Here is a 288,358-nt window from a genome sequence, read left to right as displayed (position 1 = left end):
AGTAATACTTGTCCCCTACTGAGTTAAATAGTTAGTAGACTGCTTTAAACAAGCATTCTGAGAGTACTACTACAGTAATACTTGTCCCCTACTGAGTTAAATAGTTAGTAGACTGCTTTAAACAGGCATTCTGAGAGTACTACTACAGTAATACTTGTCCCCTACTGAGTTAAATAGTTAGTAGACTGCTTTAAACAGCATTCTGAGAGTACTACTACAGTAATACTTGTCCCTTACTGAGTTAAATAGTTAGTAGACTGCTTTAAACAAGCATTCTGAGAGTACTACTACAGTAATACTTGTCCCCTACTGAGCCCAACAAATGATCGAATCTCCTAAATTCAAGGGATATAACTGTGAAAAAAGAAAGAAATGTTTTATTTAACGACACACTCAACACATTTTATTTACGGTCATATGGCGTCAGACATATGGTTAAGGACCACACAGATTTTGAGAGGAAACCCGCTGTCGTCACTACATGGAATACTCTTTCCGATTAGCAGCAAGGGATCATTTATTTGCGCTTCCCACAGGCAGGATAGCACAAACCATGGCCTTTGTTGAACCAGTTATGGATCACTGGTCGGTGCAAGATGTTTACACCTACCCATTGAGCCTTGCGGAGCACTCACTCAGGGTTTGGAGTCGGAATCTGAATTAAAAATCCCATGCCAGATACCGACTCCAAAACCTGAGTGAGTGCTCTGCAAGGCTCAATGGGTAGGTGTAAACCACTTGCACCGACCAGTGATCCATAACTGGCTCAACAAAGGCCATGGTTTGTGCTATCCTGTCTGTGGGAAGCGCAAATAAAAGATCCCTTGCTGCCAATCGGAAGAGTAGCCCATGTAGTGGCGACAGCGGGTTTCCTCTCTAAAATCTGTGTGGTCCTTAACCATATATCTGACGCCATATAACCGTAAATAAAATGTGTTGAGTGCGTCGTTAAATAAAACACTTCTTTCTTTCTTTCTATTCAATGTTTGTTATCGTGATTTAATATGAAGTTATACGTGTTTAAAACCACAAGGTATTCGCTTGCAGAGTAGTGTAAATTCAACCAAATTTGTCAACATAATTCTTTTTAACAAATTATTTCAATGAAATAAATATAAAAAAACCCAACCCAACCCAACCCAATCCAAACAAAATTATCAGTTATGGTAACACAAATACGATATTATATATATATATATATATATATATATATATATATATATATATATATATATACAGACCTCACGCGAGGTCCAAGTCATAGAGCGAAGTCACTTCTCTCTCAAACTTTAGAGAGGGCGAAGTTTTTAACAGCAGAGAGACTTCAATTTTTAATCCAAAAAAAAATAAAATACGCAAAAAAAGAAGTTATCTTATTACAGGTGCAACTTTTACTATCTGTATTTGTTTTTGTTTTTTTGTTGTTTTTTTTTACCGTCTGTACTGCCAATTGATGGATATGACATTGTACTCTATAGAGGTTTTTTTAAATCACGTTTCCACATGTCGCCTTCTTTAGAAATAATAAAATGTAATTGAAAATCACTAATTTAACAGTTTAGATTTCATTCTCTCACGAGTTTGTCTTCTCATTCTGTTTAATAACTAGTCCATGCAGAGTATTGTCCAAGTAGATTAATCTACTATGGTCAAGCTTAGATTACCCAGAGGCAATTAAATGCGTTCCACAGTCAAAATTAAGGCAGCATGACCAGTACATTCAAAACTGGAACAGTGATAAAAATATATTTTCCAAAGGAAAAAATTACAATATCATTAAAGATAATCTTAGCTTAGAAAAATATTTTAACATTTTACCCGAACATATCTGGTCCAACCTTATTAAATACAGAACTGCGAACCATTACCTACCAATTGAAACCCGACGATGGAATAATATCCCTTTAGAATACAGAATTTGCACACTTTGTAAAATGAACGACATAGGTGACAAATATCATCACCTGTTTATATGTAATTTTTTCACAGATATCCGCAAACTACTTTTGAAACCATATTTCTATGTTAAACCAAGTACATTGAAGTATAATGAATTAATGAATACCCACAGAATTAGTTATAACAAAAAAACCCACATGCAAACTAATAAAAGAAATCATGAATAAATTTAAGAAACCGTAAGTAGCAAACATATTACATATTATTTACTACATCATAAGCTATATTTATATACCATTGATAAAATATCTCATTTACTGATTTTTGCATTTGTATTATATCTGTACTACTACCAATATTATAATTATACTATTTTTGCTCCTGTAAACCATGTCCTACCATTGAACACAATGTCATGTCCTCATATGCCGTAGAATACGGCCTGAGTGAAATGAATTCTTGTCTTGTCTTGTCTTGTCACGGTTTCTTAATTGATACACTGTGTAGTTGTCAGACTGAATACGTACTAGTATCAGTGAAGGTGTCAACATTGCTTATTTGCTGCACCTTGTCACTGTTTATTTTTTTTTTACATGTTATAGAATTTACAGTGGCCGCTTAACACGGGCACTTTAGCGACTTGGGGATCCAGTTTCAGTGGCCGCTGAGTGTCTAGGACAGGTCAGTTTAAGTGGTCGCTGGGTGAGGACAGGTCAGTTTAAGTGGCCGCTGGGTGTGTAGGACAGGTCAGTTTAAGTGGTCACTGGGTGTGTAGGACAGGTCAGTTTAAGTGGCTGCTGGGTGAGTAGGACAGGTCAGTTTAAGTGGTCGCTGGGTGTGTAGGACAGTCGCTGGGTGTGTAGGACAGGTCAGTTTAAATGGCCGCTGGGTGTGTAGGACAGGTCAGTTTAAGTGGTCGCTGGGTGTGTAGGACAGGTCAGTTTAAGTGGTCGCTGGGTGTCTAGGACAGGTCAGTTTAAGTGGTCGCTGGGTGTGTAGGACAGGTCACTGCTTATTATTATTAAAAATCCGTTAGGACAGGTTTTCTTGTATTATTTTATAACTTCGACATTTGTTTTGTAGGTTGAATTCATTCATTATGACAAAGTCTACGTAAAACACGTGTTCCTCAAGTTCATCACCATTCATCCGTGATGTGTACCTTGCAAGTGATGACTGTTTTTTTAAATGCGACCCAGATTTCGCCTTACTGTGACTGGCACGGCGAAGTCAGGCTGGTCAGAGCAAAGTTTGGGCTCACTTCGCCCGGTCGCGTGAGCCCTGTATGTATGTATGTATATATATATATATATATATATATATATATATATATATATATATATATATATATATATTCAATGTAAAATCAAAAATTAAAAAAATGTTTATATGTATACATGTAATAAAAAATATAAAAAATCAATAACATACATATAATTACAGAAATAAATATTACATTTTCAAATGATGAAAAATAAATAAGAAATTTAAAATATTAAATATATTATATTGTTTTTTGTTCTTAATTTTCTTTTTCTTTTTTACATGTAAGTAGAAATATAACTGCTTTTTCATGCACACTTACATGAAATTAGAAATGATAGTGGTATTGTTTTGCAACATTTATAATTTGTTAATGTAAATAATTAAATTTTTGTGTACAAAATGACATAATCTGATAGGAATTCTGATTTCACTGAGCCCGTTTTAACATAAATGTATCTGACATACCGGTATCTAAATATTCTACTTTTCAGTACTTATATTAAGAAAAGTCCACTGTAAATTATCTTAATCATGGTTCATACACTTATTTACCAAGAAAATGCATGACTTTCCATGATTTCCACTGATAATGAAATTAACAGCTATTGAAAACTGCTTTAGACATTATACTTTTTTCTCTCCAAAGGCTGTAAGAGTAATAAATTATAAATTAAAGAAACAAAATACTGCTATTTTACAAATGTTGATTTCTAAAACCAGATGCAGCAAGAAATAATTATGACTATATATAAAAGTACACTTATGGTTTACTAATAGTTTAAAGTGAATATAGGTACACCAATTAACACTAATTACATTAATTTAAAGAGATGCATTACATGCAGTAGTCACACATGGCTTGTTTCATGTTCAGTATATGATCAGAGTTACTTGCTTAGCATGTACATATATTTGATAAGTACATAAACAATAACTATCTGGTATTTATATTTTCAGTCCAAGAGTGTGGCTTTTTTCAATGCCATGCTAGAATTTATCATAATGTAGTCAACATACTCCCCCAAAAAGTAAAAGTATTATAAACTGTTATACTGTTAACAGTCACTACAGAATAAAATGTTGGGATTTTGCTACATTTGTCCAAAATAGTCTAATTTGGCAAAAAAAATCATTAAAAAAAAATCATAAAAAAAATACCTCCCCCCCCACCCCCCCAAAAATAATTAATAATAAAATTATTTAAAATTAGCAGTAAATAGTAGTCGCCAACAAGGCTCTGATATCGCAAACATCTTACAATGGCTGCAAACTTAGGACAGTCCCTTTAACGTGTATATACAGAACAAGCTGTTGTATCAGACTCCTGTCATTCGCCGGCTCCTCCATCCAGGACAGGAAAGCGTTTTGGGGTGGTTGGGAAAGGGGGTCGTCCGCTCTGGCATGTGCAAGCAGGGACGTACCGTGATCTGGACCCGGGGGGGGGGGGGGGGGGTTCGAATATGAACCAATTGGACCTTTTTCTATTTTGTTTTTGCACTACCAGAAACTCCATAGGTATAAATCTGTATGTTTTATTTCTGAATGCGGACCATTTGCTTCAGCGGGGGGGGGGCGGGGGGGGGGGGGGGGGGGTCGTCTGAACCCCCCTAGCCTACACCCCTGGCAAGGGAGCACAAGCAGCCCGACCATGGTCGGTAGCGGGCGAGGGTTGGTTTTAATGCTATACAATTTGCAAATGTTCCGTAGTCCAACAGAAAATGTTTTGACATATAATTCAGAACTGTTCATCGGAGTTGAAAATGGAGCCAAGTGGTTTATTCGAGTTAGTTGATCGAAAGATAGCTCCTTGCTGGAACCTTTTGGGATTGGGTAGAGTGAGCCCGTATTCTTTTGTCCCGACTCCCTCTGGGTGTGAGTGTAGGCAGTGCAAGATTTATAAGAGGGCAAAGGGGGCAATTGCCAGAGCCCCCCCCCCCCCCCCCCGACTAAGGACTTCGTTTATTTAAAAAAAATTAATAATTATAAAATTAGTTTTTTTTTTTTATTTGTCATGTAATTTAATTTCTTTGCTGAGGGGCCCCCGGACCCCTACCCCCAGCCCCCCCACCCCCACCCCCACCCCCAGGTCTAAATCCGGCCTTGAGTGTAGGTGCGTATCAGAGAGCCAGTTTTATTTTGTCCCCGACTCCCTCTTGGTGTGAGTGTAGGTGCGTATCAGGGAGCCAGTTTTATTTTGTCCCGACTGCCTCTGGGTGTGAGTGTAGGTGCGTATCAGGGAGCCAGTTTTGTTTTGTCCCGACTCCCTCTGGGTTATAGGGTTATAACTGTCACAAATGGTTACGGCAAATCGCAAGAAAAGTCAATCTTGATCTGTTACAGTAATAATGGAGTGATAAACTTATACACAAAAAAATAAAAACTATATATATATATACATACATATATATATACATATACATACATATATATATATATATATATATATATATATATATATATATATATATACATATACATATACATATACATACATATATATATATATATATATATATATATATATATATATATATATATATATATATCGTGAAGCATTGCGAAAAAAAAATCTGGGAACCTATATATGACATAGACGGAAGTACCGACAGACAGACAGATGGACGGATACGAAACCTGTAGTTCTCGCCGGTTGGAACGGTAGGGGACTAATAATCAGTTTTTTCCTATACTTTTGTTCTTTTTCTTATTATTTTAGGTGTTTTTGTTGTTGTTTTTGTTGTTTTGTTTTATTTTAGGTGTTTTTGTTGTTATTTTGTTTTGTTTTAGGTGTTTTTGTTGTTATTTTGTTTTGTTTTAGGTGTTTTTGTTGTTATTTTGTTTTATTTTAGGTGTTTTTGTTGTTATTTTGTTTTATTTTAGGTGTTTTTGTTGTTATTATTTCTTTGTTTGGGAGCGGGATTTAGCTCAGTGGTTGAGTGCTCACTTGAGGTGCTTGCGGCGCTGGATCGAACCACCTCGGTGGATTCATTCATCTGATTTGTCCCAACCAGTGCAACACGACTGGTATATCAAAAGCCGTGGTATGTGCTATCCTGTGTGTGGGATTGTTCATATAAAAGATACCTTGCTACTAACGGAAAAATGAAGAAGGTTTCCTCTCTAAAACTACATTGTATATCAAAAGTTACCAAATGTTTGACATCCAATTGCCTATGATTAATAAATCAATGTGTTCTAGTAGTGTCGCTAAACAAAACAAACTTTACTTTAACTTGGTTGGTTGGATGGTTAGTTAGTTGGTTGATTGTTTTTGTCGGGGGTTTTTTGTGTGAGTGTTGTTTACTTGTTTCTTTTTTTTTTTTTTTAGGGGGGCTTGGGGGGGGAGGTAGCTGCTAAGTAAAACAAAAATGAACAAATATAATAAAGTAAAATTTTCGTTTTGTTTAACGACACCAATTGAGCACATTGAGTTATCAATGTTTTTTACCTATAGTCTTAGAGCGGAAACATTCTACATTTTCCCATATATAGTATAACTGTGCGTAGCAGTGCGTTGTTAATGCAGAAAAATGCATTGTTAAGGGGTCAGTGTAACTAGAATTTCAAAAATTATACCAGCTTCACAGGCGTGGCATGGGTGGGGGGAGGAGCAAGGGGGCCATGCCCCATCACACCTCTTTTTCTTTGGGCCCACCACGTTATATATTTTCTGTCTTCCCATAACATGACTAATAGACAGTGTGGTTGCCCCCCCCCCCCACCCCCCCCCCCACCCCCACCCCTCTCTCTCCCCCAGTGTGAGTAGCCCTCCCCTCCATCAATGTAAAATCCTGGCAATGCCAGAGAGTAAGGTTCTAGTGGTTTAGCGGTTAGAATTTCGCGCATGGCCCACTACGCTCTAGGTAGGAGCCGGTACCGGGCTGCGAACGCTGTACCTACCTGCCCTATGTCCGATGACCTAACCACGACTCCACCGAGGCCATAATTTGTATCAATGATACGCATACGGTGGGACCGGCCTCGGTGGCGTCGTGGTTAGGCCATCGGTCTACAGGCTGGTAGGTACTGGGTTCGGATCCCAGTCGAGGCATGGGATTGTTAATCTAGATACCGACTCCAAACCCTGAGTGAGTGCTCCGCAAGGCTCAATGGGTAGGTGTAAACCACGTCTTGCATCGATCAGTCATCCATAACTGGTTCAACAAAGGCCATGGTTTGTGCTATCCTGCCTGTGGGAAGCGCAAATAAAAGATCCCTTGCTGCCTGTCGTAAAAGAGTAGCCTATGTGGCGACAGCGGGTTTCCTCTAAAAAAAACTGTGTCAGAATGACCATATGTTTGACGTCCAATAGCCGATGATAAGAAAAAAATCAATGTGCTCTAGTGGCGTCGTTAAATAAAACAAACTGTACTTTTTACTTTTTAATAACGTATATAAACTTACATTATAATAATGGCTATTGAATTGGAAAGAAAAATGAAAGAGTGTTTTTATTGTTTACTTAAATTCTTTAATTACTTGCCCGACATAATGTGATAGCTTTAGCACTTCATCTAGTAGAGGGGTGGTTTTTAGCTCAGCCGGTTGAGTGTTCGCTTGTGGTGCTTGCGGCGCAGAATCGAACCACCTCGATGGATCCATTCAACTGATTGAAATTTGTATCGTTCCAACCAGTGCACCACTGGTCAAAGGCCGTGGTATGTGCTTTCCTGTCTGTGGGAAAGTGCATATAAAAAATCCCTTTCTGCATTAGGAAAAATGTAGCGGGTTTGCTCTGATGACTGTGTCAGAATTACCAAATATATGACATCCGGTAGCCGATGATTCATTAATAAATGTGCTCTAGTGGTGTCGTTAAACAAAACAAACATTTTAATTCATGAATACTTTTTATATACTTTATATTATTTGCATAATCAATAGCCGATGATTAATAAATCAATGTCCTCTAGTGATGTCGCGCTACCTTTATTCCCCATCAGGCGCGGATCAAAAGGGAGGGTGCTGAGGTGTGTATTTCGACATTTTCCGTTAAGTTACGAAAATGGCCGGAAACGTTGTCATTAAAAAGGTCAGCAGGCCTTTGACGTGACGTCAACAATGCTTTTACGTTTTAATTAATATGTTTATTGATGACAAAGCGACACTACGTACATTCTTCTGACTATTGTTTTAACTACAGAAGTTTGTGAACAGAATCGCTGTTTGTCATTTAATAATCATATTTATGATAAATGTGTATAAATATAAAATATCTGTGCATGGGTCTAATGTTACCTAACGACGACAACTAACTACCGTGCTGTTCTGTTGCAATCTTTTCTACAAGTGTTAACTGGATATTTCTATAGAGGTAAGTGTTTCTTTGTTTCATTGTTTATCAGGACCGTTGAAGTCGGAGTGGGGTGCGTAGGCAATGGAGTAGCGATGGTTTAAATTTGTACGGACATCCACATTGTTTCCTTGTGTATGGGAGGGTGACTGAGGAGGGTCACTACCCCCAATGTTCTACACTGGCTACGCCAAAGCATAATAAATGGACAGACCCTTGTTTTTAAACACTAAGGCATAGAGCCGTTTATGATCACAGAAATCAAACATTACTTATATTAATTGTTTAGATTATCCTTTCCGTACATCCCAAGTGTTTCTGGTCATCCTGGTTTTTCTAATACCACAAAATGCATTTTTCATATTTTTAAAAGCGCGTGCGTCTGAGAAGTAACGGTTATGTAGTCGCATTTTAGTCTATTTTAAGAGTATTTCAACATCACAGACTTCCGTTTCACTCTGTTGTATCCACATTTGTTACAGGTTTGTAAATTAACCAAACTTAGTGTCCATTTATACGCGTTGAAACTAGGGTCTAGGTGAAAAATGTGCTTTAGTGATTAAAAACTAGGATCTGTCCTTTTAATAAAACTGTGCAAGAAATATTCGCGAAGATAATAAAGTCCAGTTCAATTCAGTTTATTGCATTAATTTAATCGTACGAATTGCCATCGAGGATATTGAAGGCGCGCACCCCTCCAAAATTCGAAGGCCTTGAAAATTCCAGTATTTAGCAGATAAAGATTTATTGTTTTTTAATGGGGAACATGTTTACAGTGATCAGCAAGTTGTCAAACTTACGAGGCCTTCTCCTATTTCTTCTTCTCCTTCTACTGTAAAAACAATAACAATATCACCATCAATATAAAAATATTGGTTTTTATTATTTGTTACAATATTAATGAAAAACAATTTGATAAAACATGGATTATAAACTTTGTGACTAAATATTATTTTTGAAAAATCATCAAAGACGTGTGAAGTCGTCTGTTGTGTTCAACTCGTCACCCTGTATATATATTAACAGTATCATGTCTCCGGTAAAACAAGAGGTGTTTTTTTAAACACCATACAACACATTTCTTCAGAACATGTCATCTTAGCAAATACGACCATTGCAACACTGCCTGAACGCGGCATCATAATTTTGGCGTCCACAACATGCGGGCCTTATTCCACTTTTGGACACTACGTTCCCTCCACAGCACATGCGGAACGCGGCATCATAATTTCGGCGTCCACAACATGCGGGCCTTATTCCACTTTTGGACACTACGTTCCCTCCACAGCACATGCGGAACGCGGCATCATAATTTCGGCGTCCACAACATGCGGGCCTTATTCCACTTTTGGACACTACGTTCCCTGCACAGCACATGTTAAACGACGGGTCGTATGTCCTGTGGCCGCACACACCTGCAATAAAATATAAATACAATAATTACTACTTTGAAATGCGTAGTTCTATACCTCCTCCTCCTTGGAGTCTCGTAACTATCTAGTTTTGTTGGTTTTGTTGGATTGATTGAAAACATATTTTAGTGTACAAAGAACAAAAGAATCGGGCACAAGTTTGACAACTTACGAGGCCCTCTTCTATATACACACAATATACATGGCGTCCTAATATACTATATGTTGTGTTCAGCGACACTACTAGAGCACATTGATTAATTAATCATCGGCAATTGGATGTCAAACATTTTTTAATTATGACATGTAGTCATTTGAGGAAATCCGCTTCATTTTTCTTAATGCAGCATGGGATCTTTTATATGCACTTTCCCACAGACAAGAAAGCACATACCGCGGTCTTTGCCCAGTTGTGGTGCACTGGTTTGAACGAGATAAAAACCAATAAGTTGAAATTCAGAATGAATCCACCGAGGTGGTTCGATCCTGTGACGCCATCACCTCAGGCGGGCACATCTTCCTTGGAGTCTCGTAACGATCTGGCAGTCTTCGTTCGACAGTTTCAGTAAATAGCCTATTCTTCTGATATTATGCACGAATGAAATTATCCATGCAAGTTATTAGTCCGGTCCAATCGGAGGGGATTATATATTTCATCTCCGTCCTCCTGTCTGTCTGTATGCCGGTCTATCTCTCTGTCCATCTATACCACATATAGTTTTCCGGGTGTGTGTGTGTGTGTGTGTGTGTGTGTGTGTGTGTGTGTGTGTGTGTGTGTGTGTGTGTTTTATATAATGTTTCATGATATTGAGATCAAATTATATGTATAGCTTTATCATGTACTGTTACAGACCAAGTTTGACTTTCATGGTGATTTACTCATATTTGACAGAGTTATGGCCCTTGAACATAGAAGATACCAAAAAGTGTTTACCATACTTTTTTTTCTTGGTGGTTTTTTGCAATGCCTCAAGATATTTAAATTTTGTATATAGATTTATCATGTTCTATTACATATCAGGTTTGACTCTGGCAATTTTCTAATTTTTCACACAGTTATGGCCCTTGAATTTAGGAGATACGAAAATGTGTTGTTCCCGGTAGGGGACATGTATTCCGTTAGCAGTACACTCAGAATGCTTGTTAATGTTGATTTTAACAACACTCAAATCAACTGCTGTCTATGACGTATATTAAGTTACCGCTTCAAGGCCTAAAGCTGTAAATACGTTTTAATTAAAAAACGTTTTGTTACAGTTTGTTGTACTTGTTACGGTAAATTATATTCACGCACCACTGGCCGCCTGTATTTCACAAACTGGCAGAATCGACAATAATGACAACACTTACTTCCTGACAACCACGCCGATGTATCCTGTGGCTGTATGCAGAGGACAACGAACAAACACAACGCAAAACTCAAAACTGACATCGTCTTCGTTTTTAAAATCTGTGAATGAAAATAGAAAAGAAAACTCAATATTGCTTTGTTAATACCACTGTTCTAACACAAACGTTTAAAGTTTGTTTTGCTTAATGACACCACTACAGCACATTGATTTATTAACCATCGTCTATTGGATGTCAAACATTGGTAATTTTAACATATAGTCTTAGAGAGGAAATCCGCTGTATGTTTTCGTTACTAGCAAGGGATCTTTTATATCACCACCCCACAGACAGGATAGCACATACCACGGCAATTGAAATACCACTGGCTGGAACGAGAAATAGCCCAGTGGGCCTGTCGACAGGGATTGATCCTAGAGCGACCGGGCATCAAGCGAACGCTTTACCACTGGCTCTGTCCAGCAACTACCGGTACTACTAAATGAATGAACAGGGCCGTAGCTAAGGGGGACTTTGACGTTTTAAGTATGTATCCGCCATCAAATGACTGCAAATTGGTATATTAGAGCCTCTAGATTTCAAAATTTCCTGGGGATAGTGCCCCCGGACCCCTATTGTCTTGCACCTTCTATGCTCGTTCGTTCCAAGAATTCATGCCCCCCCCCCCTCCCACACACACACACACACCCCCTCCCCCGCCACCACAAAATCCTAGCTACCGACACCCTAGTATAACGCATATACATCTCCATGAATGAAGACTCTTACTGTACTACTGCGGGGGACGGGACATAACCAAGTGGTAAAGCGCGTGCCTGATGCGTGGTCGGTGTGGGATCGATCCCCGCCGGTGGACCCACTGGGATATAATTTCTCGTTCCAGCCAGTGCACTACGACTGGTATGTACTGTGAGGTGGTGCATATAAAAGATCCCTTGCTACTAATGGAAAAATGTCGATTGAGGTGCTTGCGTCGTAGGATCGAACCACCTCGGTGGATCCTATTCAGCTGATTGGGTTTTATCTCGTTCCATTTAATGCACCACAAGTCCGTGGTATGTGCTTTCCTGTCTGCAGGAAAGTACATATAAAAGATCCCTTGCTGAATTAGGAAACAAATGTAGCGGGTTTCCTCTGACTACTTGTCACGGCCCTACCGATGGCATGGCATCAGAACATAACAGAACAGAACTTTATTCACGCAGAACACCATTGGTGTTCCATTTGAAGTGGTCGCTAACACGCATAAACATACAAAAATGGGAACGTGATAAAGCTATGGAATTCAAAAATAATATCAATCGAGACAAACTTGGAAACACTCTTCATCCTTAACATTTATGAAGAGAACGTACAGCTCATAAATGTAAAATGGAAAAACAAATGCGAAACTTGAGGTCTAACAACATTGTTTTGAACATTGTATGTTTCTCACTTCTCTTGCCGTGTATAATTAAGATCTCGAAACGGTTTCATGGATGTTATGTTTCGTACACGCCCAGCCCAAACTCTATATGTAGCAAACATATAACGTATTTTTTACTATGGGCTACTCTTTCCGATTAGCAGCAAGGGATCCCACAGGCAGGATAGCACAAACCATGGCATTTGTTGAACCAGTTATGGATCACTGGTCGGTGCAAGTGGTTTACACCTACCCATTGAGCCTTGCGGAGCACTCACTCAGGGTTTGGAGTCGGTATCTGGATTAAAAATCCCATGCCTCGACTGGGATCCGAACCCAGTACCTACCAGCCTGTTGACCGATGGCCTGCCACGACGCCACCGAGGCCGGTTGTCTTGTCAGAATTACGAAATGTCTGGCATCTAATAACCGATGATTCATTAATCAATTTGCTCTAGTGGTGTCGTTAAAGAAAACAAACTTTACCTTTAATGAACAAATTTATATACTATATTTCAAAATTACCAAATGTTTGACAGCCTGTAGCCGATGATTAATACATCAACGGGCTCTAGTGGTGTCGTTAAACAAAACTAACTAACTTTTACTACTGAAACAATTTTCTTCGTACATATCGCTCATTTGAACCTTTGAGTATTTTTAATATTAACATTGAAAATAATAATAATAATAATAATAATAATAATAATAACATGACATGACATGACATGACATAACTTAATAACATATAATAATATATAATAATAACTGAACCTACCCAGTAGAAGCTTGACAGATTCTCAAAGCAATAAAATAATTAAAGCTTTATTGACTGAATGTACGGTTTATATACACTGGTGTTCGTGTTAGGCAGATGTTACGGTTTATTAGATACATTATCACACCCAGTAGAGTTTCCGCGTGTTATTATGGTTATAGTATAGCGTGTAAGTCTATTTTATTTGTCAGCAGTTCGTCAGCAAAATTTCAACAATACCCCTCCAAAATTCGAAGGCCTTGAAAATTCCAGTATTTAGCAGATAAAAATTTATTGTTTTTTAATGGGGAACATGTTTACAGTGATCAGCTTGATATTTCTGTATGTTTGAAATAACTGAGGCCCTGTTTTAAACTTTCTTCTTCCATCTTCCATTGTACGACCTAAGTTACTTTTCTTCTGTAAAAAAAAAACCTCCGAAAAATGATTGAAAACAGGTTTTTATTTGTTATTATAATGTATTATACAAAAAGATTTGGCATAAAACATTGATTAAAAACTTACGAGGCCCTCTCTTATTATTTTTTCTTCTCATCAAAAGACTGTAAAAACAGTAACAATATCACCATCAATATAAAAATATTGGTTTTTATTATTTGTTACAATATTAACGAAAAACAATTTGATAAAACATGGGATTATAAACTTTGTTTAAGGTTATTTTTAAAAAATCATCAAAGACGTGTGAAGTCGTCTGTTGTGTTCAACTCGTCACCCTGTATATGTATTAACAGTATCATGTCTCCGGTAAAACAAGATGGGTTTTTTTAAACACCATACAACACATTTCTTCAGAACATGTCATCTTAGCAAATACGACCATTGCAACACTGCCTGAACGCGGCATCATACAACAAGCGGGCCTTATTCCACTTTTGGACACTACGTTCCCTCCACAGCACATGCGGAACGCGGCATCATAATTTCGGCGTCCACAACATGCGGGCCTTATTCCACTTTTGGACACTACGTTCCCTCCACAGCACATGCGGAACGCGGCATCATAATTTCGGCGTCCACAACATGCGGGCCTTATTCCACTTTTGGACACTACGTTCCCTGCACAGCACATGTTAAACGACGGGTCGTATGTCCTGTGGCCGCACACACCTGCAATAAAATATAAATACAATAATTACTACTTTGAAATGCGTAGTTCTATACCTCCTCCTCCTTGGAGTCTCGTAACTATCTGGTTTTGTTGGTTTTGTTGGATTGATTGAAAACATATTTTAGTGTACAAAGAACAAAAGAATCGGGCACAAGTTTGACAACTTACGAGGCCCTCTTCTATATACACACAATATACATGGCGACCTAATATACTATATGTTGTGTTCAGCGACACTACTAGAGCACATTGATTAATTAATCATCGGCAATTGGATGTCAAACATTTTTTAATTATGACACGTAGTCATTTGAGGAAACCCGCTACATTTTTCTTAATGCAGCTTGGGATCTTTTATATGCACTTTCCCACAGACAGGAAAGCACATACCGCGGTCTTTGACCAGTTGTGGTGCACTGGTTTGAACGAGATAAAAACCAATAAGTTGAAATTCAGAATGAATCCACCGAGGTGGTTCGATCCTGTGACGCCATCACCTCAGGCGGGCACATCTTCCTTGGAGTCTCGTAACTATCTGGCAGTCTTCGTTCGACAGTTTCAGTAAATAGCCTATTCTTCTAATATTATGCGCGAATGAAATTATCCATGCAAGTTATTAGTCCGGTCCAACCGGAGGGGACTATATATTTCATCTCTGTATGCCAGTCTATCTGTCTGTACATCTATACCACATACAGTTTTCCGGGTGTGTGTGTGTGTGTGTGTGTGTGTGTGTGTGTGTGTGTGTGTGTGTGTGTGTTTTATATAATACTTGATGATATTGAGTTTAAATTATATGTATAGCTTTATCATGTACTGTTACAGACCAAGTTTGACTTTCATGGCGATTTACTCATATTTGACAGAGTTATGGCCCTTGAACCTAGAAGATACTAAAAAAAATTACCGGACTTTTTTTTTCTTGACTTTTTTTTTCTTGGTTTTTTTTTTGCAATGCCTCAAGATATTGAAATATTGTATATAGCTTTATCATGTTCTATTACAGATCAGGTTTGACTCTGGCAATTTTCTAATTTTTCACAGTTATGGCCCTTGAATTTAGGAGATACGAAAATGTGTTGTTCCCGGTAGGGGACATGTATTCCGTTAGCAGTACACTCAGAATGCTTGTTACTGTTGATTTTAACAACACTCAAATCAATTGCTGTCTATGACGTATATTAAGTTACCGCTTCAAGGCCTAAAGCTGTAAATACGTTTTAATTAAAAAACGTTTTGTTACAGTTTGTTGTACTTGTTACAGTAAATTATATTTACGCACCACTGGCCGCCTGTATTTCACAAACTGGCAGAATCGACAATAATGACAACACTTACTTCCTGACAACCACGCCGATGTATCCTGTGGCTGCATGCAGAGGACAACGAACAAACACAACGCAAAACTCAAAACTGACATCGTCTTCGTTTTTAAAATCTGTGAATGAAAATACAAAAGAAAACTCAATATTGCTTTGTTAATACCACTGTTCTAACACAAACGTTTAAAGTTTGTTTTGCTTAATAACACCACTACAGCACATTGATTTATTAATCATCGTCTATTGGATGTCAAACATTGGTAATTTTAACATATAGTCTTAGAGAGGAAATCCGCTGTATTTTTTCGTTAGTAGCAAGGGATCTTTTATATGCACCACCCCACAGACAGGATAGCACATACCACGGCCTTTGAAATACCACTGGCTGGAACGAGAAATAGCCCAGTGGGCCTGTCGACGGGGATTGATCCTAGAGCGACCGCGCATCAAGCGAGCGCTTTACCACTGGCTCTGTCCAACAACTACCGGTACTACTAAATGAATGAACAGGGCCGTAGCTAAGGGGGACTTTTTGTTTTACTGGTTATTGATATTGACGTTTTAAGTATGTATCCGCCATCAAATGACTGCAAAATGATATATTAGAGCCTCTAGATTTCAAAATTTCCTGGGGATAGTGCCCCCGGACCCCTAGTGGCTTGCACCTTCTATGCTCGTTCGTTCCAAGAATTCATGCCCCCCCCCCCCCCCCCCCCCCCACAATCACACACACACACGCACACACCCTCCCCCGCCACCACAAAATCCTAGGTACCGACACCCTAGTATAACGCATATACATCTGCATGAATGAAGACTCTTACTGTACTACTGCGGGGGACGGGACATAACCAAGTGGTAAAGTGCTTGCCTGATGCGTGGTCGGTGTGGGATCGATCCCCGCCGGTGGACCCATTGGGATATAATTTCTCGTTCCAGCCAGTGCACTACGACTGGTATGTACTGTGAGGTGGTGCATATAAAAGATCCCTTGCTACTAATGGAAAAATGTCGATTGAGGTGCTTGCGTCGCAGGATCGAACCACCTCGGTGGATCCTATTCAACTGATTGGGTTTTATCTCGTTCCATCTAATGCACCCCAAGTCCGTGGTATGTGCTTTCCTGTCTGCAGGAAAGTACATATAAAAGATCTCTTGCTGAATTAGGAAACAAATGTAGCGGGTTTCCTCTGACTACTTGTCACGGCCCTACCGATGGCATGGCATCAGAACAGAACAGAACAGAACTTTATTCACGCAGAACACCATTGGTGTTCCATTTGAAGTGGTCGCTAACACGCATAAACATACAAAAATGGGAACGTGATAAAGCTATGGAATTTCAAAAATAATATCAATCGAGACAAACTTGGAAACACTCTTCATCCTTAACATTTATGAAGAGAACGTACAGCTCATAGATGTAAAATGGAAAAACAAATGCGAAACTTGAGGTCTAACAACATTGTTTTGAACATAGTATGTTTCTCACTTCCATTGTCGTGTATAATTAAGATGTCGAAATGGTTTCATGGATGTTATGTTTCGTACACGCCTACCCAAACTCTATATGTAGCAAACATATAATGTATTTTGTACTACACCATAAGCTCTATTTATATACTATTGATAAAATATCATATTTACTATAGTCCTGTTCAACTGTTTAGACCCTAAGTTTTTTGCAAATGTTACGTTTACTTCTTATTCAATACTTGTTTTCATTATATACAATTCATCATCTGAAATGCACGAAGTTGACTTATTTCATGTTACAAAAACCTCTGTATGTTTTGAAAAAAAGAAAGAAATGTTTTATTTAACGACGCACTCAACACATTTTATTTACGGTTATATGGCGTCAGACATATGGTTAAGGACCACACAGATTTTGAGAGGAAACCCGCTGTCGCCATTACATGGGCTACTCTTCCGATTAGCAGCAAGGGATCTTTTATTTGTGCTTCCCACAGGCAGGATAGCACAAACCATCGCATTTGTTGAACCAATTATGGATCACTGGTCGGTGCAAGTGGTTTACACCTACCCATTGAGCCTTGCGGAGCATTCATTCAGTGTTTGGAGTCGGTATCTGGATTAAAAATCCCATGCCTCGACTGGCATCCGAACCCAGTACCTACCAGCCTGTAGACCGATGGCCTAACCACGACGCCACCGAGGCCGGTACTGTTTGTTTTGAATGCAGGTTGTTTCTCCTATAAATAACTACGGCTATTTGCATAAGAAAAGCATCACTCTATAGTGTGTTTCAAACTAATGTTCTTTTCCACCTTTCTAGCGGAATATATTGTAGTATGACCTATATTTTAAGAAACAATTTGGAAACATAAGTCAATAAACAATTCGGGCGTGGATTCAGCCGGGGAGTCCAGGTGACTCGCCCCCAAATGTCTGACATCCAATAACCGATGATTCATTAATCAATTTGCTCTAGTAGCGTCGTTAAAAAAAAAAAAACTTTACCTTTAATGAACAAATTTATATACTATATTTCAAAATTACCAAATGTTTGACAGCCTGTAGCCGATGATTAATACATCAACGGGCTCTAGTGGTGTCGTTAAACAAAACTGACTAACTTTTACTACTGTGATCGATGAAACAATTTTCTTCGTGCATATCACTCATTTGAAGCTTTGAGTATTTTTAATACTAAAATTGAAAATAATAATAATAATAATAATAATAATAATATGACATGACATGACATGACATATATAATAATAATAATAATAATATGACATGACATGACATGACATGACATGACATGACATGACATGACATGACATGACATGACATGACATGACATAACAACATATAATAATATATAATAATAACTGAACCTACCCAGTGAGTAGAAGCTTGACAGGTTCTCAAAGGAATAAAATAATTAAAGTTTCATTAAAGGAATGTAAGGTTTATATACAGTGGTGTACGTGTTACGCAGATATTATATTTCAGTTAACAGCCAGAAGAATGAGTCAAGACTTGCGATTAGATCTAGTCATTATCACAACCAGTAGAGTTTCCGCGTGTTATTGTAATTACAGTACAATAACAACCTGTTGCGACACTAGCATAAAGATCCGGGTTAATTAAAAACCAGATTAACCTGGTCTGAAACATCAAAACAAAACAATAAACTTTAGCTATAGAATTCTTGGAAAGAAAAACAGGAGAGTGGGTTTTTTTGCTGAAATTCTTTAATTGCTTGCCCGACATAATATGATAGCTTTAGCATTTGATCAGCTATTGCGTTTCCAAACGACGCACGTGAGAATGTGCCCATATAGGTTGTACCACACCAAATAAAATCCTATAGGCGACCAATTTAACGTATGTGTTTAAAAACACTCTATGCAATATATCAACCAAACTATGACCCATAAATATGTCAGGACAAAAACCTTAATCTATTCTGTGCGTTTGCTCCAATCCATATGACTAGATTTTTTCAATATTTGGTTTTAGCTAGGAGTATTTATTTAGAAAACTGTTCTATCAGGTTTAGAGTATTCCTTAATGACGCCTCTGAACCATCAAGTGTAATAACTGTATCGTCTGCATGTTGCATTATTTTATATTCAAATTCTTTTATTGAAATTCCCTTAATTTCCTTATCATTTCTAATTAGATTTCCTAATATTTCAGCGCATACAATGACGAGCTGGTGTTATCGGACCCTCTTGTCTACATCCCCGCCCTACAGAAAAGAAATCTGAGAAATAACCATTCTGTATTATGGTTAATTTACAGTCTTTATTCAATGTATTAACCCATTTTATGATATCCTCTCCAAAATTAAAAAAGGAGAGTATTTTCTTAATGAAACAGAATCGAAGACTTTTTCAAAATCAACTAATAAAAGGAGTGCTGAAATATTATTTTCGCTAGTGTAGTGCATCAAATCATATAATAATCTAGTGTTTTCTGCAATACATCTACCTAATAGAAAACCTTTTTGTATTCACGAATTATTATATCTAAAGATTTTTTTATTCTATTTGCTATACAACCAGATATGATTTTGTATGTTGTGTTGAGTAGTGAAATTGGTCTCCGATTTTTTAAAAACTCACGAAGTTTATTTCCTTTAGGCAAAAGAGTATTAATGCCTTGTTTTTGAATTATTCAAAGTTCACCTATTTCAAAAGAGTAATTAATAATTTTAATTAAATATTCTTCTAGTTTTTTTTTAAATCTTCTAAGTCAATTTCTATTAAGTTTTCATCTTGTGATTTATATAATTTTGAATAGTAATCTCTAGCTTCCTGTAGTATTTTCTTTTTGATCATTAATAATATTACCAGTTTGTGCGACGAGTTTGGTTATTGTTTTGTTTACATAGTTTCTTTTTTCCAGATTTAAAAATATTTAGACGTTTTTTCTCCATCTTCTATTCATTTAGCTCTACTCCTTAAACCGGCCTCGGTGGCGTCGTGGTTAGGCCATCGGTCTACAGGCTGGTAGGTACTGGGTTCGGATCCCAGTCGAGGCATGGGATTTTTAATCCAGATACCGACTCCAAACCCTGAGTGAGTGCTCCGCAAGGCTCAATGGGTAGGTGTAAACCACTTACACCGAACAGTGATCCATAACTGGTTCAACAAAGGCCATGGTTTGTGCTATACTGCCTGTGGGAAGCGCAAATAAAAGATCCCTTGCTGCCAATCGGAAGAGTAGCCCATGTAATGGCGACAGCGGGTTTCCTCTCAAAATCTGTGTGGTCCTTAACCATATGTCTGACGCCATATAACCGTAAATAAAATGTGTTGAGTGCGTCGTTAAATAAAACATTTCTTTCTTTCTTTCTTTCTACTCCTTAAAATTAGTCCCTTCATATATTCACTCCTAATCAGATCTTCTTGATTTTTCTTTTCTTCTAGCCATTCTTTAAACTGTTTTGTTTCTGGATTTTTATCTACTAGTTCGGTTAAAAAAATAATACGGTTTTCTAATTCTTTTCTTTTCTCTTCTTTTTATTTTTTAAGTTATGAACTAAACTGGATTGTCATTCCTCTAATTTCTAACAAAAGCATTAAAAAAAACCATGTGGTCATTTATCATCAGACTTATAGATTCGGGGTCTGCATTTAGGAGATAGTTTCTGTCGTATGGAAGAATGGAAGAGCTGCGTACTGTTCAATTTAGTCCAGGTTTAGATGGAGGGGTGTCACCTGAAAGGGGAATTTATGGGACTAGTATTTTTGTGTAGCTGACACCTTCCTGTAGTATGATCTGCCTGTTGATCGCACCAATTCTGGGGCAAAATACTAGTTTGACCCCTTTCTTTGATGTTACCCGGCCTATTTTACGACTTTTTTTTTCGCTATCGATGTGTTTTAGAGAGTTGAAAATGGGAAGAATTTTGATATTGGCAATTAGTGAAAAAGTTAATAGAATTAAAATAAAAATAAAAAAAAGTTAACAAGCAACATAAAAAACATTGACTGCTCGTCCGAATATTTATATAACTTGGATAATTTTTAGAAGGACGTTCCAAAAATAAATATGAGAAAGAAGAGAGGATTGGACTATTTAATAATATTAAAAAAAGAAAGTAATTTCGACATAAATTTTTTAACGAAGGTCTAAAAGTTTAAAGCCCGATCCCCGTCGGTGGGCCCATTGGGCTATTTCTCGTTCCAGCCAGTGCACCACGACTGGTATATCAAAGGCAGTGGTATGTGCTACCCTGTCTGTGGGATGGTGCATATAAAAGATCCCCTGCTGCTTATCGAAAAGAGTAGCCCATGAAGTGGCAACAGCGGGTTTCCTCTCTGAATATCTGTGTGGTCCTTAACCATATGTCTGACGCCATATAAACGTAAATAAAATGTGCTGAGTGCGTTGTTAAATTAAACATTTTCTTCCTATATGTCCACGTGTGTGACCTCATTAAGGCCGTTAATGTGCACAGTTTGTAGGGACAAGATGGGTTGTATCCCGTCATGAAAATCTCTATAGCGACAGTCATTAGATGTGGAAGGTGTAGTCCGTGCTGAAATACAGTTTTTGAGAAGCCGGATCCGTCTGAACAAGAGAAGATAATAAATAAGTTATCACATATGATCAAAGGGACAGTACTGAGATCGCTGCTGTTATAACACGTTTAAGACTAACAGAGCACTTGTGATCACTAAAAGTACACATTGAAGATATTTCCTTGTTTAGAATATCAGTAACTGTATACACAGTATCTGATGTAAGATTTGTTTTGTTTAACGACACCACTAGAGCATATTGATTTATTAATCATCGGCTATTGGATGTCAAAACATTTGGTAATTTCGACATATAGTCTTAGAGTAAATCAGCTACATGTTTCCATTAGTAGCAAGGGATCCTTTATATGCACCATCCCACAGACAGGATAGCACATACCACGGTCTTTGATATACCAGTCGTGGTGCAATGTCTGGAACGAGAATTAGCCGTCTTTTTTCCCCTCGGTCCATTCCTTGCTCTTTTTATGTTTGTTGAAAAGGACTCTCTTAAGTTTGCTGCATTGCAATTCTGACTAATAAAAAGACTTTTAACGACTAAAATGACATATTAAATATATTTATCGCGCAATCACTGTATTCATTGGCAAGATATTATGACTAGATAAATAGGGAATAGCTGGTTACTGTCTTAAAGGGACACACCCTAGTTTTTAAACATTACAGCATATTTTTCACTGTTAGAGCCGTTTATGATCACTGAAATCAAACATTACTTATATTTTACTCTTTAGATTATCCATTTCCATAGAACCGAAGTGTTTCTGGTCATCCTAGTGTTTGTGGTACCAAACATTGCATTTTTCATATTTTAAAAAACGCACGTGCGTCTGAGAAGTAGCGGTTTATTGATTCGAGTTCTAGTCTATTTTTAAGGATATTTCCTGTTTAAACATCACAGACTCTTCTTTCACACTATTGTAACTTTATCCAAACGAGTTACAGATTTGTAAATTAACTAAACTTATTGTCTATTTTCTACGGGTTAAAACTAGGGTCTACGCCTTTAAGATATCGGCTTTATCCTGCGAAGGTTAGAATGGCAAATACAGCGAGGCTCTGCCGAGCTTCATTCGTCATTCGACCTGAGCTAATTCAAAATAAATATACAAGTTTTGTATTGTTATCACAAAGTTATTTGTATTTACTGTACTTAAACAAATGATTTAAAGAGTATGTTTCCTGAAAATCTAGTCTGAAACACTCGAGTCGAGTCGGGCTTATGTCACGTGACCTATATGTTTGGTCAGTGACCAAAAATATAGAGATTAGTAGCAAGAGATCCCACAGACAGGAGGATAGGACTTTGATATACTAGTTGTGGGCCCACAGACGGGTATCAATACCAAACTGACCGCGCACCAAGCGAGCGCATTACCACTGGGCTACGTCCCTCCCCTGGGTAATCAAAATTCCTTTATAGAGCTCATAGTTTTCCCCAAACACCCGAGTAAATTTTCACTAAAATGCAAAAGTAAATTTTGTATCATACTACCTTTGTTTACGAATAAAAACAACTCATCGCTATATAACGCAACGTTCCTGACATTCCTATACAACTATGGTTAGTTCTAGTGATTAGTATATTTAGTAAGAAGAATGACCAGAAGAAAAACAACTCATCGCTATATAACGCAACGTTCCTGACATTCCTATACAACTATGGTTAGTTCTAGTGATTAGTATATTTAGTAAGAAGAATGACCAGAAGAAAAACAACTCATCGCTATATAACGCAACGTTCCTGACATTCCTATACAACTATGGTTAGTTCTAGTGATTAGTATATTTAGTAAGAAGAATGACCAGAAGAAAAACAACTCATCGCTATATAACGCAACGTTCCTGACATTCCTATACAACTATGGTTAGTTCTAGTGATTAGTATATTTAGTAAGAAGAATGACCAGAAGAAAAACAACTCATCGCTATATAACGCAACGTTCCTGACATTCCTATACAACTATGGTTCTAGTGATTAGTATATTTAGTAAGAAGAATGATCAGAAGAAAAACCAAATAAAAATAACAACCAAAGAAATATGCAAGGATAGATCGGCAGAATACATTCTGACCATTCTAATGCTTTGTTGCATTTCAAATTTCGTTCGTATCATTTTATTATTTTCAGACATAAGTTTGCTGTTAGCGTTAGCGATTTGCTGCGGAATTTGCGCATGCGGAGTTGGTATATGAAATAGGTCGATTGTTATAGTATAAAAGGATATTGTGAAATGGGCCAAACATTGAAATTAGAAGTTATAGTTTGTTTTGTTTAACGACACCACTAGAACACATTAATTAATCAGCAGCTATTGGATGTCAAACATACGGTAATTCTGACACGTAGTCTTCAGAGGAAACCCGCTACATTTTTTCATGTTAGTAGCAAGGATATTTTATATGCATTTACCCACAGGCAGGAAAGCTCATACCACGGTCTATGACCGGTTGTGGTGCACTGGTTGGAACGAGAAAAAATCCAATCAACTGAAAGGATCCACCGTGGTGGTTCGATCCTGCGACGCAAGCACCTCAGATGAGCACTTAATCGCCTGGGCTAAATCCCGCCTCTTGTAAGCAGAAATTCCTTGTCACAACACATTCCCAAGTAGTCTAGTGGTTAGTATTTCGCGCTTTCACCGCGACGGCCGGAGTTCGATTCCTCGCTTGGGAAAATACTTTAAGTTACTTTTATTTTACTTTTTTTTTCTAAATATATAACTCTTCTTTTTTGCGGCACCACTAAAGCACATTGATTAATCTATTACAATGTATTTGTCAAACATCAGAGGAAACCCACTACGGTTTTCAGCAACAAGGGGAAAAGTTAAAGTTTGTTTTGTTTAACGACACCACTAGAGCACATTGATTAATTAATCATCGACTATTGGATGTCAAACATTTGGTAATTCTGACTCGTAGTCGTCAGAGGAAACCCGTTACAGTTTTTCATTACCAACAAGGGATCTTTTACATGCACTGAAGTCGAAGGTTTCAGGTTGACTACGTCATAAAGAAATGACGTACGTACTACATGTAGTTACTTAACGACGGATATTCGGACATGCCTTAATTATAGGTATATTATTAACTCGTCCAATCCAGTATCTCACGACTGGTATATATCAAAGGCCGTGGTATGTGTTGTTCTGTCTGTGGGAAATTGCATTTAAAAGAATGCTTGCTGATAATGGAAAATGAAGTTGGTTTCCTATGATGGTTACGTGTTAGAATCACCAAATGTTTGACATCTAACAGCCCTATTTATAATTATTCAACAATCTGCTCTAGTGGTATTGTAAAAAATACAGTCATATATTTATGAAAAATAGTAAAAGAAACCATATATATATATATATATATATATATATATATATATATATATATATATATATATATATATAAATGATATTCCCAACGGGGAATCGAACCCAGGCCGTCGCGGTGAAATGGCAAAATCGTAATCGCTAGACCACTTAGGAATAATCTCTTATAGCGGGATCTCTAGTTACAATGCCAGTAGTAATAAATCAATGTGCTCTAGTGGTGTCGTTAAACAAAACAAACTTCTTCCAAAAAAAAATTCCATTAGCAACGGATCTTTTATATGTACCATCCCACAGACATAGCAATACATACCACGGCCTTTGATAATATACCAGTTGGCTGGAACAACAAATAGCCCATTTAGCTCCACTGACGGGGATCGACCCTTTACAGACCGCGCATCCAGCAAGCGCTTTGCGCTTCCCTGCTCAGTCAAATGTTCTTTTTTCTCAATGTATTTTTCGATGGAGCATGACTCTACCCCCCCCCCCCCCCCCCAACTTTGATCGCCACCGTCCAGACTGCCCTTTTAAAATTCCTTCACAAACAAAATATTATTTAAAAAACTTTACGTATAAGTACGGTCAATCTAGGGTGGGCCCGTTGGGCTATTTCTCGTTCTAGCCAGTGCACCTCAAAGGCCGAGGTATGTGCTCGAAAAATGTTTCATCCCTAAAACTATACGTCATATTTACCAAGTGTTCGACATGCAATAGCCGATGTTTAATAAATTAATGTGCTCTAGCGGTGTCGTTAAACAAAACAAACTTTGTTTCTAAGACTACATAACCGGCCTCGGTAGTGTCGTGGTCAAGTCATCGCAATACAGGCTGGTAGGTTCAGGGTTCGTAGCCCGGTACTGGCTCCAACCCAGAGCGAGTTGTTAAGGGCTCAATGCGTAGGTGTAAGGCCACTACACCCTCTTCTCTCTCACTAACCACTAACCAACTTACAACTAACCCACTGTCCTGGACAGACAGCCCAGGTAGCTGATATGTGTTCCCAGGACAACGTGCTTGAACCTTAATTGGATATAAGCACGAAAATAAGTTGAAATAAATGAACAAGACTACATCTAATAGCCGATGATTAATAAATCAATGTGCTCTAGTGGTGTCGTTAAACAAAAGACACTTAAAAAAAAAATTGTTGGAACAGTAGTATCAGCCAAATAATATTGTGATTTGTTTTCTATTTTTTTATTCTGAGATCTTGAACACGAAGAAGATGTCAGTTTTGAGTTTTGCGCTGTGTTTGTTTGTTGTTGTCTGGATACAGCCACATGATACATCGGCATGGTTTTCAAGAGGTAAGTGTTGTCATTATTGACTATTCTGCCAGTTTGTGAAACACAGGCGCCAATTGCTGCATAGGTATAAAAAAAAAAAAAAAAAGGAAATGTTTTATTTAACAACGCATTTACTGTTATATGGCGTCAGACACTTCATAGACTACTCTTTTCGAATAGCAGCAAATGATATTTTATATGCACCATCCCACAGACAGGATAACACATACCACGGCCTTTGATATACCAGTCGAGGTGCACTGGCTGGAGCGAGAAGACAGACAGAAGGACGGAGATGAAAAATATAGTCCTCTCCAGTTGGACCGGACTAATAACTTGCATGGGTCATTTCATTCGCACATAATATCAGACGAATAAGGCTATTTACAGAAACTGTCGAACGAAGACTACCGGATCGTTACGAGACTCCAAAGAAGAGGTGCTCGCCTGAGGTGATGGCGTCACAGGATCGAACCACCTCGGTGGATTCATTGAACTGATTTGTTTTTTGCCTCGTTCCAACCAGTGGATCACATCTGGTCAAAGGCCGTTGTATGTGCTTTCCTGTGTAGAAAAGTGCATATAAAAGATCCCTTGCTGCATTAGGAAAAACGAAGCTGGTTTCCTCTGATGAATTACCCGTCAGAATTAACGAATGTTTGACATCCAATAGCCGATGATTAATTAATCAATGTGCTCTAGTGGTGTCTTTAAACAAAACATATAGTATATTAGGTCGCCATGTATATTGTGTGCATATAGAAGAGGGCCTCGTAAGGTCTCACTACACAGATGACTTCCGGGTGAGAGTTGATTGATCACGGTCCACTATAGTTCCTAATTGTGACACATGTTATGGTTCACATATTCACTTCTAGGAAATGGTGAAGAATTAAAACAATATGTATGTTTAATGGTAAGCCTTCTGGCTGTATTTTGCCCATGTTAGTTTGTAATATTGTGCATCGACCTTTTGGGACATGGGTATATAGCGCAAGTGACAGCCGGAGTGAATCGGTTAATGAACCACCTGTTCGGATCGGTAATACATCCAGATGCGGTCTTAAAGCAAAAAACTGAGACAGAAATGTTCTCAATTTTGGAGTGAAAATAAATGCTTATATACTGTTGGAAAGAAATAAGGGATGTTTGTAATCCAAATTTAATGCGTATGTTGTATTTCATGCCAACGAGAACCCGTTCTATTGGCAATCTTCGTTTCAAGTTGGGCAATTTAACATGGGTTTCAATAGCAGATGACATCTGTGTAGTGAGACCTAAGTTGTCAAACTTGTCCTCGATTCTTTTGTTCTTTGGTTCTTTGTACAATAAAATATGTTTTCAAACAATCCAACAAAACAAACAAAACCAGATAGTTACGATACTCCAAGGAGGAGGTATAGAGTATTTAAAAGTAGTAATTATTGTATTTATATTTTATTGCAGGTGCGTGCGGCCACAGGACATACAACCCAGCGTTCACATGTGCTGTCAGGGAAACGTAGTGTCCAAAGGTGGAATAAGACTCGCGTGTTGTGGAGACCAATATTATGATGCCGCGATCCGCATGTGCTGTGCAGGGAACGTAGTGTCCAAAGGTGGAATAAGACCCGCGTGTTGTGGAGACCAATATTATGATGCCGCGATCAGCATGTGCTGTGCAGGGAACGTAGTGTCCAAAAGTGGAATAAGACCCGCATGTTGTGGAGACCAATATTACGATGCCGCCTTCAGGCAGTGTTGCAATGGTCGTATTTGCTAAGATGACATGTTCTGAAGAAATGTGTTGTATGGTGCTAAAACAAACCTCTTGTTTTACTGGAGACATGATACTGTTAATAAATATACAGGGCAGGGGCGGCGAAGACGGCAAGGCCGGTACAGCCATGTGTGTGTGTGTGTGGTGTGTGTGTGTGTGTGTGTGTGTGTGTGTTATATTTGTTATATTTGTTACAATGTCCTTACAAGTAATTTGAAAGGCGAGTCTGGCAACCACTAGCCGTACCACTATTTTTTACACTATGCCGCCCCTGGGGTGACGAGTTGAACGCAACAGAAGACTTAACGTTTTTGATGATTTTAAAAAAATCATTTTTAGTCACAAAGTTTATAATCCATGTTTTATCAAAACCGAAGTTATGATGCTTCATTCAGGCAGTGTTGCAATAGTCGTATTTGCTAAGATGACATGTTCTGAATAAATGTGTTGTATGGTGCTAAAAAAAACCTCTTGTTTTACCGGAGACATGATACTGTTAACAAATATACAGGGTGACGAGTTTTGTTGCCAAATTACTAGTTCCATATTATATCAGATTGTTTTTCGTTAATATTCTAACAAATAATAAAAACCTATATTTTTATATTGATGGTGATATTGTTATTGTTTTTACAGTTGAAGGAGAAGACGAAATAGGAGAGGGCCTCATAAGTTTGACAACTTGTGCCCAATCCTTCTGTATATATACATTATAATATGCAATAAAATATGTTTTCAATCAAGAAATTTTCGGATTGTTTTTTTTAGAAGAAAAGTTGAGGTCATACAATGGAAGCAAATGGAGAAAACAAGTTTGAAAACAGAAATCAGTCATTTCAAACTTCAATACAGAAATATCAAGCTGACCATTGTAAATATGTTCCCCACTAAAAACAATAAATACATTATCTTTATCTGCTAAATACTGGATTTTTCAAGGCCTTCAAATTTTGGAGGGGGTGCGCGCCTTCAACATCCTCGATTGCATTTCGTACGATTAAATTAATGCAATAAACTGAACTGAATTATCTTCCCGAATATTTCTTGCACATTCTTATTGAAGGGACAGACCCTAGTTTTTAAACATTAAAGCACATTTTTTACCTAAAGTCCGAACCAAATTGTTAACAACTACGATAAATTACTCTCCTACCTTTAATTACTGTTATATTTCCCCAAAATTTTGTCCAGACACATGTGGAAAAAACCAACACAGTGACACAGATTCCACATATGAGACTGTAAAGTAACGATGTCACCAGTATCGACTTCGCTGAGATCGCATAGGGCAAAATACATGCAGTTTTCTGCCGTCTGCCATTTTGCTTTTTTGTGGAATACTCTTCAAGAGGGGTGAAAGCTTCCAAAGTATGTTACATAATTAATATAAAATCAATGTTCTCTAGTGGTATCTTTAAATAAAACAAATTAAAATGTTTTAATATGACGTCATCACGTTTGCTTTTATATCATAACATGTTATGACGTTGTTAGCTTAAGTCATATCCTTTCACCCCTCTTGGAAAATGGCAGCCACCACAAAATTACATGCTTTTTGCCCTATGCGATCTCAGCGAAGTAGATATAGGTGACATAGTTATCATCTAGTATGTGGAATCTTTGTCATTGTAATGGCTTTTTTAAGATTTCTGTTCTGGACAAAATGTGGGTAAAATCTAACGAAAAATAAAGGTAGGAGAGCAGTTTATCGTAGTTGTTAACATTTTGGTTCGGACTTTAGACCCTAGTTTCAACTCATGAAAATGGACACTAAGTTTGGTTAATTTACAAACCTGTAACAAATGTGGATACAATAGAGCGAAACAACAGTATGTGACGTTCAAATACTCTTAAAATAGACTAAAATGCGACTACATAACCGTTACTTCTCAGACGCACGCGCGTTTATAAAAACATGAAAAATGCATTTTGTGGTATTAGAAAAACCAGGATGACCAGAACCACTTGGGATGTACGGAAATGGGTAATCTAAACAATTAATATAAGTAATGTTTGATTTCTGTGATCATAAACGGCTCTGTGTCTTAGTGTTTAAAAACTAGGATCTGTCTCTTTAATATGCTTTGGCGTAGCCAGTGTAGAACATTGGGGGTCATGACCCTCCTCAGTCACCCCCCTCCCCCCCCCCCTCCGCCAGACACACGGAACAATGTGGATGGCCCCTCAAATGTAAACCATCGCTACTCCATTGCCTACGCATCCCAAATCCGACTTCAACGGTCCTGATAAACAATGAAACAAAGAAACAAACAAGCAAACACTTACCTCTACTGAAATATCCAGTCAACACTTCTAGAAAAGATTGCAACAGAACAGCACGGTAGTTAGCTGTCGTCGTTAGGTAATATTGGATCCATGCACAGATATTTTATACATTTATACACATTTAACATAAATATGATTATTAAATGACAAACAGCGATTCTGTTAAAACAATAGTCAGAAAAATGTACGTAGTATCGCTTTGTCGTCAATAAACATATTAATTAAAACATAAAAGCATTGTTGACGTCACGTCAAAGGCCTGCTGACCTTTTTAATGGAAACGTGTCCGGCCATTTTCATAACTTAATGGAAAATGTCGAAATTCACACCCGAGCACCCTCCCTTTTGATCGACGCCTGATGGAGAATAAAGGTAGCGTGGGACAGCGTACAGTAATAAGCCATTGTCTGTCATGGTATTTAACGACACCACTAGAGCACATTGATTTATTAATCATCGGCTATTGATTATGCAAATAATATAAAGTACATAAAAAGTATTCATGAATTAAAATGTTTGTTTTGTTTAACGACACCACTAGAACACATTTATTAATGAATCATCAGCTTCTGGATGTCATATATTTGGTAATTCTGACACAGTCATCCGAGCAAACCCCTACATTTGTCCTAATGCAGAAAGGGAAAGCACATACCACGGCCTTTGATTTCCCACAGACAGGAAAGCACATACCACGGCCTTTGATTTCCCATTCGTGGTGCACTGGCTGGAACGAAAATTGGCCTTTTTTAATATTTATTTTCCCCAGTCCATTCTGACCATGACAAGGTTGGGGAGCCTTGAATTCATGGCCTTACATCAAAGTGATATAATTTATATACAAGTACATATATCTAATTTGTTGTATAATAATGTTATATAGTCATAAAAAACAGTTTGATACATAAATGCATTTGTAATGTTTCTGTATAATTTAAAGATTGGCAAAAACAAAACAAATTGCTATGACGCATATAATGGAAAGGACTGGAAAATATAGGAGAAGAAGAAAGAAGATATAATGGTTAAAACACATAATAATAAATTGATAAATAAATAAATAAACAAACAAATAAAATAAAATAAATAAACAAATAAAATAAATAAATAAATAAATACATGGAGGGATTTAAATCTATAATAGCGCGAAACGAAAAAGACCTGGAATTCGAAACAAGCTATTGTTAGGAAATAAGTTTCAATCAAAGAGATTAAGCCATGGTGTCCATTGTTCATTAAAAATTTCGTAATTGCAATTCTTGTATAAAATAAATCTTTCTATTTCAAACTTGTTTCGCAAAATATTTTAACTCCATTGATATTTAATATTTTTGAATTAGTCTTCTTTTTCCCTCGGTCCATTCCTTGCTCTTTTTATTTTTGTTTAAAGGGATTCTCTTGAGTTTGTTGCATTGTAAGATGTTTAATTCTGACTAATAAAATCTTTAACGACTAAAATGACACATTAAATATATTTATTCCGCAATCACTGTATTCATTGGCAAGATATGATGACTAGATAAATCTCTATATTTTCGACCACTGACCAAAAATACAGGTTACGTGACATAAGCCCAACTCGACTCGAGTATTTCAGACTAGATTTTCTTTAAATCATTTGTTCAAGTAGAGCCTCGCCGCATTCGCCATTCTAACCTTCGCAGGATAAAGCCGATATCTTAAGACAGTAACCAGTTATTCCCTATTTTCGTGTTTAGAATATCAGTGTTTGTATATTTAATGTATTTCTGATCGTCCTAATAGTTGCAAGTAACCCAAACTGGATTTGGTCTCCCAATAATTTCGTACGTAAGAAAAACAAATATATAGGGAAGTAAAATCAAGTATGTCCTAATAATCTTATTCAGAAAAATATGTTTAATATATAATTAGGCCTACATTCTTTAAATGTTCTCCGTTAGTCAGCGACATATTAAATGTGCTATTTCAAAGTTGTAATAATGGCAGTTCACGACAAAATATTTTTTTAAATTTTGCTTTTAAACATAAAGTTTTTGCCTTCAGCTAAATGCCTGTGAAAAATTACAACCAAATAATCCCATTTACTAGTAGAATAAATGTATTTTAGGGGGAATCTTGAGAGTGTGTCAAACGCATTAACTAGTGACGTCACCATTTTATGCGGACACATTCAATACACTAACTGGCAAAGAAACAAAGATGGTGACCATGCTATATTTATCCAAAAATTATTCGGGAAACCCCCCTTGTCGTCCAGTACAAGACGTTTTAAAATATTATTCTTGAGTTAATTATGAAAAATAATGCGTGGGATCGATTAATTTGTAGTTATTTATTACAAATCAATATGAAAGTAACAAAATATTGTAGGTTCAACTTTGACATAAGACCTTTAACAACTGCTGCAAATAACAGTCCCTTTAATTGTCCGAGGAATAGTTTGCTTCCTACATTCAAACTAGATACACATTATTCATGATGATTATTGCGCTTAATAAACGTTTATGAGTTTATATTAAAGGAACCATTCCCAGTTTGGGGCCATTTTGTCATGTTTTCGTATCAGTGATTATTTATCATCGGCTATTGAATGTCAAACATTTGGTAATTTTTACACATAGTCTTAGAGAGGAAACCCGCTACATGTTTCCATTAGTAGAAAGATATCGCCAAGACAAGATAGGACATACCACCACCTTTGATATACCAGTTGTGGTGCACTGGCTGGAACGAGAAATAGCATAATGGGCCCCACAGACGGGGATCGATACCAAACTGACCGCGCATCAAGCGAGCGCATTACCACTGGGCTACGTCCCTCCCCTGGGTAATCAGAATTCCTTGACGGAGCTCGTAATTTCCCCAAAATACCTGGGTAATCAGAATTCCTTGACGGAGCTCGTAATTTCCCCCAAAATACCTGGGTAATCAGAATTCCTTGATGGAGCTCGTAATTTCCCCCAAAATACCTGGGTAAATTTCCACTAAAATGCAAAAGTAAATTTGGTCTCATACTACCTTTCTTTACGGACCGGCCTCGGTGGCGTAGTGGTTAGGCCATCGGTCTACAAGCTGGTAGGTACTGGGGTTCGGATCCCTTCGAGGCATGGGATTTTTAAATCCAGATACCGACACCAAACCCTGAGTGAGTGCTCCGCAAGGCTCCCAAACCACTTGCACCGACCATACCATGGGTTTATCAAAGAATGGTTTGATGGAGCCGTAGGAAGCGCAAAAAAAGATCCCTTGCTGCTAATCGGAAAGTGGCGACAGCGGGTTTTTCCTCTCAAAATAAAATGTGTAGTCCTTAACCATATGTCTGACGCCATGTAAACGTAAATAAAATGTGTTGAGTGCGTCGTTAAATAAAACATTTCTCATTCTTTCTTTCTTTACGAATAAAATATTGGATGTCAAAGATACGGTTTTCAGAGTAGCAAGGGATCTTTTATATGCACCTTCCCACAGGCAGGGAAGCTCATAGCACGGGCTTTGACTTGCACTGGTTGGAACGAGAAACAAATCCAATCAGTTGAAAGGATCCACTGAGGTGTTTCGATCCTGCGACGCAAGCACCTCAGATGAGCATTCAACCGCCTGAGGTAAATCCCGCCTCTTGTAAGTAGAAATTCCTTGTCACAACACATTCCCAAGTGGTCTAGTGGTTAGGATTTCGCGCTTTCACCGCGACGGCCGGGGTTCGATTCCCCGCTTGGGAAAATATTTTAAGTTACTTTATTTTATTTTTTTTTCATAAATATATATGTCTTTGTTTTTACGACACCTCTAGAGCACGAAGATTAATCAATTACAATGTATTTGTCAAACATCAGAGGAAACCCACTACGGTTTTCAACAACAAAGGGAAAAGTTAAAGTTTGTTTTGTTTAACGACACCACTAGAGCACATCGATTATTGGATGTCAAACATTTGGTAATTCTGACTCGTAGTCATCAGAGGAAACCCGCTACATTTTTCCATTAGCAACAAAGGATCTTTTACGTGCACTTTTGCACAAGACGGGGAACAACACATACCACATTGCCTTTGACCTTTTACAGAACACAAGTCCGAATGCGTTTCAGGTTGGTAAAACTTTATAACAAAATTAGTTACGCTGGCCGAAGGATATTCGGACATGCAAATTCACAGGTCATAAGGTCATACTCAAAATCCAGTATCTCACGACTGGTATCGACGTCGTGGGAAGAGATTTGCCGACGTTTGTGTCTGTTGAGAGGGACACATTTAAAAGAATGCTGGCTGATAATGGTCTGGGAAGTTGAATTTCCTATGGGTTGAAAACGCCTTTGGTGAATCACTGGGAAATATGACATCCAATAACCCTATTTATAATTATTCATCAATTTGCCTCACGCCGTGCCCTTTGTAAAAAATACAGTCAATATTTATGACAAATAGTAAAAGAAAACGCGTGGCCGCATGTTACAATAGTATACATTAACTATATTTGCAAGCGGGAACAACGTACCCAGGCCGTCGCGGTGGCCCCGCTTACAGCCCTAATCACTGTCCCCCATCGAAATAACCTGTGGGATAGCGGAATCGTCAAGTTACATGTCACCCTTGCCCAGCTATATTTACTTAAAAACTCAACATTTCATTTAATGAGGAGCGTGATTTGATATTTTAACCAGGAGCGTTAGGCATTGACACAGGCACGGGGTGGGGGGGGGGGTACTAGTGGACCATGAATTCACGGCCGTTCGGGTTCTGGTTGGAGTTTCTAGAGTGTATGATTTCAACCAGTCGATGGAACCTCATTTGCAATACGATATGTTGCCTGTTTTCTTCTGTCCGTCCTTCATAGGTATGAGAACAATGCAAGTTGTCATACAATTTGAAGTGCTGGCTTTAAAAAAAAAAAATTTATGACTTTTTTTCACGCGATGCGCGATATAAAAACATCAGGGGTTGATCTCACGAATTTGCAATCTGAATCCACAGAGTAATCACTGTGCGATATACGTATTTCTCTCTAAAAGGGGTCTCTCTCGCTCCTTCTGCATCTCTCCTCCTGCCCTCTCTCATCTCTCTCAAGTGGAAATACTCTCGGACAAGTAGAATTTGTGTGCATTTGTTTTCTTATTACTATCACTGATATAATATATATATATATATTATATATATATATATTACACACACACACACACAGACACACACACACACACGCACACGTGTATACATGATATTCCCAAGCGGGGAATCGAACCCCGGTCGTCGCGGTGAAAGGGCGAAATCCTAATCACTGGTCTACTTGGAAATCACCTCTTATGGTGGAATCTCTAGTTACAATGTCAGACCTATTTACTTGAAAACTGAACATTTCATTTAATCATGTTCGTTAGCGGCATTTGAGTCTGATATTTTCAGGCGCGTATGGGCATTGAGGTAGACGGGTGGTGAGTGTGTGTGTGTGGGGGGGGGTCCAGGTCGGCAGTTCGAGTCACGAGCGTATCGTGTTCTACAGCACTTCTAGGTTCCTCGAATGCCCTTGTCGACGAAACACTCATGCAGATGCAAGTCAGCACAAATGAAGTATGTATTACGGATGAGTATTATGATAAGTTTTTTTATCGCGATGCGCGATATGGGTCAGGGGGGATCTACGAATTTGCTTGTAGATCCACATCTCACAGAGCGATATGCGTGTCTGTCTGTCTGTCTGTGTGTGTGTGTGTGTGTGTGTGTCTCTCTCTCTCTCTCTCTCTCTCTCTCTCTCTCTCTCTCTCTCTCTCTCTCTCTCTCTCTCTCTCTCTGTGTGTGTGTGTGTGTGTGTGTGTGTGTGTGTGTGTGTGTGTGTGTGTGTGTGCATATGTGTGTGTATGTTTCCAGTGGGGGGTGGAGGAAGAGCAAAATTTAAACGTTTATTTTTGTTTACGTAACAGCTAAAAAAAAAAACAATAACAAGAACAAACAAAGAAAGAAAGAAGAAGAAAAAGCCTCAAACAAAACAAAATAACAAAAGTATAGGAAAATTCAGATTTTTCGTCCCCTACCGTTCCAACCGGAGGGGACTATAGGTTTCGTCTCCGTCCTTCTGTCTGTCTGTCGGTAATTCCGTATGTGCCATATTTATAGGATATTAACCGAGCTTCCATTTCGTATCATGTTTATGTCCCGAGTGAAATAATTTTCAATTGTTGCGAGCATATTACCCATAGGTTAAATTATTTAACCATATAGGGTAATAAATAGTTTTCACGAGGGATATAAACATGATACGAAATGGTAGCGAGTTTAATATCCTATTTGTTACCCGTAATCGATCTTAATTTATATCACTCAGCTCGTTTGGCTGACATTCCTGTTAGGTTGTAGTGCGCCAATCGATGACGTCGAAGTGTTACGTCCAAGTGGGACGTATCACTTTGATATGTATCAAGATATTTTTAACCATATGGGTAATAAATAGTTTTCCTGACTTTTTTTCGCAATGATTCAAAATATTGAGCTTACATTTTATGTGTAGCTTTATCATTCCTTCATTACTATTACAGATCAAGTTTGGCTTTCATTGATATTTACCCATTTAGTTTCCCCCACAGTTATACAACCTTTGAATGGCCCAGTTAGGAACAAGTATTGCTTTAATAGGACTCTCAGAATACTTGTTTAAAACAATCTACTAACTATTTAATATTCCGAATTTTTTTAACTATTTACCATTTTGTCGTGCTTATTTACAAGAAACACCATGCCTATAGGTAGTACTAAACCAAATAACTTCCGGCTGTGTCAACATTCGAGGTGCACCGTACTTTTGAGAGAAAAGTTAACACCACAAGTCCTGTGATTGGTGATAAATGTGAGTGTGTTGGTTGTAAAAGAAATTAGTTTCATCTGGGCAAATTTTATTTCATCTAGTACCATGTGTCAAGTAGCTTTTTGCTTGACACATGTATGGGGTACCTTTTACAAAAAGTACTCAAATTTTGTGCGAAACTAGGAGTGTTGTAAAAACATCTGGTTATACCGAAATGAGCAATGTACGGTACCATTTCTTCAGTTGCTACTTTGAGGTAGGGGTTATAATACTGATATTTATGGGTCATTATTTGGTTGATATATTGCATATAGTGTTTTTAAACACAAACGTTAACATGATCGCCTATGGGATTTTATTTGGTATAGTACAACCTATAGCACATATTCAGTGCATAATAAAACCGATAATGATTTTTGTTATTTATTTAAATTAAACTATACTACTAGTATTTGATTAATTAGCTGTCATGCAAGTTCACAATGACCTTGACCATGACAGTAATCACTGTATATGGCTCTGAATGGAGTTTGAATAAAAATTAGCACTGAAGAAAAGTTGGTTTTGGCCTATAATTCATACTATAAAGATTTGAATAATTTCTTTTTACATGATATTTGACTTGCCAGATACAATTGCTCTTAAAAATGGTAATATGTCTAGGCAACATGAAATTAGATTTTAATAGCAATTTATTTTTATATTAAAAATAACATATGCCAATACTTGGTTAATGTCTTTAATTTTCATTAACATAGTTAAAATCTTTACAAAAGTCATAATTAAAGGTTTGGTCACTATTGTGCCTTTTGTTCTCATTTATACATAACAATAAGCGTGTTAAACATATATTTAGGTCTCCAGATCAAATCCTTAAAAAAATCACTTAGTTTGCTCCCATGAAGTGCATTTTAAGTGCATATTAGATTTAGAACCATTTTTTCCAGATTTGAGTATTTACCTTGGAGTAAGTTGATGATTTTCTTGAGTACTCCTTTGAACTGCAGTTAAGCGATTTGAAAAATAACAATAAAAGGAGAAAACAATGGTATTAGCTGATAGCAAAACTGAATAACATTTATTGATTGAATTGGTAATTTAACAACAATGCCACTTTCGGTAATACCCATCACACGAATTATATATATATATATCAGCATTCAGATACTATTTGGGCTAGTTCTTTTTTGTTTTGTTTTCACTTTTGGTAATACCCATCACATGATTTATATATATATATATATATATATATATATATATATATATATATATATATATATATATATATATATATATGTCAACATTCAGATACTATTTGGGCTAGTTCATTTTTGTTTTGTTTTCACTTTTACTTTTTTCTTTAATTTTTTTCACCCAGTATTGATGTAATGGTTGACTGATTTTTTTGTTTTGTCACACACAAGTATGTATATCAAAGACAGCCCTACCCATACTACATTTTTGTATTAATTTTCTCCTGTGTTTTTTTTTTTTTTTTTTTTTTTTTTTTTTTTTTTTTTATGTGCAGGTACTGGAAGAGAGGCCAGTGTAGTAATGTGCGGAAATCGTGGAAAACTCCCCATTTTCACCATTGTGGTCTTGTGTTTAGTATGCTCATAGATGTGGATTTATTTTGTTGTCTTTCTATAACCATGTTCATGCTAATACTTGAGAGTAATAATCCAGTGACAATTTTCACCATATTTAGTAGAATACACTCAATCAGTTTACTTTGTTTTCTTCAGTATAAATGTTGTCTTTTATATGTTGTATTATTTTTGACCAACACACCAAGGATTGTCTGTGGTACCTGGACTATTAATACTGGAATATTATTTTGTAATTATGTTTATCCAAGTCTTTAATAGCATAAATTATGGCACTTAACATATTATGAATGATAAACGTAGAGATGTTTTTAATTACCTTAGGAAATTAGACTTTTCTATCTACTGTTTACAAGACAATAATTTTCAGAAAATCAAAAAGCCAATATTAGAGCGCAGTGGGGATGTGAATACTTTCTGAATCCCCTTAGTAGTAGTTCAAGAGGGGTAGCCATTCTGTTAAAATCAAATTTTGAATATAAACTGGGTAAAACAAAATCTGATGACAATGGTAACGTGTTTGTCCTAAAGATAGAAACAATGTCTTAGATAATAACAATTGTAAATATATATGGTCCTAATAGATTCACCAGAGTTTTATATAAAAAACATTAATGATATAATTACAGTTTGACAATGAATTGACTGTCATTTGTGGAGATTTTAATCTCGTATCAGATCAAGAATTGGATACATATACTTATATTCATTTAAATAATCCCCGAGCTGACAAAGAGGTATTTAATCTTATAAACAATTGTAACTTGCTTATGTGAGCCATGGAGAGTAAATAACCCCAGCAGTAGGCGATACACACGGAAAACAAAATCTCCACTAAAAAGGCTAGACTTGTTTTTTTTAATATCCGAGGAACTATCATCTTGTATTGAAAAAAATAAATAGAATTTGTGGATATAAAACTGATCATAATGCTATAGAAATGTCTATAAAGATTTTTCAAAAGGAAAAAGGATTCTAGAAATGTAATAACTCATTGTTATACAATGAACAGTACGTGGAAAATGTAAAGTGTCTGATCTCTAGTGTAATTGAGCAGTACGCTGCTCTGCCATACGACTGAACCTATCTCCTAAATGCAGACCCCGAATCTATAAGTCTGATGACAAATGCTTCTGTTAGAAATTAGACGAATGACAATCCAGTTTAGTTCAAAACTTAAAAAAGAAAAAGGAGAGAAAAGAAAAGAATTAAAAAACCGTATTAATTTTTAAACCGAACTAGTTACTACGCCTTTGCAATGTACACAATCATGGATGAATGGTGAATAACTTGAGGAACACCTATTCATAGATAATAATTAAGTGTGAAGTGTCTGAGAGTTTGAAGAGAGACTGGCGCCACAAAATCATGTGACAGGCTTAAGATAGACGGTCTAGCTCAGACAACACCCGTGTCTGGCAATAATAGTTGGCCTGGTGTCGTCCCATTTGGTCGAATTCCCAATTGGTCGAAATGCTAATTGGTCGAAAAATAAGTACTCGTCTGTTGTATAATCACTACCTGATTACCTGTGTATGTAATGAACATGGCCTCTTCATGTTTATACAAGTTTTGATTGTAGACGGACAATGGTTTATTTACCAATGTACATAAACATATTTTCTCCGTGTTTCATAGTTTCTTCGTGGCCTCTTGTGAATAAAACTCTGTTTATACAAATTTTCATTAGAGACATTGATTATTTCGATATTTGTCATATTTGCATACTTTATGCGTTCAGCAATATCTATACCATCTATACGATAATAATCGGTTTCCAAATCATCTGGAACAGTTCATTATAATGACTGAGGTAACAACATGCATGTCAATAAGACTATTGAACCATATCTATTGTTGTTTTAGCAGTTCGACCAACTGGGAATTCGATCAAATGGGAGTAAGCCGTTGGCCTAAACGTGTTACTGACTGTTGAAACGTAATGTCAGGCGAATGTGCTGGAAATTGTACAAGGGTGGGGATCTAGACTATATTATAATATAATAACAGCAACGATATTTATATATATATATATATATATAATATATATATATATTATATATATAACCATATATATATATTATATATCATATATCTATATATATATATAGTTCAGTACAGTAGGTTTTATGACCACCAAAGATCTTGAAGGACGATTGCGGTCAAAAGTGAAATTTTAAAGTTGACGTTTTTTTTTATGTCGCTGGAAATATTACAAATGTATGATGAATGAAATGAAAAATATTGGAAATAATGTCCCACAGTGTTTAAATCGACCATCCTGGAATTGTAAAAATCGAGTCAGACTGTAAAAACCTTATAGGCGAGGAAGTGAATTTCTGTACGTTAGTTTCATTATACACTATTGCATAGGTCGTAGTTAATAATGCAGCTAGCGGTTCAGAAAATCGCAGCTAGTCATTTAGTCAAATTAATGTACACTTCCGTTTGTACACAGTGATATATACACAAACACATGCATATTACTGAAAAATCAAAACTTTATTAAGATGAACGATTATCCTCGAGCAAAGACGTGTTCATAGTATTTCTGTTTATAATATGTCAAACATGACATTTTTTGCACTGTTTAAAATTACTTTTATGAAAAATGACGTTTTCGCGTGATTTAAATTATTGTTTTGAAAAGGGCGTTCGCACGCATAACAATGAAAATATCACAAAATTCCGGGAACATATTTCCATTAGGTTGGTCGCCCTGCTAGTAGATAAAAATCCAGATGCAAAACAGTTTACAGAATGGCTAGAAGAAAAGAAAATACAAGAAGATCTGATTCGGAGTGAATATATGAAGAGACCAATTTTAAGGAGTAGAGCTAGATGGATGGAAGATGGAGAAAAAAATTCTAAATATATATTTTTTAATTTGGATAAAAGAAACAATGTAATAAACAAAACAATAACCAAACTCGTCACAAAAACGGGTAATATTATTAATGATCAAAAGCAATTACTACAGGCAGCTAGAGATTACTATTAAAAATTATATAAATCTCAAGAAGAGATGTTTTTAAAAATACGAATATCCCTAAAATAAATACAGAAACAGAATCAATAGGACATATAACACGAAACGAAATAATATTAGTATTTAAAAACAATATGAAAAATAATAAATCTTCGTGACCAGATCGATTCACTTCAGAATTTTAAAAGGGTTTTTTGAAAGACCTAGGCAATGTTTTAATTAAAAATATTGCAGAAAACACTAGATTATTATATGATTTGATGCACTACACTAGCGAAAATAATATTTCAGCACTCCTTTTATTAGTTGATTTTGAAAAAGTCTTTGATTCTGTTTCTTGGAGTTTTATTAAAAGAAAACACTCTCCTTTTTCTAATTTTGGAGAGGCTATCATAAAATGGGGTAATATATTGAATAAAGACTGTAAATTAACCACAATACAGAATGGTTATTTCTCACATTCCTTTTCTGTAGGGCGGGGTCGTGGACAGAGTGATCCGATAACACCATATCTCTTCATTTTATGCACTGAAATATTAGGAAAGCTAATTAGAAATGATAAGGAAATTAAGGGAATTTCAATAAAAGAATTTGAATATAAAATAATACACCATACAGACGACACAATTATTACACTTGATGGTTCAGAGGCTTCATTAAGGAGTACTCTAAACCTGATAGAACAGCTTTATAAATACTCCGGGCTAAAACCAAATATCGAAAAATCTAGTCATATGGATTGGAGCAAACGCACAGAATAGAATAAGGTTTTTGTCATGACATATTGATGGCACATAGTTTGGTTGATATATTGCATATAGTGTTTTTAAACACACGTTAAATTGGTCGCCTATGGGATTTTATTTGGTATAGTACAACCTACAGGCGCACACTCTCACATGCGTCGTTTGGAACGTAATAGCTGATCAAATGCTAAAGCTATCATATTATGTCGGGCAAGTAATTAAAGAATTTCAGCAAAAAAACCCACTCTCCCCTTTTTCTTTCCAATAATTCTATAGCTAAACTTTATTGTTTTGTTTTGATGTTTCAGACCAGGTTCCGGTTAATCTGTTTTTCAATTGACCCGAATCTTTATGCCAGTATCGCATCATGTTGTTATTGTTTAAGTCTTATTGACGAACAGCTGACTTACTACGATTATACTATAGTTACAACAACACGCGGAAACTCTGCTGGTAGTGATAATGACCAGATCTAATCGTAAGTATTGACTCATTCTTTTGGCTGTTAACTGAAATATAATATCTGCGTAACACGTACACCACTGTATATAAACCGTACATTCAATCAATGATCATTTAGTTATTTCATTCCTTTGAGAATCTGTCAAGCTTCTACTCACTGGGTAGGTTCAGTTATTATTATTTGTTGTTATGTTATATTATGTTATGTTATGTTATATTATGTCATGTTATGGGGTGGGCGTGTACAAAACGTAACATCCATGAAACCATTTCGAGATCTTAATTATACACTGCAATGGAAGTGAGAAACATACTATGTTCAAAACAATGTTGTTAGACCTCAAGTTTCGCATTTGTTTTTCCATTTTATATTAATGAGCTGTACGTTCTCTTGATAAACTTTTTTTGTTGCTTTATAAGATTTGCTTGCATTTATTAAACTAAGTCTATTACAAGTGGTTCTATGTTTTGCTTATGTGGATTTTGCTATGTGGTATTTACCGCGGAGGATTTTACATATATAGATTTCCTGTAGCAAAAGCTAATTTTTGTTTGAGATGGTAGCACGTTTTGCGTGTGTGTACGAGTTTGGCTAATCTAATTAAAATTAGCTCCACTATTACATGTAATAGTGGAGCTAATTTTAATTAGATTGGAGTTTGGCCTAATGTCTTTACCGCAGCATCAAGAAATACGTCTTTCAAAGCCTCGGTTGCTGCGTCAACGCGCGCTTGTATGTCGACAGAATCGTTGTTAAGGATTAAGACCATGTTTTCAAGTTTGTCTCGATTGATATTATTTTTGAATTCCATAGCTTTATCTCGTTCCCATTTTTGTATTCGATGGCATGTCATCTGAGGAAACCCGCAAAATTTTTGCCTAATGCAGCAAGGGATCTTTTATATGCACTTTCCTACAGACAGGGAAGCATATACCATGGACTTTGACCAGTTGTGGTGCACTAGATGGAATGAGATAAAACCTAATCAGTTTCTTAGGATCCACCGAGGTGGTTCGATCCTGCGACGTAAGCACCTCAGCCAACATTTTTCCATTAGTAGCAAGGCATCTTTTATATGCACCATCTCACAAACAGGACAGTACATACCAGTCGTGGCGCACTGGCTGGAACGGGAAATTATAGTCTAATGGGTTCACCGACTTGGATCGATCCCACACCGACCACGCATCAGGCAAGCACTTTACCGCTTGGTTATGTCCCGGCCCCGCAGTAGTACAGTAAGTCTCCATTCGTGCAGATGTATATGCGTTTTACTAGGGTGTCGGTAGCTAGGATTTTGTGGTGGCGGGGGAGGGGGGAGGCATGAATTCTTGGAACGAACGAGCATAGAAGGTGCAAGACACTAGGCACCACCCCCAGGAAATTTTGAAATCTAGAGGTTCTGAAATACCATATTGCAGTCATTTGAGGGCGGATACATACTTAAAAACGTCAATATCAATAACCAGTAAAACAAAAAGTTGCGCCCCCACCCCACCCCCCACCCCCGCTCGCTAGCTAGCTACGGCCCTGTTCATTCATTTAGTAGTACCGGTAGTTGTTGAACAGAGCCAATGATAAAGCGCTCGCTTGATGCGCGGTCGCTCTAGGATCAATCTCCGTCGACAAGCCCATTGGGCTATTTCTCGTTCCAGCCAGTGGTATTTCAAAGGCCGTGGTATGTGTTATCCTGTCTGTGGGGTGGTGCATATAAAAGATCCCTGCTACTAATGAAAAAATACAGCGGATTTCCTCTCTAAGACTATATGTTAAAATTACCAATGTTTGACATCCAATAACCGATGGTTAATAAATCAATGTGCTGTAGTGGTGTTATCAAGCAAAACAAACTTTAAACGTTTGTGTTAGAACAGTGGTATTAACAAAGCAATATTGAGTTTTCTTTTCTATTTTCATTCACAGATTGTGAAAACGAAGACGATGTCAGTTTTGAGTTTTGCGTTGTGTTTGTTCGTTGTCCTCTGCATGCAGACACAGGATACATCGGCGTGGTTTTCAGGAAGTAAGTGTTGTCATTATTGTCGATTCTGCCACTTTGTGAAATACAGGCGGCCAGTGGTGCGTGAATATAATTTACTGTAACAAGTACAACAAACTGTAAGAAAACGTATATTTTCCAATTAAAACGTATTTACAGCGTTAGGGCTTGAAGCGGTAACTTAATATACGTCATAGACAGCAATTGATTTGAGTGTTGTTAAAATCAATAGTAACAAGCATTCTGAGTGTACTTCTAACGCAATACATGTCCCCTACCGGGAACAACACATTTTCGTATCACCTAAATTCAAGGGCCATAACTGTGTGAAAAATTTGAAAATTGCCAGACTCAAACCTGATCTGTGATAGAACATGATAAAGCTATATACAATATTTCAATATCTTGAGGCATTGCAAAAAAAAAAGAAGAAGAAGAAGAAAGACCGGTAAACAAATTATCGTATCTTCTATGTTCAAGGGCCATAACTCTGTCAAATATGGGTAACTCGCCATGCAAGTCAAACTTGGTCTGTAACAGTACATGATAAAGCTATACATATAATTTCTCAATATCAATATATATATAATTACTCAATATCATCAAGTATTGTAAAAAAAAAAAAAACACCCGGAAAACTATATGTGGTATAGATGAACAGACAGATAGGCAGGCATACAGACACACAGAAGGACGGAGATGAAACACACAGTCCCCTCCGGTTAGACCGGACTAATAACTTGCATGGAACATTTCATTCGCGCATAATATCTGAAGAATAGGCTATTTATAGAAACTGTCGAACGAAGACTACCAGATCGTTACGAGACTCCAAGGAAGAGGTGCTCGCCCGAGGTGATGGCGTCGCAGGATCGAACCACCTCGATGGATCCGTTCAACTCATTGGGTTTTTCTCGTTCCAACCATTGCACCACAACTGGGCAAAGGCCGTGGTATGTGCTTTCCTATCTGTGGGAAAGTGCATATAAAAGTTCCCTTGTTGCATTAGTAAAAATGTAACAGGTTTCCTCTGATGACTACGAGTCATAGTTACAAATGTTTGAACATCCAATAGCCGATGATTAATTAATCAATGTGGTCTAGTGGTGTTGTTAAACAAAACAAATTTCTTCTTCCGATACGCGATTTTAATTCACATTTCAATGTAGTGATTACTGTATTTATATTTTATTGCAGGTGTCTGTGGTCACACGACATACAACCCGACGATTCGCATGTGCTGTTCAGGAAACGTAGTGTCCAAAAGCGGTTTAAGACCTTCATGTTGTGGACGCCAAAACTACGATGCCACATTCCGAATGTGCTGTGGAGGGAACGTGGTGTCCAAAAGCGGTTTAAGACCTTCATGTTGTGGACGCCAAAACTACGATGCCACATTCCGAATGTGCTGTGGAGGGAACGTGGTGTCCAAAAGCGGCTTAAGACCTTCATGTTGTGGACGCCAAAACTACGATGCCACATTCCGAATGTGCTGTGCAGGGAACATAGTGTCCAAAAGTGGAATGAGACCATCATGTTGTGGAAACCAACATTATGATGCCGCGTTCAGGCAGTGTTGCAATGGTCGTATTTGCTAAGATGACATGTTCTGAATAAATGTGTTGTATGGTGCTAAAAAAACACCTCTTGCTTTACCGGAGATATGATTATGTTAATACATATACAGGGTGATGAGTTAAGCTGTATCCTGAATGAACGCGAGCGACGCGAGCGATGCGAGCAAATAATAAATAAATGTAAAAAACATATAGATAAATAATGTCGCGTCGCACGCGTGCGGTTAGAATGCGGCAATTGAAATCAATGATTTTTAAAATAATCGCTCGCATCGCTCGCGTCGCTCGCGTCCAGTTAGGATACAGCTTTAAAGACAACAGACAACTTCACACGTCTGTTGATGATTTTTCAAAAATATATATTTGTTTTTAATTTATATTATTACAAAATCCAAGTAGGGGGCCGACAGGTAGTTTCAGTTTCATTTTCACACTGACAGATGACTGGCTGGAATTTTAATGGAAACGCTATGTATATTTTAAATATACGTTATATTCTCGAACAAAATTAATTATGCAAAGATTATTATGTGGGATCGATCAAAGGCATATTGTCACAGACCACCGACCTATTTAATGATCTAAAAAAAGTATTACCTGAACAAAAATAATTTGATTTGTCCCTAAATCTACTTTATTCAACCATCTTCAAAACAACCATACTCCATTTATTAATATTTTGTAAAATTAATTTTATTATGGCAATGGTCCATAATTCAAAAAATAAAATTGCCGAGAGGGTTGACAAGGATTTCACTCTATCATGGTTCAGTTAAGGTGATGCGATAGTTAGATTTGGTTTCCAACAATTAACGTAATTTTTATTTATTATCCATTTTTAGAGAAATAGGGTCCTTAAATCCGTGACAGTATACCTTTAATGTGCAGTTATTTATCACAAATAAATGGAAGACTAGCGACGTATGCCACTTACAACTTTGGGAATGTATTGTTAACAATTATGAAAGAACGAATCATAATGTTTAAACACATAAATGTTTGTGTAGTGGCATCATCATCAGTTTCGGGTCTTTAATGGCTAATAATAGTTTCAATTTGTTCACCCTGTAACAGTATAATTAAAATACAATATACCAATACATACATTATGCATATATAAATCTCAGGACACACAGTACATAATATTCTATCATTTAAATCATAGTATTTGACATGACATATAAAAGTAACTAATCTACAAACTGCATGCTCTCCCCTGTCAGTTTAATAGTTGCCACTCCAAAACTGTCTGCCGTGAAGTAATCACAGTCAAACACAAATACACATTTTATTTTTGCCAAAAAATATACATTTTATAGGCATACATACATATTTATATATAAAATAATATAATGTGCATATTGCGGGGAATGGTATGTAGCATCGGGTTACATTCTATAGTAAATGGGTAATACATGCATAGCAATAATATACAATATAATAGCATATGTCATGTATCAATGCTGTCTGTTCTATGCGTGGTAGCAGTGTTCAAATACTTACACAATTTAATTAGCTGTTTTGAATTGTCGCTGGACAGTAGTTGCGTTAATTTAAATGTTGATGGTTTATTATAATAAAAAGATTTAATATATTTATCTCTTATGTTACTGTAGAAAGGACACACTAGAACAAAGTGATGTTCGTCTTCTACTGCATTCATATTGCACAGACTACAGATTCTATTATTCCTGTCAATATTGTGGTATCTGCCCGTTTCTATAAAGAGATTATGGGAAGATAATCTATATTTACTCAAAATTGTTGCCACTCCAAAACTGTCTGCTGTGAAGTAATCACAGTCAAACAGCAAACTACTTGCGCGGATATATTTCCGGATTCAGGCAACCAAATGGGAAGATATAATAACTGTGATCTGTGGCCAGACTGAGCATCTTGAACAGCAGCATGATAAAAATAAGAAATTATTTTCATTCCCTAATATGTTGTGATGGGCGTTCAGCAACAATTACATAACTAATCATGGAAAATCGACATCCTTGCCTTACACCTCTAGTAACTGAATAGAAAGGAATTAAATTACTATTAATTTTAACACTACTTTTAATACACTGTGTACTGTCCCCAGTTGTGTTAATTTAGGTACCGTATGTAAATATATAATTTATAAAATTAAAATAAAATAAATAATGTATTGGCAAAATTGATTCAATATACTGAATGTACATGGAATGGTTACATGTATTTTTACGTATATGTTTAAAGAAAAGGTTAGACAAAGCTGGTACACGTTTTACATTCCAAAACATTCATAACCTTGATTCAGTGAAACAAGCTAGAATGGCCTTCACGTAGTCTCGTATCCTAATTTTTTGTTATGTAAATAGCCTTAGTTATTTATAGGAGAACGAAACTGCATTAAAACATACAGAGGTTTTTGTAAAATGGAAATAAGTCAACTTCGTGCATTTTAGATGATGAATTGTATATAAAACCTGTCGGGGTTTGGGTTTGTGTTCATGCAAATGTATAGAAAACAAGGATTGAATAGGAATGAATGTAACATTTGCAAAAAAAATAGGGTCTAAACAATTGAACAGGACTATAGTAAATATGATATTATATCTTTATTGCTGCTTGTGACTACGTAAAGTTTTATTAAATACATTTCTAGTTAAAGATTGTTTTGTTTAACGACACCACTAGAGCACATTGATTTATTAATCATCGGCTATTGGATCTCAAACATTTGGTAATTCAGTCTTACAGAGGAAACCCGCTACATTGTTCCATCCGTAGCAAGGGATCTTTTATATGCACCACCCCACAGACAGGATAGCCCATACCACGGCCTTTTATCTATCAGTCGTAATGTACTGGCTGGAACAAGAGATGGGCCCACTATCGGTGATCGATCCTAAACTGAACGCGCATCAAACGAAGGAGGGAACTGTTTTATTTAACGGCGCACTCAACACATTTTATTTACGGTTATATGGCGTCGGACATATGATTAAGGACCACACAGATATTGAGAGAGGAAACCCGCTGTCGCCACTTCATGGGCTACTCTTTTTGATTAGCAGCAAGGGATATTTTATATGCACCATCCCACAGACAGAATAGTACATACCACGGTCTTCGTTACACCAGTTGTGGAACACTGGCTGGAACGAGAAATAGCCCAATGGGTTGTTAGGTAGGGATGTCGGATTCCGATAATGCTTTATATAAATGTTGCTGAACCCCCATCACAACATATTAGGGGATATAAAGGCACTCCAGAAACTATAGTTCATCTCTTTTGGGAGTGTATTCCAGTCAAAACATTTTGGAATGCTTTGTCCAACTGATACACGAAAGAAAGAAATGTTTTATTTAACGACGCAAATTGGCAATGACTTTTATTTCATTTAATCTAGTCTGTTATGGATATATATATAAATTCAAAGTTTTGTTTTTTGTTTTACGACACCACTAGAGCACATTGATTTATTAATCATCGGCTATTTGATGTCAATAATTTTGGTAATTTTAACATGTAGTCTAACAGACAAAACCCGCTACATTTTTCCATTAGTAGCATGGGGTCCGAATGTTTGCCTCAAGTTCTGTTTATGTAGACTACATAATTTCTTTATGACGTCGTCAACCGGAAATTGTCGACTTTTCAATTAAATGTTGTTTCTTTCAGTCCCATCCAGTGTCCCAAGCCGTGGTAAGTGCACTGTTCTGTCTGGGGGAAGTGCATACAAAAGATCCAGTGTTGCTAATAAAATTTTATTATTATTTGCAATAGGAATTTATTCCCAACTTGAGGACGAAAATGTAGGGATGTTTTTTGTCTTGCTCTGTAAAAATCTGGCTTGTGTTCCCCTCCAGTAGAGGCCATGCCCCTCACTTGAGGTTCTGCCCCCTCCCCCCTCACTTGAGGTTCTCCCACCCACCCACCCCACCCCCAATACACACACATACACACACTCCTAATATCGTCTCCTGATATTAAAAAAAGACCAAAAAAATTGCGAAGCTTTACCAAGACAAAGGATATTTCGGACTTATTAGTTATCTGATGCGCGATGGGTACTAATAAAAGAAAAAGATATTTCCCAAGCGGGGAATCGAACCCCGGCCGTCGCGGTGAGAGCGCGAAATCCTAACCACTAGACCACTTGGGAACCATATACAACAGAAGAATTTCTTGTTACAAAGTTTGGGCCTTTTCACAATGTCTTCTTTATTCCATTGAATTGTATATGTAGATCGCTTTTCTATTTAATGTTTACTTTCTTTGTTTCCACATGTTAATTAAGGTATTTAATTTTCCTATTTTTGATTTCCAATTCATTCATTCACACAGTATTTTATTTGGTCTTTACTGCTTCCCCCACCCTACACTTGCTGTCCAGATTCGGGAATTTTCAGCCTGTCTCCTACAAAAGTGGGAGCCCGTATACCTATTATTGCGACAGGAATATTAAAATACAAATATTTCTGTGAAGGTTTTTTTTCATAGACAACGGATTTTGGATAAACCTTTCCGTTTTAAAGTTTTTTTCACCAGTAGGCCAACCAAGATACAAAATGTCTCAACAGACTGAGCATCTTGAAAAGTGATAGTATCATCAGCGTGTTAAAAACAAGTGATTTTTATCCCCTTTAAATTAATAATGTACGAGTAGATAGTCTTGGATTTTTTATTAAGTTATTTGTTCAGCAATAATTACATAAAGCATTAGGGTAATTGGATATCCCTGCCTAACACCTTTAGTAACTGGAAAGAAAAAGAGTTAAATGGCCATTAATTTTAATAATATGTGTAATATTATTATACAGTAGGCTACTTTAATCCAAGACAAAATAATTTACCAAGTGTATTTTAAAAACAAAACAAACAAAAAACAACGTTAGGGCCTACCGGTTATTTAAATTTATCAAATCAGTTATATCACGTTCAGACATATAGGCCTATCTCTCTACCAGGGACCCAACACGTTTGTTTGGGGGAAATAATCGATGAAATAACTAACTTTATATCATTTGCCAGAACTTTAGAAATAATTTTGTAAACATCATTTAAAACACTTAGTTTAAGTTGTATCTCCCTTTTGTTTAAAAAAAAAAAAAAAAAAAAAAAAAAAAAAAAAAAAAACCCAGAAAGACTGATCATTCCTTTTTTCGTACAACATGGAACATGATCTTCGTTTTCAATTGATATAACAACTTTAAATAGATATTCTAATTCAACACATTTGTAAGAACGAATCTGATTTGATCTCTACTAAACATTTCAGGTGGTAAAATCGTAATTATCTTTTTTAACTGAATTGATTCCTGTTTGTATGTGGGCCCAATGGGCTATTTTTCGCTCCAGCCAGTGCACCACGACTGGTATATCAAAGGCCGTAGTACGTGCTGTCCTGTCCGTGGGGTGATGTATATAAAACATCCCTTGCTGCTAATCGAAAAAGAGTAGCCCATGAAGTGGCGACAGTGGGTTTCCTCACTCAATATCTGTGTGGTCCTTAACCATATGTCCGACGCCATATAACCGTAAATAAAAATGTGTTGAGTGCGTCGTTAAATAAAACATTTCCTTCCTTTCTAGCATAATCACGTTTTAATGTACTTTGCAAATCTTTTTAATTTATCCCACGAAATAAAATGACTGATTAAAACAAAGAACATTAAGAACTGAATCAATAAAAAGTTTCATCAAAAGAAAGTTTCTTTCCCAAGCGCGAAATCTTAACCACTAGACCACTTGGGAACCTAACATAATACTAGAATTTCTAGCTATACTGTCTTACCCACTATAAGTTACTATAACACAATTAAAATAAACAATGACTTTTTCTACATTAACAACGCACGTTTTATTTTAATCCTCTTCAGTCTTGGTATTTCCTTCTGTTATGCAAAACGTTAGATGTCATTCTTTCCCTTTAAACTAACTGGATAATAATATATGCAAATTCATGTATTAAACTTACAATTCCGTTAAATAAACATATTTCCGTGACATTCCACCATAATCCATATGTCCGAATATCCGTCTAGTCCAAGTACATGTAACTATACGTACGGTACGTCATTTGTTTATGACGTATCATCCTGAAATAACAAATGTTAGACAAACTAGTCACATACGGTACATTATTTTCATCAATTAAAAATTTATATTTTGTTCCTAAGAGGGCAATCAAAATCCAGCCGTCGTGACGAAAGCGCGAAATTCTAACCGCTAGACCACTTAGAAACTTCTTATAGTTTTATAATTTATAGTTACTCTGACTGAAGCCCGTTTAACAATGACCTTTAACTAACTTAATAATACACCACGGGCGTAGGAAGGTGCCAAAAAGTGTGGGGTGGGGAGAGCGCGCGCACACACACACACATACACACACACTGTATATTTGTATATAAATACATGTATTTATATGTAAAAACAATCGCTGCTGCTAAAAGGTGCCCAGTGGCCCCCCCCCCCCCCCACCACCACACACACACACCACACACACCCGCTTCCTATACCAGTGTCACGTATCAGATTTATATTTCGTTCAATATACTCATAGCTACGTAACGTTTCACGGAATATTCGTCTCCAGGTAACCAGTACGTACGTCATTTCTTTATGACGTCGTCGACCTCAAAGCTTCAACTTTCAATAATTAATATTATTTTGCTTTTCATACAGCAAGGAAAATTGCCAAATTTTTTGGGTTTCCGGACAGGTATATAGAGGATACTCTTGTGATACCATAATTTATCAGCACAAGTTGATACAAGTACTTTTATCAACGAGTGCTGATAAATTATATCACAAGACACGGGGGGGGGGTATTCTTTTTATCATCCATTACAATTCGTTTCAATTGCGACAACTGTAAACAATGTCAGTAATATGGGTTGAATGTCACCATATTTGGCAGCGGTAGACTCGTTAACTAGCAGAACGACAGCGGCGTGACATCACTAATTATAGGTTTATCGCTGAAACATACACGGTGACGTAACAAAAGCAGCGATATCTCCTAGGAGAATATCGCAAATTATAATGCCAGCGATATCTCCTACATAAGCCTTTAATGGATGATAAATGTTTATACCACCATCCACTTTTACTTACCATAGTTTTAAATTAACAGAAATGCTTAAAAAGTTGCATAATAAGTTATAATCTACGACTAAAGAAGCTAACACATTGACAGGAAAGCATGCCATCGGCTCCCTTAGTTGATCGTAACCTTTCTTAAATCATCATTAATGAGTTATATATTTGAGGGCATAATACGTTATAATCTACGACTGAAGAAGCTGACACATTGACAGGAAAGCATGCCATCGGCTCCCTTAGTTGATCGTAACCTTTCTTAAATCACCATTAATGAGTTATATATTTGAGGGCATAATACGTTATAATCTACGACTGAAGAAGCTGACACATTGACAGGAAAGCATGCCATCGGCTCCCTTAGTTGATCGTAACCTTTCTTAAATCACCATCAATTAGTTATCTATTTGATGGTGGGGTTTATCTCGGTTAGGAGAGTGATCGCCTGAAGTGTTTGGATCGTAAGATCGGACCATATTGGCTGATTGAACTGAACTGAACTTTATTTACACTCCGGCCGTAGTCTAAGGCATATGAGGATATATATATATATATATATATATATATATATATATATATATATATATATATATATATATATATACAGCAGTCATTATAATTGTAACACGATGGTGGGTGTACATAAATGTACATAAATACAATAAATACATAAATAAATAAAAATACACAGAATATCAGCCAGAGGATTTAAAAGTATTCATAATTAGACTATAAAATATAGAAAGTTTTCTAAGGACAACAACTCTCTTTAGGTTTTCCCCATCCCATTCAATATCCCACGACTGGTCTTTTCAAGTCCCGTTGTATGTGCTGTTCTATCTGTGGAACGTACATGTATATAAAAGATCCCTTGCTGCTAATGGAAAATTTAGCGGGATTCCTCTGTAGACAACGTAAATATTAGATCAACCAAATATTTGACGTCAAGTAGCACTAATTAATTAATCAATGTGCTCAAGTGGTGTTGTAAAACAAAACAAGTACATATTTATCAGAGGAAAAAAAAAAAAAAAAAAAAAAAAAAAAACGCTTTTCCCAAGCGGGGAATCGAACCCCGGCCGTCGCGGTGAGAGCGCGAAATCCTAACCACTAGACCACTTGGGAACTTGCACTAAATGTGGAAATTCTAGTTACAATGTCTAAGCCGTTTCATAATGTCTTCTTCGTTGGGGAATTAGGACATTGTTTAATGTGCACATTCAGAGCAAGCTGTTGTAGCGCACGCCTGTCCTGGGCACAAGTACCGGCCTCAGCCGGTTCCTCCGTCCAGGACAGGAAAGGGTTGGGTGAGTGAAAGGGAGCACCAGCAGTCCAACCGTAGTCGGTGACTGGCGGGGGTTAGAAATATGACCCATCCCATGAGGGGTTTTTTTATGCACCTTTGCCTGCCTGGGGGCAACAGTGCTATTCTTAAAAGGACAACTGCTGTTGTCTAGCTCTTTCTCTCAGAAACACAGCCACTAAACCTGGCCGGAGTACACAAGATTTTACACAAAAAACCCCACACTACACCATAAAAAAAAGATCAACCAAATATTTGACGTTAAGTAGCACTAATTAATTAATCAATGTGCTCAAGTGGTGTCGTAAAACAAAACAAGTACATATTTATGAAAGAAAAAAAGAAGAAAATAAAACAAAACGGTTTTCCAAAGCGGGGAATCGAACCCCGGCCGTCGCGGTGAGAGCGCGAAATCTTTTCTCTTTTTTTCTTTCTTTTTTTCTTTTTATTAGTGAACCTCAATATTGCACATATACATAAAATTTACAAATATAAATAATAAAAGCATTCACACATATCCACACACATACTCTTACATAGAACCATTCACACATTTATCACACACACACACACACACACACACACACACACACACACACACACACACACACACACACACACACACATTCACTCAAACACACGCAAACATGAGGGATATTGATGTTATAATGTGAAATTTTAAAGAGAAATACTAAATATAAATATCAGTTTTTAAGTGGGTATTTAAAAACTAATTCATCATTATTTACATCAAGAAAAATATTATTTTTAATATATTTATTAATAAATACAGAAAATCTATTTTTAAAGCGATATTGTTTTAAAAGTATTAGGAAGTACTGACGCATATAATGCTTAAAAAACTTAGCAATATTAATATTTACCCCCCTTGATTCCGCTATTAAACGTCTCTTGAAAACTGACATTCTATATATTGAGAGCAAAGCATTGATGAATTTATTTGAGCATTTTTCTATTTTGAAATAACACCCAAAAAGCAATAATTTTTTTAACAATTCTAAAGAAAAAACATTATCTTTAAACATATAAATACATATTTCATGAAAAATAGAAATTAAATCATAAAGTTCATCACAATACAAAAATAAATGACACATATCTTGAAGTGGGGTTTTGTCTAAATGGGCTGTCGAATGAATGGGGTTCTGTCCAGTGGGGTTTTGTCCAGCGGGGTTATGTCCGGTTACCCTTAAATCAACATCAATTAGTTATATATTTGAGGGCATAATACGTTATAATCTACGACTGAAGAAGCTAACACATTGACAGGAAAGCATGCCATCGGCTCCCTTAGTTGATCGTAACCTTTCTTAAATCACCATCAATGAGTTATATATTTGAGGGCATAATACGTTATAATCTACGACTGAAGAAGCTGACACATTGACAGGAAAGCATGCCATCGGCTCCCTTAGTTGATCGTAACCTTTCTTAAATCACCATCAATGAGTTATATATTTGAGGGCATAATACGTTATAATCTACGACTGAAGAAGCTGACACATTGACAGGAAAGCATGCCATCGGCTCCCTTAGTTGATCGTAACCTTTCTTAAATCAACATCAATTAGTTATATATTTGAGGGCATAATACGTTATAATCTACGACTGAAGAAGCTAACACATTGACAGGAAAGCATGCCATCGGCTCCCTTAGTTGATCGTAACCTTTCTTAAATCAACATCAATTAGTTATATATTTGAGGGCATAATACGTTATAATCTACGATTGAAGAAGCTAACACATTGACAGGAAAGCATGCCATCGGCTCTCTGAGTTGATCGTAACTTTTCTTAAATCACTATCAATTAGTTATATATTTGATGGCGGGGTTTAGCTCGGTTAGGAGAGTGATCGCCTGAAGTGTTTGGATTGTAAGATCGGACAATCTTGTCTGAACTGAACTGAACTGAACTGAACTGAACCTCATTTACACTCAGGCAATAGTGTAAGGTATATGAGAATATACATGTATATACATACGGCAGTTAATATAATTGTAACAAGATGGTGGGTGTACATAATGTACATAAATACAATAAATACATAAATAAATAAAAATACACAGAATATCAGCCAGAGGATTTAAAAGTATTCATAATTAGACTATAAAATATAGACAGATTTCTAAGAACACAAGCTCTCTAGGTTTTTCCGGCCCCATCTAGTGTCCCACGACAGTCGGGCGGACTGGTCTTTTCAAGTCCCGTTATATGTGCTGTTTTGTCTGTGGAACGTACATGTATATAAAAGATGCCTTGCTGTTAATGGAAAATTTAGCGGGATTCCTCTGTAGACAACGTAAATATTAGATCAACCAAATATTTGACGTCAAGTAGCACTAATTAATTAATGTGCTCAAGTGGTGTCGTAAAACAAAACAAGTACATATTTATGAGAAAAAAAGAAAGAAAATAAAAAAAAAGCTTTTCCCAAGCGGGGAATCGAACCCCGGCCGTCGCGGTGAGAGCGCGAAATCCTAACCACTAGACCACTTGGGAACTTGCAATGAATGTGGAAATTCTAGTTACAATGTCTAAGCCGTTTCATAATGTCTTCTTCGTTCCACTTAGAAATATTGGGGAATTGGGAATTTGTTTAACGTGCACATTCAGAGCAAGCTGTTGTAGCGCACGCCTGTCCTGGGCACAAGTACCGGCCTCAGCCGGTTCCTCCGTCCAGGACAGGAAAGGGTTGGGGTGGGTGAAAGGGAGCACCAGCAGTTCAACCGTAGTCGGTGACTGGCGGGGGTTAGAAATATGACCCATGGGGGGGGGGGGGGGTATGCACCTTTGCCTGCCTGGGGGCAACATAGTGCTATTCTTAAAAGGACAACTCCTGTTGTCTAGCTCTTTCTCTCAGAAACACAGCCACTAAACCTGGCCGGAGTACACAAGATTTTACACCAAAAAAACCCCACAAAAAAAGGTTTTCAGTGTTATACATGTTGCAAACTACATGCTCTCCCCTGTCAACTTCTGTCTAATAGCTGCCACTCCAAAACTGTCTGCCATGAAGTAATCACAGTCAAACAGCAAACTACTTACGCGGATATTATATTTCCGGATTTAGTCAACCAAATGGGAAGATAACTGTGATCTGTGGCCAGACAGCATCTTTAACGGTAGCGTGTTAAAACAAGTTATTTTCATCCCCTAATATGTTGTGTTGGGCTTTCAGCAACATTTATATAAAGCATCATCGACATCGGACATCCTTGCCTAACACCTCTAGCAACTGGAAAGAAAGGAGTTCAGTTAAGACTAATTATAATACTGCCTTTAATATCGTTATATTCGATAATATAATCCTAAAAAGCTATTTTTGTTTTTTAATTAAAAATCCTTCCTCATTATTTAAATTTATGACATGTATCCCATTTTTGGTTTTAAAAAAAAACAGAATAAAAGAAAAAAAAAGAAGACTGTTAATCAATTTTTCTTACTAAGTGATAAAATTAATGTTTTGTCATTTTGAATTGACATAACAACTTTATGAAACAATAGCTTTAACTTAAAACTCAACAGTAAGGCCAGATTTAATCAAAGTCATACATTTTAATGTATTCGTTAATTCTTTAATCAACATATCATTATCACATGTTTCACTTTCAATTTGAATTTATTTTATTCGCTATTAAATTTTAATTTCTTCTTCTTTACCTAGATATTTTGGTATATATTTTAGAATAAAAATCTTTATCAATGAAAAACTTACAAAATGCCTTTGTCACTTTCTCATATTTTAAAATTTTTTCGCTTCAATTGGATATTCTGTCTAATTTATTAAAATACAGCAGGTTTTTTTTTATCAACTTAGAAAAGTATAAACAGGAATACAATTTTTTTTTAAAAACCCAACATAATACAATTAATCAATTATTAACGAAAACGTAAGACACAGCATATTAAACGTTTTTATTCTAAACTATATACCAAAATATGGATATGTTAAAGAAGAATAAATTAAAATTTAAAGGGACATTCCTGAGTTTGCTGCATTGTAAGATGTTTCCCACTAATAAAATATTTCTACGATTAAACTTAAATATTAAATGTATTTTCTTGTTTAGAATATCAATGTCTGTATATTCAATGTGTTTCTGGTCGTCTTAATATTTGTAAGAAGCCCAAACTGGATTTTGTCTTCAAATAATTTCGTACGTACGAAAACATAATATTTTAGGAAATAAAATGAAATTTAACCTAGTACAAATATTAGGACGATCAGAAACACGTTTACTATACAGCCACTGATATTTTTATACAGAAAAATATATTTGATATGTAATTACAATCGTTAAAAAGTCTGTTAGTCGATAAAATCTTAAAACTTGAAGCAAACTCAGGAATGTTCCTTTAATAAGGAATAAAACAATTATATCTGAAAGTGAAACTTGGTATAATGATATATCAATAAAAGGATTAACGAAGCCATGATTTTGAATAAATCTGGTAAGGATGGCCTTATTGCTGAGTTTTATCTGAAATAAATTAAAGCCATTGTTTCATAAAGTTGTTATGTCAATTTAAAATGAAGAACATTTGTCATGTAGTAAGAAAAATTGATTATCAGTCTTTTTCTTTTTTTATTATTTTTAAAACCAAAAATGGGATACGTGTCATAGATTTAAATAGCCAGTAAGTATTTTTGATTAAAACATATTATCTTTAGAAGGCATTTGATAGGGTTCCACAAATCTTTATAATTAAAGTTTTGAATACATTTGTAATAATTTTTTAAATGTTGGTTAAAAATGGTATTAAAAGTAATGTTAAAATTAATGGTAATTTAACTCCTTTCTTTTCAGTTACGAGAGGTGTAAGGCAAGGATGTCCAATTTCCGTGATGCTTTATGTATCTGTTGCTGAACGCCCATCACGGCATATTAGGGGATGGAAATAATGTGTTCAAGATGCAACTTACTTGACGTAGAATTATTTGTGAAGTTATAGTCAGAAGAAGGTTTGTCTTTGTATTTCTTACTAGATGGATTTCCTGCAGACTGTGAATTTTGTTTAGATTACAATGTATGGCGGAATATAATCTTAATGGTTAGCTATATGCTATGAAGTTGGAATAATCTTCTTCAACAGCCATAGTTATGAGTAATGTTGTTATATTTTGTATTAGTTGGAAAATTGTATTATGAATGTTGTGTATTGATACTATAATTATTATTCCTGTATTCTATTATATTTCTGTCATTCATTTATCAGTCTTCATTTTATGGACGAAATAAAGAATATCTATATAACTATCTATCTATCTATGTATAACTTGTAACACTGAAGACGTTTTTGTGATGTAGTGTGTTTTGTGTAAAATGGGTGTACCCCGGCCAAGTTTGTTTAAACCAATACCCTTGGAGAAAGAGCTGAACAACAGGGGTTGTCCTTTTCAGTGTATGCTGCCCCCGCCCCCCCCCCCCCCAATCCCCGGCAGGCAGGCAAAGGTGCTTATAATAAAACCCATGGGCCTACTGATATTGATATTGATATAAGTGCCATTTACGCTATATATAGAAACACGACGAAAGAAGACATTGTGAAACGGGTTAGGCATTGTAACTAGAAGTTCCATGGCTAATGCAAGCTCCCAAGTGGTCTAGTGGTTAGGATTTCGCGCTCTCACCGCGACGGCCGGGGTTCGATTCCCCGCTTGGGAATATAGCATTTTTAAATATTTATTTATTCCATAAATATTAATGTTTATACTTATTTTGCGTTATGATACCACAGAAGTACATTGCGTGATCAACAATGAGTTGAGTTAAAATAAAGGTATGATATAATGAGATGCGCAGAAATATAAATATCACAGGAAAGAGAATTAAAATTTGGATTACAATAATTCAGCGTAAATGTATGATCTCAACATAGTTGTTTGGTTTTTTAAATATTTGTTATATGATATATAATTTTAATAGTTTTGTACTCTTATTTGTATGAAATGCTACTGTTTGAAAGTATAATTGTAGAATGTTTTATGTTAGTCATCGATTTCTTTGATGGATAATTTGTTTGACGCTATCTTTTTTTCTTCTATTATTTTGTTTATTTGTTTTGCCTTTGTTTTGTTTGGGGTTTGTTGTATTGAGATGCGCAGAAATATAAATATCACAGGAAAGAGAATTAAAATTTGGATTACAATAATTCAGCGTAAATGTATGATCTCAACATAGTTGTTTGGTTTTTTAAATATTTGTTATATGATATATAATTTTAATAGTTTTGTACTCTTATTTGTATGAAATGCTACTGTTTGAAAGTATAATTGTAGAATGTTTTATGTTAGTCATCGATTTCTTTGATGGATAATTTGTTTGACGCTATCTTTTTTTCTTCTATTATTTTGTTTATTTGTTTTGCCTTTGTTTTGTTTGGGGTTTGTTGTTGTTGATTTGGTTGGTTGGTTGTTTTGTTTTGTTTTGTTTTGTTTTGTTTTGTTCATTCATCCATCCATCCATCCATCCATCCATCCATCCATCCATCTATGACCACCCACCCATCCATCCGTCCATCCATCCATCCATCTATCTATGACCACCCATCCATTAATTCATACGGTCTTTGTTTTTATCGCAGGTGTGACAAATTCTGTTTATTACCTCACCTTTATCATCACCCTCACCCACCCACCCACCCCCACACCACTCCCGATTACTAAGTTCCTGAGCGGATCAGAACAAATCCACTGGCAGTTAGTTTCATAAATAAAGAACTGCAGAGCTTAAATAATTATTTGCAAGACTATTATTTCGTATTTTAGGCGGGTTCAGTTGACTAAGTATGTTCTGTATCACATCGTAAATAATCTCGTATGTGACACCCACAGAACCATAATTGTCGACGGTGTTTGTTAATAGGCCCGTGATCGAGAGACAAATTTAGAAATATGTTATATTTATTGTTCCTGTGAATTCTCAAATAATTTTAATCAATATTCCTATGACGAAATCCGAACGTGGAACAGGATTTAGCACAGCGGTACAGCGCCCGACTGCGTGCGAGGGATAGCAGGATCGACTTCTCGCAAGTATAGATATTATTTGTTTTTTCTCCCATTCCAGCCACCATATAGCATGTGAGTGTGTGCATATATACACGTACTACATACATATGTACATATATTACAATAAAATATCATTTGTGCAGTGATTAGCCTATTTTATTTCAAAGGAGATGGTACGTGCGTAAAAGTAAAAAGTTTGTTTTGTTTAACGACACCACTAGAGCACATTGATTTATTAATCAGCAGCTATTGGATGTCAAACATTTGGTAATTCTGACATATAGTCTTAGAGAGGGAACCCGCTACATTTTTCCATTTTCAACAAGGGATTTTTTATATGCACCATTCCACAGACAGGATAGCACATACCACGGCCTCTAATATGCCGGTCGTGGTGTACTGGCTGTGTGTGTGTGTGTGTGTGTGTGTGTGTGTGTGTGTGTGTGTGTGTGTGTGTGTGTGTGTGTGTGTGTGCATGTAAGTATGATAAACTTAATTGATAAATACTGTTAAATGTTGACAAAACAATGATAATTTTAAAGGGACTGACCTGAGTTTGCAGTTTGTAAGATGTTTTCTACTAACAGAGCCTTTTTAGCGACTAAAATTATATATTAATTTTTTTTTAATTCGTACGTAGGCCCACGAAATTATTGAAATGTAAAATCCGGTTTGAGCTATTACAAACATTAGAACCACTACAAACACCTAATACAGATACTGGTAAACTCTAAACATGAAAATATGTCATTTTAGTCATCAAAAAGGATGTGTTAGTCCAAGTCATAAACATATTACAATGGCAGCAAACTATGGACTTTTAAATAATTAAATTAAATTAATATTTGCGTTTCTTTTGTTCTTCAGTATATAATGTATAACAAACATATATTGCTGTTAAAGGCGCAGACCCTTTTTCCAGCCCATGAAAATGTACACTAAGTTTCGTTAAGCTACAAACATACAGTATATCTGGATAAGGATGTGACAGAAAGAAGCTAAAGTATGTGATGTTTAAATGTGAAAATACCATCTAAAAATAACTAAAGCTTGTCTCGATAACATAGGCGAACGGGTTCCCATTTTTGTAGAGGGGTAGGCTTGTTTTTTGCCCGAATTAAACGAAAATGCCCGAATCTGAAAAAATAATCAAACAGCTATATAGGGTTGTAAATGAATCACTACGCATGTGTACATGGATTACAACTAATTTTGAGGGTAGAATGATGGAAGATAAAATGTTAATAATGAATATTATTAAACCATCCATTACTTCTATCACTTTAATTTTCCTTTTTTGTCTTTTCAATTTATTCAGTCGTTTATCACAAACCTTTACTTTAATGGATTTATTTATTTATTTATTGAAAATTGCAGTCATCATTATTGTACAATTTAAAGTTTGTAATTAGGAGAGGGCCTCGTAAGTTGGATAACCTGTGCCAAATCCTTTTGTATATATATATATTATATGCAATAAAATATGTTTTCAATCAAATGATGGAAATACATGGTAAAAAGGTCTAAGGTCAGCACATTTTGCCCGAATATCTCTATAATTTTTGCCTGAAATGGATGTTTTGCTTTCTCTCTCTCTCTCGCTCTGTCTGTCTGTCTGTCTGTGTCTCTCTCTCTCTCTCTCTCTCTCTCTCTCTCTCTCTCTCTCTCTCTCTCTCTCTCTCTCTCTCTCTCTCTCTCTCTCTCTCTCTCGCAAAGTAGGGGCGAGACTTAGCCCAGTGGTAAAACGCTCGCCTGATACACGGTCAGTCTGGGATCGATCCCCGTTGGTGGGTTGCATTGAACTATTTCTTGTTCCAGCCAGTGCACCGTGACTGGTACATCCACGGTCGTGATATGTGCTATCATGTCTGTGGGATGATGCATATAAAAGATCCCTTGCCACTAATGGAAAGATGTTGCGGGTTTCAAAATCACCAATGTTTAACATCATATTGCCGATAATTAATAAGCCAATGTGCTCTAGTGGTGTCATTAAATAAAACAAACTTTAGCTTTATGAAATGAATCAGACATTGTAAGTACAAATACCGGCATTATTGCAGATCCCAAATGGTCTAGTGGTTAGGATTTCGCGCTTTCACCGCGACGGCCGGGGTTCGATTCCCCGCTTGGGAACAATATTTTTTATTTATTAGTTCCCTACCGGTCCATCCAGAGGCGACTATAGATTTCGGCTTCATTTGTCTCACTTGTGTTCCCAAGATACCGAGCTAAACTTTTTAATATAGCTTTATTACGTACACTAAAGTCATTGATTAAGTTTGACTTTCACCTAGTAAAGTTGTGTCAACGGCGCACTTCATCCTTAAAACAAGATGACAATCGCATTTTGCGGGAGGCGAACAGAATGACATCACGTGACACGACGTCATGATCGAAGGTGTACACACACTTGTTTGTGTGTAAATCGCAGTTGTAATGAAAAAGTTTCGCTAATGGATTTTACTTACAAGTGACACTACGGATACGTCTCAAACAATATGGACGTTCTAAGCGAAGAACAAACTCTACAGGCGGTTCTTGGTAAGATTTTTCTTCATGAGTTGTGAGACTTTGAAAAACTTCCAGTCATCAAAGGTCTAAGTTGACTGACTTCAGCCTTTTGGGAAAAGTTTGTGTATTGAAGTAACATGGTGGCCACACAGACGTAGAAACGGCTTGCTGTTTTCCTGTCGGTTATGGGGGATTTATAAAATATTAAGTTTTGACCATTTATTGACATGGATGTTAGTGTGTGTTAATTATAGTGGTCATTGTTTTCTGGTGTTGTTGAATTCAATCTGTTATTTTAAACTACAAGAAATAATTATAATAAAAGCTAAATTAAGATTACTATGAGTATGAGTTACACCCTCAGCCAAAAAAAAAGAGTTAAGAAAAAGAAAATAAATGTGTTCATAATAAAAGTCCTGTTTAGCATATGCAGGTGGATGTACAGGTTATGCTTTAGGTGGGGGAGGGGGGGGGGGGGGTCCGAAACAATATATATACATGTTTATAATTTGAAATTATAAATTTTACATGGACATCAGTTTAGATCTATGTGGTGGAGTTGGGTTTTTTTTTAGCCAAGGGGGGGGGGGGGGGGGGGGGTCCGTGCATCTGGGAACCCCCCCATAATCCGCTCCTGATATATGTTAAATGTGTGTGTGTGTGGTGTTATTAGATGTATATATATATATATATACATCAGCGTAGCCAGGATTTTATAAGGGGGGGGGGGGGGGGAACAATCCACACTATGTATGGTTGTATGTATGTATGATTTTATAAAACTTAATATAGTTTACAAAAGAAAGAATTAAAAGGTTTGATTGGGGGGGGGGCATGCCCCCCTCCCGACGCCACTGATACATATATGTCTAGCCTACACAATTCTAACTAAATGTTTATAATCAACTCTGGTGTATTAATACAGTGTTCCAATAACATGGAAGAAAGGAAACTTACAGTGTGTTTTGTTTAACGACACCACTAGAGCACATTGATTTATTGATCATCGGCTATTGGATGTCAAATGTTTGGTAATTTTGAAATAGTCTTTAGAGAGGAAACCATTAGTAGCAAAGGATCTTTTATATTCACCATCCCACAGACAGGATAGCACATACCATAGCCTTTGGTTATACCAGTCGTGGTGCACTGGCTGCAACAAGAAATAGCCCAATTGGCTCACCAGTTGGGATCGATCCTTAGACCGACCACTCATCAGGTGGGAAAGGAAGGAATGTTTTATTCATCGACACATTCATCACATTTTGATTACGGTTACATGGAGTCTGACATATGATTACGGATCACACAGATAAAAGAGAGGAAACATGTGCAGCATCCCAGACAGGATAGCACAAACCATAGCCTTTGTTATACCAGTCATGGAGCACTGGCTGGAATGAGAACTATCCTAATGGGCCCATCGATGGGGGATCAATCGTAGACGAACCGAGCATCAGGAAAACACTTTGTTATACCAGTCATGGAGCACTGGCTGGAATGAGAAATATCCTAATGGGCCCATCGATGGGGGATCAATCGTAGACGAACCGAGCATCAGGAAAACACTTTGTTATACCAGTCGTGGAGCACTGGCTGGAATGAGAAATATCCTAATGGGCCCATCGATGGGGATCAATCGTAGACGAACCGAGCATCGGGAAAACACTTTGTTATACCAGTCGTGGAGCACTGGCTGGAATGAGAAATATCCTAATGGGCCCATCGATGGGGATTAATCGTAGATGAACCGAGCATCAGGAAAACAATTTACCACTGGGCTATACATCCAATAACATGGAGAATTGTGATCTACATTGTTGTGAATTGTTGGAGTGAAAAAAAAAAATATATATTTATTCAAGTCCATATTTACATGTAGAATATTAGTGTAGTACATCTGGAGCAGTAGTTCATATAAAACAATTGGTCATGTTGTTTAACCCAGTTTTGTGGAGAACGAAGTACAGTTGTTGACTTTATTTGCATGTGGGGCTTGATGTGCAGTCAATGTGGGATCGATCCCCATAGGTGGGCCCACTGGGCTATTTCTCGCTCCAACCAATACACCACGGCTGGTATATCAAAGGTCGTGGTATGTACTACCCTGTCTGTGGAATGGTGCATATAAAAGATCCCTTGCTACTAATCGAAAAGAGTAGCCCATGAAGTGGTGACAGCAGATTTCCTCTCACAATATCAGTGTGGTTCTTAACCATATGTCTGACGCCATATAATCATAAATAAAATGTGTTGAGTGCATCGTTAAATAAAACATTTCTTTCTTTCATAGATAATATTAGATTACTCACCATTTATACCAACTTTATACTTTAATACATGTACACAGTATCATTCACTAATTCACATAACCTAGGTAAAAATCATACCAACCGATTTCTGGTTGTACCTAAGATCTTGAAATACTGTCCACTGTCAAATATAGAATATAAATTCAGTGTTCTCGCTGGGTAAAAATTAAAGGAGGGCGGCCACGCGGCACTACTCCCTTCAAAAAAAAAGAAGAAAAAAAAGGGGGAAGGAGCTTGGTTACCATATTGTTGTGTGTTGGTCAACTTTGTGGAAAGACATACTCCTTATTTTGCCTACAAAAAAGTTTATACGAAATACAAGCCCACTCGTCTTTCAATTGAACTGAGGATGTTGTCCATCTGACATTCACAGGCAGTTCCGGTTTTGCTGAACCGATCAAAGTTTTAATATTATTATTTTAATAAAGATTTCAAGATATACAAATAATAATAAAGATGTTTGTAAAGTGATCCCCTAATGTTGGATATATTTTTTGTTATTTCATCGAATGATAAAGTGATAAAATGTTATTGCCAGCTGACAAAATGACCATTCTGCTCACGTAACAAATGTGGCGCCAAATAAGTAGGGGGGTTTTCAATCGGAGATTGCCGAATCCATAAAAAATCAAATGTTTTCATTGCTCAAATAAAATATCACTTTTATTGTGTGTATTAAACATACAAATGGATACAGGAATGGGACAAAATAGAGGCTGTTAAAAATACTGTTAAATTATGCCTTAATGGTCTAACACCATCCTGCCTTAATCAGTGCCATGTTGCCCTGAGGTTAAATAAGCCTTTTTCAATAGTTAATTTTAAAATTGTCTTTATAATAAAACACTCAGGAATGTATTATTAATCAATAAAATATTCCTGTTACATATTTTGCCATTTAATTATTAAAGCAAGAACATTATTTTTTTTTTATTTGCATTAAAAAAATTTTTTTTTTTTTAAATAAGTGTCCAAAAAATGATGAAAATGCAACAAAAGTGTTTAGTCTATGATGTCTTGCCACATTTCAAAGGGAAATATTATGAACATTTTGGTGGTGAAGTAAAGCGTCAGAATGCATATAAAACAAAATTGATTTCAAAATCACATTTTAAATATATATGTATCTGACAGTTTTGTGCAGATTTATGCACCGTGAGCCAGCTTCAAACCTTGAACACTTTTCACCACACATCACTCCCATCCCCATACACCCCACAAACCAGTCAGACCTATATGAATTAGGGGAAGGGGGGCAGTTGAGGACAAAAATATAATTTTTGTGATTTATCTACTATACCTGTATGTATATTATAAATAAAGATTAAGATCTGGGTTGTGTCTCCTCACTTAAGATTCTGCCCCCCCCCCCCCAATATTTTACATCCATTAGTCGATGATAAATAAATCAGTGTGCTCTAGTGGTGTTATTAGACAAAACAAACTTTACTTTTTACTTTACTTTACTTTACTTTACTTTACTTTACTTTACTTTTTCCCTGCCTTTCATATAGCATTGAAATAAGTGTAGAAGGTTGTTTAGGTCACCAGGAGGTTACATGCAAATAAAGAAGGAAATATTTTATTTAACTACTCAACATATTTTATTTATGGTTATATGGCGTTGGACATGGTTAAGGACCACACAGATACTGAGAAAGGAAATCTGCTGTCACCACTTCATGGGCAACTCTTTTCAATTAGCAGCAAGGGATCTTTTATATGCACCATCCCACAGACAGGATGGCACATACCACGGCCTTTGATATACCAGTCATGGTACACTGGCTGGAACGAGAAATAGCTCAAATGGGCCCACGGATGGGGATCAATCCCAAACTGACCACGCATCAAGTCCTACATGCAATTGCAAATAAAGTCAACAACTGTACTTCATTCTCCACAAAACTGGGTTAAACAACATGACCCATTGTATTATACAATAAACAAACAAGTATTAATTAATAAAATTAAAATAGTGACATGATTGAAAAAATATTTGTGCGTCTGTGAAGGGCTTAAATTTATTTATAATAAGTAATAAAAATAGGAATTTAAAACTGTACATGTACATGTAGTTCTTCCCACAGGGAACACCTTTTTTCATACTATGGAATTTACTACAAGTTATTTATTTCTGAGTCAATTGATTTCTAAATTGCAAAATAGTTGGGTTTTTGTAGTTTTTTTGCTATTTCCAAAACACTTTTACTTTTCTTCTTACGTCAAACCAAACTGAAAATATTCACACAAAAAACATTTTGATAGAAGGATGAGACCGACGACTATAGATAAATGTCATAACCTGTATGTATGTACATGTAGTTTACCTGTATGTATGTACATGTAGTTTACCTGTATGTATGTACATGTAGTTTACCTGTATGTATGTACATGTAGTTTACCTGTATGTATGTACATGTAGTTTACCTGTATGTATGTACGTGTAGTTTACCTGTATGACCATGGGATACCAGACACTAGTACTATGCATATATCGATGCCTGCTTTGATACGCCACATCAGGGATTAAATTTCCTTATTTCAATATTTGTTTTATCATCATGGACTCGAGTATAAACCTTATTTGTTACCTACTTGATCTCAGCCCAACACCTGCCCGCTACCGGGTTGTTCTAATTACCCTGCTTATACAGCTGATAGCTTATCTAGATTACCCACCTAATTCAATCAACATGTCAATCACCCGTGCATGGTTAGTATCTTGTCACCCATTCCACAGTGAAAGGCATGGTATTTCTGTGGAAAATGTCAAACAAAATCTGTCAGTGTTTACTTGATATTTAAAAGTTCCTATTCCTGTAAAAATTACACACGTGTATGTATGTTTAAAAAAGTGAAAGTTAACTGAATGGATTAGTCTGTGCTTGCATTTATATATATATATATATATATATATATATACATGTGTGTACTTGTTACATACCTTGGTGTTAAAGATATAAGAATGGACAACAAAAAACATAACATCAGGGCGACCAACCTAATGGAAATATTTTTCTGGTATTTTAATTTTTAAGGGCACGGACGCCCCTTTCAAAACAATAGTTTAAAGCACGCGCAAACGCCTTTTTCCCAAAAATATCAAAAATTATTTAAACAGCGCCATATTTGACATATTTAAAAAATAACAACAACCAAATAGATACATAACAATAAAAAAAATTAATTATTTATTGGAATGTTATGTATTCAATAATAAAAGTATAAATCAATCCACATAAGTAGCAGAATTTGTTCTACTACCTTTTTAAGCATAGCCCTACTTTATGGCTTGTCTAGTAAAACATGCTAAATATATTCATCAGTGTAAATAAAGTTACTATACCTAGTACAGCAATTAACAGTATTATCCCACCCACCCACACAAACACACCCACCCACCCACCCACCCACCCACACAAACACACACACACACACACAGACACAGACAGACCAAACATCAAAAATCATCACCAAAAAACCCCCTAAAAGCCCCACTTTATTAGCAAATAGTGTAGTACAGTTTCACTCCCACTTATAGATTATTCATCAATGGGGTCGAACTAATTTGTGGTTAACTGAATCGGGGACGAAGCATTAAGACTGGCTATCGTTCTGTATTACGCTTACATTACTATTAGAGTAGCACTTTTCGCAGCAAAATCTACCAATGGTTTGTAAAAATTGACATTGGTTATAGTTTAACTTACTTGAATAAAACAAGATAGGTAGGTATATTAATTAATTAATATTAATGTCATGAATGTGTCACAGATTACTGGTAGCCAAATAGTATTTAATGAAATGTTGCACGTGAAAGCATACGAAAAGAACTTAAGAAGAGAATTGTGGATCCTGTTTTCTTTGTTTTTCCGTATGATCGCAAGTGTTCTGTTATAATGTTCCTGTTCGACTTTTTTACACACTGTGGCGAAGTTGCATGCTCGCCATAGGAACCGATGTCTGCCAGGTTGGCCCGTAGTATATACCTATATGATATTTGAAATATCTTTAAAATGAATACATCAACTACATAACAGTAAGACAAATTTCATACTGACTTCAGTTTACTCGATTGTCAAAAACTTTTTATTGGTCAACTGTTTGACATATATAGGGGCCATAGAGCAAATGTCTTGAGTAATAGCACAAACGCAGTCGATACTGACCAACGGTGTGGTTAGTGGCGGTTGCAATGGAGGGAAATGCAGAAGTGATCATCACAACGAAAATCCAAAGTCTGTTCTTAATAAACTCACCTGGGTAGGGGGCATTAAAACGTAGAATCAACAATGGACGGAAGGTGAAGAACCAAATGGGAAGACGAAGACGATGGGGTAAAATATATTCAGAAATAGTTGCTTCCCAAAAAATGAATGATAGCGACTTTGGGAAAAAATCAGGATATTTGCATTACTTCCGGGCATTCCGGATATGGTGTAAAAAATTCGGGAAATAGTGGTCCGCGCCTGTAACTTGGGACCTGATACATTTAATACAAGGGGATTTAGGTTCAGTCAGTTGAGTGGCTCGCTGAGGTGCTTTTGCCACGCAGGATCGAACCACTTCATTGGATTCCATTCAGCTGATTGGGGGTGGTTTTCCTCGTTCCAAGCTCAGTGGTACCACAACTGGACAATTGTTTATATGGCTGTGCATATGTGTTTTCCTTCCCTGTGGGAAAGGTGCTTGGTAAAAGAGGGGGGGTCCCTTGCTACATTAAGAAAAAAATCTAGCGGGTTGTCCATCTGATAAAGCGGAGTCCTCACATATGGGTGTGCACGGTCGCCCGTACACGACTCCTCAAACAGGCCAAAAAGGGCATTTTTTTGCGAGGCGTTCGTGGACGGACGCTGCCCGATTTTTACGGTTTGCCCGAGGACCCAACGGGTCCATGAAGCAAAATATACTCCCAACTCCTGTGATTTTTTCCAAGCGCGATATTTAGGTCGTTGCATTTGTAGACTAGTTTCCTAGGGCCCCGCCTGTGGCCTGCCGGAAAGCACCTGGTTTCTGGCGGCCGCCTTGAAGATCTTGACGAAACTATTGGGAAAATCCAATCTGCCGGGCGCCGTGTGTATTTTGCACGGGCCCCTCACGGCCACCCCTACGGAGGGGTGAGGGCCTAATGTCCCCGTCACGGATCGCCAGGCGATGGTTGTACAACAGTCGGCCGGGCATCCCGCTGGTCCCGACTGCCCCTTCCCACCCCACACCCCCCACCCCCTCCCCCAGCGGCTGTCTAAACGGGCCCCCCACGTGGGCCCCACTGCCACCCCTCCCAAGAGTTGGGCCTGGAGTAAAATGTATATGTGTTTCTTTTGCTTAGCTTCGGCAATCCATCCATTCGACGCCTTGGGGCGGCCAGCACTGTCTCCACTATAATCCAATGTCAAAGTGTAACCGAGGGGGCGCCGTGCCCCGTCTAATATGTGAGAGCTGGGCTACGTGATTCATTAATACTCAAATTTTGTGACTGGTTATACATTGATAAATGTCGAATCAAAAAATAACTGATACACAATTATGATATTATAAAAATTCAGAAAATTTTCAGTTATTACAGTACTAATATTAGGACTATGCACTATGCACATGTATTTTCATATTAATTGGGGGAAAATATAACAGGTTTCCTCTCTAAGAGTATCTGTCAAAATTACGAATGTTTGACATCCAATAGCCGATGGTTAATAAATCAATGTACTCTAATGGTGTCATTAAACAAAACAAACTTTAACTTTTTGTTTTAACTTTATTGTCATGTTCACCAAAAAATACCCTACAAATTGGTAATTTTACATTTAATTTATTATGGATATATAGTGATTTCCCTAGAAATTAGACACGGCATGGTAGACCAAATACTTTTTGGGCATTTTCACCATTTTCGGGGTACTTGTTTTTCATTAAAAATATACAAAAATTAATTGAAATAAACATTAATGTAATTTATGTGCTTGCTTTAATAAATGAATGGCAAAAGATATAAAAGGCGTATTTTATTAATTAATAATACCTTTTTGGGTCTTTTGTAAAGGCAATTTTAGAATTAATTAGTGAAAAAGGCTTGTTTAATCTCAGGGCAGCATGGTGCTGATTACGGCAAGATGGTGCTAGACTATTGAGGCATGGTGCTGCACCATGCTAAAACTAGCTAGGGAAAACACTAATATATGTGCTTTGTTTGAAAACAAAACTCAAACCTTGGCATAGTTACATCAATTCACTCAATCTAATTAAAATTAGCTCCACTATTACATGTGGATCTAACAGCAGCCAGATGGAGCTCATGTTCACTAATCAAAACCTTACTTGCAGAATCATGCCAGTGAATCACGTTTCGTGTGAATTACGAATGCCTTAAAACATGTTTTATTTTATAAAATAAATAATTTGTAATGTAAAACTGAAGACTGATTTAGTTGTGGGTTTTTTAATAAATAATTTGTAATGTAAAATTGAAGACTGATAACCCATCCTGTACGTATTGGTATGGTTTGCTGTACTGCGGCCACTAAAATAGACTCGCCCGATATTTTTAGAATTTGTATGCCCCAAATTATTATTTACAGACGAAATGTTACCTGGACATTGGAGACTACGCAGTGTTATTTTTAAATCACTAGCATGATTCTGCAAGTAAGGTTTTGATTGGTGGACATGAGCTCCAACTGGCTGGTGTTAGATCCACATGTAATAGTGGAGCTAATTTTAATTCGATTGCAATTCACTCAATGATCAATCAAACTATAAAAACAACTGCTATTTTTACATTTAATTAATTATAGATATGCTTTATTTGAAAACAAATTCAAACCTCATCATATTTACATGAAACTAGAAACAGTTGCTATTAACATTTTCCATGCCTCACTGCCCCCTCCCCCCACCCCCCCCCCCAAACCCTGCTCATGGTTTTTGTCCAATTCTATATAAATAAAGAGAAAAATATTTGATTAACAAGCACCTCAGTACATTTTCAACTACATCTGTTGAATGAGAAACATAATAATGGTTCTTTCAACACTTAATCAAGAAAGAGGAATTTGTTTACACCTGCTGTCGCCATATTGTTTAAAATAATGTTTTGAAACAACCTTCAGCATTTGCATCTATATATGGGGTGGAACATAGCCCAGTGGTAAAGCGCTTATTCGATGAGCGGTCAGTCTGGGATCGATCCCTGTCGGTGGGCCCATTGGGCTATTTCTCGTTCCAGCCAGTGCACCATGACTGGTATATCAAAGGCCGTGGTATGTACTACCCTGTGTGGGATGGTGCATATAAAAGACCCTTGCCGCTAATTGAAAAGAGCAGTCCATGTAGTGGCGACAGCGGGTTTCCTCTCTCAATATCTGTGTGGTCCTTAACCATATGTCTGACGCCATATAACCGTAAATAAAATGTATTGAGTGCGTCGTTAAATAAAACATTTCTTTCTTTGCATCAACATCTACATGTACTGATTTTCATTATCTGTAAATCAGCGTCTTCACTTGTATTTTATGTCAAATATGATGGTTACTCAGGGTGGTCTGAAATATGGCATACTAACATGTCAAAATTAGCTGACATTCCTGCCAGACCAAACATGATTACAAAAAAACCAAAGAAACAAATATACACATGAGTATATATTAAACGCACAATAACTGCCAGTCCAATGGGACATCATACTAAAAACTAATTTTTCTACTGGCCCTTGGTGTTGTGACCGGGAAAAACCGGGTCGGGATAGCAGTATTTTGACCACTGACTAAAATACATATGTACACTTACAAACTAAAAAGCAATAGAAAAATTACCTTTCTGATATGTGCACTTTAAATAACATTTAATTTGATAAAATATTCACTGAAATATTAAGAAACTGTGTATGTCTGTGCAATGAGTATATGACCAATTTCTGCCATACAAAACAATGCATCCATCATTTAGTTTCAACATACATACACAATGTACATGTATATACATACATACATACAGACACAGACAGACGTGCATATGTGTGGTTTTCTGAGGCCTCTAAATGTAGAAATGATCATGTCCGGTAGCATATTGGCAAAATTATGAAACCAAAAGGCCTTTACTCATAATTATCATGTAACCTAATCGGTAATCCACCGATGATTATGGTTATTGAAAAACCTATTTTCGTGGGTTCCATTCATCAGCACAGCTAGAGAATGGAACGAAAGAAGTGTTTCTCATAAACTTTGAAATCCTGATGACTGGATTTTGTCAAGTCATTCTCCACAATTAAGTTACGTTTGTCGGGATTGATTCTAAAGTTAGGTTTGAGCATCCCGGCTTCTGAGAAGTGCCGGATAGATGGAAAAGATAAAACAAGGGGAAGTAATACTCAGATATTTTACAATGCTCCAGTTTGGAAATTATACAATGTAACTTAAAAACAGTAAGGAATCTTTTATATATATTTACTTACACAAACAGGACAGCACATACCTGTATGTACCACAACTTTTAATTTATCAGTCAAGGGACATTAATAGGAATGAGGGAAAAACATGAGTATCAGAGATTAACAGCAATTCTTTACCACTGAGCAACACCCTCATGGATCTTTTTAGCTTAATGTAAACTACTAGCTTAATTTAAAGGCATATTGTCACAGACAAATGACCTATTTAATGGTGTAACAAAGTATTATCTGAACATAAAATATTTTGATTTGTCCCTAAATGTACTTTATTCAACCATCTTTATAACCACCATACTCGATTTATTAATGACATTTTGTAAAAATAATTGAATTATGGCGATGGTCCATAATTCAAAAACTAAAATTGCAGAGAGGGATGACATGGATTTCACTCCATCATGGTTCAGTTACGGTTATGCGATAGCTAGATTTGGTTTCCAACAATTAATGTAATTTTTATTTATTATCCATTTTTAGAGAAATAAGGTCCTTAAATCCGTGTCAGTATGCCATTAATAAAATTCTGTTTCTATTAACCACAGGCTATACTTGCTGTTAACAACATTAAACTAAGTTCTGTGTTAATGGATCACACTGGAACAAATGGTTTAGCCAGTTTTCAGAAATGTATAGTATTCAGGGTTTTTTCGGAGGGCAAATGTCCCTCTCTCTCTCTCTCTTCCCCCCCCCCCCCCCCCCCCCCCCGCTAGCTACGGCTCTTTTCTTGAAATTTAGTAAAATGTGGTTAATTTGAGGACTTACTAGCATAAGATGCCATTTTGTATAAAAATTAACAATTGCCTAATTTGGCACAGTACTGGGTGAGCCTTGACTCTAGCAATGTTACTTAAAAACTGTTTACTAACAATATATACAGCTTGTTTATTTAACTCCATAATAGTCTGTTACATCCGTGTTGTGCTGTAGCTAGGGTTGCGTCACTCGTCGGTTCGTTTCCTATGTGACTACCATGACCATACACTTCCGGCCTTCCTTCCGCTGTTCACCACTCCATGATGTAGCCGTCTGGAAACCACACCACGTTGACTTTCTTTGCTCAACATCTCAAGAGTTGAAAAGTCGTCATCTTTTCATGCTGCGCCTGGCTCGATAACTTGCTGTTGTTCCCAGGTTTTGTTTGCACGCGACTTTGGTTCTGAATCGGCCGGTTTAACCCGCGCTGTGAATCGGCGATAAGTCATCTACAATCAATACACAATTACTTTAATTTCTGGGCTGGAGGTGTCCGTGAGACGGGGTCTCGGGGATATTAGTGGCGAACGCACCTGGAAAGTTCTGTTTTCCTTCACCTGTTTACGGCATTTCAATCACTAAGTTTGGCGTAGTAACACGTTCGCAAGACAGTGACACAGGCTTGAGCCCTTCTTAAGTCTGGTATAGTTCAGTGGAATGTTTGCCATATGCATTGATCAGGCTTTTAGCAAAGGAGAAGGCAGTGTTGCATTTCAGAAGGAAAACTGTCGAAACTTGTATTTCTTGTTATTACATTACAAATAAAGAGATCAAATTGGTGATGAAAGTTTGAGGAATAAAAGTGTTATTGACGTTTTTATTGACTTAAATTTATTCTTTCAATGCAACTTTGTTTTGTTTTCACCCAGTATTTGCAGATATGGTGCACTGTGTATGCATGTAAATGTATATGGTTCGTACGCGGTTATGGAAAACTTGGAAAGTTATGGAATTTAAAAATACTTTTTCCAGTCCCTAGAAACCTATTTCAGTATACATTGTATATTAAAATAGGAATAAAATTTAAATATTTTTATGGGTATATTTTTGTTTCGTATAAATGTAGGATGATTTAACACTGATTATCCTTTCACGATTGGGATGTAGTGTCTCATATTGACCATACATGTACAATGAAACCCCTCTGACCTGGACACCCTTGGGAGACCAAGACAAATGTCTGGTTTTAAGAGGGTCCGGTCTTGAGTGGTTTTACTGTACGAAACACACATCACCACACGTTGGCTGGCTTTCTGTTTCTTTGTCTCTCCATCCATGTGTCGGTAAAGGGATAAGCATATAATATATAGCCCAGTGGTAAAGTACTCATCTGATGTGCAATCAGTCTAAGATTGATCCCTGTTGGTGGGCCCATTGGGCTATTTCTCATTCCAGCCAGTGCACCATGACTGGTATATCAAAGGCCATGGTATGTGCTATCCTGTCTGTGGAATGGTACATATAAAAGATCCAGTGCTGGGCCAGTAGATGGGGGCAACTCATGGAGTCTTGTCCGAAATAATAGTTACAAAGTTAAAAGTTTGTTTTGTTTAACGACACCACTAGAGTACATTGATTTATTAATCATCGGCTATTGGATGTCAAAGTTCAACATTTAGTCATTTTGATATATAGTCTTAGAGAGGAAGCCCACAACATTTTTCTATTAGTAGCAAGAGATCTTTTATATGCACCACCCCACAGACAGGATAACATATACCACAGTATTTGATATATACCAGTCGTGGTGCACTGGCTAGAATTAGATATAACCCAATGGGCTCACCAACAGGGATCGATCCCAGACTGACCGCATATCAAGCAAGCGCTTTACCACTGGGCTGTCTCTTTCCCCCCCCCCCCCCCCCCCCCCCCCCCCCCAAGAAAAGATTCTGGGTGTTAAATAGTCGCTGGCCCAACCATCCACTAATCACTCTCTAACACTCGCCTGAGGCTAATTCAAAGACAGTAATACTTAGCTTCCCTAGGTATGTGAATTTACATTAGTATGGTAATATTTGAAATGGCTCCCATATAATCTAAATTAGGGGAGCAGTTAATAACTCCCCTCAAAACAAATGTATGTCAAGGTCTGGAATCCATCTGAAAATAGTGAATGTTTCATTTATGAACAAATGAAGTATCTCTTTGCATATATATACATGCATAATATAATTTATATATATACTTTAATTTTAATATCAATGTTCAGGATGCAGTTTACCACAGTTCATTTATAACTAGGTTGATACCAGTTGTGGCCTTGGAATATGCACCAGTGGCTTATCGCCAGTTATTAGCATAATTATATTAATTAGTCTGTTTTAGCTTTGTGGCTGCATGAACAACTAGGTGTGGCTGTATATAAATACTAGCATTTTTAACAAAAATCATTTTCTGAATCTATAGAACTTTCTGTACATACCAAAATCAGTGAACATTTCCTTAAAGTCACAGACCCTAGTTTCAGCCCGTGGAAATGGACACTTAAGTTTGGTTAATCTATAAGTACAAACCTGCAATGTATTTGGATAAAGTTAAAATAGAATGAAACAGAGCTACATGTAGTCGGTGATGTTGAAAGAGGGAAATACCTTAAAAAAAATAGTGGCGTTAGTCGCCCAAATAATATTATGTTCTTCAGAGCTATAACATATGAGCCACTATTAATATTTGTATTCCACATTAAAATCTTGCTCGTGGTTCGCTTACCATAATTTGCCAACATGCATTATTTGGGGCCACCATATTTTTTGGCAAGTTTCAAACCCTGCATGGTATTAAAAACAACAGGATGACCAGAAACACTTCGGATGTATGGAAATGGATATACTAAACAATGAAATTTTAGTAATGTCTTTTTAGTAATGTCTGATTTCAGTTATCAAAAACCAGTTTTTATAGTGACATATAGGCTGTAGTGTTTAAAATCTAGGGTGTGTCACTTTAACAAACAAGAACAGTTATAAAAAGTCTTATCTGTGTTACTGTTAATTACTAGTAATTTACCAAATCCAAAATGTCATCGCATGTACCTGTATTATGTTTATGAAAATCTTATAATAATCAGTTGGGATTAGTAACATTTAAGAATCCAGTAACTTTTATAACCTACATGGCCCCGTTCCACGAAGCAATCTTAGCACTAAGATCACCTTAAGAGTGTACATAACCACGTTGTGCACTTAAGGCGATCGTAGGGCTAAGATTGCTTCAAGGACTGGGATCCTCGGGCCTAATTCACTAAACTCTCGCATCTTTGTGATCTCGCAGTGCAATGTTAAAAGACTTGCAAAGAGGATGCTTTGTTGTTTAATAGAGCCTAAGAGACCTTTGTGAATTAGGCCCCTGGTCTGCTAGACTACTCAGTAATAGTCATTAATATTAATTAACTCTTGTACCCTTCCCCAAAATCCAAAACACACACACACACATACACACATATGCCCCCCCCAAAAAAAAACCCACCAAAAATCCCCAACCTTAAACATTATTTAAATTTGTTGTTCAGCTGTAATTTATAACTGTGGTAGATTTATTTTTCTGTTTTATCAACCATAATAAATCATATATGCAAATATTAGGTTAGCTGTGACAATGCAGTGATTTTTACAACAGTATCAGATGGCCGTCTCATTGTGGCAGCAAGCCGATTACAAGTGTAGTACTGTTTGCGGTGGGGTATCTCATTTCATGTGAGACGTACATACAGGATACCTTACACACATGTGCATAACTCGGTGAAATATGACATTGTCCTTCACAGTATAAACAGCTTGAAAATGTGGATTAGTATTTTATTATTTAGAATTTAGCACATATTAAAGGGACATTCCTGAGTTTTCTGCATTGTAAAATGTTTCTGACTAATAAAATATTTCTACGATTTAAACTTACATATTAAATATATTTTTTTGTTTAGAATATTAGTCTGTATATTTAATGTCTTTCTGGTCGTTAATATTTATAAGAGGCCCAAACTGGATTTTGTCTTCAAATAATTTCGTACGTATGGAAAACAAAATTTCAGAAATAAAATAAAATTTACCCTAGTGTATATATTAGAACGATCAGAAACACATTTAATATACAGCCACTAATATGTTATGCAGGAAAATATATTTGATATGTAATTACAATTGTTAAAAAGTCTCTGTTAGTCGATAACATTTTAAATACTGTAGCAAACTCAGGAATTAATGTCCCTTTAATTCTTATATGGTATTCATTCTTATATTATACTAGTATGTAGCCCAGTAGTAAAGCACTCGCTTGATGCACAGTAGTCTAGGATCGATCGCCGTCAGTGGGTCCATTGGGCTATTTTTCATTCTAGTCGGTGCATCATGACTGGTGTATCAAAGGCTGTGGTATGTGCTATCCTGTTGGTGGGATGGTGAATTTAATATAAACGATGTTTGCTACCAATAGGAAAAATGTAGCCGGTTTTCCTCTCGAAGACGATATGTAAAAATTACCAAATGTTTGACATTCAGTAGCTGATGATGAATAAATCAACATGCTCCAGTGTTAAGTGGTTTCATTAAACAAAACAAACTTTAACTTAATTCTTTTGGTTTCAGGTTACCAAAGAACAATAGTTCAAAGCTTTAGGCGACTTGAACTCTGTTCACATTATTTTCACCTACGTAACTGATCACATGCATTTGGTTACACAAATTATACATGCACTTGCAATGCAAATAAAATTATGATAATATTGAACTCTGAAACATTTAATTTCAGAATACAGTGGTTGACCACGTAAGTGATTAGCAGTTCAAATAAATTTAAAGTTGTGTTTAGAGTTTTCTGGGTTACTGTTAGTTTGTTGTATGCCTACTGACTCGTAAAAATGTCACCAACTCATGAATTTTTTTTTCTTCTGTTTCTCTTCTTTTTTTCTACCTTTATTTTTTTCTAAAAACATTTTTTGGAAATAAAACGATGAGTTGGGTTAAAGCAAACCACGTGGTATTTGCTTCCTGTCTGTGGGAAAGTGCATATAAAAGATCCCTTGCTGCTAAAGGAAAAAAATGTAGTGGCTTTCCTGTGATGATTACGAGTCAGAATTACCAAATGTTTGACATCCAGTAGCCAATGATTAATTAATCAATGTGCTCCAGTGGTGTCATTAAACAAAACAAACTTTAAAGCAAACCAACTTTTAAAAATGGAAGGATGAGGGGAAAAGAAGAAGAAATGGTGTGTGTGGTGTGTCTGTGTGTGTGTGGTGTGTGTGTGTGGTGTGTGTGTGTGGTGTGTGTGTGTGTTGTCTGTATGTGTGTGGTGTGTGTGTGGTGTGTCTGTGTGTGGTGTTTGTGTCTGTGTTTTTGTGGTGTGTCTGTGTTGAGAGAAACAGAGACCTACAGAAATAGAGAAAAAGCATGCTTCGTGTTGTCAAAACTACTCTTTTGAGGGTACAGCGATACACAAATAACTGCCTGTTCAACTGACGATCATTTTGGTAGGGGTGAAAGTTGTCTAGACAAAAAAGGTAACATCCAAAGGCTCACATAACTGACATATTTTAAATTCGAATGATGTCACTATTTTACCAACGTCATTTCACACAATGCCTATAACAATAATAAACTCATTCATGACGCAGGGAAAATTTCAGTGACATTTCAGCAGTGGATCCAAGGGGTGGGGATGACAGTTTTTATTCTACCTGTTTATATAGTATTATCTACTTTACTGGAAAACATAAATTGAAGTCAAAAAAAAAAAAAAAAAAATTAAAATTGCACATGGACTTGTCCCAAAATAGGGAGAATGGGCATATATTTTCAATAAATGTCATAAAAGGATACATTTTGTGTATGACGTAGCAGTGCCGAAGGCAATTTAATTATATATGGATGTTTTAAATGTTAGGGAATAATATTCCTGCTACTGAATATGGGAACTTCATTCTTACGTGTATGATTTGGTTTCATGGAATGTTTTCGCAAAAACTAATATTTAATTATATATGCATTTATAAAAACGTAATAATTCACTTGTAGGTTAGTGAAGGTACCGTATATCTCTTAATGGGGTTAATACTTAAACTATGTCCGCTGTGTTTAAGTGAACAAGCTACCTGTGTGTCGGTTCTGAGACGGAAACCTGACAGATGTAACTTATTTTATTGGTAATATATCATTGTTTATGAATTTCTGTCTTTCTTCGTCCCCAGGTCGCGACGTCGGCCTAGACAACCAGGGCATGGATGACTTTGATCTCGAGGAATATATCACCAGAGATGACATGTAAGTACTGTGACAAAACCTTTACTCAAGCCGGTGATTGTTGTAAATTTTTATAATAAAAGAATTTGTTTTGTATTCAGGGAGAGCTTGGTGGGATGTAGCTCAGTGGTAGAGCACTCGCTTGAGGTGTAATCGGTCTTATAGGACTGATTGCCTGTAATGGACTTGTATCTTCCTTTCTCCCATCCCTACTAGTGCCGTATGACTGGTAAATCAAAAATCATGGTATGTGCTGTCCTTCCTGTGTAAAAGATCCCTTGCAGTTTTTTGGTAGCATGCAGTAGCATATGTGGTGGCTGTTGGATTGCTGTGTTATTCTCTTGACCAAGTCTTAAAGTAGCCACATGTTAAACTCATATGCTGAGGTGCCATTAATGAAATACACTTTAATTTTCATGTTTTGGGAAAATTTTCTTTCAACATATCTCTCTTTTATTTACTAATCATGTATACCTAAACATATTGTCACCGAAAGTACCAAAAACAAGACTTCCAGATTTTACAGAATGGTTTTTTCTGGTAGCATGTTGATAGCTTATTGGTAAAATCATGGAAGCCAAAATCTGTTATCCATTATCATGTTATATAATCCACCAATACCATCATTACCGGAAAACATTTTCTGGTAGTTTCCAACGATAAAAGGGCACAGACCGAAAAAGTATTTCCGATAAAATTTGAAATCCTGAGGCCTGACAAAAAAACGATAACAACCCACACGAGAAATAACCATTGATAAATATGAAAAACAGGAAATTGTTACAGTATTATTCATAAAATGATTAAGAGAGTAACTGAGTACACGGTTTAAAATATTGTTTGCTATATATACATGTACATTTATAGTTGACTGGAATGCTCGACATATATAATCATGCTTTTCAATTTACGGTGTCTTATTGAAATCCGTAGCACTGCTTTGATCGGCACACAATGTCCACGTCTAATTGTGTCAAGATACTGAACTGTTTAGCATATGTAGGTTATATATATATGTGTGTGTACTGAATGTATGTGTATGCACCAGATCAGTCAGTTTGATTTCCTCTTGTTAATTTTGTTGGTGGTGTTTATTTTCTGATCTCCACCAGTTGACTGCAAAGAGCAGGATGTACATGTGATTCAGTGGTAGAATGCTAGTCTGGTGTGTGGAGGTTGATGGGATCTATTCCCATGAATAGACAGTATATTAAAGTCGCAGAGCCTAGGTTCAACCCCTGAAAATGGACACTTAAGTTTGGTTAATTGACATAGAGAATAATACATGAGTGGTCAGTAGATACCATTTATCTCACGACAAGTTGTTTTAAAAGGTATCTTAATGAGCAAAAGTGAGTTTGATACGTTTTTAAATGACTTGTGAGATAAATGGTATCTAACGGACATGAATGTATTATTCTATTTGTTATATATCCTCAAAAACCAGGTTTTAAGCAAATTTTAACATCTTTATCGACTTAAAGATATTTACAACATTTGCACAGTTTGTAGGTGAATTATGTGTCACAGACACATGATTGCCAGGTTAACAGTCACAGTGTAATCAATTTCCACCATGCTGTTTTTTTTTTATTGGACATGTGGCATTGGTGACCTGGACATCACCTAGGAGCAACCAGTTGTATGTCTTGAAATTATTAACACACGTACGTGTGTAAAACAAAATCTATGTGTTATCAAAAATAATGCATGGTGTTCTCACCAACAGGTGTGTAAGAAAAAACCTGTAACACATTTGGATAAAGTTACTAAAGAGTAAAACAAGAGTCTGTGATACTGAAACAGGGAAATACGCGTATAGAGAAGACTAGAGTTCGTCTCTATAACCATTAATTTTCAGAGGTTTATACATTTTTTTAAATATGAAAAATGCATTTTGTGGTATTAGAAACATCAGGGTGACCAGGAATACTTCGGAATATATGGAAATGACTAATATAAACAATAAAAATCTAAGTAATGCAGGGCTTCTAGATTATGGTAGCCCCACTCTCATGGCTAGTGATATTCAATGTCGGGCTAGTAAATAGCTACTAAATTGCCATGCCCAGTGGCTAGTGAAATGTTTTTGTCAAATGTTGCAGTTAAGCCTTATTTTGTAAATATGAATATCCTGCCCCCACCCCAACCCCCAGTGTTAGTGTTTTTAAGCTCTATCTTCCTTTTTAGGTGACATATCCGATTATTACTATTATTTAGTAAAATTGTATTAACTTAAAGTAAACTTGGGCTGGTGAATTTTTAATCGTGGCTAGTATATTTTTGAAATCACCGATCCCATGGCTAGTGGATTATATAAAAAAATATATAGAAACCCTGTAATGTCTGATTTCAGTTATCGAAAACAGCTTTAATAGTAAAACATACATCATAGAGTTTTAAAAATTGGGTCTGTCACTTTAATAAACTATTTAACACAATACTTGTAAATATCCACTGTTCAGGTTAATGGCCATCATGACTCGACAGGAAGGAAATGTTTTATTTAACGTCACACTCAACACATTTTATTTTACGGTTATATGGCGTCAGGCGTATGGTTGAGGACCACACAGATATTGAGAGAGGAAACCCACTGTTGCCACTTCATGGGCTACTCTTTTTGATTAGAAAGCAAGGGATCTGTTATATGCACCATCCCACAGATAGAGTAGTACATACCACAGCCTATGATATACCAGTCGTGGTGCACTGGCTGAAACGAGAAATAGCCCAATGGGCCCATCGAAGGGGATTGATCCCAGACCGACCGCGCATCGAGCAAGCGTTTTAACACTGGGCTACATCCTGTCACACATGACTCCACAGATAAAATGTCAATGAACACTAGATTAATTATTTCTAGTTTCATCGGAGTTCCACAGATCAGCAGCTTAGTCATGTGTCCCAGAAAGGCATGCTTGGACATTAACTAAGTACTGGTACATGTACACAAAATGTTCATCTGGGACAGGATCTAGCTCAGTCAGTAGAGCGCTCACCTGAGGTACAAAGGATCAAATCACCTCAATGGACCTGTTCTCTTATTGGGGATTTTCCCATCCCAACCATTGCCCCATGGCTGGTATATATGAGAGGGGGGATTTTCCCATCCCAACTATTGCCCCATGGCTGGTATATATGAGAGGGGGTTTTCCCATCCCAACTATTGCCCCATGGCTGGTATATATGAGAGGGGGTTTTCCCATCCCAACTATTGCCCCATGGCTGGTATATATGAGAGGGGGTTTTCCCATCCCAACTATTGCCCCATGGCTGGTATATATGAGAGGGGGTTTTCCCATCCCAACTATTGCCCCATGACTGGTATATATGATGGGGGAATTTTCCCATCCCAACCATTGCCCCATGACTGGTATATATGAGAGGGGAATTTTCCCATCCCAACCATTGCCCCATGACTGGTATATATGAAGGGGGATTTTCCCATCCCAACCATTGCCCCATGACTGGTATATATGAGAGGCTATGGTATATGTTATTCTGTCTGTAGGAAAGTGCATATAAAAGATCCACTGAACATTACTGATGGAAAATATAGCGTGTTTCCTCTGAAAAATACATTTCAGAATTACAAAAAAATTGACATCCAGTACCTAATGATAAATGGCATCGTTGAACAAAACAAATATTTTAACTGGATATAAACAGAATATATTATGTTATCAGTGTTAATATATTTGCCTAGATGTCAATGTATGTCTTGTCTCATCAAAATAAATTGACAATTACAATTACATTAAAGGAACATTGAACATACCCTAGTTATTAAACACTAAGGCATATTTTTTACTCTTAGAGCCATTTTTGATAACACAAATCATATTTTACTTACAATTTCTTGTTTACATTATTCATTTCCATAAATTCTAAGTGTGTTTGGTCATCCTGGTGTTTTTAATATCACAAATGCATTTCTGATATTTTTAAAAACGCACGTGTGTCTGAGAACTAACAGCTATGAAGTCTAATTTTAGTCTATTTTTAGAGCGTATTTCACCATTTCAAAGTCACAGACTAATGTTTCACTCAGTTGTAACTTTATCCAAATGTGTTACAGGTTTGTAGATTAACTAGACTTAGTGTTAATTTTCACGGGTTGAAACTAGGGTCTGTCCCTTTAATTATATTAATTACATTTACTATTTACATGAACATCAAATTGCTGCTTTACCCATATTGTCGCTATTTGGTATATATATTGTGTATATTTTTGTGTATTATGTATATATTTATTATATCTGTCTGTAAGCTCAAGCTGTCAAGCCTATGATAATAAAGCAACTGAGCTGACGTATTGGGCAATATACTTTTGTTCACAAACGTACACATTATGAAGTTGATTCATATTATCATGACAGTGCAAGCACAATCTTATCGGGTAGTCCCGTACTGAAAGGGAAATATTGCGACATCACCATTGATCTCATTATCATCATCTTTATCTCTGTTAGGGAAATGACATAGCCCAGTGGTAAAGGGCTCAACTGATGAACGGTCAGTCTAGCATCGATTCCATTGGGCTATTTTTTGTTCCAGCCAGTGCCCCACGACTGGTATATCAAAGGCTATCAGTATTCGAAATAAGCATGTGTAAATTTGTCCTGATAAGTAAAAATTTGCTCGGACAAACAAAATGTACTTCAGTGGTTGTCCAGTACTTAAACAAGTCAAAATGTTCAATGCAGTTTCATTTTGAACAATCGAAAACATCATCCCTGTACTCAAATAACTCAAGTTTACCATTTCTTTCAACAGGTAAAAATACTTGTGGACAAGTAGATTTCTAGATGTATATGTCCAGTGAACCAGTAAAAAATCCTGCTTATTTTTTATCACTGGCTATGATATGTGCTATCCTGTCTATGGGATGGTGCATATAAAATATCCCTTGCAACTAATGGAAAAAATGTAGGGGGTTCCCTATCTAAGACTAGATGTCAGAATTTTACCGAACGTTTAACATCCAGTAGCCAATGATTAATAAATCACGATGCACTAGTGGTGTCTTTAAACAAAACAAAACTTAACTGTTGATATAAACAGACTATAGCAGTTTTGATGTCACTGGGTAATTGTTAAACAAAACAAACTTTAACTTTATCTCTGTTACTTATTTTTGGCATTTTCTTTAAAACATTTTTTTTTTTTAAATAATGACCATTTAAAAAGTATTTAGAATTTACAGTTAAAGTAGTCAACCATGCCATACATTCATTGAATCATGTGTGTGTGTGTATGTATACAGGCTTACAAGTACATGGTCAGCTGACTGAAACAGGAGATATCACACAGATACAAATCAGTCCTGCTTGACTATCGAAGCTCTTGGCATTACTGCAATGTGATTCAGTGTGAGAACATGTAGTAACAATTTGTGAATCATATCAACCCCCGTACTTGATCCTTAAATGTAGCAAGTTAAATTAAAGGCCATTTAGATCTGTATCTATCTTCTGTAAGCATCTATCCTTCAGCTGGCTGATGTTTTCACAGCAGGTGACTTGGATGATCAGTCTCCACAGTGGAGGAAATGTGGAACTTGATCATCACAGCATTCTTCATGTTGACAGGTTTTCACCTCTTGTACTTAAAGCCCCAATCTCATCTCCCAATCATTTACAGTACATTTCAACTACAACAAGAACATAACTCCATGCTTTAACAAACATGGGTGACACCCTGAAAGGGTACAGTATTATACATGTACATAGCTCGGTGGTAAAAAAGAAGTTTGTTTTGTTTAAAGAAAACAAGGGCAGGACGTAGCCTAGTGGTAATGCGCTTGCTTGATGCCGGGGGGGGGGGGGCAGATTTGGAATCGATCCCCGTTAGTAGGCCCATTGGGCTATTTTTTTGTTCTAACCAGTGCACCGCGACTGGTATAACAAAGGCCGTGCCAACCTGTCTATGGGATGGTGCATATAAAAGATCCCTTGTTATTAATAGAAAAATGTAGCAGGTTTCCTCTCTAAGACTGTATACATGTCAAAATTGCTAAGTGTTTGGCATCCAATAAATAAATAAATGTGCTCTAGTGGTGTCGTTAAAGAAAACAAACATTTTATGTGGATGTCAAACGTGGTAATTGTGACATGTAATTGTAGTCTTCAAAGAAAAATTAGCAGCAAGGCATCTTTTATATACACTTTCCCACAGACAGGACAGCACATACCCGTGCCTTTCTGTACCACAACTGGTATCAAAGAAAGAGCCATGGTATATACTATCCTGTCTGTGGGATGATGCATAGAAAAGATTGCTTTTTGCTAATAAACTGAATAGGTCATGGAGTGCCGGCAGCATGTTTCTAATCTAAATATCTGTGTTGTCCTTAACCATATGTCTGAACGGCCTCTGTGGTGTCATGGTTAGGCCATCGGTCAACAGGCAAGTAGGTACTGGGTTCAGATCCCAGTCGAGGCATGGGATTTTTAATCCAGATACCAACTCCAAACCCTGAGTGAGTGCTCTGCAAGGCTCAATGGGTAGGTGTAAACCACTTGCACCGACCAGTGATCCATAACTGGTTCAACAAAGGCCATGGTTTGTGCTATCCTGCCTGTGGGAAGAGCAAATAAAAGATCCCTTGCTGTCTGTCGTAAAAAGTAGCCTGTGTGGCGACAGCAGGTTTCCTCTAAAAAACAGTGTCAGAATGACCATATGTTTGGCGTCCAAAAACCGATGATAAGATAATATTAAAAAAAAGGTGCTCTAGCGGCATCGTTAAATAAAACAAACTTTACTTTTTAACCATATGTCTGATGCATATAATCGTTGTCAAAATGTTTTGAGTATGTCGTTCATTTAAATAAAAAAAAAAAAAATTAAACATTTATTTCCAAGTTTTGGAATGGGAATAGCCTATATTCACGCTTTTGTCATACATTTTTATACATAATTCATCAGCTAAAATGGTAATAATAGTGATAAAAAATGTCTTTCTTTCACCTTTGTAAAGTTCAGGACTAAGTATTCACTGTCTGGTGGTTTTAGCGATTATAGTCCATGTTAAAATGTGTGTGAGTTATAACTGTTGTAATTTCCTTTGCCTGTTAACATTGTTTTGTGGTCTGTTGAGTGGTAGGCGAGACAGTTGAATAATATTTTCATGTCTGCTGATTTTCTTTTCGATAGAATTTGTGTCTTGTGTATTATGTGTGTGCAAGGAAGTACAGCTGTACAGAATTGTACCAGTGATTTCTGTTATCTCAATGAGATCTGGGGGTTTGTCATGCATAGTGGGTAATACACTCAAATGTTTTCTTCTGTATATCTCACATTATGTTAATTTTATTCTGTGATTGGAGAATAGTAAATTTAAACTTTTGCACTGTTGCTTTAATGTGTCATGTTATTTTGTAAGATATATATATATATATATATATATATGTACAGCAGTGAATCAGGGCCCCAACCCTGACACTGCTATTGCGATCTGGGGGTAATAAATATTTAAAGAAAAAAAGAGGAAAAAAAAGAGAAGAAAATATATAGATAGAAAACATAATAAAATACAAAGTTAACCTTTAAATTACAGTATGTAGTAGACTAGTCTAGCTGTAATTTTCCCATCGTATATTACATGTTTTTTTCTTGTTTACTGTACTTTTTTCAGTATAATTAATTATACAATAGTAAAAAAAAGAAATTAAAGCCACAAGAGACAAGCACGTGTCATGGTTAGTGAAACAAGGACTGGGATGTTGAGGTGGATAGCAAAAGAAGTTGAAAGACATGAGAAAGAAATAAGATGGAATTGAAAGAGAAAGGAAAGGGGGCAGTGGGATAAAAAATTTTTTATAATAATAAAAATAAAAATAAAAATTAATTAATTAATTTAATTAATTAAATATTGTCAAAGTGATCATACAACTAAAAAAGTATTATTATTAAAGAGATCCAAAGTTAAAAGATATTTTGTTTTGTTTAGGTGTTGTTGTAAAAATCTATCCGTCTTATTACGTTGCGCACTATTACTATTATCCTTTCGTTCCACATTTCACACTGTTGTCTGTTTTGATTGATTAGGTAGGAGTTTTATTTCAACAAAAGCATTTCTCCGTGTCGTCAAGTGCACAAACTAGTGTCTCTTACGGGCCACCTCTTGTTAGTGGGCTGCCGATGGGAGAACAAGTGTCCAGCACAATGGACATCTGAATTGTTGTGTTCGTGTAACTGTTCAGTGTTGGCTATTGTCGCCCACTCAGTTGGAGGGCTGTTGAGTGATGTCGAGGACAAGTAGATTTGTCGCTTTCTTAGAAACTGATAAACTCGGAGAACTCACTGAACTTGTTCTGGGCTCATGGACTGTGTTGGACATAAATATAGGTCATTGTAAATGTATCTCATTCAGAAGAAGAAAAACGTTTTGTGTTGCATTTTTATAATTATAGTTAAGAGGAAAATGATCTAATGATTTTGTTATTAAAATGATGAGTATAATATTATATTTTAAACTTTAAACTTTGCAAAGTAAAAGATATAACTTTTTTTTTTCTTCTTTTTTTTTCTTCTTTTTTTTAATGAGTTTATTGCCCCCAGATCAGTTGACAGTGTCAAAGTTGGGGAGCCTTGAATCATTGCCTTACAAAAACACATGTATATATTCATACCTTCTAGTTACATACATTTGAATTTGTTTAAAAACACTACATAAATATGAATACAATAATGGTTTTGATCTGAGGGGACAGGGGAGAGAGAATGGACAGATGAAATGAATGGGGGAAAAAAAGAGGAAAGATAAAAAGAAACTAAAAAAGAGAGAAAGAAGCATGTATTATTTACTCGTATTGTAGATTAAGATTGGTTTTCTGGTTCTACTGAAGTTTTTGTATAGCCAAGCAAGTTTTTGTATATCCAAGCAAGCCCAGATTTTCCTTTAGGTTAACAAAATGTGCAGTTATGAGATTGAAGAAAGTAGTATCAATTAATTCTCCGATTTTCAAGCAAAAAGATTCAACCATTTTTCCCAATGTTCATTAAATTTGTCATACTGGCAATTTTTAAAGATAATAAGTTTGTAAAATTATATAAATAATATGTCATTTGAACTTGTTTTATGTTGTTTGTTATGTTAAACATAAAATTAATCAGTTTTAAATATAGATGATTGTATCAGATATTGAGAGTCTTGTGTTGAATATTCATATAGAAAAATAAACAGTAAATTAATTTAATTATTTCTTTATTAAGACTTTAAATTAATGTAAATAGAAATTAAATATACAATCTTACAAACTTCATTCTTGTAATTCAGCAGAAATGATAAATAAGATTCGATCAGATTTTAAGAGCATTTGTTTGTTTTTTTTAGTTTTTAATACAAAGTTGTAAGTGAATGATATCTCATGATTTGTTTAATAACTGTAATGCAGGTGAATTAAGGTAACTGTATATTAAAAAATTAAAAGATTAAATTAGTAAAACATAATGTCAGGTATTCAAAAGTTTTAATAGAAATTTTAACAAAATATATCCTTTGCTCATTGTAATATAAATTTACAAATATAAATTTACAAATATAAATTTTATTTTAAAACTTAAATATTAAGTTGAACATACTGAAATTAACCTTTATGATTATGTATGTACATATGTATTAGCAGAAGTCTTAAAAAAGAACAGATGTAAACTAATTAATTTATCTTTTGATCTTTGTGTCTCTGGCAACTTAAAAGATTTTAAACAAAAACATGTGTAATTTAACAGAGGTTCTAGTTATTTGTAAAACGTATAACTTACGTAAGCAATACATGATACTGTAGTTATACATGTGTTAGTGTGCATGGCACCAGTTGGTGATTGTCAGATCAAATATACATGAGATACTATCATGTCTGTCATTTACAGAGATAAACATATTCTGCTTGTCTGTTAAAACATCCACTAAGGTAGATATATATATTGTTTAAATCCATGTATTGTTTGTCAATTAAGTGAGTAGAAATTTAAAAAAAACAGCCTGTCTGTTAAAACATCCACCAAGGTAGATATATATATTGTTTAAATCCATGTATTGCTTGTCAATTAAGTGAGTAGAAATTTAAAAAAAACTGCCTATCTGTTAAAAAATCCTCCCTCCCCCATTACCAACATCCACCCCCTCCCACCAAAATCCATCAAGGTGGATATATGTTGTCTAAAATCCATGTGTTGTTTGTCAATGAAGCAAGTAGAAATATTTTTTAAAACCTGCCTGTCTGTTAAAACATCCTCTCCCCCCATTACCAACACCCACCACTACCACCAAGATCCACCAAAGCGGATATATGTTGTCTAAAATCCATGTGTTGTTTGTCAATGAAGCGAGTAGAAATAAAAAAAAACCTGCCTGTCTGTTAAAATATCCTCTCCCCCCATTACCAACACCCACCACTACCACCAAGATCCACCAAAGCGGATATATGTTGTCTAAAATCCATGTGTTGTTTGTCAATGAAGCGAGTAGAAATAAAAAAAAACTGCTGTGTGTTAAACCATCCTCCTCTCCCCCCCATTACCAACATCCACCCCCTCCACCAAGATCCACCAAAGCGGATATATGTTGTCTAAAATCCATGTGTTGTTTGTCAATGAAGCCAGTAGAAATTTAAAAAAACTGCTGTCTGTTAAAACATTCTCCCCCTCCCCCCCATTACCAACATCCACCCCCTCCCACCAAGATCCACCAAGACGGATATATGTTGTCTAAATCCATGTATTGTTTGTCAATGAAGCAAGTAGAAATCAAAGAAAACTGCCTGTCTGTTAAAATATCCATTACCAACATCCACCCCCTCCTACCAAGATCAACCGAGGTGGATATATGTTGTTTAAAATCCATGTATTGTTTGTCAATGAAGCAAGTAGAAATCAAAGAAAACTGCTTATCTTAAAATATCCATTACCAACATCCACCCACTCCCACCAAGATCCACCAAGGCGGATATATGTTGACTAAAATCCATGTATTGTTTGTCAATGAAGCAAGTAGAAATCAAAGAAAACTGCCTATCTTAAAATATCCATTACCAACAACCACCCCCTCCCACCAAGATCCACCGAGGTGGATATATGTTGTCTAAAATCCATGTATTGTTTGTCAGTGAAGCAAGTAGAAATCAAAAAGAACAGCTCGTCTGTTGACATTCTGCCGGCCTGTGAGAAAAGTGTCAGTATCTGAGGCACGCAGGTTGTGAAGATGACAGCTCATTTTGACTTCACTCCATCGTGGGAGGCAGGCACCGTGGAGCAGGCACCGTCCTGTCATCATGCGGGGATCTCTTTTTATCTCACAGCATTGGCAACAACAGCGGCTCTGACCTCACTGCTGCCACGGTTATGAAAAATTGTTATTTTATTATTATTACTCCTCTTCTTCTTCTGCGTGTCGCTTCTGACAGTGTGGGGTTAAAAAGATAATTGTGTTTTACGCTGCTTGAAAGGTGTAACTGGCGTGGGATAGGCTTGTATATACATACATGTATAATATTATCACTGTATAGAATTATTAAACTGATGAATATAAATTCCAAGGATGGGGCTGGATCCACATCTAGTTCAGTCAGTTGAGTGCTCGCCTGAGGAGCTTCTCTCACAGGATCGAATCTCCTTGGTGGACCCGTTCTCTGATTGGATGTTTCCTATTCCAACCAGTGAAGCACAACACGTATATCAAAGGCCATGGTACAAATGTATGTACTGTCCTGTCTGGGAAAGTGCATGTCAAAGATCCCTTGCTTCTAATGAAAAATGTACCATGTTTTCTCTGAAGAATATGAGTAAGAATTACCAAATGTTTGACATCCAATAGCTGATGATTTAAAATACCTATGTGCTCTAGTGGAATATATTATTATGTATATTTAAAAAAAATGTCTTTATAAATTCAATCAATTCCTCATTGTGGTGTAGAAAATGGCAGTAAAATATGGCCAGCTGTTGTTTGTTTTTTAAATAACATGTCAAAAGAAATATGTCCTGCTATGAAAAAAAACACATTGTGGAATTAAAATATAGCAAAATCATGGGCTAAATCAGGGCTCGAAACTTGCCAAAATTATGGTAGCCCTAAAAATAATAATGGATGTTGGCAAAGTAAGGTAAGCAAACCATGAGCAAGATTTTAATGTGAAATAAATATATGCAATACAAAATATTAATAATGGCTTGTATGTTATAGCTCTAAAGAAGATTGCCCAAATAATATCATTTGGGTGACTAACGACATTATTTTTTAATATTTAAGTCTCCCAAACGGGACATTGGTTGCATTTGGTGACCTGGCCACAGGCCGTTTCGAGCCCTGCTAATTAACAGATGAGATAATCATACATACACCTGTCTTGAAAACCACGACTGGTACATCAAAGGCAGTGGTATGTGCTATCCTGTCTATGGGATGGTGCATATAAAATAACCCTTGCTGCTAATCGAAAAGAATAGCCCATGAAGTGGCGACAGCGGGTTTCCGCTCTCAATATCTGTGTGGTCCTTAACCATATGTCTGACACCATATAACCATAAATAAAATGTGTTGAGTATGTCATTAAATAAACCATTTTCTTCCTGTCTTGAAAAATGACCTGCAATTGTTTTCTATTTTACCTGATAGGTATAAAATAAATTACTTATTTTTACAGACCGCTGTTTTGAGCCCTGGTTGCCAAATACAGCATACATTCATTTGTATCTCTTAAAAATAAAGAAATTAATTCTCTAAATATCTGTGACAATATTTTCAGTATATATCCAGGGCTGGCTCTGGGTGTGTAGAACATTTCACCAAATTATCTATTAAATTTCAAAAACTGTAGAAACCCACCATTATCCCCCCCCCCCCAAAACAAAAAACCCAAAAACAATCATTACATGAAATTCTTTCACCAAATTAAAATAAAATTCACCAGATATGTTGAAAATTTGCAGTTAGCAAATTTGGCGAGTGCCAAAGCTAGCCTTGAATTATGGAGGGTTTTTTTTTTTTCATTTTAAATATGATAAATTGTTTTCTTAGGTGCTGACTATATGTTATAGTTTTCATTGGTGTACGGGTAGTTAATAATAACATCTCGGTGTGTACACTGTCTTCATTTACTTCCTTTTCGATCCACAAATTAAAGTACCCAATGGGTTTAGACATGGACTCTATTTCATGCCCATGCAATACCAGAGAGGTTTCAGGGACATACATCGGTCCCAGGTCCGATCTCTGGCCTGGTCAGTGACCTTACCTGGGATAGAAATGGGTTTGGTTGGGGGTTTTAAGGGTTTCTTGGGGTTTTGGGGGGGTTTCTTGGGGAGGTGGGGGGGGTTAAAGCAAAATCATGAAAATTTAAGTCCATGAAAATAAACGATTTCACAATATCTGCTTTTTTAATATTGTCCCCATGACCAAGAAGCATACATGTACTTTGTGAAAACTGGCTGGTGCATGTAGTACTTGTACTTATGACTGCCGGTGTGTTTTCATTCATAGACAGAAAAGGAACAGGATGTGGCAGTGACACACTAAAACATTAATCAGCCATTGTTACAGCACATGTATTTAACTTTGGGATTGGCCATGCTAAAACAATGCAGCTTTGATTGAATCATTGAAGAGTTCGTTTTTAAAATGTGATATATACTCCCGTTTCCAAATTCTGGACTTATCTGGACTTAGCAGTAAATGTATACTGATGTTAGTGCAAGTTGGTTATAGACAACAGTTAGTTTACGTTAAAACGCTATCTGTGCTGCAAAAAAACAAACTAGAATCTTAAAACTATGCTTCGTGTGATATATGCTACACCATGACAGCAAAATCATGTGGGGGTTTTTAATCAAAATAACATAACTGGATATATAGCATTTTGCAAATTAATATTTAATTATAATAATATATCAAACGTCAAAAATATGAAGTACTATCCATTATGAATTTGAAACAGGAAATAAAAAAAGAAGTCATTTATAATTCTTAACATGTTTTTACTTGGTAAAAATATATACAGCTGTGTTTTGAGTTGTATTTAAATCTGGTCTCACATCATTATCTAATTCCTTATTTTCATACATGCACATGCACATGTACATGCAAGTTATTTAGTTACAATACTTAAATAGGCAGTGAAGAAAAATGAAGCTGTGTGATTAGTCATAATAATCTGGACTTGACCTTATTTGGTGGAGGCAGATTATACACACAACAACGGAAGGCCACACTAGAATAGCATATGAAACATGGAATAACACAACAGAAGGCTACACTAGAATATCACATGAAACATGGAATAACACAACAGAAGACTACACTAGAATATCACATGAAACATGGAATAACACAACAAGGGAAGGCCACACTAGAATATCATATGAAACATGGAATAACACGACAAGGGAAGGCCACACTATAATATCATATGAAACATTGAAACATGGAATAACACAACAAGGGAAGGCCACACTAGAATATCACATGAAACATGGAATAACACGACAAGTTAAGGCCACACTAGAATATCACATGAAACATGGAATAACATGACAAGGGAAGGCCACACTAGAATATCATATGAAACATGGAATAACACAACAATGGAAGGCCACACAAGAATATCACATGAAACATGGAATAACACAATAAGGGAAAGCCACACTAGAATACCATATGAAACATGGAATAACACAACAAGGGAAGGCCACACTAGAATGTCACATGGAACATGGAATAAAACAACAAGGGAAGGCCACACCAGAATATTATATGAAACATGGAATAACACAACAAGGGAAGGCCACACTAGAATATCATATGAAACATGGAATAACACAACAAGAAAAGGCCACACTAGAATATCACATGAAACATGGAATAACACAACAAGGGAAGGCCACACTAGAATATCACATGAAACATGGAATAACACAACAGAAGGCTACACTAGAATATCACATGAAACATGGAATAACACAACAAGGGAAGGCCACACTAGAATATCATATGAAACATGGAATAACACAACAAGGGAAGGCCACACTATAATATCATATGAAACATTGAAACATGGAATAACACAACAAGGGAAGGCCACACTAGAATATCACATGAAACATGGAATACCACAACAAGGGAAGGCCACAGTAGAATACCATATGAAACATGGAATACCACAACAAGGGAATGCCACAGTAGAATACCATATGAAACATGGAATAACACAAGAGAAGGCCACACTAGAATATCATATGAAACATGGAATAACACAACAAGGGAAGGCCACACTAGAATATCATATGAAACATGGAATAACACAACAAGGGAAGGCCACACCAGAATACCACATGAAACATAGAATAACACAAGGGAAGGCCACACCAGAATATTATATGAAACATGGATTAAAACAATAAAGGAAGGCCAGACTAGAATATCAATGGAACATGGAATAACACAACAATGGAAGGCCACACTAGAATATCATATGAAACATGGAATAACACAGCAAGAGAAGGCCACACTAGAATATCATATGAAACATGGAATAACACAGCAAGAGAAGGCCACACTAGAATATCATATTAAACATGGAATAACACAAGAGAAGGCCAACCTAGAATATCATATGAAACATGGAATGACACGGCAAGGGAATGCTACACTCGAATATCATATGAAACATGGAATAACACAACAATATCACATGAAAAATGGAATAATAAATAGTATGACCGGCAACCTCAGTTTTCGTTTTCTTTTCCAACTTGCCAGTCTGAATAAAATAATGCAAGAACTATAGTCCTTTCCACAGGGAATAACTTTTTTATACTATGGAATTACTATAAGCAATTTATTTCTGAGCCGATTGTTTTCTAATTTGCACACAAAAATAGTTACTTTTCTTCTTATGTCAAACCAAACTGAAATTATTTAATAAAAATTTTTTTATAGAGAATGGGATGGACAATAGATGGTGTAAATGGCATCACACTGGACATGTTCTAGTGCAGTTTATGGAATTTTATTTAAATTAAAATTTCATTAACTTTTAAAATATTTAAAAAGTGTCATAATTGTTATTTAATTTTATGCTTAAACAAAGAATTGCTGAATAGTGATATTGTATCATACAGTAATTTTTGTTGTATTCACTAAACAAGGACATGTAATGTCTTTACACTACAGTTTTCTTTTCACATGCGTGTGTGTGTATGTTATAAAAAAGATAATTTATTTGTTATATCCTAGCAGTTAATAATGTCTGTTAATGATATAAACATTCATTGTTTACATAGTCTTATTCAACTTACCATACTAGCACAACAACAATGCTATACGACTGCAGAATCAAAAATGAGGATATATGGTCTGCCCATGCGCGGGTGATACATCCGGCAAGGGGAGATAATTCTGCAGTGGAGGTTATGACTTAGGGTCGTATAGCATTGTTGTTGTGCTAGTACTAGGTAAGTATGAATAATTTGTTTCTAATTTTCAGTATAATGAAAATTAGAAAAAAAATTTCTAAAACTGGTGGTATATTTGTATTTTGTTTTAGTAAAGCAACCTTCTCCAAATAAGCTGGCAGCTTGCAAATTTTGTTACTAAATATTGTAATTTTGATGTGGTAAAAAACAACATTTCACAGAATGCATTACAGATTAATTTACATTATTTAGCATAGCTGCAAGGTTCTTAACATAGCAGTCTACTTTAAATAAGCAGCCTAATACTAACTCTTTTGGGGTGCGTATTGAAGGATTTAAAAAAAAACCCAATTATATAGTAGTATACTATATGAAGTTTTTAGATCAAAAATGGTTTGGTACATAGTACCAGGAGCATTTTGGTCTAAAAACCTCTTAATGTATACTACTCCAATTAAGGTTAAAGTGCACTGTCTAGAATGCAGCTTAGCTATCTGACTTTCAACATAGAAGACAATGGCACACTGTTAGTGTCTACAGCACTCTTCTATTCACAAGTGGTCACCCATGCATGTATTATTCGAGCCTTTGTTTAATATCAGCTAAAATCAGTGTTTCAACATGGCATGCACCCGAGGTTACGAATGTCATCATGACCTAGCCTATGCAAGGACATACACTGGACTAAGAGGCTAACACGACTGTAGATCGAGGGTTTAATACTATTAAACTAATTTTATTGAGAATACATCTCTATTTTATTTGTCCCTTCTGGCAAGCGGAACGTATAGATATATAGTGGCTGTTCGTCGATGCATGAAGCAAGCGAAAGGCCAGGATTAAGCGTACCCAGTCATTTGATTGACTCGTTGAAAGGGTATTGTCAAGAGATGGAAATATGGCCGTCAGCCTTTTGTAAGCCCAAATCATTTAATGTTAAGACCTGCTGTTCAAAATACTTCCAGTCTTGAGAGTTGAACTTTAGACATATTTTTTATGTTTTAGTTCACGGAGTGAGAAGAAATACTAAACCTAGCTATATGTCAGCCAGACATACTTATAAATATATACTCATTAAAGGAGTGGTATATTTGTTTGATGACATTGATGTATTATTAGTAAATTCAGGGGTGAAAAACCAAGACACACCATTTAGATTTTTTTCTCAGTCTTGAAAAAAAGTTAGGGCATTATACTTAGGGCATTATTTATATATATTGAGAAACAAAATGGGTTACCCGAATTTGCTTTGTGTAAAAGGGTTACTTTTCAATTCTAGCCCTGCTTGTTTAGTAAAAGGATATCATGGGCTTAGACAAATTGGAATAGGTATGCACCCATGAATAGCCTAACCATGATGCATGGTAGCATATTATCATGACCTTGTCAGAACTTCCTCCAGACTGATTTGTGCAGAGATATAAACTTAACAAATGGTTAAAATTGCTGTTTATATTGCATTATTGGTAATCTAGGATCGATTCCCGTCAGTGGCCTATTTCTCGTTCCAGCCAATACTTCACAACTGGTGTAACAAAGGCTATGGTATGTACTATCCTGTCTGTGGGATGGAAAGAAAGAAAGAAATGTTTTATTTAAGGATGCACTCAACACATTTTATTTACGGTTATATGGCGTCAGACATATGGTTAAGGACCACACAGATTTTGAGAGGAAACCCGCTGTCGCCACTACATGGGCTACTCTTTCCGATAGCAGCAAGAGATCTTTTATTTGTGCTTCCCACTGTGTGGGATGGTGCATATAAAAGATCCCTTGCTGCTAATGGAAAAAGAGTATCCCATGAAGTGGCAACTTCAGGATTACTCTCTCAATATCTGTGTGGTCCTTAACTATATGTCCGATGCCATATAATTGTAAATAAAATGTGTTGAGTGCATCGTTAAATAAAACATTTCCTTTCCTTGCTTTGTTCAACTACGATAAAAAAAAAAAAAAAAAAAAAAAAAAAAAGGCTTCTTGACCAAATGTTGACTTTTTATAATCTAATTTGTATGTATTGAGAAGCATTATTAACACAGGAGATATACTGGTAGATGTTTTGAATGTTCATCATTTATCACCACCCACTCTGGGTAATGCCACTGTAAGCTGTTGTATATAGTGTCATACTATAGTCCTGTAAGTGGATGTTCCAGGATCTACCAGCCATCTTGTGCTGACAAGGAAGTGGTTACAGTGGTCGGTGGACATTCACAAATCAAAGGGAAATGTAAAGAGTTGTTTTGAGGTGTGGCCCTTCTCTCCATTAAACTGTCGTTAAGAGAGATATTTATGTCCTTTGATAAAGGATCAGTGACGGCAGTGTCGTATATTAAACTGGTGAATGCATGCTCCTTTAATTTCAGCAACTTCAACAGAACATTTTCGGTTGATGATATATCTTTAATTTCAACACACATAACAAACATGTGTTTTTAGTTGATAATGGGATAGTTAAGTTCAACATTAAAAAAAAAAATGCATGCATTTTCAAGTACATGTAGCATTTTTCTGTTTGCTAATTAATGTATAGTGAAACCCCTCTAAACAGGACATCCAACGGACCAAGTAAAAAGTCAGGTTTTAAGGGATATTCAGTTTAGAGAAGTTCTATTTTATACAGATATTTCAATAGGGACTGTGACAAATGTTTAGTTTTGAGAGAATTCCAGTTAACTGAGGGTCCTGTTTTTAGGGGTTACAATGTATCTACTTTCAACATGTTTAAAAGAAATATTTATAATTATAATTTTTTTTTTTAAAATTTAAATGCATATAATGTGTGTTTTTGTTATTTCCATGTGTGGGAAGCTTTATACAGTATACAGTAGGGTCTGCACGAGTACTCGGGCATGGGCCGAGTCTAGTAAGACTCGAGTTCGTTCACAGGACTCGAGTACACGTGCAAGGAAGAGCATGCTCATTTAGTTATATTTTGTTATATGTTTGCCGCCGATTACATTATAGGGCTATGAGACATGGAGGGAAAACAAAAGTAGAATGTGTGGAATGTGATACAATGGCCTGATTTGGCATCCATGTTGAGTGCTGGAATTAATATGCATATTTTGCTTTATTCCTTAGTCTCATTACCATCTAGTGTAAGTGTCGGGTACTTGGGTCCTGGTCAAGTTTGACCCTCGAGTACTCGAGTTCAATATTTTGGACTCGTGGAGGCCCTAGTATACAGTATACTTTTTTTTAAATTCATCATCGTTTGACATCCACTAGCTGATGTATTTTTCATGCTGGGGTGTCGTTAAACATTCATTCATTAATTCTTTTATTCCTGTTTGCTAAAGCCAACACCCTCTTCAGTATTTTCTGTTGTAATTTTCCATTTTTGAGAGAATTCCAGTTTACTAAGGGTTCAGTTTCTAGGGTTTACATTTTGTCTAATTTTAGCAATTGTTGGGTTTTGGGGTTTTTTTTAATTAGATAATGTATCTGTACTATAAATGCATATAATGTGTGGTTTTTGTTGTTATTTCCATGTGTGGGAAGTTTTATACAGTATTGCTTCTTTCATTTCTGTTTGCTAAAGCCAACACCCTCTTCCAAAAAGCCCTTCTGAAAATACAGTCTGAAAATACATTTAATCCTGCAGATGGCCACTGGATCAGGACTCTGAATTTAACATGCTTGTGTCAGACAAATGTTTCAACGTGCTGGCTTTCTGTCAGGAAGTGTGTCCAAAACGAGAAATCATATTGAGAATGTGTATTGTTTTAATACTTAACCACCCACACACACAGAAGAAAGGAATACAGTTTTAATACTTGACCACCCACACACATGAGAGAAGAAAGGAATATTGTTTTAATACTTCACCACCCACACACATGAGAGAAGAAAGGAATATAGTTTTAATACTTCACCACCCACACACATGAGAGAAGAAAGGAATATAGTTTTAATACTTCACCACACACACACATGAGAGAAGAAAGGAATATTGTTTTAATACGTCACCACACACACATGAGAGAAGAAAGGAATATTGTTTTAATACTTCACCACACACACACATGAGAAAAGAAAAGAATATTGTTTTAATACTTCACCACACACACATGAGAGAAGAAAGGAATATTGTTTTAATACTTCACCACACACACACACATGAGAGAAGAAAGGAATATTGTTTTAATACTTGACCACCCACACACATGAGATGAAAGGAATATTGTTTTAATACTTGACCACCCACACACATGAGATGAAAGGAATATTGTTTTAATACTTCACCACACACATACATGAGATGAAAGGAATATTGATTTAATACTTCACCACACACATACATGAGATGAAAGGAATATTGTTTTAATACTTCACCACACACATACATGAGAGAAGAAAGGAATATTGTTTTAATACTTCACCACACACACACATGAGAGAAGAAAGGAATATTGTTTTAATACTTCACCACACACACACACATGAGAGAAGAAAGGAATATTGTTTTAATACTTCACCACACACATACATGAGATGAAAGGAATATTGTTTTAATACTTCACCACCCACACGTAAGATGAAAACAGTACACCATCAGTAGTAGAAATTTCAGGCTGGGAGATTATATGTCAAAATTACCAACTGTTTGACATCCTGTAGCTATGATTAATAAATCAATGTGCTCTAGTGGTTGTGTTAAACAAAACAAACAAACTTCAACCTGGGACCAGGCTTGCCAAATGCCAATTAGATTTGAAATTTTTACCACCGAGCTTGTACTTTATTTTGTTAATCCCACATACAGAGTATGATGAATTCCTTTTCTCTCATCCAGTCTACCTGTAAGAATGCTGCTCCAGACACATAAGTTATTATTACCAGTTAGCAGCAAGGTGTCTTTTTGTAAGCATTTCACTACAAACAGGACATAGCACATTCATAATAGTGGCGTAGGAAGATGCCAAAAGGAAGGGGGCACACAATATATATATATATATTATAAGTGCCATCACTGCTGCTACTGGATCAAGAAAAATGCTCCCCTTTCCCCCACACTTCCTATGCCAGTGCATACACTGGAACACTGGCAAAGCGCTCGCTTGATTCATGGTCGGTGTCTAGGATCGATCCCTGTTGGCGGGCCCATTGGGCTTTTTCCCATTCCAGCCATTGCACCATGACTGGTTTATCAAAGGCTGTGGTATGTACTACCCTGTCTGTGGGGTGGTGCATATAAAAGATCCCTTGCTGCTAATGGAAACATGTTGCAGATTACCTCTAATACTGTATGTCAGAATTACCAAATGTTTGACATCCAATAGCCGATAATTAATAAATCAATGTGCTCAAGTGGTGTCGTTAAACAGAACAAACTTTACGTTTACTCTGGAACATAAACTGGTTCAATATGGTAAATCATAAGCAGTAAGCAGCATGTTTTATTTCTGCAGTGCATAATCAGTTACGGCTGTGTGTATATATATATATATCGGTGATGTGTGTACGGTGACAAGATCAAAGGATTTAAAACCCTTTTATTGATCGTAAATCTGAAGAGAGATGTGTACCTCCTCATGGCAGTTGTCGTAATTTGTAATAACACTTGTATGTTATTTATTTCAACAGTAAATCATTCATAGTATCAGTGTGAATCCTTAAGGTTCTAGAACACCATTAGTTATTTAATATACCATTATGAATTAAATTCTATATTTTCATCCAAATTTGATGACTGACTACGAGTCAGAATTACCAAATGTTTGACATCCAATAGCCAATGATTAATTAATCAATGTGCTCTAGTGGTGTCATTAAACAAAATAAACTTTCTTTCTTTCTTTCATCCAAATTGTGTTTGTTTTTTAAATGGAGGTGGGGTGAAATGTTTTTTTATGGGTTTTTCCCCCAGACATTGGACATGTCATACATGGAGCAAAAAAATAAAAAATCATCCTTAAGAATCTAGGACACCATTAGTTAATAATATGCCATTATGAATTAAATTCTAAATTTTAAAATTAGGTTAAAATTATTTATCCAGTGTCAAAATCAAGTACAAAAATGCTGACCTCAACACATTTAAACACAAAACGAGTCAAATGTTGAGCTTTAATTACATTAAAATAACATGGAATGCATTTCTGTATATCCACAACTGTTAAGCAGCTATTATGCTAGGTTCAGACTGTAAACAGTTACGATGAAGTTGACCAACTCGACTGTTCCGTTGTAATTTCCCTAACTCCTGACCTAAGACAGGTGTGCTCAGATTAATAATTAATGGGTTATACGATGAGAATTGAGTTATAAGAGCGCTCCGACTAGCAACTGGACTGTCAAAGAAATTGTGACCAGCAGAAAGTTGGCCAACTTTGTGCTGGCAGTTGGTAATTTGAGCCTAGCATTAGTGACATTATTGCACTGGAAAGACCTCACTGCACTCAAGCAGACACCAATACCTGTTGCACCCAAATTTGTGAGATCTCTAGATCTGCCAAAGTGTACATGGTTACACATATGTATATTTTGTACTTGGTCTCCAGATACAAACAGCTGTTGACTACTGAGTTTTTCATGTAACTATAGTGCCTTAGTGGAAAAGAACTTAAACCTGGCAATAAAAGTAGAATTTGATCTCAGGAATATGGCTGTTAAATGTTTATTGTTCGTTTTATTTTTTGTCACATAAAAAGATACAGTTGCATGCATTATTGGGCTGCCTTTTTAAATGCAGTTGCATGCATTATTGGGGTGTCTATTTAAATGTGTTTTGTTACCCTGTAAAATAAAACAATGTACATGTTGCTGTTGTTTTTATGGCCATTACTTGGCTTTATTGAAATCTCCTGTACACTGTTATGCACATGTGCGTTTTAAAACTAATATTAGTTCTGCCATCTGGAGTTTGTAAAGCTATTGACATCCTCTTCGTTACACCTCTGGTAATATACACCATGTGCTTTTCATTTTATGCTGTGTGGCTTCTCATTGGTAACCAGGTATTAAAGAAACTTGTGTTTAAATTGTGAACACGTATGTTTGTACATAGTTACTTCTCACGGACATGAAAGATTACATATAAAGTTATGAAATATTACAAGTGCCTTTAACTGGGAAACAAACATTTCAGAAAGGATTAAATGTTAGTGTTCTCTAAATTAAATACATTTGAAATTATTACCTGACAGTAAAACACATAGCACAGGCATGTTAAGTCATTTGGAACTCCTTAAACCTATATTAATATTTTTCACAGTGACCAACTTTTCGGAATTGTTATCTATAAGTATAAAAGCTGTGAATGTTTTGTTCATGTTGTGACACAGATATTTTGAGATGTTTGTTAGAAATCTAAATCTTTTTTTCTTTTTTTTTTACTGTGAGCCATATGGAACAGATCACTTAATGTATGGAATAGATTACCTTATCTTGTTTTATTCCTTTAATGAAATGCAAAATGGTGGCCATCTTGAATTTTCCAAGAGATATTGACACGAAACCTTGTAACGTTTATGCAGTTCATGCATCTAGTTAATGGACAATGCCAAAAAACTTTCTTTGTTTTAGCCATTACTGGGGGTTTTTTTTAAAGGGACATACCCTAGTTTTTAAACACTTAAGGCATATTTTTTTAACTATTATAGCTGTTTTTGATAACTGATATCATACTTTTCTTGGATTTTATTGTTTAGATTATCCATTTCCACACATACGAAGTGTTTTTGGTCATCCTGGTGTTTTTAATATCACAAAATACATTTCTCATATTTTTAAAAACACACATGTGTATGAGAAGTAACAGTTATGGAGTTGAGTTTTAGTTTATTTTTAGAGGGTATTTCCCCAATTCAAAGTCACAGACTCATGTTTCACTCAAATGAAACATTATTCAAATGTGTTACATATTTGTAGATTAACTGAACTTAGTGTTAATTTTCACGGGTTGAAACTAGGGTCTGTCCCTTTAACCACAGAATTAAACATTACTTACATTCTTTGCTTAAGTTATCAACTGGTTTAATCCAGTATGTTTCTTCGTTGTCCCTGTGCAGGGCTCATCCTGTCCAATGCCAAATTGATTGGCCATTTGCTCATTTTCACACAAAGTGGCTATATTTACAGGGCTAGAATTTAGATTTAGCCAATTTTCAGAATATTTTCTTGAAAATTATTTTAAAAGTAGCTAATTAATTTAAACACAATTTTATTAGTCAAGTACTAAAAGTTGTGACCACTTTCGATAAAAATAAAAAATTGGCTAATTTGGCAGTGGGCAGGATGTGGCTAGTAAACTGCTTAAAATTAGCCACTTAGGAGATAACTATATGGAATTTTTAGATTTGTGGGTGTTATTGTCTATTTCATTCCGCAAATGTCATTTTTGACCAAAGGCGTTACCCTGATGTCAAAAATGAAACATTTGTGGGCATCAAATAGACAATAACACCCGCAAATATAAAAACTCCATATTGTTATGTCCATTGTAAACTGAATCGTTTTTCTACTGAACTAACTGTATATTTGGTATTTCTTTTTTTAAAAACCTGGCTACAATATAACTGTAGACCCTTGAATCGTCAACTTCGCTTTCCGGGTGTTATTTTCATTTGATCCTGGAAAAAGAATGTAATTAACCAATCACAATACAGAACACACTCACCATCAGTTTACAATTTAGAACAACTATCAAGGAAGTAGTCTGAATTTGAAAAAAAAATAGGCTAAACCAAAATTATTTCCTTTCTGAATGCTGCTTGTGTGTTGTACTTCAAATACATTTTGTATGAAACAGAAAAGGTATGGCATGTACTTCAAAAACTAAGGTCAGTGACTTAAACATTATAGTGAAGAAATGTTTGTTCTTTGTATAAAAATTTAAATATCGTTATGACTTATTAATATTTGAAATGAAAAAAAGATCAGAAAATTAAGATATATCCATCACAGATCTATGATCTATGTACTGAAAGAAACGTATTTGATTTTTACCACTTAGCTGTTAACAGTAAACAACACCGGGCATCCCATGCACTTGGTAAACAGGTAAACAAGTAAACACTGCTGTTCTTCACCCATGCGACATGTGAAAATTAGTTTTTGTGACGTGCAGAAATCTTCCAGTAGCCGGCAATATATTTACTGAGTGTGATTGGCTGTGGGTTCTTTGCGGTCTGCTAGTTGGTTGGGACAGGTCATTTTGTCGGTCTTGTATGTGTTCAGGGACAAGAAACTGGTGGTGGAGAATTTTGATCCATGGTGATCATCTCGCCTCGTTACCACGGTGAGAGGGTCACCCAATTGTTGTCATCTGTGGCAGCAGTGTCGCTGGATTTGGGTTATCTCCCTTGAGATTAATGTGGTGTAGTGTTTGGGTTTTTTTGTGAGCATGGGGGATAGTGGGTTGGTATGTGTGTGGGGAGGGGATTGGGTGTGTGTGTGTGTAGTGTGTGAATGTGTGAGTGCATGTGTGGGAAGGAGGTTGGATTTGAGTGTGTGTGCAAGTGTGGGGAGGGGATTGGATTTTGTGTGTGTATGTGGGTGTGGGTGTGTGTGGCTGCATGTCTATGGGTGTGGGTGTGGGTTTATGTGTGTGCGTGCGTGCAGGCCACTGAACATTGTGAGAATGGTCATTTCATTTGTACATCATTCACCCAAAGCTCATTTTGCATAACACGTCAGTCTATCATTTATGCATTTAATTTAGGACATAATTTACATAGACATAATGAGAAAACCGACTACATTTCCATTAGTAGCAATGGATCTTTTATATTCACCATCTCACAGACAATATAGCACATACCACAGCCTTTGATATACCAGTCATGGTGCACTGGCGGAAACGAAAAAAAACACTGGGCTATATCTAGCCCCTACTTGGTTCCAACCGAGTTAGCAATATGCTTGAAAGTTACGCCTAACCTTGTCTTCAATTTCAGGGGTGGGATGTAACCCTTTGGTAAAGCACTCACTTGATGCACAGTCAGTCTAGGATTGATCCCCTTCGGTGTGCCCATTGGCCTATTTCTCATTTCAGCCAGTGCACTATGCACTAGGTTGTGATATGTGCTATCCTGTCTGTGAGATGGTGCATATCTGGGCTTCTAGGTTATGGTAGCCCCACTCTCATATATTCAATGATGGGCTAGTAAATAACTACTAATGCCATGCCCGGTGGCTAGTAAATTTTTATTTGTCAAATGTTGCAGTTAGTCTTATTTTGTAAATATGAATATCCTGCCCCCACCCCATCCTTAGTGTTTTTAAGCTCTATCTCCCTCTTTATGTGACATATCTGATTATTACTATTGTTTAGTAAAATTGTATTAACTTAAACTAAAGTAGGGCTAGTGAATTTTTAATTGTGGCTAGTAAAAAAAATTAATCACTTATCCCATGTCTAGTGGATTTTATAAAAAAAAAATAGAATCCCTGTGCATATAAAAGATCCCTTGCTACTAATGAAAAAATGTAGCGGGTTTCATCTCAAAGACTATACGTCAACATTGTCAAATATTTGACATCCAATAGTTGGCGATTAATAAATCAGTGTGCTCTAGTGGTGGTGTTAAACAAAATAAACTTTTAAGTTTTCTTTAGGAGGACCTGATCATGGGTCAACTTGTGTGCTTGTCCTGCCACACTTAAATTCAATAATCCACTTCCTAACAGCTCAATATGAAGGATATCATTTCCAAGTGTTGTTTTCATCAATCTCATTTGGTGACATCCCCTTTTTATATACGTACTCCATAACTGCCCATTTCTAAAAAAAATTGCCATTGTGCTTGTTTTTCTGACCCAGTTACATTTAAATCTTAAGTAGATTTCTCGAAAATCTATAAAGTTACTAATCGTTAAATTATTATGCTTACCTCGAATAGATCTAGTTTTTATAAGTGAATTCAAACTACAAGTGGTAGAAAGCAATATATATGTTAGGCCATGAACCTTTTTGATCCTCCCTCATATTTATGTGTACGCATTTGTCTCTGTTAGATATGACCGGCGTCATGGTTAGGCCATCGGTCTACAGGCTGGTAGGTACTGGGTTCGGATCCCAGACAAGGCATGGGATTTTTAATCCAGATACCAACTCCAAACCCTGAGTGACTGCTCCTCAAGGCTCAATGGGTAGGTGTAAACCACTTGTACCGACCGGTTATCCATAACTGGTTCAACAAAGGCCATGGTTTGTGCTATCCTGCCTGTGGGAAGCGCAAATAAAAGATTCCTTGCTGCTAATCGGAAAGAGTAACCCATGTAGTGGTGACAGTGGGTTTCCTCTCAAAATCTGTGTGGTCCTTAACCATATGTCTGACGCCATATAACCGTAAATATTATGTGTTGAGTGTGTCATTAAATAAAACATTTCTTTTTTTCTGTGAGATATGTGCCATATTGTATATATATATATAAAGAATACTGCATCAGATTACATGTGATCACCATCTACATTTGAGACAAAACCCACCCACAGGCTGAGCGACTCGGGCAGTTTAAAGTGTGTTGTGTCTTCTCGACCTGTCAGTGTAAGTTTTTTGACCGAGTTACGATGACATACCACAGTATGTTATACCGGCCTTGGTGCTGTAGTAGTTTACGTTGTCAGCTTAAGGTTGGTAGGTACCAAGTTCAAACCCTAGTATCAGCTCCAACCCAGAGGACGTTTTTACAGCTGAAAAGATAGGTGTATGGCCACCATGTTGACTTTTAAAAAAAGTTGTTTTGTTTAACGACACCACTAGAGCACATTGATTTATTAATCATCAGCTATTGGATGTCAAACATATGGTCATTTTTTAAACAGTCACATTTTTTCATTAGTAGTAAGGGATCTTTTATATGCACCATCCCACAGACAGGATAGTACATACCACATCCTTTGTTACACCAGTTGTGGAGCACTGGCTGGAACGAGAAATAGCCCAATGGGGCCACCGACAGGGATCGATCCTAAACCGCATTAAGCGAGCATTTTACCACTGGGCTACATCCCACCCCTTCTGTCTAACATTACACCTCAGTATTTTATTAGGCCAGAACTACTCGGTAGTAAATCGATCCTAGATCGACCGCACATCAGGCTTGCTCTTTACCACTGGGCTACATCCCACCCCCCATGCTGTGAGTTATGTCAGTTATATTATAAGTCACTATCGACTAACATCTAACCATTAACCCTGCTCAACACACTGTCCAGGTAGCTGAGGTGTATGCTCAGAATAGCATGCTTGAGTTTTTATTGGATATTGGCATAAAAACTCTTTAAAAGAAACTATTTATACACTTGTCTAAACATGTCTTGTCTGAATGTGTCTTGTTCTAAGTTTGTGGGGGGGGGGATGGAGGGGGAGAGCAAGACATAGCCCAGTGGTAAAGCACTCACCTGTTATGTGGTCAGTCTACGGTTTTGTCCACAACATTTGACCCATTGTGCTATTTTTCATTCCAGCCAGTGCACCACGACTGGTATATCAGAGGTCGTGGTATGTGCCATCCTGTCGTTGGGAAGGAAGGAAATGTTTTATTTAACAACGCACTCAACACATTTTATTTACAGTTGTATGGCGTCAGACATATGGTTAAGGACCACACAGATATTGTTACAATTATTAGATCTGGGCCCGTGCTTATAAAACTTAAAGTCTAGACTTTAATAAAGTCTAGACTTTAATAAAGTCCAGACTTTAACGTAATGCTGTTTGAATGGCGTTGTCTTGACATTAAAGTCTGGACTTTATTAAAGTCTAGACTTTAAGGTTTATAAGCACGGGGCTTGATGGGACAGAGTTTGGTTCTTGATTTGTAATGTTAGCTGAGTTGTTTCCCTTGACTCTGTTAACTTGGCACATCACAACTTTGCAAGACAGTTCTTGTTTAGTTGTTTAATACAGTGTCCTTCTATCTATATGTTTGTTTGTTTGTTTGTCTTTTCATCCATGTTTCAGTATGTCAGTTAAAATCTCACCTTGTTACAAGCACATCATAATCTCCAGTTTTACCACAATGAAATGACATTTAGGAATAAGTGGTTTTTAGGTATACATATAGAAAGAAGAAACATTTACATGTTTATTAACCGTTAGCCATTATACATGTACAAAAACATTCAAAGATTTGACTACATTCTCTGTTGTTATCTCCTATTATTCGTGTTTTAAATAATCTTATTTGTGGATGCCAAATGTTTGGGAACAGGATTTAGTGCGGTCAGTGGAGTTTCCACGTGTTTAGGTCATAAAATCAATCCCCTGAGTAGACCAATTGTTTTTCCTAACTAGGACCACACAGCTGGTGTATCAAAGGCTGTGGTATGTGCTGTCCTGACTTGCATGTAAAAGAGCCTTCACTAAATGTTGAAAAATGTAGACAGTCGTGAGAAAAAAACGTGTATCAGAATTAACAAATGTTTCACATCAAATAGTCAGTGATTAATTAATGTGCTCTTGATGTGTAATTAAACAAAATGAACTTTTACCAGAATTTTGTCATCCATTACCTTTGTATAAAACATTTCTTAAGTTAATTAAGACTGTTGGTGAATTGTGCCATAGCTTGATAGTGCTAATTTCTTTATAAGACTGAGCCACTGGTTTAAAAAAGAAGAGAAGACAATATTGAGACGTTATTTTTAGTGTTCCTTCCTTTACGTAATATGTTTTTAGGTCTTTGTGTGAGCAACAAGTTAATATCCCCTGAAACATAAGAATGTAAAAAAAACAAAAAAACAATTAAACAAATTCTCAAATGTGTGATTATATTAAAATACTTAAAAGACTGAGTCACCTTGAAAGTTAAGCTATGGGCATGAACTGGCAATTGATTTATGAAACTCTGGCTGTTCGAAGGTATTTTTGTGTTTTCTTTGCCTTGAAAATGTGATAGCATTTGCAGCAGAAATAGAGGCATCCCTTTGCACCATAGTGATTTTGTTTTAACTGTATTAGCATCTTAGTTTAGATCAAGTTTTATTGACCCAACCATACACAAAAGAGAATTTGTTAAAAATAGATATAGAAAATTGGATTTTGGGACATGAAATGCACAAAAGTGTTGGGTGTTGGCTCTGTAGAGTGGATCCGTCAAATATAAACAGGTCGAATTTAACTTGGGAGATCAGCATTGTTTGCTGAATCAATCGCCGACCTCTGACCCACTAAGTTACTGCCTTCTGCAACCAGTTTTCCATCATTTTGATGTCTGTACATTCATTTTATACTCTTATTCAACTTACTGTGCTAGCACAACAATAATACTATACAACCTGAGTCATATCCTTCACTGCAGAATTGTCTTCCCTTTCCAAATGCATATCCATAACTGTGCATGGGCAGACCATCGTTCTCATCCTCAATCCTGCAGTCCTCCATTGTCTTCATATTTGTGGGTGGTTTTTTTTTTCCATGGCTTTTTACATCATTATATATATATTTTTAAATAATGTAAATAATCATATCCATATACTTACCATCGTTTGACACCCAATAGCCGATGTGTGTTTTTTGCTGGGGTGTTTGTTAAATATTAATTCATCCATTCATTCATTCATTCATTCATTCATTCATTCATTCATTCATTCATTCATTCATTCATTCATTCATTCATTCATTCATTCATTCATTCATTCATCCATCCATCCATTTATTCATTCATTCCATCAATAAATATAACAAAGGCTGAGGTGTGTGTTGTCCTGTGTGAAAGTGTATTAAAAGATCCCTTGCAGTTAATTGTAAGGAAAAGCCTGTGTGGCAGCAGTGATTTCTTGTCCCATTCCTTTACCACTGTTCTGTATGGTGATCAGCACACGGTGCTGGAGTGTTGTTATAGATACATTTTCATTTCTTTCCAAAGAGCAACAACCTTACATACAAGATAATCAGAAATTCCTGGGGAAAATATAAGTTCACAATGTGCACCAGGAATTCCTGTTAGAAGTGTAACATGATACTTATTCTTCCTGGGAATGTTTATATTAGTTAAGTTTTATGTATACTAGTACATGTATAGTGTAGACATGTAGTAAAATCTTTATAAGACTGAGTCACCTTAAAACCTTTCTCAACCACTGTTTCTTTGAATAGTATGCTTTGCAGTCAGTTTACTATTTTCAACCAAATCTGTATGTTACTGATATATGAAGATATACTTTTTGCTAGTTAATGGAATAGAGATATTGAATTTACTGCTAAATACTGCATTTGGGTTATATTCGATAAACAAAATTGTATTTAACACTGATACAACACACCATTTAAAAAATGTGCATACGACGCAGCTTGCTTTTTTTTTTCATTGCTTGATGTAGTTTATTATCCAATTTTATGAACCCATTCCTTATCAAAAGTACAGATTTACTAAAAATTGTGAAGTAACTCTATAGCATGTTATGCTATCAAATTAAATTTTCAAGAATGTTAGTAGAAAATACCTACATTGCCTGAGGTAATATAAGGCTCACATGAGCGAGGTAAATTCTGCATTGATGATCAATGACAGAAATCTCATCCTCTGCTGCTAATAAAGATGGTCTACCCCATGGCACTATCTAATGCCCCATTGTAGTTGACAACTACAGTTGGTGGTTACAAGTACTTCTTAACAATGCCACAAGTAACCAATGAACATTTTCCAAACTGGTTAGGCTAAACCCACAACTAAAGATGATGGAAAGTGGTGTGTCATGGATAGCCACACGAGACAACCACCTGTCACAGTTGGAAAGTCAAGGACTAGGATGTGGAGGTGGACAGCAAACAAAGTTTCAAAATAGAAGGAGTTGCCAGATTGGGAAGATATAACATTTAATTCAGTTTGTTGAGGAGCCTGCTGTTTGAATTTTGGTATATCTAAACTCTAATTTGTTTTTGGTATTGATGACATTATTTTAGATAAAAAATCAAAACCCTTTCTTTTCTTTTTTAGGCCAAAATGTATTTTGTGCATTTGAATTTTTATACCAAGGTTCTTACTTTATAGATTTATATTTTAATTTAAGGACTAAAATTCTGTTTTAATAATGGTATCAAAGTAAAAAAAAAAATTATTATTTTTAGATCATGGTTAAAAAAAAATACTTTATCTTTGTTACATATTTGAATTTTTCTTTCTGGCCATCGATCTACAGGCTGGTAGGTACTGGGTTCAGATCCCAGTCGAGGCATGGGATTTTTAATCCAGATACCGACTCCAAGTCCTGAGTGAGTGCTGCGCAAGGCTCAATGGGTAGGTGTAAACCACTTGCACCGACCAGTGATCCATAACTGGTTCAACAAAGGCCATGGTTTGTGCTATCTGCCTGTGGGAAGCGCACATAAAAGATCCTTTGCTGCTAATCGGAAAGAGTAGCCCATGTAGTGGTGACAGCAGGTTTCCTCTTAAAACTGTGTGGTACTTAACCATATGTCTGACGCCATATAACCGTAAATAAAATGTGTTGAGTTCATCATTAAATAAAACATTTCTTTCTTTCTTTCTTTTTTCATTCTGAGGCTAAAGCCTATTTTCATGAGTTAATAAAAGGAGCTGAAAATTCTTCTTTAATTATGATGTTTAAAAATAGCCCGTATTTTTAGATCCAAGTTCAGGTATTGATGCTTTATAAAAAGAACATCAAGTAGACTTAACACCATGAAAGAATGTGATATAATTGTTAGTATATTGTCCAGCTGTTGGTATGGACCGAACTGTGTCTTTGTGACAAGGTGTTCCACTAATTAAGAGTGGGCCGTAGTTGCCCGGGTGTTTCCATGTGACGCCGCGACAGTGATATAGTGTCGGTGTGAGAGCCAATATTGACAGGTCCTGTGTCCACACCTCCGCTTTGATTCCTTGCTCTACAATTATTCTCACCTGTTGGGCTCCACCATCCACTTTGAAATGTATTACATGTTTCTGGGCCAGGTAAATATTGTTTCATGTCAAGACATTTTTCATATTTGTAAATTGTGTTCAATGATAAGGACTGGTCCACAAAATTATCACAGAGGTGAGGAAGGTTGGGATTAATCCATTATAAATCCTGAAGGATGAAACGGAATTATTGACACGAAATTTGTACATAATTATAGTGTGCATATGCGTAAAATATACGTGAATGTAGTAATCAGGGGTGGGAATTCTCCTCGGATCAGCTGTTTTCCTCTCATGGAACACTGCGTTTCCTCGCATTTTAATCGTCCTTTCCTCCAAAATGTGTTAGATGGCACAGATTTGAACCTAGGATTTCAAGAATTTCCGGGACCCCTCTACATTTCCTTTTTTTTTACAGTTCACCAATTCTCACCCCTGAGTAATAATCAAACAAGTAAACATTTTCCAAACATTGAGACATTGGTGGTATATCGAAAGTTATGGTATGTACCTTCCTGTGTTTGAAAGTATAGTAGTTGTAAAAGTTATGGTATGTACCATCCTGTGTTTGAAAGTATAGTAGTTGTAAAAGTTATGGTATGTACCGTCCTGAGTTTGAAAGTATAGTAGTTATAAAAGTTATGGTATGTACCGTCCTGTGTTTGAAAGTATAGTAGTTATAAAAGTTATGGTATGTACCTTCCTGTGTTTGAAAGTATAGTAGTTATAAAAGTTATGGTATGTACCATCCTGTGTTTGAAAGTATAATAGTTATAAAAGTTATGGTATGTACCATCCTGTGTTTGAAAGTATAATAGTTATAAAAGTTATGGTATGTACCTTCCTGTGTTTGAAAGTATAGTAGTTATAAAAGTTATGGTATGTACCATCCTGTGTTTGAAAGTATAATAGTTATAAAAGTTATGGTATGTACAGTCCTGTGTTTGAAAGTATAGTAGTTATAAAAGTTATGGTATGTACCTTCCTGTGTTTGAAAGTATAGTAGTTATAAAAGTCCCATTATTGCTTATCATTTCATTTCAACTTATTTTTTTAATTATATCCAGTTAAGGTTCAAGCACGCTGTCCTGGGCACACACCTCAGCTATCAGGGCTGGTTGTCCATAACAGTGGGTTAGTGGGGTCTTGCACCTACCCAATGAGTCATTAAAACTCACTCTGGGTGGGAGTCAGTACCAGGCAGTGAACCATGTACCTACCAGCCTTATGTTCAATGGCTTAACCATGATGCCACCGAGGCCGGTGTTGTTAAATAAAACATTTCCTTCCTTCCTATGTGGGTTATCTCCCCTAGCGCTAGTTCAGAGGCATATTCAAGATGATGAGTAATGGCAGTCACTTGCTGGACTAACTTATTCACATAATATGTTAGATGAATGTGATATAAAAGACAATGGTACTAGACAAATTGTTCACAGCTACCCAGCCTCTTAAACAAGCCTACATGTATGTTCAGATAACCAAGTTTTGATAACTTATTTTGACTGTTTCCCCAGAGTGGTCATCTGGTTTAGTGTGTAGCATAAAAGTCATTCTAGCAAGCATTAGTAATGAACAACTGGCTGACCTTAAGCTATGTATCACAGTTGTCGTATATTTGACTTAACGGCTGCTTTTTAAACAATGTGCTGAGGTGACATTAAACTAACATTGCCACTCGTTTTGGTAGTGCAGTCTTCACAGTGGGCCCATTGGGTTATTTCTCGCACCAGCCAGTGCACCACGACTGGTATATCAAAGGCCGTGGTATGTGCTATCCTGTCTGTGGGATGGTGCATATAAAAGATCCCTTGCTGCTAATCGAAAAGAGTAGCCCATGAAGTAGCGACAGCGGGTTTCCTCCCTCAATATCTGTGTGGTCCTTAACCATATGTTCGATGCCATATAACCGTAAATAAAATGTGTTGAGTGCATCATGAAATAAAACATTTCTAACTGAAAACTGATCTAGGCTGCTCTGACTGGAATGTTGTTAAATATTTAAACATCCTTTTAATGTTCTTTCCAACCACTGCAACACATTTACTTTGAAATCATATTTAGTTTTTTATGTTTGTTTTTGTGTGTGTAAGTGTGTGTGTGTGTGTGTGTGTGTTTGAGTGTGTGTAAGTGTGTATGTGTATGTGTGTGCATGCGTATGTGTTTTAAGCAAGTCTTGAATGGAATAGTGTTTTGTGTCACTTGTAAAAATTGCATTCACCTTTTTAAGCGATATTTTATTTATATAGTTTATTCCTCTCTTTTTTCAGTACTATATTAAAAAATTAAAATATCAATTATTTTGCTTACTCATTCACTCATGACTCAAATGGTAGGTCAGACTGCAGTAAAAAACAACTTTCTTTCTGGGTTTTTTTTTTGTCACGGATGATTTAGAAAGAAAAAAATTCAAAATTTTATTTCAATCTACACTGTATTACACACTATGAATATACATGTCCATATCTTATTACCAAAACATCATTCTTAAAATCTGCATATAGTACAACAGTTATATATTATTTTCTCAACCTGTTCTTTCTCAAGTTTGTTTGAAATTCTTTTTTTTATATACTTAATTAGCAGCAGAAGGAGAGGTTCATCCTGAGTGAGCTAAAACAAATAGCGAGACCTCACCGGTTTGGGCCGGCGTGACGACACGAGGCCGACCGCGTACCACTCGGTGCTAACCCCCATACAACACTGATCACAAATAACTCCTCTAGCCCATGGCTACTTCAGTGGTATACACAACACTAATGCTAAGTACGTGACGCTCCAGCGATTTTCAACCCAACCAAGCGATCGACCTCCCCTCCACCTCTCTCTTTTTTTTAGCATGGTTTTTCCCTTGTCCCTCCTAGAATCTGTTTTGCAGTATTTACAGATGCACACTCCTCCGTTTATAGTTTTTAGCTTTTCCCTCAACTCAGCAAATTCATCTGAACCAGTTAGTTTTTGAGACTTTTGGCCTTGTTTTATTTTGTTAGGAGAGATCAAATGTTAATTTGTCCTGCTTTCTGGAGGGTTGCTTCTCTGCTTTTGGAGACGGTTTCCTTTCTTCCCCCTCAGTGTTTGAGTCTTAATGAACATCAGATACAGTTAGAGAATGGAAAACAGGGAAGTGGAAGCTTTGTCTTAACTTGTGATCGGTTACTTTGTTGATAAAAGGTATACGGTGATCGGTGTAGCCGGATTTATCGTTTTCATTGGATGGTGTGCAGTTTTGTGGTATGTTTTATTAGTGATATGGATAAAATACCAGAGTGAATTTCTTAAAGAATGTTAAGGTAAGAATGGAGTTTATTGTTTGTGTTTTTTTAATTAAGATTTCAGTTTATCTGTAATGACAGCTCTTTATTACTTCTATTGATTTTTTAATTAAGATTTCAGTTTATCTGTAATGACTGTTCTTTATTACTTTTATTGATGTTTCTTCGTGTTCTTGTTGGTTATAACAACACAGGTATATGGTGGTTATTTCTTAGCAGGGTGGCAAATCTGTTGTTTGAATAAGTTAAGCAACATTTTAATGTGTATGTTTTCCTTGTGTGTATTGCATGAATTCACCAATCCGTGTCCATATTGATCATTTCCTTACACCCACATGTGCTATCCTGTCTATAGGATGGTGCATATAAAAGATCCCTTGCTGCTAATCGAAAAGAGTAGCCCATGAAGTGGCAACAACGGGTTTCTTCTCTCAATATCTGTGTGGTCCTTAACCATAAGACTGATGCCATATAACCGTAAATAAAATGTGTTTAGTGCGTCGTTAAATAAAACATTTCTTTCTTCTTATTATTAGTAATTAGTGGCGTTTTCTTCTTGGTTAATAATTAAATAATTACTGGTAATTGTTTGTCTATTAAAGTTTCACTGTTGAACATGATGAATACCAACTGGATCTAATTATATTCTTTACTAACTTACACAAATATAAAAATACACAGGAAAATGTCAAACATAATATACATAACCATGTATTCAAAAAAAAATGTATGTGTGAGCGACGGATATAACTTTAGTTATCTGAATATTGCATAACCTTTAGTGTTAATTAAAGTAAATATTAATTTGGTTCTTGATGACAGTTTTTATACTTTTTTTTATAAACATTGATATTCCAACCATAGAAAAGCTCCAATGGGTCCACGTGGCTTCAGATCTCATTAATTTGGGCACAACAGGGACTTTTGTCTTTTCTAAGTGCAGGAAGGTTGTTTTAGTTTAGTACTATCATTAACCACTGATGGAGAATTGTCAATATTCAGAAATGCATTTCAGGTTATTTTAATCTAATTAAACATAACATTTCAGTGTGGTTTTGAGGTGAAATATTTTGAGGTCAGCATGTTTGTACGCAATTTGGGCATGATTATTTTGGGTATATGTATTTTGGGCACAACATTTATGACCTTGACTTTGATGAAATCTAAAGTCCTGGACCACTAAGGGATTTGATCCTTGAACCCTTGAGATAGAACAAAAAAACAATTTGAGAATTGTTCCACCAAGGGGATTTGATCCTTTAACCTAAGGACCTTATCCGAGCACTCTGCCGAATGAACTAAAATGTAATGTGTTTCTTCTAAGAATGCAAGTGAAAAATTACCAAATGTCTGACATCCAATAGCCGATGATTAATAAATCAATGTGCTCTAGTGGTGTCATTAAACAAAACAAACTTTATTTTTCTCGGAGACTGCAAGTGAAAAATTACCAAATGTCTGACATCCAATAGCCGATGATTAATTAAAAAAAAATTCCATTTCAACTTATTTTCATGCTTATATCCAATTAAGGTACAAGCACGCTGTTCTGGGCACACACACCTCAGCTATCTGTCCAGGACAGTGGGTTAGTTGTTACTTGGCTAGTGGTTAGTGAGAAAGAAGAGGGTGTAGTGGCCTTACACCTACCCATTGAGCCCTTAAGAACTTACTCTGGGTTTGAGCCAGTACCAGGCTGCGAACCCTGTACCTACCAGCCTGTAGTCCAATGGCTTAACCACTGCAGCGCCACCAAGGCCAGTCTTATAAATCAGTGTGCCCCAGTGGTGTCGTCAAACAAAAGAAACTACAACTTTCTAGTGGCTGACCTAGCTAGCTCGGCTAGTGCTCCAACGACATAACGACATTGCCATTGGGGCTGGTGGTGGTGGGTACATGTAGTAATTGGTCTGGATCTTCAGTTCATTAACAAACTCCACTGGTAACAGAACCTTGGCGTGACAATAGAAATTCCATGTGAGTGGCTTGTTCCTGTCATGAATTGCCACATCCGCTGTGGACTGATCTCACAAACAAGGGCATGATAGCAGTTAAATATGTAGAGTTAAAAGTTTGTTTTTGTTTAACAACACCACTAGAGCACATTGATTTATTAATCATCGGCTGATGAATGTCATAACTTTGATAATTCTAACATGTAGTCATCAATGGAAACTCCCTACACTTTTTATGATGCAGAAAGGAATCTTTTATATGCACTTTCCCACAGACAGGATAGCACATACCATGGCCTTTGATATACCAGTCGTGGTACACTGGCTGGAACGAGAAATAGCCCAATGGTCCCACCAACGTGGATCGATCCTAGACCGTCCTGACATCAAACGAGTGCTTTACCACTGGGCTACATCACGCCCCCATACACCTGTAGAAGAAACATAATTATGTGTACATTGCCAAGTCTTTGTGAACTTGTATTTATCTATTCGTCCATCTTTTCATCCATCTGTCCATCCGTCAGACCATTCACCTACTCATTTGATTGTGGGTGCAAATGACATTGTATGACAAGGGCTATGCGTATATGATGATCAGTTAATATTAAAGTGTCTTTTGTTTAACGACATCACAAGAGCACATTGATTTTTTAATAAGTGGCCATTGGATGTCAAACATTTGGTAACTTTTGACACATAGGCCGAGAGGAAACCTGCCATCCTTTTTGCATTAGCAGCAAGGGATCTTTTATATGCGTTTTCTCAAAGACAGGACTGCACATGGCAGTCTTTGCTGTGCCAGTTATGGGACACTGGTTGGGACGGGGGAAAATAGTCAAAGATTGGGTCCACTGAGGAGGTTAGATCCTATGTCGCAGGCACATCAGGCAAGCACTTTATCAATTGAGATGGATCCCACCCTCTATGATGGACAGTTTGTTTCTTTTGTTTAACGACACCACTAGAGAACATTGATTTATTAATCATCGGCTATTGGATGTCAAACATTTGGTAATCTGGCATATAGCCTTAAAGAAGAAACCTGCTACATTTTTTCCATTAATATCAAGGAATCTTTTATATGCACCCTCCCACAAACAGAGAACATTGATTTATTAATCATTGACTATTGGATGTCAAACATTTGGTAATCTGGCATATAGCCTTAAAGAAGAAACCTGCTACATTTTTTCCATTAATATCAAGGAATCTTTTATATGCACCCTCCCACAAACAGAATAACACATACCCAGACCTTTGATACACCAGTCGTGGTGCACTGGCTGGAACAAGAAATAGCCTAATGAGCCCACTGACGGGGATTGATCCCACACAGACTGTTCATCAGGCAGGTGAGCGCTTTACCACTGGGCTACGTCCCACCCTCTATGATGAACAGTGTCATAATTCCAGTGGTAATACCTAGCTCTGACTTTTATTCTGAGCCTAGTTATTAGACAGTGTAAAACTATTTTAGCTTTTTTTTTTCATCATTAAAATTTACACATTACTTTCAACTTCTTGCGTAAATTATAACTTTTGGCAAATCCCATGTGCTTCTGGTTGTCTTGAGGTATGCCATCGGTCTACAGGCTGGTAGGTACTGGGTTCGGATCCCAGTCGAGGCATGGGATTTTTAATCCAGATACTGACTCCAAAGGCTCATTGGGTAGGTGTAAACCACTTGCACCGACCAGTGATCCATAACTGGTTCAACAAAGGCCATGGTTTGTGCTATCCTGCCTGTGGGAAGTGCAAATAAAAGATCCCTTGCTGCCTGTCGTAAAACAGTAGCCTATGTGGCAACAGCGGGTTTCTTCTAAAAAACAGTGTCAGAATGACCATATGTTTGACGTCCAATAGCCGATGATAAGATAAAAAATCAATGTGCTCTAATGGCGGCATTAAATAAAACAAACTGTACTTTACTCGAACAGGAATCAGGCCTGTTGGTTTTAACAAAACTGAATGAATTCATGTATGAAGTTGATGTACAATATAATGTAGCAATAAGCCTGCAGTAAGCTTCAAACAAATCATTAAAATATAAAATCTTTCAAAATCTGATTGTAGGAGCTTGCTATATCAGTCTCCTACCTGTCCAACTGGAGGGGACTGTAGGTTTCATCTCCATCTGTCTGTCTGTGCGTCCGTCTGTCTGTGCGTCCGTCCGTCCACCCGTCCATCCTGCATATAGTTTTTCAGACAATGTATTTTTGTGCTGGGGTGTCAAACATTCATTCATTCATTCATTCATTTGTTCGTAATGCCTCAAGATACTGAGCTTTCTTTATAGCTTTATCACATAGAGTTACAGATCAGGTGTGACTTTCATCATGATTGGTCTATTTTTGACAGAGTTATGGCCCTTGAAGTTAGGAGATAAGAACATTTGTTGGGCCCCGTATGTGTCATGTAAATGCTGTAATAGCAGTCCTTTCAGAATGCTTGTTTCCATGACACTTTGCAAAACCCCACCACCACCCCTTTCATTTGTAAAAATTACAGTGAATGCTTCTAGTGGTCCTAACTAAACTGAATGCTTATTTAATTAGCAAATACTAGATTTTGAACACAGTAACTGTAAAGTAATCTAGTGAGAAAAATGTAAACACTGCCTTGACATAAGCTATTCTTTTTAGTTGACATTGAGGTAAGAAAGAATATCACATACCACAGACTTTCATAGATATTTTGTAAGATACTTGTCAGCATTTACATGTACACGAAAGTAAAAGTGGGAATAATTTTTTTTACTCATTATTGGGAATACAAATTATACAGCAAGGCTTCTAGATTGTGGTATTCTAGATTGTGGTATTCTAGATTGTGGTAACCCCACTCCTATGCTTAGTGATATTCAATGTTGGGCTAATAAATAACTACTATTGCCATGCCCGACGGCTAGTGCTGCAGTAAAGTCTATTTTGTAAATATGAATATCCTGTCCCCCTCCACCCCTCCACCACCCAATGTTAGTGTTTTTAAGCTCTATCTTGCTTTTTAGGTAACATATCAGATTAGTACTATTAATTAGTAAAATTGTATTAACTTGTAGGACAAGTAAAAAAATGTAATCACTGATCCCACGGCTAGTGGATTTTATAAAAATTCTAGAAGCCCTGATACAGTAAAATAGATTAAAACTTTATTGCTCATAGCTTAAGAACTGTTAAACAAACATTCTTTTCCTTCCAGTTGGCCAGTTTGCCTGTTCCACTATTCGTAAAAACCTTTTTAACTTGAGCAAACAGTACGGTTAAGTACATACCAATGAAATGGAGCTGTATACAAATAAACTGACTTTTTTTTTTGGTCGGTCTTTTGTTAAAAGTGTGTGGCCTGGGGCTCTGGCCGTTCGCTTGACAATAGTGACAGCACTCATGGGCTCTCCGATAATATCGCACTGCAGTAGAGATGTCCCCGTGTTCCACCCTTTGTCACAATGAGGCCGGCTTGTCTTTAAGGGTAATGCGTAGATGACTTATGAGTGATTGACAATACGAGTCGAAAAAGAGCTCATTTTGTGTTTAAAGGGACATTCCTGACTTTGCTGCATTGTAAGATGCTTCCGACAAATAAAATATTTCTACGATTAAACTTACATATCAAGTATATTTTCTTGTTTAGAATATCAGTGTCTGTATATTCTATGTGTTTCTGGATGTCTTAATATTTGTAAGAAGCCCAAACTGGATTATGTCTTCAAATAATTTTGTACGTACGAAATTTTTTTTTTTAGGAAATAAAATGAAATTTAACGCAGTACAGATATTAGCATGATCAGAAACACGTTTAATATACAGTCACTAATATTTTATGCATAAAAATATATTTGATATGTAATTACAGTCGCTAAAAAGTCTCTGTTCGTCGATAACATCTTTAAAATTGCAGAAAACAGGAATGTCCCTTTAAGGCAAATGCATAGATGACTTAACGTGATTGACAACAACACTGAGAAAGAAGATGTCTGATACCTAATGAATTTCAAGATACTAGAGATTGGGACCGGTTTATAATGATCCTGTATTAAGTAGTGTTAGGCTTTTAATGTTGTTGTTGGTGTTATTACGACCAGTTTGGTTGGTGGGGTTTTGTTAGCCCAGTGGTTTCATCAGCATGTGAATCAGTATTGTTGTTCCTAGGTCTTTGTAAGTAATTAACATTCAATCAGTTGAAGTTGTTGGTTTACGTTCCCTTTTGAAACTAGATGATGCAGAACAGCAAACGGATACTGCCTCTGGGTAGAAATTAACTACTGGGAGTGGGGGGCGGGGGGGGGGGGGGGACCCACTTCAGTAAGATATAAAGAATGGCTTGGCCACCATGGCAGGTCTCCCTCAGGTCAAACAGCTGGTCATGCCAGGGGTTGGGACCCAAGGGAGACATGCCTGAACCCTATAGCCAGTGCTCCAACTGGTGTAACAAAGGCTGTGGTATGTATTATCTTGTCTGTGGGATGGTGCATATAAAAGATCCCTTGCTGCTAATCGAAAAGAGTAGCCCTATAAGTGGCGACATCGGGTTTCCTCTCTCTATATCTGTGTGGTCCATAACCATATGTCCAACGCCATATAACTGTAAATAAAATGTGTTGAGTGCGTCGTTAAATAGATCATTTCTTTCCTTCCTATCTAGAAGATATACGCATGTAAACATGTTTCAAGTTCAAGACCATCATAGGGCTAGCTCTGGCACTCACCAAATTCGCCAATTGCCAATTTTAAAAAACAACTAGCGAATTTTATTTTAATTTGGCGAAATAATCTCAGGATATAATTAATATTTTGTTAGAAAATATCTGTGTTTCTGCAGTTTTGGGGGCTTGAAAGATAATTTGGCAAACTTTTCTGTGGAACCAGAGTTAGCCCTCATGGTCTCTTGATTTGCTGGCCAGGATTTGAAATTAGCAGTTGTCTGACCACCCGAGACTATTGTTTAAGGGCAACCACAAATTTTATAAAGGTAGCCCTTCAGACAAATACACATGTATTCTTTTTTTTTAATATGTTATTTTTACAACATGTAAAATTTTAGTGTACTATATCATCAGTCAACCATTTTTGTTTTCAATTGTTTATTTCCAATTAAAGTCAGAACTTCCCAATTAATGCTGGTTTTATTTTTATTGTTATACATTGGTTGGTTTTTGTCCTCTTTGTTCCATGGTATAATTTAAGACAAAATGTTTATGTTTACGTCACTAACTTTATTAAATATCATTTTATTAAAGTGTGATTATAAAAATGTACTGTCCAGTCTGTGGGGAAAGTGCATATATAAAAGATCCCTTCTTGCTTTTGAAAAAATATAGCAAGTTTCTTCTAAGGCTATTATGTCAGAATGATCAAATATAGCAGGTTTCTTCTAAGGCTATTATGTCAGAATGATCAAATATAGCAGGTTTCTTCTAAGGCTATTATGTCAGAATGATCAAATATAGCAAGTTTCTTCTAAGGCTATTATGTCAGAATGATCAAATATAGCAGGTTTCTTCTAAGGCTATTATGTCAGAATGATCAAATATAGCAGGTTTCTTCTAAGGCTATTATGTCAGAATTATCAAATATAGCAGGTTTCTTCTAAGGCTATTATGTCAGAATGATCAAATATAGCAGGTTTCTTCTAAGGCTATTATATCAGAATGATCAAATATAGCAGGTTTCTTCTACGGCTATTATGTCAGAATGATCAAATATAGCAGGTTTCTTCTACGGCTATTATATCAGAATGATCAAATATAGCAGGTTTCTTCTAAGGCTATTATGTCAGAATGATCAAATATAGCAGGTTTCTTCTAAGGCTATTATGTCAGAATGATCAAATATAGCAGGTTTCTTCTAAGGCTATTATGTCAGAATGATCAAATGTAGCAGGTTTCTTCTAAGGCTATTATATCAGAATGATCAAATATAGCAGGTTTCTTCTAAGGCTATTATATCAGAATGATCAAATATAGCAGGTTTCTTCTAAGGCTATTATGTCAGAATGATCAAATATAGCAGGTTTCTTCAAAGGCTATTATGTCAGAATGATCAAATATAGCAGGTTTCTTCTAAGGCTATTATATCAGAATTATCAAATATTTGACATCATATAGCTCATGTGAATAAATCAGTGTGCTCTAGTGGTGTTGTTAAACAAAACAAACTTTTAACTTTTAACTTCTTCCTTTCTTTCATTTTGTGTTATCACTTCAGGTCTTGAAAGAGGAATCTATACTTACAGTGTTGTTAAACATATTTCACTTTTTAATTCATTCATTTGTTCGTTTGTTCATTCATTCATTCATCCATCCATTGATTGATTCATTCATTCTTCATTTGACTTCAGAAATCTATACTTAATGTACAAAATTGTGTTGTTAAACATCCATCACTTTTTCATTCATTCATTTGTTCATTCATTCATTCATCCATTGATTCATTCATTCATTCTTCATTTGACTTCAAAAATCTATACTAAATGTACAAAATTGTGTTGTTAAACATCCTTCACTTTTCCGTTCATTCATTCATTCATTCATTCATTCATTCATTCATTCATTCATTCATTCATTCATTCATTCATTCATCCATCCATTCATCCATTGATTCATTCTTCATTTGACTTCAGAAATCTATACTTAATGTACAAAAATGTGTTGTTAAACATCCTTCACTTTTTCATTCATTCATTTGTTCATTCATTCATTCATTCATTCATTCATTCATTCATTCATTCTTCATGTCTCTGCAGGTGCCTGCCGGAGGAAGCTATATCAGCAGTTGCCTATGGGACAGGTCGACCTCCAGATTCTCTGGGTCAGGACGACCTCAAGTTAAATGTACGTCTTCAGAACCCACCACCTCCACACACTCAGTCGGTTCCACTCTCCGCACATGACATGTACTGCAGCGTGGCACAGCCAAGAATGACCTATGACCCTCTTCCTCAGTATAAACATACGTAAGTAACTCACCAAATAATCATATTACACAGGTGTTTAAGCATTGTAAATGTGTGTACCTGAAGTCAAAAGCAGGCTTCGTAAATTTGGCCAGTAATTTAAAAAAAAATAATTAAAAGGTCAGTGATTATTTAAATATATTTTGTCCTTCTTGGACCTTGATATTGAGTTAATGGCCATTGAGATTTTGGAAAATGTGCATCCTGTCGGGTCAGGTCATAGGATTTAATGTTCACATTCAGAACAAGCTATTGTAGTGCACGCCTGATATGGGCACTGGTGTCGTCTCTCGCCGGCTCCTCCGTTTAGGACAGGAAAAGTTTGAGGGGTGGTTGGAAGAGGGGTTTGCCCATGCTGGCATGCGTGAAGGAGCACAAGCAGCCCAACCAGGGATGGTAGCGGGTGAGGGAAATGGGTATTGATTCCAGGTCCTTTATGTGGACTCCAGACTTGCCTCATTGATACAAAGATGTTACTTGAGATTGCTTTTGGGGGTCACACAGTCAAAGGTCAAGGTCACTTACAGTAGCCGCTATGTATTGTGACATGGTTTATTTTTATTTAGTTTGTTAATCACCTTCTATATGTATTTTGAATCTACTGAATATAGCACAAGAGGAAGTTCCAGCTAACATGACATTTTAAGTTACATCCGTACACCTCTGTGCTGTTAAGCATAAAATTTGAATCGGTCTTGGGCTTTGTGGTCTTTTTTCAGTATTCATAGTTTGGTGGATATTTCCTTTATATGGACTTGGATTTGGACATAATTTTAACATGCACATTCAGAGCAAGCTGTTGTAGCACACACTTCGTCTTGGGTGCTAGATCTTGCATGGGTCAGTTCTTTCGTCCAGAAAAGTTTGTTTTGTTTATTAATCATCAGCTATTGGATGTCAACCATTTGGTAATTTTTACATAGTTTTAGAGAGGAAACCTGCTACATTTTTTCCATTAGTAGCAAGGAATCTTTTATATGCAATATCCCACAGACAGGATAGTACATACCATGGCCTTTGATATACCAGTCATGGTGCACTGGTGGGAATGAGAAATAGCCCAATGGGCCCACCGACGGGGATCAATCCCAAACCAACGATGCATTAAGCGAGCACTTTACCAATGGGCTACATCCTGTCAGTTCATTTTTATGTGATACCCAAGCTGGGTAGGATTTTATTTTATCGGTCGTGATCATCCAAATCTGATTATAACTGGACTAGTGGCAAATAGAATCATTGCAGTGCTAAAGATTTAACTAGAGTAGAATCTCGTTGGGTCGAACCCATCGGTGGGCCCATTGGCCTATTTCTCGTTCCAGCCAGTACACCACAACTGGTATATCAAAGGCTGTGGTATGTACTACACTGCCTGTGGGATGGTGCATATAAAAGATCCCTTGCTGCTAATTGAAAAGAGTAGCCCATGAAGTGGCGACAGCAGGTTTCCTCTCTCAATATCTGTGTGGTCCTTAACCATATGTTTGACGCCATATAACCGTAAATACTATGTGTTGAGTGCGTCATTAAATAAAATATTTCTTTCTTTCTTTCTTTTGAACTCGGAAGGGTCAAATACACCACAATGCTCGAACCAAAAATGAAGTCCCAAGTTAAACTTACACATTGTTGACCAAATGGTCAAACTATCCAATGGGTCGAACAATTTCTCGAGCACCGATGGGGGTTCGAGCCAACTGGATTCAACTGTATATGCACTTAAAGTTAGAATTAAGAAGGAAACAATATTGAAGATAAATAATCCATCAAAATCATTGTTGTTAGTAATACTGGTAATCTGATGGCTGCGAGGCATTTTGAAATCACTTCACGCCTGGTTAGACCATCTCACATGATGACACATTACTTCACAGGTCTGGCACTAACTGGTACCGTTACGTCACGGAAATGACTCTATAATCGTAGAAGCTATTTTAAATAGCAGGATGTCTTTCAGTGGTAGAGCAGCCAGTGCACTATGACTGGTATATTAAAGGTCGTGGTATGTGTTATCCTGTGAGTTGGATGGTGCATATAAAAGATCCCTTGCTACTAATGGAAAAATGTACCAGGTTTCCTCTCTAAGACTGTATGTCAGAATAACCAAATGTTTGACATCCAATAGCCAGTGATTAATAAATCAGTGTGCTCTAGTGGTGTTGTTAAACAAAAACAAACTATAACTTCAGTGGTAGAGTTCTCACCTGAGGTGCGACAGGTTAAGGGATCAACCCTTCGATGGTCTCTGGTTTTTCCTATCCCATACACTGCCCCATGATTGATATATCAAAAGCAGGGCTAGCTTTGCCCGGATGCCATATTCAACAGTTTAAAAACTAATGGCAAATGTTATTTTAATTTGGTGAGAGAAAACAAATTCATGTAATGATTAAAAAAAAATTGGAAAATAACTGGATTTTTGCCATTATTTTTTTTACTGTAATAGGTCATTTAGCAAGATATTCTGCTCATCCAGAGATTGCTTTGCAAAACCAATGTGTACTGTCCTGTGTATGAGAAAGCACATATAAAATAAATTCCTTGCTGCGTTTTTGTCTACATGGTGGCACTCGCCCTCAGTTTAGTGTTAAAATAACCATACTTTAAACTCCACATGGGGGCGGGGCGTAGCCCAGTGGTAAACCGCTCACTTGATGCACGGTCGGTCTTGGGTCAATCCCCATCGGTGGGCCCATTGAGCTATTTCTCACTCCAGCCAGTGCACCACGACTGGTATATCAAAAGCTGTGGTATGTGTGATCCTGTGTGGGATGGTGCATATAAAAGATTCCTTGCTACTAATGGAACAATGTGGCAAGTTTCCTGTCTATGACTGTGTCAAAATGACCATATGTTTGACATCCAATAGCCGATGACTAATAAATCAATGTGCTCTAGTGGTGTCATTTACACAAAAACAATCTTTAACTTGTTTTTATTAGTGGTTATTGAGACACACATTGGCCTTGCCTAAGCTGTGAATTGGCTCTGGAGTGGCAGACTTTGTATACAGTAGAGGATAGACATAATGATTCCTGAGAGCAATTGTGACTGTGTCAAAACATCCTTCATACTCTGCTTTGTGCAGAGATATGATTTTGAAAAGTTAGTTTGTTTTGTTTAACAACACCACTAGAATACATTGATTTATGAATCATCAGCTATTGGATGTCAAACATTTGATCAGTTTGAGATATTACGATCCTAGAGAGGAAACCTCCATTAGTATATACACCATCTCACAGACAGGATGGCACCTATCATGGCTTTTAATGTATACCAGTTATGGTGCACTGGCCAATGGGCCCATCGACAGGAGTCAATCCTAGACCAATCGCACATCAGATGAGTGCTTTACCACTGGGCTATATTCCAAATATGATTTTGAATTTTGAATGCATTAATGTTGTGGGGTTTTTTTGTGGATTTACCAGCCTCGGTGGCGTCGTGGCAGGCCATCGGTCTACAGGCTGGTAGGTACTGGGTTCGGATCCCAGTTGAGGCATGGGATTTTTAATCGAGATACTGACACCAAACCCTGAGTGAGTGCTCCGCAAGGCTCAATGGGTAGGTGTAAACCACTTGCACCGACCAGTGATCCATAACTGGTTCAACAAAGGCCATGGTTTGTGCTATCCTGCCTGTGGGAAGCGCAAATAAAAGATCCCTTGCTGCCTGTCGTAAAAAGAGTAGCCTATGTGGCGACAGCGGGTTTCCTCTAAAAACAGTGTCAGAATGACCATTTGTTTGACGTCCAATAGCCGATGATAAGATAAAAAATCAATGTACTCTAGCGGCATCGTTAAATAAAACAAACTACTTTTTTTTTGTGGGTTTTTTATTTACAGTAGATAATATACTGATTGAAAAATAAGGGAACACATAAATAAGTAACACTAAATGTTTACTACAACCAAACCCCTCACGCACAGTATCAGGAAGTTAATATTATTGCAATACTGGCAGTCTAACAGGAAGGAAATGTTTTATTTAATGACACACTCAACACATTTTATTTACGGTTGGTTATGTAGCTTCAGACATATGGTTAAGGACCACACAGATATAGAGAGAGGAAACCCGCAGTTGCCATTTCATGGGCTACTTTTTTTTATTAGCAGCAAGGGATCTTTTATATGCACTGTTCCACAGACAGGATAGTACATACCACATCCTTTGTTACACCAGTTGTGGAGCACTGGCTGGAACGAGAAATAGACCAATGGGGCCACCAACGGGGATCGATCCTAAACTGCATTAAGCGAGTGTTTTACCACTGGGATACGTCCCACCCTTTCAGTCTGACATTACGTCTAAGTATTTTATTAAGCCAGAACTACTCGGTAGTAAATTAAATTTGATGTCAAATATTAACATGTATTCCCCTGTTTTTGTTTTGCCTTTACCATAGTGTTGACACTCAATGGCCGATGTATTTTTCGTGCTGGGGTGTCGTTGAACATCTATTCTATCTATTCCCTGTTTTATTTTCCTATCAGTATACCAAACTCTGCAATTAAGAAAACGTCCACAGCAAAAAACAAGCAGTGGAATTTTTTTTAAATATATTCCACAGCAAAACAGTGTCATGAAAAATGAAAAACTCCACGGCGTTGCAGATTTCTGTGGGCAATTGCAGGGGTTGGTATACAGTAATTAAAATTAGGTTAATTCTTCTTCAGGATTGAACTAAATGAGGTTAAGTCTGTCACACAGTTTTGTCGTTTAAAGTCAATGATAGTATAATAAAAATTAACCTAAATTCTTCATCAAGAGATTAACTCATGTTACATATTTGAATTAATTAGCGATAAAAAAAAAAATAAAAAAAAATAATAGAGTTAGTCCATTAGGATTTAACATCCATCGAAATATTTGATATTTGTCTGAAATGTTCTTTGTCAACACGAGTTGATGGGCGACAGGTTCAGAGTGGTACACACTCGTACCTGGTGGTGCCACCTGTCCAAACCGGTGATCTGCGCCCGCTCGCTCCGCCGCAATACTTGTCACGTCACAGTGCACACGCGAGGCTGGCTACCAGTCAAGTAATGATACATCCGTATGATGATGATACAATCTGAATATAGCGTCAACCAAGATGACGATTTGTCACTTCTGACAGACAGATATGTAATAAGCCAGTGGCTGGAATGTTTGTTTTTGCTGTTGGCAGTAGGTCGAGAATTGGTGATGGTGATGGTTGGGGCTGGAGGGGCAGGGGGTGGAACAGGATTGAGGGTTTTAAATAGATTAGTCTTTGTTACAAGTTCACTGTTTTATTATTTGACTTCTTATAATAATAAAATATTTTAGGTTTCTTTCTTCTTTTTAAAAAAATGTCCTAACATTTTATTTTGAAAACACAAATGATTTCTGGCATTATTATTTCTCATGCTAGTTAATACTTTTCTGAACGTGGCAAATTCTTTGATCTGGTATTGTATTAAGATAGGTTGAAGACAGTGATTTAAATCCTATAAGACAACTGTAAGACAGTAATTTAAATCTTTTATGATAGTGATTCAAATCTATAAGACAGTGAATTAAATCTATAAGACAGTGATTCAAATCCTATAAAACAATTATTCAAATGTTATAAGACTGATTCATATCTTATAATACACTAATTCAAATCTTATAATACACTGATTCAAATCTATAAGACACTGATTCAAACCTATAAGACTGATTCAAATCCTATAAGACTGATTCAAATCTATAAGACACTGATTCAAACCTATAAGACACCGATTCAAACCTATAAGACACTGATTCAAATCCTATGAGACTGATTCAAATCTATAAAACACTGATTCAACCCTATAAGACTGATTCAAATCCTATAAGACTGATTCAAATGCTATAAGACTGATTCAAATCCTACAAGACTGATTTAAATGCTATAAGACAGTGATTCAAATGCTATAAGACTGATTTAAATGCTATAAAACAGTGATTCAAATGCTATAAGATCAATTTAAATGTTATAAGACTGATTCAAATGCTATAAGACTGATTTAAATGCTATAAGACAGTGATTCAAATCATATTAGACTGATTTAAATGCTATAAGACAGTGATTCAAATCATATTAGACTGATCTAAATGCTATAAGACAGTGATTCAAATCCTGTAAGACTGATCTAAATGCTATAAGACAGTGATTCAAATCCTATAAGACTGATTTAAATGCTATAAGACAGTGATTCAAATCCTGTAAGACTGATTTAAATGCTATAAGACAGTGATTCAAATCCTATAAGACTGATTTAAATGCTATAAGACAGTGATTCAAATCCTGTAAAGACTGATTTAAATGCTATAAGACAGTGATTAAAATGATATAAGACTGATTTAAATGCTATAAGACAGTGATTCAAATCCTATAAGACTGATTTAAATGCTATAAGACAGTGATTCAAATCATATAAGACCGCGATCCAAAACCTATCTGTGGACTGCTCACAATGTTTGAGGTTGTTTTTTATTACCCACTGCCTCTTACTTTTGTGATTTTGATTCCTGTTTTTTAAGTAGTCTTACTAGTCATGAATCAATTTTGTCTGTTCAATCCCATTTTTTTATCTTCTGAACTGTCCACCTTTTCAAGTTACTTGTCTCCACTTCCTGCTTGGGTGCAGTCTCTGTGTACATCACTACACCCACCTGGCTTACTTAGTTTTGACAAACATTTTGAGTGGTGTCAACCGGTATTTTACATTATGCCATCATTTGCTGTTTATTACAGAGCACTGAGGTATTGATAATTCATACAAAATAGTTATATTAGTGAAGTCGGTGAGGTCTGGCATTGAGATGCTGAATATATTTAAAATGATTACTTGTGTGTTTTAAATGTTTGATGTTAAATCCTTTACTGTTGACCTACATTTGGTATCATGCTGTGAATCACTATTTATTATCGGACTAAATAGCAAGGTTGCATGCTCAATGGCAGGATCTAGTCAGTTGGCAGAGCACTCGCCTGTTGTTGGGGGGATGGGTGTAGGTTTTTTTTTTTGGGGGGGAGGTGCTTTTTTAAAATAAAGTTTATTGACTTCACAAAGCAAATATTTTATTGCCAGGATTTGGACCTGGTATAGCTATTTTACAATCATGTCATAGGTTGTACTCGCCTGGGATCATTGGGTCATATGATCAAATCCTTTTGACGGACCCATTGGGGTTTTTTTTGGCATTCTAACCAGTGCTCCACAACAAGTGTGTCAGAGGTCATGGTATATGCTGTCCTGTATGTGTGAAAGTACATATAAAAGATCCCTTACTACTAATACTAACCGAAAAATGTTGTAGGTTTCTTCTGACGATTACGTATCAGAAATTACCAAATGTTTGGCATCCAGTAGCCAATGGTTAATAAGTCAATGTGCTCTAGTGGTGTCATTAAAACAAGAAACCTCTGTACTGTGTGTTCACATATGAATTGCATAGGTATATATTTGTTGTCTTCTGTTTCAGTCCTCTGCCAGACAGTCCGCCCGACTCCGGTTCAGAACCGTACTCTCCTGCTGATGGCAACCACCACAATATTCAAGGTATGTCATCCATTTTACTGGTTTACCAACCTTACTCTCCTCCTGGTGGCAACCACCACAATATTCAAGGTACATCATCCATGTTACTGGTTTACCAACCTTACTCTCCTCCTGATGGCAACCACCACAATATTCAAGGTATGTCATCCATTTTACTGGTTTACCAACCTTACTCTCCTCCTGGTGGCAACCACCACAATATTCAAGGTACGTCATCCATGTTACTGGTTTACCAACCTTACTCTCCTCCTGATGGCAACCACCACAATATTCAAGGTACATGATCCATTTTACTGGTTTACCAACCTTACTCTCCTCCTGGTGGCAACCACCACAATATTCAAAGTACGTCATCCATGTTACTGGTTTACCAACCATACTCTCCTCCTGGTGGCAACCACCACAATATTCAAGGTACGTCATCCATGTTACTGGTTTACCAACCATACTCTTCTCCTGGTGGCAACCACCACAATATTCAAGGTACGTCATCCATTTTACTGGTTTACCAACTTTACTCTCCTCCTGGTGGCAACCACCACAATATTCAAGGTACATCATCCATGTTACTGGTTTACCAACCTTACTCTCCTCCTGATGGCAACCACCACAATATTCAAGGTATGTCATCCATTTTACTGGTTTACCAACCTTACTCTCCTCCTGGTGGCAACCACCACAATATTCAAGGTACGTCATCCATGTTACTGGTTTACCAACCTTACTCTCCTCCTGATGGCAACCACCACAATATTCAAGGTACATGATCCATTTTACTGGTTTACCAACCTTACTCTCCTCCTGGTGGCAACCACCACAATATTCAAAGTACGTCATCCATGTTACTGGTTTACCAACCATACTCTCCTCCTGGTGGCAACCACCACAATATTCAAGGTACGTCATCCATGTTACTGGTTTACCAACCATACTCTTCTCCTGGTGGCAACCACCACAATATTCAAGGTACGTCATCCATTTTACTGGTTTACCAACTTTACTCTCCTCCTGGTGGCAACCACCACAATATTCAAGGTATGTCATCCATTTTACTGGTTTACCAACCATACTCACCTCCTAATGACAACCACCACAATATTCAAGGTATGTCGTCCATTTTACTGGTTTACCAACCATACTCACCTAATGACAACCACCACAATATTCAAGGTATGTCATCCATTTTACTGGTTTACCAACCATACTCACCTCCTAATGACAACCACCACAATATTCAAGGTACATTATCCATTTTACTGGTTTACCAACCTTACTCTCCTCCTGGTGGCAACCACCACAATATTCAAGGTACGTCATCCATGTTACTGGTTTACCAACCATACACTTCTCCTGGTGGCAACCACCACAATATTCAAGGTATGTCATCCATTTTACTGGTTTACCAACTTTACTCTCCTCCTGGTGGCAACCACCACAATATTCAAGATATGTCATCCATTTTACTGGTTTACCAACCATACTCACCTCCTAATGACAACCACCACAATATTCAAGGTATGTCGTCCATTTTACTGGTTTACCAACCATACTCACCTAATGACAACCACCACAATATTCAAGGTATGTCATCCATTTTACTGGTTTACCAACCATACTCACCTCCTAATGACAACCACCACAATATTCAAGGTATGTCGTCCATTTTACTGGTTTACCAACCATACTCACCTAATGACAACCACCACAATATTCAAGGTATGTCATCCATTTTACTGGTTTACCAACCATACTCACCTCCTAATGACAACCACCACAATATTCAAGGTACATTATCCATTTTACTGGTTTACCAACCTTACTCTCCTCCTGGTGGCAACCACCACAATATTCAAGGTACGTCATCCATGTTACTGGTTTACCAACCATACACTTCTCCTGGTGGCAACCACCACAATATTCAAGGTATGTCATCCATTTTACTGGTTTACCAACTTTACTCTCCTCCTGGTGGCAACCACCACAATATTCAAGATATGTCATCCATTTTACTGGTTTACCAACCATACTCACCTCCTAATGACAACCACCACAATATTCAAGGTATGTCGTCCATTTTACTGGTTTACCAACCATACTCACCTAATGACAACCACCACAATATTCAAGATATGTCATCCATTTTACTGGTTTACCAACCATACTCACCTCCTAATGACAACCACCACAATATTCAAGGTATGTCGTCCATTTTACTGGTTTACCAACCATACTCACCTAATGACAACCACCACAATATTCAAGGTATGTCATCCATTTTACTGGTTTACCAACCATACTCACCTCCTAATGACAACCACCACAATATTCAAGGTACATTATCCATTTTACTGGTTTACCAACCTTACTCTCCTCCTGGTGGCAACCACCACAATATTCAAGGTACGTCATCCATGTTACTGGTTTACCAACCATACACTTCTCCTGGTGGCAACCACCACAATATTCAAGGTATGTCATCCATTTTACTGGTTTACCAACTTTACTCTCCTCCTGGTGGCAACCACCACAATATTCAAGATATGTCATCCATTTTACTGGTTTACCAACCATACTCACCTCCTAATGACAACCACCACAATATTCAAGGTATGTCGTCCATTTTACTGGTTTACCAACCATACTCACCTAATGACAACCACCACAATATTCAAGGTATGTCATCCATTTTACTGGTTTACCAACCATACTCACCTCCTAATGACAACCACCACAATATTCAAGGTATGTCGTCCATTTTACTGGTTTACCAACCATACTCACCTAATGACAACCACCACAATATTCAAGGTATGTCATCCATTTTACTGGTTTACCAACCATACTCACCTCCTAATGACAACCACCACAATATTCAAGGTATGTCATCCATTTTACTGGTTTACCAACCTTACTCTCCTCCTGATGGCAACCACCACAATATTCAAGGTACATTATCCATTTTACTGGTTTACCAACCTTACTCTCCTCCTGGTGGCAACCACCACAATATTCAAGGTACGTCATCCATGTTACTGGTTTACCAACCATACACTTCTCCTGGTGGCAACCACCACAATATTCAAGGTACGTCATCCATTTTACTGGTTTACCAACTTTACTCTCCTCCTGGTGGCAACCACCACAATATTCAAGGTATGTCATCCATTTTACTGGTTTACCAACCATACTCACCTCCTAATGACAACCACCACAATATTCAAGGTATGTCGTCCATTTTACTGGTTTACCAACCATACTCACCTAATGACAACCACCACAATATTCAAGGTATGTCATCCATTTTACTGGTTTACCAACCATACTCACCTCCTAATGACAACCACCACAATATTCAAGGTATGTCATCCATTTTACTGGTTTACCAACCATACTCACCTCCTAATGACAACCACCACAATATTCAAGGTATGTCATCCATTTTACTGGTTTACCAACCATACTCACCTCCTAATGACAACCACCACAATATTCAAGGTATGTCATCCATTTTACTGGTTTACCAACCTTACTCACCTCCTAATGACAACCACCACAATATTCAAGGTACGTCATACATTTTACTGGTTTACCAACCATACTCACCTCCTAATGACAACCACCACAATATTCAAGGTATGTCATCCATTTTACTGGTTTACCAACCATACTCACCTCCTAATGACAACCACCACAATATTCAAGGTATGTCATCCATTTTACTGGTTTACCAACCTTACTCACCTCCTAATGACAACCACCACAATATTCAAGGTATGTCATACATTTTACTGGTTTACCAACCATACTCACCTCCTAATGACAACCACCACAATATTCAAGGTATGTCGTCCATTTTACTGGTTTACCAACCATACTCACCTAATGACAACCACCACAATATTCAAGGTATGTCATCCATTTTACTTGTTTACCAACCTTACTCTCCTCCTGGTGGCAACCACCACAATATTCAAGGTACGTCATCCATTTTACTGGTTTACCAACCATACTCACCTCCTGATAGATACTTCATTCTGTTTATTGGTTTACCACAGCTATACAAAAACTCTATATTGCTTGAACCAGGCATAGATGGGTAAAAGGTGAGATAAAATAAGTCACTGCCAAGGATCCATTTCGGGTATCACTTAATATAGTATAACCAGGAAAACATGCTTGAACCTTAATTAGATATACCCATAAAATTATCTCCATAATAAAATTATGAACTATGAGCTGTATGGTTTAAATGTATTTTACTGTGTACTTTGTATTCATAATAACGAGAAAAAAGTGTTATTCCTACTGTTGGTTTTATGTACGAGTTGCAAAATATCTTATAAAATACCTATACTATTTATTTATTTCAACTTATTTTCGTGCTTATATCCAATTCAGGTTCAAGCATGCTGTCCTGGGTACACACCTCAGCTATCTGGGCTGTCTGTCCAGGAGAGTGGGTTAATTGTTAGTTGATTAGTGGTTTGTGAGAGAGAAGGAGGTGTAGTGGCCTTACACCTATCCACTGAGGCCTTACACCTATCCATTGAGTTGTTAAAACTTGCTCTGGGTTGGAGCCGGTACCGGGCTGCGAACCCTGTATCTACCAGCCTGTAGTCTGATGGCTTAACCACGATGCCACCGAGGCTGATTTCTCTACTATATGTTCCAAACTTTATCCATATTTTATTATAAAGTTAAAAAAATTAGTCCACTTTTTATTTTAAAATTACAAATATTTCAGTTGTTCTTCTAATCAGTAATTAGCCAATCAGCCAAGTACAATAATTATTATATTTTTAAAATACTGTCTATATGTATAATATTTGTTTTGTTTTGTTTCTGTTTCAGATCATCTTTCTCATGGGAATCCATTAAATTTTCAAGGTAAGTTGGTTTCTTGTTTCAACTGAACTTATTAAAAAAATACCGGCGTCATGGTTAGGCCATCGGTCTACAGGCTGGTAGGTACTGGGTTCGGATCCCAGTCAAGGCATGGGATTTTTAATCCAGATACCGACTCCAAACCCTGAGTGAGTGCTCTGCAAGGCTCAATGGGTAGGTGTAAACCACTTGCACCGACCAGTGATTCATAACTGGTTCAACAAAGGCCATGGTTTGTGCTATCCTGTCTGTGGAAAGTGCAAATAAAAGATCCCTTGCTGCCTGTCATAAAAGAGTAGCCTATGTGGCGACAGCGGGTTTCCTCTAAAAAAACAGTGTCAGAATGACCATATGTTTGACGTCCAATAGCCGATGATAAGATAAAAAATCAATGTGCTCTAGTGGCGTCGTTAAATAAAACAAACTTTACTTTACTTTATTAAAAAAAAAAAATGTTCATCTTGAAGATAACTGAAGCATCTTATAAAGCTCTCATATTACAGAAAAATAAAATATAATAACATATTTTACCTGCATTGAGCATTACTGAGGTATTTATTGATCCCCATCTGTGGGCCAATTGGGCTGTTTGTCATTCCAGCCAGTGCACCACAACTGGTATATCAAAGACAGTGGTATGTGCTATCCTGTCTGTGGGATGGTGCATATAAAAAAAATCCCTGGCTACTAATGGAAATATGTAGCAGAATTCCTCTCTAAGACTATTAAAAATTACCAAATGTTTGACATCAAATAGCTGATGATTAATAAATCAATGTGCTCTAGTGGTGGCGTTAAACAAAACAAACTTTTTCTAAGGTATTTTTGTCTCGCCTTTACGACAACGGCGTCAACTTCTGCATTAAAGTTTTATGTTTAGATCAGTATGTCACAAGTATTAGTCCTAGGCAGGGGCGGTGCAGTGTAAACAATAGTGGAACGGCTCGAGGTTGCCAGACTCTCCTTTCAAATTCACCTGTGAAGAACATTTTCACAGATACAACAAATATGAACAAAAAAGTAATACGGCCATGCCGTACCTCTTTGAAAAGTGATACCACCATGGCCATCCCAGCCAAGCCGTCTGCACCACCCTTGGTCCTAGGTAATTGAAACTTGGTTTATAGTTGAGTTGCACCTATGGATGTTTATCAGAATGGTAGGTGAGACATTTAATTCTGCGAAATTCTCACACAAGTCATCATTTGTATTGATATTTAGAATTTAATAATGTCGTTCATTATATTTATTAGTAAAGAATCTAGAATACTTTTTATTAAACAATTTGATTTAGTTGAAAACAGATATCCTCTTTTAATTATGTTATTTTACTTAACTACTTTTGTTTTTTGCAGATCATATGAACTTTTCTCCACCACATGCAAATCCTCACAATTATTCAGGTAAGATTAAAATTTCATTAAGCATCAAAAAGAAAAAGTTGATTTCTGATCAGACCGAAGTTCCAGAATTGGTCCAGCAATGGGGATTTGTTTTGCTTTTTTGTTTTTTTAGAAACACAGATTACACAAAAAAGGTGGATATATTTGATAGCGAAATAAGAGGCATATTAAATTGAAATCAGAATGCATGTCCTAGTTCATGCGCAATGACATTTTGGTTCTAAATGCAGTTTTACGACACTACTTAGAAAAGTCCGGAAAAATGACATCATACCACGGGGAAATTTAAAAAAAAAATTTGACATGCAATGATCAGAATTGATGCGCGTGCTGACCAGAGACCAGAAATTAATTGATTTTGTTTGGCCTTACCCACATGGTTATAAAAATCTTTGTTTTTGTCAAATTTTCATGACATTGATTTTAAATGTTTATGTTTTTTTTTTTTTCATTCTTTTTAATAATTTCACCAGACCTCATTGTTTAAAATACTATTCTTGGGTAATCAAGATTGTTTTAATCTCGGTTCAAGTTTAACAAAATCAATATTCAATCAGGACTTACATGCGTTAAGAAATAGAAGTTTGTTTTAAGAGGCTGCCGTGTGTTTGCAGCCATAAACCTGTTATCGATTAACAGAGCCTTATTAATTGCTGAAATTACATATTAAATTATACATTTTTCTTGTTTAGAATACCACCATCTGTATATTCAGTAGTGATGTTCCAGTGATCGATGGTAATCAAAAATTGATCAGATTGTCTTTACCGATGTGATGATCAATTATAAAAATCCATAATCGATTGTGTGAGGGAAATGTTAACTGTAATTGTTCCTCCAGTTTAGATGATAAAATTGATGGAAATATACAGTGGTTTGGGTTTGTTTTCATGTGTACATAACAGGGGTGGGGAAAAGCCCTTTTTCCCCGGTCTGGGACCGATTCTCGATCTCTGAGACCGGATTTGGTTTTTTTAAACGTGTGTTTGCCGGTCCCACTTTTGTCATTCTTGTCGGTCCAAAGCACCTGTCCATTTCTACCTCAAAAATTATATTAAATAGTTAATAAAGGTAAAATTAGCCATTTGCAGGATGCATACAATAGGTACATGGTCCTTATAATTCAAAGCCTTCTCATGGTCATAGAATTCTAACCGATTGTGTAATTGAAAGTTGATTGGTTGGTTCAAACCGATTATAACCAATGATCGATGATGAAATCCCAACCGATTCCCGGCACTAATATTCAGTGCATTTCTGATTGTTTTAATGTTTGTAAGTGACTGAAACTTCATTTTGTTGCCTTTCATTTTTTTAATATTATTGAATCATGCTTTATCAGAATTGGTTGGGGTAAATTTTTACCAACATCAATCTATGGATTTGAGTCCATTCATGCATGTTTGTGTGTGTCAGAGGGTGGGGTGTTTTTAAAGTTACTTGAAAGTTTAAATTTTTTATTTGTTTGATATCATGCTTCCAAAAGTCATTTCGGGAAGAGACGTAATCCAGTGGTAAAGGGCTCACTTGATGTGCGGTTGGTTTGAGATCGATCCCCGTCATGGGGGCTCATTGGGCTATTTCTCGCTCCATCCAGTGCACCACGATTGGTACATCAAAGGCCATGGTATGTGTTATCCTGTCTATGGAATGGTGCATATAAAAGATCCCTTGCTGCTAATTGAAAAGAGTAGCCCATGAAGTGGTGACAGCAGGTTTTCTACCTCAATATCTGTGTGGTCTTTAACCATGTGTCCAATGCCATACAACTGTAAATAAAATGTACTGAGTGCGTCGTTAAATACAACATTTCCTTCCTTCCAAAAGTCTTTTCCATATGTAGTTCAGTACAAAATTTTAAAGAATTTTTATATGTAATACCTACTGAACAGTATATTAAGTGAAGATTTCCATTCTTTATTTAGATCAGCTTCGGTTCTCTCCACCACATGGAAATCAACAGGCTTATCAAGGTAAGAAAAATAATACTTTCACTTGGGACAACTGCAAACTACTGTAACATGATTGGTTGATTGATAGATATGTTACTTCTGTAATGTATTTCACACCTTTTCTCCCAAACTACAGTCCTAGATCTGTCATAGTGGCACCCATAGATATTCACCTTAATATGTGTTAAAAATGTCTTTAAATTTATTTTATTTTCTTATCCTTATTTGTTTCTATCTTAAATGGCAAGACATATCTGCCATTTTGATTTGTATTGAGTGATTGAGTGAAAAAGACTTTGTGTATACTACATGTGTCGGTATTAACAAGTGTATGAAAGAAAGAAAGTTTGTTTTATTTAACGACACCACTAGAGCACATTGATTAATTAATCATCGGCCACTGGATGTCAAACATTTGGTAATTCAGACTTGTAGTCATCCGAGTAAACCTGCTACATTTTTCCATTAGCAGCAAAGGATCTGTTATATGCACTCTCTCCCCCCCCCCACACACACAAACAGGACAGCACATACCACAGCCTTTTGACCAGTTATAGTGATTGTAGTTGTTACTGTTTTAGACAGTAAATTGAATTGTATTAAGTATCAGGGCTTCTAGAATTTTTAAAAAATCTGCTAGCCATGGGATTAGTGATTTTAAACATTTACTAGCCGCTATTCAAAATTCACTAGCCCTACTTCACTTTTAATTTAATACAATTTTACTAAATAATAGTAATAATCAGATACATGTATGTCACCTAAAAAGGGAGACAGCTTAAAAACACTAACATTGGGGGTTTGGGGTGGGACAGGCTATTCATGTTTACAAAATAGACTTCCACATTTGACTTTTTTTTCACTAGCCGTTGGGCATGGCAATATTAGTTATTTACTAGCCCAACATTGACTATCACTAGCCATGGGAGTGGGGCTACCCTAATCTAGAAGCCCAGAAATTGAATTGCATTAAGTATGTATGTTAGACATCTAACTCTAAACAACGACTGTTCACAGACATCTTTCGTGTTAGACAGGTTTTTATTCTATACTTCCTTGTGACAATAATGTATTTGAAAAGCCTCCCATGTTGCACTGTGTCTGCAGACCAATAAAGTAGAGATTATCATCATGTGCTGTATAAACTGGAGTGCAGATAGAAGTTTAACTAATACATATATAGCCTTAGTGGGTAAAGCGAGAGATCGCCACTAGATGAACGCTGGCGGTGTCACCCTGTATCGTGTTAACATCAGGTACCTGGTAAACAGAGGTACTGGATATGTTGGTTCAGGTTGCATACATTCCCTCAAACACACTCATACCTTGAGGCCAGTCTTTTTTAAAAAAAATCACCAGCACTTGTTTGATGTAAACTTGATGGTTTGTAAAAAAAATAAAAAATATTGAAATGGACTTTTATGAACTCCCAGTTCTGTTTTCTGAAAAGTTATGCTTTCAGTGTAAAAAAAAAATGAATATGTTTAAGACTGAAGTTCATTATAGCCTCTCTTTTTTTTTTAGCCATAATTTCTTCTGTAAGTTAAAGTTTCTTTTGTTTAATGACACCACTAGAGCACATTGATTTATTAATTATCGGCTGTTGGATGTCAAACATTTGGTAATTTTGACATATAGTTTTAGAGAGGAAACCTGCTAGATTTGTTCTGTAACAAACACTTTATAGAAAATGTAAAAATGTGTTATTGTTTTTTCCCCCTCATGCTCTTATAAATCAAATATTTTGACAACCAATGGCAAATATATTAAAAACATGGTAAATTGTAACACCTTGTGTTCTGCTCTATGTAATTCTGACAGTGTTTGAGAGGAAACCCGCTACATTTTGCATTAGTAATGGGGGATCTTTTATATGCACCACCTCACTGACAGGATAGCACACACCACAGCCTTTGATAAACCTGTCGTGGTGTACTGGCTGGAACAACAGATGGATTCTCACACCAGGCAGGAGCTTTACCACTGGGCTACATCTGACCGCCATCTGCTATTGGTGCATTGTGTTATGGCACTGATTCCCATCTGTGGACCCCATCAGCAGGCCTATTGGGCTGTTTCTCTTGCCCAGCCAGTGCTCCACAACTAGTGTAACAAAGGGTATGGTATGGTATGTACTGTCCTGTCTGCGGGATGCTGCATATAAAAGATCCCTTGCTGCTAATGGGAAAGAATAGCCCATGGCATGGTGGAAATAGGTTTCTTTTCTCATTATCTGTGAGGTCCTTAATGCTATGTCTGATGCCAAATAACCAAAATTAAAATGTGCTTAATGCTTCGTTAAATAAAATATTCCTTCTTTCCTTCCTTCCTTCCTTCCTTCCTTCCTTCCTATCTGAGGAGAAAACAATTACAAGCAATGTACTGTGACTGGTGTAGCTCGCTTTATGTGCTGTCAGTTTGAAATCGATCCCCGTCAGTCCCTATTGGGCTATTTCTCGTTCCGGCCAGTGCACCACGACTGGTATATCAAAGACTGTGGTATGTGCTATTCCTGTCTGTGGGATGGTGCATATAAAATATCCCTTGCTACTAATAGAAAAATGCAGCAGGTTTCCTTTCTTGAGACTATTTATGTCAAAATGACCAAATGTTTGATATCCAGTAGCCGATGATTAATATTCAATGTGTTCTAGTGGTGTCATTAAACAAAACAAACTTCTTTCTCTCATGTCTGTCTGAAAGTGCTTTCAAGAGATATCTTGCTGTTGGTGAAAACAGACACATTTAGGTTATCTAGGGTTTAAGTTGGACATCAAAAAATTAATAGTAATTTGGCGAATTAGATCAGAAAACCTGTAGCAAAATTTAAATAATATTTAGCTATACAGAATTATTTTTTAAAAGATCTGTGCACATACTAAAGACACACAGTTTTCGAATTAGCTTTTTGGAAAATTGGTAATGACATATATTCGTCAAATTCAGCTTTATAAATCGCATTTGGCGATTTGGTGAATCACAGCTTAAACGCTGGCCATCACGCAGGTGTTGTTTGTTACTCTTTAAGATAAAGTACCATACCTAACTTATCTTTGTCACCAAATAGCAGATTAGAAGATTCCAGCCTTGATGGTATAATGGTTAAGCCATCAACCTTACGACTGGTAGGTACTGGGTTTGCACCTCGGTACTGGCTCCCACTCGGAGCTAACAGCTGGATGTGTAAGATGACAGCACTAACTTACTCTCTTATTAATAACTAACCACTACCACACTGTCCTTAACAGACAGACCAGGTAGCCGAGGTATGTGTGTGCCCAGTACTGCATGCTTGAATTGGATATTTTAAGCACAAAATAAAATTGAAATGAAATGATTCTGTATCAACATTCCTTTCCTTTCTAGAAAACCATATTTGTGTTCTAATGATGTGTGTCTGTGACAAATGGTGCGAGTTAATGAGAGAATAGTGAACCTTGTGGTAAACGCCTACCGCACAGTTCTGTTGATTCGCACAGTTCTGTTGATTCGGTACACAGGTCGCAGTACACACATCCCAATTATGTAGCTATGTTTAACTATTCCATCTGGTTGGGGCATTGTTTGGGGTTGTTTTGTCTAGAGTTTTTTAAAAACCAGTTGTCAATGTATAACCAAACTGTTGAGTGTCTGAGGTATGAAAGAAAGGTAAGAAATGGATTTAGATTTGTATTATATTATGATTATATAGCCCTTGAAAAGGTTAACTTTAAAAGGACATTCCTGAGTTTTCTGCATTGTAAGATATGTCCGACTAATAAAATATTTCTACGATTAAACTTGCATATTAAATATATTTTCTTGTTTAGAATATCAGTGTCTGTATATTCAATGTGTTTCTGGTCATCTTAATATTAATAAGAAGCCCAAACTGGATTTTGTCTTCAAATAATTTTGTACATACGAAAAACATTTTTTTAGAAAATAAAATGAAATTTAACCTAGTACAAATATTACAACAATCAGAAACATGTTTAATATACAGCCTCAAATATTTTATGCAAACAAATATATTTGATATGTAATTACAATCGTTAAAAAGTCTCTGTTAGTCGATAACATCTTAAAAATTGCAGCAAACTCAGGAATGTCCCTTTAAGCATATAACTGTGGTTGGCCAGTTCTGAATTGAGGTCAGACTGGCATGTAAACTTGTCTCTTCAGATTGGTGTAGAACATTTGGGCCATGTTGTGCTGAAAATTGGATGTGTACAGTATCTGCTGTATTATTTGATGATTTGAACAATTATATCCTTAAAAAACCCCAAACTTATTGCAAACTTACTGGGGGAGGAGAGGTTTAGACCTGAAAGAAGTTTTTTTTCCTCACCTGATTTTGATATTCAGTTTAGTCTGTGTAGTTAAAATGATAACTATAAGCATTATTACCAGTACAACCGGAGGGGACTATAGGTTTCATCTCTGTCCTTATCACTGTCTGCCTGTCTGTCCCACAGATAATTTTCTGGATGTTTTTGGTTTTTTCACAATGCCTTGAGATACTGAGCTGAAATTTTGTCATATACTGTTACAGATCAAGTTTGACTTTCATAGCAATTTACCCATTTTTCACATAGTTATGGCCCTTGAACTTTTGAGATACGAAAAAACAAATTCTGCATGTTTTGGGGTTGTTGTTTTTTGTTGTATATAGCCTTATCATGTATAGTTATATATCACGTTTGACTTTCATGGCAATTTACCCATTTTTCACCGAGTTCTGGCCTTTGAATGTAAGAGATATAAAAATGTGTTTGGCCTGGTAGGTGACATGTATTGGCTATTGCTTTTGCAGTACTCTCAGAATGCTTGTTATTCACTGAAACTTTAACCTAGAAATTAAATTTTAAAAGAATTCTGGCTTTTGGAGCCATCCCAAAAACCGATCTGTCCTTGCAGAGTTTTTCAGGTTTCTTGTTCTGTGTCATTTTCATGTTTCAAATTATAAGACAAATATTTTGACGAAGAAATGGTGGCTATTACACTACGGTGGTGGAAATACCCATAATAATTTCCATCTCCCAAAATGTGCAATAAATCATCCTCGCACTCCCACCATCCCAACAATTGCTCATTATTGGTATATCAAAGGCCATGGTATATATGCTGTCCTGTCTGTGGGAAAGTGCATATCAAATATCCCTTGCTGCTAAAGAAAAAAATGTAGCAGGTTTCCTCTTAAGACTGATGATTAATAAATCAATGTGCTCTAGTGGTGTCGATAAGGAAAACAAACTTTAGCTTTAACTTTGATGCAGCTCAGTTGTGGAGTTGTTTTGTTAATGTGTGGAGGGTTACAGGATCTCAGTGTTTCTTCATGGATACACCATTCCATCCATTTGATTTCAAAGGCCATGGTATGTGCTATCCTGCCTGTGCGAATGTGTGTATTAAATATCTCTTGTTAATCAGTAAGAGAGATCCAGCAAAGCCAGCAGGTTTCTATCACTCTTTAGGAGGCCAAGTGTTTAAATGTACAATGGGCTGGGGTTTTGTTAAACATTGTATGTCACAAATTGACAACGGCTGTTTTCGTCCTAAACACATGTAACTGCATACATTTACAATGCTTAGCCATCAGCGTTTACGAAAAACAGGTTTCGTAAATACAGCCCTTAGCTTTTTGAAAACTGGAAATACATGTATGACAGTGAAATCTGAATAACAAGGGCGGGACATAGCCCAGTGGTAAAGCACTCGCTTGATGCGTGGTCGGTCTGTGATCCCATTGGGCTATTTTTCGCTCCAGCCAGTGCACCATGACTTGTATATCAAAGGCCGTGGTATTTGCTATCCTGTCAATGGGATGGTGCATATAAAAGATCCCTTTCTACTAATGAAAAAAAATGTAGTGGGTTTCCTCTCTAAGACTGCATGTCAAAAGTACTATATGTTTGATATCCAATAGCCGATGATTAATATGTATTCCAGTGGCTTCGTTAAACAAAAACAAACTTCTGAACAACAAAACCATTACCACAACCACAAATTGTATCTCAAAAGGATGTTTGACAAGGTCATGACTGTCTGCAATGTGCTTTGTCTACAGGGATGTCATTATAGCTGGCACCCTGCGATTTTTCGCAGGCTATCAAATTTATTGTCGCTGGGTATCGAACTTCCAATAAACAATTCTTGTCGACTTTTTGTTGATTAATGGTCGCCTATAATTTGATTTTCACCTGCTATTTTTATTTTTAATGACATCACTGGTCTAAAGTGAAAGTTTGTTCTGGTTAATGACACCACTAGAGCACATTGATTTATTTATCATTTTCTACTGGATATTAAACATTTGGTAATTCTGACAGTCTTTGGAGGAAACCTGCTACATTTAAAAAAAATTTCAAAGCTTATTATCCCCAGAAAAGAAATACGGTAATGCCAGGTTTGGGGGCCCTGGTATCACTACCTTACATTAATGTTATAGGATACACACTATACAAGAATACAACTAATATGTTATGATAGTAAATTTTTTCATTAGCAATAAGGGATCTTTTATATGCACTTTCCCAGAAACAGGGCAGCATGTACCATGGTCTTTGATATACCAGTCGTAAAGTACTGGTTGGGATGGTGAAAAACTCATTTTCATTTCAACATATTTTCGTACTTATATCCAATTAAGGTTTAAGCATGCTGTCCTGGGCACACACCTCAGCTATCTGGGCTGTCTGTCAGGACAGTGAGTTAGTTGTTAGTTAGTTAGTGAGAGAGAAGAGGTGTAGTGGCCTTACACCTACCCACTGAGCCCTTAAGAACTCGCTCTGGGTGCGAGCCGGTACCGGGCTGTGAACCCTGTACCTACCAGCCTGTAGTCCAATGGCTTAACCACTGCGCCACCGAGGCCAGTTGAAAAACTCAGTGACTCCACCAAAGAGGTTTGTCTGAAGGTGACTGTCATCCTCATCCTGTAGTTCTGTCATGTTAGAGAATGACTATCACTTTGCACAAGCTTAACATCATTCTGCATGGTTACTCACTCTAGTTCGTTTGACTTATCTTGGTACAAGTTAAAAGGGTGTGTTCTTGCTCACACTAGTTCATTCGACTTAGCTTGGTACAAGTTAAAAGGGTGTGTTCTTGCTCACACTAGTTCATTCGACTTACCTTGATACAAGTTAAAAGGGTGTGTTCTTGTGAATGACTCATTACACACACAGATGTTTTATGTGGAAATCACTAATAACAAAATTAAAGTTTACAAAAGTATTTTGTACACAGAGATTTGTGGTATGGTTCAGTGATCTTTATGAGGTATATAGCAGCAGCACACTGTATGTTTACTTTGCTAGTTAAGTGAACACACACTGAGATCATCATTTTCAGATGGTATGACATGCTTTATTGAACAGATTCTTGTGGGCAGGACATAAACCAATGCAGGCCGGTAGCCAGCATTTCATGTGGGAGGGTTCGACTAGGTATTTGGGTATGAAGTTGCCTGAGAGTGCGAAAAGTGCCCAAGCTTTTTATGAGAGTCCAGGGGCATGTTCCCTGGAAAATTTGAAATATCTGAAAGCTTAAAAAGCATTTTTCCCGGCATCAAGTAATAGTGCAATATAAAAAAAGAAAAGAAAAAGTAGACCTCAGCTTTTGGGGGAGGGTTCGGATGAAACACACACACACCCCGAAACCCCCCCCCCCCCCCCAAAAAAAAAAAAATGGGCCTGGCCCAGTTGTTAAACAGTTACCTGATATGTGATTGGTCTAGAATTGATCCTATTGGTGGGCCCATTGGACTATTTCTCATTCCAACCTGTGCTCCACAACTGGTATAGCAAAGGCTGTGGTATGTCTGTGAGATGTTGCATGTAAAAAAATTCCTTGCTCGAAAATAGGCCATGGAGTGGTATATGTTTGTGGTCCTCATCCATATGTTCAATTCCACTTTACCATAAGTTAAATGTGTCGGGTAAATAAAACATTTCTTTCTTTTTCTTTCTTAAACAGACTCATGATATAGAATATATATTGTCACTTTTTTTCTTCTTCTTCTTTTTCTTTTTTAAGTATACTGTATTATGCAAAATAGACATTTTATAAACTTAGTCTATTAAAATTAAATAAGAAAGGTTGAAGTTTTTTGCTCCTCCCCCCCCCCCCCCCCAATGCCTAAACAGTGGATGGGAGCTGGGGGGTTTTGGGGGGAGTATTCAATATTTTAGTTCATTGGTCGGCATTTTAAATAACCGACATCATAAAATAGCAATATTCGCTCAACTGAAAGGTATCCGCTTTCTGTACATTATGAAATTCCCAAAGCAGGAGGTTTTTTTTTTTATATATTAACTGTTGAACAAATTATAAACTGAATGTGCAGCACACCAAGTCAGTTTATTTACGGTGTCATGACCCGTCATGCTTTGTTTGTGCAAGCGAGCTCTAGCACAGGGATGCACAGATTTTTAATTATTCACCCAGTGTATTGAGGTGTACATGCTTCGGGGTTTTCACCCAGTGAGAATTGTGTCCACATGGCTAGCCACGGTCGGGGCGTGCTTGGTACCTCCATGCCGGATAAATAATCTCATCTACATTATATGTGACTGTGGCTCGACCATTAATAGATTTCTACACACATCTCAACTCGAGAAAGAGAGAAAATTAATTCTGCACTTCACTGAAAGTTGGAGTTTTCTGTCTTGTGGCTTTTTTTTCTTTTCTTTTTTTTTTTCTTTTTGTTTTTGTTACACATTGTGGATTTTTTGGAGACTTGGGAGTAATTTTGTTATGTATTTTTGTGTTGTTAATCTACAGCTGTTTTTAGTTTTGACTGAGGTTCTAAATTAGGACACAAGGTTTATTCCTGCATCTCATACGGAGAGTGGTAGTTTTGTTTGGATGTGACAAAACTGGATTTTAATTGTTTTCTTTGTTTCAAATGGGAATTAAGTTTTGTTTGCTGTTTGTACTGAATATTCCGGATTGTTTATTTCTGGTCTCTATGGAGTTTAAACTTTAAAAGTCTGTCAGTTGAATAAATACTATTTTTCTTTCTTGGTAATATTAAACAGGTTCTAACATTGTTTTTGTTGCAATATTTTATAATTTTAATAATTTAGATTTTAAAACAATAATTTAACCTTAATTCTGAACAGTGATTATTTGGATATTACTTGTATTAGTTTGATGAATATTATGGTAATTTATTTGAATATGAATAAACATAGACTTAAATAGCTGATCAATCATTGTAATTTGTTTACGGTACTTTAGTTTGATAAACTTTGACGAGCGTTCTTTACAGTAATCAGTAATCAAGTGTTGTAAAAGTTTTTTTCCTGAGAACTTGTTTAATAGTAACTGTCACTAGAATAAACATCACTCGAATAGATTTGTAAAAACCTTTCTTTTTAATACATAGATTGTTTTAGGCTAATTTTGTTTTTAAAAATAAATAAAAATTGTACAAACATTGATTTAGAATAACAATAATTTAAATTAGTTGATGGTAAATTACTTTTGTCTGCATGGACAGTGTTTTTAATGCAACTAAAAGTTTAAATTTAATTAATTTTGTTTGGATGTTAGTCCAGCTGAGATCTGTGTAGCTGGTAGGAAGGGACAGTACTTGTTGGTAATATCAGTGTGACTGTGTACTCATGTCATGTTTGGATCATATCAGTTAAATTGTAACGCCTGGATATGTTAATGCAACTGCGACTGGAGGTAATGCCAGACAGCAGACTGAACAAATCATTCCATTCAGGTAAGACAGCATCTTTATTCACAATCTCTGGGACGGGACGTAGCCCAGTGGTACAGTGCTCCCTTGATGCGCAGTCGGTTTGGGATCGATCCTCGTCGGTGGGCCCATTGGGCTATTTCTCGTTCCAGCCAGTGCACAATGTTCGAGATTAAAGGTATCCCGATATCCCGGGGATACCAGAATTTAATTTTGGATACCAGACTTCAAGAATCCAGTATCCCATTTGGATACCATATACCGGGTAATACTAATTCTCAGGTGGGATACCAGATTTTGAAATGTTAGTATCCAACTCGGATACTGGCCCAAAATTTTAATCTCGAACACTGGTGCATCACGACTGGTATATCAAAGGCTGTGGTATGTGCTATCCTGTCTGTGGGATGGTGCATATAAAAGATTCCTTGCTACTAAAACAAAAATGTAGTGGATTTCCTCTCTAAGATTATATGTCAAAATTACCAAATGTTTGACATCCAATAGCCGATGAGTAATAAATCAGTGTACTCTAGTGGTGTCGTTAAACAAAACAAAGTTTGTATTTCTTTATTCACAATCCCAGTCTTGGGCACATTTCACACCTCTGAAACTTGTAAGAACAACAGTTTGTTCACCTGGTCTTTGCATCCCTAAAGTTTTACATCATAATTTTTTTTTTTTTAATTTGTTCATACATTAAATATGGTTTAAATGAGTTATGCAGAATGGAATGGGTTACTAGAGAACATTTTTTTCAGTATCACGAAGTTTCAAAGAAGTTAAACAGTAATTGCTAATCAATGTTCAATGGACAAGAAATATCGCTAATCAATATTTTCAAAACAAACTGTTCACTGGTTACCTGTAATATTTTTGAGTTTTTAACCATTAATCATAAATTTGACATGAAATAAATTTAAAAAAAAGATAATACTATTTTCTTCTCTTTTTTTTAAATTACCTTACTCAGGTTTACAACATTCATTTACTCAGAACAGATCATTTGTAATCCCTTGTAGATTATAAGTTATTCTCGTTGTCAATTTTAACTGGGATTTTTTTAATATAAAAAATCTCTCTGCTATCTAAAGCAATTCTCATAACCCAAGGTACACAGTGCATGATGTAATGCAAGTGATGTCATGGTACGACAATGCTCTTTTATAGCCAAATGTTTACAATACAAAATAATAGGAATGTCATTGCATTAAAAAATAATTAATTTTCTATTATTTTAAATTGACTAGAAATATTGCTGATCAAGATTTTGAAAATAAAATGTTCCCTGTTGCTGTATATGGGATTATGGCTTTTCATGCCAGTGTTGGGAATTTTGGTGTATATATGATTATGGCATTTCATGCTAATGTTAAGAATCTTGCTGTATACGGGATTATGGCTTTTTATGCCAGTGTTGGGAATCTTGCGGTATATGGGATTATGGCTTTTCATGCTAGTTTGGAAATCTTGCTGTATATGGGATTATGGCTTTTCATGCCAGTGTTGGGAATCTTGCGGTATATGGGATTATGGCTTTTCGTGCTAGTGTTGGGAATCTTGCGGTATATGGGATTATGGCTTTTCATGCCAGTGTTGGGAATCTTGCTGTATATGGGATTATGGCTTTTCATGCTAGTTTGGGAATCTTGCGGTATATGGGATTATGGCTTTTCATGCTAGTGTTGGGAATCTTGCTGTATATGGGATTATGGCTTTTCATACTAGTTTGGAAATCTTGCGGTATATGGGATTATGGCTTTTCATGCCAGTGTTGGGAATCTTGCGGTATATGGGATTATAGCTTTTTATGCCAGTGTTGGGAATCTTGCGGTATATGGGATTATGGCTTTTTATGCCAGTGTTGGGAATCTTGCGGTATATGGGATTATGGCTTTTCATGCTAGTTTGGAAATCTTGCTGTATATGGGATTATGGCTTTTCATGCCAGTGTTGGGAATCTTGCGGTATATGGGATTATGGCTTTTCGTGCTAGTGTTGGGAATCTTGCGGTATATGGGATTATGGCTTTTCATGCCAGTGTTGGGAATCTTGCTGTATATGGGATTATGGCTTTTCATGCTAGTTTGGGAATCTTGCGGTATATGGGATTATGGCTTTTCATGCTAGTGTTGGGAATCTTGCTGTATATGGGATTATGGCTTTTCATACTAGTTTGGAAATCTTGCGGTATATGGGATTATGGCTTTTCATGCCAGTGTTGGGAATCTTGCGGTATATGGGATTATAGCTTTTTATGCCAGTGTTGGGAATCTTGCGGTATATGGGATTATGGCTTTTTATGCCAGTGTTGGGAATCTTGCGGTATATGGGATTATGGCTTTTCATGCTAGTTTGGGAATCCTGTGGTATATGGGATTATGGCTTTTCATGCCAGTGTTGGGAATCTTGCTGTATATGGGATTATGGCTTTTCATGCTAGTTTGGGAATCTTGTGGTATATGGGATTATGGCTTTTCATGCTAGTGTTGGGAATCTTGCTGTATATGGGATTATGGCTTTTCATGCTAGTGTTGGGAATCTTGCTGTATATGGGATTATGGCTTTTCATGCTAGTGTTGGAAATCTTGCTGTTTATGGGATTATGGCTTTTCATGCTAGTTTGGGAATCTTGCGGTATATGGGATTATGGCTTTTCATGATAGTGTTGGAAATCTTGCTGTATATGGGATTATGGCTTTTCATGCTAGTGTTGAGAATTAGTTAGAATTTCATCATGTCACTCGATCATTGGTTATAATTGGTTTGTGACACCCAATAGCTGATGTGTATTTTCATGCTGGGGTGTCGTTAAACATTCATTTGTTCATTCTTGCACCATCCAATCAAATTCTGATTATGCAATCAATTAGAAATACAGTTGAATCCCATAGGCTCAAACCCCGTTGGTGCTCGAGAAAGTGCTTGACCCACTGGGTAGTTCGACCTAATAATTCGGTCAACATTGTGTAAATGCCACTCGAGACTTCATTTTTGGTTCAAGCATTGCGGTGTATTCGACCTTTGAAAAATCTTTCACCGGCCTCGGTGGCGTCGTGGCAAGCCATCAGTCTACAGGCTGGTAGGTACTGGGTTCGGATCCCAGTCGAGGCATGGAATTTTTAATCCAGATACCGACTCCAAACCCTGAGTAAGTGCTCCGCAAGGCTTAATGGGTAGGTGTAAACCACTTGCACCGACCAGTGATCCATAACTGGTTCAACAAAGGCCATGGTTTGTGCTATCCTGCCTGTGGGAAGCGCAAATAAAAGATCCCTTGCTGCCTGTCGTAAAAGAGTAGCCTATGTGGTGACAGCGGGTTTCCTCTAAAAAAATCTGTGTGGTCCTTAACCATATGTATGACACCATATAACCGTAAATAAAATGTGTTGAGTGCATTGTTAAATAAAACACTTCTTTCTTTCTTTCTTTGAAAAATCTTTACCATTGTAACATTATCACAACTAGCATTGATTTGATATTGTGCAGTCTGAAGGGACACTCACAAAGTCTCAGGTGTGTGAAAGTTAAAAGGTGATAACTATTCCCAAATCGACAACAAACAGATTAGCATGAAAGTGACAGAAATATGTTTTGACGTCACTCAGGTTCTTCATGGTTTATGTATAAAGAATAAAAATGAAGTGTGTTGACATACGGCTGGGCCTCGCAGGTGCATCATCAGCTGTTGTTGTTTTCTGTTGTTGTCGACACGGCTCATTTCATATTGTAAGATTTCACTAAGATCACCTATTTCATAAGAGGCTGTGATATACTGTGAAATGAATAGAGAGCTTCCATAAATCTCTTTACTCTGAATGGTTAATCTAAGAATCATTATATTAAAGGTGGGTGCATGTTTTAAGTCATGATATATGTATACAGGAATATGAAATTATTTTTTGGCCAGTTTGTGACAGGTTGAGGATGCTTGTAATTAACAGAACATAACTATTCAGGAAGCTCAGAATTAAAACATGAGGGGTTTTTGATGTTTGTTTGGGGTGGGGTTTTTTTGTTATGGCTTAAACATTGCGACTAATGCTTCATGATAGATTTTTCAAAGGCTGTTGTAATGTGTGCTCTCCTGTGTCTGGAAAAGTGCACTTAAAATATTTCTGACAGAAATGTTCATTTTCTTTTCACTATTCTGTGGGGCTCAGTGAGTAGAGTGCTCGTCTGAGGTGCTTTGATTGTAGGATCAAACCCTCCTTGGTGAACCCATTCTCTGATTGCATTTTTCACAGCCAAACCAGTGCCCCATGCCTGGTTTATTAAAGTCTGTGGTATGTGCTGCCCTGTCTTTGGGAAAGTGCATGTAAAAGATTCTTTGGTGCTGGTGGGGAAAATGTAGATTACGTGTCAGAATTACCACATTTTGTTTGACATCCACTAGCCAATGATTAATAAGTCAGTGCTCTAGTGGTGTCATTTAACAAAACAAACAAATTTTTACTATTATCTGACTGCTTGAAGTTATTATTCCTCTACTGTCCAACTGGAATGGAATACAGGTTGTCTGTCTGTCTGTCCCACATATAGTTTGGGATTTTTTACTTTTTTTTAGAAATGCCTTGAGGGAAGGGGAAGGGAACTCATTTAATGTGCCCATATCCTGAAGGTTCAGGCACACCCACCCCGGATTTAGTCTCTGACATTGCCAGTGACCAATTCCGGGGCGGAAATGCCTTGAGATATTCTGCTGAAATTATGTGTATAGCAGGTAGAGTTACAGATGAGGTTTGACTTTCATAAGGATTTGTCCACTTTTTTACAGAGTTATGGCCCTTAATCTTAGGAGATGTGAAAATTTGTTGGGCCTTGTAGGGGACATGTATTGCTTTAGCAGTACCCTCAGCATGCTTGTTCAGAATTAGTTAAAAATTATTAATAAATAGCTCAGAAAAAAGACATGACTAAGTTTCTTGAATTTGAGTTAGATATTTTTATCATGGCTGTTGAAATAATGAGTAAAATTGCTGTTGGAAGTAAGATTTTCTTTTAGTAAAGAATAAGCTTAACATACACATGGTTTTAAACTAATTTGTGATCTTAATATGTCTGGTGATGGACAGTTACAGTGTATATTTTAAAGATTTTGAAGTATATTGTCCTTTTTATCGGAAGGAAGGAAATGTTTTATTTAACGACACACTCAACACATTTTATTTACATTTAATTGGTGTCAGACATATGGTTAAGGATCACACAGATATTGAGAGAGGAAACCCGCTGTTGCCACTTCATGGACTACTCTTTTCAATCAGCAGCAAGGGATCTTTTATATGCACTATCCCACAGACAGGATAGTACATACCACAGCCTTTGTTACACCAATTGTGGAGCATGGGCTGGAACGAGAAATAGCCCAATGGGCCCACCGACGGGGATCGATCCCAGACCGACTGTGCATCAAGCGAATGCTTTACCACTGGGCTATGTCCCGTCCCCATTTTTATGAGAAGTGCATATAAAAAGATTCCTTGTTGAAAAGAATAGCTATGACCTTTATGAATTTTAATTTTAAGTTCTATTTTCAATAAACAGGCATAGAATAACACTGCTGCTAGCATCAGATCATATACTAAATAATAAAATAAAACAAATTGTGGCAATAAAAAAAATAATACGGATTTTTCTTTTGAAATTCTTTCTACCCTTGTACATGCACTAAATATTATCTATTAAAAGCTGCAGTTTAGAAAGCTTATTATGAAGTGTGTTTGTGATCTGTTTACTTTCGTATACAGATTATAATAAAGACTGTTTGTTCTTGGTGTAAACTGGAGGGAAGAATTTGAGCTTTTTACGTCAGCAATAACCTCGCAAAAAAAAAAAAAAGAGTTTAAAACACCCAAGCATGGTTTATTGAATACGATATGTCTTGTCGGGTTTTGTTTGCACTGCAACACCCACGGTGATGATCATATTGCGTTATTGTGACGTGGTCGAACGTTTCTTTGTGTTGAGAATCCCGCGACCAGCTACCTGTGGCACTACACATCTCCGCCAGGTACCAAGCGAATGGTTGACGACTTCACTTTAGAAACCTTTCTACAGGTGGGCCCACTCTATTGACATAGGTAGAGTTTCAGTAAAGGTTAACAAGAGAACTGGTGTGCGAATAGACCTCGTCATCATCTTAGATTTATATCGCGGTTTAAAAAAAAATATTTGAAAGTGTTTTCAAGTTAAATATGGGTGGAAACATTAAACATATGCTCCTTATGTAAAAAATAAAAAATTGTTTAAAGGTGTCTACCATATATTACATCATAAATGATTTTACAAAACATTTTTTTTTTAATCAAGTTTTGTTACATTTAAGAATAAACACAATTTGGCTGTCTGTATAAAGTACTAGACATTTTAATATTGAATTCTAGAAAGCAATATAATGAACAATATTAATTCTTGAAGCTGATAAGAAAATCTGTAAAATCTTGATGTTCTTATGAAAATTGCTTGTAAATGTATATTTACTCTGACTAATTAATTCTAAAAATGAGTATTACAAGTAAAAAAAAGAGTAAAATTGTATATTTGCCCTCAAAACTTTCATAATAAACATCTTCAGTGGTTGTTTTTTGTGTTATTTAGGTGTTATTTACGTGTCATATTGTATACATGTCACCACATAGTATCCATAGAGATTATTATACGAGCTTGAGTGTCGTACTGATTTTTCGAAACGAGTGTCAGGATTTTTGTATTGCCTGAGCGAGAGCGAGGGTAATACATGAATCCTGACACGAGTGTAATAAATGTGAGTGTAGTAATTTTTTTATAATGCATATTATTATTATTGTTTTCTTTATGAACAACAAGGCCCAACTCAAATGTTTCAGCCACAACTAGAAGGAGACGACGAAATGACGTCATATTTCAAATGCATAGTTTGAGCTAGGACTGGAGAAGCAACGTCATAACATGACGTTGCTTCCTACAGTTACGTCATTACACTTGTTATTACACGTGTACTTCGTATGATTATTATTAACTCGGTTATGTTGAACCATATGGATAATAAATGCTCATCCATGCCTACACCATTCTTACTAGATTATATACAAAGCATTGCTTGAATAAGATCTAGTCTTTTGTAACAAAATTTGGGCTGAATTTATGAAGCCTGGTTTTGGGGATTTTGGGGGGGGGGGATTTTTTCTTCTTTTTTGGGGGGGGGGGTATTATTATCTTACACACAATTATAATTACATACATTTACAATGTTTAAACACCTGTTTTTTTTAAGAACAGCAGACCCTTAATGTTTTAAATTTTAATTAAATGTTGAAGTAGTAAAATTTGAATTAACTTTTAATTAAATTTCAATGTTTTATCTCCAATATCATTCTCAAACTGGTACAGGGATATCTTGGAGCAGTCCCCATAAGATACTAGAAATAGTTTTTTGTAAATTTTGAATTTTAATATGTTTTTGAAAACTGGAATTGTCTCAAGTGTAATTATCTCAAAACTTAATGTATTTCACAGTCATTTTTTAAATATCAGTACAGAACAGAACCCCACTAAACCGGATACCCCTTAAAACCAAATGTTTTATTTGGTTCCATGGGTTTCCAGTTTAGAGGGGTTTTACTGTATATGTTCTCTTAAAGTTTTGATTAGATTGTTGTGAAACTTGGTGTAAGGATATTTTGTGGAAATGTTTTAAATAGTTACGACAGGGGTGGGAATTCTTCTCGGATCCGCTGTTTTCCTCTCATGGAACATTGTGTTTCCTCGCATTTTAATCGTCCTTTCCTCCAAAATGTGTCCGATGGCACAGATTTTAACCTAGGATTTCAAGAATTTCTAGGACCACTCTAGATTTCCTCTTTTTTTTTTACAGTTCACCAATTCCCACCCCTGTTATGCATTTTTAAAAAAGAAGATTTCAAATTCAACCTGTTTAACATAGAAACTTCAAAATGGTTAATTGAATACCAAATATATAGAAGGTTGCCTCTAAAGACTACATGAGAATTATGAAACCAAAGATCTCCAGTGCATGATTATTAATAAATCAGTGTGCTCTAGTGGTGTCATTAAACAAAACTAAATTTTACATAAAAGGAAAGGAATGTTTGTGTAATGAGAGGAAACACCTGCTGTATTCATACAAGCTATTCCCATTGAGGATCTTTCATATACAGTGAAACCTCTCAAAACTGGACCCTCTGTAAACTGGAATTCCCTCAAAAGCGGATCCTCTGTAAACCGGAATTCCCTCAAAACCGGACGCTCTGTAAACCGGAATTCCCTCAAAACCGGACATTTTTCATGGTGCCTTTTTTTTTAAATCGGTAAATAATGTAACCTCTGTAAACCGGATACCTCTTAAAACCAGATATTTTACGCGATCCCAAGGGTGTCCGGTTTAGAGGGGTTTCACTGTATATGTTTTCAGAGACAGGGCAGTACATACCACAGCCCTTGATAGTCCCAGATATTTGGCAATGGTTAGGAAGGGGATAAACCCAACAACCTATTGAATCTGATGTAAAGGCTCTGCAGCTGAGCTACACCCCGCCCCGTGTATTAAACAGACGTGTGATACATGTATTACTGCCATCTACACCTGTGCATATCAAAATGTCTGACAAATGTCTGACATGGGAGAGACATGACACAATGAGACGTTTGTTCTTTGTTTACTCCATTGTTGTCAACTAAGAAAGTCAGACAAATGTTTTGAGAAAACGTCAGACCTACATGCAGCCAGCCATTTTTCGCTAAAAGTTTGCAAACTGTTTTGACTGATTCTCACAATTGTGATTTGGTTTAATGACTGAACACAACCTTGATTCTAAGTAGAGCTTTGAACTTTACCTGTAATTGGCAGGATTTAAGCTGAACACCAAAAATGTGGTGGGGGAGGGGGGGGGGGGAATATCTACAAATCTGTGCCATTTTCAAGTCTGAATTAGCCAAACCAAACATTTTTAACAAAATTAAGGCTGTTTAGATTTTATTTTCAAATTAGGATTTTTGTAATTTACCAATTCAATTAATATATTTACCAAATTCAACTTTTAATTCACATTAGGAGATTTGATAACTAATGGCTTAAACGTGGTACTGCATGTCTTTCTATTTTTCAGATAAAAGTCGGAACCTGGTTACGAGTGCGACCACCATCCCTGGTTCGATGTACCCCCACCAGGTGTCGTCCATATGTGTGTCAAGCAAAGGACAGCCGCAGAATGGCTACATGGTAGAACCGCCCAAACTGAACCACCTGCCAGTGACGCGCGCCCCACCCGGAAATCTGCCCAGCCAGCACCCCATCAATCAGATCTCACCGCCAATGACCCATCCCATTTTACCTCCTCATTTTGGAAGGTTGGTATCCAGCTGAATTTTTCATCTTTGATACAAAACTGTTGAAAGTAAATCTTTAGTTAACTAGATGTTATTTAAAAATCATCTGTTTGGCTTAATTTTATCTTAGTTGAACTGTGTAGATAGAAGATGGGTACATTGCAAAATTAATTAGGATAATTAGATGTAGAATTTACATGTAGTATATAATTAAATTTCCATTACATTCATTACAACATAACATCATCCCATTGGTTCAGCTGTAGCAATGTGAGTTTGTTCATTACTAGATGAATGTAAAAATTACATCATCAGGGAACGTCTTACCTGATGACGCCATTTTATATTGGTAATTTGTCTTACTGAGCTTCTCTGATTCACACAGTTTGTGGATGATTTTTTTTGTTCATACCCCGATGAACGTAAAAGAAATAACAGACAATTCTTAATTAAAACTAAGGATATTATTCAATTTCTGTTAGAGATACTTCTTAACCTTTAGACTACTGGATTAATTTTTAACAAAAACCACATTGAGTGGGTACAAGTTTATAATTTTTACTCACATATATTCACTTAAATGTTTCATAAATACATGAAATAAAGTTCATATATGAATCGGTAAGTATTATTTTTGTAATTTTTATTATTTTAGATCGGCTAATGGTGATTAAAATTAGGCAAAAAATCGAAAAAGTTGCGTTTACTTACGGGCATTTGTGGCCAGCTGTCCAGTATTTATGTCCATATTCCCGATAACAGTGGTTTTCTGACCAGAATTTTTTTTAAAACCCAAACTACGATTCATATTGCAGTATTTGGTAATTTTCGTTGTTGGTAAAACGATCAAATTTATTATCAAATTAGCTGTTACAATCAGCTATCGATCCCTGAAAATTACCGCGACGTGCCGCCATTGTTGTCAAGCGAAAATACTTGCCGAAAACCACTTTTTGAACTCAAAATTTCAAGGTATTTTCAATTGAAAAAATCAAAACAAAAACCACCATTTTGAAAAAAAAACTGTTTTCTTTAATTATATTTCCGTTTCCGGTGAGTGTCGTGTGCAAAACGGCGGGAAATATGAATTGGAGAATGCACTGTATACAGTGTACAGTATATTGCCTGACGTGACGTCGGGCGAGATATCTCGCCTGCAGTAGTCAGAAGGTTAATGCAGTCATGCATTATAACAGTGATGTATGGAACATCCAAACCACATAGTCAAATTGATCTCACATTTTACACATTTAACAAGTGCACAAATTGTTTATCATGACATATATTTGGTATATCCCCAGCAAATGTTGAGTAGTATAAATCTTTTCAAATATAAAGAATTTATAAAGTGTAGTCTCCCTGTGATTAGTGCAAGGAGAGACATTTTTAGTTCCCCTTACCATGTAAATGTATATGATAGCAATATGGTAATATTGATAAATGAATCCCCATAAGTTAGGGGAGCAATTAATTACTTCCCTATATTTTTTTATGATGAGGTCTGAATTAAAATGTATTGTAGAGCATATTATAGTGACTGTTATAATTACAGTTAAATCCGCTTAATTACATAGCCCCGGTGCATGTCAAATTTATACTAATAAATGCAGCCGAATAATATGCAAATAACCGATTTAGGCTATAAACCAATATATGCAATAAAGTGGATTCGACTGTATAATTAAACTCTCTCTTTTTTTAATGTTGTTTTTATGGGTTTTGTTTTTTTCAGCATTAGTAATATCAACAGTCTCGCAAACCACCAAACGAAGAAGAGAAAAATATCAGATTCTCCTAACAACACAATTAACGGGAATATGTTGAACGGTTTGAACGGCATGAATAATATACTCGGCATAAAGCAAGAACCGCCGGGTATGTTTAATAATCATCTACTTAAATAATTGAACCACTGTCTTCAAATTTTAGAAATGGGATTTAGGAGTAGAAGCAGGATTTAGGAATAGGAGTAGGATTTAGGATTAGGAACAGGATTTAGGAAAGGTGCCTTGTTCTAAAGTTCTTGTATAACAAAATAATAATTATTTATTGTTACACTGTCATTTATGGGAATATGATTAGAAATACCTGTTTGATAACATGAATTATTAGATAGGTAATACCTGGTAACTTAAAGTATAGTTGAGTGGTAATTGTTTGCTCCACAATTATAAAAAAAAATTGATGTTAGGGGATTGACCAACAGGCGATGCCTATATTAACGTCTCTCCCTACATTTTACAATTACAAATTTTACATGGCAGACAAAATAATAAAATTGGTTAAAAACCTCAAGTAGATAGATAGGCAAAGAATTAAGACTATACATGGGGGTGTGAGAGTGAATATGAAAGAGAGAGAGAGAGAGACAGAGAGAGAGAGAGAGAGAGAGAGACAGACAGAGAGAGAGAGAGACACAGATATATATATACACACATTTCACTCTCTTACTCTTATCTCGTCTGTAGGTGTAAACTTTCAACCGTACGGGATGCCCGACCTTGGTGATGATGATTACTCGTATGACCTTGACGGCAGCGGCTTCATGGACAGTTCGTACCAGGTGATCAAGTGGCAGTCTTACAACCCCACCAAGTGGTGCCCCCTGGCGGACACCGATCTCAAGGATCTGTAAGTACTGGTACCTGTATTCCGTCAGGCTTTGTTCTTGTCCTGTAAAACTGAAAATATAAATTTTATTGTCTCGCCTTTACAAAGTCAAATGGCAAGATAACGGTAATACTTTTTCAACATTAGTGTGGCAGCGGCAGCAACAGCTTGATCTTTTGCGCTTAAGATTACCATTATTAAAAGTTTGCGTTTAGATCAGTCCTAAGGCAGGATGTAGTCCAGTGGGATGGTGCATGTGAAAGATCCCTTACTACTAATGGGAAAATATAGTGGGGTTTCCTCTTTAAGACTATAAGTCAAAATTACCAACTGTTTGACATCCAATGATAATTAATCAATGTGCTCTAGTGGTGTCATTAAATAAAACAAACTTTTTAACTTTCTCAGTCTCAAGTCGGTGAAACGTGGTTTATAGTTGCACCTATGTTATGGCTTCTAGAATTGTTGTAGAGATCCACTAGCCGTGGGATCAATGATTTAAAACAGATTATGAGCCAATATTAAAAATTCACATAAAGGTTACTTACCCATAAAAGCCTGTTTTGTGGCAGACCTGGCCTCTACAAACATGTATGACTGTGATGTCAAGTTTGGGATTTCATTAAAATAGAGAAATAAAACATCAGTAAAATTTAAAAGCAAAAAACCATAAGGGTTTTATGGCCTTTGTCATTTCTCCGTATTTTCAGGCCTAGCATTCGGTACCGTGTGGACGCTGACAAGGGTTTTAACTTCTCCGTTCCGGACGACTCGTTTGTGTGTCAGAAGAAGAACCACTTCCAGGTGACGGTTCACATGAGCATCGATGGAGTGCCCAAATACATCCGCTCTCCGGACGGTGTCAAGAAGGTGGACACTTTCTTTCTACACTTCCACGGTATTAAGGTGAGTGCTGTCATCGACTCACATGGGGTGGGGGGAGTGATGTCATGGGGGAGGGAGTGCCCAAATACATCCGTTCTCCAGACGGCGTCAAGAAAAGGGTGAATGTAGCTCTGTTGTAGAGTACTTCCATGGTATTAAGGTGAGTTATGTTATCGACTCACATGGAGGGAGGGGAGTGGAGGGAGAGCGAATGTAGCTCTGTTGTAGAGTACTTCCGTGGTATTAAGGTGAGTTGTGTCATCGACTCACATGGAGGGAGGGGAGAGGAGGGAGAGTGAATGTAGCTCTGTTGTAGAGTACTTCCGTGATATTAAGGTGAGTTGTGTCATCGACTCACATGGAGGGAGGGGAGTGGAGGGAGAGTGAATGTAGCTCTGTTGTAGAGTACTTCCGTGGTATTAAGGTGAGTTGTGTCATCGACTCACATGGAGGGAGGGGAGAGGAGGGAGAGTGAATGTAGCTCTGTTGTAGAGTACTTCCGTGGTATTAAGGTGAGTTGTGTCATCGACTCACATGGAGGGAGGGGAGTGGAGGGAGAGTGAATGTAGCTCTGTTGTAGAGTACTTTCGTGGTATTAAGGTGAGTTGTGTCATTGACTCACATGGAGGGAGGGGAGTGGAGGGAGAGTGAATGTAGCTCTGTTGTAGAGTACTTCCGTGGTATTAAGGTGAGTTGTGTCATCGACTCACATGGAGGGAGGGGAGTGGAGGGAGAGCGAATGTAGCTCTGTTGTAGAGTACGTCCATGGTATTACGGTGAGTTGTGTCATCGACTCACATGGAGGGAGGGGAGTGGCGGGAGAGCGAATGTAGCTCTGTTGTAGAGTACTTCCGTGGTATTAAGGTGAGTTGTGTCATCGACTCACATGGAGGGAGGGGAGTGGAGGGAGAGCGAATGTAGCTCTGTTGTAGAGTACTTCCATGGTATTAAGGTGAGTTGTGTCATCGACTCACATGGAGGGAGGGGAGTGGAGGGAGAGTGAATGTAGCTCTGTTGTAGAGTACTTCCGTGGTATTAAGGTGAGTTGTGTCATCGACTCACATGGAGGGAGGGGAGTGGAGGGAGAGCGAATGTAGCTCTGTGGTAGAGTACTCACCTGATGTGTGGTAGGTTGTAAGATCTATTGCTCTCATTAGATCTTTCAGGTTGTTGTTTTTGTTATCTCAGAATCCCACGACTGATACACCATAAGCCATGGTATGTGCTGTCTTATGTATGGAATAGTGCATATTAAAACATCCTTTGTTTTTATTTGAGTAGGCGTGAGCTATGACATTGCAGCATAGCAGTGGGTTTCTAAGTGTTGAAATACTAACATGTTACAGTGTTCTCGCTGGGTGAAAATTAAAGGAGGGCGGTCGTGCAGCACCACACCCTTCAAAAAAAAAAGAAGCAAACAAATAAATTAAAAAAATAAAAGATGGGGGGGGGGGGGAGCTTGGTGGTTACCATGTTGTTGTGTGTTGATAGACTTTGTGGAAAGACATACTCCTTATTTTGATTACAAAAAGTTTATATGAAATACAAGCAGACTCGTCTTTTAACTGAAGCGAAGATGTTATCGGTCTGATATTCACTGGCAGTTCCGGTTTTGCTGAACCGATCAAAGTTTTAATATTATTTTAATAAAGATTTCAAGATATACGAAAAACAAAAAGACATTTGTGTGATCCCCTAATGTTGAAAACATTTTTTGTTATTCCCATCTTCATCGAATGAATCGATCGCTGTGATAAAATATTATCGCCAACTGTTTTTGTAGTGGTGGTGTATATGTAACAGATAAAAATCAACCTCCACTTAGGGGATTCGAACCACAGACTCTCAGTACGAGAGTCCAGTGCTCTATCAACTGAGCTAATAGGGAAATTCCCACTAGCTACTGCCAGTAGGAACACTTTATATCAACACTACTACATATATATTATTTGGCACCCAAGATGAATGATTTTAATGCCAAACACTACCACTTCCGTTGATTTTATAAGCAGTGATATCCCCCCAAAATGAAAAGTTTACAATGTGTTATAAGAACTGCTGAATAAACAGAATGACAGAAATGACAGAAAGTAAAAATCGTCAGTTATAATCAATTATATCTGTAACTGAGGACAAAATATCAGACGGCAGTTAGTGGAAACAAAAGATAGAGTGACCGTTCTGATCACGTGACAAATAAGTGGGGGTTTTCCAGTCGGATATTGCCGAATCCATAAAAAATAAAAATGTTTTCATTGCTCAAATAAAATATAACTTTTATTGTCTGTATTAAACATACAAATGGATACAGGTATAGGACAAAATAGAGGCTGTTAAAAATACTATTAAATTACGTTACGGTAACTGTTGTAAATTTTTCGTCAGTTGTTTTTTCGTACACAACGCGGCTTGTTTCTTTTGATGTCCAGTGGGCAGACTGATCGTTGTGGTTTTTTTATGTGTGGAAAAAAGTGTGCATTTGGAAATAGCGGAGATAGGTGCTGGAAAAATATAGTATGGTGCTGGAAAATAAAGAGGGGCGCAGAAAAACAAAGGAGGGCGGAAAACGTGAAAGGAGGGCGGCAAAATGCAGTAGTGGGGCAGGCCGCCCCGCTTAAATGGAGCAGCGAGAACACTGATGTTAGACACCACATAGCTGTATAAAATATGCTGAGGCATTATTAAATAGTATATTTCTTTCCTTTCTAGTGAAGTTTGTTCACTGTATATATCGTAAGCTATAAACTTTAATTTAGTATTTGAATGTTCCTTTGGGGAGTTTCTTTAGAAGTCTTCCTTCATTTATGTACTTTGATAATTTCTGTGTGGTTTCACAGTCTTTGCATATTTTGGGATAAAATGTTTAACTGCTTTAAAAAGACATTAATGATAGAATAAAAAAAAACAGAATAAAACACATAGTCATAGTGCCTACTTTGAATAAACATCATTCCATATAAATTACGGAAATTGTGTTATGTAGGATTCTGTAGCCATACAGGAAAAAAGTAGGAGTTGTATTGTTTAATTTGAGTGAATTGTAATAACTTCAGGGGGCGGGGTCTAGCTCTCTCGGTAAAGCACTCGCCTGAGATGCTCGCATCATAGGATCAAATCACCTCAGTGGACCCATTCTCTGATTAGGTGTTTCCTCGTCCCAGCCAGTGCACCACAACTGGTATATCAAAGGCCATGGTATATGATGTCCTGTCTGTGGGAAAGGCAAATAAAAGTTCCCTTTCTACTAATAATTTTTTTTTGCCGATTTCCTCTCTACAACTACATTTATATGTCAGAATTACCAAATATTTGACATCCAATAGCTGATGATTAATAAATCAATTTGCTCTACTGGTGTCATTAAACAAAACAAACTTAACTTTTAACTTTCAACTCTAAGACTACATGTATTTGTTAGAATTACCAATGTTTGACATCCAGTTGCCGATGATTAATAAATTAATGTGCTCCATTGGTGTCGTTAAACAAACATTAACTTGTTTTTGTTTCAGATGGAGTCTCCGACACAGACAGTGAAGATTGAACAGTCACAGTCAGACCGCAGCAAGAAGGCTTTTCACCCAGTCAAGTAAGTGGCCACGGCTTTCAGCACTCAACATTTTAGCTTGCACAGCAGACATTTGGGTTAAGTCTCCCTCAGTGGCAGAAGGGATGAAGAATGTCCAGATTTTTTCAAAAGTCCAGATTTTAACTACCTGAAAACTGTTCTGTCATTGTTATTTAATGAAATTACTAATCAGTTACTAAGGCAAAATACAGGAAAGTTATTGGACCTGGTAAGGGACATATATTGATTTAGCAGTACTTTCAGAATGCTTGTTGACAGACTTCTGGCCCTTGAGAGATAAGAAAATTTAATGGGGCCCAGTAGGGAATATTTTGCTTTAGCAGTACTCTCTGAATGCTTGTTGACAGAGTTAAGGCCCTTGAACTTAGGAAATATAAAAAAAATGGGGGCCCAGTAGGGGACTTGTTGCTTTAGCAGTATTCTCAGAATGCTTGACAGAGTTATGGCCCTTGAACTTAAGAAATAGAAAATTCATTTGGCCCAATAGTCGACATGTTGCTTTAGCAGTACTCTCTGAATGCTTGTTGACAGAGTTATGGCCCTTGAACTTACGAGATTAGAACATTTATTAGGACCAGTAAGTGACATTGTTTTAGCAGTATTCTCAGAAGGGACATGTGTTGCTTTAGCAGTACTCTCAGAATGCTTTTTGTCAAGAGTTATGGCCCTTGAACATAAGAAATAGAAAATTCATGGGACCCAGTAGTGGACGTGTTGCTTCAGCAGTACTCCAGACCAGGTGAACAAGATCACGGTTACAAAATGTTTTTTTTATTTCTCGTGTGTTCAGGATAGACCTGTCTCCGGACCAGGTGAACAAGATCACGGTTACAAAATGTTTTTTGTATTTCTCGTGTGTTCAGGATAGACCTGTCTCCGGACCAGGTGAACAAGATCACGGTTACAAAATGTTTTTTTTATTTCTCATGTGTTCAGGATAGACCTGTCTCCGGACCAGGTGAACAAGATCACGGTTACAAAATGTTTTTTTATTTCTCGTGTGTTCAGGATAGACCTGTCTCCGGACCAGGTGAACAAGATCACGGTTACAATTTTTTTTCTTTTTTTTTCTCGTGTGTTCAGGATAGACCTGTCTCCGGACCAGGTGAACAAGATCACGGTTGGCCGCCTGCACTTCAGCGAGACGACGTCGAACAACATGCGGAAGAAGGGCAAGCCGAACCCGGACCAACGCTACTTCCTGCTCGTCGTCATGCTGCAGGCACACTGCGGGGACAACACCTACATGGTGGCCGGCAGCTCCTCCGAGAAGATTATTGTCAGGGTAATTGTGCGTTAAAATTATGGCATCAGTCTCTTTAAGGCATCACCACCCGATACGAGTGCCAAATATGAGAAAAGTCAATTGCATAGCGACTGATGAAATCTTGATGATTGTAATGTCACAATCGGCTATTTTTGTGACTATTTTTGTACAAGGCACTCATATCATGTGGCATTGCCATTAAAAGTTTTTGAACTTAGTTTTCTAGGTACGTAAATTTTCTGTTTCGCATAAAAATGCATTTTGAGATTCTGTAAGCACCAGGACAACCAGAAACACATTGGATTTGCTAGGAGTTGTTTGACGGAACCTACAATATATACATGCTTTGGTCCTACAAACTCAAAGATCTATTCAATTTCTGTGTACTATGATCTTTACTGGTTACTGTAAAGGCATGGACACTAGTTATTAGCCAGTCAGTGACCCATAACTTGTACATCAAAGGTCGTCATACGTACTATCCTGTTTATGGAGAAAAAAATATATATAAAAGATCCCTTCCTGCTTTATTGGCAGGAGTAGCTTATTTTGGGCCAGAGGGTTTCTGCTTTTCTTTAGACCAAATGTTGTTAAATAACAAATGACCGTACTTTAATATGTGCTGAGGTGTCATTAAAGAAATACACTGTATATATTCCTTTCTTTTCCATTTTATTTGTAAATTGGTTTTGTGTGTTGCAGGCCTCAAACCCAGGTCAGTTTGACAGTGACGTCGATATCCCCTGGGCTAAAGGTCACACTCAGGATTCAGTATTCCACATCGGCCGTGTGGGCATCAACACCGACCACCCCGAGGAGGCCCTCACCATCCACGGAAACATCAAACTGACCGGTCACCTCATGCAGCCGTCTGACATCCGGGCCAAGGAAAACATCGAGGAGGTGAGTGAACATATTTGACGCTTGTGCTTGTGCAGTTAACATGACTGGTAGTGTTAATTTAAGTGGATGGTTTCGATTGAACACAATATGTTACAAGGGAAGTTGTATCTAATGGACGTGCATTTAGTATTCTGTTTGTTATATATTATAAAAAATTACTTTTAAGAGACATTTAAAAGTGCTTTCAAACTAAAACCTTTTTATAATGCTGGTGTTTTTGCAGTTAACGTGACTGGTAGTGTTAATTTCAATGGATGGTTTGGATTTTAACACAATATGTGGTAAGGCAAGTTGTACCTAATGGACATGCATTTAGTATTCTGTTTGTCTATATATTATCAAAAACCACATTTAAGAGACATGTAAAAGTGTTTTCTAACTAAAACCTATTTACAATGCTTCTGCAGTTAACATAACGGGTAGTGTTAAATTCAGTAGATGGTTTGTATTTTAAAACAACATGTTGTAAGGGAAATTGTACCTAATGGGCATGCATTTAGTATTCTGTTTGTTATATATTATTAAAAACCACATTTAAGAGACGTTTAAAAGTCTGCCGAGACAGCAAGAATTTCCCAATAATTTCAATAAATTTTTTATAAACACAATTTGTTAGATTTGTCTCCGATGAAATCAGTCTGTATTTTCTTCTTTAGCTAAATACTAAGGAGAGTCTGCAAAAGGTCTCCTAGCTCCGTCTGTACAACTACTTTGAGGATTATTCCGAAACAGCAGGAATTCCCCAATATTTTCAATAAATAGTTTTTAACACAATTGTTAGATTTGAATGAATGTGTATTTTCTTCTTCAGCTAAATACCAAGGCAAGTCTACAAAAGGACTCCCAGCTCCATCTGTACAAGTACAACTACTGCCCAATAATTTCAATAATATTTTTTTTTAACACATTTGTTATATTTTAATGAATGTGTATTTTCTTCTTCAGCTAAATACGAAGGAAAGTCTACAAAAGGTCTCCCAGCTCCGCCTGTACAAGTACAACTACTGTGATGATTATGCGGACACGGCAGGGATTCCCAAGGACAGCCGGACAGACACGGGCGTGATCGCCCAGGAGATGATGGAGGTGTTGCCCGACGCGGTGCAGGAGACCGGGGACGTCATACTGCGCAGTGGACAGTGCATAGAAAACTTCCTTGTCGTTAAAAAGGTGATTTTAAAAATAATAAACATTTTTGTCAGCACCAGCTCCTTGTCTTGATTCAAATTACCAATAGGCAATGTAGTTTTTGTGCTGGGGTGTCGTCAGGCGCGGATCCAGGATTTTTTAATTGAGGGGGTCCAAAACCTATTGTTTTTTGAAAAGTGGATGGGATAAGTTTGCAATATTTTGTGTATTCTGTAATATATATTGTTTGACCAAAAGTAGAGGGGGGGGGGGGACTGAATCTGCGCCTGGTCATTCATGATTGAAATTAGGGGGCAGAATATAGCCCAATGGTAAAGGGTCTATCTACGATTGATCCCTGTCGGTGGGTCCATTGGGCTATTTCTCGTTCCAGCCAGTGGACTACGACTGCTATATCAAAGGCCATGGTATGTGCTGCTGTCCTGTCTGAAAATATATTTCTGTGAGAATTACCATATGTTTGACATCCAGTAGCCGACGATTAATGAATCAACAAAACAACAAACCAATCAGATTAATATCGCTTAGTTTCATTGAACTCTCTCAGTAAAGGTTCTGTAAATCATGTACGTTGGAATGGAATCAGATCGGTGGTTATGTACTCACATAAGATGCATCAGGGTTTCTCTCATACTAGCCAGTGCTCCACAACTGGTGTAACAAAGGCTGTGGTATGTACTATCCTGTCTGTGGGATGGTGCATATAAAAGATCCCTTGCTGCTAATCAAAAAGAGTAGCCCATGAAGTGGCGACAGCGGGTTTCCTCTCTCAATATCTATGTGGTCCTTAACCATATGTCCGATGCCATAAAACCATAAATACAATCTGTTGAGTGCATCGTTAAATAAAACATTTCCTTCTTTCTCTCATGCTAACCAGTGCCACGTTTAAGACCATGGCATGAGCTGTCCTGTTTGTGGGGAAGTAGATATAAAAGATTCCTTGTTGCTATTCAGTAGTAGTCTATGTGGTGGCAGAGGGAATTGCACTTCACAGACGGTCTGATTTTGAGGGGTTTCACTGAATATTACTTTTATCCATTACTGGTCATGTCAATTGTAGATGTGTTTCACATACAGGATTGCATATTTATCAAAAACGTTGGTGCCGTTAAAGAACTGTGTAAGTTAACATTGTAGATGTGTTGCACTTTCAGGACCGCATATTCATGGAAAATGTTGGTGCAGTCAAAGAACTCTGTAAGTTAACAGACAACTTGGAGAATCGGATAGACGAGTTAGAGAAAATGAACAAGAGATTAACAAAGCTGAAGAGATTCGACAGCCTCAAGTCGAACGTCAGCTCAAAGTCAGGAACCAGTGTCAGTACTGTCAGGTAAAGATGAATACCATTTTTATCTCACTTTGATAAAATCAGAATACAATAAGTATTATTTTTGTGATGGAAATGGTGTTAACTTAGCATTTAGCTTCATTGTAAAGTTCTGATGTCTAGGTCCATTTCTCAGCAATTAAAAGTCTCAGAACAATGAAACTTGCTTTATAATTACACATATGAATGCATGTTTAAAATGTTTAAATTTTAATTTAAATATTTCAGCGTTTAACTCTGTGTTACATTTTTGACTCTAGGTTCAATTCTCATCAACTATAAGGACTAGACCAGTGAAATGTGCAGGTATCTCACCACTATTGATTATACATTGGTGACAGTACAAATATAAAGCCAAGCACTGACTAAATTATTAACAGTAGGTGCTATATACTACCTGACATGAAGAGAACAGCCTCTGTGACAGGATTTAAGTAAATAAAATTGATACTTCGCCACCTGCAATTTTAATTATCCACTCTCCTAAGCACATGGGCTAACGGAGGGGAGGCTACTCTCGTTAAATATATGTACCACAGGCATAGCAAACAATGGTCTTGCTTGTAGCTAAGCAGATATGCATCTGTCAGTTTGATATGCCAAAATCAAGAGGCAATGTTACCCTTCCAATATTCCATAATCATACTGTCAAGTCTGTTCAGACACCAACATAATAAAATAAAGAAAAGAGGTACTCTTTTTCATGGAACTAAATTCGTCGCCTACACGTCGCTCATTGGCTGAAATAGCGGTGTGATCCCTGCAGGTTTTTAAAAAATGTTAAATTTATTAAATTAATTTTATTTGTTTTAAATTGATTTACTTTTTTTTTAGAAGTAGGTTAATCCTGAGTGTTGTTGACCTCAGAATTCATATTGTAAGGTTAGCTTCAATATATTTCACACACGGTAACTCAAGAATACAGTTAACACAAAATGTCTGACAAACTGTACTATTAAGGCCTCCATGAGTCCATATTATTGGACTCGAGTGAAATATTGGACTAGAGTACTCGAGGGTCAAACTCGACCTGGACCCGAGTACTCGACACTTACACTAGATGATGAGACTAAGGAATAAAGTGAAATATTGGACTAGAGTACTCGAGGGTCAAACTCGATCTGGACCCAAGTACCCGATACTTACATTAGATGATAATGAAACAAAGGAATAAAGTGAAATAGCATTATGCATCTTATTTCCAGCGCTGAACATGGATGCCAAATTATGCCATTATATTGCATTGCATACATTCGACTTTTGTTTTACTTCATGTCTCATAGGTCTATAATGTAACAGGCAGCATATGGCAAAATGACATAAAAATAAAAAGTATGCTTATTTTAAATGCGAGTGCCCTTCCTTGTACGGATATTTGAGTCCTGTGAATGGACTCGAGTCTAGCAAGACTCGGCCCGTGCCCGAGTACTCATGGAGACCCTATGTGCTATAACTGTACGACGTGTGTATTTTGTTCTCAGCAGCTCGGTGAGTCCCCCGAAGAAGGCGTCGGGTCACGGACACAGTCAAAGCAAATTACACCACAAGTCAAGCAGACGCAGCAGTGGCCGCTTCCCACAGATCCCCATCCTGTGCAGCAACAAGTTCATCCAAGCCACCATCATCATACTCATACTCATAATGGCCTTTTGGTAAGTAGTCCTCCCAAGCCACCATCATCATACTCGTAATGGCCTTTGGTAAGTAGTACTCCCAGCTACCATCATCATGCTCATACTCATAATGGCCTTTTGGTAAGTAGTACTCCCAAGCCACCATCATCATACTCATACTCATTATGGCCTTTTGGTAAGTAGTACTCTCTCATGAGCCACTTTCTTTTATACGTGTACTTTAATAATGTGCAGACAGGAGCACTTGTCTGGTCATGCTATATCTAGTGCTCTAAACAGAACGGGGGGTGGGGGATGTATCCCAGTGGTAATATGCTTGCTTGATGTGTGGTCTGTCTAGGATCAATCCATGCAAGTGGGCCCACTGGCCTATTTCTTGTTCCAACCAGTGCACCATGACTGGTATATCAAAGGCTGTGGTATATGCTATCCTGTCTGTGAGATGGTTCATATAAAAAAGCCCTTGCTACTAATGGAAAAATATAGCGGGTTTCCTCTCTAAGACTGTATGTAAAAATTACCAAATGTTTGACATCCAATAGGTGATGATTAATAAATCAATGTGCTCTAGAGGTGTTGTTAAACAAAACAAAACAATTTTTTTTTTAATATGAATACATTAAGTGTCACACTCAGATAGATAAATATTAACAGATGATTGAAGATGTATTAAGTTAATTAACCTTGTAATACCCTAGTCAATAAAAATGTTTTGTTTTAATTTTTCACATTTGACAGAATATATTTATTGTTGTTTAATTTGTCAATGGAATGCATTTTTTTTTTAAATTACCAAACTAAAGGTAAACTTATAAACTATCTGTTGGAACATCAAAATTTGTTTGTTTAAATCTCCAAATCACCTTTTCTCCAGCTATAATTTCTTGTTTTAAATCTCTTTCTTTTTTTTTCTTCTTTTTTTTTGTCCATAAAGTGAATGCAAGGATTAAAATTAAATGACCTACTGGTACCTACCACTATTAAGTTATTAATACAGTGAAATGTATTACAGCAGACAAATTGTTTTAAAATAAAAACATCATAAATGTGATTTGTATATCTATTCTCTTATAAAATGTTTTTCTCTTTCAGTCTCGTTGCTATAACAACACTGTATATTCTGGAACGGCACAAAGCCCCACAGCCACACATTCTCATTCAGAACACCCCTCCAACACTGCCAGCCAATTCAAGGCAGACAATGTAAGCTCATTTACTCTCTGAGATTTGTAATTTCCCCACACTTCTATTTAATGAAACTTGATTTTGCTATATTGTCATAATTTTAACAGTAAATATGAACATATATACTACTCAAAAGAATTTAAGGGTCAAAAATTTATAACCAAATGAGTTTCAGAGTGTATTAGATTGATGATGTAAACTACACCAAAAATTTAATTTATTGTTCCATATTTACAAAAAACCACAAATAAACGTCACTGTATACAAGAAAGTCACATGACATGCTGTCAAAGTTGAAGGTTGTCAAACATGGATTTTACACATTAGAACATTCGTTTAATAGTGTGTGAATCCACCCCTGGCGCGAATACACTCGACACATCGTTGCCTCATGCTGTTGATCAGACGTCTGAAGAACTCTTGGGGAATAGCCTGCCACTCTGCCATAAGAAGTTGACCCAGATCATGAAGGTTGGCCGGAGGGGCATGGTTATCCTGAACTCTCCTGCCTAATTCGTCCCAGGCGTGCTCTATTGGGGCCAAGTCAGGCGAATATGCTGGCCAATCCATCCTGGCGATACCTTGTTTTCTGAGAAAGTCCGTTACCACCCTGGCGCTGTGGGGTCTGGCATTGTCATCCTGCAGAACTGCCCCGCCGCCAATCTGCTGAAGGCCTGGGAGAACCAATGGCCGGATAATCTCATTCAGATAGCGGATTCCATTCAGATTGCCATCCACCACATAGAGGGGGGTCCTGTGGTGGATAGAGATGCCACCCCACACCATGACGCTGCCACCACTGAACCAGTGACGTTGTCTAACGTTAATGTCAGCGAAGCGCTCCCCAGGACGTCTGTAGACACGAACCCGACCGTCGTTGAACTGGAGACTAAACCTGGACTCATCAGTGAACATCACTCGACCCCACTGAACACGTTGCCACCGCAGATGAAGCGTGCACCAGTGACGTCTGGCCATTCTGTGACGTGGTAGGAGTGGTGGTCGAACAGCCTGGCGACAGCAGCATAGATTATTGGCTCTCAGACGATTGCGTATGGTTTGATCAGACACTCGAGTTCCAGTCACAGTCCGCAGATTGTCACGTAATCGGCGTGCAGTGGTTGTTCATTGACGTAGAGCCATATTGGTGATGTAGCGGTCCTCTCTATTTGTAGTGCTTCGGGGTCTTCCCGAACGTGGACGATTTCGAACAGAATTCGTTGCTTGGTACCGTTGCCACAGTCGGCCAACGACACTCTGACTGACACCAAGTCTCAGAGCAACATTTCTTTGCGTATTGCCATCCTGAAGCCAAGCAATAGCCCTTCCTCGATCTTCGATAGTCAGTTGACGTCGTACCATTGTCGAATTTGGAGTGTGCACCGTACACGAACACAAGCTCCAATTATACGGAAATTCAGCATTGGGAACATGGAATACACATGCAAAGCGTGCAAATGAAGCGCTTTGTGAAAAAGCAAGTTATGGGCACTTAGCAGACCTTTCGCTTTCGCCCTAATTTACGTGCAAATGTAAGCATGTTTTCGCCATTAGAACTAGTCGACAGTGTCAATGACAGTGGATTTTAATTCATTTATGGGTTGCTTAGACCCACTTTCGTCAAAATGGAACAATACCATGCGTGACATTATGGTCTAGCTAATATAATTGACATTCAGAAAATAATGTTGAAAATATCGTCTGACCCTTAAATTCTTTTGAGTAGTATATATAAAGAAATTAGGCAGTATATAAGATTAAGATGATATAGCCAAATAAAATTTCTTTATATATTTTCATATTTACTATTAAAATTAAGACAATATATAGCCAAATAAACATGGCTAGATGGTCTTAATTGTAACAGTAAATTTGAACATGTCTACGTATACATGTATAAAGACATTTTTATATGGCTACAGCATCTTAATTTTATGTACTGCACAGGTCTGTTTAGTTTATGGATTAATTGTTTTTCCTCTTAATGTTTAAACTTTATGTAACATATTCATTATTAGTTCCCTACCGGTCCAACCAGAGTGGACTATAGGTTTTAAACCTGTCCTACTGTCTGTCTGTCTGTTCGTCCGTCTGTCCCACATATAGTTTTATGGATGTTTCTTTTTAGAATGCCTAGAGATATTGAGCTAAAAAAAATTGTATAGCTTTATCATGTACAGATCGGGTTTGACGTTCATGACGATTTACCAATTTTTGACAGAGTTATGGCCCTTGAACTTAGGAGATATGAAAAAAACAATTCCAGATTTTTGTTTTGCAATGTCTAAAGATACTGAGGTAAAATTCTGTATATATCTTTATCATGTACTGTTGTTGATCAAGTTTAACTTTCATGGAGATTTACCCACTTTTCACAGAGGTTTGGCTCTTGAATTTAAGAGATACAAAAAATTGTTGGGTCAGGTAGGGGACATGTATTGCTTTAGCGTTACTCTCAAAATACTTGGGGTTTTTTAGTAAGTGGCTTTTTAAAAAATCATACGTAACTAAATAAAATTATGAGATTAGTGAAATGTATGCAAATGAGTCAGCATTAATTCATTTTTAGTACATGTAATGTTGAGGTCTACCTCAGGGTATTAGTGTGTGTTAAGTCAGTCATCATAAAATAAGTTATATGTTTAATTATTTTTACAGACTAATATTAGAATCTCAATTTTTTTCTCTTAGACTGAATGATACGACTCCAGGAACTAATTCAACAAGTGGGCGTGGCTCCACTCCAAAGCCACCTGTGACATTACCAGGACAAGAAAAGTCGTCAACAGGTATGATATCAAAGACTAGGACCTAGTTCAGTATAATGCTAATGGTTTTGTGAAGGATCTAAAAATTATCTCAAATAATATTTTCGATTGGTTTCATGACATAATCATGTTGAAAAACCCTCTCAAATCTTCTCATAAGCTTTCAGGGCATGGGGGGTGGGGCAACTGTCCCCCTAGTGCTGAAGCAAATCTTCAAATTTGTACAAAAATGATAGAGATATTCGGGGGGAAAAAGTGAGCTGGCCTGAAACCTTTTCACCATGTATTTCTATTATTCTACCCACACTATTAGTTGTAATCCACCAGCCTCGGTGGCGTCATGGTTAAGCCATCAGACTACAGGTTGGTAGGTACAGGGATCGGAGCCCAGTACCGTCTCCAACCCAGAGCGAGTTTCAACGACTCAATGGGTAGGTGTACGGCCATTACACCCTTTTCTTTCTCACTAACCACTAACCAACTAATAACTAACCCTCTGTCCTGGACACACAGCCCAGATAGCTGAGGTGTGTGCCCAGGACAGCGTGCTTGAACCTTGGTTGGATATAAGCACAAAAATAAGTTGAAATAAGTTGTAATCCATGTAAAAATGTGTAGTGATTCGTTTGCAATCCTATAGCTGTTTCATAGTTTTTTCTAAATTTTATGATCTTATACAGCAGTAAATGTTGTTTATAATTACACAAAAAATGTACAGAGTAGCATTTACTTATGCACATTTGTCGCCAGATTTTTGCAGTATTTACATCCATTATTCCAAATCACTGTGTTTCATTTGTCCACAATTGTTTTTGGAAGTGAACTTCGATTCATATTTCAATATTTTGCATTTTCGTTTGATGATAAAATGGTCAAATGTGTTATCAAATTAGCTGTAACAATCATCTATCAATTCCAGTTATGTTCAAAAGAAATAAAGACAATCCTGTTTTTTGTTGTTCTGGATATAAATTTTAAAAAATCATTTGCAAACTTAAGTGTGAACAGTTTACAAATGATTTTTATATATATATATACTTCATTGAACATAAAAGTAATAACAGACCGTCCTTAAATAACCAAGCCCTTTGTGTTTGCAGCTCTGCCTACCCTGACTTCTGCCCTGACAACAAAAGGTGTGAGGATTGCTTCACCAAAAGTTCCTGCTTTCCCGCGCTGCTCAGGGCGTTGTGAGGTTCAGTGTTGCCAGGTTCCATCTGAAGATCAACCAGACATCCATACATATCCTGGTGAGAACATGTAGTTCATAGAAATGTGTTACGGGGTGAGAACACATAATTCATAGAAATGTCTTTCGGCGTGGGTGAGAACATGTAGTTAATAGAAATGTGTTACTCAGTGGGTGAGAGCACGTTCATAGAAATGTGTTACGGGGTGAGAACACATAATTCATAGAAATGTCTTTCGGCGTGGGTGAGAACATGTAGTTAATAGAAATGTGTTACTCAGTGGGTGAGAGCACGTTCATAGAAATATGTTATAGGGTGTAACATAGCCCTGTGGTAAAGCGCACGCCTGATGCACAGTCGATCTAGGATCAATCCCCATCGATGGGCCCAGTGGGCTATTTCTTGTTCAAGCCAGTGTTCCACAACTGGTGTAACAAAGGCTGTGGTATGTGTACTCTGTCCTATATTTCCCAGTCCTTTCCATTATATGCGTCATAGCAATTTGTTTTGTTTTTTACCAATCTTTAATTAATACAGAAACATTACAAATGCATTTATGTATCAAATTGTTATATATGACTATAACATTATTATACCACAAATTAGATATATGTACTTGTATATAAATTATATTACTTTGATGTAAGGCCATGAATTCAAGGCTCCCCAACCTTGACATGGTCAGAATGGACTGGGGAAAAAAAATATTTAAAAAAAATAAAAAAAATAATAATAATAAAAAAATATATGTACTCTCTTGTTATATATAAAAGATCCCTTGCTGCTGATCAGAAAGAGTAGCCCATTATGTGGCGGCAGCAAGTTTCCTTTTTCAATGTCTGTGTGGTCCTGAACCATATGTTCTATGCCATATAACCGTAATTAAGATGGGTCCTTCCAGAAATGTGTAACAGAGGTTAAACCATTTGATGACAGACATATAGCTGACAGTCAGGGTTAGGCATTGAGTTATAATGGCAAAAGGTCTGTCGTCAAAAAGACTGAGTACCATGAGTTACGAATAATAAAAAGTTTAACTGTATGTCCATTCATCTTAACCCGATAAAGGGCTGGGGCCTAATTCACACAGTTCTTTTAAGCAACATCGCATCCTCTTTGCTAGGCTTTTTACATTGCACCGCAAGATCACAAAATTACAAATATTTGCTGAATTAGGCCCCTATAGTCTGACATTAAGATTTTCATAGTGGTAGACTCAAATCGTGAAAGCGTATGCACTTTTAAGTACTGTGAGTCATGAGACATCATAGTGATTAGAACATGTTCCATTCCCAAGTACATACAGCAAACTCTCAGCAGATCAAATCACATTGAAGAGTTCTGTCCCTTTGTCCCTTCAAAATGGTTGAACTTCTTGGGTCCATAAAATCTCATATTGCTCAAAATGTTATCAGTAATTGAATTGTTATTACATAATACAATCAGTACGTTTTGTACATTCTTATTTTCTTTATTTCATTATTCCATAAAACCTGATATTGCTCAAAATGCTGAATTTTTTTTTAGCACATCCATATTTACATTGAAATAAAGAAAATACGAATGTACAAAACTTACTGTATTAAGTAATAAAACTTACTGTATTAAGTAATAATTATTATTACTTAATACAGTAAGTTTTGTACATTCGTATTTTCTTTATTTCAATGTAAATATGGATGTGCTAAAAAAAAAATCAGCAAAATGTTTAAACTGGCAAGCATTGTGTGAGATGTTACAGAATCTTATAATATGATATTTTTCCTACATGATATGATTCAAATCACCGCTACGAGTTGTTACTACAAATACATGTATTGTAAAATGAAAAGACTTTTCAAAAATTCCAAAGACAGTGTAACAAGTATGAAGCTTGTGGCATTTGCCCTCACAGGGTTATTTTTCGTTCCAGTCAATACATCACAACTGGTATATCAAAGGCTGTGGTATGTGCTATCTTGTCTGTGGGATGTTGCATATAAAATATCCCTTGCTACTAATTGAAGAATGTAATGAGCTTCCTCTGTAAGACTATGTTAAAATGACCAAATGTTGACATCCAGTAGCCGATGATTAATAAATCAATGTGCTCTAGTGGAGTCATTAAACAAAAGAAACTTTTAACTTTTGCCGGTACAGTAAATCTGTTGGATATACCACAGTGAAAATGCTATCAGGTTTATAGCTGATTTGCAGAAAGACATCCCTCCCATACCTTCCTCAAAATGATTTAGTTCTATCATGTTTGAAGTGTGATCATTTATGCTGTTGACACTTACAACCTAATGCGATCACTACATATATAGTTTTCTGAACATTGTAATCAACCACCTGGAAATATATATACTTGCCAATTTTAATATATTGATGCTTCTCTATTGTAGGACAAAGAAATGCAATTGATTCAAATTTAGTGTCTAGTGCGGTAAGTTTGTTGTTTGTTTGTTTGTTTCTCTTGAAAAGTAGAGGTTAAAGAAAGGGGCCTACATCCATATGTCCACTGGTTGAATTATTGATCCCTCACTTTCAAGTCTATTCAGTGCTTCCCAACTGGTATATTGAAAGCTGCGTGGTATGTCCTATACCTTACTGGCTGATTAACACAAGTGTTGACTGGTATATTGAAAGCTGCGTGGTATGTCCTATACCTTACTGGCTGATTAACACAAGTGTTGACTGGTATATTGAAAGCTGCGTGGTATGTCCTATACCTTACTGGCTGATTAACACAAGTGTTGACTGGTATATTGAAAGCTGCGTGGTATGTCCTATACCTTACTGGCTGATTAACACAAGTGTTGACTGGTATATTGAAAGCTGCGTGGTATGTCCTATACCTTACTGGCTGATTAACACAAGTGTTGACTGGTATATTGAAAGCTGCGTGGTATGTCCTATACCTTACTGGCTGATTAACACAAGTGTTGACTGGTATATTGAAAGCTGTGTGGTATGTCCTATACCTTACTGGCTGATTAACACAAGTGTTGACTGTATTAGTTCATGAATTAGGTGGGAAGTAGCCCAGTGGTAAAGCACTTGCCTGGTGTGCGTCCGATCTAGGATCGATCCCCATCAGTGGGCCCATTGGGATATTTCTTGTTCTAACCAGTGCGCCATTACTGGTATATCAAAGGCTGTGGTATGTACTATTCTGTCTGTGCATATAAAATATCCCTTATTGCTAATGGAAATGTAGCAGGTTTCCTCTCTAAGACTATATGTCAGAATTACCAAATCTTTGACATCCAATAATCAATGATTAATCAATCGGTGTGCTCTAGTGGTGTTGTTAAACAAAACAAACTTTATCTATGCAGGGATGATGATGCATATAAAAGATCCCTTGCTACTAATGGAAAAATGTAGCAGGTTTCCTCTCTAACACTATATGTCAAAATTACCAAATGTTTGACATCCAATAGCCGATGATTAATAAATCAATGTGCTCTAGTAGTGTCATTAAACAAAACAAACTTCAGTTAATGAATTTTTCATGCTTGACCTGTCTGTTTAACAGACCACGAAGAGACCTCAGCTGAATACCGTGGTGGTGGACATCCCAACACAGGAAGGCTCCGACCCACAGGTCATCAACAATGGATACAACATCATTGACGGCAGCTACAACATCATCAACAGCAATGACAACAGTGGCTACAACTCTTACAACGTCGTTCATTACCGAACAAAGAGACAAGGTGAGCTTTAGTTTTCACTTCTAATCATGTTGTATGCAGTATATTGTGTGCTATAGTTTGTTTGCGTCCCTTACCTTTTTTGACACCCAATAGCCGATGTGTATTTTTGTGCTGGGGTGTCGTTAAACATCCATTCATTCATTCATTCGTTCATTCATTCATTCTGGTTTGCATCACGAACAAATGAATGAATGAATGTCTAATGATACCCCAGCACAAAAAATAAATCGGCTATTGGATTTCAAACTGTGGTAATGGAAAAACAATGTGATGATCAACATCAATATAAAAATTCAAGTGTCATATAAAACACAGTGTAACGAACTGTGCAAAAATACAAATATCACAGATAGATACTGACTTTTACTCAAAATTTCAATTTGTGCTGTATTGGCCATTCTCAAAGAGAATGTTACACCCCTGCACCACGGTGAGGTTACAGCACGCGCAGGGGTTTGCATCATGAGGATCTAATGATTTAGCATATAACAGATTTTGATCGTTCTGACCATTTCTCCTCATTTGATCTGCACTGCCAAACTCCTTTGAATTTACCCTATACCACACTTCGCAAGGATCTTCTTGCACTCAGGTCCAGTCAGTGACTGTACACACATTGTGCTAAATATTGCACACCGAGATGAATTTCACAAATTTGTTACTTAAACACAGAGCCCGATGTAAGACCATCACACTCCATCTATAATTGTCTATCAATAGCATGGGTTACATTTAAACTTATATCAAAATATATTATGTGTATTAAGTTTTAAACCCATACCAATTGTATTAACATTTTTTACAAATAAAAATTCCAATGTAAAGCTCAGTGGTACAGCGCTCGCCTCATGTGCGATCGATCTAGGATCGATTCCCGTCAGTGGGCTATTACTCGTTCCAGCCAGTGCTCCACAACTGGTATATCAAAGGCTGCGGTATGTACTATCCTGTTTGTGAGATGGTGCATATAAAAGATCCCTTGCTGCTAATCGAAAAGAATAGCCCATGAAGTGGTGACAGAGGGTTTCCTCTCTCAATATCTGTGGGGTCCTTAACCATATGTCTGATGCCATATAACCTAAAATAAAATGTGTTGAGTGCATCATTAAATAAAACATTCCCTTCCTTCCGTACCTTGGCTGTTTCCACACTATGCTGTTACTTCAGAATCTGTAATAAAAATAATATTTGATGATAATTCATTTTCATAATATGTTATCAGAATTGGTTATAATTTAAAACTTGATATGTTTTTATACGAGTTTTAACATGACAGATTAAGCTGAATCACCATTATTGCATTTTTATTTTTATTTTATTTTTTATTTTTTTATTTAGTGACGTTGGAGACTAGCATCATGGTCAAAGAAGTGAATTTTACATTTGGGCCTGCCTACTGTTTGGAAGACTGTCTATCACACAACAAGTCTTACTTTGCTAAACTAAGCCCATACTTTGGCTATTCTGATCCAGTCACACTGCAGTTCAGGTGAGTAGTGGTCTATTAAACAAGTCTTACTTTGCTGAACTAAGCCCATACTTTGGCTATTCTGATCTGGTTACTGTGCAGTTCACGTGAGTACTGGTTGATAAAACTGCATATAGGCAGGGCTTCTAGATTATGGTAGCCCCACTCCCATGGCTAGTGATATTCAATGTTGGGCCAGTAAATAACTACTATTGCCATGCCCGACGGCTAGTAAAAAAAAGTAGTTAAATGCTGCATCTAAGTCCATTTGGTAAATGTAAATATCTTGCCCCCACCACCACCCCCAATGTTAGTGTTTTTAATGTTTATCTCTCTCTCTAGGTCACATATCCGATGATTACCTTTAGTAAAATTGTATTAACTTAAAGTAGCGCTAGTGGATTTTCAATTGTGGCTAATAAATTATTAAAATCTCTGATCCCATGGCTAGTGGAGTTAATTCTATAAGTCCTGCTATAGGACATTAATTGTTGTTTTTTTTGGAGGGGGGGGGGGGGGGGGGGTTTTTTTGGCCCTCATATGACACTGGTATTTCTGTCTAAAATTCAGTTTCTTGCATGAATTAGTTGTTTTTCACCCTAGTTTAAATCAGTGAAAATAGACACTACATTTAGGTAATCAACAATCCCATAAGACATCTGGATTTAGTTACAATAGAGCAAAACAATAGTCTGTAACATTTAAATGGGAAAATAACCTTTAAAAATAGACTAAGCTTGTCTTCATAACTATTACTTCTCAGAGGTACATGTATGTATGTAGAATAAAATTTTAAAAATACAATTTATGGCATTACAAACACCAAGATAATAATAAACTCTGCGGATGTGTGGAAACTTAATTTCAAAACAAAGAAATATAAGTAATGTCTGTTTTCAAGTGTCACAAAATGTAAAACATTATGTGGTGGGGTTTGAAAACCAGAGTCTGTCACTCTAAGCAGTATAAGTACTTTACATTGTTCTATTACAGGTTTCTTTTTAAAGGAACACAAATAAGCTATGTCACTAACAGTAAAATTAGTATTTGTTATGAATAATACTGACTGTTACATTTGTTTCAGTTTACCGGTGCGTGCGAGAGTGACATTTTGTGGATTTCATCCCTTCAGCCGACAGTGTCTGCCTGAAACCATTGAAAACCCAACACCAAGCCCACCATCACAGTGGGTAAGTGACCATTGTTATTAAACCTAACAACAAACACAACACCAAGCCCACCTTCACAGTGGGTAAGTGACCATTGTTATTAGACCTAACAACAAACTCAACACCAAGCCCACCTTCACAGTGGGTAAGTGACCATTGTTATTAGACCTAACAACAAACACAACACCAAGCCCACCTTCACAGTGGGTAAGTGACCATTGTTATTAAACCTAACAACAAACACAACACCAAGCCCACCTTCACAGTGGGTAAGTGACTATTGTTATTAAACCTAACAACAAACACAACACCAAGCCCACCTTCACAGTGGGTAAGTGACCATTGTTATTAACCTAACCTAACACCAAGCCCACCTTCACAGTGGGTAAGTGACCACAACACAAACACAACACCAAGCCCACCTTCACAGTGGGTAAGTGACCATTGTTATTAAACCTAACAACAAACACAACACCAAGCCCACCTTCACAGTGGGTAAGTGACTATTGTTATTAAACCTAACAACAAACACAACACCAAGCCCACCTTCACAGTGGGTAAGTGACCATTGTTATTAAACCTAACAACAAACACGACACCAAGCCCACCTTCACTGGCGGTAAATCACAATTGTTATTAAACCTAACAACAAACACAACACCAAGCCCACCTTCACTGTGGGCAAGTCACTATTGTTATTAAACCTAAATAAACCCACCATCAAGCCCACCTTCACAGTGGGTAAGTAACTGTTATTAAACCTAAACAAACCCAACACCAAGCCCACCTTCACAAGCCCACCTTCTCAGTGGGTAAGACCCCATTGTAGGTGATGTTATATGTGAATATAGGTCTCACTACACAGTTCACTTCTGGGTGAGAGTTCATTCATCACGATCTACTATAGTTCCTAATTGTGACATATGTTATGGCTCACATATTCACTTCTAGGAGATGGTGAAGAATTAAAACAATATGTATGTTTAATGGTAAGCCTTCTAGCTGTATTTTGACTGGCCTCGGTGGCGTCGTGGCAGGCCATCAGTCTACAGGCTGGTAGGTACTGGGTTTGGATCCCAGTCGAGGCATGGGATTTTTATCCATATACCGACTCCAAACCCTGAGTGAGTGCTCCGCAAGGCTCAATGGGTAGGTGTAAACCACTTGCACCGACCAGTGATCCATAACTGGTTCAACAAAGGCCATGGTTTGTGCTATCCTGCCTGTGGGAAGCGCAAATAAAAGATCCCTTGCTGCTAATCAAAAGAGTAGCCCATGTAGTGGCGACAGCGGGTTTCCTCTCAAAATATGTGTGGTCCTTAACCATATGTCTGACGCCATATAACCGTAAATAAAATGTGTTGAGTGCGTCGTTAAATAAAACACTTCTTTCTTTCTAGCTGTATTTTGCCCATGTCATTTTGTAATATTGTGCATTGTAATTTTGGGACATGGCTGTATAGCGCAAGAGACAGCCGGAGTGAATCGGTTAATGAACTACCTGTTTGGACCGGTACTACAGCCAGATGCGGTCATATAGCAAAAAAACTGAGATGGAAATGTTCTCTGTTTTGGAGTGAAAATAAATGCTTATATAATGTATGTTCGCAATGGTGTATGTTGTTAGTGTCAACGAGAACCCGTTCTGTTGGCAATCTTCTTTTGAAGTTGGGCAATTTAACATGAATGTCAATGGCAGATGACATCTGTGTAGTGAGACCTTAGGTGAAGTTGAACTAATTACTCTCCAGGGCCCGTGTTTATAAAACTTAAAGTCTAGACTTTAATAAAAGTCCAGATTTTAAGGTAATGCTATTTGAATGGTGTTGCCATGACGTTAAAGTCTGGACTTTATTAAAGTCTAGACTTTAAGCTTTATAAGCACGGGGCCAGATCACCGTGGTGATGTACAATACTGAGTATGGTGCCTAGAAAAAAGGTTCATCGCCTATGGTTCGTAACTAGCCCATAATGTACACTGACTCCCACTTTCAAAGTCTCTCAACCGGCCTCGGTGGTGTCGTGGTTAAGCCATTGGACATAAGGCTGGTAGGTAGAGGGTTCGCAGCCCGGTACCGGCTCCCACCCAGAGCAAGTTTTAACAACTCAGTGGGTAGGTGTACGGTCACTACACCCTCTTGTCTCTTACTAGCCACTAATGTTTTCTTCTTCTTTTCGTTCACTTGTTGACTACACGTCGAGGCCAGCAGTGATTTTGAACAACACACTGACCACTAACAATTAACAACTAACCTACAGTCCTGGACAGAAGGATCTAAAAATTATTTCAAATAATATTTTCGATTGGTTTTATGACATAATCATGTTGAAAAACCCTCTCAAATCTTCTCATAAGCTTACGGGGGGGGGGGGGGGGGGGGCAACTGTCCCCCTAGTGCTGAAGCAAATCTTCAAATTTGTACAAAAATTATAGAGATATTTGGGGGGAAAAGTGAGCTGACCTGAAACCTTTTCACCATGTATTTCTATTATTCTACCCACACTATTAGTTGTAATCCACCAGCCTCGGTGGCGTCATGGTTAAGCCATCGGACTACAGGCTGGTAGGTACAGGGTTCGGAGCCCAGTACCGGCTCCAACCTAGAGCGAGTTTCAACGACTCAATGGGTAGGTGTAAGGTCATTACACCCTTTTCTTTCTCACTAACCAACTAACAACTAACCCTCTGTCTTGGACAGACAGCCCAGATAGCTGAGGTGTGTGCCCAGGACAGCATGCTTGAACCTTAATTGGATATAAGCACGAAAATAAGTTGAAATGAAATGCTAAAAATTTAAAAACATGACATTTTTTTCAACATCAGCTTCATCTCAAAGTTGGATCGATTTTGTGTTTTAATAAAACTATTTTGTTATTGAAAACAATTGTGAGAAGCCAATTATATTATTTTGTATGTATGAAACAAAAAATTAAAGTTTTAGTATTTTTGGCCTGATTATATTTTTTTTAGATTGCTGTTCTTTTTTAAAAATTCATAATATTTGTCTCTTTATGATATATATATATGGATTTCCATATTCATTTTATGTTAAAAAAATTCATAAAATGTGTAATTAATTTCTGTTAACATTTAATGATATAAACTGGAACATTATATAGTCTATTTTGTTGATTTCTTTAAAAAGATTTTAATTTATTATTTCTTCTTTCCAGACGAACCTGGCAGAGTTCCGTGTGAATATCGGACTTTACTACAAAACATCCTACAAATTCAGGATTACAACATCTGTAAGTTCTCCTACCTGTCTTTCTATCTGACAGTCTCTGCCAATATTTATTGAAGTCCCCAACCGGTCCAACTGGAGGGGGACAATAGGTTTCATCTCCATCCTTCTCGCTGTCCGTCTGTATCGCATATAGTTTTTAAGACTATTTGTTCGCAGTGCCTTACAATATTAGATGAAAGTTTGTGTATAGTTTTATCATGTACTGTTACAGGTCAAGTTTGACTTTCATGGAAATTTCATGTGAGAATTACCAAATGTTTGACATCCAGTAGTGTATGATTAATTAATCAATGTGCTCTAGTGGTGTCATTAAACAAAACAAACTTCTTCATGGCAATTTACCCATTTTTCACAGTTATAGCCCTTGAACTTTGGAGATATGAAAATTTGTTTTCCAGACTATTTTTTTGTGCAATGCTTCAAAATATTCAGCTGAAATGTTTTGTATAGCTTTATCATGTACTGTTACAGAACAAGTTTGACATGCATAGCAATATACCTCTTGGCCCTTTAACTTAAGAGATACGCAAAATTTGGAGGGTCCAGTAGTGACATGAATTGCTTTAGCAGAACCGGCCTCGGTGGTACAGTGGTTAAGCCATCGGACTACAGGTTGGTAGGTAAAGGGTTCGCAGCCAGGTACCGGCCCCCACCCAAAGCGAGTTTTAACGATTCAGTGGGTAGGTGTAAGGCCCCCTACACCCGCTTCTCTCTCACTAACCACTAACCAACTAACAACTAACCCACTATCCTGGACAGACCACCCAGATAGTTGAGGTGTGTGCCCTGGACAGTGTGCTTAAACCTTAATTGGATATAATTCAAAAATAAGTTGAAATCAAATGAACTTTTTTAGAAGTACTCCCAGAATGCTTATTAAAAAGATTTAAAAACAAGTACTCATTTCAAACTTAATACACATTGTTCCATATCTTGTCATCTCAGGGTTTCAATGGTTGTGCTATGATACATTGCTTATTGTCCTATTAGTATTTGAATGTCAGTTTTTAATTGTTCCAGTATTTGTTCACCGTTTAAAAATTCAACCACTTCACTTCTTTTTAAACTCGTAAAGCAAGAGTCCAGAGCTTACATACTTACAGAATTGGTGAAATTTGTCACTTTATTAACAAATAATGTTTTATATTGAAAACAAGCCATATGTTTATGGTTTCATTAACAGAAAGCAAACTAATGAAAAGTTACCTAGCAGTTGAGACTAAAAATTCATTAATTTATTTTATTATTATTATTTTGGGGTTAAATTATTAAAAATCTTTTTTATTGTTATGAATGCAAAATGGAAGTCTGTACAGTTTGTCTTTCAGTAACAGGAGCTTGTGTTTTTCTTTCTTTGCAGAGAACAATTAGAAACCTATGTAATCAGGTACAAACCTCCGATAATTTCTACGAATACAACTTATACTTTCAACGGACCTGTGAGGAGTAATAACGGACAGGTGGAAGTAACCGCAGTATTGCTTTATTCTTTACCATGTGTGTAAGTGTAAAGCCACTGGAATTTTAACTTATGCAGCATAAATGACTGACAAAATGTTTTACTGCGTGTGAACACAGATGTGAATATTCATGTCGCTGAATATTCATGAAGAAAGGACCAAGTTTCTGGAACCACACAAGATAACAAATGTTAATGTTCCCAATTTAGAGAAAGAGAGAACAAAATGTAATGTCTAAAATGAACAAAAAAAGAAAAAGATTTTTCATCTTTTGTAATCAACGTCACAAAGTGTGGAAAATACAGAATGAATAGTGTTACAGATGTGAAAAACTTTCATTGTGATGGAAGGATGGAGTTTAATACTAGATTGATTTCTGTAACAAAATTATATGAGTGAGGGGAGTTTGTTGTCTGGTGGATAGAACAAAACGACAAATGTTTTCGTTATGGATTCATAACAATTGTGATTCCTAAAATACGTGACTTATGGGAGCTGTCCAAGCCATACCAGTATGATGGGTACAGATATTCATAGCTACAAGGAGAATGTAAAATTCTTAATACAGTTTGTATTTGATCCCACAAGACTCGTACATTTTATCTTTTGTTACTAGGCTACAAAATGTTGAGCAGTTACAACTATATTTCTTGGATTAGTTATTTGTTGATATATATTTTGTTTTGTTAAGCCAGATGTAATTTTATCACTGGAGTATACATGTACACGTATTTGCTTGTTACAAATGTATCACCATATCACTTTGTGAAGACGATTGTATTGCTAGATACTCAGAAAGATGTTTACGCTAACAAATTTTAGAACAACCTGAAATATATTGATAATGGAATGTCTTAACTATAATTTGTTTTTGATTTGTAGTTGCACAAAAACATGATTTTATCATTTGTTTGATATACTCAGGCTTTTCTTATTGTTTGCATAAAAAGATATTAACTGAAATTAGAAAGAATTATGATATTTTCAATTTGATTTTTATAAATCAAACTTTGGTGCAAAATATGTTTATTTAGACTTACATTTCTTCCATTACTGTAATAGAAAGATAAAATATCTTTTTTTTTCTCAGTATGCAGAATGATGTATTATGTTTCTTTAAACATAATGATATGGAAATGTTTATGTTTTTCAAATGCTTTTATTGTTTAACACATAACAGACATATCCAAACACAATGAGTTTCCATACATTGAAGTTTCGTTTTTGTTTTAACAATATGCAGTTATGTTACTAAAAATATTTTCACAAGAGTAAAAATTGTCTCTTTGAATTTAAATTTGTGAACAAAAAAAAAAATTCTCTTTGAATTTAAATTTGTGAAAAAAATAAAAAGCTAAAAATAAGATAAAACAGATGTCAAAATATTGCCGTCCTAACTGGTTTTTGACAGTCACTATCAACATATGCCATTATAATGTTCTGCCTATTAGAATGTCAATAATTTTACGCTTATATTCACACTTTAGTCTAAGTCAGTCATGTTCGGTCTGGAAGGTTTTGATTTTGTCTGGCAAAATATTTAGCTTTCTGGACCGAACGTCCGGCAGGAATTTCAACCAATTTCAATCCTTGCACACTATTAAATCATTGCATGTTGTAGTTAAATGTCGGGTGATAGCCACTTTGTATTACAACTTTGTATCTTTAGAATACTTGAAATGTCTCTTACATACAAATATATGTATACTGACCAACAAAAGAAATGCAGATATTAATTCAGTTTTATTTAATTTATTCAAATTTATTCAGATTTGAATCCCATTAGTTTTTGTGTGTATTAAAATTATGAATGTCTTGTGAGTATTTTGACAGTCTTATTTATCAAATTCATTTTATTATATATATATATATATATATATATATATATATATATATATATATATATATATATATACAGTAGAATCTCATTGGGTCGACCTCAGAAGGGACGAATGTACTGCAACGCTCGGACCAAACACGAAGTCCCGAGTTACACTTACACCATGTTGACCGAATGGTTAGGTCGAACTACCTGACGGGTCGAACACTTTCTCGAGCACCGACAGGGTTCAAGCCAACGGGATTCAACTGTATATTAAAATATCAGCATTTCTTTTGTTGTTTAGTATATTTGGACCTGTATATTATATAGACACCTGCTCACAAAGGCATTTAGCTGGCTTTATTGATGGGGCTCACTGAGGCAGGAAACTGGTTTATGTATTGTACCAATACCGGTATATTATTTAAATAAGCTTATGGGTTTCTTATATATATATATATATTGTATAAATAAGCTTGTTTCTTTTTATAAATATATCTTATCTATATGTATGTATGCAATGTTTGTTGTTTTGATATATGTGTATTAGGTTCTGTTTATTCAGTTCCTTTTTGCCCACCTATGGTCACAGTAACTTTAAAAAAAAAAAAAAAATTTTCCACTTGTAACATTCATAACAAATTGTTACCATTGAATAGGTTAGTAGTACAGTATATTATGTTTGTTAAAATTTCGGAATATCTGAACTTTTCAAGTCAAAATAAAGACCCACAGGCTCAAACTAGAGAGTTTGATTACCCATGAATGCAAATTACATGCATTTTGAGTCGACTCTTTGAATTTGAATTTGAGTCTCTGTCCATACTAACACTGATAGTGTATGAGTATGGCCAGATTAAAATTGAAGATACTAAAATTTATTATAACTTAGTTGCATTGTCTGTTGTTTTTAGATGCCTGTTCTCTTTTTAAAGCTTTATGTTGAAGTGTTGGATGCAATATTTTAGGTATATTTTACATCTTTATTATTTTACTTTGTACATAGTGTATATACATTGACATAATAGTGCTAGATATTTTAGAGTAATGTAGTAGATTGAACACAAAAATATTGACTGTATTGTTATAAAACTGATGTATAACCGTATTTTGTATTTGACAATTGTTGTGGTAAAATGCATTGTCTCATCTCCCAACATCAAATGTGATGTTAAAATTAAACGGTATTTAAAAATAAACTATAAAATATCCACTAAATATAGTCCTGATGGAAGCATGGCTAAGGGAAGTAATTCCAATGAATAAATAAAAGAATTATTTTGAAAATAATATATCTACCTTATAGTCAAACAGAGAGAAATAAAACATTCTTGGAATAAAACTTTCTTTAAAAAGTAAAATTATGTTTTAAAATTTAATTGTAAGAATTGATCGCAATTATTTTTTGGTTCAGTTGCAAATATGAACTGAAAAAGCAATGTGCACGTAGAGGCATTATTAAAACTGCAAATTTGTTTTAAGATATATTTTTTTTATCACTGAATACATTTATGGTATTGTTTTTGTGAACTTCATTAATACTTGTGTCACATCAGAATACAAAGGTTCCTTCGTAAGTATGTGTAATTGGTGCATGGCCAATTATTGATGTCAAATTGACACATGCTGAACAATAAATGATCGCTGGTTGAAACTGTGATCATTACTTTGTATTAAAACCTATGGTATGGGAAAATGAGATTGCAGCTTCAACTATCAGTTAAAAATGCCTCAGAACCCAGTTGAAATAACGTTGTCAGCATGAAATAAATGAAAGACTCATTATCTGTCCTTTTTACCTTTTTTCGTTTTGTGTGGGTTTTTTGCGATTAAACATTGAAGTATTTAAGTATGAGTTATAATTTCAGCTGTCTTTGGCGACATTAAAATGGCACTACACATTTGACATATACATGTATATATCACCAAGGCAGGAAAATGTTATTTAAAAATTATGTTAACATTTTAATGGCTGTTTAGCAGTACTGTTCTAAAATTATTATTTTTTATCAGTGTCTTATGAAATCAACTTCACTCTATTTTTATATAATTCCATACATATTTTTTTAATTTGAATCTCATATAGCAATAATAATTATTACGTGTACTTCTTGTAATTCAAAATCAAAAGCAAATATCTTAAAAAATTATATCTATACATTGTTTATAGCATATGTAGACATTCAGAGTACTATACTGTCAAAATGGTTTGTTTTTTTACTGAAGGGTTATTGGTAATACTGCTATGATTTTTGTCAGGGAGATACTATTTAATTTACATTTGTACGTCATTGTTACATGTAGGTTGACAATGTTTGAAAAATCTGGGGGATGGAGGTTTAACATCTATATTTCACATTTTAATTCTTGATCCATTCGAGTGCTTTACAGTACCCTGTACTTTATTTAAATAAAACAATTGTGCATTGTGGTTTTCATTAAAATACTCATTACAGAGATCATTTCATTGGTACATGCAGAATAGATTTTAAAATTATTTTTAAATGGTTACTGGGTATTTGTGTTTTACTATTAAAGCAAATTTTTAATCCTGTGCCTAACCAAAAACAAGTCAATTGCAATTTTAAAACAATTGATCTTTCAGTTTTAATAAATGGATACAAATTATTTTTTAATAACTTTTAAAATGTGTCTGACCTATCTGCTAGCACCGGATAAAATGTATTTATCTATTTTGGAAGATTATTTCCTTCTCCAGAACAAGGCAACAATGGTTGTTGATAATCCGATGACAAACCAGTATTAACTATTCATGAATGATTTTACCTTTTCTGTGTTTTGTTTGCCAAAGATCACCACCAACATAATTTTATACTATATTTGTGTCATAAAAGATAATTTAAGCACTGAAATGCCTATACTTCAGTTTCTATTTTTCAATGTGTATCCCAGTTTTTAAAATACTAGCAACCATTATTACTGTCATCAATGAGATTATTTCAAGGGAGATTACTAGGAGCTCTCTGAACAAATAGAACCAGAAAGAGATCCATTATAAATATCGGCAATAAATAACACCAAACCCACCAACACTACTTAAATACATAGTGTATTGTTAAGAAGTGATAACCATCTCTCAAGAATGTTGCGAAATCATGCATACCCTACAACAATTTTGTTTTATATTTGAATGTTATTACATATCATGTTGGGTTTTTTTATTAGAATTATATACACCTGTAATATTAAATTTGAGCTTGTCGTACCACATGAATATGTATACTTCAGCAGGTTTCTTTAAAATCATTAATTACTCCATTAAATTACATTCCTGAGTGTTGTATTATGTTTGTTACACTTTAGAACAGTTAAGAAATTTTTTGAACCATTTTAAGATTAAAATGTTTCAGTTTTGTTGTTTTATTATGTCTGCAGGTATATATTTATTTATGCTTGTACAAACTGCTTTTAAATACTCGGTTACATGGTTTATGTTCTTTGTTTTTCATCATTAATTATATATATACAACACAGGGATGTTATCCCATTCCAGGTTTACTCATGTATTATGAACTTGCATTAATAAAACCCAATACTGCTTAATGGATGAAACAAAATAAATAATTTAATTTCAAATTCTTATTCTCGATCCCATGCTTACATCGGTGTAATGTCAGATTTTTGGTAGGTAGTCACTTAACATGATAAAATATTTGGCATTTGGTTAGTGACCCAAGAACACAATTCATTAGGTCCTACAATTTATTAAATGTTTCCCAAAGTTATGAATGTCATTAATATTCAGCAGTTAAAATTAAATCTCAAACACAGTTATGAGTCTTAAATGTTAAATCAAAATTTTAAAATTTTGAATATAAAACAAAATTTAAAGAAAAAATTAAAATTGCAAGCAGCATGTGTAGTGCTAATGATAATTTGTGGTGTAGTTCTATCTAAATAATCCATCAGTAGATTTGAAATTACATATTACTTTTCCATTGTTCGAAATTGCAGCATTCCATTTCATGAAATGATTCCTTGTTTTGGTGTTATTTTTAGTTTATTTTGCAAGTAATTACATAGATTTTGTGTTTGATTTTTGTTAGATATTCCTCAGTGATGAAGTTAAGCATGCAAACAGAATTATTCATCTCATTGTAATCATCTTTATCCTGTCTGCTGTATTCAGCACTTCAGTGCACAATGTCATGTTACATTCCTTTTTATGAAATAAACATATATTCCATTCATCATGTCTTCTCTAAATTATTGAAAACACACCACCCAATTTTTAGTTGTTATTGCACGTCTGAGATTACCAGTACTACAAAACATATTATATCACGCAGAAAACGTTGTGAGACTTATTTTCAATGCTCTATTAAATGCTCTTTTTTTTTACGTAGGACAAGGACGTAGTAGACTAGTGAAGCACTCACTTGATGCATGGTCGGTTTGGGAATCGATCCCTGTCAGGGCCATTTCTCATTCCAGCCAGTGCACCATGACTGGTATATCAAAACCTGTGGTATGTGCTATCCTGTCTTGGATGGTGCATATAAGGTTGCACTATACCAATTAATTTCCGGCTGGGTCGAAGTTCGAGGTATACCGAACTTTTGATAGAGAAGTTAACACCACAAGTCCTGTGATTGGTTATAAATGTGAGTGTGTTGGTTGTAAAAAAAATTAGTTTAATCTGGGCTAAAAATGTATGCAATTTTATTTGATGTAGTACCACCGTGTCAAGTAGCCTTGTGCTTGGAACATGTATGGGGTACCTGTAAAAAAAAGTACTAAAATTTTGTGCGAAACTAGGGGTGTTGCAGAAACATCTGGTTATACCGAAAATGAGCCATGAAAGGTACCATTTTCTGCAGTTAATACTTTGAGGTAGGGGTTGTAGTACTGATATTTATGGGTCACAGTTTGGTTGATATATTGCATATAGTGTTTTTAAACACAAACGTTAACATGGTCGCCTATGGGATTTGAATTGGTATAGTCCAACCTATAGCACATATTCGGTGCATAATAAAAAAGATTATGATTTTTGTGATTTAATTAAATTAAACTACACTATTTGATTAATTAGCTGTCACTCGGCCATGCAAGTTCACAATGACCTTGACCTTGACAATAATTACTGTACATAGCTCTGAATGGAGTTTGAACAAAAATTAGCACTGAGGAAAAGTTGGTTTTGGCCTATAATTCATACTATACAGATTTGAATGTTCTTATTTACATGGTGTTTGACTTGCCATATACAACTGCTCTTAAATATGTTAATATATCTAGGCAGTCTGAACTTAGATTTTAACAGCAATTTATTTTTATATTAAAAATAACATGTGCCAATATTGGGATAATGTCTTTAACTTCTATAAACATAGTTAATGTTTCATGTGTGTACTTCTGATAGCTTAACTTTTTAAAGACCTTGATTTTTATTGTCCTTTTGGCATATTTATAGGGTGCTAAGTCATATTTTAGACACATTTGTAGTTTTAGGGGAAACATTTTTTTTACTTTGAAGAATTTTTTTACCAAAGCCATAATTAAATTTTTTGTCACTATTGTGCCTTCTGTTCTCATTTATACATAACAATAAGCTTGTTAAACATATCTTTAGGTCTCCAGATCAAATCTTTTTTTAAAATAATCACTTAGTTTGCTCCCATGAAGTGTATTTTAAGTGTATACTAGATTTGGAACCAATTTTTCCAGATTTGATTATCTACCTTGGTGTAATTTGATGATTTATTTTATTGTTAATGCTGTATTATCCAATGTTAATAGCTAAATGATATGCTGGATTACAGATTGTAGGAATACATCCAATATACATATTGTATTGATCTGGATTAGAAAATAATGCAATAAAATAGATGTTCGGGTAATTATGTCACTTAAAAACAGGTTTTTTTAGTAATGAATCAAAAATAAATATGCGAAAGCTGCATGATAATTCCAGATATCACAAATTTTTAAAACCTCCAACTACAGTAGGGTATACATAAAATATAGTCAGGAATATTGGTGGCTGCCAATGGTTTTGATGGTCCAATTTGAAAATCTGCATAGCTGATGGATTTGAAATTCCCGCACATGGTAACTTGAAGATGCCCACACTCAGCATACAGGATTTTCTTCCAACAGTGATGTGCAGGACATTAAGTCATTACTTCATACAGATGCAGTCATGTTGGTTTTCCCTTCCTCAGACATTGTATTTTTTTAATACTGATATTTCTTTGATGTGCCTATTGAGGTCTTCATAATCTAGGGGTCAGTCAAGTACATGTGTTTCAATGGAATAAGTTTAAGGAGTTGAGGTACTCTGAATAGCCATGCTGTCTCTACATATATAGCTGAGCACACACACACATCTGACAATAAATATCTTCAGGAGTATTATTTAAAAAAAAAATATTTGTTCAAATATGACATATTGCATTTGTACAAAACTGTACAAAATACATGTGTTTTGTGAGGTGTACATTAAATTAGGTTGCACTGTAGAAACAACAGTTTCAGTGAGGTTGTCAGTTTATGTCAGAAGACACCAGATCCTGGTTGTCATAAAAACACATGATTCACCACCTTTTGAAACATGTATGTTATCAGTATAGGTTGCACTATACCAATTAATTTCCGGCTGGGTCGAAGTTCGAGGTGTACCGAACTTTTGATAGAGAAGTTAACACCACAAGTCCTGTGATTGGTTATAAATGTGAGTGTGTTGGTTGTAAAAAAAATTAGTTTCATCTGGGCTAAAAATGTATGCAATTTTATTTGATGTAGTACCACCGTGTCAAGTAGCCTTGTGCTTGGAACATGTATGGGGTACCTGTAAAAAAAAGTACTAAAATTTTGTGCGAAACTAGGGGTGTTGCAGAAACATCTGGTTATACCGAAAATGAGCCATGAAAGGTACCATTTTCTGCAGTTAATACTTTGAGGTAGGGGTTGTAGTACTGATATTTATGGGTCACAGTTTGGTTGATATATTGCATATAGTGTTTTTAAACACAAACGTTAACATGGTCGCCTATGGGATTTGAATTGGTATAGTCCAAACCATAAAAGGTCCTTTGCTACTAATGGAAAAATGTAGCAGGTTTCCTCTCTAAGACTGTCAAAATTATCAAATAGCCAATGATTAACGAATCAATGTGCTCTAGTGGTGTTGTTAAACAAAACAAACTTTATTTATTTTTTCAAGTACAGTCAAACCTGTCCTAGCGGTTACCTGTATTCAGCGGTCACCTGCCTTAAGCGGCCATGTTTTTCCCTCCCAAACGATTTATAACCTAAATGCACCTGTAATAAGCGGTCACCTGTCTTAACGCAGCCAGCGGCCACCTAAATCAGATCCCAAATTGCTAAAATGCCTGTATTAAGCAGCCACAGTAAATGTTTACTATTATATAAAAGGGATATTTAACAACAGCGATAAGATGAATTAATTAAGAAAGTCAGTGGCGTCGTGGCAGGCCATCGGTCTACAGGCTGGTAGGTACTGGGTTCGGATCCCAGTCGAGGCATGGGATTTTTAATCCAAATACCGACTCCAAACCCGGAGTGAGTGCTCCGCAAGGCTCAATGGGTAGGTGTAAACCACTTGCACCGACCAGTGATCCATAACTGGTTCAACAAAGGCCATGGTTTGTGCTATCCTGCCTGTGGGAAGCGCAAATAAAAGATCCCTTGCTGCCTATCGGAAGAGTAGCCCATGTAGTGGCGACAGCGGGTTTCCTCTCAAAATCTGTGTGGTCCTGAACCATATGTCTGACGCCATATAACCGTAAATAAAATGTGTTGAGTGTGTCGTTAAATAAAACACTTCTTTCTTTCTTTCTAATTAAGAAAGTATGACTATGAAAAGCATCTATGAATTGCCTCTGGGCAGGCTACGCCTTAAATTTGTAGATTTACTTACTATGACAATACACTGCATGAAGTAGAAATTAAAGAATTAAATGGAAAGAGAAAACAAACTTGTTGAGAAAGGTTAATTTAATAGTCCAGCTGCAGTTTTTCCTGAAGGAGGTGACCTGTCAAAAGTTTATTTATAGTAAACTGTGAAGCACACATCCATTAATTAGCAGTAAAGACACTAAAACAAGAAACAACAACATATGTTTTAAAGACTATGTCGCAACCTGTAATCAGTGGCCACCTGTCTTAAGCAGTCACTTTTATCTACTCCCTTGTGTGACCGCTTAAGACAGTTTGACTGTACTTGAAATGCTCGGAGATAACAACCCCCCCTCCCCAAACACAGACAAAGCAACGTGGCAATGTTTATTTATACCCATGTGTACTATGATGACGTCATTAAAGTGATGTATTGCTGTACGATGGAAAAAACCCAGCAGGTTTTCACTTGCACCATTTTAATTGATCACCATCATGGCTGACAAAGAAAAATTTTGGGTTTACATTTACCTCTAAAAACCTACATTATATATTGTTGTCATGGCACGGCAGTTTAAGAGAAAACAAAATTGTGTTACGTAATGCTGTTCAATACACACACACACACACACACCCTTGTAACGCCACATAACGCTTGGACTTACAACCCCCACCCCCTAAGCGTTACGTAATATTTGAATGGCCCCTTACAAAAAGCGACAACAACTTATGAAATTCCTGAAGGAAATGTCTCCAAGGTTGTCATTAGTGGCTTTAAAAGAAGTGGACTTCAGTGATTGTGTCCGCTTTTCTGCTTATCACTACACTGGTTCCACTTTTTAAAACAAGGAAATGTTTTATTTAACGATGCACTAAACACATTTTATTTATGGTTATATGATAAGTAAAAATTACCAAATGTATGACATCCGATAGTTGATGATTAATTAATCAATGTGCTCTAGTGGTGTCGTTAAACAAAGCAAGCAAACATATATGGCGTCGGACATATAGTTAAGGACCACACAGATATATAGCGAGGAAACCCACTGTTGCCACTTCATGGGCTACTCTTTTAGATTAGCAAGGAATCTTTTATATGCACCATTCCCAGACAGGATAGTACATACCACAGCCTTTGTTACACCAGTTGTGGAGCACTGGCTGGAACAAGAAATAGCCCAATGGGGCCATCAAAGGGGATCAATCTCAGACTGACCACGCATCAAGCAAGCACTTTATCACTGGGCTACATCCCGTTCTTTTGAAACAAAGAACTTTTACTGAGCTTGTATAAAGCATTTCAAAATGTTTTAAGAAAATATCAATTTACCCAGGTGATTTTGGTTTTTTTGCAAGGAAAAAAAAAAAAAAAAGTTAAAATTTTGTTTTCTTTAACATCACCAATAGAGCACATTGATTAATTAAACATCAGCTAGTGGATGTCAAACTGACGTTTGTGCTATGTTATAGCAGACGCAAAACGGCCAGGTGATTCATCAACTTGATCAGGTGTCATATTTAAAAAAAATTAAATAATAAATATGCACACACTTTGAATCTCATTTAATGTCAACATTTAGATGATAAAAGAAAAGAAAAGAATGATAAATGATTCTACAGCAACTATGGCAGTATATAGTGATTGTGACATCTGGTGTTCAATGTTGAAGAATTGCTTCGGTTTCCATTGAAAATTACTTTCAGTTGGCATGAAGGATTATTTCAGATGCACATTCAGTCATGAAGTACAGGTTGTAATAAACATTAAAGATTTTTAACCATAACAAATATTTTTATTACAAAACAAACCAAGATATTTCAAAATATTTTATTTGACAATAGTAACAACTTTTTCAAAAACCAACATCAAATAACAAACAATCATATTGCAGTATTCCAAATCACGCATTGCCAACACAGTACAACAAACAGAAAGAAAGAAGCTGCCTGCTTCATTCTGTCTCTATATCTCAAGCAAATAATAAAATAAAATAAAACAGCAAAATTTAACAAACACGGTTAAATAGGCAACTGTCTTAAGATATCGGCTTTATCCTGCGAAGGTTAGAATGGCAAATGCAGCAAGGCTCTGCCGAGCTGCATTCACGATTCGTCCTAAGCAGGATAAAGCCGATATCTTAAGACAATAACCAGTTATTTCTTTTATCCTGCACTCCTACAGGAATATCTGGAAAATCATTATTCATTCTAGTTTTGTGTACGCAAATCGAGTATTGTCAACTTAGCAAGGCTTTTGCCGTATGATCATATAAGATACATGACATCATTTTTGTAAGACATTAGCTACATTCTGTCACATTAAAAAAGCATTTCTAAACTCAAATTCATCAATAAATATACAAGGTTTGTATTGTTATCGCAAAAACAAAAGTTATTTGTATTTACTGTACTTCAACAAATGATTTAAAGAGTATGTTTACTGAAACTACTCTGAAATACTCGAGTCGAGTCGGGCTTATGTCACGTGACCTATATTTTTGCTCAGTGACTGAAAATATAGAGATTTATCTAGTCTTCATATCTTTCCAATATATACAGTGATTGCTTAAAAGTCACATAACATGATATGCATTAGAGACTACATTAGTTACGGATATGTTTGTCGATTCCAAAATGTTTTCAATACATACATGAACAGGAAACTATGACCGTTTACACAATGTGTTAAATAGTTTTTTTGTAATATCTTTAATTGCGTGGGACAATATTTCAAAATTTTAGGTAGCCAGGCCTGGTACTTATAAAACTTTTAGAGTCTAGACTCGAGACTCTAATAAAGAGTCTTAGACACTAATGTCATGACAACGCCATACAAATTGTATGCATGTGACGTCATTAGAGATTGATCATGGACTTTTAAAAATTTTATAAGCACGGGCCCAGGAGTCGGTTCATATAACATATTTACTTTATTAACCAATTGTTCAACACGCTATCCTGGGCACACACCTCAGCTATTTGGGCTGTCTGTCCATGACAGTGGGTTAGTGGTTAGTGAGAGAGGTCAGTGTGGTGGATATACACCTACCCAAGTCATTAAAGTCGCTCTAGGTTGGAGCGGATACTGGGATATGTACCCAGTACCTAGAGCCATATGTCCGTTGCCTAAACCACCACACCATCAAGACTGATCATAACCGTCCCAATGGTGGCTATTTATAGGATGGGGTAACAGAAGTGACTCACATTAAATTCTTAGCACATAGAATATGCCACACGGAGAAGATGCTAAACTTTCTGACTACTGGATTAATTTCTGACCAAAAACAGGATGAGGGGGACCATATTTATAATTTTTACTCACATATTTTCACTTACAATTTTAGGAATACATGAAATAATGTTTTGATATGTGAAAGGTTAAGTATTATTTTTGTGGGTTATTAAAAATGTTTTATTTTCAAGCAGATTTGTTTGGGTTTTTTAATTATGTAAACAAAATTGATAGTTTCCTTTACCAACACACATTTGTGGCCAGATGTCTAGGATTTACTGGGGGGTTTTAAATGCACTGCATTTAATATTTCATTATTCCGTGATTTTCCTTGTTTGGTAAAAGGGTCAAATGTATTATCAAATTAGCTGTCATAATGAACTACTCATTCCTCAAAATGGCCGCAATGTTTTGCCATTTTTGTCAAACAAACAAACATTATTAGCTAAAAAACACTTTTTCAACTCAAATTTTTCAGATATTTCTCACAGAAATATGAACAAGACTACTAGCGAGGTACATGATACGCCCATCAAAAGTAGATTGTGGTGACCTAGTTATGATTCGCAATGCATAGCCATCACAAGTTGTACTTAAAAAAAACAGAACACCTTTTAAAACAAATAAAAGCAGAAACAATTTTTTTGGGAGCAGAAATGTTTTTTTAAAAGGCAGATTTCACATGCCTGTACTGATCCTATATGGTCCGGAACAGGAGTTCTTTTAATGTGCAATAATACGTGAAATAAAGAATAACTAGCTAATGATGTCGGATATCTGCTTTATCCTGTGAAGGTAAGAATGGGAATTTCTCATTCAGCCTGAACAGGATAAAGCAGATATCCGATGTCATTAACTAGTTGTTATCTTTATCCTGCAGACCATAAAAATTAAGGGGAAAAGCTATTATTTCTGTTATTTCAGCCACAATTGTATGATGACCTAGAGATCAAATGAGCAATTTTGTAATGTAGCTATGCGTATGACATCATATGAGTGATGTCAAAAGTCATAATCTGCACAAAGATGGTAAAGTGAGGCACAAAGATGGTAAAGTGGATTCTCCCTCGATATTGGGGCAATTGACTGCACATCATATTTCATATTTGTGGAATCTTCATCCATGCAAGTGGTGGGACTGTTAGGAAAGCTTTTAACAGGGTCATAGATGAAGACGTTTTACACTGCAGTACTGGATCAGACTGATCATGTTGAATGAATGAAATAATGAAAGAAAGAAAGAAAGAAAGGATGAATGAATGAATGAATGAACGAATGAACGAATGAATGAATAAATGAATGAATAAATGAATGAATAACAAGATTCCAGAACAAAAACTGCATCAGCTATTGGACGTCATACTAAGGTAATGATCATGTTGAAGTGATTTTGTTGGTCAAAGACGTTTCCAGAGGTATTATTAACCATGTTGTCACGTCTCACAAATTGCATCGGTAATGTGCTTTACAAGACAGCTGTGAATCCCACTCCACAGAAGTTGCGAGAGCCGTCGAAGGATGAAACTCTCTTCAGCAATCTGATGAAAGTCTGTATCCAAGCCATAATAGATGTGATCAGTCTGCACGATCCCATATTGTCAACGCTGAGGCAATAATGGGGATATTCCACAGAGTCAAGAAAAATGCTCAAAATGATACCAAGTGCTTTTTTTTTAATGTAAGATGAAAAACAAATAACTGGAGGCCTCAAAACACAGAAGAGTAGATAAAATTATCAAGAAATACTGGACAGAAAAATTCTAAAAGATGATGAAAGGAGTTTCCATGACAAGCAAGAACTTACAGAACTCTTTAACTGGAAAATCCATTGGATGCCATCTTTGTCTGATGTCCTTGAGAAAGTCACCTCTTTTTTCGTGTGGTTTTTCAGAACATGAAGAAACTCGCAAGCTGTAGCTTTGTGTATTTTACAAACAGAAAGACCTACTTTGATGCACCAGAAGGACACCTTACAATGACAACTGTTAAAAACCTCAAGCTGCCAATTTCCAACAAACTGTCTACTACAGATAAAAAAACTTACAAGACACTGGAGAATCGAGTATGGTTGAAAGGCGAGGCAAAAAGCAATGTAATATACAGCTAAATAACATGTAAATATGTTTACTTATTAAAGCGATTTTATTCCAAAGTGTTGCGAGGTTGTATATATTTAACATCAGTGTGGGGTTGCAGGTTGTATACGAGGTTGTGTTCATTATGACGTCATTTTACAGATGATATCGCTGAATGACAGTTAAGGAAAAAAAAGAGAATGAAAAAAAAGAGGAAAAAAACCAGCAAGCCACTGGTGTATGCCAAGACATTTTTACCGTGAATAACTATGTAAGGGGAGTTTTAAATGTATATAAATGTTTATAGATTCACTTGACATTGAATTACTGGAAAGACAAGATATGAAAACTATAAGTTGATGAATCAGGGATCCCCAAACCTGACATTACCTGTTTCTGGGAATAATAAACATATAAAAAAAAACTCTTTTTTTTTAATAAAAAAAAGATACAAAAATAATTATAGCTATCTGTTTCTTGCAATGTCTTTTAGGAACATATGCTGTTGGTCAATTAAGGTGCAAACTGAAATTAAGAGTTTCAAAAAGGAGGAGCATCGACACCTTCAAAGAGAAGTAGAAGAAGTTTGTTTTGTTTAACGACACCACTAGAGCACATTGATTTATTAATCATCGGCTATTGGATGTCAAACATATGGTCATTTTTGAAGTCATAGAGAGGAAACCCATTTTTTTCATTAGTAGCAAGGGATCTTTTATATATGCACCATTCTACAGAAAGGATAGCACATACCACGGCCTTTGATATACCAGTCGTGGTGCACTGGCTGGAACGAGAAATAGTCCAATGGGCCCACCGACGGGGATCGATCCTAGACTGACCGCGAATCGGGCATGCACTTTACCACTGGGCTACGTCCTGCCCCCTTTCAAAGAGAAGTGCATGAAGTGCAGGAAGATAAAGAATTGCTTTAAACTGAAGCTAAGTATTTAAAAAGAAAGCCGACAATCTGAATAAGCTACTCCAAGTTTCTCAAAATGCAGCAAAACAGATCACAAACTTTCAGCCATAGGACTTGCAACTGCCATGAAAGAAAACTAACATTCAAAGCAAACCGTGAAGATCTAAAAAAAACGCATGTCACTCTGGTGAAAGAAACTGAAACTGAAGCTGCACGTCTAAGTGCAGAACTCAACCAAGAGAAAAAGATTGCTGAAAATCTGCTTAAGGAATTAAAACCTCAAACGGACTGTAACATGTCTTGTTTTTCTTTTCTTGCTGTTTGACATTATTATTGTTCGTGTCTTTATAATTCATTATGGAAATAAAGAAAGGTTTTGGGGCTGCTATGCATATTTAGTGATATTTAATGCACATTACTGCTTACCAGGGAAATATGAACTCATATTTATTTAATAAAACAGTAAAAATGTGATGGCTATTATAAGAATAGGCACGGCCATGTTTCTTCCTTGCTGCAAATATTGCCCGTGGTGAGCATGTCACTTCAGGTAATGACCAATGAATGCTGAAGAATATGAGTATCGCTCAGGGGAGATACTGCCAACAGTTGGAAATGTGTTAAACATCTGCAGTAAAATACTGTAGACTAAAAAATTTATTCTGCTTTTGATAGATTTTGTATTTTAAGCGGAATTTCAAATATCAGTTCATTTCAAGAGGGGGAAAAAAACAACCCCACAAAAAGAACCAAACAAAATACAAAAACAACAACATGTACGCATATATATATATATAAATACAAACTTTCCACTGTTGACTGTTTGATTTTGATTGTATGACGTCACTAAAAACTAGAATGTTATGCTTTGATAAACTTCAGAAAAAGTATAATATTACATCAAATGGAACATAAATACATAAAACAGGTCATGAAAAGGACTTTAGAAACAGATTTTTGTGTATTTATAACTAAATAAGTTGTGTCCTTTGTAATTATAAGGCAGGGTTTTATTTCTAAAATTTGTCTGGACACACATGGCTTTGACTTTGGGAAGTTTAGCATTGTTTTATAACATTTTGGGAATTTTCAGTTTCATTTAAAAAACATCTTAGTAAGCTTTGGTAGAATCGAAAAGACTAATACTATACATATACAGTCAAATCCGCTTAATTGCATAGCCCCGGTGCGTGTTAAATTTATGCCAATAACCGCTTTTACTTTTTCTTCTTTTAATATTAGTTTTTATTGTTTCTGGTAAAATATTAAAGGTTTGTGGAACATTTTATGATGGAATTTTCTAGAATGTTTTGGTTTCCGTATGCAATTAACCGATGTTTTTCTTTATAAAGCTATTAAATATGCTACATAATTTGTATTGATTAATGCTATTGGGGGATTCCCCCAGGAGCCTATTTATATATTCATAGGCTACTTATCACTGTTTAGTTGGATGTACTTATTTTTAAAATACCAACGTTCTCTTTTTTTAAAGCAAAATGCATGCTCCTCTAAATTTTATGACGTTAATGTGTGCCAAATTTTATGACGTTAATGTGTGCCACTGACAGGAATGCGGAAGTAATGGCAACTATGCTGAATTATGAAACTTCATGATGAGTATTTTGAATAAGTGAAATCAGTAATAATAGTTGGTATTGTCATTGATAAAACAATAAAATACAAAAACGATATTAGGAACAACAGTTGTGTTACACGTAAACAAAACAAAAAATTTAATCTGCTTGCGCTATAATTATTTTATAAGGTGGATGACTTAAATCATGATAATAGTGACCAGATTTTTGTTCATTCCAATTTGTTTTTTATTTAAACGATTTTTAAAATGCATTTATTGAATTAGAATAGGGAAAAATATGTTGTATTTGACCACATGTGAATGTTAATGCTGGTTTTACAGTCGCAAATATTCGTTTTACAGTCTCCACTCCGCCGGCAAAACTCGTTTGCAACTGTAAAACCAGCATTAACATCAGCAAATGGTCAAATACAACATAGTTATCCCCTAATTCTACTTAATTTTCTGTATAATGCTGGCCCAATATCTCACCCAATGCTACACATCGACACACTAAACCACAAGCAGTGCATCCACTCATTCGTATTTTCTACTGTGTTGCACATGGCACTGGTCAGAAATAATACCACAACAACTGAGTTCAAAGAGTGGTTTTCAGCAAATATTTTCATTTCACAACAATGGCTGAACATTGTGGTCATTTTCAAAAATGGATAGCCGATAGTGATAGCCAACTTGACTGTTTTATCAACAACAAAAATCACTAAATATAATAATAATATGAATCATTTTTTTTTTTTTTTAATGTAGTCAGCAAAACACAGTAACTGGGAATAATGGCCATAAATAATAGACATCTGGACACAAATGCATATAAGTAAACAAGACTTGATTGATTTTTTGCATAATGTAAATCATCAATCACTGTAAAATATAAAAATAATAATAATCCTTTCACAAAAGAACATTATTTTCTGTATTTCTAAGATTTTAAGTGAAAATATGTGAGTAAAAGTTATCAGCCCGTACCCCCCTCAATATTTGTTTGTCAAAAATTAATCCAGCAGTTAGAAGGTTAACCAAATTCACATCTCACAACTATACAACAGTGAATTTCAAATCCCTCCCCCCCCCCCCCCCCCCCAAAACAAAAACAAAATCACATTTTCAAGTACTCTTGTTTGAAATATATTCAATTCTTTCAGCGCAACATCCATAATACGTTCTACTTATCTCACACCAGTAACTAAATCACATCACCACTGGTACACTTACCATACAACAATTACGAAATAAAGGTAAAAAAACAAAAAACAATAACAAGTATCAAAACGTAAATGGATACTTTGTATCCCACCATGGGACAATCCTGATGTTCACCACCGGATCGAGGTCGACAATTCTCTCCGCGGAAGACTGATTTCCCTGCTGCAGGATGCTGTCAAAGAGCAAGCGCAGCCGGTAGTGTCGCATTCGGGCACTGACGGTCAGACAGACATGGCTCAACACCATGCCCATCACCATGGGAATGGACGCGAAGTTCTGACACTGGATCTCCATGATGCGACAGCCCTCCTCGGGATTGTAGAAGAGATCACTGTAACCGGGGAGCATGTCTCGTCCGGACGACTCAACGGGCCCCGGTCGGAATGTCGTCGACTGCAGCTTCAGGAACTTGAAGCAGAACGTCCAGGTGTTTTTCACGGGCTGGTGCCAGGCCAGGAGGCACCGCTGTCCCTGCAGACTGTGTGGCTCGTTCTCGAAGGGAACCATGGAGACGGAGCGGCCGGACAGTGGGGCATACAGGTAGTACATGGAGCGGATCACCCTCGCCCTCAGGCCACGGATTCTTTCAATGCTCTGCGGTTTTATCTCATCAGGCAGTTTGATCTTCTTGTCGTAATTTCTACAAATAAACAAGAATTCCACTGAATTAAATGCCTCGCCTACACAACAACAAAAAATCGGTCCACTGTAATAAATATCCATAAACCAAACTTCATTGACCGAGGACCTATAATTTGTGAGAAACTCATCAAAAGATAAAACTTTAACGCAAAAGTAGTACCTATGTCTTGCATTTTCACTTCATAAAGGTGTGACAAAAACAAGTAAAAGTTGGTAAGTCCATAACTAAACATATAACCACATGTATGTATAAAGCCGGCTATACATTAATTAGTCTTTCAACTGGGGAGGGAATGCACAATCTTCAGAGTTCAAAACTGAATATAAATGTAGCTTGCTTTGATCTATGTTTTATGCACAATTGAAAATCCCAAGACAGGCAAAACAGAAAGCATCAGGACCTTTGATATTCCAGCCATGAAGCACTGACTGATATCAGAAAAAGTAAACTAAACAAATACACCGAAAAGAACACATAATACGGTACAGCAGGTGAATGTTAATATCCATACCTCAAGTAGAGTTGTCTCCAAAATGCACACGAGCAGACAATGAGGTACGTGTCATGACAGAGAGCGGCAAACCGACCAATGTCTTCTGGGTAGATGTACTCCGAGAGAATATACCACAGATCGACAGGGTACACTCGTCCCTTCTTCTCTACATCCCATGACACAGACGAATGTTTCTTCCTACGCCGTGGTCTTACCGGTAGACTTGCAGCAGCTCCTGAGGACAGTACTGTAATACAAAAAGTTAGTTTTGTTTAACGACACCAGTAGAGCACACTGATTAGGCCAAATAAAAAATGTGTGTTCCCGTTTTCCATTTTTGGCGACCATAAACTTTTTTTCCACCTACTGATCTTCAAAACAGTGAGAAGACGCAGCATTTGTTTAAAATATTACTTAATTGTTCTTTGCCATGACGAGTTTGATAGATTTTAGGAATTAAAAACAAAGTTATAGCCTTAATTTCTTTTCACATATAACCAGAACCACAAATATTTTTCATTAGGAAAAATTAATCATTGGCTACTGGATGTCAAATATTTGGTAATTCTGCTTTAGAGAAAACCCACTATATTTTTCCATTAGCACTTTCCAACAGAGCTTTTGCACTGATGAAGAAAGACGTGTCTCTCTGCTCTCTTGACTTGCCCCGGGACTCAATGCAAGCTATGGTGCTTTGTTAGAGTACCGTGTCGCTTACACCGGGTCACGGGCAACCATGACTTTGGTGTATGGTGACGCGGTTACTACGATGATGAAGAGGAAGGGAAGGAGGAGGAGGAAGAGGAAACATGCGCCACAGGGGGAATCAAAACTGGTGGCAACAGTCTCGTCTGTGTCGCCCCCTCCCCCCCCCCCCCCCAACGAGCCAGATTTATCTTCACAGCCTAAGCCACTGGACGAGTCGATGCCACTGTTGGACACTGCGATCTGCCAGACTCCACGGCCAGCATCTCCTATTCCAACCCCTTCGAGGCAGTCGGCGTCGAATCCCCAACCCCAGGGGACTCTGCCAAGACCCCCATGTAAAGTGGAAGGCCGTCACACACACACACACACACACCCCGAGTGACCAGCCAGCCAAGGCTCAGCCACTGCCGGGAGGCGTTCAATAGGAAAACTTCAAGACCTTTCCCAACGGCAGTAAAGTCAGCATCCACACTATGGACCTATTGAACGGGACATTTGGAGTTGTGGTGACGTCGCGCCGGGGAGGATTCTCCTGCCAGGGAATTCTCATCAGAGATAAGGACTACACCATCCATAGAGTCCTCAAGATCATCACCGGCGCCAAGTACGTCAAGCTAGCAAAGACCCTGCTAGCCCACTGGTGGAGGAAACTGGTTCCACTTCTACAAGAAGTTCGTCATCTCGTCCCCATAGTCACCAATCTAGTTGAACTAAATGTTTTGGCCGTGGTTCAAATTTTTTTTTTTTTGTAAACAGACGTACTTCACTTTGGTAGCCAGTCTAAATTGCTCAAATCACCTTAAAACCTTTTCAGCTGAGCACTCTATTATTTTTAGACTTTAATTTTTTGTCCAGACATGAGTAGGATGAATCAGCTCATTTGGGCTTCAGGTCTTTGACCTAACTTCTAAATTTTTATTCCAAATTCTGCCCACCTCAAACTTAACACCACCCCCCCCTTCCTGGCCCGGACTTGGTCACTGGCGATGTCAGATGTTAAGCCCATGACAGGCGTGTGCGAAACCTTCATGGTATATGTGCAAATAAACAAGCTCCGCTCCGCTCTGCATGGGACAGTTAAAAATCCAATCTGAGAATGGGATCACTGAGAGGGTTTGACCTTTGACCCAAACACATCAGGAGAGTGCTCCACCGACTGAATACAGTGTAATACAGTAATATACAAAAAAGTGTCAGTGTTTCTCAATCAGTTGGCCATACTGCCAATTAAGCATATCTAAACATAACTGTAAAATGGTCTACAAAATATTTTATTTTCTGTTATTTGTTGCTTAAACATCTAAGGTTATTATATATTAGAAAGTGACCTCTTAACACTTAACTGCTTAATATATATTTTACTAGATGATTAAGAAGCATATCAACTTGATTAAGACATTTGGCTTCTTAGAGTGTGTCAAGTGATGTATAAAGTGATGTATATTTTTACAGAGTACATTTGTAGAAATTTACATGTTTCATAAACATTCATTGTCTGCTCAGTTGGAGACAATATATAAATTTTATAAAATATATGTAGTCTGTTTTGAAAAAGTTTATATTGGAATAATGACACATTGGGTTCAAATTTGGTATCCAGATTTCCAAGCGTTATGAAGAACATAATGCATTAAGTATGACTACAAAAACAAATCTACGAAATAAAGAGCCACATTCAGTTTAGAGAAACAAAGACATAGAAAATGGTTTAACCAATTTCACAGATAATACACACCAGCACCCTCAGATAAATCCTGAACATCCTCCTCATCCTCTTGTTCATTGTTACCATGGGGATCAATGTCGAAATCATCAAGGTCTTTCTCAAACCAGTTCAACTCTTCTTTCAACTGCTGGCCTTCGGGTTTGGTAAGCAGTCGCACTGTAAAAAAAACATGAAAACAAACTGATATAAAATATTTAACTTTTTAGCTTCGGCTTGAATTGCATAACCAGTCTCCTTTTTAACCCACACATTAGACAAATAGTATCATCCAAATTTCTTCCAACTTATCCCCTATATCCAAACCCCACACTGAGTTTTTACATAAAAGATTTGTTATTACCTTCAGCTTGAATTGCATTAGCACTCCCCTTTTTAACCCGCAAGTTAGACGATGGACAGCATACGGCATTGGCATAATCATTTAAACTCACATCTGTAAAAAGAAAAAAGAAAAAAAAAGTTTAACAACCACTCAACACATAATGTTTGTACATAATGTAAGACAGTGTTAGTGTCACAAATAAGGATTTGTAAGATAAAATAAAATGTTTATGATTTTTCAGTTGTCTCATACTAGCATTCAGCATGATTACTGAAAACTACCAGTCTGCTACATGTATGTATCAAACCTTTATAATCTTATTAGTGACCATACAAAATTTAACACCTACCATGGTTAGCAAAATTAATATGTGTTCACTATGGCATTTTTAACTGTACCTATGGCTAGAATGTGGAGCTAAAACAATTATAAGTGATTAATAATCAATCCATGAGGTGATTATCAACATCAGTAGCAAATACCAGCACTAGTTATCAGTCTCAAGCATTTAGAAATTAGTAATAAGATGTATTTCTAAAGGGTTAGACTTACAAAACCATTCTAAGACTATATGTTAAAATTACCAAATGTTTTACATCAAATAGCCAAGGAACTTGAGAAAGATTTGAATTATTAGTACTATGCACCTATTGTTGTGTTTACTGGCAAAGACCCTACAAATTGCTAATTTAACATTTATTCAACATCAATCTAATTAAAATTAGCTCCACTATTACATGTGGATCTAACACCAGCCAGTTGGAGCTCATGTCCACCAATCAAAACCTTACTTGCAGAATCATGCCAGTGATTTAAAAATAATTTGAAAACATTCCGAATTATCCTGAGGGTATACGACATGTTTCATGTGAATTACGAATGCCTTAAAACATGTTTTATTTTATAAAATAAATAATTTGTAATGTAAAACTGAAGATTGATTTTTTTTTTTTTTTTTTTTTTAAATAAATAAATAATTTTCAATGTAAAATTGAAGACTGATAACCCACCCCGTACGTATTGGTATGGTTCGCTGTACTGCGGCCACTAAAATAGACTCGCCCGATATTTTTAGGATTTGTATGCTCCCAAATAACGTTATAAAAGGCGAAATGTGATTGGTCAATATTTAAATTATTATTTACAGACGAAATGTTACCTGGACATTGGGGACTACGCAGTGTTGTTAGTTTTAAATCACTGGCAGGATTCTGCAAGTAAGGTTTTGATTGGTGGACATGAGCTCCAACTGGCTGGTGTTAGATCCACATGTAATAGTGGAGCTAATTTTAATTAGATTGATTCAACATCTATGTTATCTACAAGTACATGTATGAGAACAGACCTAAACTCAGCATATTCACATCAGTTCCATCATTTGACCTGCAGAAACAATTACAGTAAACTTTTTCTGCAGAAGTCGACTGGATAATTGACCATCACATCCAGTGATAGAAATATGTAGAATTTGTCACTAGTCGACAGGACAAGTACATCAAGAAATCTACTTGTCCACATATTATAGTTTCACTTGTCCAAATGAATTGTTAGTTTTATTCCAGTGCAAGAATAATGTCTTTGTTGCTCAAAATTAAACAGCATTATACATTTTACTTTCCTACTGACAACCATTGAGGTCCATTTTGCTTGTCTGAGCAGATTTTCACTTATCAGGACAAACCGACAAGTGCTTATTCGAATGTAAACATCAGTAGTGCCCAACCGATCAATTTTCAATTATATAATTGATCACTGGAATATCAATGTGATATATATGATAACCATGTCGAGAAACAGCCAATTGATGAAGATTCTACCCAAACCCCACACTAAAATCAAAGGTACTCTCCTCCCACCCAGCACCACTCAACAATAAAAAGTTAGTTTGTTTTGTAAAACAACACCACTAGAGCACATCACAACTATATTTTTCCATTAGCAGCAAGGGATCTTTTACAGTGTTTGAAATAAGCACTTGTCCGTTTGTCCTGACAAGTGAAAATCTATTCGGACAAGCGAAGTGTGCCTTGGTGGTTGTTCTGTAGACAAATTCAAATGGTCAATGCAGTTTCATTTTTAAAAAATTAAAACATTATCTATTTGGACAAGTGAAAATATTGACGGATAAGTAAATTTCTAGATACATTTGTCCCTTGGACTAGTAAAAAATTCTGCTTATTTCTATTACTGTTTTATATGCACTTTCCCACAGATAGGAAAGCACATACCACAGCCTTTGACCAGTTGTGGTGCCACTCAACAATAATACCCAACATCTAGGATTGCATTATTTGGAATCAATTATTGCAGATATATACACACACAGTAACAAAGCATAAGCCTTGAAATTGTCATGTGTCTGTATGGATTGGATGCTGGCCAACATTGCTAGTTGTCACTGTCAACCATCTTTAACAAGTTTTTATGAAGCTTTTTTTAATAGTTATTTTCTGTGTAGTAGTGAATATATATTTAGAAGCTAGCTATCATCTATAGTCCTTCCTACATGGAATGCCTGTCTTCATACTATGGAATTTATTACAAGCTTTTTATTTTTGAGACGATTGTTTTCTAAATTGCAAACAAAAATAGTTGGGGTTTTTTGTTATTTCCAAAACACTTACTTTTCTCTGAAACTGAAATTATTTACAAAAAACATTTTTGTAGGAGGATGGGATGGACTGTAGTATTTAATCAACTATAGTCCATCCAACAGGAAACACCTTTTTTATACTATTGGAATTTACTACAAGTTATTTATTTCTGAGCAGACTATTTCCTAAACTGCAAACAAAAATAGGGTTTTTTTCCAAAACACTTTTACTTTTCATCTCAAATCAAACCAAACCATTCATATGGTTATCGTCTACTAATTGTGTTTTCAGAAGAAAGAATGTTTACCCAGTCGCGTATGTTCAAAATCTTTTGCGGAAATCTATATAGGCCTACTGTTCAGTTTAAACAAGTATGGTAATTAATTATTTAATACACTGGTCGAATACTGGAGCCACTGCCCTACATAAAAAAATTTTGTAGGAGAATGGGAAGGACTATAAAGTAAAAGTCAGAAAACCTTTATGAATTTTGGCCCTGGATGCTATGTGATATGTAGCCCTACCTTCATCATCTTCTTTATTAACCGACATGCTTCTCAGTGTAACTAGAAACACTAGGTACCTTTGCTCACCTGGTAACAGTCACCTGCTTTGCTGATCTGATTGAGTAACCCTTACAATGATTGTGCAATAACAAAATGTTTAGTCCACTTGGTATTCCGGAAAAATATCCGCCCGGTCCCCCCTTCCCCTAACCTTAACTCCAACCCTAACCCCAACCCTAGCCCCAACCCTAGCCCTAACCCCAGCCATAACCCCAGCCATAACCCCAACCCTAGCCCTAACCCCAGCCATAACCCCAACCCCAACCCTAACCCTCAACCCTAACTAAAAATAATAATGGAGGGGACCGGGCGGATATTATACCACAATTTGATCTGACGTAACTTCGTAATAAAAATAAAAAAAGTATTTTGGAAAAAAAAAATATATATATATATTTTTGTGTGCAATTTACAAATCAATCGGCTCAGAATTAAATACTTTGTAGTAAATTCCATAGTATGGGGGGGGGGGGGGGGAAGTCCTCCCTGTGTGATCTACACTCTATAATAAAGGACAGTACTTACAGGGACTTTAAACTTAGAGAACCAGCGGCAGTTTAGGCAAACTTTTGCCGTCTGCGACGTTATAATCGAGCAAGGCTCTGGCTTACCTCCCGAGGAGCAGGCAGTTGCTTTCTTTTGCCCTTTCCCCCTCCTACCCCCCTTCGGCATTGCTTTATCCTTACGGTACAACAACCAAAATGCATTTTCAGAAACTGTAAATTAAAATACGATTGTACAAAATGAGAGAAAAAATTACAACGTCGGACATGATTTTCAGCCTCGACTGTCTTGATCTTTTTCTCTTTTTTTTTCATTCGTTTTCAGTGAGATTTTAGCGGGGGTCTTCTCAAAACGTTCCTATCTCAACCTCTACAAACGCCATGTATATATGTTTAGTCATTAACTTAATTTTGGTTCGATATAAGAAACAGTGGAGTAAAATGTTATAGATAAAACAATATTGAACCATGTTTGGTGTCACATTCTTTTTTTCTTTTTTTCGTTTGGGTTTTTTTTTCGGGGGTTTTCAGGGTGTCGGTGCATCCATGATCCATGTGGTGATATTTCAAGTTGGTGTCGATTGTTCTTATCACGGCATATGGTGAAATAATCAGTTTCAAAATTTGTAATATTATTTTCCTACACCAAGTAGGCCTATCTGTAAGCTTAATGCTAGAAAATTGCGTCTCCATGCCATTTTGTGGGGATGCATGGTCGAGATTCTCTTTCCCCCCGCACCCTTTAAATAGACTTTGTTATAGCACTCCTCCTTCAAGTAGGCCATGGGCGTACATAGGGGGGGGGGGGGGGGTCGATGGGCTCGACCGAACCCCTTTTCAAAACTCAACATAGAAATATATGCCCAATATCTCTGCAATCTATTTTGGAACCCCCCTTTTCAAAATCCTATGTACGCCCATGTAAAGCCTACCTAAACCTATAGCATAGGCGTCGGAAGATAGCAGCAACTGGGGGGGGGGGGGCACTTCTTAAATGCGATATCATATTGTCCCCCCCCCCCACCCCACCCCAGTTTCCGACGTTTATGTATAGTTTCACAGTGTTAGGCCTAAACACGTGTCACTGTAGGCCTTAATAGACTCAGGGGGGAAATCGGCTACTGGGTTCAAACATTTGTTCATTCTAACACATACGGTAGTCTTAGAAGAAAATTTCTACTTTTTTTTCCATAAGCAATAAGGTATATTTTATGGGCCTATAGATGCACTTTCCCGCAGACGGGAGAGCACTGTAGGTAATATAGGTTTACCACAGTCGTGGGGCACTAGGTGGGACGGGGGAAAACGATGGGTTTGCTGAGGAAGCTTGCCACGGTCATCCTACGATCCTCAGACGAGCGGAGAGAGAGAGAGAGAGAGAGAGAGAGAGAGAGAGAGAGAGAGAGAGAGAGAGAGAGAGAGAGAGAGAGAGAGAGAGAGAGAGAGAGAGAGAGAGAGAGAGAGAGAGAGAGAGAGAGAGAGAGAGAGACAGAGACAGAGACAGAGACAGAGAGACAGAGAGAAAGAAAGAGAGACAGACAGACAGACAGACAGACATATCTATATAAAGTGCGACCGACCGACAGAGATCTATAGAGTATACGGTGTGTTATGAACTGTAGTTCTAAATAAGTAATAACTGTTTTCAATATGAACACTAAAATTATTAATAATAATGTGGGGGTAGGGGTAGGAGTGGGATTGGGAGTTCACACACGCTGTCAAGAGAACACATTTTTAATATGAATTTTATATTACACGTTTTTTGTCAAAGCTAATGTCATTATTGACTACGTTATATAACTTTTAATTGTTAATTGTCAGAAACACATGCCTCCGGGCGTCCGTTATTTACCTTGAATGGCGCGAATGCATGTGGTGCTTGACAAGAACACGGGACGTAGTCCAATGGTAAAGCGCTAGCCTGATTCGCGGTCGGTCTGGGATCGATCCCCGTTGTTGGGCCTATTGGGATATTTCTAGTTCTAGGTATGTGCTATCCTGTTTATCGGACGGTGCATATAAAAGATCCCTTGCTATACCAATGGAAAAATGTAGCGGGTGTCCTCTTTAAGACTTAACATCGAAATTACCAAATGTTTGACATCCAATAGCCGATGATTAATAAATCAATGTGTTCTAGTGGTGTCGTTAAACAAAATAAACTTTTGGGGCTGTTAAAAATTATTGTTAACTCACTGGCCTTGGTGGTTAAACCGTCGGACATAAGGATGATAGGTACTGCGTCAAGGTGTGCGCCCAGATAAGCGTGTTTGAACCTTAATTGGATATATATGAAAATAAGATCAACAAAACCCCCTTCGAAATTCCTGAATCTGCCAGTGAGTAGCCTACTGACCATGCATGAATGGGTTGGATGAGAACCTAAGCATCTACTATCTAAGACAGATGGGAAATAATTAAAGCTATAGCTCGTGACAACAAAACATGATTTAATTTGAGACATAAATTTTATAATTTAACTTGGTAACTCGCGGTGTTTTTGTTTTTTTGTTTTTTAATTTAACTAAATGCCTAGACGGAAGCAAATCATATTTTAATAATCACATATTACTTGCATCTTATTTTCCATTAAATTATATAACGTTCCCAATATTTATTTATTTGTTTATTTATTACACACAAAATATATGTGGCCAACACACATTTTATAAAAGTGATTTTTGATATCGCCCCTGCTAACGTAAATGCAACACACTGTGCAAATATAATCGAGACCAAAAGATTTGTCCGTGCTGCCCTCTTGTGGCATTAAATGAATTGCGTCCCTTATTTAGAGGAATTATGGGTATGACACACTTTCCGTAGAGAAAATGGCTCCCATTGAAAGGCGAGATTGAGTGAAGGATGAATTGACAGGACAAGTGTAGTTGGTTCTGGGTGGAATGTGTACTATTGATGAAGCGGAGACGTTTTGATATTCAGGGAAGGCTGTAATAATCCAAGCATGTGAGGATCGGTGCCGGCAGAATGAAATATAAGCTGTTGAACTTGCGAGGAAATATGACGATAAACGTTTTGGAACCATCCCCGTTTTGATGAAGTCTGTGCATTACCCCCTTTCGACAGATTTTGGTTAAATACTGGGGTACAGGTAGAAATATTTATAAAAATCCAAAATGATGTGCGACGTTATGCCAACGATCTCCGAGGACGGCTCCAACGACAGGGAGTCGCAGGGATCCGGAGATGACTCTAATTTTGAGCAACTGATGGTTAACATGTTGGATGAACGCGATAAATTGATGGAGAGTTTGCGGGATGCCCAAGATCAATTGACGATGTCTCAGGCCAAGATAAATGAGGTAGAGAAGGAACGGGACGGGCTCATGAAACAGGTGCTGCAGACCCAACCTCAGGTAAGCCCTATATGCCTTTGATCTTTGCCGCGAGTGCACGCGATGTGCCGGTTGGTAACTTATGCATGTTCAACCCACTTACGCTGATTACTTTGTCCCTAAGACGCCATTTTGTATAAATTAAGATCCCTACGTTTTCTTAGAGGTGTAAAGTATCATTTAGTTATCCCTAATATCAAGCTGATTAATTTTTCATTGTGCCGAGGCGGAGTTTTTTGTCCAGGAGAGAATGGTTCAGAAGTGTGTCAGCTTAGTTTACAGCCAAGGAAACTCTTGACTACGTCCCTTGGAATGATGTCATTTTCTACCTCGTTCTGAAGATAGAGCTGTCAATATATCTAGTCTTTTGGTCTTTTCAGTGAAATAAATTCATTACTTCCTACTCATTTTCATACTGAATCACTTCCATGACTAAGGATTCATTGGTGCATAAATAAACCAGCATATTGTTTAAATATTGTAATCATTTTGGGGAATACATATTTTTTCCACATAGAAAATTAGCATCTTCTCATTATCAATAGGTTATTTAACCAATAATGTTTTTTTCAAAAAAAACAAACATGATATAATATCCACATTTTTTCCAAGTGCTGTTCCAAAATTAATCACATGGGGGAGGCAGAACAATATATATCAGAAATTGGGGTCGGGGACAAACCAGCTTCTTCTTAACTTTATTATATAAATGTATAGAGTACCTAGGACAAAAAAATCCCACACATACATTTTCGTTCTCAACTTGGGGTGGGTGTGTGGTCATGCCTTAAACATGTGTTAATTTTATTAATATGGCTGCAGGGTTTCTGCAAGAGGGTAAAACGGGTATGGCACCATACCCAAATATTTTGCCAATTTATTTTTTTAAGTTAACATTTTGACAAAATTAAAATGACACTTATCATTACTGTATGATTTTTCTTAACCCTAACCCTAAACTTAACCCACATTTTTGTTTCTGGGGGGGGGCCCCCCCCCCCCCCCCCCCCACCCCTTGTTGATTGTGATTGCATTCAATTCCATAGTGTCATACCCAAAAAATTATTTCTGGCAGAAACACTGGGGTGATCACTGTAATTTTACTAAATATTATAGTTTTTATAAATTATCACAATATGTGTATTAAAAACACTGCACATGAATTCATTAGTTACTCATGCAGTTAAAGCAATAAAGGTCCCCGGTCAGTAAAATCTGTATTTAGCAGCCACCTCTGAATAACAACTAGCTGTTTAGTTCCCAAACAAAAATTGCAAGCTTAATAAATAGCTGGTAACTAGCTGGTAACTACCTTGCGACAAGGTTGTACAAGCATATTTTACACGGTAGTAACTACCGCGTTTCGAGCTAGTATTTGGAACCTTTTTAATTAGGTTTTATTTAGGAAAGTAGGGAGGTGACATCATAACAAGTATAGCTGCTTACTAGAGGTGACTGACCGACAACTTTTTAATATGCCCATATCCCGAGGTCACCTCGCAAGCATATATCCACTAGACACACCCTCCGACTTCACCAAAGGTTTCCTCTTTATATACTAATAAATTATAGGCATTAAAGTCACAGTGTCTCTCTCTCTCTCTCTCTATATATATATATATATATATATATATAGAGAGAGAGAGAGAGAGAGAGAGAGAGAGAGAGAGATAAAACAAGATAAATTGATGATGTTCCTGGAAGATTAATTATAAATGCATAATTGAAATTTAATTGCAAAAAACAACCCCTGCAATTAAGAAGTTTACTGTCCTTGGCAAAATAAACCCCTTGCCAATGAAAAAATCCTGAATATATAGTCTATGGCAAAACAGTGCCGTGGAGAACTAAAAACTCTATGGCAATCTCCATGTCATTGCTGATTGCCGTGGGCAATTGCTGGGGTTTACCTACTAGTAACCTTTAAAATACATGTAGTGAGCCCACCTAATTAAGTTACTAAGTACCAATAAATTACACACTTACTGTATGTTAATTTAATTCATTTAATGAGGAAAGTGCTTCTTGCGTAAGCACCATTTCAAGAGAATGATCATTAGGTTGCCTTGATCTTGCCCTTAATGAAGAATGCAATCCAATTTTGGAAGCTTGATTAGATTAAGTTTTAGTCGTGCCCACCCGTTCCTCGTCTCATGTGGAAATGTTCCTGCAGATGCCCTTGCCACTGATACAAAAATCGGACAGATGGTATCTCGTTGAATATTTGTGTATTTCCGGTATTTCCCCACCACCTGTTTCTATGTAATTTCAACGGCTACAAGTTACCCAGTTACACTGTCACTGTCCATTCAGCCTAAATAGTTTGCATGCTCCAGGGCTCACATGTAATTATCTGCTTAATCTCAATTCACTTTAGTGGTCATGATATGGCTTAGAGGTGTCAATATGTTTTGTGTGTGTTCAGCCTAATTTTGTTTACTCTTAATTAAGTCGACATGTAAATCAGCTAGTGTACTCTGGCATTTGTGATTCTAAATAGATCTGTAGCTTTTTCCCCCTTCATGTTCACTTGAAGAACTTTTTAATAATAATAGGCAGAGGTGCATAATTTGTAAATAATTAGTTTGCCTTAATTACCAGATCTTATTAGAATAATTTTTCAGAGCTACTTAATTACAATATATTATTATTATTATTTTTTGATTGAAACATATTTTAATGCTTAAATAGGCCACACATACAGTTTCCAATTTATCATGTTACCAACAGATTTTCCATATTACAAAAATGTGTGACTACAGAACATGTAATAGTAGTAGTACACAACAAAAGCAACATGATTTTTAAATGGTGGAGTCATCAGAATTGAGGCTGGTATGTACTGGGTTCAAGTCGTGGGACCGGCTCCCACCCATGCTGGGTTTTTTAATGGTTCATTGGGAAGGTGTTGATCCACTGTGTACACTTGACTTATCTGACTAATAATTATCCATTAACCCACAGTCCGTGACGGACAAGCTGAATTAGCTGACGTGTATGCTCCTTAATTGGATATAAACGTGAAACTTTATGTTAAAAGGAAAACCAAAATCAACATCATGATTTCAAAGAGCAATATACCTAATTAATATGTCCAAGGAGCTATAAAGAGTATGCCCCAAATCAGCATGTCTTAAACATTGATGTCTGTAAGCATGTGTCAGATGGTTGATTGACAGGCCTGATTATTAAATTAACGACCTTTTCGTATGTATAGTTTTAATTCGTGAGGTGAGTTCTTGTTTCTAGTATTGGCAGTTAACCGAGTTATGACAGCTCAGTCAGCAGGTGGATTCAGCAACCAACTGATGATTTTCCATATTTTAACATCCACTTCACCTGCTGTATCTTCATAATGATCTCGTTTAGGTTTTCACAGCAAGAGCACTGTACAGCATACCTTATAGTACATGTGTGTGGTTCCCATGGTAATACATTTTGTATTGAAGTACAGAATCCATAATAAGATCAATATTTAAAAATTTGTTATTGACTGTACTACAAAGGTAATCAGCAAAATGTTACACGGGAAGTCCAAAGATATTGCTCTGTACAATACTAGTACATGTATGATGTTGCCAGCTGTACCAAATCATTGATTGTAATATAACATAAAGATTAAGAAATTTTTGAAGTTAATACACAATTTAGTGAAATGTTTTGCTCACGCATAGCTAGCCCTAAAAATACATATTTATGAGTAAAGAACATTGTTTAATACAATAAACATTATACATGTATTACTATTAAAGTAAATATATGTATTAGCATTGGGAAATTAGCAAGGAAGGAAATGTTGGGATGTACATATATATGTATTTATAGCCCAGTTGCCTTAAGGTTTATTTTAAAAAGTGGAATAGATGCCAACAAATTGTGAACATAAACAGGATGTTAAATCTCATCTCTTGAAAACAAGCAAGTGATGGTTTCCTCTAAAGACCACACACACACACACACACCCACACACACACACACACACACACACACACACACACACACACACATGTATATACATAGTATGACATGCAACACACTCGCACTCACACACACATACACACACACACCAAAATAAAGTTTATTTTGTTTAATGACACCACTAGAGCACATTGATTTATTAATCATTGACTATTGGATGTTAAACATTTGGTAATTTTGACATATATATATATTCTTAGAGAGGAAACCCGTTACATGTTTTCATCAGTGGCAAGAGATCTTTTATATACACCATGCCACAGACAGGATAGCACATACCTCAGCCATTGATATACCAGTCGTGGTGCACTGGCTGGAGCTAGAAATAGCCCCACAGACAGGGATCAATCTCAAATGGACCGGGCATCAAGCAATCGCTTTGCCACTGGACTACGGACCGCCCCACATCAAAGTAAGTTGAGAACGGTGGTTTCGGTTACCAGGTGCTTACCAAATGTCAAGAAAGGTGAGAAGGGTACTTCATTCTCCACAAATTCTTATTAAACAATAAAACCACCTACATTTTAAACAGTTGTTTGTTATTCAAATATAAGATGCACAAGTATCAATACAAGGATGGGACGTAGCCCAGTGGTAAAGGGCTCGCTTGATGCGCGGTCGGTTTAGGATCGATCCCCGTTTGGTAGGCCCATTGGGCTATTTCTCGTTCCAGCCAGTGCACCACAACTGGTATATCAAAGGCCATGGTATGTGCTATCTTGTCTATGTGATGGTGCATATAAAAGATCTCTTGCTACTAATGGAAAACTGTAGCGGGTTCCCTTTCTAAGACTGTCAAAATTGCCAAATCTTTGACATCCAATAGCTGATAATTAATAAATGTGCTCTAGTGGTGTCATTAAACAATATTTACGTTTAAGTATAAATACAATTATAACAGTGATATGAATGAAGAAAAAGTATGAGTGGCTCTATGGAAGGTTTTATAGCAGTAATTAGGGAATTGTGATCTTGATAGATGTGTCACAACCTACATATATAGGTTACAAGATCTGTATTTTGTGGTAGTCTGTATAAGCGTTATCACACCCAATGCTTATTTCAATGCCTGTATATGCACACACACAGAGTATTACATATATATATATATATATACACACACACACACACACACACACACATGTATGCATAATACTACAAACTCACATACTGGTATGCATTCATCTTTGCTGCTCTTTGTACAGACTCAACAAGCATACTTAATATATGTGAACATAAATTTAATATTTATTAGTAATATGTACATTTTTTGTATTGATGTAAATTCCATAATATATAAACATAACCAAACTGGCGTTTTCCAACCCAGCATATTATTATTTATTTACTGCTATCTTTGAAAAGAAAATGAATCCCACTTCCCATTTTTCTTTTTTTCTGATAGCAAATTCACGTGGGCTTTTGCAGGGTTTTAGATTGAATTGATCATAGGCGATGTGATTAACGTTGTGTCAAAAATACATGCGCCCAAAATAATGACGCCCAAATTAAGTACAGACATTTTTACCTCACCTCAAAATATTTCACCTAAAAAGCGCTGAAATGTTAAGTTAATTAGATTAAACTAACTTTATATGCATTTCTGAATATTGACAACTTTAGAGCTGCTGTTGACGACAGTACTGAATACTGCACTAAAACGACCTTCCTGCACTCAGAAAAGACAAAAGTCAGTGTTGTGCTCAAATTAGTGAGAGCTAAACTAAAGCCTTGCCTTTTGTGTCAAAATTTGGCTTCTAGTTGTACCACATAAGTTATTATTACCACTACGGTACCAGTTCCATCCATCTATGCCAGACCCAATTCCATCTGTCCATCATTCACACAGTACTGACCCATCATTGATCCATCCATCAGTTCATCCTCTTATCCCCTCAATACACCATCCGTACATCCGTCCGTCCATCCAATTATATATATAATATAATTTTTATTACCTATATATATACCTGTACCTGGTTCTATAATGTTTGTTGATGGAGGGATGGGGTGGGGGGAGGTACTGAGGTTGGAAGCTGTTTGCTGAACTGGTACTATTACCAGTATCTGTTCCATCCACCTATGCTAGATCCAATTCCATCTGTCCATGACTCACCCATTAGGTAATACTAACCCTCATCCATCCATCCATCCATCCATCCATCCATCCATCCATCCATCCATCCATCCATCCATCCATCCATCCATCCATCCATCCATCCACCCACCCACCAACCAGGGCTTCTAGATTATGGTAGCCCTACAGTTATGGCTAGTTGGGCTAGTAAATAACTACTATTGCCATGACTGACGGCTAGTGAAAAAAAGTTGTCAAATGCTGCATTTAAATATTTTGTAAATATAAATATGCTGCCCTCGTCCTCCAATCTTGATGTTTTTAATCTCTTTAGGTAACATATCTGCTTACTACTATTACAACTAGGTAAAGTGGGGCTAGTGGATTTTTAATTCATGGCCAGTAAATGTTTAAAATCACTGATCCTATGGCTAGTGGATTTTGTAAATGTTCTAGAAACTCTTATCCACTTTTATTAGTTATACCTACCGGCCTCGGTGGCATCGTGGTTAGGCCATCGGTCTACAGGCTGGTACTAGTGGTAGGTACTGGGTTCGGATCCCAGTCGAGGCATGGGATTTTTAATCCAGATACCGACTCCAAACCCTGAGTGAGTGCTCCGCAAGGCTCAATGGGTAGGTGTAAACCACTTGCCCCGACCAGTGATCCATAACTGGTTCAACAAAGACCATGGTTTGTGCTATCCTGCCTGTGGGAAGCGCATATAAAAGATCCCTTGCTGCTAATCGGAAAGAGTAGCCCATGTAGTGGCAACAGCGGGTTTCCTCTCAAAATCTGTGTGGTCCTTAACCATATGTCTGACGCCATATAACTGTAAATAAAATGTGTTGAGTGCGTCATTAAATAAAACATTTCTTTCTTTATACGTATACCTGCACCTGTAAATTAACCTAAGATGTTATACTTTAAAAGGACATACCCTGGTTTTTAAACACTAAATGGAGAGATGGGGTGGGGTTGGGGAGGTACCAGATTGGAAACTGTTGCAGAACTCATGTATTAGATCAGCAGCAATTTAATTTGACCTAGAGTGTCTGGTTCACTGAGTCAGTTATAGCCTAGTTTTATTTCTCTGCCTCCAAGCTCTATAGCTACACATGCTGCCAGCATTTATGATCTATGACATTGAGTACAAATATCGGCATGTCACATATCTGATGCATCAACTGCTAACTTGTACACATGTATATATATATAGTATACATCTCTTAAAAAGGTACACAGTTGTCATAGAACACAGTATGCAATGACAAGCATCAGTGCCATTGCATGCAAAAAAAACCTAATGCAAAATGGATCAGCGATGGCACTTTTATCATTATTGGGTATTTATTTTGTTATCTGTATTAAATTGCCATCACAAGATGGTGTGGATTTCGAAGGTCACCGATACCTTTTCAAGTTTCTGACTTGGAATTTTTTTTTTCTTTTTTTTTTTCTTCATATCTTGTCATGTGAGATTTATTTCTGAGAGCATAATCACATCTTGGCCTGTTAAATTTATTTATGTATGAGTATATAATCGCCTACAAATTTATCTGGCATTTCACAACCTAAAGGAGCGGGATGTAGCCCAGTGGTAAAGCGCTCGCTTGATGCACGCACAGTCGGTCTAGGATCGTTCCTCGTCGGTAGGCCATTGGGTTATTTCTCGTCCCAGCCAGTGCATAATGACTGTTATATCAAAGGTTGTGATATGTGCTATCCTTGCTACTAATGAAAAAATATAGCGGGTTTCCTCTCTTTGACTGTCAAAATGACCATGTGTTTGACATCCAATAGCTGATGATGAATAAATCAATGTGCTCTAGTGGTGTCATTAAACAAAATAAACTTTTTCACAGCCTGAAATCATATGTGGATATGAGTAATTGCTTACACATGTTTGTGGTTATTTCAAGTGTTCTGAATTGTAACATATTCCATAAGATACTATCAAATGTATAAAAGGTATTTTGAGAGAAAAAACCAACAACACTGTGCTACACTGTAACATGAAGAAAACACTGTTTTGAGCTGCTACAGACACTAGGACAAACAAAAGATCACACTAGACTTATAGAAAGTAATATTTCAAGCAAGAAATTGATATTAAGACAAAAAAAACCCCAGTTTAACAATCTTGTAAGTGTACTTTAAGAAATTAAAGTGAAATTCAAAGTGGAATCAGATACTGGTTTTAATTGATGCATCTGTAACAGTATCTGTATAAGTAACAGGAGATTTTCAGTACAAAATGAAGTGTGTAACTCACATCGTTGAATGTATCTTACTTCTAAAATACAATGCAATAGTACCAAATTGCTAAAAGAAATTGTGTAATACCAGTTGTTTGAATGAGAAGTATCATGTATTGTTTCTTGAGGAAGGAAATGTTTTATTTAACGGCGCACTCAACACATTTTATTTACGGTTATATAGCATCGGACATGTGGTTAAGGACCACACAAATATTGAGGGAGGAAACCCGCTGTCGCCACTTCATGGGCTACTCTCTTCGATTAGCAGCAAGGGATCTTTTATATGCACCATTCCATAGACAGGATAGCACATACCACAGTCTTTGATATACCAGTCGTGGTGCACTGGCTGGAGCGAGAAATAGCCCATTGGGCCCATCGACAGGGATCGATCCCAAACCGACAGCGCATCAAGCAAGCACTTTACCACTGGGCTATGTCTCTCCCTTGTTTCTAGAGAGGATAATGTACATAGAGCTATCTTGTTTCTCTTAACCAGTATACCGGCCTTGGTGACATAGTGGTTAGGCCATCGGTCTACAGGCTGGTACTAGTGGTAGGTACTGGGTTCGGATCCCAGTCGAGGCATGGAATTTTTAATCCAGATACCGACTCCAAACCCTGAGTGAGTGCTCCGCAAGGCTCAATGGGTAGGTGTACACGACTTGCATCGACCAGTGATCCATAACTGGTTCAACAAAGGCCATGGTTTGTGCTATCCTGCCTGTGGGAAGCGCAAATAAAAGATCCCTTGCTGCTAATCGGAAAGAGTAGCCCATGTAGTGGCGACAGCAGGTTTCCTCTCAAAATCTGTGTGGTCCTTAACCATATGTCTGACGCCATATAACCGTAAATAAAATGTGTTGAGTGTGTCGTTAAATAAAAACATTTCTTTCTTTCTTAACCAGTATAATATGACCCATATTCTTTTAAGTACATTTTTTTATTATTAATAACCTATATCTGTCATTGTTTATTCATGCTGTTCACTTTATTTCAAAATAGGAGGCTGCTGAATAAAAGTAGGAGGCTATATTAAGCACATTTCCAAACAATGTACATTAATCATCAAAAATAAAAAATATTTTTTGACGGACTGTAAACTGTAAAATATAGGCTCTAACTGGCACAAAAGTAAAAAAAAAAAGCGGGTGTAATTTATCAGTTGCTATCTTATTGTTAAACACATTTTAATCAGCAGATCCACTATGTACATGAAAATGATTGCAAAATTATAAACCATTTATATTCTGTTGACATGTCAAGTATGTTGTGACTTAACATCTATATTCTGTTGACATGTCAAGTATGTTGTGACTTAACATCTATATTCTGTTGACATGTCAAGTATGTTGTGACTTAACATCTATATTCTGTTGACATGTCAAGTATGTTGTGACTTAACATCTACATTCTGTTGACATGTCAAGTATGTTGTGACAACATCTACATTCTGTTGACATGTCAAGTATGTTGTGACTTAACATCTACATTCTGTTGACATGTCAAGTATGTTGTGACTTAACATCTACATTCTGTTGACATGTCAAGTATGTTGTGACTTAACATCTATATTCTGCTGACATGTCAAGTATGTTGTGACTTAACATCTATATTTACAGGGCTGGGGTGTAGCCCAGTGGTAAAATGCTTGCTTGATGCGCAGTTGATCTGGGATCGATCCCCGTCCGTGAGCATAAGCACGGAAGCCTGCTAAATTCGCAGCCTGCCATTATTATGTGTACGGATGTGTTTGTATTGTACATACATCTATATACATGTACTTATATGTAGCAGGGTTGATATATGTATACATACGTTTGGAAATCCTGCAAAATCATGGAATTTGCAAATTTATTTTGCACTCTTAGAAAGTCATGAAATTTTGTGTCAAGTATTGAAAATTATGGCAAATGCAAATTAGTTATTTAATTTAATTTGTGTGTGTTTTGTTTTGTTTATCTCATTTTTAATTAATTAATTAATTATTTTTTCATTTAAACTAACAGGAAAAAATCAGCAATATAATAAGTACATTATGTCCAGGATCAAAGAAAAATTCTTTAAAATCCAAGAATTGTCATAACGGGGAAAAGTTTGTTTTAAAAATCTTGATTAGCGATATTTCTAGTCAACTGTAAATTGATTAGCAACTACTGTTTAATGTTTTAAAATTGTGTAGGGATCTCTGAAACTTTCGTAATCGGTCACGACACGATACTGAACAAAATGTTCCCTGCATATTGGAAAGTCATGGAACTATGTCATTTAAAAACAAAGTTTACTGTATGGACCTTGCATGGAGTGTTGTGCTGGAAAAGTATCAGGCTGTACAGCTCAGAGAAATATGATGTAGGAGTAAGGTAATCAATTTTTTGTAGCAGGAGCCACTTGGCAACAGAAGGGGAGGAACCCCACAGGTACGATAGAATCATATCTGAGGTCATTTTAATGACTTCGCTTATGGCAAGTTGTGTATGAAATATCTCTGATTGCTGCAGCAACGGCTGATCCCATAAAAAAAAACCCCCATATCACAGTTTTATCATCTTCTGTGATATTGACATGATATAGATATCAGTTTCCATCTGTCCATTTCACAAGATACGTGAGATGGAGCATATATAACATCCCTTACTACTGACGGAAAAAATGTAGCATGGTTTCCTGTCTTTAAGTCTTATGTCAAAATTTAATCCAATGTTTGACATCCAATAGCCGATGATTAATAAATCAAATATGCTCTAGTGGTGTCGTTAAACAAAACAAGATTTTCCCACAAGCTATATTACTTCACTTGTGCTTGGGGCAGAACGTAGCCCAGTGGTAAAGCATTTGCTTGATGAGCGGTCAGTCTGGGATCTATCCCCATCAGTGAACCCATTGGGCTATTTCTCGCTCCAGCCAATGCATCACGACTGGTATAACAAAGGCCGTGGTATGTGTTATCCTGTCTGTGGGATGGTGCATATAAAGATCCCATGCTGCTAATCAAAAAGAGTAGCCCATGAAGTGGTGACAGTGGGTTTTCTTTCTCAATATCTGTGTGGTCCTTGACCATATGTCTGATGCCATATAACCATAAATAAAATGTGTTGAGTGCGTCATTAAATAAGCCAGTTCCTTCCTTCACTTGTGCTTGTTCTGGAAGAATAAATTCATGTAGTTACAGTTTCTATTGATGAGTAGGGTTAAACTTTAAGGGCACCAGGTGGAATATATTTAGTTACATGTACATGTAAATAATACGTTAACTCTGACATAACTAATATATTATGCTACATGAGGATCAGCACATCAGCATTTTGTGAATTTTATTTTAATAATAGTGTGTCAAGAACACAATGATGTTTGACATCCAATAGCTGATGGGTAATAAATCAGTTTGCCCTAGTTGTGTTGTTAAACAAAACTTTTAACTTTGTATGTGTATTAGTACTGAATAAAAAAAATTCTGATGCGCGGTTGGTCTAGGATCGATTGACATTGGTGGGCCCATTTGGGCTATTTCTCATTCCAGCCAATACACCACAACTGGTATATCAAAGGCCGTGGTATGTGCTATCCTGTCCGTGGGATGGTGCATATAAAAGATCCCTTGCTACTAATAGGATAATGTAGTGGGTTTCCTCTTTATGACTGTCAAAATGACCATATGTTTGACATCAAATACTAATGATTATTACCCGAATGTGCTTTAGTGGTGTTGTTACCCCCCCCCCCTCCCAAAACCTCCAAAGAAAACAGTGAAACAAAACACTAGCTTCTGCGATTAAGTCATAGGAAGGCTGGTAGGTGCTAAGTTCACGTTCCAGTACCAGCTTCCACCCAGAGTGAGATTTTATGGCTCAGTGGGGAGATGAAAGACGAACAGACTGCCCATTTAAACGAGTTGTGCACCCAGAACAACTTGCCTGAACCATAATTGTCAGGGTTTCTGCCAGAGGGTAAAACGGGTATGGCGCCATACCCAAAATATTTGGCAGATTTGGGTTTTTTAAGTTAACCTTTTGACAAAATTAATTACTCTTATCATTACTGTATGATTTTTCTAACCATAACCCTAAACTTAACCCATTTTCTTTCTGGGGAAGGCCCCCCCCCCCCCCACTCCCACCCCCACCCCCACCCCCTTACACACTGTTGACTGTGGCTGCATTCAGTTCCATAGTACCATACCCAAAACCCCTGGCAGAAACACTGATTGTATAAATAATCAACAAAAATCAATGGTTAAGTGTAATACCACTATGCTGACATCTCTCTCACTAACCACTAACCCACTGTCCTGAACAGACAGCCCAGATAGCTGAGGCATTTGCCCAGGACAGCAAGCTTGAACCGTAACCGAATATAAGCACGAAAATAAGTTGAAATGTAATGAAACAGTAAAGCAAAACTCAAAACTAGGTTAATGTCTTGTACAGAGCAAATGTCAGAGCTGTTAATCATGATTAATGATGTATGGCACCATCCATATGGATATTTATATTTGGTATTGCTACCACGGTTTTACTACAGTACTTTACTTCCCTGACCATTGATGCCATGGCAATGGGTTGTCAGTGATGAAAAATTCGGCAGTTTTTCTGAAATCCTTGAGTGTTTTATTTCTTTTTGACAGTTTGTCCTTTGTACTTAAGCCAATAAGAAAGTATTATATCCTAATGTTTGGGGAGAAATTATGTATTCACCATTTCTCTTAGATACCCATCTGTCCATTTCTGTCCATTTGCCTTTTCATTATCCTTTATCCTTCTCATTATTTAAAAACAAAATTTCTTTGTGTTACTCCCAGGAATACAAAACTGTATATTTCTAATTTTACATACTTACCTGACTTACAAAATCTCCAGGAAATCCCAAAGGAGTGTGTCTAACAAAACATAGATCTTTATTTAAGTACATTGTTTACGGTTTCACCAACTTGGTCAAGAATGCTGGGGTAAAAATACATTGCTGCCACATAAATTACCCCTTTTATAAAAGAGCAAGATGTCTTTTATTTGTACTTTCCTGTAGCTTTTGATATATTTGTTTTGACATCCAATAGCCAATAATTAATAAATCAATGTGCTCTAGTGGTGTCATTAAGCAAAACAAACTTTTTTCTTTTGTATCCCAACCTTTTTTACCAGTTTTTTTTTATTTTTATATTTTTTATTAGCATCGCTGCCAACAGATCCTAATGCCATTCAAAATTCAGTTTGAAATTGTGTAACTATCTTTGAAACTTACATTGTGAATTGCCAGGTGATACTTTTGGAATCTGCCATGTGATACTGAGATTTAATTGTTTTGTTTTTATCTCTGCCCTGCTCTCTGCTCCACATTGCATCACTGCCAACAGATTCTAATGAATTTGAAAATTCAGTTTAAAATTGTGTAACGATCTTTGAAACTTGTATCCCGAATTGCATTGTGAATTGCCAGGTGATACCGTTGCAAATTGCCATGTGATACTGAGATTTCATTTTTATTTTATTATTTTTTTTAATCTTTTCCCTGCTCTGCTCCACATTGCATGCTGCCAACAGATCCTAATGAATTTGAAAATTCAGTTTGAAAATTGTGTAGCAATCTTTTAAACTTGCATCATCGCGAATCGCCAGGTGATGCCATTGCAAATTGCCATGTGATACTGAAACTTTTTCTTCTTTTTTTTTCTTTCTTTTTTTTTTTTTCTTTTTTTATCTCTGCCCTGTTGACTGTTCCACATTACCCTGACAAATCAGGACCAGCAAATCTTTGCACTGTGTTTTTATGTTGAAGGCCCACGACAATTGTGCTGAGTGATGGTATCTGGCCATCTGTAGAAAGCCAGCCTTCTTCTTTTTGATTTGATTGATAGCAAATGGAAGCAACCGTGTCTGTGTGCCCCTTATCAACACTCTGGAACAGAGTGCCTGTGTTGGACTAATGTCATGAGGCGGCACTAACAGTCAAAGTTCGACCCTCCCTGGTGTTGTGCAGTGTGTTAATCAAAGGATAAAGTTCACCTAGATGTGTTTGTGATCCTGTAAGAAACTGGTTAAATAAAGAGACAAGCTGTTCCTTTTGTACTAATTGAATACATGTGTACCGGTATGCTGTACATTCATGTAACCCACAGTTGTACCAATATGTGTATTATTATTTTTATTTTTTAATGCTCCCGTGTTGCCTCGTGCTGGGTTGAAGTTGTGCACGATTGTTTTATTTCATAAATTATATTATTTATTTTATTATTTCTATTATTTATTTTTTTGTAATAGAAGGAAGGAAATGTTTTATTTAATGACACACTCCAGGGTTAGCTCTGGGTTCACAGAAAATTTCACCAAATTATCTATCCAACTATAAAACTGCAGAAACCTAGTTATTTTCTAACAAAATATCAATTTTTTTCAGGAAATTATTTTGCCAAATTAAAATAAAATTCGCCAGCTGTTTTTAAAATTCGCAGTTGGCGAATTTGGTGAGAAGGAAGAAAAATGCTCTTTTTTTAATGACGCACTCAACACATTTTATTTACGGGTTATATGGTGTCGGACGTATGGTTAAGTACCACACAGATATTGAGAGAGGAAACCCGCTCTCGTCAGTTCATGGACTACTCTTTTCGATAAGCAGCAAGGGATTTTTTTTATATGCACCATCCCACAAACAGGATAGTATATACCACGACCTTTGTTATGTTCACCAGTTGTGGAGCACTGTCTGGAACGAGAAATAGCCCAATGGGCTTACCAACAGGAATCGATCCTAGATTGATCACACATCAGGCGAGCGCTGTACTACTGAGCTATGTCTTGTCTTCCAGGGAACATTTTGTTCTATATCTTGTTGTGATTCACTACATAAGATTCAGAGATCACTAAATTTGTTACCATGAAAAGCTGAAAACTGAAAAACTGTATTTGATGTGTACTGATTTTGAGGCCGGGTGATGTAATATCTCTCTTCCCCCCCCCCCCCACGCCATCACTGACTGATGCAAAATCATACAAAAAACCCTGATATCTTGATTATCAGCTCTTGCTAATCAGTATTTTAAAAACAGAAGATTCCCAAGCATCCTGGTCCTACAAAATAAGATTTTAAAATTTAGCTTGATAGATATTTAAGACAAATCCAGCATGTCAAGATTATTTTGGTACGGTGACCAAAGGTTAGTTGTGTTTTTGAGAGAGGATTGAAAGTATGGCTTATTTTTGGCTAATGGTATATAAGTACTAGTTTACATTGTTGTGTTAAATCAGACATGATTAAAAAAAAAAAAAATTTGTATCACTTAAAAATACCCACTCACTACCACCATTCCCAATAAAAATGGTTCATTTATAGCTAATGGTACAATGAAACTCTCCTATACCAGACACCCTTGTAACAAAGCAAAAAGTTTTTTTTTTTTTTAGAGGTATTTGGTTTAGAGAGGTTCTCTTCAATGTAGATATTTAGAAAGGGGCCATGAAAAACGTCTGGTTTTGAGGGAATTCCGGTTTACAGAGGGTCTGGTTTTGAGAGCTTTCACTGTATATATGCTGGTAAACAATACTATATCAAACAAAAGAAAAAAAGAAAAAAAGAAAGAAAAGCAAAATGTATCCCTTTAAAAAAAAAAAAATTACTTCATGCATTCCATATGAATGACTGAAACATCAAATGAACACCATACAATAATTTTTATCGGAAGCTAATTATGACAGATATCTTGGCATACAAATGCTATTTTTGATTTTCCATTTAGTTGACATATGCCAATATCGGCTCAAGTACCCAGCGGACTAATGAGTCGACAAGGCAAATTCCAACCAGCCTTTTAGTTGAATTGGCATTGAGTTGATCACTCTGTATGTACCGTCAATATTCTGCCAATGTGCTTCACATAATTGAACAAACGCTTCTTCACGTTGTGTTGTGTGCATTCTTCGGTGCCGAATACCGCACCCACTCAAGTGTAGAAGAATAACAAACCCAGTGTTCATTCACTCATTTTTTAAAGTTGTTTTCATGCTATGTTCAATTACGGTTCAAGCACGCTGTCCTGGACACACACACCTTGGTTATCTGGACTGTCTTATTGTAGGACTGGTTGGTGGTACAGTTAAAAAGATGAAATTTCGTTTTGTTTAACACCACCACTGGAGCCTTAATTAATTTTTCATCGGCTAATAGGTGTTAAATATTTGGCAATTCTGACATTGAGGCTCAATTTCTTGTTGATAGTTCAACCATGATCTAAGTTTGAAGTGAAAACTGAACCCCTATATAGTCCGTCCCACAGTGAATTACTTTTTTCTTTCATACTATGAAATTTCCTACAAGTTACTTATTTCTAAGCTGATTGTTTTCAAAATTGCACAAAAAAAAAAAAAAAAAAATTGTTATTTCCAAAACACTAAACTACTTTTGTTCTTATGTCAAATCAAACTGCAATTATTAACAAAAAAAAACATTTTTATAGGAGGATTGGATGGACTATTAAGTGGTTGTTTTTTAGTTAATTGAAAATCATGGTTGAACTGTTTATGAGAAATAAGGCCTCAGGCTTCAGAGGAAACCTGCTACATATTTACCTTACATTAGCAGTGGGGGGTCTTTTATACACACTTTAGTTAAATTCCCACAGACAGGACAGCACATACCATAACCTTTGATATATCAGTCATGGGGCACTGGTTGGGACAGGGACAACCCCAAGTCCATTGTCCTAACCATTGCATCAGTAAGTACACGTTCCAGCCAGTGCTCCACAACTGGTGTAACAAAGGCCGTGGTATGTACTATCCTGTCTGGGATAGTGCATATAAAAGATCCCTTGCTGCTAATCGAAAAGAGTAGCCCATGAAGTGGCAACAGCGGGTTTCCTCCCTCATTATCTGTGTGGTCCTTAAGGTTGGACTATACCAATTCAAATCCCATAGGCGACCATGTTAACGTTTGTGTTTAAAAACACTATATGCAATATATCAACAAAACTATGGCCCATAAATATCAGTAATACAACCCCTACCTCAAAGTATTAACTGCAGAAAATGGTACCTTTCATGGCTCATTTTCGGTATAACCAGATGTTTTTACAACACCCCTAGTTTCGCACAAAATTTGAGTACTTTTTTTTACATGTACCCCATACATGTTCCAAGCACAAGGCTACTTGACACAGTGGTACTAGATTAATTAAAATTGTATACATTTTTAGCCCAGATGAAACTAATATTTTTTACAACCAACACACTCACATTTATAACCAATCACAGGACTTGTGGTGTTAACTTCTCTATCAAAAGTTCGGTGCACCTCGAACTTCGACCCAGCTGGAAATTAATTGGTATAGTGCTACCTTATTCATATGTCTGACGCCATATAACCGTAAATAAAATGTGTTGAATGCGTCGTTAAATAAAACATTTCTTTCTTTCAGTAAGTACACATGAACACAACAAATGGAACAACTCTAGGGTTATTGACACATATGTACTTAGTGGGGAAAAATGAGACCTTTGTAATGAGAGAATAATATTGGACTGACCTCTCATTAAATTGTAAAAATACACTGTTAGCCATACAAAGCTCTGAGGGCAAAATGCTTTCTGGCATCAAGGCACTTGGCGATGTCTGAAAATAGTGATACGGCATGAGCTCATTTACTAGATGTGTTTGTGTTTTGAATTAGTTGGTGATAGGGTGGTGGGGAGGGGGGTGTTACATCATCATCATATGGTTCAGTGGGAGAGATGTCACCTCAGATAGCATATGTTGTATGATCAATGGGCCTATCAGATTCTCCCCCCCCCCCATTATATTTAGTGTAGTGGTGGTTGTGTGGGGTGGGGGGGTTACATTATCATATCTCTCAATGGTAGAGTGGTCACCTCAAATGGAGTATGTTGTATGATCAGTAGATTCCCCCACTCCATCCTATTTTGTGTGGTGGTGGTGATGGGGGGGGGGGGGTTACATTATCATGTCGCTCAGTAGTAGAGTGGTCACCTCAAATGGAGCATGTTGTATGATCAGTGGGCCTATCAGATCCCCCCATCCTGTTTAGGGTGGTGGTGGTGGTGGGTGGTGGTTTACATCATCATGTTTAGTGGTAGAGTGGTCACCTCAAATGGAGCACGTTGTATGATCAGTGGGCCTATCAGATCCCCCCATCCTGTTTAGGGTGGTGGTGGTGGTGGGTGGTGGTTTACATCATCATGTTTAGTGGTAGAGTGGTCACCTCAAATGGAGCATGTATGATCAGTGGGCCTATCAGATCCCCCCCATCCTGTTTAGGGTGGTGGTGGTGGTGGGTGGTGGTTTACATCATCATGTTTAGTGGTAGAGTGGTCACCTCAAATGGAGCATGTTGTATGATCAGTGGGCCTATCAGATCCCCCCATCCTATTTAGGGTGGTGGTGGTGGTGGTGGTGGTGGTGGGTGGTTTACATCATCATGTTTAGTGGTAGAGTGGTCACCTCAGACCTCAGATGGAATATGGTGTATGATCAGTGGGCCTATCAGTTCTCTCACCCCCCCCCCCCCCCCCCCTCATCCTATACAGGGTGGTGGTGGTGGTGTTTGCATCATTATCATATCACTCAGTGGTAGAGTGGTCACATCAGATGGAGTAAGTTTATGATCAGTGGGCCTATCAGATCCTCCCCCCCCCCCCATCCTATACAGGGTGGTGGTGGTGGTGGTGTTTGCATCATTATCATATCACTCAGTGGTAGAGTGGAGTAAGTTTATGATCAGTGGGCCTATCAGATCCTCCCCCCCCCCCCCCCCCCCCCCGTTCTCCATCCCATTTAGTGACTGGTATATTAAAGGCACCATGGTATATCTGGTCTTGCCTATGGCATTGTGAATATGAAAAAACCCTTGCAGTTGTTTAGTAGGAATGGCCTACCAACACATATGATGGCATCAACTTTCCTCTCTCAGAATCTCGACTGAATGTTAAATTGACCATATGTTTGACATCAAAGAGCTATACTGTATGAATGTATGAACTCTGTTAGGGTGCCTATGTCCAATGAAGGTTCAGGCACATCCACTGTGGGCCCAACCTCTGGATATACCAGTGACTGAAACCAGTGCTATAATTAAGTTTCTAATACACTCGTTGGTGAGAACACCATGCCGTATTCTTGATAACACATGGGTTGTTAACACATGTACATGTGCTAACAATTTCAAGACAGACAGACTGGCTGCTCCTAGGTGATGATCAGGTCACCAGTGCCATGCATCCAATGAAAAACAACACCGTGGAAATAGATTACACTGTGACGTATAGTTAACCTGACAATCATGTGTCTGTGATGCGTAAGTTAGCCACTAGTGCAATGGCTGTAAATAACTTTTAGTAAAAAAAGATGTTAAAATTTGCTTAAAACCTGGTTTTGAGGATATGTAAGAAAGAGAATAATACATTGGAAGGCAGGAAGGAAGGAAATGTTTTATTTAACAACGCACTCAACACATTTTATTTACGGTTATATAGCGTCGGACATATGGTTAAGGACCACACAGATATAAAGAGAGAGGAAACCTGCTATCGCCACTACCTGGGCTACTCTTTTCGATTAGCAGCAAGGGATCTTTTATATGCACCATCCCACAGACATAATACATTTGTGTCTGTTTTATACCATTTAGCTCACAACTCGTTGTTTAAAAACGTATCAAACCCGCTTTCGCTCATTAGATACATTTTAAAACAACTCATTATGAGATAAATGGTATCTAACGGCCACTCATGTATTATTCTAAAGTCACAGACCCTACTTTGAACCTGTGAAAATAGACACTAAGTTTGGTCAATCTACAAACCTGTAACACATCTGGATAAAGTTACAATAGAGTGAAATAAGAGTCGATGACGTTGAAACAGTGAAATACTCTTTAAAAATAGACTAGAGCTCGTCTTCATAACCATTACTTCTTGGAGGTATGTAAAGTTTTAGAATTATGGAAAATGTATTTCACTGTATTACAAAAACCAAGATGTCCAAAAACACTTGAATGCAACGGAACACATAATCTATTTTTTCATACTATGGAATTTACTACAAGTTATTTATTTCTGAGCTGATTGATTTGTAAATTGCACACAAAAATAGGTGTTTTTTTATTATTTCCGAAGTACTTTTACTTTTCTTCTTACGTCAAACCAAACTGAAATTATTTACAAAACAAAACATTTTGTAGAATGATAGGATGGATAAAATGTCAGTTTTCAATTAACAAAAAGATGGATAAAATAGTGAAAAATACACTGTAGTTGTCTCTTTAAACAAAGATTACTTTTCATTCCTGTGTCAGTCACTAGACCAAAAGCTGAACTGATCATATTTCACCTCATGCAGCAATAGGTTAAAGATGTGGTGAGGTGTCATTAACTAAATATGTTTGTTTTCTTTAATAAAAACAAAGTGTGTTGCACATCAGGTGAGATTGCTCTTGAGTGTAAAAACCCAATTTCCTAACTACATTGCACTCATCCTTCTGCTACTGATAGTTCTACTTTTACAAATCCCAACAAAGTTAAAGTTTCTTTTGTTTAATGACACCACTAGAGCACATTGATTTATCAATCATTGGATGTCAAACATATGGTCATTAGACACAGTCATAGAGAAGAAACCCGCAACATTTTTTTCCATTAGTAGCTATTTCTCATTCTAGCCAGTGGTATCGGTAAACAAAACAAACTTTACATCCAATAGCTGATGATTAATAAATTATTATGGTCTAGTAGTGTCGTTTTAAAACTGAAACAAACTTTAAATTTTCTCTTTAATAAAGTTGGTCACCTGAGTCATTACTTGTAGTGGTAGTATTCTTGTGTGGTACCACTAGGCTTCAAGGACTTACTATTTCCTTCTTCCCACACATGTGCACTTGCATTCAGTTCACTGGCGTCTTTTTTTCTCAGCTGTTCACAATATTTCCTTGGATCGGATTTCCTTAGTGTTGTCCATTTCATGATTTTCCTTTTGTTGTTGGAGTGATGTATTCTACTAGTATTTCATGCATCACATATATATATATATAGATAGATAGATAGATAGATAGATAGATAGATAGATAGATAGATAGATAGATAGATAGATAGATAGATAGATAGATAGATAGATACATACATACATACATGTATTTGTAATATACAATTGTTTTTTGGTTTGGTTTGGTTAAATGTTTGGAGAAATAAATGTATTAATTTAGATTATTTATCATAGGGTACATATATATGTACATGTAGTATGTAATATATTTAAGATAACACTTTGTTTTTAAAACATGCATTTATTACTTCTTCTTTTTTTGTTGAGGTATTAGTATTTAGGCAATAGTTACAGATATTAATTATCGAGGGTTTTTTTTATGGTTGTTTTCTTTTATTGTTTCTTTTTCTTTTTTCTTCTTTGTTTGTCCTCTCCCCCCCCCCCCCCCAAAAAAAAAAAAAAAACCCCACCCACAAAAAAAACCAATAAAATAAGAAAACAACAAAGCAATAAAACAAAGTGGACTGACATATTACTCAAAAAATTTATTACCCAGTAATTTATTTAGGATGAAATATATTTTACATTTTCTATTGATGGTGAAAATTCAGGTGGTCTGTGATTTTATATTGTATATTTACCACTGATGTCCAGACTGGATCTGTAGGCCTTATTTTTATAACTTTGCTATGTTGTGGCCATTTATATGAAATTTATCACTCTCTGCTCTCGTATACCCTTTGTTTATGATATCTGGAATCCCATCTAGTCCCTTCCAACCTCTCTCGCAAAGGCATATGTACTTCATGAACACCTCCTATGAAGGGTTGAGTAACAAATACAAATAACATATTTAGACTGAACTTAGTACTGAGAGCGTATCAAATGTAAATAGCATATTCAGACTGAGGTGCCAGGAACATTATATTGCAAGACTGTATCCAAATTTGTCTAACATGTCCAATGATTCAAGTAAATTCCACATATTAATATTTTTTGAAAAGCAGTGTAAATTTAATATAATAATATTTAATTGTTTACTTTTTGGAATTTTCTTTTATGTATTAAACATTTTGAAAATGCTTTCAGTATGATTATATTCTGTGCTTATATAGCAAACAACCAATTTCACTGAGTTTATGGATACTTTTGATTTTTAAATCTACAATAAAATATTAATACTTGATTATTGAAATGCATATACCAGTATTTGAAATGGAAGTGGAAGTTCACATATTTGGATGAAAATGGGGTGGGGATGGGAAATTACTTCAGTTTGTTTAAACCTGGTGAGGATGTTCATTTTAATTTTACAAAAGGTTCAGCTTAACATGCAGAATAAAAAATATAAAAGCAATTATAATTGTGAGGAGGTGAAGTACACAGATTATAAATAAATAAATAAATGAATGAATGAATGAATGAATGAAAATAAATACATGATTGATGTTACAGTGAACTTAAAAGAAATAACAGACAAGCATTCTTGCCAATAATAACACTAAAAGGACACTTTTATAATAACACTTTAAGTATCTTACATCAGCTATTACATACGGGGGCAGAATGTAGCCCAGTGGTAAAGCGCTCGCTTGATGTGCAGTCGGTTTAGGATCGATCCCCGTCAGTGGGCTCATTGCACTATTTCTCATTGCAGCCAGTGCACCATGACTGGTATATCAAAGGCTGTGGTATGTGCTGTCCTGTTTGTGGGATGGTGCATATAAAAGATCCCTTGCTACTATTGGAAAAATGTAGCGGGTTTCCTCTCTAAGACTATGTCAAAAATCCCAAATGTTTGACATCCAGTAGCCGATGATTAATAAATCAATGTGCTCTAGTGGTGTCGTTAAACAAAACAAACTTTTAACTTTCTTAATAACCTTCTGGTTGAACAATGTACTGAGGTGCTATGAAACAAACATTCATTTCTAGAGGGCTGCAAGCATTGCTATTAGGCTGATGATTTTCCAAGCCCTGACTGAAATATGTATTTCATTAAAGTGTGTTTTCTGTCGGAACAGCCATTCTGGAAGCCTGCTACACCTGTTGTGTTTTTTATGTGTGTGTGCACCTGATTCTTGGTGGTGTTTTCCTTCTCCACTTGCTTTCTTGCAGTGACCTCAACACATGCACACTCTCAGACCAAATTCTTTACCGACTGACCCTTTTTGACCCCAGTTGGATGACCTTTTGTAAATGAAATGTCTGTAGACTGATAGTGTTTACTTGAAAGTATTTGAGGTATGTTACAGTTGATCTTCATGACATTGTGGCATTGAAAAACGTTTTCTTTTGCTGTTATTGCTATTAAATAACATTAATACAAATTGATACATTGTAAGTTGGTGGGGTTTTTTTGGTTGTTGTTTTTTTAATTGGCATCTTGCTATTCTGTTGCTTTTTTCACAAAATAATTATTTAGTAGCTGAAATATTTTTTTCAAGAAATAATGTAGAAAATGCTGATGCTATATTTACTTTGTTATTTTAAACATTATTTTTAAAATATATATTTAGTAGACTGTCTAAACTGGATTTAGGTGGGACTGACGGAATGTGCCAATATACAGTGTGTGCCAGATTAATCTGATTTTATTTTGTTGTCTTTCTTGACATAAAACTGGCCTCGGTGGCATAGTGGTTAGGCCATCGGTCTACAGGCTGGTAGATACTGGGTTCGGATCCCAGTCGAGGCATGGGATTTTTAATCCAGATACTGACTCCAAATCCTGAGTGAGTGCTCCGCAAGGATCAATGGGTAGGTGTAAACCACTTGCACTGACCAGTGATCCATAACTGGTTCAACAAAGGCCATGGTTTGTGCTATCCTGCCTGTGGGAAGCGCAAGTAAAAGATCCCTTGCTGCTAATCGGAAAGAGTAGCCCATGTAGTGGTGACAGCGGGTTTCCTCTTAAAATCTGTGTGGTCCATAACCATATGTCTGACACCATATAACCGTAAATAAAATGTGTTGAGTGCGTCGTTAAATAAAACATTTCTTTCTTTCTTGACATAAAAATCAACTCGCAAAAGAATGCACAAAGTCTACGAATCATTAATGACTAACTATTAGAGTAGAGATAAATACAATCATGTTATGAGGCAGGATGTTGCCCAGTGGTAAAGTATCTACTTGATGCACGGTCGGTCTGAGATCGAGACTTGTCAGTGGCCCATAGGGCTATTTCTCGTTCCAGCCAGTGCACCGCGACTGGTATATCAAAGGCCATTTTTAAAAAAAATTTAAATGGTAATTTTTTCTTATTTCCGAAACACTTTCATTTCTTCTTACTTCAGACACCAAACCGAAATTATTTACAAAAGCCATTTCTATAAGAGGATGAGACGCACAATAGACTTTAAGTTAGTTGCATATCGTGTCACTCACCTTTTCTAAAATTGAGTTGATAAAGCAATTACAAGAGGCAACTAACTTACAGACTATAGTCCGTCCCTCAGGGAATGCGTTTTTTTCATACTATGGAATTTACTACAAGTTATTTATTTTTGAGGTGATTGTTTTGTAAATGGAACACAATTTTTTTTTTTTTTTTTAATTTCCAAAACACTTAATTTTCTTTTTACCTTAAAGGGACATACCCTAGTTTTTAAACACTAAAGCATATTTTTGACTATTATAACCGTTTTTGATAACTTAAATCATACTTTACTTTGATTTTATTGTTTAGATTATCAATTTCCATACATTCGAAGTGTTTTTGGTCATCCTGATGTTTTTAATATCACAAAATGAATTTCTTGTATTTTTAAAAATGCATGTGCGTCTGAGAAGTAACAGCTATGGAGTAGAGTTTAGTCTATTTTTAGAGGGTATTTCACCATTTCAAAGTAACAGACTCATGTTTTACACAATTGTAACTTTATCCAAATGTGTTAGAGGTTTGTAGATTAACTAAACTTAGTGTTAATTTTCACGAGTTGAAACTAGGGTCTGTCCCTTTAAACCAAACTGAAATTATTTACCAAAAAACCCAACACATTTTGTAGGAGGATGGGACAGACTATAATTGCCAGCTATCATCTAGCAAGACAATACATAAACACACTATTTGGCAAAGCTAAAACATTCTTAATCTTGAATTTACACTCAGAATCCAGAATAGAATTTATTTATTCATAGAACTAAATTGATATTCTGTTGAGTACAAAATGGCTGTATGGACTGAGTCTCCATAGTAAGCCAAATAATTTGTATTTGGCCAGATTAAATCTATAATTACAGCCAACCCTGGCTTAGCGGCTACCTGTATTTACCAGCCACCTGTTCTAAGCAACCACTTAAATGTTTGCCATCCAATAGCCAATGATTAATAAATCATTGTGCTCTAGTGGTGTCATTAAACAAAACAGGTACTTTTTATTTCTTTCATCTTTTAAAACTTAAACTTAATATTTTGTCCAGAATTATGAGAAAAAAAAATATATATACCAACCTGTAAACAGCATTGTCTGCCTGTTATAGAAATTTGACAGGGGTTACGGTTAGTAGTCCAGTTTTTATTTTTTAATGTTGCGAAACATTGTAATAATATAGCTAATTTTGAATTTAAATGACGTCAGTCTTCATCTCCTTACAATAACCATAAATTGGGTACATGACATTTCCGTTTTAAGAACGGTGGAAAAATTCCAGTGCAAAATTGCTATTGAAAATATTTTGTTTGAACATTACTAATGCACCTGAATGTGTTTGAAGAAAATCTTGTAATTAAAAAATTGTACCTTTTACGAAATATGGATTTCAAGTGAAATTACGGTAAGATATGCCATATTTATTATGTATGAAGCCAAGTGCAAAAAGTCACTGCCGTCAACCTTAAGATTGCATTAAGTGCATAAGTACCTACGGTGATCTCAGTGCTAAACTTGCTTCATTGAAAAGTACATATAAACTCAATCATAGGCTATGAATTACACCTGCCATATATCAAAAAATAAATGTCCTGGCTTGCTGTTATGCAACTATTTTTGTTGGGTTTTTTCTTTTTTCTTTCCATTGTCAGTGTCCATATTTTGTTCTTCTGTTTGGTCTCTGATTTGATCAAACATGATAAACGGCATTCCCTGACACTCCACATTAATACAGTGTTTATTATTGTTGGTGTCGGGAGCTGCGCATTACTTAGAGCAGTAACTAATACAATAAGATGATTATTAAGAAGATATACGATCCCTTGTGTGGAAGTTAAGACCGTGTGGAAAACATTATTTATGACATTTAGTCACGATAACCAAATATATGGTCAGATCTGCATGATGTACAACATATCTTTAAGAAATAGTTGATGACCAACGATACAACAGATATATATATATATTTGGTACAACCAAGGTTTAAGCAAGTCATCCTAAAGTTTGCTTTGTTTAACAACACTACTAGAGCACATCGGCTAAATTTTTTATGTCAAATATAATTAGTTATTCTGACAATTAGCATTCAAAGGAAGCCTGCTCTATTCTTTAATTAGCAGCAAGGTACCTTTTATATGCACAGACAGGACAGCACATACCATGGCTGTTGATATACCAGTCATGGGACACTGCTTGCGATTAAAAAAAACTATGGGTCTGTTGAGGAGGTTTGATCCTATGACCTAAGAAACTTCAGGCTGATTGAACTAGATCCGACCCCATGCTTGTCCTGGACAAGTAGCCTGAGGTGGGGGGCAGTCTGGGATCAATTCCCATTGGTGGGCTCATGTATTGGGCAATTTCTCGTTCCAGCCAGTGCACCATAACTGGTATATCAAAGGTCGTGGTATGTGCTATCCTGTCTTTGGGATGGTGCGTAAAAAAGGTCCTTTGCTACTAATGGAAAAATGTACCAGGTTTCCTCTCTAAGACCATGTGTCAGAATTTCAAATGTTGACATCCAACAGCCGATGATTAATAAATCAATGTGCTCTAGTGGTGTTGTTAAACAAAACAAACTTTAACTTTGATGATCCTGTAACATAACTTTTGGCTTTAATACACCTGAGGTGTTCTGTCCTGGAGACACAGAACTCGGTGATCTCCGTCTTCAACCCAGGTTAAGAAACATGAAAGAAAGGAATATTTGTGTAAAGTTGCAGACCCTGGAAACTAGAACACATTGCACGGTTAGCTCTGGGTGAACACAGAATTGCACCAAATTATCGATTCAACTTAAAAAATGGCAGAAAACCAGTTATTTTCTAATAAAATGTAGTAAAATTATTTTGCCAAGTTAAAATAAAATTCGCAATTGGCGAATTTGGCGACTGTCAGGGCTAGCCCTGCATTGCTATGTTAATCATCGGATTGGATGTCAAACATTCGGTAATTTTTACATATTGTCTTAGAGAGGAAACCCGCTACATTTTTTCATTAGTAGCAAGGGATCTTTTATGTGCACCATCCCATAGACAGGATAGCACATACCACAGCCTTTGATATACCAGTCGTGGTGCACTGGCTGGTATGAGAAATAGCCCAATGGGCCCACTGATGGGGATCGATCCCACACCGACCGCACATCAAGCGAGCGCTTTACCACTGGGCTCTGTCCCACCCCTTTACTATTAAAGTCATTTTTTATAATTGAATATCAGACATTACTTATATTTTATTGTTTAGATCGTCCAGTTCCATATATCTGAAGTGCATCTGGTTATCCTAGTATTTCTAATACCACAAAATGCATTTTTCATATTGTTAAAAACACACGTACCTCTGAGAAATAACAGTTATGGAGAAAAGCTCTGATTTACATTAGTGTACAAGGGCATTTCCCCATTTCAGAATCTAGGTTCACTCTACAGTAACTTTATCCAGATGTGGTTTGTAGATTAATCAAAGTGAGTGTCTGTTTTCACAGGTTGAAACTAGGGTCCGTGACTTTAATGGGAACCTGATACAACTGGACAGTTGAGTCACATTGTATAAAGTGATCTAGTTTTAATACTAATTAGCATTAAGAGATTTGTTTTGTATGCACAAGATAACACATACTGTAGTTTCGTATTACCAATAAATGGCAATAGACTATTAAAAAGCATTTTTTACTACCAACATGACAGCTGTGTACAGCTTTTGATATTACAGTTGTACAATGGTTGGAATGGGATATACCAGCAACCCAGTGGCCTCCAGATTATAGAGCTGTGGTTGCTAAGGGAAGTACATGGAGAATGCATACATTAAAAAAAAATTGTGTCCAGTCCGACTGAAAGTTTGTTTTGTTTAACGACACCACTGGAGCACATTGATTAATTAATTATCGGCTATTGGATGTCAAACATTTTGTAATTCTGACTCGTAGTCATCAGAGGAATCCCACTACATTTTTCTTAATGCAGAAAGTGATGTTTTATATGCACTTCCCACAGAGAGGAAAGCACATACCACAGCCTTTGTCCAGTTGTGGTGCACTGGTTGGAACAAGAGAAAAAAAGCCCAATCAGCTGAATTTATCCACTGAGGTGGTTCGATCCTGCGATGCAAGCACCTCAAGCGAGCACTCAACCGACTAAGCTAAATCCCCATCCCCACCTCAGTCCGACTGTTGCGTCTGATGTTTCTGCCACTTGTGCTTTGGGCATATAGACCACATACAATTATTTCATTGCGGCTGGCCGAATGCGTTTGGTAGATGTACACATCTCATGCACCCAGTCTAGATGCTCTCATTAAACCTAATTTATTGTGATTTTGTTTTTCATTAATTCATTTCAACTTATTTCTGTGCTTATATCCAATTAAGGTTCAAGCATGCTGTCCGGGGCACACACCTCGGCTATCTGGGCTGTCTGTCCAGGACAGTGGGTTAGTTGTTAGTTGGTTAGTTGTTAGTGAGAGAGAAGAGGGTGTAATGGCCTTACACCTACCCATTGAGCCCTTAAGAACTTGCTCTGGTATGGAGCCGGTACCGGGCTGTGAACCCTGTAGTCCGATGGCTTAACCACTGCACCACTGAGGCCAGATTTTTTTTCCAACTGCATGCACACGCCACATCCAGTCTATATGAGCCTCAAGTGTTTGAGTAAATATTGACCAGTGTTGCATGCAAGGATCATGCATACAGTAGGTTTTACATAATATATTTTGAGTGTTTCTACCAGAAATATATTTTTGGGTATGGCGCTATGAAATTGAATGCAACCACAGTCAATAGTGGGCATGGGGATGGAGGCCTCCGTCAGAAGGAAAATGGGTTAAAATTAGGGTTAGGGTTTAGAAAATCATACAGTAATGATAAGAGTAATTAATTTTGTCAAAAGGTTAACTTAAAAAAAAGAAATCTGCCAAAAAAATTTGGGTATGGCACCATACCCATTTTACCATCTGGCAGAAACCCAGAACAAAATTTGTACGATACATAAAGAAAAATGCTGAAAAATATAGACTGTTCCTGAAATAATTGTGTTGAGTATGACATTATAGTAAAGTGCAGACTGACATGGGTTATGCTGAAATAGGAAATTGGGTTAGAAACGAACGACTGACCAAAATAAAACACTTGTAGATTGCAATCACACGTAATTAACAATTCTTTTGTTTTAAATTCTCCATCAATGTCTGGATGCTTCTTCATTCTGTGCCAGACAGAAACCGATAGATGCGACAATTGAGTAAATGTGTTAGCCCGCCTCTCGTGGGATTTGAACCGCTGTCATCAGCAACATCATACAACCTTGTGACAAAAGAAAATACTGGGAGTTTTCACATATACGTCGTAATTTGATTTATATCGTAATTTGATTTATACTGTAAATATTGAATATGGTGCAATTTGTCTGAAGCATAGACTATACAACAAGTAAAGTTACTGAAGTCGTGTTAAGAGGTCAGTGAACAATGTTGAATAGTTTTTGATAACTACTTGGAGATTTCAAATAGATTTTTATTTTACCTGTTTTTGTGTTAGGTCTACATAACATTTTGTTCTTCATGTTTTAAAATTATTTTTAATTTTCTTAAATTATTTTTAATAATAATTTAAAAAATAATGCTTTGTTCCTTAACAAAAATGTATATTATTCCTGAGTAAAGTAAATTTAACACACATACTTGCATGGATTATAAAAGAATTAAACTGGCCAACTTTTTAATAAAGAAAGAAAGAAATGTTTTATTTAATGATGCACTCAACACATTTTATTTACGGTTATATGGCATCAAACATATAGTTAAGGACCACACAGATATTGAGAGAGGAAACCCACTGTTGCTACTTCATGGGCCACTCTTTTCAATTAGCAGCAAGGGATCTTTTATATGCACCATCCCACAGACCGGGTTGTACATACCACAGCGTTTGATATACCAGTCGCGGTGTACTGGCTGGAACAAGAAATAGCCAAATGGGGCCACCGACGGGGATTGATCCTAAACCGACCCCGCATCGAGCGAGTGCCTTACCACTAGGCTAAGTCCCGCCCCATTTTTTAATATGCTCATTACCCACAATTTTTATTTTTTTATTTTTTTTAAAGCGTAGTGAAAAGATGAAAAAGACCAGTGAGGCATAACATAATGGAATATTTATGGTGCAACCTGACTCTTTCCATTAGTAGTAAGGGATCTTTTTATATGCATGTTCCAATAGGCTGGACAGCACATACCATGGCCTTTGATATACAAGTTGTGAGACACTGGATGGCATTGTGGGGGGGGGGGGGGGGACAATCAAAGAACAACCCCTGCAATTAAGAAATGGCCACAGCAAAAAAAAACATGTCATAGAAAAAAAACCCTGAATATGGCCCAAAGCAAAAAAGTGCCATGGAGAATTAGAAACTCCATGGCAATCTCCATGGCATTGCTCATTGCAGGGGTTGAAAGAATGGATTCACCTAGGGTATTCAGTCCTGTGACCCATGCACCCCAGGTGAGAGCCAAGTCCTGTGACCCATGCGCCCCAGGCGAGAGCCAAGTCCTGTGACCCATGCGCCCCAGGCGAGAGCCAAGTCCTGTGACCCATGCGCCCCAGGCGAGAGCCAAGTCCTGTGACCCATGCGCCCCAGGCGAGAGCCAAGTCCTGTGACCCATGCGCCCCAGGCGAGAGCCAAGTCCTGTGACCCATGCGCCCCAGGCGAGAGCCAAGTCCTGTGACCCATGCGCCCCAGGCGAGAGCCAAGTCCTGTGACCCATGCGCCCCAGGCGAGAGCCAAGTCCTGTGACCCATGCGCCCCAGGCGAGAGCCAAGTCCTGTGACCCATGCGCCCCAGGCGAGAGCCAAGTCCTGTGACCCATGCGCCCCAGGCGAGAGCCAAGTCCTGTGACCCATGCGCCCCAGGCGAGAGCCAAGTCCTGTGACCCATGCGCCCCAGGCGAGAGCCAAGTCCTGTGACCCATGCGCCCCAGGCGAGAGCCAAGTCCTGTGACCCATGCGCCCCAGGCGAGAGCCAAGTCCTGTGACCCATGCGCCCCAGGCGAGAGCCAAGTCCTGTGACCCATGCGCCCCAGGCGAGAGCCAAGTCCTGTGACCCATGCGCCCCAGGCGAGAGCTAAGTCCTGTGACCCATGCACCCCAGGCGAGAGCTAGATGAAAAAGAAAATAACTGACATATATCCTTGACAATTCTTTGACCCGGAGACGGGACAGAGCCCAGTGGTAAAGCGCTCACCTGATGTGCACTCAGTCTAGGATCGATTCTCATTGGTGGGCCCGTTGGGCTATTTCTCGTTCCAACACTATGACCGGTATATCAAAGGCTGTGGTATATGTTATCCTGTCTGTGGGATGGTGCATATTAAAGATCCCATGCTACTAATGGAAAAATGTAGCTGGGTTTTTTTCTAAGACTATATGTCAAAATGACCAAATGTCTGACATCCAATAGCCAATGAATAATAATAAATCAAGGTGGTCTAGTGGTGTCGCTAAACAAAACAAACTTTTAACTTTTACTTTCTAAGACTATATGTCAAAGTTACCGAATGTCTTTAACTTTTTGACCAGTCACACCTCGAACATGTGCTCTAACCACTGGGCCACATTCCACCCCTGTATTAACAGCTTGTTCTGCAGATGTTTGGTTCCTTGAAGCATTTCGCTTGTGACAAGTATTTATTAACGACATTAGTGGCATCGTATGTCTGTCACAGTAGTATTTAATTGAAGTAATGATAAATGACTAGAGTTGTTCATTGCACTGAATATGATCAATGTTATTGATTTACTCTGATAATGGATCTATTTCCAGACCCTACACTTTTTTTTTCTCTTATCTTTTCATCTCTCCTGGTGGATTTTTCTATTTTATTTTTCTGTCCATTATTGCTGACACACAGTGTGCGATTTCAAATAGTGGCTTTTGTTTCGTAACTTCAGAATACTGGATGTTTTTTTGTTTAATTATTTTTGTTTTCTTCATCACAGCATCTCAGCAACACTTTATCTATCAGCTGACTAGGAAATAGACACAGATGCTGAAATATACGTCACTGTGTTCTAAAAGCGGTTGTAATTGGCTGATACTATGTACTGTTTCCATAGTGGCATGGGCCTTTATAATGCCTCGGCTAGATCTGTGAGAGTTGTGTTAAAATTTCATGATGGGTACTAAAGCTTGTGCTCTATTGATCTGCCGTTAGACAACTAAATATGTTATTAATATATATTTATACACAGACACACCTCTCAAGACCAGGACTAATTAAAACTGACGTTAACTCTGTGTAACAACAGATACATCAATTAAAAAACAAAAACCAGAAGATAAAAAAAAAAATCAGCTGACTATATGTGATCAATTAATGTTGGGTCTGTTCCTGCCAGGGTATACACTAAAACAAGATCGGTCTCTCAAACGACAGTCAAATCTACAGTTGTCACCTTCGAGAGAGAAAAAACTCCACGTTTTGTTAATGATAAAGGAATACGCAATTAGCACAAAAACACGGTTCGTGGGATAAACGAAGGATATCGCAGCGACGGAAGGTAATAGGGTGTTTTTCTAACTGCATGGGCAGCGCTGGGAGTTACCGAGGAAACTCTATGGATTTTACCATATTGGTGTTTGCCTTATTCTTGTAATGATCGTCATTATACCTGCATTGTAGCTCATTTCAAACAATTACATGCCATTAATCCACGGCTCTGCAAGATTGGCATGCGCACATTGCTGGATGCAGAAGGCTGCCTATGTTTACTGTACCAGCCGATAGCAGTGAGAGGACTTAAGCACATCATTATGTAAACACTGAAATTGGCGATTTATTAAACAATGAAATCAACATGTGGCACTGCATTGGGAAATCGACTACTTTGTATTGTTGACTACTGTATTGTGTGGTGTTGAGGAGGGAGAAAAAAATGTTTTCCTTTTAATCCCAATACGTGATAAAATGTTTGTACAGTAATTGCTTATGGTAGAATAATATTTTTTCTCTTCGGATGAAAATGTATTTTTTGGTAAAAGTGTACCTGTAAGTAAAATGTTTTAAAATAAACATTGTTGGAGTCGTATTTTCTGTGAGGAAAATTATATTTTCTGTGGATATAGATTTAAAAACCATATGTAAGTCAAACGTTTTTCAATCAAATTATGATGAAGTCACATTGTGAGTGGTTTAAGTATATTTTCGAAAACTACATGTAAGTGAAATGTTTTTGAAACAAATGATAATGAAGCCATATTTTATGTGGTTAAAAGATATTTTCTGTGGATTTCTATTTGAAAATAACACTTAAGTGAAATGTTTATAAAACAAGTGATGATGAAGTCATATTTTGTGTGGTTAAAAAATGTTTTCTGTAGATTTGTTTTTTAAACCACATGTAAGTGAAATGTGTTGTTTAAAAATGAAAGATGATAAAGTCATTGTCAGTGGTTAAAAGATATTTTCTGTGGATTCCCATTTGAAAAGTACATATATATGAAATGTGTTTTTTTTAAACATCTGATGATGAAGTGGTTAAAAGATATTCTCTGCGGATTCCTCTTAGACAACTTCATGTAAATGAAATGTTTTTTCGAACAACAGACGATGAGATCATTTGTTAAGTGGTTAAAAGCTATTTTCTGTGGATTTTTAATTGATAACTATGCATCAGTTAACTCCTGTGTTGGAGGCAAGTACTGATGGTGTTTGAATTTTCCTCAATGGCTAACGGTTTTAATGTCTGTTTGGATTATCGGCTTCGTGGACTGGACTACGTTGTGAGTTACTTGAAACGGGGAGACGGAAAGCATCTGCGACAGGCGGTTATTGTGAGTTATTTGATATTTCTTCTGTAGACATCACTGAAATCTATTTATGCACTCCCATTTAAATCTATAAATATATATATATCCGCAGTGGTTTTAACTCCATAACCAGTTTAACATTCCAGCTTTTTGGCATCATCTTCATTATATTAACCCTTATTTTTCGAGTTGTAGGGTCTGTATCCCCATGCCCCTCCCCCACTTCCAAAATTGATCAATGCACGAAAGATTAACAACTTATCTGACTGGAAAAAAAAAAAATCAGCTTACTTTTAAAATAAATGCAGTGAAATGTCCAGCTATTGATTGTAGTTTTCTTATCTCCCATACCATCCTTGACAAAGAACAGAAGATATATATAGAATGCTATACAATATTTCGCTAGATATCCTTTTTACGAAACATTCTAGTATCTGACCTCACTTTTGTTTGGTCAGATACCATGGGAAGTTCACAAGTTTTTCGTAAAAAAAATAATATCTAGCAAAAATGAATGTGGTATTTTATTTATTACCCACCTTCAAACAATGTAAAATGTCACAATTACTTACAACATAACAAGACATGCGAAGGCACAAATCTAAGATCAGGAAAGGTGACGTCAATTACCGAAATGATGTCAGTTAGCATCTAATACACAACTGGTGGTGGTATGAAATTTGTACAACATGCCAGGGAAGATGACGTCAGTTACCGAAATGACGTCAGTTAGCATCTAATACACAACTGGTGGTGGTATGAAATTTGTTCAACATGCCAGGGAAGATGACGTCAGTTACCGAAATGACGTCGGTTAGCAAAATACACCTGGTGGTGATAAAAAAAATTGTACGACACGCCCACACATTCACCAGGTGGGTAATAAAGTTAGGTTTCGACAGTTTTATGTAAACTGCTGAGCAGTGCTTCTCGGCACTGACAACAAATTTGTCATAAGCAACATGGTCCAGCTTCCCACATGTCATTTCCTTGGCCACGTTCTCCTGAGATTTTATATACCAGAACAAGCCAAATTATCAGGCATGTGTGCCAGAATTTTAGCAGGGGTGAATCTAGACTGGCGACTGAAGTTTATAGGGGGTTTGAGTCGTGCACTCCTGGAAAATATATAGATGGGGGAAAAATCCTTATCCCCCAAAAACCCTCCCACTGCACATGCTCTGGGTTATATTGAATAGCAACATTCAGAAAAATCTGCTGATTACAATTTCTACAATATTTCAAATCTGGCAAGGAGTTTTGGGCACAGGCATTTGTTTTCCTCTCATTTTTACTAAAGCCATCGCAAAGCATTAAGGACTCCTCAAGTACTCAACACTTACACTAGATGATGATGAGATTAAGGAATAAAGTAAAATAGCATTATGCATCTTAATTTTAGCGCTGAACATGGATGCCAAATCATGCCATTGTATTGCACTTAGAAGTGCTGTAATGGACTGATGACCTATTTAAAAAGAGAAACTAGCGCATGATTATATACTTATTGTGTATCATTTCTTTTTCCACCATTTTATTTTATCATGACTATGGCCACAGGCTGATAGGTCAATGTGGCAACTTTGTCAGCAATCTGACATGTTTGATTTCAAATGCAATAAATGTTTTTCATTTTAAATTTTCACATATGGCCACTATGTATTACGGTATTGAAAAAACACCATATTGTTAACAACAATGTTGGCTCAAGCATTCTGAATACTGCTAAAGCAATACATGTCCCCTACCAGGCCTGAATGTTTTTTCGTATCTCCTAAATTCAAGGGTCATAACTCTGTGAAAATTCGGTAAATTTGATCTGCAACAGTACATGGTAAAGCTATGAAGAAAATTTCAAGAGCCATTTTAATTAATAAAACTATGTACAGTAAAGCTCCTCTGTGCTGTAGTGAGACCATGAAAAATATCCAGTATTGAGGGAATTCCAGTATACTGAGGGTCTGGTTTAGAGAGTTTTCACTGTATTAATTTCATTTCTTTCTCAGAATATCCTTATCTGTATATATGTAATATGTTTTATCCAAACATTTAGTCGCTTAAATTGCATTTTTACCTCCCAATAATTTTATACAAATTAATATATATCAGTGTTTTCGCTGCTCAATTTAAGCGGAGCAGCTCGCACCACTGTTGCATTTTGCCGCCCTCCTTTCATGTTCTGCCGCCCTCCTTTCATGTTCTGCCGCCCTTCTTTATTTTTCTGCACCCCTCTTTATTTTCCCGCACCCTACTATATTGTACAGCACCTATCTCCGCTATTTCCAAATGCACACTTTTTTCCCCACACTTAAAAAAAACAACGATCAGCCTGCACACTGGACATCAAAGGAAACAAGCTGCGTTGTTTACGAAAAAGAAACTGTAATGTAATTGAACAGTATTTTTAACAGCCTCTGTTTTGTCCCATACCTATATCCATTTGTATGTTTAATATACACAATAAAAGTTATAATTTATTTGAGTAATGAAAACATTTTATTTTTTATGGATTTGGCAATCTCCGATTGAAAACCCCCCCACTTATTTGGCGCCAGATTTATCTTGGGTGCCAAATAATATATACACCGCCTTTACAAAAACGAAACTTTTTATCAGCTGGCGATATTTTACCACAGTGATTGATTCATTCGATGAAGATGGCAATAACAAAAAATGTATCCAACATTAGGGGATCACTTTACAAACATCTTTATTGCTTTTCGTATATCTTGAAATCTTTATTAAAATAATAATACTAAAACTTTGATCAATTCAGCAGAACCGGAACTGTCCATGAATGTCAGACCAACAACATCTGTCATCTTCGGTTCAATTAAAAGATGAGACAGCTTGTACGTATTTCATATAAACTTTTTTGTACTTTTTTATGGGCTAAATAAGGAGTACCACAAACTCAACCAACACACGATATGGTAACCAAGCTCCCACACCCCTTTTTTTCTTCTTTTTTTTAAATTGAAGAGTGGTGACACACGGCTGCCCTCCTTTAATTTTCACCCAGTGAGAACACTGTATGTGTGTGTGTGTCTATATATATATATATACATACATACATACATACATACATACATACATACATACATACATACACACAGTCAGACCTGTCCTAGCGGCCACCTGTACTCAGCGGTCTCCTGCCTTAAGCGGCCACTTTTTTCCCTCCCAAATAATTTATAACGTAAATGCACCTGTAATAAGCGGTCACCTGTCTAACGTGGTCAGCGGCCACCCAAATTGGATCCCAAATCGCTTAAATACCTGTATTAAGCGGCCACAGTAAATGTTTACTATTATATAAAAGGGATATTTAAGAACAGCGATAAGGTGCAGAAAATATATGATCTTCACACCTTCAGGAATACTAGTAGGCCTACCCATACAGTCACGACATCTCTACTGTGTATCCATTAAGAAAGTATGACTATGGAGTGCATCTAATTGCCTTTGGGCAGGCTACGCTTGACATTTGTAGGTTCACGTACTATGACAATACACTGCATGAAGTAGAAATTAAATAATTAAATGGAAAGAGAAAACAAACTTGTTAAGAATGGTTAATTTAATACATGCCAGTTGCGAAAATACTTGCCGAAAACCACATTTTGAACTCAACATTTCAAGGTATTTTCAGTTGAAAAAATCAAAACAAAAGCCACCATTTTGAAAAAAAATCTTTTTTGTTTTATTATATTTCCGTTTCCGGTGAGTGTCGTGTGCAAAACGGCAGGAAATATGAATTGGGGAATGCACTGTATACAGTGTACAGTATGTCGACTGACGTGACGTCGGGCGAGATATCTCGCCTGCAGTACTCAGAAGGTTAAGACAGGTTTGACTGTACTCAGTGTCACTATTGAAGAGTCGCTCATATTGTTACACACATACACACGTTAACCATGCCCGTCCGACACACTAATTATGAAAGAAGGAATGTATGGCCTTCGTGAATTAGGCCCAAAGTGAGGTTTCCTAAGTAGCATTTGGATTTCAATATGAGTAATGGTACTTCCGGTTATAGGCCACAACAAAATGGTAAAAGTTATGCAAACACATGTACCTAGTATCACCCCAACAAATGGGTTGTCTCAGTGCACCCATGTCTGAAATTTTGTATGTTGTACCCGTGCAATGCGTTCTCACCATGGGTATAAAAGTGTGCATGATTGCCATCCACATTTTCACGCACACTTCAGTTGAAAATGTGTTGTGTTTTTGCGTTGCTTAATGCTGGCCCTGGTCGTTATGCATAGGAAACGGATCCAGTCATTTGAAGTCGTTGCCTCATCCACCCAATCACACTCTTGACTGACATTAAAGTGCCTCGCGACTTCTCGTTGACTGTGTTCAACCTGTATCCGACCTACTCCATTGCCCTTCTCAACATTATATATGTCTTGAAATTAAATGTTGCAAACATCAGACAATAACTAATTTTAATACAAATTTGAAGTAAATGATTAGGTTACATAAAACAGGAATCAATCCTAGACTGATTGCACATCAGTCGAGTGCTTTGTCATATAGACTACTCCTGCCAAATAAGCACCGAGGAATTTTTATATGCACTTCCCATAGACAGGACAGTACATACCTTGTACTTTGATGTACCAACCATAATTGGGTCGGGAAAAAAATATATTTGAATCAAGCAAGAGCAATCGATCCTGCAAAGGGCAGGATGTAGCCCAGTGGTAGAGCTCTCTCGTGATGTGCAGTCCGTTTGGGATCAATCCCCATTGGTGGACCCATTGGGCTATTTTTCATCACAGCCAGTCCACCACGACTGGTATATCCAAGGCTATGGTATGTGCTATCCTGTCTGTAGGATGGTGCATATAAAAGATTCCTTGCTACTAATGGAAAAAAATGTAGCGGGTTTCCACTCTATGACTGTCAAAATGACCATATGTTTGACATCCAATAGCCGATGATTAATAAATTTAATGTGCACTAGTGGTGTCGTTAAAGAAAACAAACTTGGATCCTGCAACATCAGGCGAGCACTCTACTGCTGAGCTGTATCTCCCTCCCCCTCACCTGCTTATAACGCAAATGTCAAAAGAGATCATGTGGCTTTAATTATCCAAATACGAATTCCATTTTAATTGGTCACGGTAGAGCGGATGCGTCTATATACAGGTTACCATGCTTCTTTGGTTCTTTTATAGTTGTACTTGGTAGCATCATTCCTTTGTTTGTATGTGTTAACAACACGACATGCATCGAGGGATGATATTGCGTAGGTCGTGCATAATTTACGCACTTCCATCGAGATTTTATCTACTGTGGCCATATCGAGTAGGTGTGCAATGGTTTGTCACGCAACCCATCACCGAAGCCATCAGGTGAAACCGTTAAATAATTCTTTTTTTGGGACCCAGTCTGCCGACTTTGATGTGTAACGGTTCGCCAGTCGTTAGATACGCCAATTCCGTCGTCGGCGTAAATATTTGATAGCTTCCATAACAAAAGTGATCAATGCATGATTGGAAGGTAATCCACGGGGGGATTAGGGTTTCCGTATGATATACGAAATAAAAAGTTTTTTTTAATATTTTTTTTTATTAATAGTTAATTTAGCTATCTGGTTTTTACGTTCAGAACTTGGCACAGATATAATAGGGTTTTCAAAGTTCTGTTTTGTTAGTTAATCCTGCTGACACAGGTTTTGAATTTATCTTTTATTGGTTAATCAGGTCTTCTGGGTTTTAGAATTAATGTTTTTTTATTATTTAATCCAGCCGTAATTCATGTAATCCATTTGTGTATTGATTTTTGTGGTCATTGGGGACTTGGTTAAAGTTTCTCGTATTGGTTTAAACAATATTTATTGCTGTTAAAAAACCCAGCGGCTTGATGATTGGCCACAGGCATTCTCAGAATGCTTTTAGCTCCAAATCCTTTTAATGGACGGTGTTCATATTTCATATCTACACGACTGTGTATTCAGCTGCACACCTCGGACCCATGAGTCCAAATATAATAATAATAATAATATACGGCAGGGCTAGCTCTGGCACTCGCCAAATTAAAATAAAATTTACAGTTGGCGAAATAATTTCATTGAATTCTTTCATTGAACTGCACACATCCCTGTGCTCATAAGAGAGTAATGTGAACATTTAGTAATGAACAGAAAGGAAGTTTTAAGCTGCTAGAAAAAGACATTGGAATTATGCATGGTATGTTGTAGTGTAGTTGATTTACCTTTGTTGACTTTTTACTGAGGTAACCACTTGTGTCAATACATGCATTAGTCTTATTCAAGGGGGCAGGATCACTGGGCTACGTCTCTCCCCCCCCCCCCCCCCCCCCCCCCCCCCCCCCCCCCCCCCCGCATATCTATAGATGAATGAATGAATGAATGAATGTTTAACGACACCCCAGCACGAAAAATACATCGGCTATTGGGTGTCAAACTATGGTAATGCAAATAAATAAAGTGATGATCAACATCAATATAAAAATTCAAGGTTTAAACAAAAACAGTGTAAAGAACTGTGCAAAAAATACAAATACAAATATCACAGAATTTTACGGACACCGAATTTTACTCCAAACTTCAATTTGTGCTGTATTGGCCATTCTCAAAGAGAATGTTACACCCCTGCACCACGGTGAGGTTACAGCACGCGCAGGGGATCTATAGATGAAGGTTGCAACTTTAATTTCAGAACGTGTAATGGGTCACCATCTAACCCGAGACTTAAGTTTACTTCATTCTATAAAAATAAAAATGTTTTTTGAAAATAACTTCAGTTTGGTTTCATGTAAGAAATTTAAAAGTGTTTTTGAAAATAACAACAACAAAAAAAGGACTATTTTTGTGTGCAATTTACAAATCAATCAGCTCAGAAATAAATAACTTGTAGTAAATTCCACAGTATGAAAAAAGTGTTTTTGCTGTGGGATGGACTATAAATTTAAAATGGCATAATCGAAATGCAAACTGATCGACGGTTTGCTTGAAATATGGTGTCTTGTAAGCATGAAAAATGGGCGACAGTGGCAGCTGCCGAAAAAAATCACTGTCTGCCACCTATTTAATGAACTCTCACTTGATGTTTCATGACTGATTTTAATCAGAAAACAATTGGTTGGGCTTGAGTGGTGTGATAATTGATTATGAAATCTATGATTGATTATTGGTGGGGTGGAGGGATGGGATGGGGTGGGGGGTATTGATTATACTGATCTCAAGAGCATTGTCAAGTTGTTTATTTTTCCATGTCCTGCTGCAGGTGGTATATTTATTTACAGACTCTCGAGTTCAGAATTTTTGTGGGGCTTTATTGTGTTCGATGTTTATCCTAAAAGTTAATCATGAAATGGTAATGATAAGTGTACTGATACATGTAACCAGTTTTTTAATTTAGTTTAATTTAGTGCAGTGTTCTTAACCAGTATGTGAATTGAGTGATCATTTGAGTGACGTTTCTTTTCAATGTTTTTTTATTTAGTTGTCTTCCTAGAATGTTCTGTGTTACATTGGTGATTCATAAACGTAAACTGATTTTCACTTTCATTACTGATATATGGTATTTTTAACTGATTGGCGTTCTCGTGATTTTAAAGTTGCATAACCGACACGCGAACAGAACAACGGTTCTCGTGAAATATTGTTCCCTGTATGTACACTAGATTCGGGTAAAATTTCACTTTCCTCATTCTCATCCGTAGGTTGAAAGTGGTCAGTGGTTTTGCTCTCGTTTTCACCATTTTGCTTTAGAACGTGTTACAGTGTTTATATTAGTAAGGAACTGCTTTCCTTATTTGAACGTTCTCACCTGAAATTACTATTCAGATGGAAAGGCCTGAAAAATGCTGTTTGTATTTCAAATGTGTAATTTTGTTATCCTGTTTGTCTTTTTCAGGAATTAGCCACAGTAAACAAAGAATTAAATCAAGTTCGAGAACAACTGCTAGAGCGGGAAGAAGAAATCGCCGAACTAAAAGCTGAACGGAATAACACTAGAGTAAGTTGTTGATGTGTTTTCAGTATTAACACTAGTGTTTTCCCTAGAAATTTGGTAAGGCATGGTAGACTAGACACTTTTGAAGCATTTTCAAAATTGAAATAAAAAATAAATGTAATTAATGTGCTTGCTTTAATAAATGAATTGCAAAATATATAACAGGAACATTTTATTAATTAATCATATTTATTTTTAGTGTTTTATAAAGGCAATTTTAGAATTAATTATTGAAAAAGGCTCGTTTAATCTCAGGGCAGCATGGTGCTGATTAAGGCAAGATGGCACTAGACAAATGAGGCATGGTGTTGCACCATGCTAAAACAAGCTAGGGAAAACACTAAACACACAAGTCCTGTTGTCTTACTGATCCAGTGGTAAAGTGCTCGCTTCATATGCAGTCGGTCTAGGATCGATCCACGCCGGTGGGCCCATTGAGGTATTTCTTGTTCCAGCCAGTGCTCCACATCTGGTGCAACAAGTTAAAGTTTGTTGTGTTTAACGACACCACTAGAGCACTTTGATTTTATCAATCATCGACTATTGGATGTCAAACATTTGGTAATTTTGACATATAGTTTTAGAGAGGAAACCCGCTACATTTTTCCGTTAGTAGCAAGGGATCTTTTATATATACCACCCCACAGACAGGATAAACCATATCACGGTCTTTGATATACCAGTCTTGGTGCATTGGTCTCTAACAAGAAATAGCCCAATGGGCCAATCGATCCTAGGCAGACCGTGCTGTAGTTTAAAATGTGCAGAGGTGTGAATAAACTAATATTCCTTCCTTTTCTTTCAGTGTTAATTTAATTAATTAATACATAATGTCGACGTGTCTCCCTTTGTCCCCCGTCTTGTACAGAGATACCTTTTTAAAAGATATTATAACCCTGATTGTTGTTGTTCTGACATCTCTTAAGCCTGTAGTCAAGAGTCCATTAGGTTGTGCCGCTTCTTGTGTAATTTCCTCGTCGACTCACCCGCCCCACACCGGGGCCTGCGGAGTGGGACGAGGTGTCGGATAGCAGTTGTGTCTTGTGACATCAATCTAATTTGTCGCCCATTATAAGATGCACACAATTTGCTGGTCATATTTTATTGATTGTTAAGTTAGAGCACCATGCTTTGTGTTGAGCGGCACTACTAATGTTTATGCATCACTTGGTGGGAATTTGCCAGCTGAAGTCTCTATGGAGGTTTTCCTAGTATGGATAGTCAGGTTTTGGAGGGCGGGTGAGGGGAGGTGGGAAAGGGGTTTGAATGGCTTCATTCCATTATATTATATGATCAGTGTTTGTGTCCTGGTTGAATTGGCACCATAAAAGAAATTTCTGTTGGCATATATTTGGTTAAAATTTTTTTAAAATTATTAACAAAATTTAATAAATTGTTGCGACAGAGTTATACATTATGGATGTAGTTGTGTTTTGGGGAATAGAATGTATTATGATTAATGTGTGTGTTCTAGATTATTTCAAATAAAGACATTTCTGATGTAATTTGTATATATGCATGTATGTGGTTAAATTTATTTTTAACATTTTTATTAAATTGTCTCAACAGTTTTTTTTAATTATGGACAGCCAAGTTTTGAGGATAAAAGTATGCCCTTAACATGGTTGTATTATGATCAGTGTTTCTGCCTTGGTTGATACTGCATAAAGAAATTTTTATTGAATATATATGGTTGAATTTAAAAAAAAAAAAAAAATTTAGGTGGGTTTTAAAAATATTTTTTGCTTTTTAATAAAACCTTTAATAGTGATCTTTTGACTGAAAATCACTTTGAAGAGAAAAGAATGTTTGACAAAAAGTAACATTAATAATAATATGATTATTAACTTTTAAATGGTGGCTGTTAGATAAAGTTTGTTTTGTTTAATGACACCACTAGAGCACATTGATTTAATAATCATCGGCTATTGGAAGTCAAACATTTGGTCATTGTTACATATAGTCTTAGAGAGGAAATTGGCTACTGTATGTTCTTCTATTTGTAGAACAGACAGAATGTTGCATACATGTATCATGGCTGTGGTACGTTGGTTAAAACTTTTTTTTAAAAAACCCTAAAAAAAACCCTGGGATTTTAGTCCTACCTCCTAAATGAGCTCCTAATCCCAGGCTTACAAACGAAATAACTTTGTAGATACATGTTCATATTAATAAAAATTTACAATTATAAGCTACAAAGTTAAAAAGACAAAATGTTGGGGTGGGGGGGGGGGGGGGGGAGAAGATGAGATATAGATTAGTAGTAGACCACTTGCCTGAGGGTAACGGATCAAAGGATACATTTTTCTCGAAGGAGCCTTTTTTTTTTTTTTTTTCTCAATTCCAAACAGTGCCCTTTACTGTTTTGTGCTACTGCCACATAGATTATTCCTGCCAAGTATCAGCAAGAGATCTTTTATACAAGTTTTATATACACTTTTTTTTTAATAATCGTTCTGGGGCACTGGTTGAGAAAGGGTGGAGGGCTGGTAGGTTCACAAAGTATGATCAGTCGATCCTGTGCAGGGCTAGAAACTCACCAAAAAATATGGTGGCCCCAAAAAATAATAATGGATGTTGGCAAATTATAGTAAGCGAACCACAAACCACGAGCAAGATTTTAATGTGGAATAAATGTATGCAATACAAATATTAATAGTGGCTCATATGTTATAGCTTTAAAGAAGATCACCCAAATAATAATATTTGGCCAACTAACACCATTATTTTGTTTTTGTTTAAGTTGCCCAAACGGGACATTGGTCGAAATTTTGACCTGGCCATAGGCCATTTCGAGCCCTGCCTTTGGGATGGGATGGGAAACTCTATTAACGTGCCCATATCCACAGAGGTTCAGGCACGCCCACCTCGGACTTAGCCTCTGACTTCGCCAGTGACCAATTCCGGGGCAGGAGGTGGGCCCTGCCTTGCCTTTGATGTCTTGCACCCCAAGTGATCACTTTATTACTGAGAGGTGCAGGTTCTCGCTCAGTTGCTAAATTGCTCACATAAGATGCTTGGGTCGTAGGATCGAACTACCGCAGTGGACTCCCCCCTATGACAGATGTATCAAAGGCTGTCTTGTCTGTGGGAAAGTGCATGGAAAAAATAAAAAAGTAGCAGGTTTCCTCTAAAGCAGGGCTTCTAGAATTTTTATAAAATCCACTAGCCATGGGATCAGTGATTTAAAACATTTACTAGCCACAATTAAAAATTCACTAGCCCTACTTTACTTTTAAGTTAATACAATTTTATTGAATAATAGTAATAATCAGATATGTCATCTAAAGAGGGAGATAGAGCTTTAAAAAAAATGAACATTGGGGGTTGGTTTGGGGCAGGATATTCATATGTACAAAATAACTGCAGCATTTGACTCTCTTTTTTTTTCACTAGCCGTCGGGCATGGCAGTAGTAGTTATTTACTAGCCCAATATTGAATATTACTAGCCATTGAATGTGGCTACCATAATCTAAAAGCCCTGCTCTAATTTGTCGGAATCCTTTTTTCGTTTCATCTCATTTTCATGCTCATATTCAGTTAAGGTTCAATCACACTGTCCTGGGCACACACCTCAGCTATCTGGGCTGTCTGTGAAGGACAGTCGGTCAGTTGTTAGTTGTTAGTGGTTAGTGAGAGAGAAGAGGGTGAAGTGGGTGGGAGCCGGTACCGGGCTGCAAACCCTGTACCTACCAGCCTTATGTGCGATGGCTTAATCACGACACCACCAAAGCCGGAATCATTTAATGTTTGACAATTAATCAGTGTGCCATAGTGATGTCATTAAACAAAACAAACTTTGTGCTTGATCTTAATTGTACATATAAACACAGAAATCTAATTGATACACCTAATGTTTTGAATGCAAGAATTCAAAGGGAAGCTTTCCTAAGAAAATCAATCTACATGTATAAGCGAATCGTATCACTTGGAAATCTCTAAGGATATAAAGATTATAAATTGTGTATATCAGTTTTCTTGAGCTGTCAAGTTTAGTCCTGTTTTCTTTGTATTTCTGGCTAACTAGATCACGTCTGGACTTTTTCAAATTTGTTTTTTCCTGCAACAGTGTCACCATTAAACATTTTTTTAAATGTTCTAATTGCTTTTAGTTCTTAAGGTACTTAAAAATTATTATTATGATTATGATTATTAAGATGATGATGTTGATGACTATTCAGTATGCAAGACATAATGACATTGTCATTCATTGTCATTCTTTTTTAACACTGTATTTTCTCCAGCATTGGTTGGTTTGTTTGTGTTTTATTTGTTTTTGCTTTGTTTTTTAAGGTGACTCACTGCTAAAATGAGTATGGGGTGTTTTTTGGGGTTTTTTTTTAAATAGCCAAGATGTTTGCAATCGTGTCCTATTTTTCATGTTTTATATGTACCTGCATACCTTATATGTTATATAATCATTATGAATGGTTCTAGAATACCAGTGAATATACCAATCTAATACACATAAATATAATATTTGTACATGAGGTAGTTTGGTTTAAAGAATAGGAAAACCACCACTGCTACCACAAAAACATAAGTATGAAAGCTTTTAAACTCTAGAAGAAATTTGTTTTTGTCTTTCCTGCCTTTCTCTTATGATCTGTCTTACTTTGTCTATCTTTGCAATCTTTCTTTCCATCTTTCTCTCTTTCTCATCTCCCCCTCTTTCTCCTTCTTTCTCTGTTTTTCTCTGCACCCCCTTCTCTCTGTTGTCTGTGTGTTTCTGTCCTTCTTCTTACTGTATATCTCCCTCCCTCCCCTCTCTCTCTCTGTTTGTTTCTCTCTGTCTGTCTCTCTCCCTCTCCCTATCTGTCTGTCTGTCTCTCTCCCTCTCTGTCTGTCTGTCTCTCTGTCTCTCTCACTCTCTCTCTCTCTCTCTCTCTCTCTCTCTCTCTCTCTCTCTCTCTCTCTCTCTCTCTCTCTCTCTCTCTCTCTCTCTCTCTCTCTCTCCTCTCTCTCTCCCCCTCCATCCCTCTTGCTCCCTCCTCCCTCCGCTTGCTGTCTAGCTAAGAAAGACATGACTTATCTTACCATTTTCAGCCTAGGCATTAACCCTTTTTGTGTGTGGACAGATTTTATTGTGTGCTCCAATGACCATCAATTGTGTCTGTGTCCACATCGCTGGTTATTTGACACCTTCCAAATGTTGGCTTCCACTTGGATATTAATAAGTTACTACAGTTTTGTTTCGCCGTCCACTCGAGTGTATTTGGTGTTCAGTTAATAGCACCTATCGATTGCGTACCGTCTGCTTGATGGACTTTTTTGAAGAAAAAAACGATTTAAAAAGTTAATTAACCTCCAACTGAATGTCCGTGTTCATTCGCTTACCGAGATTATTTTCCGCCATCTTGAATCTTTTGTTGTAAAACATAAAGATTCAATCATCATTTCATGCGATGGTTACAGATTGTTTTGCATGATCCATTGGGCTTGTTGTATTGTTGTTAAAGAATACATTGGTGATGTTCCGATGATCGATTATAATTGAAAATCAATCAGTTCCACTTTAATAAAATGAAGTCTATAATAATTGAATGGTTTATGGGATGGAGGTGAATGTTGACTGTAATAATATTTACATCAGAGTAGGATTACATTCTCATTGTACTGATATTATTTTGTTTAATAATTTACATAATTTTCAAAAATGGACTTTTTTTTCTACTTTTTTTGGTTGATGACTTTAAATGACATTATGCATGAATCCCTGTTGGCAACTTCGGGCTAGTTTTCCTCACAGACAGTCAGTTGTGTTAAAGGGACAAACCCTAGTTTCAGCCCATCAAAATGCACACTAAGTTTACAGGCATCGAAATAAGTCGAGAACGGTCGTTCAGGTTACCGGGAGGTTACCACATGTTAGAAAAGTCGAGAACGGTGTTTCGTTCTCGACAAAAATTTCAACGTAACGGTAGTTTCGTTTCCGAACGTAAACCAGGCAATGCATTCAGGACTTCTGCGTTTCATTATCTCGTCAGGAATTGCATCGATGTTCGCGAGCAAGTTACTCCGCGTTTAAGCAGCGTCCACTAGATGAATTTATGTCCGCGTTTTGTTTTATCGTACAAAATTGCACCGATGTTCGTGCGCACTTGTGCAATTGCAAAGCAATTTTGGCAATCCGCGTTTAAGCAGCGCCCACTAGATAAATTTACTTCCGGATTTCGTTTTTCGTACCGATGTTCGCGAGCACCGTTACAATTTCAGAACGACCACGTAGTAGTAACAGGAATTCAATTCTAACTTTCATATAGTTGTGGAAACCTATAGGTTACCAGACTATATTTTGTGGTAACCTGTAAATGGGTTACCAGACACAATGCTTATTTCGATGCCTGAGTTTAGTTGAACTACAAACTTTTAACACATTTGGATAAAGTTACATTTCAATTAAGTGAAACATGAGTCTTTGACTTCAAAATGGTAAAATACCCTCTAAAAATACACTAAAACTCAATCCCATAACTGTTACTTCTCAGACACATGTGCATTTTTTAAAATATGAGAAATGCATTTTGTGCTATTAAAAACACCAGGATCACCAAAATCACTTTGAATGTATGGAAATGAATAATCTAAACAATAAAATCTAAGACAAGTATGATTTCAGTTACCAAAAATGGCTGTAATAATTCAAAATATGCCTTAGTGTTTCAAAACTAGAGTATGTCCCTTTAAATCAGGACTTTGTGAGTCATGCAAAAATAAAAGTCAAGTGACCCATTTCGTTTTTGCATAACCCGTTATGTCTGTGTAAATTAGGTCCTAAATTAGAAACTAGGTCTCACAAAATTAGAAACCGTCATTCTCACAATTTTCAGATAGCCATAATTTAGAAGGTGCTGAGGTGTTGTTATACAAATATCCCTTCGCTTTCTCATAGAAAAGACTGCACATACTACAGCCTTCGGTAAAGTGCTCACTTGATGCGCGGTTGGTTTGCGATCGATCCCAGTTGGTGAGCCCATTGGGCTATTTCTTGCTCCAGCCAGTGCACCACGACTGGTACATCAAAGGCCGTGGTATGTGCTATCCTGTATGGGATGGTGCATATAAAAGATCCCTGGCTGCTAATCGAAAAGAGTAGCCCATGAATTGGCGACAGCAGGTTTCCTCCCTCAATATCTGTGTGGTCCTTAACCATATGTCGGACGCCATATAACCGTAAATAAAATGTGTTGAATGCATCGTTAAATAAAACATTTCCTTCCTTCAGTATGCCACTTGTGGAGAATTTGTATGAAAACGCCCAAATGGGTCTGTCTGCTGAGACAATCTTTTCTTAAACCTGTCACAATTTAGACAATCATTTTGGGGGGTCAGGATGTAGCCAAGGGGTAAAGTCCTCGTCTGATAAGTGGTCAGTCTAGGATCGATCTCCATCAGTGGGCCCATTGGGCTATTTCTCGTTCCAACCAGTGCTCTGCAACTGGTATTTGAAAGGCCGCATTACGAGGTGTGATGGATCATAGGATCAATCATCCTTGATGGATTTCAAATTTCCCCCCCAATCCCAACCAGTTCCCCAAGACTGGTACATTAAAGGCCATGGTATGTACTGTCCTGGGTGGAAAAGTGCCTACAACAGATCCATTGCTGCTGCCTTTTGGCAGAGGGTTTCCTGTTTTTCTCTGTAGACCAAACTGTCAGAATAGCCAAAGTTTGACAGTCCTTTTGGTTTGATGCAAGCAATTGCTGCCTCATCATAAACTGATATCAATCACTCATTTATTTACTCAAAATTACTGTGAATTTTTACACTGAGAGTACATAATTATAGGAGATCAGTTTATTGCCCACCATCGATTTTCAAACCATAAGTACTGGCTTAAAATGTACTATGTCTATTGGTTTACCATATTCCATTGAATTCCAAAAAAACCCAAAAACATTTTGGTAACGGTCATATGTTGAATTATTTTGAATTTTTACACTGAGAATACATAGTTACCAGAGAGCAGTGTATTGACCACCATCAATTTGCAAACCATAAGCTCTGGTTTAAAATTTACTATGTCTATTGGTTTACCATATTCCATTGAATTCCAAAAACCCCCATATGTTGGTAATGGTCATACGTTGAATTATTTTTGTTACCTTCTAATATTAATGTAACTATTTTCTGTTTGTTGCACAGTTACTGCTAGAGCACCTAGAGTGCCTTGTGTCGCGTCACGAGCGGTCGCTAAGGATGACGGTCGTCAAGAGACAGGCCTCCTCCCCCGCCGGGGTGTCCAGCGAAGTTGAAGTTTTGAAAGCCCTCAAATCTTTATTTGAACATCACAAAGCCTTAGATGAAAAAGTAAGTAAAATATTTTTTCATTGTCGAAGTTCTGAAAGCCCTCAAATCTTTATTTGAACATCACAAAGCCTTAGATGAAAAAGTAAGTAAAACAATTTGTCATTGTCGAAGTTCTGAAAGCCCTCAAATCTTTATTTGAACATCACAAGACTTAGATGAAAAAGTAAGTGAAACATTTTGTCATTTAGTAATAGTAAACTTCATTGACTGAAATTTCAGGCATTGGCAAAATTTGGTTAAAAACACTTTCTGCAACCCGTTTGACTCCTATCTTTGTATAGCTGTCAACATTTGAAACATTTGTGTTCTTGTGATTGTATGTTTGTAGCAAAAATAACTTGGTGTATGTATTTTGTGGAGGGGGGATGGATGATAGGTATCATAGATATCTCCTTTACTCCTGGAAGCTGATACTCCTGGAAGCTGATACATTTACATAAAATCAAAGAACAGTGAAAGCTTATTTCTATTACATATTTTATGGTCACAAATACCTTGGGGTCTAATTAACAACACTGCATCGTTCTTGCAAGTCTTTTTGCACTGCACCGTGAGATGTCAAATTTGCAAGAGTTTAATGAATGAGACCCCAGTTTTATATATAAATCCATCGCCATCACATGATTTAGTAAACAAACATTAGTGAATGCCACTCAGCATGCAACTTGAATCATCTGATGTGACCTACATTCTACTGAAATAAACACAAGAATGCATCAGCAGAAACTCATGATTTCATTAGATTAAAAACTTATGTATTTTCTCAATCAAATGACTGTCACTTTATTAAATAGTAATAATGATTTCATTGACTAATTTGGGATTAGTTTTTTTCTTAGCGGCCCATTAATGTTTCTTAGCCAGACGTAAAGACTAATATAGCATTCTAAATAATATAATTGTCTAAATACTGGTACTGTAATTGTTCATTTATTGGGGGGGGTGGGGGTGGGGGAATCGTTCAAATGCCACTCAAAGTGCAATATTTCATTATTTTTACATTTATTTGTTATTTAAGAATTGTTTTTTGTGGTTTTTTGTGAATTAATCGATGTATAACAGTCACAAATTGTATAAAATTGTGTATATAGCAAAGCAATTTTATACTATATTTGTGACTGTTATACGTTGATCAATTCATAAAAAAATCACAAACGTTTTTTATAATTACAAACAACACTTCTATTTAGTTAAAAATACACAAAAATCAGTTTTTAAGGTCTTTTTCATGACCTGTTTTACACAATGACGTCCGATTTGACGTAATGACATCATCTTCTAAGGTTTATCAAATGCTAATATTCAGTTTTTAAGTGACATCATCCAATCAGAATAGAGTAAATCGTATAATGGCCGGGAAATTTGTAATTATATATATAAATACAACTTAATCAATCCCACATATAATCTGTGCATAAATAACTTTGGGGTGGGGTGGGGTGGGGGGGGGGGGCGGGAATAAAAATCATGAGCTTGCACACTGTATAAACAGTCATGTTTAGTACAACTAGATTTCTGTCTTGTCATATCGTAACAAAGTTTAGGATATCGGCAAATTCATAAAATCTGGCAAGTTGACTGTTGGCAACTGGATAGGGCCATCAGAGACAAATGAGTTGGACAAAGACTGCAAACTTGTCAGCAACATCTTGTCGGGCTGAATGCTAAATGTTACACAGTGTTCGCCTCAACAGAATGGGCCTAATTTTATCAGTCATCCACTAAACATTATCCGATAAATGCTTTTTTATACATCTAAATTAAATTATTTTTGCAAAGAGTGGACGTAACCATTTCTTCCCTGTGAAGGTAAAAAGCACTTAGTGGTGAATTAACAATTTTGAGAAATCACTTTTTTTTGTGTGACTTCTATCCAATTGATAAAAGCTTTATTGAGCACTGGAATCATTTTGCTTCCCAAGATTAGCATTTGAGGAAGATATTTCCAGGACTTTATGTTGCACCAAAGGTTGAGGCAATAAAGGGTATGCCCCAAATACGTATACTCAAAATAAGCAAGCCCAAATTGCGTACAAACATGCTAACCTTAAAATATTTCACCTCAAAATCAATGGAATGTTAAGCTGTAATTAGATTAAAATAACATGAAATGCATTTCTAGAACATGCAGGTACAACTCTTTACCAGCTATTATTAACATTACTGCACTAAAAAAAAAAAAGAAAAAAAAAAAAAATGTTTTATTTAACGACACACTCAACACATTTTATTTACGGTTATATGGCGTCAAACATGGTGAAGGACCACATAGATAATGAGAGAGGAAACCCGCTGTCGCCACTTAATGGGCTACTCTTTTCGATTAGCAGCAAGGGATCTTTTATATGCACCATCCCACAGATAGGGTAGTACATACCACAGCCTTTGATATACCATTCATGATGCACTGGCTGGAATGAGAAATATTCCAATGGGCCCACTGACGGGGATCGATCCCACACACCGACCACGCATCGAGCGGGCGCTGTACCACTGGACTACATCCCGCCCCTACTGCACTAAAAAGACCTTGGTGTGCTCAAAACTGACCAAAAAAACTCTTTGCCCAAATTAGAAGTTTGTTTTGTTTAACGACACCATTAGAGCTCATTGATTATTAATCATCGGCTACTGGATGTTTAACATAAATTTGGTAATTCAGACATAGTCTTAGAGAGGAAACCTGCTACATTTTTTCCATTAATAGCAAGGTATCTTTCATATGCACCATCCCATAGACAGGATAGCACATACCATGGACTTTGATATACCAGTTGTGGTGCACTGGCTGGAACGAGAAATAGTCCAAAGGGCCCACTGACGGGGATCGATCTAAGATCGACCATGCATCAAGCGAGGGCTTTACCACTGCGATACGTCCCACCCTGGGTAGATATATGTGTCTTACTAATGCTGCTGTTGTGCCGTAAGCGAGGTTTTATGTATGATGCAGTAGGAGCTGGATATAACTGAGTTGGCAGACCACTCTCTTGAGGTGCTTTCATCACAGGATCGAATCTAAAGCCTTGATATCTCTAGTATCTGGCTATTGTAATTTTCATATTTATATTTAAAATATCGTAATTCAAATATTAACAAAAACAATTTCCGAGATGTCTCCTACTGCCATTTGCATTAGGAGGGCTCGAACGTAAGAATTTGTCTCCCACAGCAATTTTTAAAAGAATTGCCATGGGAGCAATTTTTAGCCTGCCTATGGTAAAAGAAATTAAAAGTGACATTTGCAGCAAATAAACCTGACTGAAAGGCTATCTCGTTATATGTAGACATCTTTTAAATATGCAAATGTTAATTATTGGCAGACAATGTACACCAGTTGTATACATTTTGCCATTGTTCAGGAGCTTTATCGACGGCAAAAAAGTGCCATCGGTGATGCTCTCTACCTACGGCAATTTGTATCTCAACGACGGCAATTGCCATCGGTGCCGCCGTTAACTTCGAGCCCTGCATTAGCAAGGCAGAATTTTTTCATAGTCGTCCTTTGATATGTGAGAACTGCAGTTTGCTACCATACTTGCCTAACTTTTCATCAGCGGAGCCAATCAATATGGAGCTGATAATACGCAGTAGGCGATAAAGTTGGCACTGACAGCCATTAAGAGTGCTGTTGTTGACAGTTACCTGAGATATCGCACTACTCAGTTGATTACTTTTTGAAAAATAAAAACGACATCTTAATTAACATTAAACACACATTGCTGGTTTTCCAGTGAAAAGCACTGGCATTTTTTGTGTGTGTGTTTTGAACCGGGCATTGTCGCTAATTGAGGTAATACTATGTGGTACTGAAAAGTGATTGACTCGGGGTTGCCAAACAAGATATGTTGTAAGCACGGTTTAATGTAATTTATTGATAAAAAGAATTGATTTTGCCATTTTTTCTTTTTCATTTGTAATCAAAAGGATGAGTGCATTTTAACTGTGGTTTGGGATAACGACTTGGACTGTGATTATAGAGACACGAACATAAGCTACTTCAGTGCTGATTAAAGAATAACTTTTTTTTGGACATTTTACTTTAAAACACTGGAACCAACTGTTAACAGTCATTCTTACATATATGTCATTAATTGATTTTAGCACTCACCTGAGGCGTTTGCATTGCAGCATCGAACCACCTCAGTGGATCCATTCTACTGATTGGGTTTTTCTCTCGTTCCAACCAGTGCACCACAATTTGTCAAAGGCCGTGGTATGTGCTTTCCTGTCTGTGGGAAAGTGCATATAAAAGATCCCTTGTGGCTAATGGAAAAATGTAGCAGGTTTCCTCTGATGAATTCGAGTCAGAATGACAACTTTAATAAGATTTTAAAAATGATATAGTGTAAACCATGAAAAAAAATCATGCATATAAATTTTGAATCATTCGCACCCAAACCGTAACAAAATCTCAAGAACATTTTTATGCATGCATTATTTTCACTGCCGACACCAATGGTTGTTCACAAAATTTACACATCGTGAACATGTGCTAAACAAACAAACATGTCGCAATATTAATCAGATTTACAGTAACAGAATCTACAGGATATTACATCATACTCTAAGCCATTCTTATTTTTCTGAAATTTCTGATTTTTGCCCCATCTGAAAACAATTGCTGACTGATATATTCTTTGATGAAATAATCACATTAAACATATTTTATCATGATTCTGCAACCACACTGTAGAGGGTATTCATTGGACAAATCTGTTTCATTTTTACAATTGTAGAGGGATCCTAAAACAAATCCTCAAAGTCAGTACTTGGTTAAATGTGATTTAATATTAAAACAACATTCTAAGGTGTTCTTTACTCTTTATTCTTTCCTTTAGCACAACTGGTCAATGACCATAGTACGTGCTTTCCTGTCTGTGAAAAAATACATATAAAAGATCCCTTGCTGCTAATGAAAAAATGTAGCAGGTTTCCTCTGATGATTACGAGTTGTAATTACCAAATGTTTGACATCTAATAGCCAATGATTAATTAATCAATGAATGTGCTCTATTGGTGTTGTTAAACAAAAACTTTTTAACTTACCTTTAACTATGTATTTCCAAGGTAATAACTGAAAATTCCCATTTAAAAGAAAAATGTATAAAGTTTACTTTTATGATAAATGTATTATGTATACTGATGGAAAGAAATAAGGGATCACACCAACACTAGCAGAAAAGAGTTAAACATTTGTTTTGTTTAACGACAACACTAGAGCGCATTGATTTTATAATCATCGGCTATTTGATGTCAAACATTTGGTAATTTTGACATATAGTCCTAGAGAGTAAAACCCACTACATTTTTCCATTAGTAGCAAGGATAGCACATACCACAGCCTTTGATATACCAGTCGTGTTTGTTGCAGATGCATAACTGGTAAATGCCGATATTCACAACAAAAAAAATAAAAAATAAAAATCTGTTTCATATCTGTTTACATCTCAAACACGTATTCCGAAATTAGTCTGTGCGCAGTCCCCGAAAAAAAATCATTTTGATATCCTACTGATTAGTGCATGCATTGAACACAGCTGTTTGATCTGTTTGAGGCGATTTTCTGTCCCAGAGGAAACAAACACCTTTTATTATGGCATTTGGATAAAGGTATCATGCCACTGATTGCTTTTCGAATTGACCCATGTTTGAATTATTGATCCGCCTTTCACACAGTTTTGCCAGCTTCCTGTGGCCTGTGGAATGGTCGGAGAGAACATGGGTCAGGCTCGGTGTAGTGAGACGTGTTAACCAGTGAAAACAAACCACACAGAGAATTAGAATGACCTTGGTGATCCTAAATAGTACATACACACGTATGTAAAAAATATATGTATGAATGATGTCGTAAACAGATCAAGAATGCTGGAGTACACACATATGTGTACATGTATTAACAATGTCCAAAATCCAAAATGCTGGGGTCATGCTGTGGGATAGTTGCAGTTTTGAGATAACCCCTCTGTTGCATTTGCAGTCATGTTTTATGGACAAAAGCCAAGCTGTAATATGTCATATACATTTTTTAGATTTCTCATCTTATTACGACCAGATTTTAACTAAAACTACAAATATTTACCGACAGTCATGTTTATTGACTAAAACAACCCATTTGGATAAGGTTTTGAGATAACCCCTCTGTTTTAAGTCATGTTTTGTGTATTGGCAAGCCAAGCTCTAAAATCACACAGAGTTTTTAGATTTACCTTCTATTTCAATTTAACTAGCTTTATTAACCCAGATAGATCAGTTTTGAGATGACCCCTCTGTTTTCAGTCATGTTTAAATGACTGAAATTAAACCATTCAATCCGGCAAATTTGGACATTTCCCCTTTAGTAAAAAAAATTTATGGCAGTGTTTTCACTGGGTAAAAATTAAGGAGTGCAGCTGCGCGGCACCACACCCTTAAAAAAAAACACCAAAAAAAGAAAGAAGGAAAGCTTGGTTATCATATATCAGCAGAATGTGAAAGGAGGGCGGCAAAATGCAGTAGTGGGGCAGGCCGCTCCGTTTAAATGGAGCAGCGAGAACACTGTATAGTAAATGAAACCATGTTTTAACACCACACTCAAATATTCCTTAAATGAAAGAGATGTTTTCAAAAAAAATCAATCCTGATACATTTAATTGTAGACTATTTGGTGTCAAGTATATGGTCGAGAAAACGATGAAGAAAAACCCATTACCCCATTTGAACTTAGCAGTAAGATGCACCGGATGGAAGGATAAAAAGCGTAATTACTGATGGGACACCCTGGCTTTACAAATAACCCGTGATATTGTGTGCTGGAATCCTGCAAATTAACTCTCCCAGTTTTGAGACTCTTATAGACAAAGTTCTGGTTAGTGGAACTCTGGTCTGAGACCTATTCTGCTGTAAGTTAGTTCGATTTGAAAAGTGTTTCAGTTTTCTAATTAACACCCATTTTTAGACATCAGCCTCTTTAAAAAAAAAAACCAGAGGGAAAAAAAAGAAAGAATAGTGCTCTAGTGGTGTCGTTAAACAAAACAAACTTTAATAAAATAAAAAAACGATCCTGCATACAGTGGCCTTTGATATACCAGTCGTGGAGCAGTATTTGGGATGGGGATAAATCCCAATGAGTCCATATGGGAAGAGAAGTGGGGGGGGGGGGGGAGAGATATCTTTCCCTGAGGAAAGAAGAAAAAAATGTCTTCCCCTAAATATGTTTTGACGTCATCATCAGTGTATCATTATAGGCTTCGATGTCACAACTGTTAGGCAACAACAAACAACCGTAACTATTTTTTATCCATGTCAAAAACTAACAGCCATCATCGATATGTACGTCACATCTATGACGCTGCCTCTTGTTCTCAACTTGCAAACTTTTTTTCAATAACAGTATCGTTTGAAAATCTTCCATAAAATGTTAACGATTGATAATGGGTAACCCAACTCGCTACTCAGCAATACCGTTTATCTTGCACTTGTGAATTGATAAATGGTACTGCCTTGTTGCTCATTGAGTATTCTTAAAATAGGTCCTCCAAGGGGGTTCAATCCTTATAATCCAAGCACTTCAGGTGAGCTCGCTGACTGAGCTAGATCTTTCCCTTTTGTTTTTACAAGAAAATGTTTTATTTAACGACGCACTCAACACATTTTATGTTTCGGTTTTATGGCATCAGACATATGGTGAAGGACCACACGGAGATTGAGAGAGGAAACCGGCTGTCACCACTTCATGGGCTACTCTTTTCGATTAGCAGCAAGGGATCTCTTATATGCACCATCCCATTCTGAATACTAGGAATCAGTATTACCAAAGGTCTGCATCCACTAGTCAGATTTCTCTTTCCAGCCAGTGCACCACGAATGGTATATCAAAGGTCGTGGTATGTGCTATCCTGTCTGTGGGATGGTGCATAATAACAGATCCCTTGCTGCTAATCGAAAAGAGTAGTCCATGAAGTAGTGACAGCCGGTTTCCTCTCTCAGTATCTTGCAGTCCTTAACCATGTGTCTAACGCCATATAACTGTAAATAAAATGTGTTGAGTGTGCATTGTTAAATAAAACATTTCCTTCCTTCCTTCCATAAGTCAGTGATTAATAAAACAATGTGCTCTAGTGGTGTTGTTAAACAAAACAAACTTTAACATGCAAATGGTCATTCAACTTACCATACTTACAATATCAGACATGGAAAATCAAGGCAAGTACAGTAGAAGGAAGTATTTGTCACATAAAAATAGAAATGTTGTATTAATTCTTTCAATTTCTGACATTCCTTTACCAAGTTTTTCTTGAGCGAACTTGAATGAAGCCATCTCTGTCATGGGCATACAGGCAGATTTATTGGCCACAAGATTAAAATCAAATGAGTCAAATGAATTATTGCTACTAAAATGAAAAGGAGTAAATCCATATGAAAATAACAAATTAGATAAAAAAAATATATATTTCCCTAAAAAAACTAAAATTGCCCAATTCCATATGCAACTCATTTTGTAAATTGCCATTTTGTAGCCCTGTTTGTTTGTTTTTCTGATTTGAAGCAGTAACCTAATAACCTAAAATCTGCCGGCACATAAATTTGCATATGCCATTGTACGGCAAAAGTGGCCGTGTGTGTACATCATTTACTTCATATAATATAATTTTTATAAAAGTGTCATTTAAAAATAAAAATATACATACATTTGTAACTCCGGCATAGAATTTTTATTTTTATTTTAATTAATTAATTAATTATTTATTATTTATTTATTTTTTTATTTATTTATTTATTTATTATTTTGTTTTTGTGTTTTGTCTTGTTTGTTTAGGGTTTTTGGTTGTTTTTTTTAAATTTATTTAAATGTTTTATTTACATGACTCAGAGCTTCTACAATGTTTACAAAATCCACTAACCATGGGAGTGGGGCTACCATAATCTAGAAGCCATGGATGACTATGTTACATTAGAATAAATAACCAGGTTTGGTTAAGAACAAATTACATTGCTTAGTTCTCTTACTTATTTAACTAAATGATTTATATCAAAATTTTAATTTATTAAATTTATATGGAGCCTATGAAATAAATTATTTTCAAATAAAATTGCATCTTACAGTGTATGAATACACATGCCAAGTGAAGAGTATTTGTACGTGTGTATCTGTTTGATAAACTGAATGCTCTGCGATAAGCCCTATAGGCTCCAGTTCAGTTTAATAGTTTTCATTCCCTTTGAGTCTAAATCAGCCTAAATGGTCATCTGCTGTCAGATGAAGCGACTGCCAAGAGTTGTCACTATATCAAAAATAATCTGACCATAAAGTGTCCTTATTCATTGATCCCATCGTCGCGTGTACCTTTTGTACCAAACTCGAGCAATATGTCCAACTTGTTTAATTTATTGATGGCCCATTGCCTCCATTTTTTTCATTAAGCTGAATGATTTTTAGTGTCCACTGTCCATATTACTCCATAATTGACCTTGTGGTCAAGGGTTTTGGCCGGCGTCCATTATCGATCTATGTAATTGGTTCTCAGTGTCAGATTGACTGTGAAGAAGATGGGGCTGGTGTACATTGAGAAATGATATGAAAGACGTTGGCTAGGCTTAGAAATATTTATTCAGACATGCTAAATATTTATTTATCTTCAACTTCAAGTAGTTAATGAGATTAACTAAATGGTGAAGTGGCAGTTATTAGAATATTTAATGATCTGATAGAACCCGTTAGGACTAATAATAACTGTGATGTTTTTTCTGTAAGGTGGGATACCACAAGGAAGCATCTTGAGTGCCTTTCTTTATGTGATGTCATTATACTTAATGTAATAATGTCTTTAAATTCATTATTAATGTATGATTTATTATTTATCATGTATAATTCTCTATAATGTTAATGCCGAGGAATGGGTATTTAATGATACCAGCACTTTAATTAATATGATAGTTAAAATATACAAGTGTCAACTTTGCAAGGAGTAACTTATAACTGTAGATGGTACTCTTTAAAGCAGTTTGCTGCACACTTCTAGTGTTTAACCAGTTAAATAAGGATCTCCAATAGTTTAATATTAATAAAACAACAGCAATAACAATAACCACCATCTTGATTAGTCACATAAAAAATAGTCATAAAACCTATCAATTTTGTTTTGATTATTTTTTTAACATCTTTTCAAGGAATTTCTTGAAACATTCCAAACAGTAAATTGATCATTTACACAAGCCTATTGCATACCCTGGATATATGCTTGATCCTTCAGGATTTAGGATTTTTTAAATTATTATTTTCTATTTAAATTTACAGTGTATTGTTTTGTGGGTTTTTTTGCATTAAAACACTGTAACAGGGAACGTTTTGTTCAGGATGGCGTTGCGATTCGCTAAGCAAGTTATAGAGATCGCTACATGATTTTTAAACAATAAACATTAGGTGCTAATCAATCTGCAATAGAAATAACGCTAATCAAGATTTTGAAAACAAAATGTTCCCTGTGTACATGGATTTGCCAAATGTTGGTCAGTGACCCAGAATTAGTTAGTTTGAACAGAGTTCATTTAACTCACAGTAATTAGTGACATCCAGTGATATCCTGATGTCAGTTAGGTAGACAATATCAGACTTTTGACAGACAACCTTTATAATTGCATCCTTTCATGTCCTGTGTTTTCCTTGTGTCTTGAGCCATTTCCTCGTGGTTGGTTTCAAGTTAAATATTTTAATTCTTCCAGGTTCGGGAGAGATTACGTGTTGCACTGGAACGGGTAGCTCAACTTGAAGAGGAATTGGCAGCAGCAAATCAGGATGTAAGTATTTGTCCATCATGTCACCTCTGCTGTGTTGTTCTCTCATCATAACAAGGTTGTCGTCTTGTCATTTTTAAATCATTAAACCAAGGATATGTGTTGTTCTCTCATCATGACAAGGTCATTGTCGTCTGTCATTCTCAAATGATTGACCAAGACCATATAGAAACAGTTTGAGCATTAGCCCCTTATGTTGCAGGTCTTCGTAGCTACTATTTTTGAGATTGAGTAGGATCATTAACAGCAAACCAGGGTATAAGTATTTGTCCATCAGGTCAAGTCTGCTGTGTTGTTCTCTCATCATGACAAGGTCATTGTCGTCTGTCATTCTCAAATGATTGACCAAGACCATATAGAAACAGTTTGAGCATTAGCCCCTTATGTTGCAGGTCTTCATAGCTACTATTTTTGAGATTGAGTAGGATCATTAACAGCAAACCAGGGTGTAAGTATTTGTCCATCAGGTCAAGTCTGCTGTGTTGTTCTCTCATCATGACAAGGTCATTGTCGTCTGTCATTCTCAAATGATTGACCAAGACCATATAGAAACAGTTTGAGCATTAGCCCCTTATGTTGCAGGTCTTCATAGCTACTATTTTTGAGATTGAGTAGGATCATTAACAGCAAATCAGGATGTAAGTATTTGTCCATCATGTCACCTCTGCTGTGTTGTTCTCTCATCATAACAAGGTTGTCGTCTTGTCATTTTTAAATCATTAAACCAAGGATATGTGTTGTTCTCTCATCATGACAAGGTCATTGTCGTCTGTCATTCTCAAATGATTGAACCAAGGCCATATAGAAACAGTTTGAGCATTAACCTCTTATGTTGCAGGTCATTGATGTTACTATTTTTAAGATCGTTAAACTTTTTTCAAAATGATGAAATGATTAGGTTGACCAAAAACCAATGACCATTTTTTTTTTAAAGAGTCATTCACAAATATCATCATTTTCACAGTCATAAAAAGATTACTATATTTAGGGGAGCGGGGAGGAAGAGGTCTTTCTTTTTTCTTTTTTCCCTTTTTAGAGTAAATCTACATCATGGATAATCATGTTTAAAAAAAAAAATTAATTAAAGTTTAAAATTGCATTTTGGCATTAACATCCTCCCCCACCAGCATTTGTGTGCTCATGAAAATTGATAATTGTGACTGGTCCCTAAATACTAACTTTGATTGTTCAAACAAATCATATAAATATATGTCATCATAAACTATTGATCATATTTCTTTTTAAGTAACATCATAAAAGAATAACATATTATCAATATTTTAAAAGGTTGATCATAGAATGTGGAAATTAAAAAACAAAACAAAAAAACATTCAGACCCTGATAAATTAATAAATCTATATTTTGCTGAATCCTGTAATGCTTTAAGCATACAGTCGCTACTTGTACCTTGTAGGGTCAGAACTGCGATACAGGTATGGTCATTGTTCGCGGCCCATTGATCTCGGCCATTAGAGTTATTTATACATCAAGCACCCTCCATGCATGGTAAATTATCACAGATGGATTGGCCTGACTCTTCAGTGGATAGTGGAGTCGCTAATCGAACGTTTTGTTGCCGTATTGACAGTAATGATTCGTGTCAATGGGTGGGAATCGTTGGTTTTTCTTGATGAGCACCATCCGATCGATAACGAAGACAAATGTCATTGATTCGGTCATTCTGTCCCACTGATTGGTTTATTGTACTAGAGCGATATAGTTTTTAATTTTACACAAAAGCATATAACGGGTATTGTGACCCACGGTCAATACTATTGTACTTTGATGTCGGTTCCGTTTTTGTAACATTTCACTGATTTGTATCCTTCTTTTGCTTTTAATCGCTGTCAAATTCGATATTGAAATTTCAGGTACCCATTTTATAGTAAGAAACTAAAAACAAATACATATATACAATAGATTTTGTTTAATCATCCATTCGAGCATCCAAAAAAAAACTTGTTTAATATGTCATGGGTTTCTATGTGGATGATGTGTGACAGTTGTATCTGTTTGATTAAACAACAAGTCCCAATCAGTTAATACTTTAAATTGATATAAAATAAGATTATAATTTAAGACAGATTCTGAAGAAAACAAGCTATTTTAGATAAACTTCACTGTTTGTCATCCAGTCGCAAAACCTATTAACTAACATTTTGGACAAAAATGTATATAATATAATTTTCAAGTCTGTGTTATTTTTTTCATCAGTGAATTATTGCTATTTGAACTGCAGTTAGTTTGTTTTACTATTGGCATAAGTCATTGGAATCTTTGCCATCATAAAACCAAAATGAATTTCCCACCCACAATTACCTGACATGCGGACATTTTTTAAACGTCTTAAAATCACTTTTATGTCATTAGTTTTCAAGGACATGTAATAATCTGTAATTAACCAATCTGTTGTTTTTCTAAAAAAATAACTAAAAAGTCGGTTACAATGGTTTTGTTAAATTAGACAGCAGATTTATTCCCCAAAACAAACTCAATCCATGTATTCTTAGCCCAGTGGTAGGTTGCCACCCACCAAAATGATCATTATGAAATTATCATTTTCTAATAAAACTGATATGAAATAAATAAGCATCATTTTGACCTGCACTTCCAACCATGAGCACTATATGTATGCAAAAGGAGTAACACACTAGATTTATCTTTATGTGGTTGTCAGACAACATTTGTATTCAGTATTCAAGCTTTCTGCCAGAAGATAATTTGAGGGTATGTAATAAAAACAAAACAGAACACAAGTGCCCCAACTAGGTCAGGGGCAGATCCAGAAAATCCATTTAAGGGGGGGGGGATGACATGAGGTGGAATGTCAAGGGAACTTTGGGGGAGGTTTGGAGGGGGAAAGAAAGAAATGTTTTATTTAACGACACACTCAACACATTTTATTTACAGTTATATGGCGTCAGACATATAGTTAAGGACCATACCGATTTTGAGAGGAAACCCGCTGTTGCCACTACATGGGCTACTCTTTCCGATTAGCAGCAAGGGATCTTTTATTTGCACTTCCCACAGGCAGGATAGCACAAACCATGGCCTTTGTTGAACCAGTTATGGATCACTGGTCGGTGCAAGTGGTTTACACCTACCCATTGAGCCTTGCAGAGCATTCACTCAGGGTTTGGAGTCGGTATCTGGATTAAAAATCCCATGGCTCGACTGGGATCCGAACCCAGTACCTACCAGCCTGTATACCGATGGCCTAACCACGACACCACCAAAGCCGGTAGGTTTGGAGGGGGAATGAAAATTAATATATTATAAAATTATAACTGTTGCAAAATTTAGGGGAGCCCAGGCCCCTGGTTCCCACCATAGATCTTCTTTAGGTATTTATGGGGCTCAAATCTTTTGAAATTGAACGCTGCATTTCATGTACTTTGACAAATCTTAAACAGCAGATCTTTTGCTATAATTCTTCTAAAAAAATTACTAAAAATGTATTCACTCATTTCTAAGATTTTAATTTACGTAATTTTACCCTATGGACACACCCCTGCTATTGTGTCATGATTCACTATGCAAGTTTTTCAGAGATCGCTACACAATTAAAAAATGTTAATAGTAGCTGCTAATCAATTTTCAATCAATTAACAACTTTTGCTCATCAAAATTTTGAAAACAAAATATTTCATGGTTATATCATCCTGATGTCTGAAAAAATTGGGTCAGATTTTCAATGCCTGCAATTAAGAAAATGTCCACGGCAAAACAACATGCCATTGAAAAAAAAACCTGAATATAGTCAGAATTTTATATTTTTTAAGTTAACCTTTTGACCAAATTAATTACTCTTATTATTACTGTATGATTTTCATAACCCTAACCCTAAACTTAACCCATAAAATTTTCTGTCTAGGGGAGGCCCCCAATACCCTCTGTTGACTGGTTGCATTCAATTCCATAGACCGGGCTTGGTGGTGTCGTGGTTAGGCCATTGGTCTACAGGCTGGTAGGTACTGGGTTTGGATCCCAGTCGAGGCATGGGATTTTTAATCCAGATACCGACTCCAAACCCTGAGTGAGTGCTTCGCAAGGCTCAATGCATGGGTAGGTGTAAACCACTTGCACCAACCAGTGATCCATAACTGGTTCAACAAAGGCCATGGTTTGTGCTATCCTGCCTGTGGGAAGCGCAAATAAAAGATGCCTTGCTGCTAATCGGAAAGAGTAGCTCATGTAGTGGCGACAGCGGGTTTCCTCTCAAAATCTGTGTGGTCCTTAACCATATGTCTGACGCCATATAACCGTAAATAAAATGTGTTGAGTGCGTCTTTAAATAAAACATTTCTTTCTTTCAATTCCATAGCGCCGTACCGAAAAATTTCTTTCTGGCAGAAACACCGAGTCCCAAGGCAAAAAAGTGCCATGAAAAATTAAACCCCCCACAAGCATTGCTAATTGCTATGGGCAATTGCAGTGATTGGATTTTATATGACACCAGTGTTTTTGTAACAGGTATTCAGGCTGTAAATTAAAGGATTGGCTAATACATGAAATCTGCTTATTTATACCTGACAGTATATACACTTAACCTGCTCAAGCCAGTGGTCATCAGGTGAGTGGTTCATTTGGTGATAAATGGGTTGTGATTTATTGAAAAATATATCACCGATGACCATAAAACCACAGTGGTAAGTGTTATGATACCAGAGAGAGCAATCAAGTTCATCTATGGACACAACTAACCCAACTGTAAAATTACTGGCCCATTAGCTGTCAGTCCGGTGGTGGGTTTGTTTTTGTTGTTTTTTTTCTCCCTGTGTTTGAGGTTGTTTACTCTATGTAGAATATGTTATTTATACTGACCTTGGTAATGTAACACTGTTATGTACTCCAACTCAGGTTTCCTTCATGTAAAAATGCTTTCAGGGTGGTGTTATCCGGGGTTTTATTACCTATAAACATTCCCTAAAGGCTATGTCAATTTTTATTCCCAATTTTGGACTTAAAAATTACCAATCTGAATGTAATT

General features: G+C 36.7%; 6 protein-coding genes and 6 non-coding genes across 15 annotated transcripts in view; 7 read left to right on the top strand and 5 right to left on the bottom strand.

The window, feature by feature from the left end:
- Nucleotides 1–9,318: 9,318 nt before the first annotated feature.
- LOC121381914 (galaxin-like) lies at nucleotides 9,319–18,754 on the bottom strand. The gene is made up of 4 exons (XM_041511331.1): nucleotides 18,705–18,754; nucleotides 15,853–15,952; nucleotides 14,267–14,513; nucleotides 9,319–9,794 (listed from the first exon to the last, which is right to left on the bottom strand). The coding sequence occupies exons 2-4, from the start codon at nucleotides 15,932–15,934 to the stop codon at nucleotides 9,557–9,559; spliced, it is 567 nt and encodes a 188-aa protein (XP_041367265.1). The 5' UTR covers nucleotides 15,935–15,952; nucleotides 18,705–18,754; the 3' UTR covers nucleotides 9,319–9,556.
- Nucleotides 18,755–26,394: 7,640 nt separating this feature from the next.
- LOC121380468 (galaxin-like) lies at nucleotides 26,395–28,885 on the top strand. The gene is made up of 2 exons (XM_041509288.1): nucleotides 26,395–26,501; nucleotides 27,927–28,885. The coding sequence occupies exons 1-2, from the start codon at nucleotides 26,488–26,490 to the stop codon at nucleotides 28,240–28,242; spliced, it is 330 nt and encodes a 109-aa protein (XP_041365222.1). The 5' UTR covers nucleotides 26,395–26,487; the 3' UTR covers nucleotides 28,243–28,885.
- Nucleotides 28,886–34,154: 5,269 nt separating this feature from the next.
- Trnae-uuc lies at nucleotides 34,155–34,226 on the top strand. Its single transcript has one exon. It is a non-coding gene; the product is annotated as a tRNA-Glu (tRNA).
- Nucleotides 34,227–43,212: 8,986 nt separating this feature from the next.
- On the top strand, nucleotides 43,213–47,269 carry LOC121382283 (galaxin-like). Its single transcript, XM_041511854.1, has 3 exons — nucleotides 43,213–43,260; nucleotides 45,024–45,123; nucleotides 46,297–47,269. Exons 2-3 carry the CDS (start codon nucleotides 45,042–45,044, stop codon nucleotides 46,695–46,697), a joined length of 483 nt encoding a protein of 160 aa, XP_041367788.1. The 5' UTR covers nucleotides 43,213–43,260; nucleotides 45,024–45,041; the 3' UTR covers nucleotides 46,698–47,269.
- Nucleotides 47,270–50,743: 3,474 nt separating this feature from the next.
- On the bottom strand, nucleotides 50,744–50,815 carry Trnae-cuc. The gene has a single exon. It is a non-coding gene; the product is annotated as a tRNA-Glu (tRNA).
- A 3,995-nt stretch (nucleotides 50,816–54,810) lies between these two features.
- Trnae-cuc lies at nucleotides 54,811–54,882 on the bottom strand. Its single transcript has one exon. It is a non-coding gene; the product is annotated as a tRNA-Glu (tRNA).
- A 2,629-nt stretch (nucleotides 54,883–57,511) lies between these two features.
- Trnae-cuc lies at nucleotides 57,512–57,583 on the bottom strand. The gene has a single exon. It is a non-coding gene; the product is annotated as a tRNA-Glu (tRNA).
- Nucleotides 57,584–60,678: 3,095 nt separating this feature from the next.
- On the top strand, nucleotides 60,679–60,750 carry Trnae-cuc. Its single transcript has one exon. It is a non-coding gene; the product is annotated as a tRNA-Glu (tRNA).
- Nucleotides 60,751–64,160: 3,410 nt separating this feature from the next.
- On the top strand, nucleotides 64,161–64,232 carry Trnae-uuc. The gene has a single exon. It is a non-coding gene; the product is annotated as a tRNA-Glu (tRNA).
- A 276-nt stretch (nucleotides 64,233–64,508) lies between these two features.
- Nucleotides 64,509–193,326, top strand: LOC121381911 (myelin regulatory factor-like). 4 transcript variants are annotated; one of them, XM_041511324.1, is made up of 26 exons: nucleotides 64,509–64,640; nucleotides 82,309–82,381; nucleotides 127,566–127,775; nucleotides 135,258–135,334; nucleotides 140,186–140,221; nucleotides 141,574–141,621; nucleotides 143,547–143,594; nucleotides 162,372–162,612; nucleotides 164,324–164,466; nucleotides 165,060–165,222; nucleotides 165,912–166,107; nucleotides 169,599–169,675; nucleotides 170,759–170,960; nucleotides 171,645–171,845; nucleotides 172,791–173,015; nucleotides 174,152–174,330; nucleotides 175,809–175,979; nucleotides 177,054–177,164; nucleotides 179,838–179,935; nucleotides 181,015–181,164; nucleotides 183,489–183,529; nucleotides 184,625–184,805; nucleotides 186,144–186,294; nucleotides 187,358–187,463; nucleotides 190,617–190,691; nucleotides 192,051–193,326. In XM_041511324.1, exons 1-26 carry the CDS (start codon nucleotides 64,598–64,600, stop codon nucleotides 192,138–192,140), a joined length of 3,336 nt encoding a protein of 1,111 aa, XP_041367258.1. In that variant the 5' UTR covers nucleotides 64,509–64,597; the 3' UTR covers nucleotides 192,141–193,326. The 4 variants fall into 4 exon arrangements, with proteins under 4 accessions (XP_041367258.1, XP_041367257.1, XP_041367259.1 ...); XM_041511323.1 differs by having other exon boundaries at nucleotides 170,759–170,966; XM_041511325.1 differs by lacking the exons at nucleotides 64,509–64,640; nucleotides 82,309–82,381 and adding an exon at nucleotides 118,250–118,884 and having other exon boundaries at nucleotides 170,759–170,966.
- Nucleotides 193,327–209,836: 16,510 nt separating this feature from the next.
- LOC121382022 (transmembrane protein 183-like) lies at nucleotides 209,837–218,723 on the bottom strand. The gene is made up of 5 exons (XM_041511486.1): nucleotides 218,561–218,723; nucleotides 214,808–214,900; nucleotides 214,477–214,623; nucleotides 212,052–212,280; nucleotides 209,837–211,537 (listed from the first exon to the last, which is right to left on the bottom strand). The coding sequence occupies exons 1-5, from the start codon at nucleotides 218,619–218,621 to the stop codon at nucleotides 210,958–210,960; spliced, it is 1,110 nt and encodes a 369-aa protein (XP_041367420.1). The 5' UTR covers nucleotides 218,622–218,723; the 3' UTR covers nucleotides 209,837–210,957.
- Nucleotides 218,724–221,296: 2,573 nt separating this feature from the next.
- The window catches only part of LOC121381325 (liprin-alpha-1-like), a 131,385-nt gene continuing 64,323 nt past the window's right edge, over nucleotides 221,297–288,358 (top strand). Inside the window, 4 exon segments of the mRNA XM_041510586.1 lie at nucleotides 221,297–221,832; nucleotides 264,181–264,282; nucleotides 272,427–272,591; nucleotides 283,293–283,367. Of these exon segments, the coding sequence (XP_041366520.1) occupies nucleotides 221,593–221,832; nucleotides 264,181–264,282; nucleotides 272,427–272,591; nucleotides 283,293–283,367 (582 nt within the window). The 5' untranslated portion in view covers nucleotides 221,297–221,592.

This window comes from Gigantopelta aegis, chromosome 9, assembly GCF_016097555.1.
Source record: "Gigantopelta aegis isolate Gae_Host chromosome 9, Gae_host_genome, whole genome shotgun sequence".
Taxonomy (NCBI): domain Eukaryota; kingdom Metazoa; phylum Mollusca; class Gastropoda; order Neomphalida; family Peltospiridae; genus Gigantopelta; species Gigantopelta aegis.
Note: the sequence above shows the minus strand (reverse complement) of the source record. Positions and strands in the feature narration are given on the sequence as shown.

Bases quoted from the DNA above. Each gene is read 5' to 3' on its own strand.
- LOC121381914 (XM_041511331.1), bottom strand. From the start codon at position 15,934: ATGTCAGTTTTGAGTTTTGCGTTGTGTTTGTTCGTTGTCCTCTGCATG. The intron at 14,514-15,852 runs GTAAGTGTTGTC...ATTTTATTGCAG, and splicing joins ATCGGCGTGGTTGTCAGGAA to GTGTGTGCGGCCACAGGACA. The intron at 9,795-14,266 runs GCCCGCTTGTTG...AAGTGGAATAAG, and splicing joins GTGTCCAAAAGTGGAATAAG to GCCCGCATGTTGTGGACGCC.
- LOC121382283 (XM_041511854.1), top strand. From the start codon at position 45,042: ATGTCAGTTTTGAGTTTTGCGTTGTGTTTGTTCGTTGTCCTCTGCATG. The intron at 45,124-46,296 runs GTAAGTGTTGTC...ATTTTATTGCAG, and splicing joins ATCGGCGTGGTTTTCAGGAA to GTGTCTGTGGTCACACGACA.
- LOC121381911 (XM_041511323.1), top strand. From the start codon at position 64,598: ATGGACGTTCTAAGCGAAGAACAAACTCTACAGGCGGTTCTTG. The intron at 169,676-170,758 runs GTAAGTGGCCAC...TCGTGTGTTCAG, and splicing joins AAGGCTTTTCACCCAGTCAA to GATAGACCTGTCTCCGGACC. The intron at 179,936-181,014 runs GTATGATATCAA...TTGTGTTTGCAG, and splicing joins ACAAGAAAAGTCGTCAACAG to CTCTGCCTACCCTGACTTCT.
- LOC121382022 (XM_041511486.1), bottom strand. From the start codon at position 218,621: ATGCCGAAGGGGGGTAGGAGGGGGAAAGGGCAAAAGAAAGCAACTGCC. The intron at 212,281-214,476 runs GTGTGTATTATC...TTTGTATTACAG, and splicing joins GGATTTATCTGAGGGTGCTG to TACTGTCCTCAGGAGCTGCT. The intron at 211,538-212,051 runs GTATGGATATTA...GTTTATTTGTAG, and splicing joins TGGAGACAACTCTACTTGAG to AAATTACGACAAGAAGATCA.